The 287617-nt window shown below is 37.1% G+C and overlaps 20 protein-coding genes across 51 annotated transcripts in view; 10 read left to right on the forward strand and 10 right to left on the reverse strand.

Moving 5' to 3' along the window:
* Positions 1-2710: 2710 nt before the first annotated feature.
* mrc1b (mannose receptor, C type 1b) lies at positions 2711-17276 on the reverse strand. Its single transcript, XM_079612001.1, has 31 exons — positions 16929-17276; positions 16362-16745; positions 15374-15550; positions 15060-15212; positions 14814-14927; positions 14385-14522; positions 13074-13253; positions 12811-12968; positions 12574-12690; positions 12350-12465; positions 11931-12079; positions 11613-11812; positions 11374-11495; positions 9446-9518; positions 9208-9361; positions 9064-9099; positions 8789-8955; positions 8593-8654; positions 8413-8513; positions 8108-8250; positions 7685-7787; positions 7331-7473; positions 7166-7210; positions 6982-7078; positions 6646-6875; positions 6107-6272; positions 4966-5121; positions 4748-4861; positions 4406-4594; positions 3616-3648; positions 2711-3401 (listed from the first exon to the last, which is right to left on the reverse strand). The coding sequence occupies exons 1-31, from the start codon at positions 16990-16992 to the stop codon at positions 3187-3189; spliced, it is 4299 nt and encodes a 1432-aa protein (XP_079468127.1). The 5' UTR covers positions 16993-17276; the 3' UTR covers positions 2711-3186.
* Positions 17277-34907: 17631 nt separating this feature from the next.
* On the forward strand, positions 34908-55522 carry LOC306998977 (MAM and LDL-receptor class A domain-containing protein 1; the record flags this gene model as incomplete). Its single annotated transcript, XM_079613376.1, has 46 exons — positions 34908-35136; positions 35653-35775; positions 36279-36406; positions 36480-36714; positions 36802-37070; positions 37982-38072; positions 38254-38391; positions 38858-38983; positions 40106-40233; positions 40311-40479; positions 41210-41329; positions 41414-41571; positions 42389-42484; positions 42585-42675; positions 42751-42873; positions 42969-43071; positions 43184-43334; positions 43923-44148; positions 44270-44396; positions 44488-44617; positions 44709-44787; positions 44926-45090; positions 45983-46108; positions 46196-46411; positions 46541-46660; positions 46807-46959; positions 47063-47139; positions 47213-47383; positions 47491-47685; positions 47839-47947; positions 48070-48192; positions 48279-48375; positions 48553-48709; positions 48863-48977; positions 49608-49751; positions 49830-50017; positions 50115-50280; positions 50901-51122; positions 51222-51400; positions 51577-51805; positions 53251-53410; positions 53490-53604; positions 53717-53834; positions 54563-54653; positions 54729-54795; positions 54876-55522. 46 exons carry the CDS (start codon positions 34908-34910, stop codon positions 54957-54959), a joined length of 6627 nt encoding a protein of 2208 aa, XP_079469502.1. The 3' UTR covers positions 54960-55522.
* Positions 55523-59210: 3688 nt separating this feature from the next.
* plxdc2a (plexin domain containing 2a) lies at positions 59211-73199 on the forward strand. Of its 3 annotated transcripts, XM_079612606.1 has the most exons (14): positions 59211-59424; positions 60647-60719; positions 60870-61081; positions 61184-61324; positions 61432-61501; positions 68887-69009; positions 69110-69228; positions 69321-69420; positions 70353-70448; positions 70659-70740; positions 70853-70913; positions 70992-71184; positions 71893-72053; positions 72344-73199. In XM_079612606.1, exons 1-14 carry the CDS (start codon positions 59422-59424, stop codon positions 72569-72571), a joined length of 1662 nt encoding a protein of 553 aa, XP_079468732.1. In that variant the 5' UTR covers positions 59211-59421; the 3' UTR covers positions 72572-73199. The 3 variants fall into 3 exon arrangements, with proteins under 3 accessions (XP_079468732.1, XP_079468730.1, XP_079468731.1); XM_079612604.1 differs by lacking the exon at positions 60647-60719; XM_079612605.1 differs by lacking the exon at positions 60647-60719 and having other exon boundaries at positions 59259-59424; positions 71865-72053; positions 72344-72962.
* A 117-nt stretch (positions 73200-73316) lies between these two features.
* myripa (myosin VIIA and Rab interacting protein a) lies at positions 73317-100923 on the reverse strand. 2 transcript variants are annotated; one of them, XM_079612607.1, is made up of 17 exons: positions 100655-100923; positions 98686-98845; positions 87582-87803; positions 85368-85504; positions 83329-83409; positions 83082-83179; positions 82881-82961; positions 81747-81872; positions 81445-81616; positions 80709-81292; positions 78049-79539; positions 77825-77884; positions 76974-77159; positions 76721-76882; positions 75992-76090; positions 74625-74685; positions 73317-74408 (listed from the first exon to the last, which is right to left on the reverse strand). In XM_079612607.1, exons 2-17 carry the CDS (start codon positions 98793-98795, stop codon positions 74395-74397), a joined length of 3684 nt encoding a protein of 1227 aa, XP_079468733.1. In that variant the 5' UTR covers positions 98796-98845; positions 100655-100923; the 3' UTR covers positions 73317-74394. The 2 variants fall into 2 exon arrangements, with proteins under 2 accessions (XP_079468733.1, XP_079468734.1); XM_079612608.1 differs by lacking the exon at positions 77825-77884.
* LOC306998479 (uncharacterized protein) lies at positions 100146-104067 on the forward strand. 3 transcript variants are annotated; one of them, XM_079612611.1, is made up of 7 exons: positions 100146-100311; positions 101882-102330; positions 102769-102846; positions 103126-103203; positions 103378-103485; positions 103592-103685; positions 103763-104067. In XM_079612611.1, the coding sequence occupies exons 2-6, from the start codon at positions 102169-102171 to the stop codon at positions 103640-103642; spliced, it is 477 nt and encodes a 158-aa protein (XP_079468737.1). In that variant the 5' UTR covers positions 100146-100311; positions 101882-102168; the 3' UTR covers positions 103643-103685; positions 103763-104067. The 3 variants fall into 3 exon arrangements, with proteins under 3 accessions (XP_079468737.1, XP_079468738.1, XP_079468736.1); XM_079612612.1 differs by lacking the exon at positions 100146-100311 and adding an exon at positions 100385-100482; XM_079612610.1 differs by lacking the exon at positions 100146-100311 and adding an exon at positions 100462-100482 and having other exon boundaries at positions 102130-102330.
* Positions 104068-104888: 821 nt separating this feature from the next.
* On the forward strand, positions 104889-107361 carry ackr4a (atypical chemokine receptor 4a). Its single transcript, XM_079612609.1, has 2 exons — positions 104889-105014; positions 105863-107361. The coding sequence occupies exon 2, from the start codon at positions 105878-105880 to the stop codon at positions 106976-106978; it is 1101 nt and encodes a 366-aa protein (XP_079468735.1). The 5' UTR covers positions 104889-105014; positions 105863-105877; the 3' UTR covers positions 106979-107361.
* Positions 107362-109537: 2176 nt separating this feature from the next.
* Positions 109538-116025, reverse strand: e2f5 (E2F transcription factor 5). Of its 2 annotated transcripts, none has more exons than XM_079613178.1 (8): positions 115685-116025; positions 114441-114550; positions 114082-114243; positions 113481-113589; positions 112529-112814; positions 111750-111884; positions 111596-111634; positions 109538-110910 (listed from the first exon to the last, which is right to left on the reverse strand). In XM_079613178.1, exons 1-8 carry the CDS (start codon positions 115823-115825, stop codon positions 110801-110803), a joined length of 1092 nt encoding a protein of 363 aa, XP_079469304.1. In that variant the 5' UTR covers positions 115826-116025; the 3' UTR covers positions 109538-110800. The 2 variants fall into 2 exon arrangements, with proteins under 2 accessions (XP_079469304.1, XP_079469305.1); XM_079613179.1 differs by having other exon boundaries at positions 109645-110910; positions 113481-113586; positions 114079-114243; positions 115685-115966.
* A 108-nt stretch (positions 116026-116133) lies between these two features.
* Positions 116134-127161, reverse strand: lrrcc1 (leucine rich repeat and coiled-coil centrosomal protein 1). Its single transcript, XM_079612506.1, has 20 exons — positions 127051-127161; positions 126350-126439; positions 126024-126229; positions 125836-125901; positions 125029-125196; positions 124422-124591; positions 124160-124309; positions 123872-124071; positions 123097-123271; positions 122851-122999; positions 121238-121442; positions 120167-120306; positions 119825-120026; positions 119036-119221; positions 118663-118837; positions 118400-118563; positions 117401-117609; positions 117075-117212; positions 116867-117002; positions 116134-116659 (listed from the first exon to the last, which is right to left on the reverse strand). The coding sequence occupies exons 2-20, from the start codon at positions 126391-126393 to the stop codon at positions 116549-116551; spliced, it is 2994 nt and encodes a 997-aa protein (XP_079468632.1). The 5' UTR covers positions 126394-126439; positions 127051-127161; the 3' UTR covers positions 116134-116548.
* Positions 127162-127208: 47 nt separating this feature from the next.
* Positions 127209-154658, reverse strand: LOC306998339 (RALY RNA binding protein like). Of its 3 annotated transcripts, none has more exons than XM_079612304.1 (9): positions 154560-154658; positions 138755-139025; positions 131331-131403; positions 131195-131242; positions 129666-129835; positions 129319-129432; positions 128791-128939; positions 128640-128677; positions 127209-128178 (listed from the first exon to the last, which is right to left on the reverse strand). In XM_079612304.1, the coding sequence occupies exons 2-8, from the start codon at positions 139008-139010 to the stop codon at positions 128645-128647; spliced, it is 843 nt and encodes a 280-aa protein (XP_079468430.1). In that variant the 5' UTR covers positions 139011-139025; positions 154560-154658; the 3' UTR covers positions 127209-128178; positions 128640-128644. The 3 variants fall into 3 exon arrangements, with proteins under 3 accessions (XP_079468430.1, XP_079468432.1, XP_079468431.1); XM_079612306.1 differs by having other exon boundaries at positions 128046-128178; positions 129684-129835; positions 154560-154652; XM_079612305.1 differs by having other exon boundaries at positions 128046-128178; positions 128640-128673; positions 154560-154652.
* A 7150-nt stretch (positions 154659-161808) lies between these two features.
* and2 (actinodin2) lies at positions 161809-166491 on the reverse strand. Its single transcript, XM_079613188.1, has 5 exons — positions 166327-166491; positions 165876-165958; positions 165160-165198; positions 163719-163861; positions 161809-163551 (listed from the first exon to the last, which is right to left on the reverse strand). Exons 2-5 carry the CDS (start codon positions 165937-165939, stop codon positions 162232-162234), a joined length of 1566 nt encoding a protein of 521 aa, XP_079469314.1. The 5' UTR covers positions 165940-165958; positions 166327-166491; the 3' UTR covers positions 161809-162231.
* Positions 166492-168900: 2409 nt separating this feature from the next.
* On the reverse strand, positions 168901-182111 carry retreg1 (reticulophagy regulator 1). Its single transcript, XM_079612751.1, has 10 exons — positions 181774-182111; positions 180858-180964; positions 180731-180761; positions 177284-177325; positions 174675-174801; positions 173981-174065; positions 173538-173660; positions 172572-172642; positions 172310-172433; positions 168901-171523 (listed from the first exon to the last, which is right to left on the reverse strand). The coding sequence occupies exons 1-10, from the start codon at positions 182022-182024 to the stop codon at positions 171075-171077; spliced, it is 1410 nt and encodes a 469-aa protein (XP_079468877.1). The 5' UTR covers positions 182025-182111; the 3' UTR covers positions 168901-171074.
* A 1547-nt stretch (positions 182112-183658) lies between these two features.
* Positions 183659-185183, forward strand: rnf182 (ring finger protein 182). Its single transcript, XM_079613527.1, has one exon. It carries the CDS (start codon positions 183837-183839, stop codon positions 184581-184583), a length of 747 nt encoding a protein of 248 aa, XP_079469653.1. The 5' UTR covers positions 183659-183836; the 3' UTR covers positions 184584-185183.
* A 695-nt stretch (positions 185184-185878) lies between these two features.
* On the forward strand, positions 185879-200209 carry ranbp9 (RAN binding protein 9). Of its 4 annotated transcripts, none has more exons than XM_079613524.1 (14): positions 185879-186620; positions 189021-189132; positions 189905-189957; positions 190311-190478; positions 192105-192127; positions 194019-194203; positions 194373-194485; positions 195125-195233; positions 195317-195471; positions 195881-196022; positions 196481-196602; positions 196813-196964; positions 197132-197243; positions 198996-200209. In XM_079613524.1, exons 1-14 carry the CDS (start codon positions 186404-186406, stop codon positions 199124-199126), a joined length of 1794 nt encoding a protein of 597 aa, XP_079469650.1. In that variant the 5' UTR covers positions 185879-186403; the 3' UTR covers positions 199127-200209. The 4 variants fall into 4 exon arrangements, with proteins under 4 accessions (XP_079469650.1, XP_079469649.1, XP_079469651.1 ...); XM_079613523.1 differs by having other exon boundaries at positions 185901-186620; positions 196478-196602; XM_079613525.1 differs by having other exon boundaries at positions 185971-186620; positions 196478-196602; positions 196816-196964.
* A 144-nt stretch (positions 200210-200353) lies between these two features.
* nol7 (nucleolar protein 7) lies at positions 200354-202204 on the reverse strand. The gene is made up of 8 exons (XM_079613530.1): positions 201899-202204; positions 201736-201796; positions 201521-201576; positions 201410-201438; positions 201264-201306; positions 201054-201175; positions 200890-200967; positions 200354-200799 (listed from the first exon to the last, which is right to left on the reverse strand). Exons 1-8 carry the CDS (start codon positions 202021-202023, stop codon positions 200726-200728), a joined length of 588 nt encoding a protein of 195 aa, XP_079469656.1. The 5' UTR covers positions 202024-202204; the 3' UTR covers positions 200354-200725.
* Positions 202205-202853: 649 nt separating this feature from the next.
* On the forward strand, positions 202854-204481 carry epdr1 (ependymin related 1). The gene is given in 4 exon segments (XM_079613529.1): positions 202854-203230; positions 203825-203935; positions 203937-204028; positions 204146-204481. Coding segments are annotated over 4 exon segments (642 nt in total). The 5' UTR covers positions 202854-202982; the 3' UTR covers positions 204337-204481.
* A 2174-nt stretch (positions 204482-206655) lies between these two features.
* stard3nl (STARD3 N-terminal like) lies at positions 206656-217790 on the forward strand. Of its 2 annotated transcripts, none has more exons than XM_079612252.1 (9): positions 206656-206793; positions 208783-209067; positions 209240-209317; positions 213713-213790; positions 213967-214020; positions 214115-214232; positions 214382-214480; positions 216408-216463; positions 216563-217790. In XM_079612252.1, the coding sequence occupies exons 2-8, from the start codon at positions 208864-208866 to the stop codon at positions 216458-216460; spliced, it is 684 nt and encodes a 227-aa protein (XP_079468378.1). In that variant the 5' UTR covers positions 206656-206793; positions 208783-208863; the 3' UTR covers positions 216461-216463; positions 216563-217790. The 2 variants fall into 2 exon arrangements, with proteins under 2 accessions (XP_079468378.1, XP_079468377.1); XM_079612251.1 differs by having other exon boundaries at positions 206659-206793; positions 214115-214256; positions 216563-217460.
* A 574-nt stretch (positions 217791-218364) lies between these two features.
* On the reverse strand, positions 218365-243053 carry LOC306998756 (immunoglobulin kappa light chain-like). Of its 5 annotated transcripts, none has more exons than XM_079613080.1 (6): positions 231432-231650; positions 230672-230991; positions 221129-221165; positions 220043-220360; positions 219116-219205; positions 218365-218814 (listed from the first exon to the last, which is right to left on the reverse strand). In XM_079613080.1, exons 1-6 carry the CDS (start codon positions 231493-231495, stop codon positions 218675-218677), a joined length of 969 nt encoding a protein of 322 aa, XP_079469206.1. In that variant the 5' UTR covers positions 231496-231650; the 3' UTR covers positions 218365-218674. The 5 variants fall into 5 exon arrangements, with proteins under 5 accessions (XP_079469206.1, XP_079469207.1, XP_079469208.1 ...); XM_079613081.1 differs by lacking the exons at positions 221129-221165; positions 230672-230991; positions 231432-231650 and adding exons at positions 220504-220552; positions 242596-242906; positions 242987-243053 and having other exon boundaries at positions 218366-218814; XM_079613082.1 differs by lacking the exons at positions 230672-230991; positions 231432-231650 and adding exons at positions 242592-242906; positions 242987-243053 and having other exon boundaries at positions 218366-218814; positions 221129-221170.
* A 1166-nt stretch (positions 243054-244219) lies between these two features.
* Positions 244220-280053, reverse strand: amph (amphiphysin). Of its 12 annotated transcripts, XM_079613069.1 has the most exons (27): positions 279868-280053; positions 274332-274412; positions 267932-267986; positions 267751-267845; positions 265419-265514; positions 265134-265241; positions 264935-265020; positions 257955-258030; positions 256506-256588; positions 255749-255887; positions 255432-255554; positions 255192-255293; positions 255009-255032; positions 254719-254745; positions 252661-254373; positions 252329-252361; positions 251697-251738; positions 251141-251293; positions 250737-250790; positions 250118-250165; positions 249802-249855; positions 249467-249508; positions 247870-248004; positions 247708-247836; positions 246918-247091; positions 245567-245668; positions 244222-245473 (listed from the first exon to the last, which is right to left on the reverse strand). In XM_079613069.1, exons 1-27 carry the CDS (start codon positions 279934-279936, stop codon positions 245369-245371), a joined length of 3948 nt encoding a protein of 1315 aa, XP_079469195.1. In that variant the 5' UTR covers positions 279937-280053; the 3' UTR covers positions 244222-245368. The 12 variants fall into 12 exon arrangements, with proteins under 12 accessions (XP_079469200.1, XP_079469195.1, XP_079469190.1 ...); XM_079613064.1 differs by having other exon boundaries at positions 247708-248004; XM_079613066.1 differs by having other exon boundaries at positions 247708-248004; positions 254197-254373; positions 279868-280050.
* Positions 280054-280903: 850 nt separating this feature from the next.
* otulinb (OTU deubiquitinase with linear linkage specificity b) lies at positions 280904-285265 on the forward strand. 3 transcript variants are annotated; one of them, XM_079612710.1, is made up of 9 exons: positions 280904-281040; positions 281291-281458; positions 281593-281805; positions 282450-282520; positions 282616-282722; positions 282792-282932; positions 283074-283190; positions 283700-283969; positions 284671-285265. In XM_079612710.1, exons 1-9 carry the CDS (start codon positions 280919-280921, stop codon positions 284926-284928), a joined length of 1467 nt encoding a protein of 488 aa, XP_079468836.1. In that variant the 5' UTR covers positions 280904-280918; the 3' UTR covers positions 284929-285265. The 3 variants fall into 3 exon arrangements, with proteins under 3 accessions (XP_079468836.1, XP_079468837.1, XP_079468838.1); XM_079612711.1 differs by having other exon boundaries at positions 280978-281045; XM_079612712.1 differs by having other exon boundaries at positions 281037-281085.
* A 1666-nt stretch (positions 285266-286931) lies between these two features.
* The window catches only part of ankhb (ANKH inorganic pyrophosphate transport regulator b), a 16779-nt gene continuing 16093 nt past the window's right edge, over positions 286932-287617 (forward strand). For 2 of the 3 annotated variants that reach the window (XM_079613783.1, XM_079613785.1), the window contains exon 1: positions 287293-287617. This exon is cut by the window's right edge and continues 135 nt beyond it. The gene's annotated coding sequence lies outside the window, so the exon portion shown is untranslated. Of the gene's footprint in view, positions 287082-287292 lie in introns of those variants that run through there. The other variant, XM_079613784.1, reaches the window with a different exon arrangement.

Consider the following 287617-nt stretch of genomic DNA (forward strand, 5'->3'; position numbering starts at 1 on the left):
TAATTTTTAAATGGTTTAAAATGGAGAATTAGCATTTACCCACAAATAATCTGTAAGAAAACTAAGTATGTGCTGCTATTGCCTACATTAAAATTAGGCAAACTAAAGAACCCTTTTATGGTTGGAATTTTCACCTCAGTGATTGAAAGGTCTTTTTTTCAACATCAAAACAATTACATTATAGTCTAGTTATATTTTATTAGGGCCATTTTTAACTTGAATATGCAATGCTTCCAATTGTTTGTTTTGCAAAATGGGGGGCTGTTTGAAAAGTCATTATCTTTGCGATTCCATTTGCTGACACTAAGGGGCTGTTTACACAACACTGTTTTCAACAAAAAACAGGAAACTTTTTGTGCGTTTTGGCAATTCGTTTACATGACAATGGCGTTTTGGGGGCCTGAAAATGCAAGATTTTAAAAACAGGTTTCGTGCAAGTTTTTTGAAGATGATACCGTTATCGTCTCTGCTCTGTGTAAACTACAAAAACGCGAATTTGTAAAAACAGTGACGTCATGCGCATGTGTATTGCGTGTTCGGTCTATAGCATAGAATGGCCCTGTCCCAAATGGCGCACTTCATGTGGACTTTCGGTCTCGTGGACTTAAATTGCGCGTGCTCGCGGAGTCTACGAGTCCGTAGGCCGTCCCATTCATCATTTTACCGCTTTAAAGTGTGCTCAGCAGCGCCCCCTTTGTACCCTTGAAGCGGTCTTCCACGAAGCCTGCATAGATGCAGGCTTCACGCACTTTAACTACCCAGGAATCCTTGCGAAAGGCTAATCAGACAATGGGAGGAGCAATCACGGACAATTGTTAACATGGCTGAGAAGAAAATATTTAAGTGTAAATATCATTATGGTTTGTATGACCTAGGTGTACATTTTACCAGTTGTTACCTACAAACATTATGGTCAACAACCAGTGGTTGATGTCTCAAACATAAATATAAATATATATTTATATTTAATATAGACATAAATAGCTTGCTTAATAGGCTACGATCGCATTATGATTCATTAAATAAATAGAACCGAATGTCAGGGCTTTACTCAGTCATATTTAAATGTAGAAATATAATATTTAAACAACAACCGGACCGTCTTCCTATTTCCGGCGTGACGATTGAGTCTGTCCCAAAAATACCTCTCAATGCGCACTCGTGGACTCCCGCCAAGGGCCCTATAGGTCTGCACTACATGACGTCACCAAAGTGTGGACTCTGAGGAAGTCCACAAGTCCGGAGTGTGCCATTTGGGACAGGGCCATAGACAGTAAAAGGTCTATGCGTGTAGTGTTTCTTTACAAAGTAACATCGCCAACTATTGGCCTGCATGCATAAAACAGCGATTTTTGTGTGTGACTGTGTGTTGTTTTCATGGATCCATGGGAACAGGGATCGTTTTGACAAAGTTTTCGTCTGTACGCGAATAACACAAAGGAAAAAAGTTTCAGTTTTTAGTACATCATTGTTGTGTAAAAGTACCCTGGCTGAGAGCAAAATCTTAAACTTGAAAGTAAGATCGAATTACCATTTGCAAACTATTTTATTTTGGCTTTATGTTGGCTTTACTGTATTTGACAGATTCTCATGAAAAAATTTAATTCAGTAAATTTCATACGTCATATCGTATGTTGTTTGTCAATACAAAGACCTTTAGCTGATGATAACATAATCATGTTAAATCAACTCTCGAGCCATACTGTGTGTGTTCTTTGCTCATGCAAAATTATTGCAAATGAACACTGTTGATTTTTATGAACAGTTTGTTTTTCCATATTTATAATATATAAAATGTGATACTTTTTAGCCAACCAGCTATATGTATTTATGATTTTCTAAATATTTATTTACATATATACAGTATGTATATTAAATGGATTTCATTTTTTTCTTAATCGTAACTTTCATGTTCATAAAGTAAAAAGGCACAATCAAATGTCTTGAGCGAAATAAGTACAATGATTTAGAAAATACCTTTTGTACAACAGCATGGTAAAAGTTTTGATTCCAGTTATGTTAAAAATGGAATAAGAAAGATATATAAGCACTCAGATCTGTACATACTCTTAATGCACCTGGAACAATGACTTTTATTTACATTTTATACATGTTTCCTGAGTACTCTATGCATTAGTTTGTGACAACACTATAGCTTGAAAATTCTTTCTATGCATTTGTATATACCTCATAAATGCCTTTGTAGATATTGGATTGATAAAACTGAGTACAGATACTGCTGCACTGTAATATAGATGTACAGCTGTATTCAGTTGAACTGACTATATATTGTCTTTATTGAAATGTTCTCCTGAACCAATAATGCACACGTCAAATTTATCACTTAATGGTTTTGTGCATTGTTTCTCCAAACGTGTCTCTCGTCCTGTTTCCACCTTTGATTAGTCAGAGAATAAGGATATTATGAAGGACTATTTTGAGCACACATTCAGTATATATATATATAATGTGCCATTTAATTCAAAGAGGGCATACATTTCTGGAACATTTTTTTTTTAAAGTTTAGGTAATTTGTTTTCCAACACTGTCCTCATACTCCAAATACTGCCAAGTCAGCTGACTTGCGTCATCTTATCCTGTTTTTCTTTGACACTGCAACCCAAAAGATGACAAATATTTTCCATACCTAAACCAATTTGCACTATACAGTTGGAGTGTAACTGGTGGTCCGCTCAAAAACATATATATATTACAGTGTAAATATTAAAGTTTATTTAGAGGCAGTTCTTATTCAACTTGAAACACTTTTTACAAACTTGTACAAAAGCCTTGAAGTAGGGTCATAGGAAACTATACAGGACAATAGCAATGCCATATTAAATCAACGGTTTCCTTTCATGTTGGTTGACTTTGAAATATTTTATTCTGATTAGTCATTTGCACCAAGATTTGTTTTTGCATAATGACTGCTAAACTTTATAACTGACAACTGATTCATACATACAGTAGCTGCATTTTTTTCTGACATCAAATACTTTCTACCCAAATCAATATTAATTTGCTGAGTAGCCATGTAAGAAGCAGGATAAAGTAGAGCCATTATCGCAAAAAAAAAAAAAAAACTGATGATCCCTGTCATTGTTTATTTTATGATAATGATCGGCTGAGTGTACAGTATCTCAGTCTTACATATATACAAGTACTGGGACATTATAAAACACAGGTCTATTCAGTGATCTCAATGTGGTCAAGCAATGTTTTGTTGTCTTTACTATCTGAATGAGCAGCCTCTGTGTTACTATACATGGGATTTTCAAATGTAGGCAATGACAGTCTTTTTGAACTTCTGTAGTAAACGTACGCTAGAGCTCCCAATATGCCGACCACTGCAATGCTCAAGAACACAGCCAAACCGATTTTGACCTTGTGAGGTTCAGGACCTGTGAAAACAGAAATAAAAATAATAAGATAAACTATCTAGTTTGAACTCGTGATATACAGATTATATCAAACTATTTTACATATACTGTTAAACATCTGAAAGAGGCTGCTGAAAGCGTTTCTTTTTTTTTTCTTGACATAAAATGTGATTTTTTTATATTTCTTGACAGAAAATGCACAAGAAAAGGCATTATGAATAAATCATCATATTACCTGTATGTGAGGCCTCAGTGGTTGGATTCATTACTGCAGGAAAGAAAATGATAAATAGATAATGTAATACAATTTTGGGGTTTTATTACATTTCCCTTTTACTCTTAACAATCATAATAAGCATATCTAATCATAGGAATAAAATAGGTAGAGCTTGTTGTCACGATTTACTCCAGTGGCAAAAAAAAATTCTACTTCGTGAACTTCTGAATGTACACATTCCTACATGTAATAATCTATGGAACATTTCCACCTTTATTTTCCAGAGTAATATATAGCCTACAGTGACCTTTTGTGACTGGAGCAGGTCATTCTGACAAAAACTGTCACAATATGTGGACATGTGGTTTACTGAAACTAATTTAAGAAAATATTTTTATGAAAAGGAAAAGGAAAAATGGCATCTTACACAACATACTTGTATTTGAAATATATTATAGTGTATTTAATGGATTTTCAGGAAGATTAAAGCAGCAATGGTAATTATACCATTGCTGTATAATGGCAATATAATTATGAAACGAGAAATATCCAACCATTGTTTTGGCTAACAAAAATTATAAAAATTCAGTTATTTGGGAATATAAAATTGTAACAAATGAAACACCAAACTAAAAAAAACACACCCTTGTATTTATATTCTATAAGAACATTGTTTATCATTATTTATCTTTGTTGTATAGTATACCTTACTTAGATACAGTACTACATTTCTCTAAGTGACAACTACGGTACTCCCATGTTACAAAAAGTTACAAAATATGCTATTGTGAAAATTTACAATACGTACCTTTGGGGGTTTTGCAGATAAATGGTAAGACTGTGTAATCACAATGTCGTTTTTTCCATTTTTTAGATTTGGTAGAGATCAATGCGCATTCATGAGTCCTAGAATAATCTTCATAGTCGTCTTCATAATCGTTTTCAGATGCCCAGTTAGTGTAATCTACCACGCTGTAGTCTGACCATAACCAGTGTCCTGTGTAGTTAGATAATCCAGGGTGAGTTCATTTGTAACCAACTCTTTTAGACCCATGAGTTCATTCACTATTTGTGTGAAGACTCTGGGGCACTGGAAAGGAGCTGAACAGAAGAGATTCCTTCATGTGAGAAGGTATATTAAGCACATTACCTTTCTGGGAGAGGAAAAGTCCAATCCAAAATTCTTTGTAACTTTCAAGGAGCACGACGTTGTTCTCTATGAACTTCTCTTCCGCTACATCCCTAATGCTGACAAGAGATGCTCCTGAAGAGAAAAAAAAAATGAAATACAAGCTTTGTTACTTTTTTGTTATTTGCACCTGTCATGTAATTAAGTAAACAGCTTGTAAATTCAATCTATAACCTTACCCCATGTCCTACAGATTCTAGCTGCTCTGTTCCATGGTTTGGAATCAGTCACAAAAGTATAGCAACTGTCTTTGAAAGGTATCCACCTTAAAGGACTGTCATCATCTTCTTTTGGGCAATGCCCAGGTTGCTGAGGTGGAAGAGTCGGTGGAATGTCTGGGGAGAATGTCACATGGAAAAGTGATGGATTACTGTACAGCTGTTATAAGAAGCACTATCCATTCAGTGTGGAATGATTGGAGGAGCATTGTTCCTAGAGGACTGATGTATGGTGCTGTCACAGCCGGGAGCAGCTAAGCAGAGTTGAGGCAGGATCTAATCACAGAAGTCACGTTTATTCACAATTTAATCAAAACAACAAACACGCAAGAGCACAGGAGAAACGCAGGGGAAAATATGACCAACGATACACTGAGAACGGACAAAGAAACAACTGAAAATGAGGGCTATGTAAACAGAAGAGAAAACAAGGAACAGGTGGAGTTAATCAACTAAAAAATTAGTAACTATGGAAACAAAGGGAACATGACAAAATTGTGAGAATCCAAAAAGATTCTACTGATCCTGGGCCAAAATCTGAAGTCTTTGACCACTATATTGGCATGTACAGCGAAAGCCGATTAATGACCATTGCGATCAAATTTTTGCCTCTGAATTCTGGCACAGAATCCTTCACTCATTAGTTCACACACTTAGTTTAGTTTTTAATAAACACCATATTTAATGCAACAATCTGAATGGGTGTTTGAGAACATTTAAATACTATTTGTATTATTTTCTTCGTGAAAAGTGGGTGTCAAATACAGAAAGCTTTGTGTACAGGGGTTGATGGAAACGGAGCTAATGTGCATTCTAAAAATATATATAATTCGGACAATAAGGTATCCAGAATTATTCACACAGTATTTTGAAGTGCCCACAACAACAATACCAAAAATACACACAAACACAACTCAATTTGAATTGCTGAAGCCTGTGCATTGCTCCTGGCTTTAGAGCAAATAGAGAGAACAGAAATTTTTCATTTTTAGATTCTAAATCTTGCCTCCAAGCACTGGAATCTTTTAAGACTGACCACCCAATTATTTGTTGATATAATAGCTAAATGTAATCGTCTAAAGGAAAAATATTTGTATCTCACCTGTTGATTGCTCACAGACACTGTAGAAGGTTTGATTGCAGAGAGTTGTTCTCCATTCTCCTTCTATTCCCATGTATGCACAAGGGCGGTTGGGCCGTGGTTCAGAAGGTGCCCATTTCTCCATATTCATGGGCCAGTTATTCACCCATAGAAAATATCCATTTGACTGTTAATGAATACAAATATATAATAAGTAGGTTTGAGTCATACATATCACACATACAGAGTATGATATACGGTTCACTTTTCATTTAATAAAGCCTAATTTAGAAAAACAGACATGGCATTAACACACACATTTTACACATAATGATTGTAGTAAAAATGACTTTCTTGAGCATTTGCTTTTAAGATTTGTCCTTTTTGGAGCTTTACAGACCCAGTAATCATTTACTTTCATTATATGGCAATGAGCAGCCTGACCATTCTTTTTTGTGTACCACACAATAAAAAAACCCATGAAGGTGTCTTGACATTTGGGTGAATATTTCTACAAAATGTAACTCTATGATTTTCCCTTTCTCACTCCGGTGCAGTACCTGCACACTGTTGAGACCAATCCACATGGGCTGCTGGGCTCTGAAGACCTGCAGCTCAAGGTAAGCTTGTGTTACCAAGTCCCGAATGCTGGCAAGATGAGCCCCATCTGTCTCACAGCGATGGTTTGCCTCACTCCATGTTAGGTTCTCTCGAATCACTTTGAAAGATGAATTTCCGAGCTTGAAAAAGGTTTTCGGAAGTTCAGTTGGCACTGGGGCAATACCAGGATCTGAACATGTGAAAAAAAGAGACGATGAAAACAAAAGTGGAATGGTAAAAGTCTGCAGAGGATCAAGCAATCTCTCTACAAGTCTGCAGTGTTTGGCTAAACTCACCAACATCACGACTGCAGATAAAACCGTGAGTAGAATTACAGTCAGTTGCCACCCACTTGCCAAAAGAGCCTGAATCAATGCCCATTACAGTACATTCCTGTTTGAAAAAGAAACACCGCTACTGAAGCCTTTGTTATCACAAAAAAATATATACTATTTTGTTTTAATCAGCTTATCATAGTACCCGTTCCTCCGAATAGTGATATTTTGTCCAATAGTACGAATGCCACTGTAAGAGAAACAATACATGCATTTAAAAAAGAAAAAAAGAATCAATAGTCAATTTTACATTTATTAAGCTGCCTAAATTCATACTGTTCACTCATAAATGACGACAAAATGCACATACTCTATAGTTTCGAGGTTCCCCTCTGGCCCACTCTGTGAATGCAACCGTACTCCCATCTGTCCACTTGAACCTCCCGTTTGCCAAATTGCTGAATCCAATCCAGAAGTCTGTGGTTTTATCTCTAATCATCATGGTTAAAAAGGCTGCAGCAGAATGATAAATATGATGCAATACATTAAACATGCAATATACAGTATGATAATGATCAAGTCAATCAAAGTGCACTGTTAAAAAACAGCAAACATTTAGTGTACAATCATTTAGAATAATGTCACATTTTCCATGCACAGAATACGACAAGATATTTGCACATTCATCATTTTGAGCAGTGCTGAAATCTCTCAGAGCTTTTACCTTGTTGTGTTTTACTCATAATAGATGACAGATCTCCACCAAGCTCTCGGCAGTATTCTCTTGCTTCTGTCCATGTTTTCATGTCTTCCTTCATGTTATAACACTATAAGGTTTTATATAAATGACCATTATTTATTTCATAAATATGAATCAAGATATTTCACAAATATTGTGCTGGAAACCAAATTACAGCAGTGCAATTTTTTTTTTGTAACTTTTCATAAGCAAGGCTTTATTCTGTGTGAGATATGATTTTGCACAAAAACATTTATTTCATTGAGCTGATGCAGAGCTGTTTAGACTGAAGTGACTAAAACTACATTAACACTGTAAAATGTTTAAATATAGAATGAAGGTTATAATTTACTTCTAATATATAGCATTACAATATTTGTTATCATTTTAGAATATGTTTATAATTACTTTTCCCTCGAAGTTTTTCCACTCAGGAGCACAGCCTCCTTTGGGCTTTTGCGTAGGGGCCACCGTGGCATTAACTGGAGGAGACTGACTTCGCTTACAAAAAAAATTATATTCATCACCACAGTTGACCGTTTCCCAGAGTCCTGTAACAGTCAAAATGCTTTTTTTAATTGGTTTATTTAATGTACTGTATGAAATGTATCAACAGTGATTTAAAGAAACATTTCCTTCACCAAATGTATCAGTGGTCAAAAAAACATTCCACATATACATAAGGTCTTCATAGATCAGAATATATAATGTACCTTGAGACGATGTCATCATCACACATCTTTCCTCACTGTTTTTAAAGGCCGGTTGATTCGCTTCCCAAGCATGAAATACTACAGGGGAACCATCCATCCACCTTTAAAGAGCAAAGATTTTTTTGTTTATTTGTTCTTTTGTAAGTTTATATAGGAGCTATTTACATTCTTTAAACTTACTGGTAAGACCCATCCAGATCAACTGCCAATCCAATGATAAAATTACTGTGCGACCATTTACTCTGCAACACAGCAGTTGTGAGGAAGTCAGTAAATTAAATGCAACATAAAGTATACTCAAAATAACACACTGATACAAGTTTTGTGTGATATGCACCACAAATATGCTCCTGAAAATGTCACTCAGCCATCATACCTTATGCCAGAGGAACAACCGCTCTTCCTCATCATTGATAACCACAAGCTCGCCATGTGATTTCTTACAGAATGTCCGTGCATCGTGCACAGACATTGCTGAGTATTTAGATGAATAATACTGGTTACTTCTGAATTCAGTCCAGCCATCCTCTGTTTCATTATAAACTTAAATACAAATAAATAAATGTTTTTAAAATCAAGTTACTCATTTACCTCATCAGTGTGATCAAAATATAATGTTTGAGTCTGGAGTTCTTGAAGTAGAAGACTTACCTGGACTTGTAATATTTACTTCTTTTGGGGTCTTTCCTAAAGAGAAGGCTTAGCAGTTAGCTGTCAATTAAACATAGAAAATAAAATGTTCTCTCCAATCTAGTGCTGGCAGAACTAGATTTTTGCCAGATTGGTATTTTGTACCTTTTCGAATCTGACAGAACCAGTCCTTTTTGTCATAACAGTTCACGTCATTCCACATTCCACCATTGTTCCAGAATGAAAGAGTCATTTCAGCACAATTTTCAATGTTGTTCACATTGTTTGGTTCATCACTGGACCAGCTTTGATAGGATGACTAAAAGATAGATAAAAAAAAATCAAAATGACACCAAATGCGAATTCTATTAATTGTCTTTTAACATATTCTTTGTGAACTCACCGAAGAACCATCGCTCCAAACATAACCCACCGAGGGATCATACATTCTATAACCAATCCATGCTGGATACCCTCTACAAGCAAAACCATGAAGTTTCTTTACTTTTTTGATCATACATTTATGTATTCATCTGTTTCAGTAAAGAGACTTGCTGCACATTCACAGTATTTACAACCATCAGTGGTGTACACCGCTGTAGTTGGCAGAGAACCAGCCAAATCTAACATTCGTGGACATTTTGATGTTTATATACTATATTATATATATATATATATACAGTCATGCTCCGAATTGATGTTACCCCTGGTAAGATCAAAACTGGCTGTAAAAAAATAAATCTGCATTGTTTATCCTTTTGATCTTTCATTCAAAAAATTGCCAAAAATCTAACCTTTCATTGAAGTAAAAGAGTTGAAAGTGTGGGGGAAATCAATCACATTATGAAATAAATGTTTTTCTCCAAAACACGTTGGCCACAATTATTGGTACCCCTAGAATTTTTTTACGAGTAAAATATCTCTGTAGTATATTCCCATAAAAATGAGGAAACACAAAGGCCAAATTCCCTTAATCATCCATCACAATGAGTAAAACCAAAGAATATAGTGATGTGCATCAAAAGATTGTTGAGCATCACAAAATAGAAAGTGGCTGTAAGAAAATAACTAAAGAATTGAAAATCCCCATTTTGACCATCAGGGCAATAATTAAGAAGTTCCAAACAACTAAAGATGTTACGAATCTGCCAGGAAGAGGATGTGTGTGTATTGCCTAATGGACGGTGAGGATGAAAGCATGAGTGGCCAAAGACTCTTCAAAGATCACAGATGGAGAATTGCAGAGATTAGTTGAGTCTTGGGGTCAGAAAGCCTATAAAAAATAAATAAATCAAACAACCCCTACATCACAACATGTTGTTTGAGAGGGTTTCAAGAAAAATTCTCCTCGCTCATCCAAAAACAAACTCCAGCAAATTCAGTTGTCAGACATGACTGGAACTTCAAACGGCACAGGGTTCTGTGGTCAGATGAAACTAAAAAAAATTGCTTTTTGGCAGCAAACACGCTAGATGGGTGTTTATCAACAGATAAAAAATCAAAACCTGACGCCTTCTGCTAGAAATCTTATAATGGGCCGTGGTTGGATCTTCCATCAGGTCAACGATCCAAAACAAACATCAAAATCAACTCAAAAATGTGTTACGGAGCACAAAATGAAGCTTCTGCCATGACCGTCCCAGTTCCCTGACCTGATGAGTGGAGTGAACTGAAGAGAAGAAGCACCAACATGGATCTGGGAATCTGCAGGATCTGGAGAGATTCTGTATGGAGGAATGGTCTCTGATCTCTTGTCAGTTGTTCTCCAAACTCATCAGGCATTATAGGAGAAACTTTTGCAAAAAGTATTTAATAAAAGGGTGCCAATAATTGTGGCCAACGTGTTTTGGAGAAAAACATTTATTTCATAATATGATTTCCCCCCCACTTTTCATTCTTTTACTTCAATGAAAGGTTAAATTTTTGGCAATTTTTTTTAATGAAAAATCAAAAGGATAAACAATGCAGATTATTTTTTTATAGCCAGTTTTGATTATATTTACCAGGGGTACCATCAATTCTGAGCACGACTATATTGTATATATATGTGTGTGTGTGTGTGTGTGTGCGTAGATTATATACATGCATAATATGTATACGCAAGATTATATTATATACAGATCCTTTACACGCATTTCTATGTATAAGCAAGTATATGGAGATGGATTGTGGCTTAATTGTGGATAATTAATTGCAGATTATGACTGCTGATGGTCGGATGGTGGAAAATGTTCATGTCTAAAACAGATTAATAGGGCCTGTTATAGATAATGTGATTTGAACAACTTTGAAACAAGTTTGTCCATTTGCAAAAGGAATAATAGATATTACCCTCCATGTTTCCAAGGAATATCAGAATCATGATGGATGCTCAGAAGATCACCACCAAGCTCTCGGCAGAAGTCAAGAGCTTCATCCCAAGTCTTCATTTGAAACGTTGGTACATTAAAAAACTGCCAAAAAAAAGAGGAAATAATGTCATGAAATGTTGTACAATCTGTCTATGATGTTGTTTAAATAACAAATTTCTCCAAAATTCAACATGAAAATAGCTAAAAAGTCCATTTTACCTTGACACAAAAGTCTCTAGACGCCATTGACATCCAGTCTTCAGAACAGCCCAGGGGAGGATGGGTTGACGGGGCTGGAGTAGTGACTAGTCCATCAGCTCTCTGCTTGCAGATGTATTTTTCCTTATTTGAGCAGCTGAGCACATCCCAAAGCCCAGCAATAATTCCAGTCGTCATGGCAACACAGCCTTGTTTTCTTCCTAAAATATATAGTTTTTAATTAAAAACAAATAAAAGTAATTCTAAAATGTAATACTGTAGTTATGAGAAATCAGAAACATTATCATTTCATTGACATTTTGTTTTTTGGCATAATACCTGGCATCCCAGCGTTGAAATGAGTAAATGGGACTTGCTTGGTGTTGGTCCATTCAAATGTGTGCAGATCCTTCTGATTAGACAATCCAGTCCAGAAGTACTTTTCTGGTCGTGCTCCCACTAGACTAACCAGAAATGCATTTTCTATTCTAATGGGGGGGGAAACGAGCAGATTAAGTATTAACTGCTCTTGATAGCTGTCCGAATTATATGGACTTTTATTCTTTTATGAGGCAGAAGTTGACACTAAAATCTGTTCATGGATTTTAAAATATTATTTAGAACAACACATCATTATAAGTACATTAAAAAAAGTCATTTTATTTCAGAATTTGATTAAAGGTTTAAGTTAATTTATTGTAAATTCAGTGTCAGATGTAGAAAGGACAGAAAGCATGTAATTGAAGAAGTGATCCAACCTGGAGGAAATATCAACCAGTTGAGACTCATCTTTTTCACACATCTGTTTTGCTTCTTCAAAGGTCTTTGTCTCAGATCCTGCCATGTAGCAGTAGTACCCATACCTGGTCCAACCCTTTTCAAAAAAATAAGACAATTGTCAGTAGGTAAATTTCACCACCTGATGTCCAAGAACATAGAAGACAATTCTACAGTAATTTTCTTATTATACAAATATACATACTGTTTTGCATCCTGGGCTTGTGACAACCGTGTCATTATTTGAGGCTTTAGAGCTGGCCTTCTTCTTGCAGATGAATCCATACCTGTTCTCACAAATATCATCGGCCCACTTTCCCTCCTAAAGAAGACACAGTCATTATGCAAATGTTTAGTTTAGCAACATAATTCTATGAGAAAAAACTATGCAACTAGAATTTAAGATGACTTCTCAAATAATTTTCACATATGAAGTTCTTACCTCTCCTCTCATTAACACACAGTCCTCTGCATGAACAGCATTGTGACTCGGCTCCCCCACCTCCCATGATGCAAACGGGACGCTAGACTGGTCACTCCACTCAAACAGCATCTGAGTTTTGCGATCGTTGAAACCAGTCCACAGCTCGTCTGTCCTCACTGAGAATAGTGATGCAGATTATTGTCTAGCAACCTTATACTGGCTTTTCTACAACAACACTATTAAAAATGCATTCCAGTTAAAAGCCAATGATCGAAACTTACAGTATCCAAGCTGTGTGATGGCAAAGCTTTGCTCTTCTGTGTTGAGGATACTCAGCAGGTCTCCTCCTTCCCGCAGACATGAATCTCGCGCCTCCATCCATGTTCGCTTGTTGCGATGAAGCAGATAACAATTGCCTGAATATGGAATCCACGGGCTTTGGCAAAATCCAGTGTTCACCACTGTCCAAAAAACAAAAACAAAGATAACCTATTATTAACACTAATATTGCTTCCATTATTCGATATAGAAGAGGTTCCCAAACTTTTTCATGCATCTTGAGAGGTTTAATCAATCTCATGATGTGCCAAAAACATTTTAAAGTGAAATACAGTATGAGATATAAATGCATTTGAAAACATTTTTATTTTCCTTATCAAATAGCCTGTTCTAAAGTAGACTAATGATGCAATGACATGCAGTTTAATAAGTCAGTCAAATGTTTTTGATGCATCCCAATTCATCTACTTATACTATGCCCTAAAAATATGTACTCTTTCTGTGAAGAAAAAGTACATACAGTACTTATGTGTAGCAGAATAGTATGCGAGCTTTGAGACATACTCCTTCGTTATAATTGGGACTTTAATGGACTGCTTTGCCGCTTAGTTATGTGCACCCAGTCACTGTTTAAACTGCCCTGTCAATCATCTTGTCACAGTTAAAATGATCCACATCCATGAAGCAGCACTGCCAGTCATTGGTCTTTAATGCGGAGAACTCCTCATGTGTTTGCACAATGATGCATCTTTAAATGTTCACAATGCTGTTTCAGATTAAATAAAATGTGGATAACATATTTTCTTCAGGTTAGATAATGATTATTCATCTCTCAAACCCTTTTATCTAAAGCTCTCTACTTAACTGTCGGCCTCACACATCCGACATGTTTGTAGTTTTATTCGTGTTTGTAGTTCTATTTGAATCTGTGTGCAATGCGCAATGGGTTGTTGGGTAATATTAGCCATTAGAAAGTGCATGGGTCTTCAAAATACACCATCTGGATATCTATGAAATACTAATTTCAACATACTATGATTTGGGACACACTAACTCTAATTTCGAATACTATTTAGGACAGATGGTAGCCTATACGAATTGGGACACAGCATATGAGAGCCACTCCTGCGTTTGTGGGCCTTTATAAATAATTATATAAAAGAAAGACACATACAAATTATTTGTTTGTCAATCGCACTTCACAGATCACGCGGTCGATAAGTTTATTTTTGCGTGAACAGCACCATTCTTGACACTGCGGTTTGAGAATCGCTGCTTACTATATGGAATAAAAAAGTGGTTGGAAAGCCTACCTGGTGGAATAGCAGGAACAGAATGGCCTTTTTGGCAGATGTACCCATGTTTTTCCGAACAAGGTTCGTTTGACCATTCAGAACCAATACTGTTTTGTAGGACACCACAACTGTAGCCTGGTTGTGTGGTTGGGAATCCTTCAACAAAGACAGAAATGATCATTTCAGCCCATTAATATGCTCAGTTAGCTAGTGAAAGCTGATTTTTTTTTTTTTTTAGTTCAACTACTGTATTCAGCACAGGCCAAAAAACATCTATATGATGAATCAAGGCATTTGGGAACTTCTCAATTCATGCAGCATTTATATCAAAATACATATTTCTTGTTATCTGTTTGTTTATTTCTCAGAAATCAAACTAGTGTTGTTGGTATTGTGCTCTACAGGGATTCAACAAGACTGAATCTTTTGATTGAAAGAGAGTCTCACCACTGAGCCATTTCAGATAACGTAAAGGTTGTCCATTGCTCCACTGCCATCCACTGGACACATCTAATTTGTTTAGTCCTGTCCATAGTGAGACGTGTGTCTTCTGAACTATTCCTAGACAAAGCGAGAATGAACACTTTTTCTTAGCATGTTGTTCTTTGGATATTTCTGATATCCATTCGTATTTCATTAGTGCATGTAATGATGAACAGTTTTATTTAGACTATTTCTTTGATGGGACTGTACCTGCTATAAAGCTGTGTTCATGAGGTTCAGAGACACTCAGCAGCTCTGCGCCTTGCTGCTGGCAGCTCTTTCTAGCCTGGTACCACGTCAGGGCCGACTTATCATTCACTTGGTAATAGACATTTGTCAGAGGATGTTTGGACCAAAATCCATCTGCAGATAACATAACTAACCATCAATAAATGCAAGCCAATGTTTTATTGTTAGTATAGATATATTATTAGTTTAGTTTTTGATGGTGGACAGGTAACAACTGTAGTCTTAATAATTGATTAATTATTGCGTAGGTAACACTTTAGGAAACATAAACCTACTTTCATGTGTTGGGCAGTAGCCCCACAGCTGATTAACACTGTAGTCAGCCTCAATGGAACACCATAGACGTTGATTCTGCTCATCTTCTTTGCTACAGTCTGCATACCATTTTTTCTCATAAAGAAAAGGAAAGTGACATGGCCGCCCAAATGCATTTCCATCAATGGTGTATATTTCTGTTAAAATAATGTAAGAGTTAATCAGTAGTTTACACCATGAAAAAAACAAACAAACATTGAATTCACTATAAAAATGATTAACTCATTTTAAGCAAATCGTCCCCTTGGAATTATAAGGTTCTATCTGACATTTTTGTCAAAATTGAGTTATTCACATATTCTTATTCTGTGACAACTTATTTACATTATGTGATGTTGTTTTTTAAGTTGTGTACATTTTTTAACTTTTTATTTAGAAAATAAAAAGGTTCTTTCTACACAGTCGAATGGAATGCAAAAACTTTAAAGCTCAATATCTCAAAACCAGTCAGAATGCAGATAGAACCTTATAATTCCAAGGTGGCGAAATATATTACTTTATTTAAATCATTCAGTTAAATATTAAATAACATATGTTGATTAAATAAGATTGGCAAAATTCAATTGAATTGATGCTTTTTGCATAACAAGGTACATTATCCCGCTTATTACAAGGCTACTTACCACATAGAACTGTTGGAAAAATTGTGAAAGACAAATAAGCTCGACTGTCTCATTAAAGGGAGAAGCAACTAGAGTCTTCACCCAGTTAGGATTCTTATTTTTTTAGAAGTGATAATAATGGTGATTTGAATAAATGAAATGTATCTAGCTAAATATTAGGAGGAACACATACCAATAAGGACAAAAAAACTTGGGAATTATTGTTCTATTTCACAGCATGGTGTATTTTGCTCCTTGAGGGAATAGCACACATTTGCATAGAAAGGAAAACAGCATTTTCACTTTATGACAATAATGTTCAAAAGAGACACATAGAGGCACATACCTTCATAAGGCAGAGAGCAAATGCTGTTCAGTGTTCCATGAATTGTCCATTTGCTATTTATTCCAGTGTCTGCAGAGATCACTGGCACACCGTTGACATTTACAGCAAGGTACAGAGACTCATTCTTTAGGTGAAGCAATCTATCACCGTGGCATTGCCACTTCTGCAAATCATTGTCATCTTCACATTTCAGCCACTGCAATGTTTTGCCCACTGCTTTACTTCCTACTCCAAGGCATTTCTTTGTGACAGTGTTCAAAATGCGATTCTTTGAAATCCAACGGAACTGTTGTGGGTTACTGAATGGGTCACAGGTGGCAAGTCGTTCCAGGAAGCTTGACATGCATTTGTTATAATCCACATTATATATTAAAAAGTTTCCTCCTGCACAAAAATAGGTTAAGATGATGCAGTGTTGAGCTATTCACACTCAGTTTAGCATAAATGAAAACAATAAATAAGTGTGAGTGGCTTTTTTCACAATAAATAGAATTATTTGCAACAAGAAAAAGTATGATTATTATTGTCGTTCATTTTTTCAGTTTAATTAAAGAAAACAATACATACCTGACTGTGCAAAGCAGTTTGATAGTTCTAATACAAGCAAAATAACTACTGTTATTGTTTTCATCTTGGTCCAAAATATATTCTGTGCTGCTCATGTGTTCATTCCAGTGTCATTCTCTGTCTTTGGCTGAGCCTCTGCTGTCTCAAATTTGCTCATGCAGAGCTGCCCCTTTAAATGGGTTCGATTGTTCCAATCAGAATTACATCCTGTCACGTCTCTTTCTTCAGAACTGTTGAAAAACTAATGTCACAAGGCTTTTTTGGAAAAGGAGAAGGAATCTTCTTAATTATCGAAAATGATCTTAGTCAGTTTGATTTCGTTTTTTTTTTTTGTCAGTTTTGGTATTGGGTAAATCATGTTGGTACTATACGATGATTCACTACAGAACATATAAATGAAGTCAAACCTATCACTTCTTAATAATTGAGACATTCCCTCTTCCCAGCAATAGTTCTGCCCTGTCAGCATACACAACAATAGAGGTACAAAAAAAACAAAAAAAACTTTTACACTTAAAATTTATTATCTGAAAGCTCCCCTTTCCTGTTATGCCTTGTACTCATGTTCCTGCACATCCTGTGCAAAAACTTGTGATGACAGCAATTTACCACATAAGAAAATTTTGTTCTGCTTGTAGGCATACAGTAAATGTTAACAATATATACTGCAGTCTCATATACTGTTAACATCATATACTGCAGTCTCATAAGAACCGTCACTGTCTGTTGACCCCACCAACTTTATAAATAATAAATCTCTATAAAAATATATTTTTCACAGATTTGCCTGCCATCAATCATTATTTTGCATATATTTATACTTACCCCTTGTTATGACATCAATATCTTTCATGAGAACCGGCTGTCCTATTCCTGTGAGCACATCGCTCCTGAAATGGAGCCTTCCAAATTCCATGCTTTAGAAACTGTCGGAAAACACACTCCCCACCAGCCCCACACCTGCTACATACACCGAAAGATCTCAGACACAAAGATATTAATTTATAGAAGAAAACTACTCAGAACAGTGTGATACATCTGGATACTTAGGTAGCCTATACTCTTAAAATGTATGCATTTTATTATAAAATATTATTATGGAAAAAAACATTTTTTTCCATGTCTCTTATTTGTCTACATTGGTTCTAGTAGATGAATTTATAGTTCTGTTAACCTTTATGCTAAAATCAATGTCTAGTTGAGGGTCTTGTGTGAGCTGGTCAAGAATATCTACAAGCTGTGGTGTTTCCAAAACCATCACAAAGTTTTTGATGTTTAATATCTTACCAAAGATATTGATGTTTGTTTGTTAATGACACACAATTGTGTAACAATAACTGGCAATGTATAATATACAGTAATAGTTACCCTCCCTTTCCTTCCCTACCTCTGATGCAGAGCTTCACATGCAGATCTGATTCTAACTATTTTCATTGGTGTAAACACCAATATAAAATAGTCAAGTTGATTCAGTAAGATTACTGCCATTTACTTGATTACAATTAATTAATAAACCAAACAGGGCAGCATTGACTTCTTTAGGCTATCAATAATATCTGGATAGGACTTTATTAGAATCATATGGTCATACCCAGTCGTATTGTGATTACATACCACAGAAGAAACAAAAAATTGTATATAAAAAATATATAATTTACTCACCCTCATGTTGTATTACTTTCTTCTGTGAGCCTTTTTATTTAATGTTTTTTTGTAAAGCAACATTGGACTTGTTGACCCCCATTCGTATGGAGAAAAACCTTATTCTGATCTCAGTCGATGAAGTTGTAAATAGTAGGAGAATGTAATTTTTGTTATCTGCATCCAACTAGGCTAGTAGGCTAGGCCTAATTCACGATCATTAGTCTGCTCAAAATCTGCTTCATTTCGAGACAGGCGTAACTGAATGGAAGTATAACTTGCTTTATACATTCAATTTAGACTGCTACCTCATATTGAAAATACGGAAATGTTTTTTTTTTTTGTCTTAACGGCCCATAAAACTCGTACATCGACGGCCCATTCGTTTTGTTTTGCTTAATTGGCGGCGCTGGGTTAGTGCCGGTGTAATGCATTGGTCAAAAAAAGTCAGCGTTAGTTTTTTTTTTCTTACACCCCAATAAACACGTAGATCAGCGGCCCATTGGTTATTTTCTTGATTTACACTAGGCTGGTCCAAGCTCATCTTTAATGTGAAGTATAGAAATGTACTCTTTCAAGTATAGAAATTAGTTCAAAACTAAATAAATTACCCAAAAACACATTCATCTTTACAGTGGTGAAGTATCCCTTTAAGCTTAAAGATGGTCTCTGGGCAAAGAAATGGAATCCATTCAAAAGTGGCAGATCCTTCTGATTAGACATTAGATAAAAATAGGTTCAGATTTTTTTTACCATAAATGAAAAATATGCTCAAAATTACAGCATACAGTGTTAAATGCAAGTGCTTCTAGAAAATATAAAGACAATTTTTAGTACCAATTATAGTCCAAAACTCATGGTACCAATTGGTTCCATTTTTGTGTTTTAATTATAAAAATATATCTATATATATTGTATGCTGCAAACATATAAGATTTCGTCATGTCCTTGAAATGATTTTCTAATAGCAGTTCTCTCGTCGGTCTTGCCAATGTCATTTTTGCCATCTTTGCTGTTTTTCTCGATCACCTCATAGGTCAAAGTGATAGTCAGCCTTTGTGGATCCTTGTGTTTGGATTTGTGGAGTGGAGTCATAAAGTGTAAGGAAGGTTTCACTTCCTTTTCGCCTGTTGTTACATAATCATTCATTTCCCTCTCTTGCTTCCCAGTGATTCCAAACGCATCTGTTTTTATGTCTGCTGAGTTTGCAGGGTGGTGACAGTCAGAGGACAGTGAGTAAGAAAAGAAGTGGGAAACATGCCTGAATACTGGCATCTATGGTTAGTGCATTGCAAAATGTCAGAAGGAGGTGTTGTAGAGTTCATAATTTGGTGATTATCTGTGCCAGTAAGTCTCTACATGCATCATGTTCCTTAACAAAAAGTTCTGAATTGTCGTGAACATTACAATAAGGCACTTCAAAAGAGACGTACTAACTATATTTCTTGTGCATGATTTGGATTCCAGGATCTGACGGAGTTCATTTTGCATGATTAAGGAAGTACATTACAACGTGTACTGTTTTGACCTATTTTAAATAATCTTTTTCATCTTCAGTTCATTTTATATTATCTGGGAACTTTTCCCAGCCACAACTAGGTCGTGGTTTACGCCGTTTACCCTTTTGCTGTGCGTATGTCTACACATGGAGAAAGCTATCTATTAGAGTCTCCTAAATTTGACCTTTAATGTGCCAAGCTTGAGACTGTTCAATGTTTGCAATTAATTATGTTGATTATTAAAGATTCATTCAATGTATTGCTTCTTGGAACTAGTGTCTGTTTCTGAGTGTCCCTCCAGACACATTATTGCTTAACAGAGGTGAGACTTCCAAGTATACAGTTCTGCTTGCTCAATAGTGTTGAAATTATGGTTGTGCTTTACAAGGACCCAAACCAGGGCAATCCCGTTTTTTACACCCGTTCTAATGCTGGGCATTTTTAGTATATTCCACTGTAGCCTATTTAATTAATCTTGCTACATAAGGACTTAGATCATTTTAACCTTTTAGGAAATGATTATGCTTTTTTTTCTCTCTCTCTCCAGTGAAGACTATTGACGTAAGCATGATAGTAGGCTACATCTCAGATCTTGCCGTTTAGCATGGACAGTGCAGTAAAAAATTATGTCATGGATTATGGCAGTAACCAAAGTTAGGGAAGACTTTATGAGGATGTTTTTATTGCCATTTTAACAAAATAAAAATGTTTGCTTTTTATGTTTTGTCTTACTTTCTGAAATCTTAGGTAGGCTATAACTTCAGCATTTAAGTAGCCTACCATCAATTAAGGATTATTCTCCCTAAATGAATACTTGAAGGAAACCGTGAGGAGCAATTCCTCAACAACTGTTAGAATGCCAGTACTAACTGGATACAGCAGATTGTATTTTTCTGTACATTATGCTTTTTATCTGGCCACGATCCAGGCCGTATCCATATCTGACGAAGGACTTTCGCCTGGACCCGATGACAACGCAGTGCTGAAGTGCCAATAGTCTCTCTCCCCTGTGAATCCCTTACCACTCAACAGAAAGCGTTGTCGGGACAATTTCGGTTTCGCGTATCTACCCCGAAGTGATACAATTCTGTCTAAAAATGTTTAAGGCCAAGTAGTTTGTTAAGGCTTGGTTTGTAGGGAATTACAAACCTGCCTACATATATTCAAATGCGCATAACTATAGAATGAATTATTAATGCGCACGTGAGCGCCATCAGCGTTTCTCACAGATTCGCGTTTAAAGTCTGTGTAGAGAGTTCATGTCGTCTTTGCAGTCTCTAATTTAATAACTAATGATCGTTGCGACGGAAGTGAATCAATCAAAACTAACTTTAGCTGGAAAATATATTTATTCAAGAACCGCTATAAAGCCAAAACAATCTCTGTTACCTTAAATTATCCGTTTATTACTTTAAAGCCGCTTTGAAACAAGCTACATTGTTAAAAGCGCTATATAAATGAATATGACTTGACTTGTAAAAAGCAGGCAGGTGAAAAGTTACCCTTACAGAAAAGACACATGAATTTCACATGTGATCACATGTTTTCCACATGTGATCACATGTTTTCCACATGTGATCACATGGGAACAACGTCACCACATGTGAACACAGTTTTCACCACATGTGATCACATGTTTTCCACATGTGATCACATGTGAACAAGGTCACCACATGTGAACACAGTTTTCACCACATGTGATCACATGTTTTTCACATGTGAACAAAGTCACCACATGTGAACACAGTTTCACCACATGTGATCACATGTTTTCACCACATGTGACCGTCACCACATGTGAACAAAGTTTTCACCACATGTGATCACATGTTTTCACCACATGTGAACGTCACCACATGTGAACAAAGTTTTCACCACATGTGAACGTCACCACATGTGAACAAAGTTTTCACCACATGTGAACGTCACCACATGTGAACAAAGTTTCAGGACGTGAACATAATGGAGCAGTGGCACATGTGGAAAACACATTTTCAGCTTTATTGTAATGTGAAGTTACTGACTCAGATCTTTTGAATCTCGTTCATAATTAAAAGGTTACAAGTTAATAGCCAAATTCCCCAACAACACATTAAAATGTTATATGTAATGGCCCAAACACATCAACTTACGCAATGTTGATGTTTCATTCATCCCCATAAGCTGAGCTACATATGCAGTCTGTAGTACTGACAAAGCACAAAATCTTTTAAAAATTGATTATTGGTATGAATGTATGAGTCTGTATAAAAGCAATACACACCACATGTGGTAGGCTTTTTAAAATCTTTATTTTAACAGAATAAGCTATTGACCAAAGTAAAAATACTGACCAGATGGAGATTCTTCTTAGTTATATAATATGTATTGAAGAACTATTCAGGATTGCAACACTACAGGAGAATCACATTGAGATATTACTATCTCTTCTCCCAGAGAAACCTGGTCAAGACGGCAGTACATAAAGTTTCACACAAAAGGATCACAAAATGACAATACCACAATATACATATTTAAGAACTAAATATAGTAGCAAATCAAGAAAACCAATTACAAGTTTCCTTTAGAACATTGTGCAAGATAAATGTTAAAGTGCTCAGAGTTGGAAGTGCATCTTAGTATATTTTACAATTCATTCCAAAATCAAGGAGCTTTTAAAGAAAAAGCACATTTACCAGATTCTGACAATACCCTTGGCACTTTTAGCCGGATATGAGAACCGGATCTAGTGCGATAACTATTTGTGTAATAAATTAGAAGATTTAATATATAAGAGGGTAATTAGCTTTTGCAATAAATAAGTACATATGTAGCTTTCTCCTTTGATGTAAAGATAACCAAGCTAATTAATCATATGAAATGCAATGATGCGTCCGTGACAGAAACAAACAAATCCTTTAGGTGATAAAAGATCACCGTAATCGATTATAGATAAAAATGCACTCTCTACTATTTTATTTCGGGCCTCATATGGAAAACACTTTTTTAAACGATAAAAGAAACCTAATTTTGGCCTAAGCCTCTTCAACACATTATCAATATGCATGTCAAATGCTAATCTTTCACCCGTCCATATACTGGTATAAGTATTTATTAGAACTAACTCTATTAGACAGAAGACTCTGTTAGACTCTTGTTACACTGTATAATATATAAAAGTAAATAAAAAAAAACTATATATATATATATATGTATATATATATATATATGTGTGTGTGTGTAAACAGCAATCAACATGGGGCGATGTTACATACAGTCGTGCTCAGAATTGATGGCACCCCTGGTGAATATCATAGACAGTAGCCTATATAAGATGGACACAGCGACCCCATAGATTTCAACCTCTTATATACTGTCGATTTCAACGGAGAAAAGTGAAGCCCATTTGAACTGAAGCACTCACTTCCTGATCGCCAGGCGTACTGCGCAGACTCAAACTGAGCTTGGTGACGTGAGCAACGTGTCTGACAGTCTGACTGGAACACGGAGCGGTTAGAGTAAAGCCACCTAAATGCGGCTGGAAAGCTTTTCCGGCCCAAATTCTCGTAGTAAACGGTAAGTGAATCTATTAATATTTAATTTTTATGGTCGCTATAATTGTTATGGTCAATGATGCCCAGCTCATTGTTACTTATAGCTTCAGACATCGATTTTGTAGATTCATTATAGCCTACATTGTATATATATAACGTTATATACATTATCCCGCTTATTACATGGCTACCTACTAAATAAATCAATAATTTGACACAAAATATTCATTTAAAAAGGAGTTTGTTGATTTAAAAACGATTTATATTGCTTCCGCTAAAGAAAATAACGTTAGTCTCTAACCGTCTCTACGGTTAGAATCCTGCGTCCGTGGCAACGCTCTGTTTTTCATGGCAACGGTCTGTTATACTTCGCAGCGGTCTGTTATCAAGAAATAACAGACCGCAATCTAACGTTACATTAAAATTCAACCTAGCCATGTAATAAGAAATACTTAACATTACGTGCTTTTTATTCGTTATTTTCCTCACGGTTTTTAATATGTTCAATATTCTGCTCCACACGTTTGCTTTGTTTGAATATAGATAGCCTTGGGGAAATAAAAAAGGCTGAGCGTCAGTGAATAGAGACGCACAAAATGGCGACTCCATCAAAACCAAAGGTATGTTACACTATCATTGAGAGATATGGCCTCTAAGTTATACTAGTTAATTCTAAAATGTAATGACCTTAATTCGCAATTTCTCTAATTTCGCCTCCTTTCTATTACCTTTGTCTTAAGTAAGTTGTAACGTTAATTCTCTTATGTCTTTTCCCCTTTGCAACACACTTGCTGTTTTGTCAGACTACAATTGACATTGAGGAAGATTGGCCTAATGTTACTCACTCCGATGAGGAAGATGAGGCTCCTCAACATCAGGTGCAGATATGTTGTCCAAACACGTTCATCTAGTCTCTTTCTGTTCAACGGCCTTTTATTTTAATTTAGTTAAATATAATTAACTGATGATTTGTTGTATGTCATATGCAGTGGCGACTCGTAGGTTTTAAAATAGAGGAGGCACACTAAATTAAAGCAATAAGCCCTGCGAAGCCGTGTTTTACAGGAGTTACTCCATAAAAATCTTTATTTTAATATTTATTTTATTCATAATATTCAAATATTCGGGTCCAGCCCTACTCTTGACCCCTGACTTTATATAGCGCCTTTAACAGTTGCATCTCAAAGCACTTTACATGAAAATAAATAAAAGATACAGTGCAGGCCATAAAAACAGTATATATAAAAAGCCAAAAAACAAAGTAATCACATGAATCACATAAAAGCTGCCCTAAAAAGTACGTTTTAAGGGACGATTTAAAAACACTAAGGGATTCTGCATTCCTAATCTCAGAGGGCAAGGAATTCCACAATTTAGGAGCCAACGAGGAGAAAGCCCGATTACCCATGGTTTTTAGCCATGTTGTTTGGACAGTTAAAAGACCAGTGTTGCCAGTATTTTACTGTAAAAAATAACTTGGGTGTGACAAGCAGTGCGGGGCCGAGAGCCGGCGGCGCAAGGCCGGTGGCATTATTTTCACATCAAAATCTTGAGTAGGCTGTTCCTCCCTTACCTCGACGAGACTGGGCATATGTTTATCATTGAAGTTTGTACACACTTGAGCTTCAAACTATTTTGGATGGTAGTGTTATCATTCATAATTACTGCTGACTCTTTACACTCCATACACTGTTTTTCAGACAGAGGATGACTCAAACGGGACTCCAGAGCATGACTCAAACGGGACTCCAGAGCATGACTCAATCTGGACTCCAAAACGGCCAAAGATAAATGTAAACAAATCTGATTTGTTTACACTTACGGTATTTATGTGGTAAAAGTGTCTTTTTCATACATATGTCACCAAATAGGCAGTAAAAGGTGAAAGATAACAAAACCCAATTCATTAGTTGTCTCTACCTGAGCAACAGATAACAGAGATATTTTTTAACAATTACAAGATTCTAGAAAGTTGTCCAGCACTACTTGAAGTTTTTTCATTTAAGACTTTCTCTATTTTCTTTCTCTTGTACACTTTTCCTCTTTCTACACTGATAGAGAGACTACAAAAATGACGTAAAGGAGCTTGAGGAGAGGGTAAAACCAAGGATAAGGAGATAAGGCGTTTGCGAAGATTAAACTTTCAAATGCAAGAGGGTAAGGGGAGCCATTGCAGTAACTTTTAACCAATTTCGATTTTACAGTTCCACCAGTACTGTATTTTGCAACAAAAAAATCCTTTACTCCTAGTGAGTTTTGTGATCAGAATTACTGATTTTGTGGTGGTAATTTCAAGAAATGTGCACCCAAAAATTCACCCTCAAGTTGTTACAAACCTGTTTAATTTTTTTCCGTCTGTTAAACACAAGAGGTTTGGAACAGCTTGAGGGTGAGTAAGTGATGACAACATTTTGATTTTTGGGTGATTATTTTAATTTGATCATTCATACATGTATCGTATTGTATGTTTCACATGTGATCTCATGTATGTAACTCACAATGGCTGCATTTACACTGCAAGTCTTAATGCACAGATCGGATCTTTTGACCATATCTGATGTTTTATTTATTTTTGTCCTGCCTATTACATTCTCTTTAGACACGACTGTATCATACATCCGTGTTTACATTAATCGTGAAAAACAGGAGGGACTGATTATAATATTGTAATAATACTACAACTAATAAGTCTCAACTCGATTGCTGTGTGTGTTAACTGTGTGTGTTAACTGTTCGTTCCTTTGATTTGAATGTAGGACTTGCTGACAAAATTACAAAAGCTGTCAAAGATGCCATTCAGGCAGTTCAGTCTGCCCCCAGCCACCCAGTTGATATCGATAATTATCACGATAAATGGCAAATCTTCATTACTGTCAAGTTTAAAAGGTACATTTTTGATGCCAAGTGAAAGTTGTAGAAAACACAAAGTTAATTGTGATTTTATCATTAGAAAATAACAAACACAATGTTGACAAGTCTGTGAATGTATTCTATTTTATTTTTGCTTTGCAGAACAAGTCTGTGACTAACTTGATGAACCCAGTTGCTTTAGATCGTGCTCTAAGATGTGAGGGTTACAAAAAGCTGACCAGATCCCTTATGGACTCCATCTTCTCTTTTTGCTCTGTCACCGGGAAAAAGGGAGTTGTCGGTGAAAAAAGAAAGAGCTTTGACCTACAAAAGGTGCAGCTAGTAATTGGTAAGCATGTCTGAATATTTATTTTGCGTTGAACAAAATATTATTGTATCAGCTCTTTAAAGGGTTCATTAATTTGTCATGAAACCCTAAAAAACATTTTTTTGAGAGGTTAAAACAGATATGTACACATCATTGAAAACAACAATAGAACCGTGATCTGTAACTTGTTTTCAAATTTTAATGTAATTGATCTAATTTCTTACAGACCATGTCAAAAAGAAGCACCAAGGCATCAGAGACACTGAGATCAAGGTCTGCATGGCACAGAAACTGAAAGATCTGAGACGACGAGCAGAAAGGTATCTTCAGATAATCCAAGTGTGATCCCCATGTGGTCTGATCTAGGGCTGCAACTAACGATTATTTTCATAATCGATTAATCTGTCGATTATTTTTTTGATTAATCGGATAGAAATAAAATAAAAAAAACATTAATTTCCGACCCTTTATTCAAAAACAGAACTGACAGTGCAAATTCACAGTGCAAAAAAATCTTCAGAAAGTGCACAAACAGGTTGCTCCTTAACCATCCCTGAGCTTTTAAAGTAATAATTTTTTTTTTAAATTGACTAACACAAACAACATAATAGGGCTGGGTAAAAATATCGATTCATCAATGCATTGCAATTATTTGTTTCTTAATTCAATATCGATTCATCAAATCCTATGAATCGATTCAGTCCACCGGCCAGTGGCGGCGCTGTGGGCAACACTCTAGTGAGAGCGTTCAGCGTAGTACAAGACGCGCTTTACCAAAACAGCAACATGGCGAATAGCAGCTGCACTCCGTTCAAGCCTGCACCACCAACCAGGGTCCGAAATGAAAATGTTTTTAATAAAATGTTTGTCCCGCCATAGTCTTATCTGATCGGTGACAGGGCGCATGTTTAACTGAAGAACGGGCAGAGAGAGAGAGCGAGTCCCGGTCGCGCGCGCGCTCTCTCTCAGTGGAGCCAGGCGAAAGTATAAAGGCTTCACCGTCTCCTAAGCGCTGTCTTGCTCTCTCTCCCTGGCATATATTAATCAAAATAAATCGACACGATGGTAAAAGGTCGGAAGACCATAGTTCCTTGTGGAGCATTCGGATATATTGTTTTCCTGAATTACCGCTGGGTGTGAATAGTGCTAAAACACCTTCTTCTATGAAAAGCGTTCCGCACATTCAGCTGACATAAACCACACTTTAAATAAACGAAAAAACTATCCAGTGATTAAATGTTTTCTGTTCTATGTCCTAGCTGCCGGGATAATCAGATTGTTCAGAGCTACAAAAATAACATGACGCAAAAATCGCACCGTGTACGCCCGCCTTAATGTTTTTCCTCCTGTAGCTAGACTAGTGTTTTTGTATGTAGTTTTTAAAGACTTTAAAGATTTTGTTAAGCTTTTGGTTTACCTCAAAATAATTGTGTAAATACAGTAAAATAATAGGCCTGCTGATGCTGACATTGAGAGCTCCATGCTTTCCTATGGCTCTGTAACATTAGGTTAATGTTTGTCTTCAGATACTGTTTAAATTAATATATAGATTTTTTTTTTATATACATTTCAAATTTTGCTCTGGACAATTGTTTATGTTTGTATTGTGCTTCTGTTTACATTTCTTTTATAACTTGAATGTATAGGAAGAAAGAAATATACTTTCTGCTACTTACAGTTACATGCACTTTAAAAGTGTTAATAAAGCACCTGTTTGTTACAGTTGTGTTTTGTATTCAACACATGTACAATATTGTACAGTTTGTTCTGCTAAATAAACCATGACAGGAAACATGCTGGGGTCAATTTGTTCTTAAACATTGGTAATAATGCACACATTATTTAAAAATATATTCAGGTACTTAATTACTTGTGTATTTACTTATTATTGAATCGATATCGAAGCTAATAAATCAATATCGAATCGAATCGAAATCGAATCGAATCGAAGCCTCAAGAATCGAAATCGAATCGAATTGTGAGATTCCTAACAATACCCAGCCCTACAACATAAACATGTATGCTTTACATCTGCCAAATATATAGGATTTTTTTTTTTTAAAGTGCACAAAAAGATGTATATTTTTGTTTAAGGGACCTGAGCTGTTAAAGTAATAAAAAAATGTTTTAATTGACTAACACAAAAAACATACACATGTATGCTTTTGTCATGATTAGTGTTTCCCTGTCTTGTCTATTAGTTATCCCAGGTGTCTCTCATTTCCCACGCCCCCTTGTTAGCCTGTTTAGCTCGTTTGTCTCTGATTATTTAAGACCTGTGTTTCTGCCCTGTCCTTGTGAGTTCTTGTTTAATGTTTAACGTTGATGTTGGTTATTCTCGTTCCCGAGTCCCGTTATCTAGTGTGTCAATTGGATCCTGCCTCATCTCTGCTTCAGCCGCACCGGCGTTACAGCTTTACATCTGCCAAATATATAGGATTTTTTTTTAAAGTGCACAAAAAGATGTATATTTTTGTTTAAGGGACCTGAGCTGTCAGAACAATAAATACATTTTAAAAAATAAAGAAAAATACAAAGCAGAAAACTTAACAGGATTTGTTTAAACGTCAGAACTTGTTCTCTACACTACACTCACAGACGCACAAACTCACACACTCACAGACGCACGCACACACTCACAGACGCACACACTCACAAAAAAATACAATGGATTGACCACCTCGTATGGTGTGTATTTTGCAGCTCATCCTTTCCGAGCATTTAGTGAAGTTTCTCTGAGTCATTTAGAGTAAAGAATGAAAAATCCAGTGCTGCAAATTGTGGAAAAAATATTCCCCTTGTAATGGTACTTGGGACAGACAAGAAAGTGTTTGCATCTTCTGTCTATCTGATTCAAATCAGTCTGCTAATTTAGTGGTAGGATTTTTTATATATATATATTGTTGTCCATTTATCAAACTTCCATGTCTCTTATATAGTAATTATATATTACTATGTACCAATTTACAAATGCTCGGACACACTCTGTCTCTCTTGCGCGCAGACACTAGGTCTCTCTGCGCGCACTGTCGCTCGCGCGCAAACACACTCGCGCGCAGACACTCTATCGCTCGCTCTCGGACGCACTCGGTCTCTCTCGCGCGCAAACACACTCGGTCACTGCGCGCACTATCGCTCGCGCGCAAACACACTCTTTCTCTCTCGCGCAGTGTGTGGCTCGCTCGGGGAGTTCGCTTCGCTTTTGTCCAGTTCGGCGAGGCGCCGCTCCGCACTCAACTAATTTTTTTTATATACTCATATCTCCACGTCACGTGAGCAGACCAACTAGTCGATAATGACATTCGTTGACAACGATTTTCATAATCGATTATTATCGATTTTAGCGATTAGTTGTTGCAGCCCTAGTCTGATCCACCTCAACTCATTCGAGATGTATTTGTCAATCATTTTCCAGACGAACACATTTTCAGTTATTTTAGTAAATGTCTTAGATCTTTCAGTGGTTATAATATCAAGTTATGGGGTCCACCTCCTTCAAGTCCCAAAAATGTGCATGCATCACAAAAGTAATCCATCCGGCTCCAGGGGGATAAACGAAGGCCTTCTGAAGGTAATCCGTGCGGTTTTACTTTTGTGAAGGATGCATGCACATTTTTGGGACTTGAAGGAGGTGGACCCCATAACTTGACATTATAACCACTGAGAGATCTAAGACATTAGAAAGAAAAGAAAGAAAATGTTACTTTATCAGTCAAATTTTACTCTATCAGGATAGACTTGTGTTTGCACTGCCCTAATCTTTGATTGTTTTTCTATCCCAAAACAGGATGCCTGCTGAAGGACACACAGAGGACTGAGACAATACACACATGCCCTTTTATGATTATATTTACTTTGGTTTTGCTTTGTTTGTTTCAAAAATTTAATTTGTATTGCATATTTTACAATGAAATAAAAAGCTCAATTTGAATTATTTGTTTTAATGTTGGGAAACATGGCTATAGGTCCTACAGAAGAACATGGTAGGCCTACTGTTTTCTGTGGTATATTGCTTAAAGGACAAGTTCGGTATTTTACACTTAAAGCCCTGTTTACAGATCGTATCTGATGAAATAGAACGGTTAAGATTAAACTTTGGACACATGCTGCTGTCGCGAGAATTTTAGTTTTATTTCGCTTTCCTCCCCCACCCCCACAATGGCAGTCTATGTGCACTGGAAGATTCCTTCCTAAAAACACATTAAACTTTCGTTTACAAAGACGTGAAACTCACCGAGTGGTCAGGGGTGTTCACTGATACGGTCCCAAAAAAAATCGCTGAAAAAGATGCTTTCCAACAGGTTTTATCGTAGTTTTTGTCCAACTCCATTGACTAGTATTGAATGTGCTGTGTGAAGTACGGTATTACTCCGCCGCTGGAGTGTCTATTATTCAAGCTCTCAACGGAAGAATCACGGGTGTGACACGTTTGGCAAAATAGGTCCACAAAAGCGAATTAAACCTAAAATTCTCGCGACAGCAGCATGTGTCCAAATTTTAATCTTAACCGTTCTATTTCATCAGATACGATCTGTAAACAGGGCTTTAAGTGTAAAATACCGAACTTGTCCTTTAAAGATTTTTACATGGGTTTCACATGAAGTTAAAGGTTTACATGGGGTGTAGGTTTAACATAGATTGTTTATGGGTTTCAAATGTTATTCCAATGTGATCTCATGGGTTTCACATAGGAATTGTGCGTTTCACATGTGATCTCATGGGTTTCACATGTGATATCATGGGTTTCACATGGGAATTGTGCGTTTCACATGTGATCTCATGGGTTTCACATGGGAATTGTGCGTTTCACATGTGATCTCATGGGTTTCACATGTGATATCATGGGTTTCACATGGGAATTGTGCGTTTCACATGTGATCTCATGGGTTTCACATGTGATCTCATGGGTTTCACATTTGATATCATGGGTTTCACATGTGATATCATGGGTTTCACATGGGAATTGTACGTTTCACATGTGATCTCAGGGGTTTCACATGTGATATCATGGGTTTCACATGGGAATTGTACGTTTCACATGTGATCTCAGGGGTTTCACATGTGATATCATGGGTTTCACATGGGAATTGTACGTTTCACATGTGATCTCAGGGGTTTCACATGTGATATCATGGGTTTCACATGGGAATTGTACGTTTCACATGTGATCTCAGGGGTTTCACATGTGATATCATGGGTTTCACATGGGAATTGTACGTTTCACATGTGATCTCAGGGGTTTCACATGTGATATCATGGGTTTCACATGGGAATTGTACGTTTCACATGTGATCTCATGGGTTTCACATGGGAATTGTACGTTTCACATGTGATCTCATGGGTTTCACATGTGATATCATGGGTTTCACATGGGAATTGTACGTTTCACATGTGATCTCATGGGTTTCACATGTGATATCATGGGTTTCACATGGGAATTGTACGTTTCACATGTGATCTCATGGGTTTCACATGTGATTTCATGGGTTTCACATGTGATAGCATGGGTTTCACATGGGAATTGTACGTTTCACATGTGATTATAGGTTTCACATGGGAATTTTACATGGGCTTCACATGTGATCACATGGGCTTAACATGTGATCACATGGGCTTCACATGTGATCACATGGGCTTCACATGTGTAAATGTTCCAAAAGCACACATTTCCCACGTAATCCACATGTGATCCACATATTTCACATGTGCTTTTAACATGCTTTTACATGTGAAATTTCACATGTGAAAAATCACATGTGCATGTGGTCACATGTGACCACATGTGTTTTTGCACATGTGAAATTCATGTGGTTTTTCTGTAAGGGTACATTTGAGGCAATTGGGTCCACTGAACTTTAACATGCACTGATAAACATACCATATTACAAATTATCTACAAAAAGAATGATCTCTAGTCTCTGAAGTTTCATTGGCTTCACATTCATGCATTGCCAAGCAAGAGACATTGGAGGAACGGACTAGTTCACTGAGGAACTCTTCATCCATGTTCTCGACAAAATGAGGGGACTGTTTCTACTGCTACTTGGTGAGGCCATGTTTTTCCTTTTGGTATCAGTTCAAATACAATAAACAAGGGTGCATTTTACTGGGTGAACCTATATGAGCCGGTTAAATGTAAAGGTCAGCAAGGTCATCAGAACCAGCTGCTTATGCCCTTTGATGATTGTTTTGCATGCATAATGTACGTTTTATGAAATAATTTCCTTATCATCAAGTGCCAGTTGAAACCTGTTTGAATTTGTTTCATTTATGTAACTTCATTTGATCTAAATGTTTATGCTTAAAATTTGTATGTGGATATGCATGGATTTCTATATAAAACTACAAAAATAAATGGATTAGACTAGAGACTGCAGTAATAGCAGTAAAAATTGCCCAGAATGTATGGAATATCCCAAGTGGCATAGCACTGAGATTGAGAAATGCTAAGAGTGTGCATAGCTGCTATCAGGGCAAAGGTCACTGCATAATTCTCCACAATGTTATTATTTAATGCTTTTGATTATTGATATTATTATGTGGAATATATTTCACGAGTTTGAATGCCCATTCAGTCTTAATAGTTAATGGTAAACAAACTTGGCTTGCTGTCCTCGAAGGAGGCTCGAGCTCCAAGCTAAACCCCCCTATAACCGTAATGCACAATAGAGGAATAGAGGAGAAGGAGGGATGCTGGAAGAATTGTCTCTGGGATGATGCAGTGACTGCTGCTTATATACACTCGTAATGATGATTGACAGGACTTAATGTTTGGAACTACATTAAAAATAAACAGAGCAATTCCAATAGGCTCCTCACACCATCTGTGCTTAAAGAATGACATTTTTGACTGAGACCTAATACTAATACTCTAAATTGTAATAAAATTAACTGTGCTTACCGGTATTTATTCTTTTGAAGATGTAAATCTATATATAACAAGAAACAAATGTAACCACTGTTTGCGTTTTATATGCAGTTCCGATGGGCTTGGCCTCCTGCCCTGATGGGCAGTTCCAGTGTATTCATTCTCAAGACTGTCTTTCCATGGAGCAAGTGTGTGATTTCCAACCCAACTGTCCAGATGGATCAGATGAGGAGTTTTGTGGTAGTTACAGCAGTCATCTTAATCAAATTATGTTTTCCCTTTCTGATGACACATCTCGTCATGTAGTAATATGTACTAACTTGTATTGTAAAGCTATTATTTTCCATTTATTTGCATGCAACACCACAAAACAGATATCACAATTGTATAGGACTACAACAATACAATGTGATATCTGTTCCGTGCAACACCTGCATGCAAATAAATGGAAAATAATAGCTTTACAATACAATGCTAGGTTCACAATATAAGAAATAGCCTATCTTTCGTCACAGGCTCTTGTAACTTTGAGGAACATGCATGCGGATGGATTAACTCCAGTAGGGATGAATTTAAATGGCGTCGAGAGATGGCAAACATCAGTGCTGTCCCTGGTGTCGACCATACCACAGGATCACCTTGGGGTAGGCCTTTGGACTAGGACAAATCAACTTGTATTTGATTTGATATCGTAAACTTTTGATATTTAGACTTCTGTATTATTTATAGGTGAAGTTATGCATGCAGAAGGTGATCTTGTACAACTTTTTTCGGAAGCAATTTTGGAGCACACACTTCCCAGGGCCACTGCACTCGGATGCAAGATAAGGTGCAGAAGCAGCACATCAAACACTCACTTTTAAATAATTATTTTCTAATCACTCAGATTCTGATTCTTTTATTACATTTTCTTTTTTTTTTTGAATGCTTAGTAGTGTGAGCAGTTTTGTAATCCTTTTATTTCAGCTTTTGGTATCATCTCCATGATCCTGCGAGTATCTCTTCCGACTTTTCCCTGAGTTTAATCGGTAACACTTCATCTGTAAAGATATGGTCGATTAAAAAGGGCCAGACTAATGGTTGGGAAAATGCTTGTTTGTTAATTGGAAATCGACCCCTGGGCTTGAAGGTAATGCACTGCATTCACAGGCATCTCAGTCACACTAAATAATTTTTGGACACTGTAATTGGAAGAGCTTTACTGATTTTGTCTTAATGCTTTCTTATTCCATTTCAAAAACACAGCTTGTATTTTCTGTGATGCCAACATACATCGGAAATCAGGATATCATGCTGGATGACATTACACTGACAGACTGTGCAGAGGGAGACATCCCTGCAGATTCAGACCAGCTCAGCTGTGACTTTGAGAAAGACACCTGTTCCTGGTACCATGACCAGTCAGCTGAAATCAAATGGATGAGAGAAGATGGACAGAACCCTTCTTTTGGTTATCAGGGACCTGAACATGATCACACCACTGGTTCGGGTCAGTAAGGTTTTTAAAAGTTTTTGAAAGAAGCCAAAATACAGTAAAATCTAAATACAGTAAAAAAAACAGTTGTTGTGAAATATTTTTACAATTTAAATAACTTTTCTATTTTAATATATTTCAAAATGTAGTTTATTCCTGTGTTCTCAGCATCATTACTCCAGTCTTCAGTGTCACATTATTCTTCAGAAATCATTTCAATATGCTGATTTGGTGCTCAAAAAACATTCCTTGTCAATGTTGAAAACAGTTGTGCTGCGTAATATTTTTGTGGAAATCAGGACACATTTCTTTCAGGATTCTTTGATGAATAGAAAGTTCAAAAGAACAGTATTATTATTTAGGGTTTTTTTTATTTATTCTTAACTGTCTTTTTAAAATCAATTTGGTAAAGGTTTAGTAAAAATGTAGTTGCTAAAAAAATATTATAAATATATAAACCTCAAAACCTAAACCTAAAAATATCAAACTTCACTTTAAAGTAAACAAATCTTTTATTTTTATTTTGTGCAGGCTATTTTATGTTCATAGCACCACAACGGTCCTTCAAACCACCTGGGACAGCCAGACTGACCAGCTTTCCACAGCAGGCCAAATGTGTCAGCTTCTGGTATTTAATCTACGGTGGAAACATTGGTGAGTTAAGAACATGCTCTCACCATGCTCTTCGATGAAGAAAGTATAGAGCCAGAATTGATTTTTTTCATCTCGAATTGATTGGATTGTAAAAAGTGGACTTTTCATGAAAGAAGGTTTTTCATGTAATAATGTGCACCAACATATTCTTCATAATGAGACCAGGAATGTGTAAGAACTTGTATAAGGTCAATTTTGAGTTCATGTTTTTGGTGCTTAGTACATATTCATTTTGCAATGATATACATTCTGACAAAAAACTTCTACACACATTTTGCACAAATCAGGGTCTGCGCATCCTTTTCATTTTTCAACCTCTAAACCTCACAAAAACATTGGTGATTTTTAAGTTGGTCAGAGAGATGGCTTTTGTCTAAGCTCTTTATGTGAACAGTTAAAAACTAACCTAACACATATTTATTTTACAGCATATGTCATTACTTATTTGCATGTACATATTTACATGTGGTTATAATAATCCTGGATGTCTGTGGCTGTTGAAGGCTCTCTCAGATTCATCACCAAGCATGCTAATGGAAATCTGACGCTTGTGTGGATGAGGACAGGGACTCAAGGCAACAAGTGGCGTTTTGTGGACCTTAGTTTCGCAGACAGTGAAGAACCAATTCAGGTATTGAATCATACACACTATACCTAGGTGGATATATGCGTACATGTTTGATCTCATGCATTGCATCCAATAGATTATATTTGAGGGCATCCTGGAAGGCACTAATGGCTACATCGCCATAGATGACGTGCAGGTGTCAAACAGTATAAATGGGTCCTGCCCAGCTGAGCGGGAATGCACCTTCCAAGGCTCTCTATGCGGTCTGTCGTCTGACCCTACTGCTGATTTTACCTGGATCAGAACTAATGGAGAACTGGCAACTGGCACCCCCAGCCCTGCAACGGACCATACTTTAGAGACTGATAAGGGTCTGAATATCCACCTTATTTACAGCATACCAGACATCATAGTAATAGCAACAATGTGATGATGATTCATATTGTTTTTATCCATAGGCTTTTACCTGAGTGCACAGCTATGGAAGAACCCCAGTGGCAGCAGAGGCCGCATGCTGATGGATGTCAATCAGCCTTCCTCTGAGCACGGAGAATGCTTGATGTTCTGGTACCACATGAATGGAAGAGACGTGGGTTCTCTTAACATCTATGTCCAGGAGCTGCACAGTGCCAGATCTCAAATGCCCGTGTGGAGTGCGAGTGGAGATCAAGGAGAACAGTGGAGACACGGCAGAGCAACTGTCATAAGTCCTCACAGCCCATATAAGGTGCGTGTAGAAGAGTTTAAAAAGTACACTAAGTAGTTTTGTATATGCTGCACTGTGCTTACAGTATGTTATCATCTGGGACTTAAACTGACTAATGTTGGCTTGAAAGTAAAAAAAAAGTTTTCAGTTACTGATTCTAGAATCACTGTAGAAACACATTACTAACAGCCAAACATGATTCATTTATTTTAGGAGTGTAAGTGTCCAACAATATGGTGGTTATAACATAAAGAGTGTATCACATCTTCTGATTATTTTCTTAGCTTGCTTTTAACAACATGAGCATTATGAATGTGAAGATTGTCTGCACACACACTCATACAGCCATTCATTTAAATCTCTCTTCTTCTTTTTTTAAGTTGAGCCATGAACAGGTTCAATGTCAGGACCTGTAAAACATTAACTGGGAACATTAAATATGGTCAATATAATAATTTGATAGGAAGTACTGATTGCACAATAATGTTTATTACCCAATAAATATGACCTGCATGTGCAGTGGTGTGCAGGCAGGTATGTATTTATTTTTTATACAGGTGATATTAAAAATCATATTGGTATTATAAATGTAAATTAAGAACAAAAAATAATACTTACAATGAGGCTTATAATTCCTGGAGAAAGCCATCCATTAGGATTCCCTTTCGTCTCAATGGCAGTTGCACTGACTAGTCATCTTTGCTTCAGGCCACATTTTTAAACTGAGTCAGAATGCATACTTTTGAATGCCTGTCAATGAAGAAAGAGGCCTTTTGCTTATGAAATGATGTAGTCATGACACCTACTAACTGCTAAAGCTAACCAGCCAAACCCTGACCTCTGGAATTCTGCACACAAACAAATGTGCACTGTAACATTCATTTTTGCAATCTAGTTATGTTTCAGCCTCTGGTTTACTGCTTGGATAACAGGTCATATTTGAAGCAGTGGTTGGAAATGAGCAGAAACATGATATTGCCATTGATGACCTAACAGTTCTAAATGACCCTTGCCCACCTCATGGTAAGTCCTTGAACTTCATAATCACAAGATTATTATTTCATTGCTGCTGATCTTGAATCAATGAAGTAATTCATTAACGTCTATTCACCTCACAAAGTACTTAAAATATTTTCAAAACAAATGTTTTATACTAAAAACTGCTAAACCATGCAAATAAAGCCGTGCACATGATTCTCCTCAGGGTTTTGTGATTTTGAGATGGACATGTGCGGATGGGTGAATACTCATGTCAACGTCTCCAGTGTATGGAGCTGGACCTCTGGAACCAGTGATGGTACATTTGTCCCCGAGGTCGACCACACCACAAACACTGCCATGGGTAAATATCAACGCATTACGTAATGCTGTATGTACACCGGGTAATAGAGTGCTCCTTTTTATGTAATTATTGACTCTTGGAATCAAACCCATGGGCACAAGTGCAGCACAGGAGAGTAAATGGTGTGTGGAGTGTCACAATCATAAACCAGCCACTCTTATCCGGGAACAAATCAAAAGTCAATCTTCATTTATTCGGATAAAAGGAAGACATACCGGCAACTAACTGGGTTACAATGGAAACAGATTTACAACAGAGTGCAGCAGAGTCAGTCACTGTTCACATTCATTACATCTTTTTTCCATGCAATGAAAGTGAATGGTGACTGTCATTCTGCCCATCTTCTTTTATGTACCTCTGAAGAAGTCATACAGGTCTGGAACAAAATTGTACATTTTGGGTGAACTATCCCTAGTCACTGCCAAGTAAACTGTGTTTTGACATCCACTCATTCTCTTCTATTCAGGACACTACATGGCCTTTGACACATATGGCAAACCAGATCAGATTGCTCATTTTGAGAGTGAGATGATGGATACTGAATCTCAAGGCTGTTTGGAGTTCTGGTTGCACATGCATATGTGGAGCATTGGTGAGCATCTACGTAGAGAACCTTAATTGTGTTTTAGACTTCGAAATATTATTGGAAGAGAGACTTGATTGTTTAGAATGATCTAAAACAGTGGATGCATCCGAAATCACATACTCTCTTGAGTAGGTACTTATTTTGAATAAGTAATTACTTCACAACGCTAAAAAGTATGTTCTATAGTATGAATGTGTGTAGTATGTATATAATCTGGACGTACTACATTCGCCATGTTGTCATTATCATGTGGCCTACTAGCGTCAGTTATGTTGCTTCACTGCCATTCATAAATCCTCTCCCGTGGCCTCATGGGATAGTAAAGTGTTCATCGTATGCACACTTCAGAATCTTGCCGAAAGAAGTAGGTCATCCGGGTACTTTTTGCCTACTATTTTATGAGTACTGTGAATTCGGACATTCTTCTTTTGTCACATACTGTTTTTCGCCTAATATGTAATTGGGAAGTATGCGATTTGGGGAAAAAAAGAGATGTCGCTGCATGTGATAGGAAGTTATTTTGTTAAAAGATTAATACTTTATTTATTTTGATGATAAATACTGCAATATTCTATAAAAAAAAACAAGAGTTGTCAATGTAGATTTTTGTGGTGACTTCAAAAGCACTTTTATTTTCCCTGTTTTTATTGAAGTACATATAGTTTTTGAAACTTCTGGAGTCAAAATGAATTGTGATCAATTAATTTAATACATGAATACTACCAGTTTCTGTTAATATATTTGAAAACAAGCAGCTATTTAATGTCATAACTACAGCAGAAATACCAGAAATATCTTAGCCTTCCACTTTTTTTTTTACAGTACGTGCACTTCCGTGTACGGTACTTAAATTGCACTTGCCTAAGAAAGTACTTGGTAATATAGGGTAACTACATGGGTTAAGGTTAGGTTTAGGGGTAGGTTCAGGGTTAATACCTAGTTATTATCCAGTTATTGCAATTAGAAGTAGTATATACATGGGGAAAAGGACTGTAAAATAAAGTGCTACTGATTTGTTAATGGCTCAGTTCATTAGGATTGTAAGTGAGGTTTATTCCTACGACTAGTTGAGGCAGTATGAAAACCATGATTTTTCTTCCATTGTATATTTTGTGTTTATTGTTTTAGATAAGACCAAACTAGCAATTTATGTAAAGGAATCTGGTTCTCTACGTGGATTGTGGAATCAAACTGGCGATCATCAGAATGTGTGGCATCATGTCACTGTAGACTACCAATCATCTGAACGACACCAGGTGAGAGACTGATGCACAAAAACATGACACACCATTAGATACTTGACAATAGCTGACTTTAACTTTACTATTTGCAGATTGTGTTCGAAGCCGTGAGTCGACGCTTAGACACAGGTGTTATTGCTTTGGATGACATCTATATCAGGAGGAATACGCGCTGCTCTGACCTGATCCCGACAACACCAGCACCCACAACCGAGCCCACCTCTCCACCTGCGTCCTCCTTGGACTGCAACTTTCAGGAGGGTAAGACATTGTATGTGTATATGTATGTATATGTATTTGTACAGTGGAGATAAAACCACTACACACCTCTGTTAAAAAAGCCTGATTTTATGGTGTACAAAATTGAATAATAATCATAAATTATAATTAGAACTTTTGCACTTTTAATGTAAAATTTATAGCCTATGCAATGCCACTGACACATTTCAGAGAAAAAGATAAGAAACAAATATTAAGATCAAAATAACTGCAACTGCATAAGTGTACACGTACACCCCCCTGAATACTAGCTGAAGCACCCTTTCATTTTTATTAAAGCACTCAGTCTGTTTGTATAGGAGTCTATCAGCTTGGCACATCTTGATTGAAATATTTTCCTTTTCTTCTATTCCTTTCTTCTTTGCAACATATTTCGATATCTGTTAAATTGCGTGGGCATCTCCTGTGCACGGGCGACCTTCTGTGTGTTTTGACTTATTGTCCTGATTATATATGTATGTACAGTATGTACTGTATCTGTGTTAATATATATACACACATTTTTGGTCCTCATGAGGAGAACAGCTTATAAATCATACTTGATGTTAAACTGATAAAATTTGAAGAAAGATTTCTGTGAGGGTTGTGTTTAGGGTTAGGGCATAGAATATAAAGTTTGTACAGTATAAAAATCATTGTCTATGCAGAGTCCCCAAAACATGGAAACCTGTGTGTGTGCTGTCTGCTAATTATTCCAGATTTTTGCTTTCAGGACTATGTGACTGGATCCAGGAGACAGATGATGGATTTGATTGGATCCATCAAGTGGGTGGAAAGGTGAATGATCCATGGCTGGGACCTTTATATGACCACACCTTAAAAAATGACTATGGTAAGATTCATTATTTTACGCTTTATTGGGCAGATTGGGTCAGTCTATAATAATTTGTCATACATTTTCATTTTTGTCTTGTAGGGTTTTATCTCATTGTAAATATGTCTGGAGAACATGAAACCAGTGAGACAGCAGTCATTTCAGTGCCGATGATAATTCAGAGCACTGATGTCTGTATTGGATTCTGGTACTACATGTTAGGACCATCTCTTGGAAACTTAGATCTGCTTATTGAGACGGTACTTTCAACATGGGGTGTGTCATTGCTGTCATGATATGTAGTGATATGATTTGTAAGGATTCATGTGCAGTCAGACATTCTTTGTCTCAAAATGTATTGCTATTTATGCTTCAGTAAATCAAGCCAGTGTCTAAACGGTCAATTTTACATTGTGATTAAATGATATACAGAAAGGAAGATCAAATAACCCTCCCTTTATAATCGCTGGTGCTGTCAATCGCACAGCACGAGTTTATCAATGACTGGACTCTTGCCAAAAACTCCCGTTATAATCAATGGCGATGTCTACACTGCACAATCTCTTATTTACATTGCATTTGTACTGTCAGTTACAATTAAAGCATTCCTGAGAGTGCAGAAATCAAGTTGCAATAAGGAGATCACTGCATTCATGCGCTCAACAGACATTTCTGACATCGGCCACAATGCTGCAACCTTTCATGTGGTGGGAATAGATCTAAATATAATGCTATAAACACTTTTCACGATTAGTTAATCTCGACAGCTGTAATAGTAAAAAGTAACATTGTAAAAGCTTTTGAAAGAGTTCTACATGTAATACTTATTTCATTAGCCAATCACAGTAGTGGCCGTTTACATTGAAGTCTCACAGCAAACATGCCACTTCCAACTGAGCGTTCAAATCTAAAATCAGGGTAGAAAATGTAATTTTTTTCTGTAAAAGTCATACTAACATTATAAGTGCACCTCAGGAAAAATTGTTTAAAAAAATGCAGTTCATGACCCCTTTAAAGGAAGTGTTTTTTGTTTGTTTGTTTTTTGTCATTTAAAAACATTAGTATTGTTTGTTTCAGAAAACAATGGAAACCATCACATGGACAAGAAGAGGCACCCAGACCTCTGAGTGGCTGAACGCACAAGTCTCCATTAGTACTGCAGACCTTGATCGAGTAAGGCCCCCTGACATGTTTTCTACTGTAAATCTCAATCCACATGTGTGCTTATTTGCCAACAAAACAACAGGTAGAGCATGACTATCACCTTGTACAGGTAAAGTTCTCAGGGAGCAGAACAGCAGGAGGCAGCGGCTTCATAGCCATTGATGACTTCAGAGTGACTGCAGGAGCCTGTGTGGAACACAGTGAGTCAAAGCGTTCAAAGCATCTAATCTAATTACCAGACATTCTCAGCTACTAAAGTGATCTCTTTACCAAAGACCCGTGTGGATTTGAGTCTCCCTTGCTGTGTGGCTTTGAACCCGATGTGACTGAAAGCAATATCTGGCTCCATGTGGACGGCAGCAGTGGCCATACTGACCATACGTACAGAACTGAACTTGGTGAGGGAGGGAACAACTGTTTTTGTGATGAAAGAGTTATATTTTATTTATTTTTGTAATGTAATGACCCATGTCATGTGTTTGTCTCATGACAGGCCATTCAATGGCTGTGCTTGGGTCCAATCTTCAGAAACCAGAGGTTTCAAATCTTCTGACACCAGAGTATAGCCCATCTACAGAGTCCTGCGTACAGTTCTGGTATGCTTGTCAATATAATCTTATATTGGTCCATTATGGATCCAGTTTTTGTATTTAAGCTCTGTTCTAACCCTGCTGAGAGTAATGTTTTGATAAAGGCTGTTTCTTGTAGGTATTGGCTGTCTGCAGGCTCAGGTGATTCACTCTCAGTGCATGTTTTTCTGAATGGGGACCTGGGTCCAGCAATCTGGTCTCTTTCTGGAGCGACTTCTGATAGTTGGGAGGTAGCAGAGGTCACCGTGTCATCTCCTTCCACATTCAGAGTGAGTTCTATCAAAGACTATAGATATAGAAAAACAGTTCACTCCTTTTACTAATGAATGGAAGAATCTGCAATGCGCAATATGGTGGAATACGTCCCGTCTTCTAAGTAAAAGAGCCAATCGCTGATTGGTAAAGTCATTGCATTACAGCAGGTGCCGTTAGAAGCTCCATTTCCCATAGAAACCTGAGACTCCCACTTAGGACTGCACATGCGCATTGGCTGGTTTAGCCTGAAAAGTACGCTTTTTTTAATGCTATTTGAGGATAATACCACAGATTTTGTTTCTGGTTTGAAATATGTTATTTAATTGTGAGTTCAGCAAGCGGTTTTTGAGTTTTCGGGATTCCCCCATTCAAATAGATAGAATCTGAAATAGCTGCCCGGAGGCATTGCAAATATGGCAGCCGAGTGAACAGACTTTTCTTGAAAGGACTTTTTCTTCAAATTTTTATTTTGAAAGTAGGAGACAAAATTGCAAAATACCTGCAGTTCCTGTGTTGTAGTATCCTCAATTATGGAAAGAAGTATACTGTATGTCATGTGGTTTGTTTTGCAGTTATTCATGTAATTTTGCATTTGCACACAGGTGGCGTTCAGAGCAAAGCTCAGTCAAAACTCTGAGTCGTTTGTTTTTCTGGATGATGTCTCTGTTAAAACTGGAGCTTGTTCCCAAGCAGGAAGTTGTGATTTTGAGTCAGGGAAGTGTACATGGGTGAACGTTGCTAATGGATTCACAGATGAACATGACTGGATTCATGCAGATGGTCACTACAGAGGTCCTCCTATCGATCGCACTACTCACACTGCAGATGGTGAGGACTAGAGGAAACATGTCAGACTAACATATTGCCAATATTTGACACAAGTCAAAATGAGATGGCAGGACAGCTGATGAGACACAACACATGATGTTTTTTCCTGAAACTTTTTCAGGCAAATTTCTCTTGAGCCCATCTCAGAGGAACAGGCAAGGCCAAAAAAGTAGTTCTGTGCTGACCTCTGAAAGGATGCAGCCGACCAGTGACTCCTGTTTGGAGTTCTGGTACCAAATAAATGGAAGGTCTGTTCTTAATTGCTTTCTGCCCTCTCTTCCACTGTTTGACTGTCGGGTGCGATAATGCAGTTTTTATTGTGCACTTTTCTATTGGCAGTGACCCTGGGATCCTTAGACTGCTATTAGATGCAGGTGCAACGGAGCAAAAACTGCTGTTTGAAACACAGGTCACTGGGAACAATTGGGAAAATGTCTCTATCACTGTGGCTGAGACCAAACCCTTTCAGGTGTGAAATGCCTATCTATTTCTTAAACTTTCACCATTATATTGTATCCATTTGTGTGAAATTACATCATATTGTGTAAACCTGGTATCAGATTCACATAGAGGCTCAAACGGGCAGTGAAGGATACATTGCAGTGGATGACATTAGGTTGACAAATGAGCCATGCAAAAGTAAGCTGTCTTTTTAATCAGTGAAATAATCGTTTTGAATGATTGATGTAGCTGATATGATAAAGTGTTTTTCTCAAGAAAGTAAGCATTATTTGAGGCATGTTTGCTGTCAGTGTCTTTTCATTGACTAACATTCAGACATCAGCGTGGAAAGTGGAGTGTTTGTTGGGTGCGACTTTGAGACAGACACTTGTGAATGGAAAGATATCAGTGTCGGGCAGTTTGTTTGGGAGCGGGACCAGAATGGTACAACTTCCGCCAACACTGGCCCATCAGTGGACCACACTACTGGCACAGAGCTGGGTAAAATATTATGGAGAACCTGGAATGTACTATATAATGTGTATGTTTGGGGTTGGTACGATTTTTTAAATGTTTTTTAAAGAGGTATATTATGCTCATTAAGGCTGCATCTATTTAAATACGGTAAAACAGGATTATTTTAAAATATGATTAAATCTTAAAATAACTCTTTTCTATTTTAATATATTGTAAAATGTCATTTATTCCTGTTATGGCAAAGCAAAATTTTTACTACATCATTGCTTCAGTCTTCCTTCATAAATAATTATAATATGCTGTTTTTGTGCTCAAGAAACATATAATTATCAATATTGAAAACGTTGTGCTTATTATATGTGTAGAAACGGTGATGCAGTTTTTTATGATTCTTTACTAAATAGAAAGTTAAAAAGAACAGCATTTATTTAAAACATAAATATTTTTTTAATATTATAAACATCTTGTCTGTCCCTTTTGATAAATTTAGTGCAACCTTGCTAAATAAAAGTATTCATTTCTTATTACATTTTTTATTGTAAATGCAAATAATTTTTAGGTTTGAAATGGATTTGAATCATAACATGAATGGAGCTGAATCATGACAGCAACCAACTGAACTGGAATAAATTAAATTACAATAAACACCCTTATAGGTCTAAAATGCTCGGTCTAAAATTCTCAAGTACAGCCATATACGTATGTGGCTGTACTTGAGAATTTTAAACCGTGTGAAATGCTAGACAGGGATTTCACGGACCACATAATGACATAAAGAATTGCTGAATCGTTTTTTTTTTTTTTTACCATTTCTTGAACCAAACTGTTTGAATGAGTCAGAATTCCCGTAACTAATATATAATGCGAAAACAGAATGCTATCAGTGTAACATAATAAAAACATTTATTTGTCGTAGGCTGGTACATGGCAGTAGAAGCCAGCAATGGTGACCAGAACAGCTATGCTGCTCTTCTGAGTCCTGCCATGAAAGAGGCCAGCAATGAGTGTCTGCTTGAATTCTACTACCACATGTTTGGAGAGGGTAAGACTAGACATCTTAATGTGTTAAATTACTTTGGGTAATACTAAAAGATTTATACTGTAGGTCATGCAATCTCGTCTTTGCCAGGCATTGGGGAACTAAAAGTGTTCCTCCAAGAAGGTCCAAGGAGGACGCCCTTGTGGTGGATGTCTGGTAACCATGGAGATGAGTGGCATCGGGCAGAGTTGAGTGTGGGTCGCACCCATCAGGTTTTCACTCTCCTCTTTGAAGCTACCAGAACCTTCAGCGAGCTCGGGGACATTGCTATAGATGACATTGCGTTTTTCAACTGCACTCTTCCAGGCAGGTTACAAACACATCAACTTATTCGTACTGATAAATCCATTTTAAAGCTCTCAGATCACTTTAACCTTTAACAGCATTATTTAATGGGCCAAGACATCAGTCCATCATCCATTATTTCTCCTGCAGAGCCTCATGAATCTTGTCAAGAGGGCCTGTTCAAATGTGCCAACCATGTGTGTGTGGAGCTGAACAGAGTGTGTGACTACAGCGATGACTGCGGTGATGGCACTGATGAAGAGCTCTGTGGTATGACTTTCTGTTTAAGCTACAGTATCAAAAATGTGGTTCTGTCAAGGCCTCATAGTGTCAAAGTTTTAAAGGCACTGATGAACTCTGCAGGACAGTAACATTGTATGAGGAACTGTAAGACCTCTGGTCTTTTGTCGGTCTAGATGTAAAGGGTTATAAGCATCGCTGCAGTTTCGAGCAGGGCATGTGCTCGTGGGAGAAGAGTGGCTTGGAAGCTGGCTGGATTTTGCAGAAGGGAGAACAAGCCTGGCCTAAGCATGGACCACCAAGAGACCACACCCGCAACACTGCAGCAGGTGCTCAAAATAATACATACTGATCAAAGTGACAGTCAAGGCATTTTAAGGCCCCAAATGAGCATGTTTGAGGGATTTCTGAAGGGCATGTGGCATGTTCTAGGTCATTTCATCACTCCAGCAGATGAACTGACACCAGAGATCATCTCCAGCACCCTGCTGCCCAGCTCTGAGTGCACCGTGAGTCATGTGTCGATCAAATAATGTAATGCAAAGTCTCTTTCATATGTACTGATGCACCTTATTCTTACAGGTGAGGTTCTACCACTCTTCTCATGGTGACAGCACTGGTTCCAGGCTAGTCGTCACGCTGAGGACGCTAAGTAATGGAGATGATGACAATATACTATGGGACAAGACTGTGACACAGAGCTTCCTCTGGCACAGAGCAGAAGTCACCTTTTCTACCGCAGTTAAGAGCAAGGTCAGAGATTTGTATGTGTCATTTACATAATTTCATGGCTTAAATACTGTATAACATCAGTTAGAAGTAAAACATCACAAAATAAATAAAACTGGCTCTATTTTCAGATTGTTTTCCAGTATGTGGGAAATGGTGAGGCTCATGCATCGCAAACAGCGGTGGATGATATTTCCTTCTCTGTGACATGTGCTCATGATCCTGACAACAGCGAGCTGCCAGTCACACCAACGATGACACCAGCTACAGCAACTACACCAATGACTGATGCTTCTTCAGCTTCACCAACGGTCAACCCTTGTAAGGTCAGGAAATTTCAGTTGTAACTCCGTATGTTGCATACATGGACTATACTACTGTATGTACAAAGTAGGTAAATATTCTCACTCATTTTTTTTTTTTTTTGAGAAAAAGCTGTATCTTTTTAGTAATAAATTGACATGGTTTGTCAAATTCAGGAGAATGAATTTCACTGCTCGCGGTCAGATGGCGTAACATGTATTGCAGCTGGTGCTCAGTGTAATTATGACCTAGACTGCCCTCTAGGGGAGGATGAAGAAATCTGCGGTGAGTCGTTTTCAGGATTAATATGTAATAAAAATAAAATATAATAGTCAAAATTCGAATTTTCTAAAATCTATCTATCTATCTGTCTGTCTGTCTGTCTGTCTGTCTGTCTGTCTGTCTAGGTCCATGCAATTTTGAGAATGGATTGTGCCAATGGAGTGATATAAGTGTAGGTCCTAACAAGTGGCAACGGGTAAAGGCCATAGACAACACAGACTTGCCTACTGACCACACCACTGGAACAGGTAATTCAATGCTATATCAATCCATGACAAAAACATATCAAAGTAAATATGATTCATTTTTCTTTTTACCCTTTACCTCTCCTCAGGGCACTACATGCAGACGTTTATAATGGATTCGTCTAAGAACGAGGCTGTGTTTCAGAGCCCATCCTTGCCTATCAGCTCTGCATACTGTCAGCTTCTGTGAGTTCACTCATAATTATGTTGTGCACAACTGGGGCCAAGACCACATTTTAATGTGGAGTAAATTTAAAGGGAAGTAAAATGTTGTTTTTGTGAAGCAGACAAATACCGTTACACAACATGTTCCATAGACATGTTCCTTGTACCCAATTGTCCTTACTATCTCTTGCGCACTAGGTTTCACTTCCACATGGGTGCTGGAAGTGCAGGCAATCTTAGCGTGATCCTGCAGAAGGGAGAGGACAGGAAGCTGCTCTGGTCACGATCCAGCAGCACTTCAGTTGAGTGGGTCCCAGAACACTTACCACTGGGCAAACAAGACCAGCCTTACAGGGTATGTCACAGTGAATGTGTATGGAACACAAAGCACCTATCATGAGTCTGATCTTTTGGGATTAATACTCTAGGATCCCTTGATCAAATTATACACTTATTAGGCAAGTGTTTTGCATGAATATGCACATATTTTCTTTGTGTCCCATTTAAGTTAATTTTTAGCAGCCAGACCTCACTCAAACAGGAAGGTTCTCTGCCTACAACTCAGACCACTGCCCTGGATGATGTCTCCTTCCACAACTGTGGGAAGGACTTCCAACTTCCAGGTGAGAAGTTAGTTGAGATGGAAACGTATACAAATCTGAACTGCATAATGATCCTGTTTCTTCTATATAACACAAGCTTATCCTATTTTACCTGGCCATGGCATTAGTCTAAAAATTATTAAAGTGAAATATTGGAACTATTTATGTACACTACTATTCAAAAGTTTGGGGTCAGTAAGACAAAAAAAAAATGTTTGCATGATATTGATCAAAAGTGACAGTAAAGACATTTATAATTTATAAACAATTATAAACAAATTTGAACCATCACAACTGTCTTCAACTAATAGTTATAATACATTTTTATTGAGCAGAAAATCAGCATGTTAGAATGATTTCTGAAGGATTGTGAGACGATGAAAACTGAAGTAATGACTGTTGAAAGCTTTGCCATTGAAGAAATAAATTACATTTTAAAATAAATTTAAATAGAAAACAATTTTTACTGTACAATTTTAACAGTTTTTACTGTATTTTTGATCAATCAAATTTTTCACAATTATAAAAAAATCTCACCAACCCCAAACTTTTAACAGTAGTTTACATTTTTAATTTTGAGAGAGTTTTTACTCAGTGACCTAAGCCCACATTATGATGATGAGATCATGTCTCACTTCTCCTGTACTCCAGATTTTTCCTTGGTCACATGCTCCTTTGAGAAGGACTTGTGTGGGTGGATCCAGGGAGCTGCAGAGGACCTAGACTGGGAGAGATGGAGCGGACCAACTGGGACTCCAAATACAGGTCCTTTGGGTGACCACACCAGTGGAAAGGGTGAGCCAGCGACCATTTCCACCTTAACCGTGTCAGGTCAATGTATGTCCTAACTATGTGTCTTTTGTTATTTTACAGGGTATTATTTGTACATAAAGAGCTCAAGTCATGGCAGAACTGGGGACATGGCTCATTTGAAGTCTCCTCTGTCACCCCCTACTGGACCTGATGGATATTGCTTCACGTTCTGGTATCACATGTTTGGAGCAACAGTGGGATCATTAAGAATGTCTATATATGACATTTCATCCAACCACATCACATTAGTAAGACTCAAAATAAAACATTTTCTAATGTCACATGTAAGGAATGCAAAATGTTTTATACTAACACCCCCCAAAAATGTTGTCTCTAAAACTGTAGATGTGGATAAGGGAAGGGTCTCAGAGGAATGAATGGCAGTTGGCTCAGAGTCATGTGAAACTGACAGATGTTCATCAGATATTAATTGAGGCTTCAGTTGGAGGACTGTCTGGGCACATTGCTATAGATGATTTATCCGTCACTAAGGGCCCATGTGCTCCCACAGGTAATTAATAACGTAGCTTATTATTTGGTCTGTTGTTTTTCACGTTGCCCTGTTGAATTGTCCTCCATGCTTATTAGAGCACCACAAGCATTTGGCACAGCTGTAACATAATGTTGTATTCATCCATCTAGTTACTATCTTCAGTATCAAGCTGTCAGCTTAGTGACATTGATTCATATCAAAGACAATTTGATTAAATATACCATACAAAAATGTGAGCCTGGAAGATGGGTGATTGGATTAAGGGGATCATGACCATGTATAACTTTAAATGGAAATTATTTATAGAACTAGGTTTGATGAGTAGTGATTTAAAATAACATATTTTTAAACATTCACAGTTGATTAAATAATTTTTATTATTGAATGACATTTTCGTTATCAGCTGATATTTTGGTAACAGACAAAATAGAATATTTAATCCCGCATGCTAATTTCTCCTATTTTTACATTTGTATTGCCTTTGCAGTAATCTGATTCTGCGGATCAATTAAAGTTAATCTCTAAAACACAAAAAATTGTTTAATATACAAATACTGTATATAAATTTTTTTAAATAACTCTGTTAAATTAAATCTTTAGCAATTCTCAAAATGCTCACCAGCTAATATTTGTTTCAGAGGGTCTTTGTGACTTTGAAGAGGGGGATTGTGGCTGGATACAACAGGACGATGATGACCTGGACTGGATCCGAGTGTCAGGAAATAATGTAAAATCTAAATCTGGACCTGGTTTCGACCATACAACCAACACAGCGAGTGGATCCTACTTGTATATGGAAAGTGCACCTACCCATGTGCAAGGACATAGAGCTATAATGACATCTCCTCTGCTTCAAACAGGTGAGAGAAAACTGTGTGTCTTTCTGTTAACTGTGATATATGTAAACTATTAACTACAGGGTAGAAAACTCTCATGAGAAGACATAACCTTCATTCCAGGTGATGCCAAGTGTCTCCAGCTATGGTATTACATGGAGGGACAGAGCACTGGGACCCTAAATGTGTATCAACAGTTCTCAGACAAAGATCGGCCCCTGCTGGTGACCAAGTCTGGAGAGCAGGGAGGAATGTGGAGGTTTGCCCAGACCCCTCTAACCCTCTCAGGGTCAAAGTCCAGAGTGAGTCCCTGAGTCAGCGTTGCATCTGGTGACTGTAATTCTGAAATAATGTGCTGGACGTTTCAATCAATCACATGTTATTGCAAATAATGCCACAAGTTATACTACAGTTTGTACCCTGAGTTTAATGATGTGGAACTGCAGATGTGTCCTCATTAATGCAGCTGTCTTTTCAGATTGTGGTGGAGGGGATTGCAGGCCAGACTGAACAGGGAGTCATAGCGCTTGATGATGTTCAGGTTTCAAACTATCCCTGCACTCCTTCAGGACAATGTGACTTTGAGGCAAACTTCTGCAGCTGGATGAATCGGATCAAGGTGGATGACGCAGACTGGCTCAGAGCCCAGGCACGTACTGGAAATCACACACGACCCAGTGTGGACCACACCACCAACACTTCCACAGGTGAGCTGAAGGAGTTCACTGAGCTTCATTAAAATGTCATGAAGAATTAGTTTATGAAGGAAGTATATACAGTAGATAGATCTGTTATTTGCCCGAAGCTGAATACCATGTTCGGAAAGGAAAAGACGCATTCTATGGAGCAGCTGAAGGGATACAAGATGGGAGGAAAAATATATTTCAATAGTTCTGCATTCTCTTGCAATTATATAGTTCGGTAATTATATTGTATAATTTGTGGGCATCAGGGAGCCGCTATCAATATGCATGTTATGAAATCGCTTTTGAATGCACGCTTGCTGTTTACTTTCGCTTTCCAATTCGCAATCTCGCATTCTCTGAAAATAATCCATCTTCTTCAAGTCTTTATTTTACCCAACCATTCTCAGAAAAACTTGGTTTACTTTTTAGAACTGTCGGGATGCATTTTTGTGGGATTGCATACGTAATTTGCACATCTACAGTATACACATCATCTATCATTGTTGTCACAATGAAACAACCAAAATAATGTTATTTCGCAAAACGCATTGCAGTTTAATTTTTCAGCGACTTGATAGTGTAGCTTTTAATATTGGTTACAGTGGGTTTTGTGATTGTCATTCCAACTATATTTAGAGATCATCAAATACACTTAACCTCATTGCTTTTGTGGTGTAAATTGCAAATACAGACACGAGTTAAGGGAAGCCTAGTCATCTGTCACCTGTCAATCAAGATAATTGGGCTCGAAAAACAATATTTGTGCATTTAAAGTTTGTTTAGTTCATGACCAATTTGGAAAACACATAAGGTTTTCTCGGGTCTCTTTGTAAATTTGAAGCACACAACCTTTAATTTAGGAGACTTGTTTTGGATGTAAATAATTAGGTGTTTTTAATGAATCAGTTGAGTAAATAATTGAATGAGTGATTCATTTGTTGTAACCATAGGTTGTAACCTACACACTGGCAACAATATAACAAAAAGAAAAGGTCACTGAACGAATTAAAGGTGCAGTAAGCGCTTTCTGAGAAACGCTGTTGAAAGTGGATCGGGACCTGCACCAAAACACACTTGAAGCCAATCAGCAGTAAGGGGCGTGTCTACTCATGAGGGGGGAGGTGCCTGTGCTGCATAACTGTGCTGTTTGTGAATTTGTGGGCGGAGCTATCAAGATAGAGGTATGATCCTATTTGGTTGGTGCGTGTTTGTTTGGGTGATTTCAAATATCAACAGCGTTTCTCAGAAATCGCTTACTGCACCTTTAATGAACAAATGAGTCTTTTAGTAAATGATTCAGCAGATTTGATTCCCAGGGATTAATCAAAATCTGATTTAAAAAAAACGGCTTTTATCAACACACAGACACACTAAAGAAGTGAGTAATAGTGATGAAATCGGACCCTTTATTTAAAAAAATGCAGAAAAAGGTGTAAACAGGTTCTGTGATGCTCTTGTGCCTGTAGGTTATTACCTTTATATGGACAGTTCTGTGGGGTCCTGGGGAGACACTGCCATGATCCTGAGTGAGATATTCACACCTGACAGCAGGGGGCACTGCTTCACATTCTGGTATCATATGTATGGACACAAAGTTGGGACGCTCAAATTATATGCCAATAATAGGTACAGAACCATGACCAAAAAAACACCTTTTATGTGTATGTACTTGCATCACAATTCATTGAGACTCTTTCTTTCCCAGGACCATCCATGACAGCGGGAATAAGCTTGGCCAGATAGTATGGGTGGAGTCAGGAGATCAGGGCGACGTGTGGAGGACAGGCAACATCTATGTGTCATACCGAGAGCCTTTCTGGGTATCAACCTCTATCATGCAGAATTCACAGGATCAATGGGAATCATTTTAAGATTTACTCAAAGCAAAACCACAAAACATTTGTACTTCATTGTCTACTACTCTCTCCACAGTTTATATTTGAATTCCTGAAGGGAGAAGGTCAGAATGGAAGTATAGCTATTGATGATGTTTACATTAATCCTGGACCTTGTGACTCAGATCCCACCTCACCACTTCCACACTCTGACAGTAAGAGATATATTAAATGCCTGCCAGTCTTATATACATCTCTCACACAGGATCCGAACTCTTTGCTACACCTACATAGAGGGTGAATTGAGAATGATTCTCATTTCTGGTCATGAATTATTTTTTTCTACTGGCCAAGGAATGATTTTTTAACTTATTTTCCACAGCATTATCTCATCAGCTCATCTCATCACCTGCACTCATTACAAAAATGTAGAGACCCATCATGATTTCTGTTCCTCATATTTCCTGAAAAATCGAAACATGGCATTTTGGATCAAAAAGTTGTGATATTTGTGTTTCAAACAAGACATTTTGATAAAAAAAATATCTCAAAACAGTGGCTTGAATGATAATCAAATGCACAAATTATCAAATAATAAATCAAACTCTCAAAATGGCTGCTCAATTGAGAACTCAAATGCAATTTAATTTGCTCATTCAGGGAAGCATGAACTGGTCCAAAAATACAAATAATTTGTATTTGATATTTAATTTTCATTATAAATCCAGTATAAACCTGTCATAATTAAGTCTATAATTCAATGCTTAAATGATACATCAAATACTGACCAACATTTTACCATTTTGAGTCAATTTTTGTGTTCTATTTGTACTCTCCTCATACATATTTGTGACAATGAATTTGTTTGCATTGTATAGTATGACTTGTCAAATTCTGCAGCATTGTATTTTTCTTATACAAAAACATTTGTTGGTTTGTTCAGCTGTAGGAATCGGTGTTGGAGTGGGAGTGACACTTGTGGTGATATTTACTGTTGGTGTTGTCCTTTTTGTGCTGAATAAGAAAAGAAAAAGGTAGGTACTGCTCAATTCGTTCGAATTTAATGACAAAAAAAGAAAAGAGGAAAAAAAAGTTTTGTATCTTTACAGGGAATCTATACTTGAAGATGACGAGCTTACAAACTCTTCTTATAGCCGCTTTGACCGCAACATGATTGTGAGTATTTTTTCTAAATGACATGCATATAATGTTGTAAGAATTTATCTTTAAGGTTTTCTATTCCTGTTTTTTGCCAGGGTTTAACATCCACAGCAGAGAACGGCAGCTCCAGTGACAATATTTCACTTACAACAAATGGAAATTCTGAATTTTTCACATAAAATGAGCAATCCCAAACTCACATAGAAACAAATATTTCGCATGTCATGTTTATGCCATCCATATTCCTATTATAGTGAAAAATAATCTGCAATCCTCCACACTAAATGCAGTTATTCACACAGCCATTTGAAATAACAGTAGCCGAATGACCTTTAAATGCCTGGCTGACTGAATCATTGCCAAATACAATAATACTGGAAATACAGTAAAATGGCTCATTGGGTTTATGTGTTTCTTACGATCTCAAGTACTATATAATAGCTTCTAGATTATATAATTTATATTGTCTGTCATGCAAATTCAGGCCTATCATGCACTTGCATGCCACAGTGCCATTTCAAAGATGATTTCATTTATTTTTAACACTATTTAATTTTTTTTTTTTTAATTTACATATTCACATACTAGATAACAACATTGCACTGAAATATGCTGAAGAGACGTACTACGGTACTTACCGTATTTACAACTAACATTATTTAGAGCAGGAGAAATCCAACCTTTGCTCTTTTTTAATTCACTTTATAAGGCTATAAATATGATCAGTTAAAGGGATAGTTCACTTTGAAATTAAGTTTTGGTATGTTTTAGCTTACCTGAAGTGCATCCAAGATGCAGGTGTCTTTGTCTCTGATTTTGATATTTTAAGGTCAAACCGTTCTTGTCTGTCAGTCATATAATGCAGGTATATAGGTACTGTATCCAAAAGCATGCATAGATGTCTCTAATAGCATGCAGAGAAAAGTCCAAATTAAAACATTCCCCATCGTAAGTGCACATTGATGGCCTAAGCTCGCGTGAACTCATCTGGGAGTGTTGAGTTTTCACTTATTCCCAATTTGTAAGCCTTCTATCTTGACACACTACTCGCTTCATTGTTCAGGTCAATCAAAGGCATACGTTGAGCCGTTCAGCCAATCACACGCATTTCTGCTGAGTTTAAAAATGCAACGTCCAATCGAAGGCGGTTAGATTAGTTTCCGGGGAAGAAATCCGGTGTAAACAGATCACTTGGACATGGTTGTGTAAAAGAGATTAAAACAATATAAATACTGTTAGTTTTATCACACAAACCGCTTGTTTCGTGTCTTAGGCCATCAATGTGCACTTACGATGGGGAATTTGTTTTATTTGGACTTTTCTCTGCATGCTATTAGAGACATCTCTGCATGCTTTTGGAGACAGTACCTAGATACCTGCATTATATGACTGACAGACAAGAACGGTTTGACCTAAAAATATCAAAATTGAAACTACTGCGGAGACAAAGACACCTACATCTTGGATGCACTTCAGGTAAGCTAAAACATACCAAAATTGTATTTCAAAGTGAACTATCCCTTTAACACTATTGGGATATTAAGGGCTTTTCCTACTGCAGGTTTGTATTATATAACACCATGTCGTATGACTGCTTTCTTCATTTAGTTTAGGCAAATTACAAGAACTTTCTGATGTACTGGAAATGGGGTTTGACCCATGAAACCAGACAATTTAGACTTCACCTAAAACAAAAAGAAATCTTAGCAAGTAGAGGTTTGGGTGGAATAGGCTATGTCTGATATTTCACTTTTTTTGAAACCCCTGAATCTTGAGTTGACCTAACATCATTCAGGAGAGGGCTGTTTGACTTTTCCAAACCTATGGGCCAGAGAATCCTCTCAGCCCTATGAGACATGTCACACTCGCCTAATCCACTCATTTCTCAGAGGAACCAGTTTCCTCACTGTAAGCCAATGCTCCCTCTTACTGTCTTCCTTTTAAACAAGCACACACACTCTCACATAACTACATTCATTCATACACTTACAAGTAGGCCCACAAGGAAGGATGAAATACATCAGTTTTAAGGGCCCAGATAAATGAAAGTAAAAGATTGAAGCTGATTTTTATGCCGGGGATGTATCTGTTTAAAAACGTTGCTAATCCACTGCTTATTGTGGCTCTGTTTATGCTAACACGAAGTTCACATTCAGAGAGTGATATGCTCAATGTAGTTGAATACTATATTTTCAAAAGGGTATACCACATTCACTTTGTCCAACACACACACACACACACACACACACAAACGACGGTGTGGCAGTGTTTAACATGTTTAATGTGTTAATATTAGAGATTAAAGTAGCCTATATGGGCCATTCTTTGTTTGTTTGTTCTTTTATCACCATTTTATCATAGGTTTCAGCTGTGTCAGAAACATAAAGTATATTACAGATTCATATATACAACTATATACTAACAGATGCCATGAAATTTACCAGACCAAAATAAAATAATTATATAAAACGTAAAAAGTACACATAATTAGGAAGTCAAGGTTTTAGATTTTCTAACAATATCTCTGCGGTTATTGACCAACTTTGACTATATGGGCCATTCTGCAGAATTGGTGCAAACTGCTTTCCCACAACCAAAAAAAAAAAACATTAAGTATTCAAATCTTAGATGTTTACTGAGATCCTTTTATTATCTATTGAAACCCACAATCATTTTTAAATATCAGTAAGCTTAATATATATATATATATATATATATATATATATATATATATATATAATAGGGGTGTAACAATATATCGTGCCACAATATATCGCAATACAAAAATGCAACAATACGTATCGTGGATAGTGACAATATGTATCGTGGATAGTTCACCCAAAATAGAAATTACTGTATAAGAAAAAAATCATGTTTTCAGAGTTTTAGTGTCAGTACTACATTAAACTACTATATAATGTTGATTATAATGTATAATAATGCAATAGTCAGCTTCAGAATCATGAATATTTTTATTCTGGTGTCACCATTGTCTTTGAATTACAAGCACCAAGTCCAAACCTGTTCATTTAAACCCACAATGTAATATCAAAGTTAGCATTTTAATCAACAGTACATTTTTTGTTAACCTTTTATCATATGTCTTGGGAGTATCGCAATAATATCGTATCGTGAGTTGAGTATCGTGATGTATATCGAATCGTGAAATGAAGGTATCGTTACACCCCTAATATATAATCATAATCATAATTTCTTGGGTATTTGCATTGGGCGGTGGCTGTCCCGAACCCTAACTCCCAAATTTCAACACCATTTTCAACAATGAAAATAATGAAATACTTTTTGCTATTTTTTCCATTGTTGTTTTTAAAATATATATTTTAGATTTTTTTTTTAAATGGTAAAGTAAAAAAAAAAAATGGAACTTTTACAAAGAAAATTAGAATTTTCTTTGTAAAATGTGTCCCATGTTTTCATGTCACTACTGAATTTTTGTCATTTTGTCCCTCTCTCTCTCACAGCTGAGTAGATAGGTCCCATAATCTTGAGGTAAATGTGTTTAAAAGTCTGAAAATCTGTGTGTAACTTTAATGAACAAACATATTTTTTTTCTGCAATTAAGCAGACTTTTGAGGTGGGTTTTCTCTATGTGTGTAGCCTACAACTGTTCAGAACTGTGCTAGCTAACATGTGCTGTTTAGCATCTTTGAGCAGGGCTCAAAAGTATCTAAAATTGTCACTACCGAAACAGTCAAAACAGACATCATTATTTTGGTAGTGACAAATAGGAACACATAATCCTCTATTTGGTGGAAATAAACAAAATTGTAGTACAGTTATGCAAATCATTAGTATTTTAGTATGTTTTACTATGCAATAATATTCTGTAATGTGATCGCTACCATTCTGTCTATATACTCACTCCCGAAAATATGCATTCATGATAAAATAAAGTACATTGAATTATCAACTAAGATGCTATGATGGTGTTTGGTTTAATGTATATTCAAACTAATCCTTAATTGAAATCAGTATGATTAACTTTATGCCTTTGACAAAGAAAGATTGGATTGAAAATACAACAAATCTCATAACACTTGTAATATTGTTAAAATTGTAATTCTTATATTTACCTGTGAAAACTTTTGAATAAAATAGCACAAAAATGTACAAGGTAGGCTAGATGTAAACTAAATATTAATAGGTCAATTTAACCCTTAATTTAAATTATATTTTTTCGGTAGGCTAATGACAAATTTGGGGAGAGGCTATTCAAAACTTTCTGAAAATAAAATAATTTTAACTGGCCAATTAAAATTGTGTACTTGGATATTATACAATTTGCTTCAAATTATTTGCATACTGTGGAAAATTATAATTTAAAAATATATATGTTTCCCAGATGTTTGAACCAATTCTGTAGAATGGCCCATCGAACTTCTCATACGCGCGCGTCACTGGACAGTCTCGCGTGGGTGTGTTCGGGGCTGAACGTGCCACCTGATTATGAGCGTCGCTCGCGTGCAGTTCAACATCGTTCTTGGCTTATTCTCCCTCGATATTAATGTGCAAAGACAATTTAAATGTAATTGGTTATGGCACTACCGGCAAGACCACATATTTTCTTAGGAATATTCGCCTTTATTCAGGTTAAATGTACCATTCAGGAATTGCCATCCAATGGTAAGTCATTGATTTATTTTGCATGTTTTCGTTCAGTCGTCTAAAATACGGAATGCTACATCTGAATCTAAAAATGATATTCTCACTTCACGTATAGTGACGAAATAATTAGGGTAATTAGCATAGCCTACTAAATTACTGCTTTTTTCGCTGGCAAACTAGAAATATTCATTTTCATGTGTTAAATAATGTGCACTTAAAAATATTATTCACTTTTAATACTGATTAACCCTCTGATTTCATTAATGGGTTGGGCTTTATTTTGTTATAGCTCAATTTGTACAGCACTTTGGATCAACGCGTCTTTAAATGTGCTTTAAAAATACATTAATTGAAATGTAATCGAAACGTTACAGTACATTGTATTCCTAACTCTATTAATAAAACTACAATGATTTAGCCTAGAATATAAAAAGTAGAGGATCTTCACAGACCACCTAGATACTTTGTTTAGCACCTAAAACATTTTTGTTTTATTATAGAACAAGCATATTCTAATCATTGACTGTATGATTTGGATTTTCAATATATTTTTGAGATTCAGACAAAAAAAAAAAACATAAATAATCTAAGAAGCATTGGCACCCATTATTCTCAAGTAAAAGTAAAACAGAACGATTAAGGCCTGGTTTCACAGACAGGCCTTAGATTAAGCCAGGATTAAGCCTCAGTTCAATTGGGACATTTAAGTAACATTTATAAATGTGCCTTATAAAAAACATTCCTGGTGTGCATCTAGAGGCAAAACAATGGCACTGACATATTATAAGATATGTCAGTGCAAGTTGCTTTCAGATAAAACAGCTCAAACCTCAAACCAGTTGTGTAACTGTATAATAATTTATCTTTTTATCATCATATATTTACTCATCAAGTAGCTACTGGTCATGCAGACCATTTTTGGCGCATGCCTGCTCACTGTAACCTGCGATCTGTCAGCATGTGAAAGACCAGAGGACATGTCGCCAAACACACACACAAAAAAAGAAACGCAACACCTTTGTGCTTGAAGTATACAAATAATGTTGGCAGAATTCAAATGAGAAGGACACTGGAACGAACTGTGTGTTACCCCAGTCAAAACACTGCCCTGCCCTCACACTCCACCCGTCCAGCACTATGAGGAATTCGGAGCATGTTTCACCCTCTTCTGTGAAAGAAGTACTTTGGACACACTCCTGTCACTGCAGGATGTGAGGAACTGTGTTTATTTGCATTACAGGTCATTTGCAGTCCCACAGCTGCTAAAAATCCTTGTCAATGTTACATTTCTTCAGTTATCAAAACAGCTGAAAGTATGTTATCTTCTGTTTTATGTGAAACAAACATTTATGTTCATTTTGATTCAGAGAACAATTTGTATGCATTTAGTTTATTAATGAATCTTTTTGCGTAGCAACACAGACAATGCAGCTTGTAAAATGTGAATAACCTTAATTCATCAGGTGTGTCTAACTTCACCTTTGAGAGGCTCTCCAAGCAAGAGAGTGCTGGTGTAAACCTCAAGCTTTACAATAAAAGATGGAAGAGATGGATGCTCTCATCCAAACCTGCGGGTGAGATCAGTCTGGAGCGCTATGAAGAGCACGGCAGATTAGATTCAGAGCGCTTTCCTGAAGTTGTGACAAATGACAGTCATGACAACTTATCCATTAAGGTGAACATCCAGGAATATCTTGTGTATATATATATATATATATATATATATATATATCTTCTCATACATTCATCTGAGATAACGTGTGTATTTGCTCATCAGAGAGATATGGATCATGTCTACTACACATCCAAATTCTATGGGCCCACAGACAGTGCAGGCGAGGATTTGTGGGTAAATATAGAGCATATGAACATGGGAAGAGTTCATGAAATTCTCTCCAACACACATCGACAAACTTTGGTACGTCAGCTACAAAGTTTTCTTAAAGGTAATTTTTGTAACTGTTACACATTTTTGCGCACACAATGAAATTTAGTTGAGTTGTTTTTTTGTTTGTTTTTTTATAGAGAGTGAATTTGTCCTTCAATTTCCCTTTCTACGGACATTCATTAAGGCAAATACATGTAGCGACAGGGGGTAAGTGCAAAACAAACTAGTGCTTTATATTTAGGGGCCATGCCCGTAGGGCAAGGCACCTATTGTATCCGTAAGTTTTCTTATTAGGGGCCATGCCCGTAGGGCAAGGCACCTATTGTATCCGTAAGTTTTCTTATTAGGGGCCAAGCCCGTAGGGCAAGGCACCTATTGTATCCGTTAGTTTTCTTATTATTATTATTCTTCCTCCTCTGTAAGTCTATGGCAGCCCTATGAACCGTACATAGGAAAATGATGAAATTTGGCACAGTTATAGATATGACCATGAATAGTAATTGGACCAATTTTTGAGACTCTAAGTCAAACTCTATAGCGCCACCACCAGTTCAAAAATTGAACATTTAAATAGTTATAACTTTTGAACCCTTTGATCTAGGAAAATTAATCTTAGTACACCTGAATCCACTCATTATGGTGATTGCAATCAATATCGTACATTAAGACTCCGCCCATTACAGTAGTAGCCATTTTGAAAAGTACAGTATTAAGTTTTTTTGCTACTACTCATTCAAACTTTGTTCAATTCTTACGAAAATTGGCTCACATGATATTTGGACTGAACCGCACAGAAATGACTGAACAGATTTTTTTAATTCATCTTTGATCAAAAGTTATGCTGTTGCAAACTTAACAAACTCGACCCAATATTGGTTCAGAAGCTCTATCTCGGCCAAAGTTTGATCAATCGAAAGGAAAATTGGTACGCTTCATCGGAACCATGATCTCAGGGTCCATGCCAAATTCGAGAACAGCGCCACCTACAGGTCATGAGATATGAAAAATTGATATTTTGGCCAATAACTTTTGTACAGTTTGTCAGAAAATCATGAATGTGGTATCTATGGATTCCTTGGGTCATGCCGAATCCGAGGATGCCAATTTTGTCAGGATGGGAGGTACCACGTGTCCGCCATTTTGAATTTTGACATAATTTGCAATCATTTTTAAACTATTTGACATATCTTCACAAAATTTAGTATGGATCATCGACACAATGTCCTGAAGGTACATGAGCTTCATTCTGTGTTTGTTCTCATCAGAACTTCTGTTCATTTTTCATTTCATCCTATCTGTACTTCTGAAGATATCTGTTCTTCATGTATATTCTATTTCTGCTCTTTTATCTCTTCTGGCTCTGCATTGCGCTACAGCCCTTTCTGGGCTTGGCCCCGTGTTGCTGCTTGCAGCTATATTTATTATTATTATTATTATTCTTCCTCCTCTGTAAGTCTATGGCAGCCCTATGAACCGTACATAGGAAAATGATGAAATTTGGCACAGTTATAGATATGACCATGAATAGTAATTGGACCAAATTTGGAGTCTGTTGGACACACTCTATAGCGCCACCACCAGTTCAAAAATTCAACATTGAAATGGCTGTAACTTTTAAACCATTTGATCCACAAAAATGAGACATAGTACACCTGATTGCTCTCATCATACTGATCTGAACCAATATAATACATTAAGACCACGCCCATTACAGTAGCAGCCATTTTGAAAAGTACAGTAATCAGTCTGATCGCTACTACTCATTCAAAATTGATCCAAATTGGTCCACATTTTGCTCAAATGATCTTTGGACTGAGTTGCATAAAAGTACTGTGCCCGATTTTTTTTATACGTCATTGTTCAAAAGTTATGACGTCACAAAGTTAATGAGGTCGACCCAAAATTGGTTCAGAGGCTGTATCTCGGCCAAACTTTAATGCATTGAAATGAAAATTGGTATGCTTCATCGGAAGCTTGATCTGAGGGTCCATGCCAAAGTTGGAAACAGTGCCACCTACTGGTCATGAGATACGGAAAATGGCTATTTTGGCCAATAACTCATCAACGGATTGTCAGAAAATTTTAAACTTTATGTCTATCGATTCCTTGGGTCATGCCGAATCTGTCGATATCAAATTTGCCATGGTGGGCGGTACCATGTGTCCGCCATTTTGAATTTTGTTATAATTTGCAATATCTTTTAAACTGTTTGAAATTTCTTCACCAAATTTGGTATGGATCATCATTAGCATGACCTGAAGGTACCTGATAAGTTTTATCACAGCGCCACCTAGTGTTCCAGAGATATAATGTTTTTTTGCAAAAACGCTTATAACTTTTGCAAACATTGCTTGAATTTGATTTCTTTATGCCATTATATTCCTTGGCTTATGCCGATTCCAAAGATGTCTCATTTGTCATTTTCCAACAATATGACTGGTCGCCATATTGGAACCAATGTAAAACAGTTATTTTGCTACTTCTCTTTCAAAGTTGGTTCAAAATTGTCCAAAATTTGCTCACATGATCTTTGGACAAAGCCGCACAGAAGTACTGTCCCCGATTTTTCATATTCATCTCTGTTCAAAAGTTATGGTGTCACAAAGTTAACAAGGATGACCCTAAATTGGTTCAGAGGCTGTAACTTGTAAACATTTGAAGTGAAAATTATAAAATTGGTGTCTATCGACTCCTTGCATCATGACGAATCCGTGGATATATAATTTGTACCATGTACCACATCATAAGTAATTAGCTACATTAGCATTAAGCTAGCTTAGCATGCTAATCTTGTTAACTTGCTTTCGTGTGCTCATTCTTACACTGAAACCTCTCTGCAGCTTCCTAAACCAGCATCCTCCGAGTGGCGCAAGCTGCTAAACCATGTGCTATGTATCCCAAACCATTCTGGTCGTGGGTACAAATCCCTCTTGGGGTGACTTTGTCAAATTGTATATTATGTGATGTCTATTCCTGTGTTGTTCTAATCTTTTGCTCTTATGGCTCCGCACTGCTCTAGGTGATTAAATTGTTACTGTGCTGCTGTGCTTGCAGTACTTGCTGTGCTGCTGTACATGATGTGCTGGCTGTGCTATGTGTGCGCCATGCTTGGTCTGCTTGCTCTGGCATGGCCCCGTGTTGCTGCCTGCAGCTATATTTAGGGGCCATGCCCGTAGGGCAAGGCACCTATTGTATCCGTTAGTTTTCTTATTATTATTATTATTATTATTCTTCCTCCTCTGTAAGTCTATGGCAGCCCTATGAACCGTACATAGGAAAATGATGAAATTTGGCACAGTTATAGATATGACCATGACTAGTAATTGGACCAAATTTGGAGTCTGTTGGACACACTCTATAGCGCCACCACCAGTTCAAAAATTTAACATTGAAATGGCTGTAACTTTTGAACCATTTGATCCACAAAAATGAGACATAGTACACCTGATTGCTCTCATCATACTGATCTGAACCAATATAATACATTAAGACCACGCCCATTACAGTAGCAGCCATTTTGAAAAGTACAGTAATCAGTCTGATCGCTACTACTCATTCAAAATTGATTTAAATTGGTCCACATTTTGCTCAAATGATCTTTGGACTGAGTTGCATAAAAGTACTGTGCCCGATTTTTTTAATACGTCATTGTTCAAAAGTTATGACGTCACAAAGTTAATGAGGTCGACCCAAAATTGGTTCAGAGGCTGTATCTCGGCCAAACTTTAATGCATTGAAATGAAAATTGGTATGCTTCATCGGAAGCTTGATCTGAGGGTCCATGCCAAAGTTGGAAACAGTGCCACCTACTGGTCATGAGATACGGAAAATGGCTATTTTGGCCAATAACTCGTCAACGGATTGTCAGAAAATTTTAAACTTGATGTCTATCGATTCCTTGGGTCATGCCGAATCTGTCGATATCAAATTTGCCATGGTGGGCGGTACCATGTGTCCGCCATTTTGAATTTTGTTATAATTTGCAATATCTTTTAAACTGTTTGAAATTTCTTCACCAAATTTGGTATGGATCATCATTAGCATGACCTGAAGGTACCTGATAAGTTTTTATCACAGCACCACCTAGTGTTCCAGAGATATAATGTTTTTTTGCAAAAACGCTTATAACTTTTGCAAACATTGCTTGAATTTGATTTCTTTATGCCATTATATTCCTTGGCTTATGCCGATTCCAACGATGTCTCATTTGTCATTTTCCAACAATATGACTGGTCGCCATATCGGAACCAATGTAAAACAGTTATTTTGCTACTTCTCTTTCAAAATTGGTTCAAAATTGTCCAAAATTTGCTCACATGATCTTTGGACAAAGCCGCACAGAAGTACTGTCCCCGATTTTTCATATTCATCTCTGTTCAAAAGTTATGGTGTCACAAAGTTAACAAGGATGACCCTAAATTGGTTCAGAGGCTGTAACTTGTAAACATTTGAAGTGAAAATTATAAAATTGGTGTCTATCGACTCCTTGCATCATGACGAATCCGTGGATATATAATTTGTACCATGTACCACATCATAAGTAATTAGCTACATTAGCATTAAGCTAGCTTAGCATGCTAACCTTGTTAACTTGCTTTTGTGTGCTCATTCTTACACTGAAACATCTCTGCAGCTTCCTAAACCAGCATCCTCTGAGTGGCGCAAGTTGTTAAACCATGTGCTGTGAATCCAGAACCATTCTGGTCGTGGGTTCGAATCCTGCTTGGGATGACTATGTTAAATTGTGTATTATGTTGTGTCTTTTCCTGTATTGTTCTAATCTTTTGCTCTTATGGCTCCGCACTGCTCTTGGTGCTTAAATGCTTGCTGCACTGCTGTGCTTACAGTACTTACTGTGCTCTATGTACATTAACATGTTCATAACATTTAAGATGTTTTGCTCTTATGGCTCCGCACTGCTCTTGGTGCATAAATGATTGCTGCACTGCTGTGCTTACAGTACTTACTGTGCTCTATGTACATTAACATGTTCATAACATTTAAGATGTTTTGCTCTTATGGCTCCGCACTGCTCTACGTGATTAAATTGTTACTGTGCTGCTGTGCTTGCAGTACTTGCTGTGCTGCTGTACATGATGTGCTGGCTGTGCTATGTGTGCGCCATGCTTGGTCTGCTTGCTCTGGCATGGCCCCGTGTTGCTGCCTGCAGCTATATTTATTATTATTATTCTTCCTCCTCTGTAAGTCTATGGCAGCCCTATGAACCGTACATAGGAAAATGATGAAATTTGGCACAGTTATAGATATGACCATGAATAGTAATTGGACCAAATTTGGAGTCTGTTGGACACACTCTATAGCGCCACCACCAGTTCAAAAATTTAACATTGAAATGGCTGTAACTTTTGAACCATTTGTTTCACAAAAATGAGACATAGTACACCTTATTGCTCTCATCATACTGATCTGAACCAATATAATACATTAAGACCACGCCCATTACAGTAGCAGCCATTTTGAAAAGTACAGTAATCAGTCTGATCGCTACTACTCATTCAAAATTGATCCAAATTGGTCCACATTTTGCTCAAATGATCTTTGGACAGAGTTGCATAAAAGTACTGTGCCCGATTTTTTTTATACGTCATTGTTAGAAAGTTATGACGTCACAAAGTTAATGAGGTCGACCCAAAATTGGTTCAGAGGCTGTATCTCGGCCAAACTTTAATGCATTGAAATGAAAATTGGTATGCTTCATCGGAAGCTTGATCTGAGGGTCCATGCCAAAGTTGGAAACAGTGCCACCTACTGGTCATGAGATACGGAAAATGGCTATTTTGGCCAATAACTCGTCAACGGATTGTCAGAAAATGTAAAACTTGATGTCTATCGATTCCTTGGGTCATGCCGAATCTGTCGATATCAAATTTGCCATGGTGGGCGGTACCATGTGTCCGCCATTTTGAATTTTGTTATAATTTGCAATATCTTTTAAACTGTTTGAAATTTCTTCACCAAATTTGGTATGGATCATCATTAGCATGACCTGAAGGTACCCGATAAGTTTTATCACAGCGCCACCTAGTGTTCCAGAGATATAATGTTTTTTTGCAAAAACGCTTATAACTTTTGCAAACATTGCTTGAATTTGATTTCTTTATGCCATTATATTCCTTGGCTTATGCCGATTCCAAAGATGTCTCATTTGTCATTTTCCAACAATATGACTGGTCGCCATATTGGAACCAATGTAAAACAGTTATTTTGCTACTTCTCTTTCAAAGATGGTTCAAAATTGTCCAAAATTTGCTCACATGATCTTTGGACAAAGCCGCACAGAAGTACTGTCCCCGATTTTTCATATTCATCTCTGTTCAAAAGTTATGGTGTCACAAAGTTAACAATGATGACCCTAAATTGGTTCAGAGGCTGTAACTTGTAAACATTTGAAGTGAAAATTATAAAATTGGTGTCTATCGACTCCTTGCATCATGACGAATCCGTGGATATATAATTTGTACCATGTACCACATCATAAGTAATTAGCTACATTAGCATTAAGCTAGCTTAGCATGCTAACCTTGTTAACTTGCTTTTGTGTGCTCATTCTTACACTGAAACATCTCTGCAGCTTCCTAAACCAGCATCCTCTGAGTGGCGCAAGTTGTTAAACCATGTGCTGTGAATCCAGAACCATTCTGGTCGTGGGTTCGAATCCTGCTTGGGATGACTATGTTAAATTGTGTATTATGTTGTGTCTTTTCCTGTATTGTTCTAATCTTTTGCTCTTATGGCTCCGCACTGCTCTTGGTGCTTAAATGCTTGCTGCACTGCTGTGCTTACAGTACTTACTGTGCTCTATGTACATTAACATGTTCATAACATTTAAGATGTTTTGCTCTTATGGCTCCGCACTGCTCTAGGTGATTAAATTGTTACTGTGCTGCTGTGCTTGCAGTACTTGCTGTGCTGCTGTACATGATGTGCTGGCTGTGCTATATGTGCGCCATGCTTGGTCTGCTTGCTCTGGCATGGCCCCGTGTTGCTGCCTGCAGCTATATTTTAATTTAATATTATTCACAAATCTATATTTAAATGAACTTTTTTAATATATTTTTACATACATAGATTTTTTTTAAAGTTTTTTTATGCTTACCAAGGCTACATTTATTTAAATGTAAAATCAAAAATACAGTAAAACAATATTGTCCACTATAATGTTTTAATATGTAACTTATTCCTGTGATGGCAAAGCTGAACCAGTCTTCAGTGTCACATGATCCTTCAGAAATCATTCTAATATGGTGATTTGGTGCTCAAGAAACATTTCTTATTATTTTTAATGTTGAAAAAACTTGCTTAATATTTTTGAGGAAATCTTGATAATTTTTTTCCCAGGATTCTTAGTTGAATGGAACGTTTAAAAATCTGAAATATAAATCTTTTGTAACTTTATAAATATCTTCACTGTCACTTTTGATCTGAATGAAAGTATTGCTTTCTTGTAAAAAAAAAAAAAAAAAAACTCCTATTGACCCCAAAATCTTTGAATTTTGACAGGAATAAGGAATAAGTTCAAACATTATAGTGCATTATATACAACAGTATATATTTATAATTTTTTTATTCAGGTTTCATCTACACTGGAGATGTTATCCACAAAATGCTGACTGCTACTCAGTACATCGCTCCTCTCATGGCTAATTTTGACCTCAGCATCTCACAGAATTCAACGGTCATGTACTGTGATAATGGTAAAATTGAACACACTTTTTTTTTAAAGTGTCCTGATTTGCATTGTTGAATGTGATATATTTAAATGGCTGTATGATTAATCGACTTCCTATCTGTTAGCCACAGCTCTTGTTGTGCAGTGGGACCATGTGTATCTCCAGGATGCATCACATCTCGGCAGTTTCACCTTCCAGGCAGCTTTATACAACGATGGAAGAATCACCTTTGCATACAAAGAGGTTGTTTTTTTTAGATGCTTCTTGGTTTTTACATGCAGCTGCCGTCACTGTAATGGTGTTAATGATGATTGTCGGCTTTCATCTGCTTTCAGGTTCCCATTGACATTAGTAAGATCAGCTCAGTGAATCATCCTGTGAAAGTCGGGCTTTCTGATGCATTTGTGGTTCTTCACAAGATCGAACAGCTTCCCAGTAAGTAACTCTTCTTGAATGGAGTTCTTCTTCCTGTTAATTCTGCCTTCAGTGTTATTTTAGTATTGTTTATATGCAATCACAGTATTTATTAATATTTTGAAATCGCTTTTATTTTTTATATTTTCAGTTTTTATTAGAATTTTATTTTTAATTGTATGTGCTTTTATAATTTTTATTTGTTTTCAATATTTTGTTTTAGCTTTGATTTATTTTATTTGAATTTCATTTTTAGCAATTGTAGTACTTTCATGAAACTCTAGATGGCGCAGGCTAGTAGGTCTATAACTCAATCCGCTTGCAATCACATTATTCTCTATAGGGCACAGCTGATTGGTTCCTGCTGTATGAGTAGCCAATGCGTTTGCGTGCTCAACCTTAAAATACTTGGTTAGCATTTGCCTTAGCAGTGCAGCGCGGTTACAGAAACCCTCCACCTTCCCCAGCTCCACCTGTATTGATCTGCTCTGGCTGGGTAATGAATGTACTGTACGCTATATTGTACAGCAGAACTGCATGTCTTACTTGCTCACACAGCTGAGTGTCGTGTATGTATTGGCAATAGCAAGTCCCGTACTTGCTCTGAGGCAGTAGCAATAACAGCAGCAGCAGCATATCAGATCTATTCAAGACAGTCAAGACCAAATATATCAAAGTCATACCCATTACCATGACAAACACTCCGAGAGTTGTCAGGACAGAAATGAACTATCATAAAGATTAATTCAGAAATGCTGTAACAAATGCATTGCTCACTGTCAGTTAATGCACTAATGTTAACTAATGGGACCTTATTGTAGTGTTACCAAGTTATTCATGAAATATTTATATTTTATTTTATTCCAGCTTTATTTCAAATAATGAATTGATTTTGAATAGTTTTAGTTAACAATAACGATACTGGCCTTCCATTGTCTTTTTTTTCATGACAGATGTTAGAAGGAGAACAATATATGAATATCATCGGGTAGAGCTCTTAAAATCCAAGATCATGACCGTCACTGCTGTTGAGATGCTTCCTCTGCCGAGTGAGTCTGAACTGCTGACACAACTAGATTCAGCTTAGACCAAATGCATCACATCCACAGAAAATAGCGGTGCTTTGTTAATATTTTCCCCTAGAACTAAGACCAATTCTATGTTTGACTTCAGTACAGTTAATCACATATTGTGAGAAAACAGAAAGTAGTACCCACGTCTTTGTTAAAATGTTGCTCTGTTGCTCCTCCTGCTGTCAGCCTGCCTTCAGTTCTCCAGCTGTGAGATGTGTGTTACGGCTCAGATCGGTTTCAACTGTAGCTGGTGTAGTCGTCTACAGAGGTATACACTTGGTTCACTTGTATTTTTCATGTGAATATAGCCAGATAGATAAAGTGCAGTGTGCTTCAACTCTACATTCACTCAACAGCTGCAAATAATGCTTGTTCTGCAGATGTTCCAGTGGTTTTGACCAGTACCGTCAAGACTGGGTTGACAGTGGGTGCTTAAGTGAGGTGAATAGATCCTCTTTTGTTCCTTTTACAGTCCACCATCTCTAATTTTTTACTGACTTGTTGTGGATGTATTTTAAGATAAAAAACCAGAGCTGTGACAGAAAACGGCCCTTCATTAAAAGCAGCACTCCAGCTGTGCAGACAGGAGTAACAGCTGTGTCTATAACTACAACAACTACAACATCGACCACGTCAGCCTCCTCGCTCGCCACCAAAATCACCAGCACACCCTTATTCATAAGAAACCTTCCTACCAGCTTCCTCACTGATGGTATGTATCAGTTTTATGTACTGCAGATCATTGAGAGCCTATGTTATGCATTGCTTCCAAATAAGGGCCAATTATAAGAGCCAACAAGAAAATCCAACCAGCTCCTTCCTTCCTTCAGGCTACAACCTTTTTCAACACGGCACTTAATCTATAATGCAAAATTGACCTTTCAAGCTTCCAGCAATTATATCTGTTGCACTGTATAACATGGATACATTTTTGGTTTCTGTGCTGCATGTTACTTTTTTTTAAAGTTCCTGAAGCAAACAAAGCTTCTTAAATAATTTACCCAAATATGAAAATTCTGTCAAATTGTGAATCCTGTCAAAGAAAAAGAAAAAAGAAAGAATCATTTACTCACACTAATATTGTTTGAAATCTGTACATTCTTTCTTTTGTGGGACCAATACTTTTTTTTGTGATGGTAACCAAAATTATTTGGTGTCCTAATGACTTCTAATTTATTGATAAAAAAAAAAAGTCAGTCATACAGGTTTTGCAATGACATTAGGGTGAGTAAATGATTTTTATTTTGGGTGAACTGTCTTAAGCCTTAATGCAACCACTCCGATACCACAGCAAAGCCTTGAACACCCTGACATTGTGGCATTTTGGCAAGTGCCACTCTCGTTTCTTTCGGAAAATGTAAAAATGTAGTTGTGATTGTTGTTCTTTACAAGCAGGTGTAAATATCCTCTTCTCTCTCAGACTCTCAGATGGAACTGACAGAGAAACAGAGAGAGGAGAAGATGCAGACTGGTCTGCTCATTGGCATCCTCGTAACCATGGTCCTCATGGTGGTCGCTGTGTTGGCCACTATATACATGTACTACCATCCCACCTCCAGCGCCAGTCTCTTCTTCATAGAGGTGAGCTTTAAGTAACAAAAGCATATTCAGCTAATGGAAATTTATAATGTTCCTTTGAACTTTCTATTCAAACAACAATTTGAAAAAAAACTGAAAATATTACTGTTTTTAACATATTTTTGTAGAATAAATGTAGCCTGATCGTGAGATTTTTTTTTTTTTTTTTTTTAAGTAATAAATCTTACCAACCCCAAGCCTTTGAATGGTAGCGTGTGTATATGAACCAAGCCTTCAAATCGAATTATTTGTAGGTGCTTTTAAAATGTTGTAATTTTGTTCTTGATATCTAGAGACGACCAACACACTGGCCTGCCATGACATTTCGACGTGGTTCAGGACATCCGTCATATGCCGAGGTAGAGGCGATGGGACAAGACAAAGAAGGATTCATCGTGATGAACCCCAGAGACAGTTTTCTTGTGTCAGACAGGAGAGAGAGCTTGTTTCTGACGGACCAGAGGGAAGGATTTATTGTAGCTGACCAAAGAGAACGTTTTCTCATCGTGGAACGCCGCTAACGTGAATTCGGTGGTTTATGAATTAGTTCCTCTGTTTTTGAGAGGAAGTTGCACTGGCTGCTGGGATAGATGTGGTATTTGTTTGACCTCATAGCAGGGAGTGCTACAAATGTGAGAGATCTATTGTACCATCACACCAGAGTGCAATGTAAACAATGTGGACACATACACGTTTTTCCAACCCAGTGACGCCAGTAGAATTCCAGTGCTCAGGAAAAACCTTCACATTTGAGCTTTTCATTTCTCTCTTAAGGGACACTTCTTTACCAGGGCCTGATGATGTTCCTGGGATTTGCAAACACCTCATAGAAGCCTGAAGGATATATGTATTTCTGCAACATAATACCTTTGTACTCTTGTGTAACTGATCCAATAAATCCAAATTCATGTGGATAACTCTCGATAATCTAGTTGTAAAGAAGAATCCTTACTCCGTTAGATCTTTGACATTTTCTTGATTCAAATATTTTTGCAGTGTATAAGAGAAACACTGAGATGCAATAATGATCTAACACAGAAAACACACATATCACTCTTAATAAACATGCACATCCAAGGTATTGGATCATCAACATCCCTCAGTCCTCCTCATAATATCTGTGTGCTTTGAAATATGTATTTTGATTGGTATATTTGACTCTGAACAACTGAAATATAGATCTCAACAACAATGATTTCAGTATATGAACACAATAAATTTGTTCAGGTTATGTAATCTCGGAATAAATATTTACTACAACTGAAATATAATCAAACTAAAAAATTCCATTTATTAATTTACACATATACAATAAATCAATGTTTTTACAATAGCTCGTAAATCTCTATTATCAAATCTAACACCATAAATTTACAGTATGAGCAAATATAAAGTTTTCATGTTCTACAAGACTGTGATTCATATACTGTAGCTGACACATGGCTAGAATAATCTATAAATCTGACAGAGAAATCATGTTAAAAAAAAATGAATGCAGGAAATATTTGGTCAGATGTTCAAAACATTGGCTGCATCCAAAATCGCATACTCCCCTACTATATAGTATGTGAAAAACAGCACTCCGGCAAAGTGTACCCAGATGACATACTTCTGAAGTGTGCATACGGTGGACACTTTACTATCCCATGAGGGGTAGGTCACATGACAATGACAACATGGTGAATGTAGTACATCCAGATTACATTCATACAACACACATTCATTCTACATAGAATATACTTTGCTAGAAGTCATTACATAATTACTTATTCAAAATAAGTACCTACTTAAGAGAGTATGCCATTTCAGACGCAGCTATTGTATATATCTATATATTGACAGTGATAAATTAAAGGGATCTGTGGAACATAAAAGAAAATATTTTGAGAAATTGTCCATAAAATGGAAGTCAATGTAACAATTTGGTACAAACATTCTTAGATTTGAGCATATCCTACTTTTTGTAACAGGATTAAAAGTTTAATTGAATGATGAGTTTGATTCACAGTAATGGTCAAAATGCCAAAACAAAGCTCCACATCATATTTTTACATCTTACATTTACTTAGTTATTACATTTTAGTAACTATTTCGAAACAATTCAGACACTATTATGGAAGAGAGAGGTAACAAAGCAACCTGATCTAAGAGTTATGTGTTTGTGTAATATTCCATCACTGCATGAGCGATACATACATCAGTCATTTGATTCTATCCCACCACAGCTTGAGTTCATAAAATCTTTTCTATGACCCATGAGCTTCAAGGCACATGTGATCAGTGGCTTTTTAGGTTTTTAGTTATTTAACTTTGCGATGATGCTTGTTGATGTCTCCTATCCTCTTTATGCTTCTTTATCTGAAATTTACAGATAAAATGGGAGATTCAAATCATTGCCAACATCAGATGTCTGCTTTGAATCCTTAGAATATAATGCAATGGAAATATGAAGTACATTTAAAGATGTAATTTCTGCAGAATGTTCAAATAAGAATGACACATTTCACCATTAATTACACGGGCAACATCTTTCAAATATTTCAATGATCAGTATTGGTTATGATCAGCTCTTACCTTGAGTTGGAGGTGCTGGCAGTCGCCGCCTCAGTTTCCGAGATGAGCTGATGGTTTGTGTCTGAAACAAAAGTATTATGACAGCTTAAGACAAACAGAACCTCAGATACTTTGATCTTCTGAGATATGGACAACACAAACACACACTGCCATTTGTCTCCACACTCCACAGAGTGAAGTTGCGGAAAAACTTCTTTCCCTCCCTTCTCCCCCCACTTCCTTCCCTTTACACATCCTTCCCTTCACTCAATTCACTTAGAAAGATTATATAAAAATGATAATGTTCTATGTCAATACAAGTGAATAACAGTCACGTTTGGTATCATTTCAAATGTCTCAGTGCGACTGGTACAATGGTCTCGTCTCCACAGAAGTAATGTGGAGCGTTGTGTATTTTTTTCTAATGTCAGGTATGCATCTTTTACTCTTTATCTCTGAGCATTTTATGTTATTGTATTGATTATCTTTGAATTGATTATGTAATTGGCATGATACATTTACCTGACTAATAATAAATGGTTACATTTGCATTAATTCTGACTTAATCTGAAATGATTAACTCTAGTAGATTACGTTAAATCCATAACACCACAATTCTACACTCAGGTTAGTAACGGACTAAAATCCAGCTTAGGTGGAGCAGAGGAGCACACCGACTGAAGTTTCAGAGATTCGACTAACACATTGGCATTAGTCATGTATACTTAGACTGTAAAGGCTAATAATGGGTTTTGTGTTTATTCAAAAAATTATTTTGAAATTATTCTAACTAAGTGTACGTGGGAAACCACAGCATGATTATACAAAGTTACCATTAAAAGTAGTTAAGTTGGTCAGCTTGGTTTTATGGTAATGGTGGTGGACCTCTGGTTAGATAGTCTTACCTTAATTAAGTGTGTTCAGATCTATTGGGAATAATATTTTCTAGAATAATATATTCTAGAATGAGCAAAGTGGAGTACGGCCGTCTAGGATATTAGTCATTTGCCTCTGTCTAATGACCGAGACTGACGAGCTTGCGGTTATGAGATCGTATACCCAGCCGGTGCGAGACTCAAAGTGTTATAGGATTCCGGATGAACGGGTGTAATTTCAATAAAGAGTTTTAAATAGAATAATCAAACATTCACCAAAATGTAATGATTGACGAAGTACATCAATTAAACCTTTTTCATTTTTGGAGTCAAATGAAACAAAGAGGTAATTCAATTACTTTGCCTGAAAAGACAAAGTAACGCAGTACACCTTATCGGAAACTGATGTTGGAGCGATTGTGCGGCTCTTACAACAGTTATAGTCATAATTAGTCATATGAGAATGTAGGAATTTGTGTATAAAAATATATTACTTAAATATGAAGACAATACCTTGGTTTTTACAGTCTTGATCTTGGTAAATTGTGTCTGTGGAGTTACATTAAGACCTGCATTTTTCAGAGCCGCAATTCTTGAGGAAATGTCTGAAACCTGGGGAGGGAAAGCAGATTAAGGCAGGCAGATATGAAAATGACAGAATGTGTATTGTGTACAGTAAGGCTTTGCACAAGACTGCTATGTAAAATACTATTGCCAGTTTTGGGACACCATGGTTCGTATGTTTGCTTAGTTCTATACAGTATTTATAGAGCTAAAAACCTCTGGAATGCTGGTTTTGGCATTCTTTTTATATTCTTATTCATGTTTATTAATATTTTCATAATAATTTGTTTTTATATTTTCAGTTTTCATTTGAATTTTAGTTGCTGCTATGTGCTTTTGTCCTTTTTATTAGTTTTTTTTATCTTATTTTATATTTAGTTTTATTTTTATTAGTTTTAGTTATTAATTGTAGTGCTTTAACTTATTTTATTTCAGTTAGTTACCAAGGCAAAAGTTCTAATTTTCATTTAAGTTATTTTGTGTGTGTGTGTGTGTGTGTGTGTGTGTGTGTGTGTATTTTATTTCAGCTTTGTTTTAATTAACGAAAACTACCGGTGCTTAGTTAGAACACTACTATACGGCTCATTAAGTGAAGTGTAACTGCGTCTTCAGAGGGATGAGATGCTGCTGATGAGTTTCAGAAAGAGAGAGAGAGCACAGCGTCCAGGCCGAACACACCTGGAGCTCAGACTGCTGCACCTGGGCTGCTGCAGAGGCCACCTGGTCCTCCAGATGAGCCAGCTCTCTTTCGGTGGTGGATCCAGCGATGCTGCGCGCGCACTCTTCCAGATCCCCCAGTTCTGCCTCAAGCCCGTACACTGTACCTGCCGCCACATACACCTGCACACGGTGGAATCAATCAGAACAAACTGAGAAGCAGCTCATAATTCCCAGTGGCGTGACAAATGTTCATCTCAGAAAGAATGCATACGTTCTCCTCCAGTCTGCTGAGCTGCTCGTCCAGTCTTCTGGCCTCGGCAGGGGGGATGCTTGAGACGTCACTGCGGCCTGTTTGGCTTTGTCCGTCTCCCATTGATCCGTGAATCAGATCCTCAGTGGCGTTCAGTACTTTCAGCACCTCGGAGGTGATGCTGCGCAGTGAGACAGCCGAGTACTTCTGTTCAAGATAAATACATAGAGGAAGGTACTGTAGACTTCACACACTAACGTTCACATGCATACGAATGGAAATGAATGGGGCATAAAGTCACACCTACAGTAGCACAATGTAGGGCTGCGCAATTTTCACAAAATCATAACTGTCAATTATTTCACTTTATATTGTAATCTGTTATTAATATTGATGAATAAAATTAACATTAAAACATGTTTTTTTTGTGTGGGCCAACTGCATGCCATATTCTTTATGTGGGCTACACATCTAAAACTGAGACGTTGAATTGTTTGTATTGTATTTGTTTTATTTGTATTTTATTTGCTACATGCAGTAAATCAAGACAGCGACTAAACGGATAAATATTGTTAGCAGCATGAAAGCATCTGTTATTTAAATAATAAATAAATGATATACAGAATAGCGAGCTAAGAGCGTTTTATGATTAGTAAAGCTGTCCCGTTAGTTTGGCATGAGCTCACTATGTTTTGCACTATCCAAAAAAAACATTATAACCAACAAACCTATGAACACTGCACAGTGAATCGATTACCAACATTTAGGAAAAAAAGATAATGAAAACGAAGAGAGGAAGGGACACACAGTAGCTAGTAAATTATGAGTGCGTAAATAAGAGCATCCTATCATTATTAGCATACAATCATCACCTGCTGTAGTATACTGGAGATAAAATGTAGGTTTTTCTCTTTGTCCAGCACGTGTGCATCCTAATAAAGATCCAAAAGAGGCAGAAGACAGAATGAAATGAGAAGAGCTTCAGAGATGAATTAGCAGATGAAAGAAAGTATGTTAGATGCAAGCAGGTTACTGCAGCCTGAAGCGTTTACTGTACTATAGTTATAGTTTACTGTAATACGGTTATAGTTGTTACTTTGTAGATCTCCTCTGGTGACAGATATTCCTCCTGACCAGATAGGGCGCTGTGTTGAATTGTGGGGTCCTTGTCCCTCTGCTCCTTAATTTTAACCACGTCACCTTGACTGTTGCCATCGTTCCCATGAACGCTCTCTTCTGGTGATGTGATGCATTGTTTGTCTTCCGTCTTCTCAGTATATTCACTGCGGTTCTTTAGTGCCACAAATTCATTGATTTTGCTCTCTTCCTTCATTTCTTTTTCCTGTACCTTCTTCGATTGTCCACCAACAAAGCATACCTCAAATGTTGTCTTGCCATCCATGTCCTGTTCAGTTACATTCTCCTTCTCTTCCATCATCTCTAGTTTCTCTCCCTCACTTCCCTCCCTGTCTAAAAATACCCCCTCACTAGTGTAAGCTTCTATGTTGTCTTCCATGTCATCCAAAGCCTTCACTACAGCATCGATGATCCTATCAAATTCCATGTTTCCATCGTCACTTATAAATCTATTCAAAGCGAGTTCAGAGGATAAGGCCTGTCCCCGCTTCTCAATATGATCGATCATTTCTGTATTCTCAGCTCTGCTCTGCTGACCTTCAACCACATTTCCTGCTTTTCTCTCTTCAGTCTGAGCTTCTCCCTTGTTCTTTGTCTCTTCACTTCTCTCACTAGCGATCTCCTTTTGTGCATCTGTCTCTGCGGGTGTCTGTTTTGGGCTCCCAGAGCTCATTTCTTTTGACATTTGCGTCTCCTTCGTGTCCTTTTGCTTACTAATGTCCTGCTCTGCCCCAGTGTCCTTTTGCTTTTTCTCTGATCTCTCTTCTTCTGCTTTTTCAACCATCTTTACATGATTTTGGGTTTTTTTGTAACGCTGTATCATTTTGTGTCCATCTGTTCTGTCATCTACCACCAGCATCTCAGTTATCATTTGTTGATTTATGCCTTCATTTACAGATTGATGCTCAAACCTGTCCAGTTCATCAGAGGAGGAGGAAAGTAGTGTCTCACTGACCTGACTGGTCAACTCTCTGAGTTTGGAAGTCAGATCATCTTCTTTCAACATCTCAGTTCTCCTTACTTGATTGGTGGCTTCAATTTCATCTGATCTTTCTTTTGCAACAGCCTTAATCTTCAATAAAGCATCTCCCATGACTTCATCTCCCACTTTTGCTTTTGTTTCATCATCTTCATCCCACATTTGATACTCCAACCTGTCCAATTCATCATCAGTGGAGGAAAGTTGTGTTTCTCTGACCTGACTGGTCAGCTCTTTCAGTTTGGAAGTCAACTGCTGATCTAAAGATCCAACCACACCAAGGGCTCTATGATTCGAATTGCAAGGTGAACTGAGACCAGGTCCAAATGGATCAGGAGTCACAGCTCCAGAGCTCAAGATGTCAGGGGTAGCAGTGTCTGAAGTGTCATCTTCCAGAGCATGATCACATGGTCTTTTTCCATGCAAGTCTTGTTTCACATGACGACTCTTCACCAGAGAATCTGGAGAATCCTGCCAATAAAGAATCATAGTCATGAAATATATATTAAAAAAGAAAAAAAGGATTTCATAAAATTTATTTTAGGGATGTTAAAGCTACCATATTACCTTTAAATTATTAAAATATTAATCTTTTTAATATATATTTATAATTGTATTCAGCAAGGATGAATTAAATTCACAGTAATACTTTTATATTGTTGCAAAAAATTATATTTCATCAAAGAATCCTGAATAAAAACCTAATAAAATAATAAATAAAGATAAATAAATAAATAATAAATAAATAAATAAATAAAAATTAATAAAAAAATTAAAAAAATAAAAAGACATGTCTCTTGAGAACTAGCATATTAAAGTGATTTCTGAAGATTCACGTGACACTGAAGATTCAGCTTTGCCATCACAGGAATAAATTACATTTAAAAATATATTAAATTAGAAAACAGTTATTTTAAATTGTAATAATGTTTCATAATACTTTTATTTAACTTTTATAAGCATAAGAGACTTCTTTCAAAAATGTTTTTTAAAACATCTTACTGACCTCAAATGTTTAAACAGTAGTGTGTATATATAATGTCTATATAAAATACACAAAATTTATTCATTCTGCATTCTATAGACTGGCCAGAAATCATTAAATTAATTGCCAATTTTTTATTATTTTATTCTACTGACAATTTTTAATAGTAAGAAATGTCATTTATTATTTATTTTATAGGTTCATAAATCTTATATTATAGTACCGGTAGTAGTGGGTAGAAAACAGATACTTTGTGAATCAAATAAATAAAATAAAAATTCAGAAGATATTATTTGTTTTGACATTTTGTTTTGGTTTGGTACCAATAATTTAATTTTGGAAACAACACAGTATAAAGAAAGAAGAAAAAGAAAAAAAAACTTTACGTGTACTGCGTTAGTTAGACTAAACTGAGAAGGGTCATAGCACTTTGTTGTCCTACAGTTAGTTTAACTGCTTCTTTTGTTCTCATTTGTAAGTCGCTTTGGATAAAAGCCTCTGCTAAATTAATAAATGTAAATAAAGAGGTCTTTATGTATGGAAATATATAGCAGTCTTTATATTTTTATATTGTATGTACTTGATATTAAAAGGTTTAAAACCCCTGCTCTAAGTCAAAGCCAATACACGTTGTACAACAAACAGTCATTCTCACCGGTACAGCCAAAGACAATCCCGACTGTCCTTTCCACTCTGCCTCATCCCTCTTATTCTTCCTCCTTCGTCGTGATCTCTTGACCCTGCTGTCCTCTAGACCATCCTCACTGCTTTCAGCTCCTCCTGGGTTGGAATTAACATCCATGATGTTCGAGAGGCGGGCGGATGAGAGTCGCCTCTGTTCTAGTGGCACTTTTCTCTTCAGGAAGGGCAGCATATTTTTGTGGGACTTGGGCATTGGTCCATCCGGTCCTGAGGAGTTCTCAGTGTCAGCATTCAAGGTGTGTGCAGTGATATTTTGTGCTTGTGCATCCAAAGGCAAGGTTGCTTGACGGCTGTAGGATTCTGTGTAACCCAACTGCTTATTGGCAGACATTTTACGACGAAACTCCACTAGTGCAGCGCCATAGCCTCCATTAGCTTCGGGCTCTGTTTCGGAGCCCATTTCGTCGTAAGCTGACCCCACGCCAGACTCCCTTTCTAAGACGCTGTAGACGAGACTTTTGCGCTTAGTTAAAAGGCTCGGTCGAGAGAGCAAGTTGCTCTGATAAGCAATCCAGTTCCCATCAGGACTCTGTAACACTGAAGACATATACACAGCATTTTACAGACATTTATATAAATGGAGGTGATCAACAGTTTAAACAAGTATAAATTGTTTTAAAATCTCTCTGTTGTAAGCAAGAATCATTAATTAACTGATTAAGAATTATGGATTAAGTCAAGGATCTAACTGGAATTGTCCAGTCGGTCAACACTCCTCCAGCTAGGCATGGCCTGGACAGGCATCGTTTCTTCTTTCTTCATTTCCAGAGCATGACTTTTAGAAGCTGAAGGCCTTGACCCAGTGTTAGCATGCTGGTCTGTTTTCTCATCAGTCAAGAGACAGAGAGCTGAGTACGACCTCTAGGGGGAAAGGAGAAGCAAAAGAGCAATACAAAAGCATTACAGAGTCAGTGCATTCAATAGTGCATCTCAAAAGTGGCCAAAATTGCAAGTGATTGAGTCTTTGAAAAAAAATTAAAGGCAAGTGTACCCAGAGATAAGCATCGAAGGCACTCTGGGTTTGATCAGGAGAGGTCTCATCATTGCTCTGGCGAGGCAACAGGTCCAGATTACATCCAGACTGAATCTCAGACGGATCCATCCTCCGGTGGACAATCTGTTGTTTAAATATTCCAATATAATCAGTTAATGCAAACATTGTCAACACTGATAAATAATAATATGATCATTTAAAATGTATATAATAATTTAAAATGATATATAGTAAGTAATAATTATTTTATTCAAATAATACAATTCTTCATGGTCTCTTTGATGTCAAATCAAGAGTGTGAATATATACAGATACCCAGATATTGATACATTTAAATTAACAGATCATTTAAAATTTTATTCATAAGTATTGAAATAATTAAATACAAATAAATAATACATAATTGTGCCTAAAAAATATGCTCACCAAGGCTATATTTGATTTATATAAAAAAACAGTACAAATTGTGCTATTGTGAAATATTATAATTTAAAATAACTGATAACTAATTTAATATATTTTAAAATGTAATTTATTCCTTTGATGGCAAGCTGAATTTCCAGCATCATTACTCCAGTCTTCAGTGTCACATGATCCTTCAGAAATAATTTCAATGCTGATTTGGTGGTTAAGAAACGTTTCTAATTATTATCAATGCTGAAAACAGTTGCTTAATATTTTTGTGGAAAACATGATCCTTTTTTTCAGGAATATTTTATTAATGGAAAGTTCAAAAGAAATACAAAGTTCTGTCATGAAACTCTAGATGGCGCAGGCTAATAGGCCTTGCTCACAGCTGAGTGTCGTGTATGTATTGGCACTAGCAAATCCCGTACTTGCTCTGCAGCAGCAGCAATAACAGCAGCAGCAGCATATCAGATCTATTCAAGACCGTCAAGACCTAATATATCAAAATCCGAGAGTTGTCAGGACAGAACTGCATTTATTTGAAATAGAAATCCTAACATTTTTTACTGTTACCATAAAGTTTTTACTGTCACTTTTTTTACTGATCAATTTGATGCGTCCTTGCTGAAGCATTAATTTAGTTAATTAATCACTGCACACTGAATTGTGGACAAAGTAAAATTCTACCCTCATGAAAGGTCATTGCTTACATGTGTTACTCACTTTCTGTACTATTGTTTTGGCCAATTCCTCTATCAGCTCTGCTCTGTTCTCTTGCAGATAATGAGCTTCGTTCTGCTTCTCCTACAAAATAAAATGTCAAACAGTTGCCATGTCAAAATTGCCAATTTATCAAGAATGAATGAATGAATGAATGAATGAATGAAAGAATAAATGATTGATCTTATATAGGGAAAGTCTTACTTGACTGTCAGTCTGGCTCTCAGCCTTAGCAATGGCTTCATCTATGGCCTCTTCTGCCACACGCGTTGCCACGCTAATAGTCTCCTCCATGCTGTGCTCTGGAGAGAGACTTAATAATTAAAGCCTTGAAAATTGCTGCCATATAGTGGAAGTGTTTTTAAATATTCAATGAATTAAACTAATTTAAAAAAAAACTATTGATATAACAAACCATTCATATCTAAATAGGATATATTTGATCACAAACCTTCACTTTGTCTGTAGAACGTGGAGTCACTCTCATACACGCTACTTTCATTGCAGATGCTCTCCTCATACGTGCTCCCCTCTGTTGGTGCAAAACAAAATTACAGCTCATTTCATCAAAAAAACTTGAATAATTATTTATAATTTATCAATTTTCAGTTGGAGAGAATGTATAAATTTAGAAAATATATGTTGCATTCCGTAAATAAATAAATGCATAAATAAATGAAAAAAATAAATAAATGTGGAAATATATATAATTATACATAAATAAGGAAATGAAAGTATAAATAAATTGTCATTTATTTTTGTTTTCTTTTACATTTCTTCAGATATTTATTTGTTTATTTATTCAATTATTCATTATTAATTTTTAATTTCTGCAGGTTTGGTCCTCCATAGAATATAGAGATTGGCTCAATATGAAAAAGGAAAGATTAAGTATATCCATTTGCATCACACATTTCTGCTGTTGTTGTTGTTCTTGTTGTTGACAAGCGCTTCCTGAGAGATTCGACAGCACTTCCAGCTGCGACACATGATTTAATAGCGCAGTCGACAGGTTTCTCTCTCTCTGACAGACACTGTCTCAGTCTCAGAGAGCAGTCGGATGACAAATCATTTGATGGGTAACTACTGACATATCAATATGGCCTCAGCTCCAGATAGAGCCCTGTAAAGTGCTTCCCTTGATCCGGTGAAGGTCAAACTGACTCTGAAGTCACCTGCTACCCCTTTACAATGAGCCAATGTTTACGCCTACTCTCTACTGCGGAGAGCAAATCAACGTAATGTTATAAATCTAGCTTTTTCTATGAGATAAAGCTGAAGACTGATGTTGCAGCTTAAAAACCTATCCAATAATGCTATAAGCTTATTGCTCCATTCTTAGCACTTGTCCGACGTTAAACTCAAACAGATTATCTTTCTAGCTTTTCTCTGCATCAAATTCCCAAGGCCTGACCACACAGTGCAGAGAGTTTTGTGGCCGAAGCTCTTTATTTTTCATTTTCACTGCAATGCTTTTTTCTCTCTTCCACAGAGAGTTATTCTTCCTCAGAGGTTACAGGGGTCTGCTGAGGTGACAAACAACCACAGTCATGGTCATCCATTGTTAATGTGCCATTGGCCTTGCGTTTAACTGCCTTTCTCTTAATGGAGAAGACATTTTTTGTTCACAGACCACAGCAAAACTGAAACGGAGGCTGAGCACAGATCATAACTCTGTGCCCACAAACACAAGCAAAGGAGCCTTCGAGCTGGTGTGGAAGAGGAAAATAACCTTTGAGATTTTTTTATACTTCCAAACAAAGGTGTACTGTAGTATATTTCTGGCTATTAGTTGCTGTACTTTCACAGTATATTTTCAAGAAGAATATTTTTTTCTACCACTTTGAACTAATGGATGGGTCTAATATTTTTACAGTGTGTTTTACTATTATTAAAATAATAGTCAAGTCTGCTGCATTGATTTTTCAATAAAATGAATGTTTAATTTCTGATTAATTTCTTTCTGTGCTCCACTACATTTTTTAATTTAGGAAAGTGATTAAATAATTTATCTGAATAAGTACTATGTAATGTACATATGCATATGCAATTTTTTTTCACAATTTAAATGTTAGGAATGCAATTGGGCAGGAATCCATCAGGTCATATCAAACTGTACAGTGACCTTTCCTCTGTAAACAGAATGTGTGTTTTTTTTATCTGCTGCTAAATAGGAGACAGAGGGGGTAAATCAGATTATAGTATCCCTGTCTGCTCTATCCCTAACCCTTATGAATTAGTGCTAATAGATGCAAACATGAACAGTGTAAAAGACAGTGCTAGAGCTTGAAGGACAATCCAAAACTGAAATATCCTCCCGATGCAGAGAGTGTTTGAAATGGAGAAACTCCTACAAATATGCAACATGTACACGGCTCTTTTAACTCCAAAACATAGCAAATATATACCAAAATGCATTATAAAATGTCATAGTGTGAAAACATCCTTTATTTTAAAGGAAGGTCATACAAAAGTCCAGATGGCGAGTACCTGTAGGCTCTGCTAGCACTCCACGCTCGGCCGCATGCCTCCTGTAGAGGTTCTTTAACACTTTAGCACTGCCAAACCTTTTAAACCGGCTTCTCACATTATTGTAGAACCATTCCAGTGACTGGGTCTTCAGTAGCCTGAAAATACACAAACAAGGCTTATTTAAGGACATTCCTGAGATTTTGTTTACTTTACATTGATTAAAACCTTTGACAATATAAGTACAGTATGGTATGATTATGCAGAGTATGACATTTGTCCTTTAATCATAGACACAAGGTCCTATACTCAACAAGCGCATACAAATAATACATACACAGAAAGGTCAGAGTAGACATGCACTTTTGAGCATGCTCAATATCAAAGACCTTGTTTGCTGTTAAGACTGTGATTATACTAGTATACAAAGTACAGACTGCCCGAAAGACAAATAGCTCAATGTTGCCATGCCACTGCTAGCAGAAGTCCAACAATAATCTGAATTAAAATAAGTATTTTTAGAGGAATTGCCTGCTGGGGACAAATACAATTATTGTTTAGTTGGTATACACAGTAAGAAATGTTGTTAAAAAGGCAAGAAAAAAAGACTGCTTCTGAGTTTAAAATATATATTTTTTGTACACTAAAAGCAGGAAATCTTTATTCTTATGGTCCTATTCTTAAGCCAAAATTGTGTATAAATCAACAATTATGTTAGTAATATTAAATTGAGAACCATGTTGTTATTATCTGTTATATTATCTGTTATCTGTTATTATTTTCCCACAAAAAAAGGCATTTTATTCTGTTAATGGAAAGTATTTGTTTATGCGTTTATGTAATTGACTAGACAAAATAAGCAACATATACTGAATATAGTACCAGAACGGGAATAAGCGTCAGTTTTATAACGTGACAACAGAGGAGATAAATCTAGAGTGGAAGTGTGTAGTATCAAAATTCAAGTCCACTGATGGACATAATCTCTGTTCAAGTGCAAGTGTGTATATAAGAAAGAGAAAAAACAACCCTTTTAAAAATAAATAAACATGATGTTTTGTATAGAACTGAAAGATTTTTGTAGGATGAAAGCTCGCAAAGCTCTTGGGTTTCATTAAAAATGTCACAGCACTATGGATTCACATCACATAGAAAGTCACCATTAAACACTCTGCTTCCACTGGTTAGCAAAATCAATGTAAACCTCAATTGCAGGAATGTATTTGTCCTTCTATATTAGCACAACAACATTTTCTGTCTTTGAGTAGTATTGTGGCCAACAGCACTCTGTGACATTTACAAAGGCTTCTGAGTGCATATCATGTCATGCTGTATACTTGTATTATACATAATTATTTTGATGACTGTAGAAGGGCTTTACAATGTAGTCTGAACCCTCAATAGAAGTGCCCTGTTATAAACAGTTATGGCACTGTCTTTCATTAAACCACGAGTATAAACGCTCAAACAGACGCTCAATATGATATGGCATGTCACAACAGAAACTGTCCATTCACAAAACTAGTCCTGAACTCTCAGGATCTTGTTTATGTTGTTTCAGTGGGAAATAATTGAGCTCTTTCAATTACAATAGATTTAGTTTAGATTGATTTAGAATAACTGTGCACTGTACTACATCATGCAAATTAATTGATTTTAAATGCATAAAAAAAACTTCTTCTTTTTTTACCAAACCCATATACTGTATAAAGAAAACAGATTTCAGTCATCAGTGTTTACTAGGAATACACAAACATCAATCTGGCTAATATGCTATACTATTTTGTCTAAATATTAAAAATAAAATTAAAATAAAATCAGTTTAATTACAGTAAATGTTACAAGTGAATTTAGGCATCACAACATTATAAACATTAAGATATAAAATATAAAGATTATATTTAGCTGTCTAGTTCAATTATTGGTGTTTTTAAATATTTGCTTTAAGTGAGCATTAGATGATGGCCAAAGGTAAGATGAATGTAAAAATACTGTAGAAATGAGCATGCAGAATTAAATATCCAATATTGACAAAAAAATAAAACAATCCCTAATATCAACCAATAACATTAATATGTTTCACTATATAACATTCATCCCTAGTTTTAACCCCTGATACCAACCAATAACAAAAGCGTCATGAGGCTTTAACCTGCAGGTGTTTCCCACTTAAGCCCCCTGACTCTCACTCTATCTCCAAACCACAACAGCTCTTGTTAGCACGACAATACTGACCTGGTCTTCTGGCAGGCGGAGCACAGCCAGCCTTTGTCCTTCTTACTGTAGGTGCAGCATCCCTTGCAGACGTTGTAGCAACAGTCCAGGCAGGAACGCTTGGGGTTGAGCAGGAAGGTGAAGGGAGAACAGCAGCGGATGCAGCAGCGCTCATTAAACCTGTGCTGCCGTGACAGCAGAACAGACCGACTGCCCTCCTCAACCAGCGCCTTCTTCATTTCACTAGAGAGAGAGAGAGAGAGAGAGAGAGAGAGAGAGAGAGAGAGAGAGAGAGAGAGAGAGAGAGAGAGAGAGAGAGAGAGAGAGAGAGAGAGTGAGAGAGAGAGAGAGAGCATAAAAAAGAAAAACATGTGATATAAAGTATGCGACTCTATAAAAATGATACATAAGCTGATGTATATTTGTCTGAGTTTAAGCAGGACACATTAAAAAACATTCATAATTAATCTCCATGTAAGGCGGGCTGTAGTGCCCTATAAGTGGATCATGTTCACATGACATCTGCGTGTTGACAGATGCACTACATTTGCCCTTCAACGTCTTAAATCTGTCTGGATTTCCAGCCGTACTGCAGCCTCCAGAGATGAGAGCAATTCTGCAAAATTGCTCTGACATTTAGCGAAGAGACAAGAGACCCAATACTATTTAGTAGAAACACTATTTGCAGCCAACCAGCACATACACACTTTGTTTGGATTAGGTCCATTAGATTTATGATGCTCAATTAAACAGATGTGCCTTTAGGATATGAATTGTGACCCTGGACCACAAAACCAGTCACATGGGTCAATTATTTGAAATTGAGATTTATACATCACATGAAAGCTGAAGGAATAAGCTTTCAATTGATGTGTGGTTTGTTACGATAGGATACAATTATTTGAAAATCTGGATTCTGAGGGTGCAAAAAAATCGAAACATTGAGAAAATCGCCTTTAAAGTTGTTCATTTATGTTCGGGATTGTGCTGCATTCACTCACAAAAATAAATGTTTTGTATATGTACGGTAGAAAATTTACAAAATATTTAAAAAATTTCCACAAAAAAATACGGAACATGATCTTTACTTAATATCCTAATGATTATTGGCATAAAAGAAAAATCTATAATTTTGACCCATACAATGTATTGTTGGCTATTGCCACAAATATATATACATACAGTACATACACACACACACACACATACATATAAGGTCTGTATATTACTGGTGAGAATTTTTAAGTGACTCTGGAGCTTACATCGATTCATTCAGCAACTGTCTTTATGAATCAGTCATTGAATCATTCACTCGTCAGATTCAGTCATTTCAAGAAAACTGATTCATTCAGTGCTGCTCAAAGATGTGCAACAGTTAATTCTGCTTTGACTTCGGTTGGAGCGGTACTGCAAAATTACACAAAGTAACCGGCAATAATGTGTCTAAATTTAAGTTAAGTTAAGATACAAAGTTTATCAAAGTGTTATCTAACAGCAATATCACACTGGCCTAAATATAATCATGACTATATGGCTGATCTGAATATCATCATGGCATTTCCTGCGGTTCACAAGTGTGAATACAGAAAAAAGTAATACAGAATATACTGCAATAATAAGATTATTAATTGTCAACTTTTATGAATATTGTAATTTTTATTGACCTTATTCATCTGTATAGTGAAGACATATGTGAACAAAAGGGAATGGTTTAAAAAATATATTCAAAATGTAATATTAAATTAAAAAGAATTAATGAAATTTAAATCATTTTAAATAATGTGTCATGATGATACATATTATTCTAAAAGTAAACATATGACTCACAGAGAAAGGAGCTGACAGGAGGGATGAAAAATGAGAAAGGATGCATTGTATTGAAAGCCTCTGCTTGAGGTGTGGCATTTACTTGTCTCTCCAAACAATGCCAATGCGTGAACAGATCGGCTCCAGTGAATACTAAGAGAGGGGAACTGAGGAAAATCTCAGCAGATTAAAAACAGACAGCCAGGAAATAAACAAAATGGAAAAGAAAGAAAACAAAAGACTGTATGATACACAAGCAAGTGTAATACTTCACATGGATACAAGTCTTGAGACTGTGGGCTTGGCATACATTTATGACAATGCATTTTTGAGTGTATGTATGCACATAGCAATAGTTTGGAGACATTTATTTGTGCCAAAACCTCCCTTTGAGAACATTTTGTGCATAAAAAACAACTCTTGCACTTAATCCAAGATGCATGTAGTTTGTAGATTAATCTCTAAATGTGACATTCAGACCGTACAGATCCAGACTAGAGATTACAAACAGCCTTCCACCAGTTTGTCTTGACTAAATCAGTGGCAAGATGAATTTAAAGTAGCAGAAGAAATGCACAAAAGATAAATAGCTGAAAGCATATACAGATGGAGCAGGATCTATTTCATGTTCCTACAATCATGTACTATGATGATACCCCATCAGGGGTCTTTCCACTGAACTTATAATTGGATACTCGGCAGGCCATTTCCACCGAGTTCTCAGAAACATGGTCTGTTGTTTACAAAGCAAACTGTTGGCAAAGAACAACAGAGGTGTCCTGTGCCAGTAGGTGCAGATCCAAGAGAATTTCTACAAAGTGACCCATGCCAGATAGCCAGCCTGGGCGCAGGTGTGATGAACAGGGGGAAACTGAATCCAATATGTTATACTAAGTCATCTATCAGAGCAGCATCTATTATTAATGACAGGTTATATATATATATATATATATATATATATATATATATATATATATATATATATATATATATATATATACACACACATTTTTGCATGTACATTATATTGTTGTGATGTCTAAATTCACTTGTAGCATTTAAATGGACTGATTTTAGTTTTAAGTGTTTTATTTGTGAATTTATTTTCTTTTTTCAATATTAAAATGTATTTTGTTGTTTTCTATGGGTTTTGCAAAGGCTATGCTGAGAGCTGTTACTGTACTGTTGTACTGTTAATTTTATAAACATTTACAAAAATAAAATGAACTTTACTTAGAGTATATTTATTTGTACAGTAATTTAGTCTAAATTAAATCTCATAAAAATGTTGCATGATGATTTAGATCTTCTCTGTACACACAAGAAAGAACAATCTCAATGAGCCAAATCTACTGTTGTGTTATGCAGCGCAAAGATTCCAGCAATGTAGCAAACACATGCCCTATTCCTGGAACATCTTGTTAACACGGATCAGCAGTGGTATTGTAACACAATAACGCATAGCAGTTGATAAAACAATATGTGGTATGGGAATATATATATAATAAATTGCACTTCAGAGCAATGAAAGAAAACATGTACTAATCTCATATGTGAACCTGGACCACAAAACTAGTCACATGATTCACATTTTTCATTAAGCTGAAAGTTGAATAAATAAGCTTTCCGTTGATGTATGGGTTGTTATGATAGGGCAACGTTTAGCCGAGATACAACTATTTGAAAATCTGGAATCTGATGGTGCAAAAAATCTAAACATTGAGAAAATCGCCTTTAAAGTTGACCATTTATGCTGGCGATTGTGCTGCATTCACTCACAAAAATAAATGTTTTATATATTTACGGTAGGAAATTTACTAAATATGTTCATGGAACATGATCTTTACTTACTGTAGTATCCTTATGATTTTTGGCATAAAAGAAAAATCTATAATTTTGACCCATACAATGTATTGTTGACTATTGCCACAAATATACCCGTGCGACTTGTGACTGGTTTTGTGATCCAGGGTCACATATGACAGGGCTTCAAATCTGTCAAATGCAGTTATGGCTAGTCTTTTTATGGAGATTCAGCATAGACAGAACTGAGACAAAACTAGTTCTCCAATTTAAATAGACTCTCAGGAATCACATTAGATTTGGATGCCAATAAAGAATGTCTAAAAACATAAGCCAAACAAATAGTTATATAGTTGTTGTATGCATTACATAATAAATGGATAAGCATGTAATAAAATAAAATGTCTTGTCATAATTGTTTATATGGTCTTAGATCAAAATGACCCAGTGTCTAGAAGCCAAACTGCCTGTGCAGAAACAGTATGTTCAGTGTGCAGTTCCATCACATGCAATCACAAAAATATCAGAATCTGCCATCTGTTTGAAATATTTGGTTTAATGAACTGGAAAGTCATGGATGAGTGCATGGATAGATGGAGGACTCTAGGGTTTCTCTAGATGGTTTCCAAAAGCTGATTTAGATCTGTGGTTCTCAACCAGGACTTCACATACCCCAGAGCCAATTTAAGTAGGTCGCAAGGGGCTTTTGGAAAATGTGTAAAAAAATATATAAAATAAATATAAAATAGAAATCATGAAGAGACAATACAGCGCATGATACACACATTTTTGGCTCATTCACTTCCATCCTCGTTACATTCTCTTAGTCTTTATCACTGTTAAACACAAACTAAAAATTAACAATTGTTCTTGTCAGGGGTTATGTTTAATATTTTAAGAACAGGTAGGCTATATGATGCCTCATCAATGCATTTAATTGGTATCCAGGTTTTCTTTTAACTACATTTCAACTAATTTTGCTTAGCAAGTCTCTCTTTGTGAATTTTCCTCCCCCTACTCAGAGGGTATTTTCTAATAATCTTGTTTTTGTGCCCTTCCATTCTCTGATAACTCACTCAAGTCCTGTTTGAAATTCAGAGATGCTCACCAGGTGTCAGAGAAGATATTGAAAAGCTAGATGCATGCAGGCAGAACACACTTGGGAAAAGAAAAAAAATGCTGTCTGCATTAAATGAGATGGTTTAAGGGTTTTTATAGAATTGTGGGTCTTAGTAAATAACTGTTTTCATCAAATAAAAAAAACATATTTAATTAATTTGAACTTTAAAAGCATTTATAAAACATTAACTGACTATCAATATGGTAGGGTTGTATGGTACAGATATAACAGTGTTGTCACATTGTTAATGTGTTTTCTGTTGTTTATCATGGACTTTTAGTTTGTTTTCCATCTTCAGTGTTTTCATCATCTCTGTCGTCATTTTCATTAGTTCATTTTCGTCACCTGTTTAGTTAATCAGTTAATCACCCTTCATTGTCTTCACCTGTTGTACCCTCGTCATCCTCTGTATTTAAGTTCCTGTCTTTCTCCCTTCAGTTGTCGGTCAATGTTTGATTATGTTACAGTGTATCGTGAGTGTTTCCGTTTTGTGTAAGCTTTATTATAGTAAAAGTTTGAATTGGAGCTTTGTGCCTTTGCCTTTGTCTTCATCCGCACCATACCCGTGACAGATTGACCGACCCAAAAACGCTATGGAGGCATTTCTGTTCAATCAGAATGGGAGTTCATTGGAGGAGTTTGTGGAAGTTTACCTACATCTTCATCAGGATGTTTACTGGGAGGAGGAGTTTTTGAAGCAACGGTTCTGGAGAGGACTTGATGATCCACTAGCCCAGATATTGCTGCTCAGGGACTTAGATAGACCTTTTATTGAGTTTATGGACAGAGCTCTTTGGGTGTGTGGTTCCTCACTCACTGTGGGAGACATCCAGCCAGATCTTCGCGTCCAGCCAGATCTTCGCGTCCAGCCAGATCTTGAGCCCGCTGACCCTGCGCCAGAGCCCTCGTCGCTGCCCAGCACAGAGCCCTCATCGCTGCCCAGCACAGAGCCCTCATCGCTGCCCAGCACAGAGCCCTCATCGCTGCCCAGCACAGAGCCCTCATCGCTTCCCAGCACAGAGCCCTCATCGCTGCCCAGCACAGAGCCCTCATCGCTGCCCAGCACAGAGCCCTCATCGCTGCCCAGCACAGAGCCCTCATCGCTGCCCAGCACAGAGCCCTCATCGCTGCCCAGCACAGAGCCCTCATCGCTGCCCAGCACAGAGCCCTCATCGCTGCCCAGCACAGAGCCCTCATCGCTGCCCAGCACAGAGCCCTCATCGCTGCCCAGCACAGAGCCCTCATCGCTGCCCAGCACAGAGCCCTCATCGCTGCCCAGCACAGAGCCCTCATCGCTGCCCAGCACAGAGCCCTCATCGCTGCCCAGCACAGAGCCCTCATCGCTGCCCAGCACAGAGCCCTCATCGCTGCCCAGCACAGAGCCCTCATCGCTGCCCAGCACAGAGCCCTCATCGCTGCCCAGCACAGAGCCCTCATCGCTGCCCAGCACAGAGCCCTCATCGCTGCCCAGCACAGAGCCCTCATCGCTGCCCAGCACAGAGCCCTCATCGCTGCCCAGCACAGAGCCCTCATCGCTGCCCAGCACAGAGCCCTCATCGCTGCCCAGCACAGAGCCCTCATCGCTGCCCAGCACAGAGCCCTCATCGCTGCCCAGCACAGAGCCCTCATCGCTGCCCAGCACAGAGCCCTCATCGCTGCCCAGCACAGAGCCCTCATCGCTGCCCAGCACAGAGCCCTCACCGCTGCCCAGCACAGAGCTTCCGGCACCGCTGGTCCCGTCCAGTCCAGAGCTTCCTGCACCGCTGGTCCCGTCCAGTCCAGAGCTTCCTGCACCGCTGGTCCCGTCCAGCCCAGAGCTTCCTGCACCGCTGGTCCCGTCCAGCCCAGAGCTTCCTGCACCGCTGGTCCCGTCCAGCCCTGAGCTTCCTGCACCGCTGGTCCCGTCCAGCCCAGAGCTTCCTGCACCGCTGGTCCCGTCCAGCCCAGAGCTTCCTGCACCGCTGGTCCCGTCCAGCCCAGAGCTTCCTGCACCGCTGGTCCCGTCCAGCCCAGAGCTTCCTGCACCGCTGGTCCCGTCCAGCCCAGAGCTTCCTGCACCGCTGGTCCCGTCCAGCCCAGAGCTTCCTGCACCGCTGGTCCCGTCCAGCCCAGAGCCTTCGCCGCTGGTCCCGTCCAGCCCAGAGCCTTCGCCGCTGGTCCCGTCCAGCCCAGAGCCTTCGCCGCTGGTCCCGTCCAGCCCAGAGCCTTCGCCGCTGGTCCCGTCCAGCCCAGAGCCTTCGCCGCTGGTCCCGTCCAGCCCAGAGCCTTCGCCGCTGGTCCCGTCCAGCCCAGAGCCTTCGCCGCTGGTCCCGTCCAGCCCAGGACCGCCTTCGCCGCTGGCCCCGGTCAGCTCAGAGCCCTCTTCGCCGCTGGTCCAGTCCAGTGCTGACCTCCCCAAGAAAATTTTGGGGGGGGGCAATAAGTCCTCTGAGGGGATCGTGGAGGCCCTTCCGACACGGTCGCCATGGCCGCCCGAAGGGTCTTCACCGCCATGGCCGCCCGAAGGGTCCTCACCGCCATGGCCGCCCGAAGGGTCCTCACCGCCATGGCCGCCCGAAGGGTCCTCACCGCCATGGCCGCCCGAAGGGTCCTCACCGCCATGGCCGCCCGAAGGGTCCTCACCGCCATGGCCGCCCGAAGGGTCTTCACCGCCATGGCCGCCCGAAGGGTCCTCACCGCCATGGCCGCCCGAAGGGTCTTCACCGCCATGGCCGCCCGAAGGGTCCTCACCGCCATGGCCGCCCGAAGGGTCCTCACCGCCATGGCCGCCCGAAGGGTCCTCACCACCATGGACGCCTGAGGGTCCGTCTGCTCCGCCATGGCCACGCCCTCATCCTGCTCCGCCCTGGCCACCTGCACGTCCTGCTCCGCCCTGGAGGCTTCCTGCTCCAGATCGGCCACCTGTTCATCAGCCTCCAGGGCGCCCACCCTCCCACCCCTTTGGATGTTTTACGGCGCGAGGACGCGCCTGGGGGGAGGGGGGGGTTCTGTCACATTGTTAATGTGTTTTCTGTTGTTTATCATGGACTTTTAGTTTGTTTTCCATCTTCAGTGTTTTCATCATCTCTGTCGTCATTTTCATTAGTTCATTTTCGTCACCTGTTTAGTTAATCAGTTAATCACCCTTCATTGTCTTCACCTGTTGTACCCTCGTCATCCTCTGTATTTAAGTTCCTGTCTTTCTCCCTTCAGTTGTCGGTCAATGTTTGATTATGTTACAGTGTATCGTGAGTGTTTCCGTTTTGTGTAAGCTTTATTATAGTAAAAGTTTGAATTGGAGCTTTGTGCCTTTGCCTTTGTCTTCATCCGCACCATACCCGTGACAAGTGTAGGCTGTAGGCCAGTGGTCAGCAATAATATCTGGCCCGCGCCCGCAGCCAGATTATTTTAATTAAAATGATACACATTTATTATTCACAATATGGAAAGAGGAAATAAAACATAGTTCGTAAAGAGCATGACTCAAAAATGGGCTTATTCAAGTCCTTTTTTATTTTTTTTAGGGCTGTTAAACGATTTATCCCGATTAATCGGATCCAAAATAAAAGTTTGTGTTTACATAATAAATGTGTGTGTACTGTGTATAATTATTTTATATATATAAATACACACACATGCTTGTATATATTTAAGAAATATTTGCATATACTGTATATAGATTTATATATAATTTATATATATATAAATATTTAATATATAAATAACACATTTTTCTTAAGTACATGCACGTGTGTGTATTTATATACAAAATAATTATACACAGTACAAACACATTTATTATGAAAACACAAACTTTTATTTTGGATGTGATTAATCAAGATTAATCGTTTCAACAACATAATTTTTTTTGTTATTTTTATCCATTTTGCATCTCCCACATATGTGTGTTTTAGCAAGGCAACACGCAAGATGCCGCAATAAATCGGGAGACATGTGGGTCAGACATGATCTGACAAGATCACTTCATTAAGTTTTGTTTTTTTAGAAAGTGTTTCTTTAAAGTACATTTTGTTTTGTATAAATTGTATCTTAATTTTAATCAATGTTTCATCAACCAATTGCCTGGGTTTAATAAATAAGAAGCAAATATAGCAGACAATATAATCAGGACGTGGAGGCGCTGGCACGATCACTTGCATTGAACGTGAACTGGAGCTCGTCTCATAAATGAACTGAAACTCAGTGTATAAGCTGCCTCACAGACACGAGAAATATATATATATATATATATATATATATATATAAATATATTTATTTATATATATAGAAAGCTTGAAATGTCTACTTTACAAAACAATTCAAAACGAAAAGAAACAGACTACTCTCTGGTTAAATAATCCGTATGAAATGTGCATTTCTCTCTATTTTTTTTTTTACAATAATCGCACAACCTATTCGACATTATATAATTAAATCAACTAATCGAATATTTGAAAATCGTGACTCATCCCTAGTCATAACTGCTTTATTAATGTATCCAGTGTAAAACTCTGTAACACAGAGTAACAGCTTACTACCAGTTACAGAAGACACTGTAACAGTCTGTCATAGGTAATTCTAGTTACATGTTTCATCAATTAATTTCTTAAATTATCCTTTGACTATGTTCTGGCCCGCCATCTGCTGACCCCTGCTGTATGCTAATCAAACCCAATACTCTTCATTGGATAAATAAATTACTGTTTCCTGGAGCTCTGAAATAACTAATGCATACTAAACATTGTAACATTATAATTATAGAGGATCTGCGTACAGCTGAACATCCATCTCAAGTGATCCAAATACAAGTGGACAGCCAAGACAGATCTTCACACTGGCCATTAATAACACGCATCTCGAATGTGTCTCCTGTGTGCACTTGTGATCAGAATTTGAGGAGTCTTTATTTGTGACTACATAAAATACTTGCCAGTGTGTTTCTGCTTTTCTTATCTAAACTGCCTAAAAGCATGAAATCAACTACACAGAGTTTTGTAGTTGTTTTTTTCCAAATTATTCCTTCCTGTTCCAGCAAACAAGCATTTCCAACAACAGAGTGAGAGATTAGCGCGGGCAGAGTGCTTGTCTGCAGGTCAGATAAAATCCTGGTACCAAACAAAGTCATTAACCAAAGTGTTTTTATCACCCCAAAGTACAGTGATGAGTAATGTGTTTCTCTGTGCCAATGTGCCATACTTTTTTGAAAGAAAGACAAAACAATGGAGGAACGAGGGGAAGAGAGAAGGTCAAACAGAGATCACAGGCTAAATACATTAAACACACTAAATAAAGATAATGGGTTATGTTCCATTGTTTGAGACACTATACTGAACGTATAGCTTATATAATATGCATCTAAACTTATACTTACAAAAAAATGTAAGGTCACAGGAGGGGATTTGTGAATAGCAGTGAAAATAGCAACTGACCCCGTAGGTCACATGACAGTGGCAACATGGTGGATGTATGAATTTCATTCATACTTCATTCAGACTATATAGAACATACTTTTTTAATAGTAACAAAGCAAGTTTTAAACCAAATGTACCTACTATAACAGTATGCGATTTTGGACACATGCAGCAAGGGTCTGAAAATAGTACCTGTGAAGGTAGAAATATTGGTCTCATCCGACCAAGACACAACATGAATCTGTCTCTCCTGATTGATAAACCCTCTATACTGTATCTGTATCTAAAGGTCAGAATCAGATTCCCTCAAGGCTGAAACCGTATTCATGGTGGGCTCAGGGAAGTGAGTCACAAATAAAGTGGGAAGGGAGGGCCCTTCCTGTCATTTTGTTTTAAAGTATGACAAAGAATGACGGGAACTTCCTCATGCTCTCTATCAATGACTGGAATGCCATTTGTGTGACATCACGAGGGAGACAATGCTAAAATAGATTGATTAAAATAGATTTTGAAAATCTTTGAAAAGTGGATTTTCTTTTTCTTTTTCTGAAAGAAGTCTCTTGTGCTTAACCAAGGCTGCATTTGTTGGATCAAAAATACAGTTAAAACGGTAATACTGTGAAAAAGTATTACAATTTTAAAATGGTTTTCTAATTTATTCCTGTGATGGCAAAGCTGAATTTTCACCAGCCATAACTCCAGTCTTCAGTGTCACATGATCCTTCAGAAATCATTCTAATATGCTGATTTGGTGCATTTCTTATTGTTATAAATGTTGAAAATATTTATGCTGAAAGCACATTATTATAAATATTTTTTGTAACAATCTAAAAGTCTTTACTGACACTTTTGATGAATTTAGTGCATCCTTGCTGAATTAAAGTGTTTATTTCTTTATCTATTTTTTTTTAAAGAAGTGTACTATTACCGGCACTGTATATACACATTATACACACATTATTATGTAACCAAAGTAGTTCTGAGCAGAAGGGTGCATGAGACTCACATGAGCCGCGTCTCCTCCGTCTTGCGCAGCTGCATGTCCCGTTGCACCACCTGCATCACATGCTCAGCCTCCACCTCCGTCAGACCAGAGAGATCCAGTTTACGCCCCATCCTTCACCTCTACAGAGCTAATAAGATACCTGCCCTGTCCCGACTGTTAGCTGAGGACAGTAATGGAAGCAAAAAAATAGTAATTTAATTAATAATAAAAAATACAAGTAAAAATAAAAAAGCAGCTGCGTCACTGACTTTGTAATGTGTTTGAACAACTTACAGATGTCGGATATTGTTTGATGTATAAGATTTTCTATTTCATACATTGACATGGATTGGTTAAAGCTACAATATGTCATTTTTTTCGCCGCTAGGAGTCGCTAGCCACTTACAATAACAGGCGTAGGTTGATGACGCATAAGCGGAATTATGGAACTTGTCGTCATGCCGAAGGATCTAATAATGTTTATGGATGATGAGTGAATACATTGATGTTTTTAACATGACTGTGGTTTAAAGCAGGTTCCAGGGATAACGCGGATATTACGTCATTGACAGGCAACAAGTGAACAGGGACAAGCTATTATTTAAAATTGGGAAATCTTTGGGATATTGTAAGTATACAACTGCAGGAAATATATCACAAGTGATTTTTGGATATTTGATTACATTTAATGCTTCATAGTGGCAGCTCTAGTTGCAGCTGGGATGTAAATCTGAAGACAAAACAATTTTAATTCTAAAATAGTTTCATTATGAAATCAACATAATACAGTCTATTGTAAAAGTCCAAAGTACAAGCTCTTGCATAAGGATGTTAAATCAGCCTGCAGCTGAAATAAGGCACACATATTGTGATCACAACAATGCCATTTTTATCCACTGCTGTGGATGTGTTCTTTAATATTATATCTGAGACCACTATTATAATTCTGCCATTTCATTAAAAAAAAAAAACCTTTTCAATGGTAGGCTACCACATGCCTGGGTTTAGGAAAATCAAAATGGAAGCTATTTTTAGGAAGCTAGTGTTTCCCAGTGTTGTGTTAACTTTTTTTTATTAAAAAATTGTTTTCGCTAATTGAAATAAAGCTGAAATATAGCCTATATAAATATTGAATGCAAAACCCAAACTTAAAAATGAAAAAAGTTGCTTTGGCAATCAACTTAAATAAAATATATTTAAGTTAAAGTACTAAAATGAAACCTAAATAGAAATAAAAATAAAATAAAAAAATACAGAAATAAATGTTCATTCAAAATATGAATAAATATGATAATAGTAGCCTATATAAATAATACTAAAATAACACAGGTGTCCCAAACACAACAGTTTAAAAAACATATACAAATAATTTTTGTAGGCGCACTGTAAAACTAACAGATCTTTCACAGCAACCTCGAAACCATCTGCTGAGCCAACAATGAAAGCAAACACAAAGCTTTTGCCCATGAGCTAGTATAACTACAATTCATCTGTCAGAAAGTGTCAATGCATTAAAGGGACAGTTTGTCATCATTTACCCTCAGCTTCAGTCACCATGAAAGTGAATGGTGCCTGAACCTGTCATTGTGCTTATCTCCTTTTGTGCTCCACAGAAGAAGAAAATACAACGTGCTGAACAACATGAGGGTGAGTATGATGACAGAATTTTAATTCCTGAGTAAACTGTCCCTTTAAACCAGACTTTGAGACTGCTTAAGTCGACGTCGAGCTCTCAGAAAGAAACAGAGACTACAGTATGATCACAACAAGCTGTTCCTGCTGAGTTTGGATTGCAAACCACTTTTCTACAAGATGCAGGTCTATTCCTATGAGACAGCTTAAAGTTATTACAGGCTTTATTTGCTGTAATGCGACTAATTTAAAATATGGATATAATACAAATTTAAAAAAAAACATACTGGAGTGGATACATAGAATTGTTAGGCTATATTGGGAACTTGGGAAGAACTAGTTTAGATGCGAAACTTACCGTCGCGTCTCTTCACGTCAGCTTTCTTCGACCAGCGACTGTCAAGCTGTCAAGATGTGAAGACCAAATCATTATAAATGTCCGCAGACCGCTTCAAATCAATACGGTCGGCTTTCAGTGTCTTTCGGACATGTTCGAAGTTAACCTTTTGACAAGTTTGAAAAAAGATATTCAAGAGAGTCTTAAGTGAAAAGGCACAGAAACAGAGCGCGTGCGTAGCGGGCGCTTGTACCTGCTGTGGTCTCATGCCATTTACGACCACGAGACCTAAAATCTGCCCACCTCCGGTTAACCAGGAGACTGCGATGCTGCAACAGGGCTGCTAATCCACTTTTTGGACGTGTTGAACGGCGCTGATACCATATTGAGAATAGTTTGTTAGTAGTAAGAAGATTAGTAGGCTAACATTAATTAAAATAGGCCTGATTTGAATTAATCCAAATAACCTGTAAATTTTTATCATAAACAACAATAATGATGATACGATTAATTGATGTATTTTTGTTTTGTTTTGTTTGTAGGCCTATACTTGATTTGATTTACAGATTTTTAATTTATATTGTGCATGATTTATTTATTTAAATTGTTTTGTTTAGACTGTTAGCCTATCTATTATGTTGCCTTGTGTTCTTTACTGCCAATCTTTAGAAGAGATTTTAATCTTAAAAAGATGCTATCCTGTTAATATAAAGGTTACAAACAACACAAATTACCAATTTAGAGACCCACCCATCCAGGCAGTTTAACATGAAAATAATGTTGCACTTATTAAAGAACATCTTCACAGTTAAATCAATGTTTAAACCAGTCTAAGCTCATTTTCTGGTCTTGATCAGTTGGTTAGTTCATCAGTTGGATGTTGTTGTAATAATTTTATATGAGTTTTGGTCACTTGGTCAGACTAGGAGACCAGCTTAAACCAGCTAAAAGCAACAGACTATCTTAGACTGTTTTCAGCAGAGACGTATATGGTCCTGTTTTGCTGATGCTTATTCCTATGTCCATGTCACTGATCTGCAAATTCAGACTGTAAGGCAAGTTAATATTCCAGCATTTTCAGACTTAAGCTTGGTCACATGTAGATCCAGTCAGCTGGATTGAACACAATGGCACAGAAAGGGCTAAGTACCCTGAGTTTTTCCTCCTCCTTGCTCTTTCTCACCACCCATTCTGAGACTTACTTCTTTTCAAGATCACTTTTTACTTCATTGTTTTCCTTCGTTTCAGGAACAAATTGTATTCCGTCATCTATTTTCCTGCAATGAAGTTATAAATCAATAGCAAGACCGAAAGTTGGATGACAAAACACAGCCTTAAGAGATAGCCCCTCAGCCACACAACTCACTCATAATAAATCATCTTGTGTGCCAGTATTAGACAGCAGATCATTACATGCCTAAGCAGTGTGTTTTGTTGTTCAAACCTGCAATTTCAAAACATTTTCGTCAGGGAAAATGTTACTGCCCCTTTTTTAGACATCTGGTAGTGATTGTGTGAGTAGCTATAAAGCAGAGATGAAGTGCACTTGGACTGCAGAAAGCAGCAAGATGAAGGGCAGTGTGCAGCTAGGGCTGTTGTGTCTCAGCCTGCTCATCTCCAGTCTTCATGGGGAAGTCGAGACAGATAGCAAGGAACTCTCTTTACATTTTGAAGAGCCAGATCTTCATCAGCCTGAGGTGAGGGATAAACTTTGCTGGCAGTACTTTACTGAGGTCAATCGGTTAAAAGGACGTTTAAACGTCTGTCATCATTTACTCACCCTCAAGTTGCTCCAAACCTGTATGAGTTTCTTTCTTCTGCAGAACACAAAAGAAGATATTTTGAAGAATGGATGCTTGAGGGCGAGTAAATGATGAAATAATTTTCATTTTTGAGCAAACTATCCCTTTAAGGGGCATTTTTTCTTGTGGCATGATTTTTTTTTCTATAAAGTGATAGAATGCATCAATGACCTAATTTCATTAGCAATTATGCTTAAAATACTTCAAAGTCATTATTAAGCAGTTGTCATTTTTTGACTGAGGTAATGATAGACAATAACCATGCTGACTGGTAACAAAATTATATTTACATTTCTTTTGATAATTACTCTTTTAACAATTTTTTTGAAAAAGATGAGCGGAGTACGACGACAGACTGTCTCCACAGAGAAGGAAGATTCAGCCAAGAAAGAAGTTGTTGTTCCATCAAGTGTAAGTACACATCTAATAAAGCTTGTGCAATTGCACAACTTGTGAGATGATTTTTCCAGCTGCAACTGTTTCACAATGAAATAACCCTACAGGGTTTGGATGATAATCAAGCTCTCTCTAGATGACTACTAAAATGCCAGTTTTACATTACAAAAAATAACATTTTTAAAGATTTCACCTGCAGCTATATCTGCCCCCACTTGTTCCACAATGCAGACATGGTCATGTAAAACATGTCACCAGAAAATGTATATTTTCTTTCTTATTAATGATCTAAAGGAGGACGGCAAGATTAAGAGAGGACAAAGGCCACATCCAGGAGCTTTCACCCTTTTAGGAGGCGATAAATATTCGGAGGTATTCACTATCCTCTATTATGCCATTAAATTGTGAAATAATATAAAGGCTATAGATAAATGGAGAAAAAGGTTGAGTTATAAAGCATTATCAACTCAAGCTTCACCAGTTTAATGATTTTATATTCTAGAAATATGTTGACTTTACACTGAACTCATCATTTGGTTATCTCAGTTAAAGGTTTATCGCACCAAGAGGCAGAGCAAAAGCAAGAACAAACCAAGAAAACGCCTCCCGGGATTTAACAGCCTTTTAGCACATGGACCTCCTCAACTTCCCATGGTATTCTCTATCCTCTGATCGCCCCGTCAACGTGCCATTTTAACACATTATATTAAAGATATACACTGAATTGCTTTACACTGAACTTATCATTTGCCTAACTCAGGAGACTGCCCGTGACAAAAGGGATGAAGGTGCCAGAGGAAAAAGCCCCTGACCAGGAAATTAAAGCATTATACGCATTCAAGGCTCCTTCCCAGGTAACAGATTGTAAGATATTTACAGAATAGGGAAAAATGGTACTAACTAGGCTTAACAGAATGTTCTCTCCTTACAGGTTCCCGGAATCAGGAAAAATATGGATTGCATATATAGAGCCATGTTTCATAAAGAGCGTTTCAGCCTCAGGTTATGCTTGTGAAAGTAATCATTTATCTTTCTATAGCTTTCTGCTTTTTCTATTTAGTTGAGTAATAATCTGAAATGGATTCTCCAATTTCTGCAAGTCTAAAAGGTATCACTAGGCGGCAGTATTTACCCAAGAGATGAGCACTCAAGCCAGTTTGGCTTTTCACAATGTTTATTTGATGTCTGTTGATCTTTATCTCTTAATAAAAATAAAGAATTTGTGTTTAAATGTCACTCTTTATTTTGTATAACTTTCCATAGAGGTTTGGCTGTATTGTGTGGTTTAAGGGAGTAGTGAAGAATGAAAAGGATGACATGTTGATATTGTCAAGCATAAATAGTCTGAGAAGCTATGTGTGTGTTAATGGATTCTGTGAGATGTGAACTGCATAACTATCACTCCTCTTTTGTATTTAAGTGGTTCTGCCAGTTAAATGTGCCAGAAAAGTTGTTATCCTGAAGAAGCATGCAAAATAATAATATGTTTCTTGCCGGGAACTTGTCAAAACACATTGGCGGTCCAAATTAAATAGAAAAGCAACTTCCTTATCTGCATAATCCTTGATAATAACACCAAACTATTTCCTGTGCATTTCACTTTGTTGCTATTTAGGCATCTAAAATGTGCTGGAATTTTTTTTTTTGTATGCAATCACAATGAGGCAAGTATGCAGTACCACTGCCTTCACACTGAACCCAGAAAAGCAACCACACGCAACCGTGCAAAAGCAACAACTTGCTCTTACACAGGTATATACAATGAACAGATGTTAGACTACAAAAAAGTCAACAGCACTTTTTTCTCAACAAAAAAAAAAAACAGTTCTGACCAAGTTATAGCAGACTTTAAAAAAAAAAATGTGTTTAACAAAAATACACAAAAAAATTATGTGTATGCATAAGAATATCCAAAATGACCATATTCAAAGAAATAAGGTTCCAAATGAATATGCTGTGGCTGTGCATTACATTTATGCCATATGCGCTCTGATGTTGTTAAAACAAATGTAAAGGCATGTCTGTGGACAGTTGCTGGAGACGCACATTAGATCAGATACGTTCACAGAATGGTGAGGTGTGGGAGTACAGCTCTGCATGCATGAGTCACAGTAAACAGACTCAGTTCTCACAGGAAGAGCAGGCAGAAACAATCTACTCAGCCTTCAGGCAAAGCCTACAAGGTAAGAGAAACATTGTATTATCAGTTTCAGAGAATTATTTTGTTTTTAGACAGAAGTGATATGATCCAGATGTTGGCTGCTGAAATTGCATACTGTTTGTGAGATAAGTCTTGAACAGAAAGTATGCAATTGTGCGAACATTAAGTTAAACAGCCATGAACTGTATTCAAATGTGCAAATCTGGTATTTGGTAAAATGTGCAAATCTGGTATCATAATTATAGCATTTATCAGATCTAAGTTGTTTAATGTTCCAAATTACTGAAAATAACATGTTTGTGTTCAAGCCTAATTGAAATAACACTCATTTACGGTATAGCCTTTGACTAGTTTACAGTATGATGTCAAAACATTTGTTTCCAGAACTTCTGCGTAATAAAATTTAAAATATAAAGAATCAAAGATGTTACGATTTCCACTTTTTCATATACACATATATATATATATATATATATATATATATATATATATATATATATATATATATTTAAAAACACTCTCTATGGAAGGGGGGATGTTTAAAGAGAAACTAACTAGTTTTGAGCACATGTTGGATTACACGGGAAACTTGGAAAGGATTTCCAAAGCTTAACTGATATGCATCTCTAGTTTCAGTTTATCTGTGATTTTAAGCATGCATAGAAAAAGGGCACTTGATAAAAGGAGAGTGGGAATGTTCGGAATGAAGGTGCTGTTACACGCCTGCAGCAATGGAACTGTCTGGTAGCCATATGCTTTTTCTCTGCTTTTCTGGAAGAAAGATCAACACTACATCTGCTTGATAATTGCTATGTCTTTTTGTACATAAAAACTAAAAACTTTCAAACGAATCATTGTTTTTAATTTCAGAGCTTTAGAGGAAGAATGGAGGAGATCTCAGAAGAACATTACTATGACTACCCCGAGTACGAAAACAACAGCTCCAACTTCAGCTACGATGATTATCAGACCATCTGTGAGAAGGGCGACGTACGCTCCTTCGCGAGGATCTTCCTCCCAGCTGTTTTCGGGTTATCTCTAGTGCTAGGTTTAGCAGGGAACGCTCTGGTTGTGGCGGTGTACGCGTACTGCAAACAACTGAAAACGATGACAGACACATTTATACTTCACCTGGCTGTGGCAGACCTTTTGCTGCTCCTAACCTTGCCCTTCTGGGCTGCAGATGCAGTCCAAGGCTGGAAGCTCGGGGTCACCGTCTGTAAACTCGTATCTGCCCTGTACACCATCAACTTCACCTGTAGCATGATGCTCCTGGCCCACATCAGCATGGATCAGTACCTGGCTTTGAAGGCGGGAGTCAGAAACAGAGGCCTTGCGTGCGCTTTTCAAAAGAAGCATTGTGGAAAACTCTGTTTGGTGGTCTGGACCGTTGCATTTTTTCTTGGAGTCCCTGATTTGGTGTTTTCAACGGTCAGGGAGCTTCCTCATAAAAAAAGCTGCATTGCAATGTATCCGTCAGACATGGCGCTCAAGGCTAAAGCTAGTTTGGAGGTGGTGGAGGTCATGATAGGCTTCTTGCTACCTTTGTTAGTGATGTTGTACTGCTACGCCTGTGTAGGCCGAGCCCTATTGAAGCTCCCTCAGGAGAGGAGGTGGAGGAAGTGGAGGTCCATCCGTGTGCTGCTGGCGATGGTGGGAGTCTTCGTGGTCACGCAGCTGCCCTACAATGTGGTGAAGTTTTGCCGGGCCGTTGACATCATGTATACGTTTGTTACTCACTGTGGGGTTAGTAAAGAGCTGGATAGGGCTACTCAGATCACAGAGAGCCTGGCATTGACACACTGCTGTCTAAATCCTGTTCTGTACACTTTCGTCGGTTCCTCCTTCAGACAGCATGTATTGAAGTGTGTCAAACACTTTGGAGACAGGGGGAGAAGGTTGGCACACGCGAGAGAGCAACAAGAAGTGAATATCTCCTTGAATTCTCATTCACAGTCCCAAGACACCAGTACTTTTTCCATTTGAACATAGTGAAGGAGATGGTGTAGAATGTTTACCAGCCTGTTGAGGTTTTGCACCATCTGCCCCTTGGCGAATATGTAAATAAAGTGGCTTTGTTTTTAGTAAAAGAAGACAGTATTTTGAGCAATGACTAGACTACTTTCATTAAAGTAAAAAGAACGACGGAGTGAAATGAGAGACATGAGAGTAGCACCCGTACTAGTAGCTGACTGATGGTGCGTTAAAGCTCTCATGGGAAGTTCATATAAGTTGGGAAGTTGTTTTTACCACATCAGATGCGTGCGTTTAAGTCACTTTTTAGTCAGAGCAAGACAGCTACCTACCTTTCTACAATAAATTCTGTGAAATTCTTAACTCTACTATGACAAGTAAAGAATAAAAAATGCACATCAATTGTTTTTAATGTTTTTATTTCAAAAAGTACTTTATGCTGCCTGATATTGCACACTGGTATTTATCATATTATTTTAATTCTAACAATCATAAACAAACTGGCTTTTTGTGCAAATAGTTCTACGCGTTTACTGACCTTTGTTATTCTTCGAGTTATCTATATAGCATCAAATGAATTGTAGGTCTTGCACATTAATCGATCACTTCCGCATTACCAGATGTGGATTCCAGCTTCCGTTCACTGACCCTCAAGTCGGAAACTTTTTCAGAGTTTCCCATTTTATAATGTGGTAGGTTGATAGCAATCATGTGCATTCAACTCATAAATATGATATTTAATTGCAATAATTGCAATTGACGGAATTTTCCGTCATTTAAGATACAACGCTTCCCCGGCATTGAAGCAATAGGCCCTATGCACCGCTGCACTACTTCCTGAACTTGTGCAGGCATCTTTGTTTCCTGTCTGCCAGGATTGGCCAAACTGATTAATCCAGGTGTGTCTGACCAACAACAATAATCAGACACACCTGGATTAATCAGTTTGGCCAATCCTGGCAGACAGGAAACAAAGATGCCTGCACAAGTTCAGGAAGTAGTGCAGCGGTGCATAGGGCCTATTTGGACTTTCCTTGTTTTCACTATGGGGCGCTAAATTAGGCTACGCAACTTCTGAATGAGTAACGTTACATAATCTCCGGATCAAAACACAGGCAAAACAAGAGCAAAAACCAGCGATAAAAGCATTGTAGTCTTTTGCTGCAGTCTGAGAAAAAACGTGATTTTCTCAGCTTTTTGTTCAAAATGCCTGCTTTGGACAGTTACGCAGACCCGTCCCGGACGAGCATGTGTTATTAGCGGTTGTTATCAGGGAATATGGGAATATCACTGGATGGCGCGATTGACCAATCAGAATCAAGTCTTCCACAGAGTCGTGTAATGCCGCTACCAAGGCAGACTTTTCAGAAATAAATGATCTGTGGAAAAATATCAGAACAACAAGATTATTAGGATTTAGATTAGGCCTAAAGAAAGAAATGTTCTTAACCCCCAAAATGTATTATTTATAAATAATATGATTTTTCATAATAAGACGCTTTGGACGTAACGTAACTTCTCTGTAACCTACACAAGAATATCGTTTTCAATCTTTAAATTTATCATAGACTGTTTTTCATTTGCTAGTTTAACATTAACATTGCATTTAGCACATTTTCACCTTTTCCATTTTAAATGTGTCCATGCAGTTTGTTCTTCAATCCAGAAATGTCTCATTTAAATATGTTAAAAAATGCTTTAAATAATTTGAGAAACAGAGCAGCAATCAAGAGAAATCTTGGCCAATTCCTATGGGTCACAGCAGGGGTGACATAGCATCTGTATTAACTCCAGTGGAGTCCAGCTGCACAATCCAAACAAACCTAAACACATAGGATCTTTCCCCATACTCACAGGATCCCAAAAAACAGAAATTCGTGTTTTTTGTTTTTGTATTTTAGGCCCATATTGTATTGAGAAAATGCCACACACCAGAAAAGGAAAAAACATACATTTTATTCAGAGGTCCTAACTGAGCAAAAAACTAAGTTTGGTGCAGATGTTCTTATTTATATGGCCAAAAAGTAAGATGTAATTCTTCTGACCGCTTGTGAAGTAAATCAATGAGATTTTTATAACATTATAACAGACTACTTAATTAAAATACCGTTGTCAATCACGTCTAAATTAGATCAATGCTCTATCATTTTAATTGTGCCTGTTGTATACATTAAAAAAATTATGGATAAGCAAAGTCCAGTAAATGTTGATCTTGAAATATTAAATATATAAAATCAATATAATACAATACACTGTCAACCAAGTATTTATTTAGGTTTTCTTTATAGAATCATTAAAGATTTATGATACATTGACTTTATGGGGTTAAACTTTTTTCTTTTTCTTTTTAGTTTTGAGGTGTTTTTGCTACCCCTTCTAGTCCGTTATGGCCACAATCTTTGGTCTATTTAAAAAGAGCATTACATTTTCTGTAAGTTGAGGGTTAATTTTAAAAACTGTTGCGAAAAATACCAATACTGTACGTGAACATTTTAGTAAAAGAAAGAGACGGGAAAAGATTGAGAGATGTACTGAAAATAAAGGTAAAAGAGGAATTGATTGATAGCTTTTGACAACCCAAAAGAATGCTTTATGTGTGTTATATTGCAGAGTTACAAACACAGACGTTTCTTCTCCAAGACGAGATTCCACACAAAACATAAATGATCACAATACTAGAGCAAAAAGCAAGTGTTTTTTATATATATATATTTTACATATATAAAACTTTGGTTAAAAAAAGTGCAACAGAACAAAAACATTGCTCTTGATTAGAAAACCTATACAGAGAAAATAAAGTTACCGTACTTACAATAATAGAAAAAAAAACTGCATAAGGCACAATCTTGTGGAATGTATAAACAAAGATTATCCACGGCAGTTTAACATCTTTATGTCCTCTAAACCAAGAACACTACAATACAAATTATATTAATTCCCCTTTTAAATTAGGTAGGATTGCAATAGGATTAGAATATATATTAAAAAAAAAAATCTAATTCGCATTTCACAACAAGGTGAACAACATCGTAATATTCCAACATGACAGTCAGTTACAAAGACGAAAAAAAAAAACTCCAGTACAAGTAAACTCCAATATAAATATGCACAATTGAGTGTCGGTGTTTCTATCAATAGACTACAAAACTAACCAACATACAAATAATTAGTGTTGTGATTAAATAGTTAGACAAATAATCAAGCCACTCAAATGTCTTTGTGTGAGCTGTTAAATTATATTATACATTTTCATGTCACATTGTAGAGCTCCAGCTTACAATATGTGCTAAGAAGATAAAGTCAGAACCTTTATAAAGTATCATGAACAATAAGGCAGGGTGGCACAGAAATGGCAAAAACAAAGAACAAAAAGATGATCTTAGGCACATGTTCCAACAACGTGTCATGTTTGGTTGGTTTTAATTTCTCAGATTACATTTAAACTGCCCTCCATTTCCCTTTATGAATTACACCATCACTCATCAGGAACAACGAGTGAAGTCACAAAACTGAAAACAAACTAACGACTGTATCAAACAAAATGACAATAGACACACAAGTGTCTAAAGTTTAGGTGGGAGGAGTTTATCTTTTCTTCTCTCTTCCTCTTAAATATTAGTCATGGTTGAAGGCAGACAGGATAAAGCTGTTAAAGACTTGCAAAGCTAAGGATGAAATGTAAATGAATGTGAAAGCGAGTGCAAGCCAAGGTTCAAGGAGCAGGCGCTGAGGCAGGAATGCAGTCGTTGGCAGTGGGGTGGGGTGGGGGACTCATTACCTTTTTGCTTTTGTCCTATGAAAGCAAGTGTCGACCGGTGTGGTATGAATCATGCTTTAATAATTAAGAATCTGCACATCAAAAAGGTCACAGACTCCCTCGTTGTCATCAAGGTTGAAATTGTAATCCACACCAGGGTTAGGTGAAAGTCTTAGCAAGGGGAAAACTACAGTGGTAAACACAAAAAAACACAAACACAAGTTATTACAGGGCACAGATTGAGTTCATCCAATATGCATTTACAAAAAAAAAATACTAACAAGAGGTATCAATCCATACATTACTGTTAAAAAATTTGAGGTTGTTAATGTTTTTGAAAGAACTATCTTATGCCCACCAAGACTGCATTTATTGATATACATTATAAACAGTAATATAGTGAAATATTAAAACGACTAGTAAATAGTATTTAAACAACGGTTTTCTATTTTAATACATTTTAAAATGTAATTTATTCCTGTGATGGCAAATTTAATTTAGTGCTTAAGTATTTCTTATTATCGATGTCGAAAAAGGTTGCGCATAACAGCGATCCCATGACTGCATAACAGGGATCAATGCCATAACACAACAAGCCTAAGGCAAAAGTGATAGAGAAAAACTGGCAAGCATAGGAGAAAGAAGCCTTGAGAGGAACCATCACTCAGCTGTTTTGTCAGGAGTCAGGACATATTAAAAAGATTTATATACACTGCTAGCTATATGATTAATTGATAAGGTCAGCAGTGAACTGCTTCAAGTCAGAACAAATAGAACCAAAGGAAGCTGTTGTGTGTGGCCACAAGGGGGCTGTGCAGAAGGCCAACACTGACACAAATAAATGGCTGAAAAAATATTTGTAAAGAACTTACCATCTGAAGACATCAATTCATCAATGAGGTTAGAAACACCTGGAGAAAAATGGAAAAGGCAAGTGTAAATTAGGAGATGCATCTCCTTGAAGTTCACTGAAAAATATAAAAATCTTTTTTTTGTTTGTTGTTGGTATAATGGCATCCATGTTACCTTCTCTCTCATCCCTCATTTCTTCCAGCATGGACTGCAGATCCTGACCACCCATGTCCCTCTGCTGTTCTTCAGGTCCATCTAGAGAGCCCTGCATCAGCAAACACTGACTGGCAGGAGACTCAGGGTGGCATTCTTTATAAAAAATAAATAAAAAAAAAGGTAGAAAAGAGGTAGAAATTGTAACTGAAATCAATCATTAAAATACTGTATAAAAATTCTCATATACACTACAATTCAAAATTATTTTCTTTTAGAGAAATGTATTTTATTCAGTTAAAAGCGTTCTTTTGAACTTCCTATTGATCAGAGAATCCTGAAAATATATAGCAGTTTAAGTTCAACATTGATACATTTTTCTGGATCATCAAATCAGCATATTAGAATGATTTCTGAGACACTGAAGACTGGAGTAATGATGCTGATGTAATACAAGGAATATATAATATAATGAATAAATTACATTTTAAAATATATTAAAATAGAAATCTTTTAAATTGTAATATTTCACAAATGACTGTTTTTAATGTATATTTGATCAATAAATGCAAACTTAGCAAGCATAAGAGATTTATCACCAAAAAAACAACCAAACTTTTGAATGGAAATATATATTTATATATGTTCATTAATATATCTTCTCACATATATTTAAATGTGATGTATGTAATTTTTTAATTGTTAAATAATGTTTTTTTTTGTTTGTTTTTTACAATCCAATGATTGTATATAAATATCAAATCACGTAGTAAGGAATGGGGCCAGTATGAAAGCAGTACCCATGTGCATATCGGGGGACGTGGAGGACGGAGTGAGTTGGTGCTCTGCAGCGGGGCTTTTGAGCGGCACACGCTTCAGATCACAGAGATCGGCTGAGGAGATGGGGAATCTCTGCAGCGCTGCTGGAGTACTAGGTGGAGTTGGCATGGCAGAAATGTCGTCTAAAGGTGGGACGGAGACAACAACAGGCTTGGAGCAGCTCGTCTCTCTGTTTATCAGCATCACCTGGATGGGAGCCGTGTGACTTCGCAAGTTCACCTGGTATTTCTTCTGACCATTGTGGCCCTGAGTCAAGAAAAAGGCATGGAGATTATACAGACAAAAATCACACACAAAAAAAGCAAATGAACACCTTTTACATATAAATGTACGAAAAGAAAAAAAAATATTTAAAAAGGAACACTCAACTTTTTTTTGGAAATAGGCTAATTTTCCAACTCCCCTAGAGTTAATCAGTTGAGTTTTACTGTTTTTGTATCCATTCAGACAATCTCCGGGTCTGGCGGTAGCACTTTTAGCATAGCTTAGCATAGATCATTGAATCTGATAAGACCGTTAGCATCTCTCTAAAAAAAAAAAATGACCAAAGAGTTTCGATATTTTTCCTATTTAAAACTTGACTCTTCTGTAGTTACATTGTGTACTAAGACCGACGAAAAATGAAAAGTTGTGATTTTCTAGGCCAATATGACTAGGAACTATACTCTCATTCCTGCATAATAAAATATCAAAACTCTTTGCTAAGCTATGCTAAAAGTGCTACCGCCAGACCCAGAGATCAGCTGAGTGGATTCGAAAACGGTAAAACTCAACTGTTTAACTCTAGGGGAGTTGGAAAATGAGCCTATTTCCATAAAAAGTGGAGTGTTGCTTTAACATTTTTCCACTTTCACACTCAAACTGTTTTGAATAAAGATAAATTATGCACAATCTCAAGTTGGTATAACATACCATCTCCGGCACTGGGACCTCCAATTGTGTTCCTGATGGTGCCATGACAGCTAGAAGAGTATCCCCTCCAAACGCATCACATATGTCCTCATGTGTCACATAGCTGTATGTATACAATGCTAAGGAACATATACCAAGGGCTAATGCATTGTATCTCCAATCCTTTTCTACATAAATATATAAAATAAAATATAAAAAAAATATTCCTATTTTTCTTAAAAAATACTCTATATTTTTTCCATAATCATGCCCCCCTTGGGCCTTTGCACCATGACAATGTACATTTTGAGATGGCTGAACTGTTAATAAAACAACTTCAAGTTTAAACCAAAGAGGAATAACTGGTGGGGTGAGGGTTATGAAACTCTAGCATGAACCACAGTATACAAGAGACTGGAAAAACTGGACTAGGGCCACTCAAATACTTAACAAGGACCAAGGATAGCATTCAACATGTAATTACGTGCACTCCTCCGACAATGCCGTTTTCTGGGACTGTTAATTACCTGGGGAACCACCCAAAAATGGAAGAATATCAGACGAGAATAAGGAAAAAGTAAAACGCAACTATTTCCGGCTCATACACTGACAGTAAGGATATCTGCAGCTGGAGGAGTCTTCATTCAAGTGCTTGATGCTTTGCTGCAGACACGCTTTCTGCATGTCCAGCTCTCTCTCTTGAATCTCCAGATCAGCAATATTTGCCTTGAGAACTTCCACCTGCTCGAGAACTTCCTGAGGCTGGCAGCCTGAACTCTCCCCCCTAATTGAGATAAAGCATCTGCATTAGAGAATTACACAACACAGAAGTATATCACATTGAGCATGCATGGTGCAAAGAATGCACACATCACAAAATACATATATAATCACACAAGGAAAGTAATTTTGATAAATATAGTGTCAATACAAATCAACATTTGGTAGCACATGGATAACTTTCTTAATCTTTGTACTCACTTCCACTGAATGGTGTTTTTGGTCTTTTTTTCAATGAGCCCAATACCTTCCAGAACATTAGTGATGTCGTAGATTCTCCTCTTCTGTTTGACTGCCAAACTGTCTGCAGCCTATGAAAATCACAATGTCATTATCAGAGAATGTCCAATCAGAAGAGAGGAACTGGCTATTTAGGGGGACCAAATGTAATTTACAGCTTGTAACAACAGCTCAGGTTGTTGGAATATCACATTAGCTCAGCTCTCAACTGTTATCATTGGGATACGAGTGCCAACATGATACATATGGACAGGTGTGCTAGAGCTGGTCAAACTAACCCCATCTGTCCTTGTATGATGGTTGATGGGAATATAATGAAAGTAACAAAATGTACATGCACATTATATGAATACTACACACTTTGGTGTCCCATTATATTTTTAAAAGCAGAAACACAAATGCTCATGTATTTTTAAAATAACTGACCAAATAAAACAAATAATAATAAAAAACTAGGCTAAATTAATGACCAATACCAACAACAACACACTGTTACTGCAAAAAAAAAAAAGACATACAAATTCTTTAAAATTGTGACCCCAGAAATAACACATTTTTACAAAATAATTTTGCATTCAAGCAGCCCTTTTACTCAAATGTATAAAAATATACATACAAAAAAATTATACAATATTTTAACGCACGAAAAAAAAAAAACTATTCTATCAATCAACACACTAACATCTGATACCAAACTAGTTAGCCCCTGCTAGATAGATAGCCTGCAATAAGTAGTTTTTTATTTTTATTTTATTAAAATCTTTTTTTATATATCATTATTAAGCACCTCCCATTTGTTGAATTTTTAAAAAGAGTTTAGGGCCCTATTTTCTACCATTTTAGCAGGAAAGTAGCAATGATTAAACTTAAAAAAAAAAAAAAAGTCTCCATTGAATTCACACTCTGCTGCCTCAAGCGTCAGGTAACAAACACCTGCTGCGAGAATCCCACGGGTTTCTGTTCAAAAGTCCCTCTGACACAATAACACGCCATTTCTGTTTGCTCTTTAACACTTTTAATTAACTACGAGCCAAACACGTAGTAATTCTGTATAACGTTAAGTGCCTCAAAACTCGGTGAAGGTCCACTCAGGTAAAAGTTCCTTTGTGTAATTCCTGACAGAGTTCCTCACTGAACAGCCCGCCGACTTTCATTCATTCACTTCGTTCATTCATTCTGCCACTCGTAATTGTATTTTAACCCACCACTTTGAGATCGAGCACCCCATCTTTGGCCTCTTGAAGCAGAGTAACGAACTTGACTGTGAGGAGACCCAAACTCTTCTCATGGCGACTGGACCCGTTCGGTGTCGTGTGAGGAAAACTCGCGCTGTTCGACTCAGCCATACCATCCAAACGCCCGGTGTAATTCGAAAACACCCTCTTTGTCCCGTTTAGAGGTATGGAGGTCGACCTCAGTTTAGCTGGTGACGGTGAGGGGGAGCAACAATCATCTCTTGCACTTATTTACCTCAGGCTACACTTCTACTACTGATGGCTCGGGGGTTTTTAAATGAGAGGAAATGACGTAAGATGACTGTTACTATGGCAACGTATGGCTCTGGTCTCCACTTGAGCGTTCCAGAGGTTCGTGCCAATAAAATGTTTCAAAATTTAATTGAATGTTCCAAAAAATAACACACCGAATACGGAATAACATCGATTTTAGAATTTAATTACAATTTAAACAGAAAAGTAAATAAAAAGGCGATGTTATATTAAAAGCATTTTATGATGTTGTATGTTTAAGGAACAACATTTTTACAAACACAAAAAGTATATATATATACACACCAGAAAATATATAAAATGTTATATTATATTAAAATGTGTTATAATAAAAAAATTAAAAATAAAAAAACACAATTACAGTCAGTTCACAGCCATTTAGTATTTATGTAATGTGAAACAAAGCCAAAAATAGTTAAACACAGTAGGCTGGACTCTAATAAGTACAATAATTTCAGGATATGTTCATGTTGGCAGTCAGACTCAGTGACATAAGTCTTCTTATATAAGACATAAGGCATCTTCAAGTATTTGTCTTTTGGTTTGTAATGGTAGGAGCCGTCAGAAGTCTTTCATCACTTGTGTGAGGCGTCTCATTTTCTCCTCCATTACCCTTTTATTACTCTCAGTTTCCTCAAGCAGCTGGCGCATTTCCTCCTCCACCTGGAGCACCTGTGGTTACAGAAAAATTAATTTGGACTAAAGAAAGAGTGCTATTCAAGCATCAGTCAATCATTAGGACAATAAATTAAAAACAACTCATTCTACATCTGCTCATTTTTGTCAAGCAGTTTGTTTGAACGTGACAACACTAGCAACATGAATGCAAATATGATGAATCAATACAGAAATGATAACTTGTTACAGTGGCAGTAATACCTTCTGATTGGCCTTTTCTATCTGTTTCTGTTTGTCATTCGCAAGATGAAGTAGTTCCGCCTGATGGGAAGCTTGTAGAGTCTCCAGTTGTCTACGGAAGGCATCGTCCACACAGTGAAGCTTCTCCACTGCCGCTCTAATAAATCAGGTTTATTGTATCAAATCTATAGTACATAGGCCAAATTAGGACCTGCTGCCCATCTCATACCTGTGTGCTTGTGAAGCTTTGTCCCTTTCCTCCAACAGCGTTCTCTCTTTGGAATCAAAACCGTCCTTCATTCTCTTCACCTGGCTCTCGAGCCTGTTCAACAGTTCAGCCTTTTCCTGCCATTTCTTACTTGAGGCCCTGCAAAAGTTTCATATATGAGTCTATTTTGGATAGCTGTTGAATTTAAAGGATTATATCTGTGTGATGAGTGCAGCAGGCATCAGCAGCCAGCATTTAAAAAAAAAACCATATTGCTTGATAAGCAATAAATCAGGGTTACAGCGTGGAATCATAATATATTGGTGATTACGATTATTATTCCATACCTGTATGTGTCTTTAACCTCATCAAGCTCCACCTCCTTATCAAGGAGCTGTTGTTTCAGCTCCTCCTTCCTGAGACTGAGCTGCTCCACTGTGTCTCTGAGCTCCGCTGCAGAGGCCATTTCCTCCTCCAGCTGCTGCTTCAGCTTTCGCTGGTCCTGCACACTCTCGTCACGGAGTCTACGGATCTGCTCATCTCGTTCCAGCAATGCCTAGAAAGCAATATGTCAGAACAAAATGAGCCAGGTGATGAAAACTGGCAATATTACACATTAGATTTTTGCTCATCAGACTTTTTTTGTATTTAATGTATTTAATGCACGTTTGAGCTTCTGCAAGAGGTTTGTTCTCACACATCAAGCAGGTTTGGTTGAGTTTTCTTCTGTTTATGTTCGCTGATCAATGTTTATATGAGCATAAAAGCGTACCGGTAAATTCAATCCGTTCATCGTATAATGCGATCGAGTCTCTTCAGAAAATTTGTACTGAACCGCTCCATTAATTTGGAAAAAATATCTTAATTTGTGTTCAACAAAAGAAAGAAACTCATTTAGATTTGAAACAACTTGAGGGTGAGTAAAAAAATGTTTGGGTGAACTATCCCTTTGAGCCTAGTCCCTGACTAAAATGCATTATTGAGATTGTTTTAACTCAAAACAACTTGCACTGACATATCTTGAAATAGAGACTGATTTCAAAAACATTCAAAAATAACATACAGACCCTAAACTTTTAAACGGTAGTGTAGATTTTGTGATACAAGGAATAGCTTACCACATGATCAATTAAAGATGTATTGAGAAGCATTTTGAAAAGTTGTATTGTTTAACATCAAATGTTGTCTTATAAAAGTGGCACTCATGCCATATTGGTGGTTAATATGATTAATTAATAAACACATGCAATTGTAATAATCAATTAATTATTTTAAAAAAATTATAATCAATTGACAGCCTTAATTTATATCTTAGATTATAGTTTTGTGAGTGAGTAGGACTTCACCTCTTTTAGTTTACGAATGGTCTCTGTCTGGTCATCAACAATCTTAGCTTTAATCCTAAGTGCATCATTGTCTCTCTCATTCTGCTTCTTCTGTGATTCCAGTTCGGTTAACAAAACCTCAATTCTGGCCTCAAGTCGACCACGGTCCTGTGCTAAGGATGCACCTAAGCAAAAGGACAAACACAAAACTTAGTTCAAATACAAAAGACTCTATATGCATCATATTTTCTTACAGTTTTCTTAAAGTTACGGATGTACAGTACCTTGCAGTGCAAGTTCCTGGCCCCAGATCTTCCTCTCTGCCCGTAGTCCATCTATGACAGACTCTTGAGCAGTTAGCTGGGAGATCAGCTTGGATTTGTCCTTCTTCAGTAGCTCCACCTGTAGGTTAAGTCGTTTATCATCCTCTAACCTGGATTCCAATGACTGCACACGGGCCTAACATGCAAAAACAGAGCATAATGTAATTTATGAGGCACTTCCTAAGAACTGATTGAAATCACAACCATTCGATAAAAAAAAAGAACATCTGGCTACATTTCTAGACATGTATAATGATAATGATGTAGATTTCTGTGAAGAACAACAAAATCATGAACCTATATATTTTTTTGTAAGTAAAATCTTTGGTCTTACCTGGAATTCAATGGCAGCTTCTTTTTTGGCTTTGAGTATCTCAGTAATTCGTGTTTTCTGCTCTTTTACCATAGCTGTGAGTTCCTGCACCAGAGAGGCCGACTGCTTCTCTTTCTGCTGAGACTGGCTGAGGCTTGACTTCACTTCTAAGAGTTCAGCAGACATCTGATCAAACCCCTCCTTGACCTAAAAACCACACACACGAGTTGGGTTTCCATGTTTCATGGGGACTTTCCATAGAAATAATGAATTTTATACTGTATATATAAAACCGAATATTCTATCCCCTAACTCTAAACCTATCCATTACAAAACTTTCTGCATTTTTACATTTTCAAAAAGCTGTTTTCCTCATGAGGTCCAAAAATTTAGTTCCCATTACATATGGTTTACCAGGAACAAATAAACAAACAAACAAACACAAATACACACACAAAACTAAAACTACTTAACTGAAAACTATTTAATATAAATATATATATATATATATATATATATATATATATATATATATATATATATATATATATACACACACACACACAAATGCAACAACATCTATCCATTCTCCAAACGCACTAGGGTCGCGTGAATTTTTTTTATGAAAACTGAAAATATAACAATGAAAGCTAATTCTAAATAACAGTATATTTACATGTTCTCCCCAGTGACTTCAAATTTACAATCAATTCTAAATAAAACGTCATGTCACAAAATATATATATATATATATTATTTATTCTAATAAGACTGTTCCGACTAAAAATGTTACCTCAACTTTAGATTTACCTCTGAGAAACGCTTTGACTCAATGGTGAGAGCAATGCGAAATTCATCCTCTAGAGCAGCATACTGTCTTCTAGAATCAGTGATCTTCTGTTCCAAATCAGCCTGTTTCTGAGCAAATCTCTGCTCTGTCGCCGCCACCTCTTTGTCTACAGCCTCCTTAAACTCAGTCCCACCAGGAAGCAGTCGGGTTGCAAGCTCTTTCCTGTCCCACAAAGTTAAACACAGGTGCAAGATAAAACAGTTGAAATTTCCTGTTTTGTAAACGAAACAATTTTCAGACAGTCACTCTTATTACGACTAAGAAAATAATCATGGACACGATTCCGTGTGGTGCTTACGTACCTGTGCATCTCCTCTCTGGAGGCCAAAAGTTCATGCAAATGCTGCAGCTTCTCTTTGTGCTGTCGTGCTGATGCACGGAGTATTTCAACTTCCCTTTTTAAGGCGGATGCTTTATTCCCCAACTCCTGAGTCCTCTTCATCTGAAATAATATAGCAGGTCATATAGCAGGTTTTGAAGAGTGTTTTTCTGCTCAAGTGGTACTTCAAGCAGCTTTCCAATGGTAGCCATTCAAACACATGCAAAAGGTCATGTGTAAAATATTCCTCTCAATTCAAAGGATTCAAAATGTCAAAAAGTTTGCAATTCAGCCAAATGCCTATATATTTATTTGGGAGCTGCTTCTTTAACCATCCCACAAAAATTGCTCTTTACGTGGCTGATATTTCAGTGTCATTCTAGTAAGTAGGAACAGTTCTTGTTAGGTCAATGAAGATTGGATTCATGGTTCAGATATGAACCAAGTCAACTCTTGTACCTTGTAGATCTCATACACTATATTGGAGCACTCAGTTCATGCTATGGAGCTGTGTTCGAAATTGCCCCCTATACCATCATTCACTATTCTCTACATTAGCCCACTAATATGGCCTACTTGAAGGAGTGAATGAAAACGAGTGAGATAATTCGGACACTGAGTGTGCTGGAAGGGCTGCCGCTTTTGCATAGTTTGTGCTCCCTGTTTAAAAATAATTTTAAACTTAATGAAAACATTTATCTTGATCTCTTGTCATGGAAAACCCTTAATTGAACAATGTAAAAAATCAATTAAAAAGCAGTGTATGATATTACGCTGTACCCACATTGGACCAGCGGTTTGGAAAATGAAAGGATGATGCGGGAATTCATTCGGCACGACCTTCACAGTGCAATATGGTATTCTCTAGCCGTTGAGTGTACATCGGTTGCATACTCATTATTGCGGTGCATTATGGGATTAAATGAGTGCATCCGATAACGTCCATTATGGTATCAGACAACACTACAAATGGCTGTCCCGTCAAATAGTGCCCTATTTAAGGGTAAGGGGGAGGGGGATTTTGGACAGCCATGGGCTGCACATGTTATTCTACCTCTTCTCCACGCTGTCGTTCCCTAAGAGCCTCTGCTTGGGTCATGCTGTCCTTCTGACTGTGCAGCGCCCTCTTGTGTTGATCTTCCCTGTTGTGCACCTGCTCCAGCTGTTCTAACGTTGACCTGTACCTCTCCTCCAACTCCTGCAAACGAGTCTGCAATCCTGCCCGGTCAGAGCGCTCTTTTAACAACAACTCCTTCAGCCTAAAGGAAAAAGACAGATCTCATTTCTCACAATATTTTTTAATATAATCATTATGTTTCACCACGCATTCATGTACACCACCATTCATAAATTTGGGGTTGGTAAATTTTTTGTTTTGTTTTGTAATTTAATTTACACTGCCCGGCCAAAAAAAAAAAGGATTTAAATAGGCAAATACTTAAGAGTCTATGATTGGATTATTATTGCAGATTATTAGGTTTCTAGTATGTTGTATGCATGGTATGGACTGTGTGAAAATGATTCTTCATGCTCCCTCCCAATCATTCTTTCACAATTTAAGCCTGATGAATCTTGACATTGTCATCCTGGAATATGGCCGTGATGTGTCTTCCTACATGGTTGTTTAAGAAATGAAAAGCTATGCACTTCAATTAGGGTTAAGATCGGTTCCCAAACATATAACATGCTAGAAACATAATAATCACTGCAATGATGATCCAATAATTGACCATTTGCCTATTTAAATCCAAACATTTATTGACAAAGCTTATTGATAGGACATTACAGATATGACTGAAAGTGATCTGGAAAAGAATGGACAACAGGATTGGGAAATTGATTTCAACCGGATTCAAACACACATCTGCATTAAGCACCAAGGGGCAACATGTCACCATTACCCATTAGGCCACAGCTCCGACACACTGCACTATAGCAAAAAGTGAATTACATATTAAAACTTCTGTACTTTGATGACATTAAAATATGACACTGTCATATTCACTGTCTTTTACACATCTGTAGCAGATAAAGAGTTAACAAAGCAGATACTGGACAGTGAGGTGAGAATCATTAGCAGCAGAAAGCTGCAGGGCTGGTAATTAGGATTGATTGATGATCTGCAGCAGACATGTGCCTGTCACCATGACTTTAATCTCCATTATAATTACGATTTATCACCAGGGGGAGCGCGTGGGCTATAATATTGGAGCACAATATCAGGGCCATCATCATGCCACAGAAACTGCTGTGCAGGTGGGATGGCAGAGCTTCATACATCAGGGCCTGCAGTGGTGTCTCTGGAAACTTCTAATAAAATTTAATTATACTCGAGTGTATTCAGAGCCAACATTTCAGCTGGAGCTGACACCAATTAGGTGCAATACGTCAAGCCAAACATTCTCTGCAAACACTTGGATGGCTGGAGATTGTTAAGATGTCCTTGATGGGAGAGAATGTGTATATGAGTGAGATAATAGGTGTTGCAGCTAATTGTGTTCATTGGTAAAATAAAAAAAATAAAAAATAAAAAAAGTAACTTTGTCCGCAGAAAAACTCTTAATTGGGCTGCTCAATTTGCATTCACATTTCATTTACATTCAAAGGCATAAACATAAAGAGACAAAGTGAAACTATCCATTTTAACAGAGAACTGTTTGTCCTCACCTGTCTGTGGTGTGTAAGGCCAAACTCTGGAGGTCCTTTTCCTCGCTGGCTTGAGTCTGCAGGTTCTTGACCTGTTCGGTAAGTCTCTTTGCAGCCTGCTCTGCCTTCCAGCGCCGCTCCCGCTCCTGGTCTCGCTCTTCCACTATTGCCTGCATGTAAAAACACAAGCGCTTTACTCTTTTTACATCTACAGTAGCTTAATAATAAATAAATAAATGCTGGACCTGAGCAGTGCAGTTTGCATACCCTGTAGGTTTCCTCTTGAGGTTGAGTTGAGCTTTTGCTAGGACTTGCTTTGATGCTTTTGGGGCCCTTTTTTACAGGCTCTATGGTTTCAAAAGACCCAGAGCTCTGGACTGATGTCCTCCTACGGGCACCAACAGCCAGCTTCGTCGACTTCTGCTTCTGTGTATTTGTCACACTGCAATGGAAACAAAATCCATTTCGGACTAGTGAGAGATAGTAAGTAGATAATAGAACTTATGGATAAGTTATGTAACATATTTTTTTATATTATAAATATATAGAACTATATGAATATAAATAATTTAAATGAACATAAGGATGCATTATTGTATGTATTCAAATATTATTGCTGTAACTCATCAATAGTAGCTCTCTCTAGTTCCGTGCGAATTGAAGTTTAAATTTTGATGAAGCTAAATGAACTTTGTGACAGCGTAATCATTCTTGTGTACAAGCAATTTTAAGTGGGAGGAGCAAGGACAATTTATAAACTGCCCCGATTACTGGACTACTGCAAAGCCTTTGTTAGATGCACCATCCAGTCTGTTTGTATTGGGTAAAGAATGTAGCAAGTAAATATTTTGAACAGCCTCTTAAAACACAATTCAAGGTCTGTGCTGAAGTAAACATTATTACATTATTAATCAAATCCAGTAAACTATAATGAGAAGTGTTTGTGCAACTGAAGTCTAAATTCACAAAAAACACTTGAAATTCAGTTTGAGACCAAGTGCACATATACAGTATATATATATGTGTGTACAAGTTACTTCACCTTTCAGATTGTTTGGGTTTGGTGTCCTTAGACAGTTTTTTCCCTGCAGAGCCTCTGGGATGAGACAGGATTCTGGAAAGCCGTTGGTTCTCTTTTCCACTGTCACATTCGCTCTCTGATGTCTGATCGGTGTCTCTTTTAGCTTTATGTACCACAGAAGGTACAGAACTGTTGGTGTTAAAGCCAGCCCCTGTAGGGATCTAAGTACAAATGTAGAATTTGTACTTTTTGCTACATTTCGAAATGTTAAATTATCATTCTAATACTGATAATTTTTACATAATGTACCTTCTGAATTAGATGAGAAACTTGCTGCTCTAGTTTTTTAATTCGCTGCTCATTTTCTTGATTTTCTGCAGTTGGTTTTCCGCCTCGTTTCCGAAACTGGGTCAGGACTTCATCGATCCGTGGAGTAGTGAGAGGAGCATCTGACTTTGCCTTCATAATAAAGAAACACTCTGAACATAAGCATGTGTCTCACTACCACCTCAGATAAATATATAAGTTAGGGTTAGCTAATTAAAAAGTATGGTAAAAATATTTTTTTTACCAGTTCTCCATTAACACTAGTGTCGGATGATATTAGAAACTCAAGAAAGTCCTCAAGACCAGGAACATCCATGGGACTGTCCTCTGCTAAATGAGATGTGTTTCCAAGGCGATCTACTCCATCTAGTGTGGTGACTTGATGCAGAGATTGAAGAACCATTTCCCTGTAGCCTAAAACATAGGAACAACATACCAGTGATACTAGGGGCCAGATTTACTAAACAGGGCAAATTAACATGAGAGCACAATTCCAAACAATTCCTCCGCTGATGGGAGTGTAAAGTTCTGCGCGTGATCTTACGACATGCAAATTAAAGAACACAGACGCCGTTAGATCATTTCCATAATGACACAAATTATCATCTGGTTTAGGGCCTGCTTTTTTTGGGCGGTAAACAATGGCACAAATACCAGTAAACTGACAAGTGCGATCCTTAGTAAATCTACTTTTTAAATACTCTCCTCATGTAAATTTTGTGTGTGAAAGGGAAACTCCTACAAATGCATATGCAATAAGGTCAGTCGCATCCTTACAGTCATTTTTTTTTCACTATTTCAGACCTTTCACCACATTTCATTACATGTCAGGATGACTTTTTCCAACAAACCTGGCAGCGAGCAGATTGGATTCTGTGCACCGTCCTTGCTAAGAGTAACATCTTTCAGATTCTGCAGTCCCACCATGCACTGCAGCAGGTGGTTCATACTCTCCAAACGATTGCTGTGGAGCTGCAGGTTCTTTAGTTTGTAATCCGCTCCATGGAGATACAAAAGACCTAAAAGCACAGAGCAGAGAATGAATACACAGTTGTCTAATTGTGATCTACACTACTGTTGTTAAATTTTTTTTTTACAATCTTATTAAGGTACTTTTATTCAGCAGGGATGCATTAAGTTGTTCAAAAGTGACTTTAACATTGTTAAAAAAAGATTTCTACTTCAAATAAATTCTGGAGAAAGAAAATCCAGAAAAAATGCTTCTTGATTTTCACTCAAATATTAAGCAGAACAACTGTTTTCAACATTATTAGTATAAAACATTTAAATGAGCACAAATTCAACATATTAGAAGGATTTTTGAGACTGAATAAAGGCTGTTGAAAATAAAGCTTTGCCATCACAAGAATAAATTACACTGTAAAATATATATTAAAATCATATTAGAAAGGTATATAAAAAAGATGAATTGCAATGATAAAGTATTTCACTGTTTTATTGTATATTGGATAATTTAAAAAAATATGAGCATAATGGTGAGCATAAGATATTTCTTTCAAAAACATTTAAAAAATCTTACCAACCCCAAACTTCTGAATGTCAGTGTGCATTTCTTATCTTAAATGTCAAATTATTCAGAGAGCTAAAACAAACTACTCAGAAATTAACATAGTTGATGTAAATGCAATCTAACCTACCAGTTAGGTCATTTATTTGATTGTAGGCCAAATTCAGTCTTGTCAGGTTTGTAAGTCCATTAAGTCCTGAAATAAATCCATGTATTGACAAAATAAGACACATTTTTCGAACATTGTTTTACAGCAAAAAATTGTAAAAGATAAAATACATTCTTAATATTTTCTGCCTCAAAAAGTGTGAGCTTTACCTTCTACTTTATAAATTAGGTTGCAGGACAGGTTTAGGGTGCGCAGAGAGGACAGGGAAGCTAATCCTTCTATACGACAGATGTGATTGGATGACAGGTCTAGATGTCTTATGTACCAAGCTGTCGTCAAGCCCTCAATCTTAGTGAGGCGATTGCAGTGAAGATTTAAGGATGAAATGCTGGGATTCAGATGGACCTCTAGTAGACTAAAAATAAATATCTTCAGTGAAGTCACCATCACACACTACTGTACTTAAAATACAATCCAATTAATGTACAATCAAGTATTGATAGTCTAAATCTGAAGTAGAATGAGTTAAACTCACCTTGAAACATCCTTATCAATTAGACAGAGCTCTCCAACAGCCATAACGAAGCTACAGACTGACTGAGAACAAGCTTCTGTCTTTATCAACCTGTCAAATATAATATGTAATAAACCCACAATAACTGGTGTCACATGACCGAATAGGTCACAACAGAATCAATGGCAGTGTTGCAGAACATTACCCACAACATAGCGTGTTATTGTTTCATGTTTATGTACAATGGCGCAACAAAAACGAGTGTCCCTTCATCATCGAAATAAAAGTTAAATTGGGTAACGTTAATTGACTCGTGTCACGATAATTAAGACAAATAACTGCGGTAAGTTAACGTTTCCTAAGTTTTAGACTCTGGCTGTCCGACAGTTCAGCACTTGACAACACAACACAACACTAATGTAAACAAAGCCCAGCCTGGTCGTTTCACAAACTTGATTGTGCTAATAACATACATATTATCCTATTAAAAGGCATGTAGAGTTGTCAGGGTTGTATAAAAGTACAAAATTGTAAGATAAAGCTTTAATCCAGCTTTAATTTCAAATGCAAAGTGCTGTGACGTTAACCGTAACGTTAGTTAACTTAGTTTTAACGTCAGTTCTTCTGCTAGGCTCGGTTTATTTTTGTTAGTTCTACAATAACTTCGTCTCCATTATGCTATATTTAATACGAATAGAAGGGAACGTATTACTATCACCTACCCGACTTGTGGAAAACTTTAACTGCATGGGTAGGATTCAAAGCTTTCCATTATATTTTACCGCTGCAAAAATTAAAAGTCCCGCTTAGTCTTAATTTCCCACTTCCGGCCTACGTTAGTCACTTCCTATAGGCGTAAAAGTCAAAAAGTTGCTACAATTGATGTCTGGTTGATTTTATTTCACAAATGTGTGACAATATTACATTAAACACATAAAAATAAACACTTTTCAGATTATGGATAAACCACAATAGAAATAGATAGAGTATATGGATAGAGATGTAAAAGGTAGCTTTCAAATGTGTGAGACATCAATCATTTTATGACAGTTTACTTAGACATAAATGTGCATTCAATAAATAGTATATTTGTAAACCTTATACAAATGTATAAGGTTTTTTTTGAATTTGTAAACCTTTATGACAATGACTCTTAAAGGGATAGTTCACTTTAAAATTAAAATTCTGTCATCATTTACTCACCCTCAAGTTGTTTCAAACCTGTATTAATTTATTTCTTCTGCTGAACACAAAGAAAGATATTTTGAAGGATGTCGGTAACCAAACAGTAGACTGTACCCATTGACTTCCATAGTATTTTTTTTTTCCTACTATGGAAGTCAATGGGTACAGTATACTGTTTGGTTACCGACATTCTTCAAAATATCTTCCTTTGTGTTCAGCAGAAGAAATAAATTAATGCAGGTTTGAAACAACTTGAGGGTGAGTAAATGATGACAGAATTTTAATTTTAAAGTGAACTATCCCTTTAAGTTTATCACTTGTTTTGCTAAACAAAATACATGAATTATTATTTTACATATTTAGTTGAATAGCCGAAAACCAAAGTTACCGTTTTCACCCTTTTGTTTTGTCTATTTACACATATATCATGTTTGCAGATATCAGAATAACTTCATAGATATTACTTTCAAATTTCTTACAAAAAATAATGTTTGAACAAAGTAAATACATATACATATAAATACATACATTTATACATTCATTCATTCATACATACATACATACATACATACATACATACATACATTAATTAATACATAAAGAGTTTGACAGGGAAAGGTAAACAATTCTAGATATCTTCCAAACATGATGCGCTGGTCTCAGTCCTAAAAAAAGAAGAAAAAAAGTCAAAACAACATCAACAACCAAAATCATAAATAAAAGATTGAAATATATTATAATAATAGATATCACAAAAATATTTTTCTGTTGTATTATTATTTTTTAGTAGTATCAGAAACGTCCAGTATCAATAGGCTAAGTGTTTTTCAAGAAACTGTTGGTTGTACACTGAATGAAGCATAATAACTTTTTGCTTGCCTGATACTGAAGGTCAAATGATGAGAAATTTCAGAGACATTATACTCATAAATGAATGGCTTAAATAGTTTTTAGTTTCAATGACATTGCTTCTAATACAATGACATTCCTACATGAAGAGCAGATAGTGCCAGACAGTACATTTCACAAAACACTTGGAGGAAAGATGCAATCTACTTTTTGATGATGTCAAAATAAAATAGAGAAGTATTTCAAACATAATGTGACATTAATTTGTGGTACAAACCTTGTTCAGTTGTCTACATCTGATATGTGGTTTTCTATCTGGGATTTAACACACATACAATTTAATCCAATACAAGTGGGTCTTATTCATATATGAAATTACTGTAAAACAAATTACATTTCACATGCAAATGAGTTTAATGACAGCTCACCAGTTCTTTGTTTACACTGTCATAATATCCATCGTCACCTTCATCTGTCACGTCCCAGGACCCCCCTTCCTGATCCACATCTTCCCCAGAATTTTCTTCGGTCTCACTATAGAGAGATTGATAGGCCTTCTCGCGCTTCCAGTGGGCTTCTAATGGCAGACAAAGAGGTGACTGAGATTAAAGTGCGGCAAACGGCTACAGTGAATATTCACGGAATTAAAAGGTAGCAAACTTTCAAGTAAGTAAAACTAACACAGGTTTGTGGATTGCCCTCTATTTGTGTGTGTGTGTGTGTGTGTGTGTGCGTGTGTGTGTGTGTGTGTGTGTGTGTGTGTGTGTGTGTGTGTGTGTGTGTGTGTGTGTGTGTGTGTGTGTGTGTGTGTGTGTGTGTGTGTGTGTGTGTGAACAGAGTGCTGCTCGTTTCGATTTCCTGCACTGACATTGAAAGTGATGAAGACAAGTGTTTTTAATCTACCTCCTGCCAAAATGGCCTCTACCCTGATAGCAATGTTCATTCCATCCTCTTACCTGCTTCTGCTAACTGCCTCCGTTCAATCTTCTCTAGCCTTCCCAGTAAGGAGTCAATCTTAATCTTGATCTGAGACAGTTCTTTCTTGATTGTCAGGAGCTGATCGGATTTCACTTAGATAAAAAAACACAATCCAATTTTTTTTGTTATGAGAATGAACATATCACTGTGATTTTATCAGCTCATTGTATAACTTTCAGTTTTAAAATAGTTATGGTTGGCAGTTGATTATGGTTGGCATGGATGGGCATGCTATGTCAAAGTCCAGGTTGGGACATGTTGTCCTTGGGGCTAAAACATGATAATTGAAATGAACTGATAAAAATTGACTTGGAATGATACAAACCCATAGAGCATAATGAACCTGAGGACAGCCTTCTTAGAGAAGAGCAGGTGGACATCTTTGGCTGGAAAGAGTTTTTCGTCCTGCGTGTTGAGAATGCAACCAAGCGGGAATGCTTGATAGGTATCATAGCCCGAGGGGATGGTGCTAATCGCCCACGAATGTCAAAAATCCTGAAAAAATATATTATACAAAATATTTTATAGTTCATCATTATTATTATTATTATTTAATCACTTTCAATACTGAAAAAATATATTATGGTTTCCACAAAAACATTGAGCAGAACATAACTTTTGGCCATCTAGCGGTTAAAAAAAGGCATTTGGTTGTGCTTCGGTTATGTGTGACTGGGTGGATGAATTTGCCCCTTTACAATAGATAATGCTTTACAGTGAACTCTGTTAGAGAGCTACATATGGCAATTTATGAGTTCAATAAAATTCAATCTCTGCATCACTTTTACAACATTTCAAATCCCTCATTTCTCGCCATCTCCGAAAAGCCAAGCCAATGTTGTTTCTTGTTTTATTACAACCTTTCTCACTCATTGTGACAACTATGCCGCTCCCACTCCATACACACGTCATAGGCGGAGGAATTTTTCTCTATTTACAGATATGACAATGATATGACAAGCAAAGTTGAGTGTTCGCAATTTCCAGCTAATAGGTCCTGTCAGGTCTAAAATATAAACACGTATAGGCTAGGCTAAATTTGGAAGAAGGATTTAGGATATAATCATTTATATTTTGTTAATATTTTTTTTACAAAAATACAGTCACTATGTCAGAGTACCTGTAATAATTTACAAAAATAGATGTTCACTAATGATCTAAGACTTCTGGACCCCATTTAAAATGACCAGCTGTAATCCAATAATTCTGTTGTACCAATATGGAAACTGACATATCATGGCATGTATAGAATTTCATTAAGTTATAATACAGAGATGAGAGAATCTCTTAATTAGTCTACATGCAAAAGAGCAAGATCACTTCTTAGTCCCTGTCCCCTGAGATAACATTTGATGAGCATAATTAGGTTTTTAACTAACTGCACAGAAGGGATTTTCTTCGTTAGCACACATATATTTTCCGTGGAGAAGTATAAAACTCAGCTCTGCCAAATGAGGAGTGAAAGCAAACACATGAAAATGTCAGGGAAAAGATGACCGGCGTGTCTCGCGCTGCTCGGTTAACGACCCGGCAGCTTTCTGACATTCAGCTAATGTCTCACAGGAGACGAGTGCTCATCATTAGCCAGAGCAAAGGATCAAAGTCAAACCAATAAAATGACATTAATTATGGACATTATTCTACTGCTTTTATTTTTCTCTTCACCTTACCTCACTTTTTCATAGCATAGAAAAGGTTAAACGAGACAAGGTGGATCTTAACTAAAAATGTAATGAACAAAAACATTACAAATCTCCTGTAGTTAAGACCTTACCACATCAACAACTGAAATACAACCTAAATTATTGGTATCTTTGAATTAATGCATTTTCATACGTAATTGCATGTACATACCTGGTATAGAAATCATTCCTGTAGAAATCATAATCAAATTCATAGCCACTAAAAAAAAAAAGAAGAAAGATGTTATTTCAATCTTTCTTTAATTGCAATGGGGGAAAAAAATTATAATTAATTTTAGGTGGCTCACCTGTATAAGGAGAAGGGACGCTTGGATCCCACTTTTGGCCTGTAAGGACGAGGCTCTCCTGCCATGTTAATGTCTGTGGGAAGAGCAAAGGACATTGTGAAGAAAAGAAACAAGAATACGCTTCATTTTTTTATATATAGTCTCCTTCAAATAAATGTCTAAAAATGGCCGGTGAATATAATGGACAGAAAAGCCTCTGCGCGCTCTGAAAGAGCATAAGCATTATGCCACAGAATAAATAACTGATGGCTCTCATCTGTCTCATCAGAAAGAGAGATGCTATCAGAGCAACAGCCTCACTCCACACACACACACACACACACACACACACACACACACACACACACACACACACACACACACACACACACACACACACACACACACACACACACACACACACACACACACACAATTCACAATCACTCCTGAGTGCCTTTCAAGGTCATCCGGCACGTTATCCAGAAGGACGGGCTGCCTGAGTGCCTGACTAAATCACAATTCGGGGCTTTAAGACATTTACAAGCAATTTAAGCCTTCACTCTGATGAAGCACAAAACAAAGCACTAAATCTGTGAGGAAAAGTAGTGCACTTTCAGAGTTTAGATTAGTCTTTGCCTGACTGAGCCAAATTCATTATGGAAGCATACAGACCTTTTAAATGGTCACGCTCAGAATATGTGAGATTGAAGTTTCAAAACATTTGAATGAGAGTGTCACTAGGAGGAATACAGTATATTGGAAAATACACTCAACCATATTGATATAGCAAAAAAAGCCTGAGGATAAAACTGTTGACTAAGAAGATCAGGTTTTCGATTCATCCTCATTAATTAGTAGTTACTAATTACAGCTAACCTTCTGCGATGAGAGCAGATGTTTTCCACAGAAAAGTTTGACGTTAACACAAAGTTAGTTTGAAGTAAACACAAAAGCTTTATATAAAAAGTATGTTAATATAAATTAATTACGTTGACTTAAAGTGTTTGAGGTTCAAAGGATATCATTGTGAGTTTGATTGTCAGTTTCTAAAAGGTTAGAGAAACTTAAAGGGTATTTCATCCAAAAATTCCAATTCTGTTTTTTTTTTTTTTTTTTTTCAGATCCTATTTCTGACTCATGCTAACGTTAAAAACAAATATATTTATTTATTAATTTATTTATTTTAAATTATATTAGATATAACTATGAAAACTTCAGATGCAAAAGCCTCTAAGTGTCGTCTGAAATGTTTATGTTCAGTTATTTCACTTTAATGGCAATGAAAATTACCTATTAATTGTCATTTAAGTGAAATTACTGAACTTAAATATACAAGCTTGATAAAAATGCTCAGTTTAGAAAATTTCAGATGGCACTTAGAGGCTTTTGCATCTGAAGTCTTCATATATATATATATAAATAATATATATATAAAAAAAAAAAAAAGAAGTTTGACATTAAGTTATTCAAGTTATTTAACAATAAACTATTCAAGCAAATATCAGAAGGTTGCCTGATAACATGGTATGTTATTTCACTGTAGTATTTTTAGGTTCTCTTCTCGTACTTCTGTGGTGAAGTAATCTGCATTGAAAGTTCCTGAATTGAAAAGTTATTTTGTGATTGACGTTCAAAAGTTCGTCATCATGAGTTTGATCACAATGAACCTGGCATTATACTAATCACTGATGTGGCTGCTGTTCATTTCCTTTGATTTACATGAATGCATTTGGCAGACACTTTTTGCATTTAGGCCATACATTTTTTTTAGTCCACGCATTCCCTGGGAAATCGAACCCCTGACACTAGTGCCATCCTTTACTGTTTGAGTTACAGGAACGACCTCATTGAGCCTCTTTGACTGCTTTAATGTGGAAGCAAGTGATTCAAGTGCCTTTAAATTCACAATAATGATTTTGTGAGATCTTAATAATGGTTTCTTGGGAGACAATATGGCTGACTCTCCCTACTGCAATAATCCAACAAAACGCCAGACATTTCACTCGATATGTGCCGACCATCTAAAATACCACCATATTTCAGACATGGAGCCATCAATACTTTAATCTCAGTTTACCAATGGGCCTCTTCTACTCAGTATGCTTCTCTCCCAAAGGTCTGTCAGGCTTAGCATCGTAGAGAGAAGATTGGCGTTTCTCTTAGTGATGACCTCGGGCTTAATGTCAATGTGTCCGCCTGTCAGCTTAAAGAAGTTTTTTGAGTGATTGATTTGACAAGACATAACTGAAGACTTGTGTCTAAACTTGCCAAAATGCCAAACTCTAAATGAACATTTATTTCCAAAGAAAAGCATGTCGCAAACATTATAAACGCATAACTAATTTTTCTCTTTAGCTAATATTATTCAGACACCTCTAGCATTTGTTGCATCTCTTTAACTAATGAGTGTTTTCCATACATGACCTACTTATCAAACATTTCTTTCACTTGCTTTATTCATTCCTTTGTGGCGTGATGTAATTCAGTGACTGATGTACGCAATTGTCTGGAACAGTTTGTACACTTCAGGACATCACATCCATTTTCAGTGCCGCTCATTATCCCTGGAGCTTGTGTGTGCACGGCTACAAAACTTTGCTTTGTAACTTTGATGTGCCGACTTTGATTAGACACTTGCAAAACATGCATGCTCATCATGAACAGATGCAACTTGAATGCAAATTTAACAGCTTTCGGGATTTTGTGTCTTTCTGACAACATCTAATTTTTGACTACTTTGCCTGGTCAATAGCCTGTTTGACACCAGACCCTTCTCAGTTGTAACTGAGAGTGGGTCTGGGGAAGGTTCATTCACAGCCCATTTCCAAAGGGGCGTCACCCACGGACGTCGCTCAAATGCCTCTGGGCGCAATTAGATAGACATAAAACCAATCAGGGCGATCGTCATCGTGTAAAGCCCGCCTCAACGTTTGTGATTGGTGCCTCGATTTGGAAAAAATGGAAATGGGCTTGAATGGGCTCTTGGCCAGACTGACTTGCAGAGCAAATCTCAAATTTGCTGAAAGTTCGTCAGGGTTTTCCCAGGCTACCTGGTCAAGCCTGCAATTCATATTTGCTTGAGTTGTGTGTATGAACAAGTTAAATCAGAACAAAAATCTGTAGTCAAAGGAGAAAAATCATGCTAAGCTACTAAAGTAGATGTGCTATACTTCATGGAGAACACATATCGAACCCTTAGAAAGAATAAAGACAGGTTATCATTTCAAACAGGTTACAATATTTTTTAACAGACACTATTTAGTTTTTATGTATTTCCCCCTTTAAGAGCTTTTCAGAATAGTTGACCAAAAGATTGTAAAAAACAATTTTTTTTAACCTTAAAGTATGTTTCATGTGGCAACATTGAAATTAACTGTTTTTAAAAATATATATTTTATTTTAAATAATATTATTTTGTAATATTATTTAAATACTATTATATTTTATACAAATTTTTTAAGTTTTATACTTAATTGTTTTAAGTTTAATAACTATACTAGGTTACAACAAATAAAGTCATTTCAGATCAAGTAGAAATAGCTCCTCATGGAAACAACAGCACATTCTCAGTTTATACAGCATATATGAAAGTGCATTTATTTGGTTACTTGTCATTTAGCAGATTTATATTTAGTTGTATGTCCACAGCAACTGTCCCCAGTGCAAGGACAATTTCACAGGAGTTCTGGGATTAATTACAAAGTAATGATTTTAATTGTATTTATTTAATGCATTTATTAATAATTAAACAGATTTGATAAGACAAACAAGAAACAACTATTATATTATTGGATACAATGTAATACATAATGTAATTATAACCATTTCGTCCTTTTAATGAACAAAACTGAAAAAGTAGTATAATTATGAATGTTTATAATTATTATTTTCTTACAAATCAAGTATTAAAAACAGAAATAAGATGCATCTTATTTGTCTGTAAAATACTCACATCTCTGATTGTGGCGCTTCCCTTTTTGCATTGTTCTTCTGTACACGTCCATTAGGTTGTGCATACTATATTTTGATAAATAAATGATTCCTTTCCCTTGAACTCACTTCACTGTAGTGTCACTGTGAGAGACTGACTGAATACAGTTCAGCACACAGGCATGCACCATTCCAGACCGTACCACTGATGCATAATGGGGGTGTTGATAAATATATATTAAAAAATTCTAAACAATTATAAATGAGTAATAATCAGGACCCATTAAATAGTGCAGAAATCATGCTGTTTTGCATCAATATTTAAAAATAAATAAAGTACTTTTAGTATTTAAGTAAACACATTTTGTATTTATCTACCATGTATTGTATAAAAAACTAAGCTTTTACAAATGTATAAATGTATGGCTAGTATAAATATATACATGTATATCAACGATTGATGCAGTTTATACTCTTGTCTCAGATTGTTTATCTGATCTTGGCTCATATTGTACATCAAGCGAACAGCATCACACAGCTGTTGTCAGTCATTTGAAAATGCTATTGACATTATAAGCCCGGGGGCTATTCATGCAGGAATATGCTTTTTTCCCTTTGAATTAAAGACAGGCTCTGAAATTGAAGACATTGTGATGCCTTCATATCTGTCAGACGGTTTCAGATATACAAAAAAATTAATTATAGTGACATGAGTACACACACATACACTCATTGTGACATTGATATAATAAAAGCTTTTATTTAAGGCAAGCTTAAATAAAATCATTTTGAAGAATGGGGTATATTGAGGTATGGGAGTTTCTAATATTGTTAAAGAAACCATAGGTCCTATTTCTGACTCATTCTCATTTTTACACTATAAGTGTTACACTATATGTTTATAAATGAACGTGTTCTTTAAATATGCAGACAAATAGATGATTACATTTATGAGGTATGTTTAGTTTCTGATTTGTCTTTGCCCCTGCAGTTCCATAGATGGCTATGGCACACACACACACACACACACACACACACACACACACACACACACACACACACACACACACACACACACACACACACACACACACACACACACACACACACACACACACACACACACACACACACACACACACACACACACGACACATATGTCAGAAGTAGTTTATATATATATTCTTACAGATATATATTGCCATCTAGTGGCTGACATTGGCCTATCTTTTATTCTGTAACGTGAAGTTTTTAATTCTTCTTACCAGTACTTCCTCTTTCCAACAAAGGGGGGCAATAAAACACTGTAATACTGGGGGCAAAAAAAAACAAAAAAAAAAACGTTTTTTTTACTTACTTTCTACACCCCACAAAAATAGGATAGATTCTTGAACTTTCCAAATTGTTTCAATTCAATTTCATTGTAAAGAACTGTTTATGCTGCTCTGGTTACAAAAGAAATGGCACTATCTTTTTTTATTTATATATAACCTTATTAGCAATGTGCACTAAAATGAGGCCCATTGATCTCCCAAACTGACCGGTCTGACTCGCTCAAAACACAACCCTCTAAATCCCCCCAAAACCTTCCTTCATTTAATAATTATTTGAATTATTATGTGTGGTTAAAAGAGCCTGATATGTGTGGGGTGTTTTTTGTTTAGTTTTTTTAAGATGTAAAATTATCTATTTATGTGCAATGGAAAGCAGGATGTGGTTTAGAGGCCGCTGCGGACGGAGAACGAGTGCGGAAGAGTTGATTGTTAAAGGATAATTCCGGTATTTAACTCCTTGAGTCTATATTGTAGTTTGTTTTGGATGAACAAGAGTGGTGGACAACATTTTTTTGACAATGGTTCCTCTCTCGAGTTTTTGACTATAATAGAATTGGCCATGGACCCATTTAACATTGGAGTCAATGGGTATGTCCGAAAATGTCATTAAAACAGCCAATAATGTTCGTTTACAAAACTGTTAAACTCACCGAGGGGTTAGTGGTGTTCGTTGATGATTATAAACAATATATCGTCGCAATATATGATTCCAATCCGTTTATTTTGCTATAGTGGAACTATTTTTTCAGACACTTCACAACCGTGTAACTTCCGCTCAATATTTGAATCTGAAGCGTTAGCACACTCCCGACCACTTGATGGCGATAACTGATGTTTATGTCTCGCGGGACACTCACGGTCACAGTTGAGTTCAACTTCATATTGCACTGGTCAGTGATCACGTCTTTCAATATGGTTAGAATTTGTGCGGTCAAAAACTGCGGTAAAGTTCATAAAAAAATTATTGTTTATTTCGCTTACTCTCCCGGAGCACAGTTGCTCTGCTCGCTAGCCTTATGAGAAACGGAAGCGAGCAAAAAGACTACATCGACCAAATGTAAACAGCCCCCTTTCCGTTTCCGGTAGCGCATTTATATTAACGAGCACTCAGTCCTTCAACAGAATTCAATGGGATTTTACAGAATGACGAATAAAACACGACAGAAACTGTATTTCGCAACACTTTTTGTTTCTGGAACATCAACTAATATCACTAATCACTCTGTGAGTTGCACAGTTTTGAAAACTAATGTTAAAGGTTGTTTTAATGACATTTTCGGACATGCCCATTGACTCCTATGTTAAATGGGTCCATGGCCAATTCTTTTAGTCAAAAACTTGAGAGAGGAACCATTGTCAAAAAAAATTTGTCCACCACTCTTGTTCATCCAAAACAAACTACAATATAGACTCAAGGTGTTAAATACCGGAATTATCCTTTAAGGAAAAAGCATCTCGAGCTCGTTCTCCATCTACAGCATCCTCTAAACCATGCTTTCCACATGTACTTATTGTTTATTGTTTTTATTTATGTGCTTTTTTATGTGTTGGTGATGGGTATTATTATCACTAAATAAATAAATAAATAAATGAAAAGAAAGTAGAAGAAGGAAAAGTGAACAATTACTTTGTCTTTATAAAATAAATGTTTTTTTTGTATAATGTATTAAATAATTTGTTATAATAATAAATAATATTTTATATATAATAAAGCATATTTAGAACAAACAAACATCCAAAGCCATTTGAATCTTTAATCAAAATGCTCCTGAAATTAAACAAAAGCTTTGCTGGCTACAGATGCACTGCTCTGCACTGTGAGGTAAAATCAAGCAACTCATATTTTTTCACAAGGAAAGATCAAGTGGTCTGAAGAGGGGGAAAATAACTTGTAGCAGTTATAAAAAAATAAACAAAGACTTAATAGTCTAGAAATGATAGGAAAATCATTCCAGCACAAGAGACCCATTGGAGTTCAACTCAAGCAACAGCCCCAACAGTGACAGCAGCAGTTTCATTTTTAATAAAGGATGATGAATATTGCAGGTAGCCATGGGAATGACCATGACCTAAGATCAACTGTCTCTGTGCCTGCAGATCCTCATTGTCATTCAAATAATTGTCATTTGTTTCAGTCCAAATCATTTACATATAAAAAGGGAAATAATGATCACTTACCCAAAGTCTGTCCAGCAAGCACCCTGGTATTCTCACCAACTACAGCTGAGCGAGCGTTCCTCTCGCAGGCATACTGGACGAAAGCAAACCCCTTGTGCACAGAGCAGCCGGTGATCTTGCCATACTTGGCAAAAATGAGCTCAATGTCAGTTTTCTTGACCACAGCGGTGTTGAGGTTACCAATGAACACTCTGGAATTCAGAGAGCGAGGATCTGTCTTGTTTGTTATATTGCTGGTTTGAGTTTTCCCAGTCATCCTTCTCAGGATGTCCTGAAACACACACACACATATAAACAAATATTAAAGTGCCCCTATTACGCTTTTTCAGATATAACCTTTCACTTAGTGTGTAATATACCTGTTTGTGAATGTAAGAGGCCTGCAAAGTTTCACAGATAAAAGTGCACAATAAAGGGAGGTTTTTGTTTCGCAAAAGAAAGAAAAGTTAGTAATTCTAGTCAGTAATGTGGCACTTGGCATGCACTTTAAAAGGATGAGAGAGGTTTAGAGAATTGAATCCAAACCGTTTCAGACACTGTGAGATCAGAGGTGATCCTGCAAGAAAATTAAAGTGTTTTAAATGAGAGTGTATATTAACTAATAGTATAGACCAGAGCTGGAGACCCCCAGGAGCCAGCCAGGACAATAGTGAAACATGGGAGAACTGATGGATGGAGGAGCCAGGATGGAGTCATCATGAGCCCAACAAGAGAGGTGAAGACCCAGGCGGAGTCAGTTGGGTGGAGAGAGCAGGCAACACCGAAGGACCAGAAGGCCAAGGCAGAGCCGCAGTGACGAGCGGCCGAGGTGGAGCCAGGATGCCGGAGGACTGAGGCATAGCCGGTGGGAGTGAGGACTGAGGCAGAGGCAAAGAGGTGGAGAAACTAGGCACAGCCGAAGGCCCCAAAGTTCGAGTTGGAGGTAGAGCAACGACTGACCAAGGTAGGGCCAACTGGTCAATTGGCCGAGGTGGAGTAATGGGCTCAGAGGCAAAGGCAGAGCCAGGGGATCATTACAAAAAGGTGAAGCTGAAGACCAGCTCGAGGCGTAACAGCATTGTTAAGCAAAGTCAATGGAGGAGGAGCCGAGGAGCTAAAAGTGGGACCAGCAGAGCCAACGCCGAAGAACTGGACAGCTTACTTGAAGGAGGAGGGAATGGGAGGTTGGTTGGGATCATCAGTGGCGACAAAGACTTGGAGCTGGGTGGAACCAGTGGCGATAAAGAAGACTTGGAGCCGGACGGGACTGGCGGAGATGAAAGAGAAGATGAAGAAGACTTGGAGCTGGACGGGACTGGTAGAGATTAAAGAGAAGACGAAGAAGACTTGAGGCAGAGTGGAATCAGAAAAGGAGGAAAGGCCTCATCCTCTAGCTCCACTAAAACTTCCATTGGCACGGATGTATAAACTGGCTTACACACCTGGTCAGACAGGACAGCAGGCTTGGTCTCCGGGACAGAGGCATAAACTCTGGCTCTTGGTCTGTGGTGGGCTCAGGCTCCATATCCCCAGGGGCGTGGTTTCTGGATCTGCTGTGGTCATGAGCAACAATATCAATATGGGATAAAAACTCTCAAGAAACCGGAGAACAGCTTTTCTCCATGTTCCGTCTTTAATAATAATAATAATAATAATAATTCATTACTTTTATATAGCGCCTTTCTGGACACTCAAACACTTCACATAGAAGTGGGGAATCTCCTCAACCACCACCAATGTGCAGCATCCACTTGGATGATGCAACGGCAGCCATATTGCGCCAGAACGCCCACCACACACCAGCTTACTGGTGGAGAGGAGACAGTGATGAAGCCAGTCAGTGTATGAGGATGATTAGGAGGCCATGATGGACAGTGGCCACTGGGATTTTTAGTGACCACAGAGAGTCAGGACCTCGGTTTAACGTCTCATCCGAAGGACGGCGCTCTTTGTCAGTATAGTGTCCCCGTCACTACACTGGGGCGTTAGGACCCACACAGACCACAGGGTGAGCGCCCCCTGCTGGCCTCACTAACACCTCTTCCAGCAGCAACCTGGTTTTCTCAGGAGGTCTCCCATCCAAGTACTAACCAGGCTCAGCCCCGCTTAGCTTCAGTAGGAAACCAGTCTTGGGTTACAGGGTGATATGGCTGCTGGGTAATATCTTTCATATCTGATCCAGGGGGCAACAATAATTTTCTCCAGAAAAAGCAAACTGAATAATCCAATAGATGTAGCCCCTCACGGGTGAGGGCGATAAACGCTGCTGTTAGATCCATAAATCCTTTCTGTGGTCTGGTGTTCTGGCACAGCTGGGCTGAAGATGAAGACAAGGCGAAGTGAAGCAGATCTAAAATGCAGAGTAGTCCTTATTAAACAAAACATAAGAGCATAATCCAGCAACACAAGAGTAAACCAAAACAAGCGAGAAGGCAACGTTAAGGTCCTTGCACACTGAGTCCGAAATTTTTTGTATGAGTTTTTTCGTATTCGTGATTCGGTGGCTCTGAATTGTCAAAACACCATTCAAAATGTTTGCTACGGATGCGAAAAACACAGAAAATCGAACCCGATACAAATTTGTTTATGACGGACGAAAGTTTCGAAGGCAGTATTGGACTATTGCACAGGCAACACCAGTCCATGAGTAACTGAAACTGAGGGTATTATATGAACTAATGATGATTCTTTGAACTAACGAGGAACAGGTGTGCGAGTATGAATATGTTACTATAACTGCCATACATATTATTTCTGTTATTTAACATGGTTTTTTGTTATTTGTTTCATCTATTCATGAATATTGAGTGTTGATGTTAACGAGGAACTAAAGTACATTTGCGTTGCACACGGATCCTTTAAGGTGCAACAGGAAGGTTTACATTTTTGTGAGAAGTTATTCTCCTCATGTGTATTACAAGAGTTAATCGTTATTTGAGCAGAGAAGTAACGTTAAAGAAGATGTTTTTCTTTTTTGTGTTTTGAACCGGGTATTTTCAAGTGAACTCATTCCCTCTTGGTTATATGCAGCCAGCGAGGTATGTGTATTACGTTTGTATTTCCCGATTTGTTTTTGTATTTACCTCTTATATTGTATGTGAACGTGTTTATCCTTTACGTCATACTGTAGTTTGACGGTGGATTTCATTGACGGTGAATGTGATGACGGAGAAAAAGATGACAAAGCAATAAATCCATCAGTAACCAGAGCCATGGTTTCGTTTATTTCCTGGAGGGAGTGATAGTCAAACTCGGACCTGCGTCAACGTTCCCGAAGCTGCTCGCGCCCGGCTCGGACCCGCGTCAACGTTCCCGAAGCTGCTCGTGCCCGCCCCAGACCAGCTGTGTCACGTAACATTACACAGATAAGCCCACGTTTACCGTTAAGGACCTGCAGTTCATCAGTGTTTCATTAAGACGTCCATAAGTCAGACACTTAAGCTTGTGTTCTGAAAGTTGACAATAAGTTTGAACACTACAAGGAACTGTGTAACCTTAATAATAACTGTGGTTTAAATTGTATAAGGGGAATATATTGATATTGTCTATTGAAGAAAGTAAGTGATAACTTTAAAAAGAGGAGAATAATTTGTGCACATTTAAGCAAGTCAATATATTGAAGTTTTTTGAAGTTTTTTATTATCTTTTAAAGATGTTCACTTAAATGCAATAGCACCAAGCCTTTACAATTTTGCTTTTATTGAAGGGTTGATCTAAAGGACATTGACACAATTTAATTGATTGTTCAGAAAGAAGAAGAAAAAAAAAATATCTGCTGTTAACTACACAGCTAAATTTAAGTGTACAAGCAATTCCCAGATAATGTAAGATGTCTCAAACAAGTGAAAAGGAACAAGTGTCAGGGAAGTCTACCATTTTACAAGAAGCAGTACAGCCTGCAGAGCCTCGTAGAAGTGAAAGAGATCGAACATTAACAGAGAAGGGAAGGGAATATCAGAAGGAAAAAGTGAAAGGATTATTACTTCGCTTTGGCAGTATTTATGAACGCTGGAAAGTTTTGACTAAGGTGGCTAAAAAATCTGTAATCAAACAAGATCCCAGTGATATCCTCCAAGAACACATTAAATGTATTCAAAGAGAAGAATCTGAGCTGAACAGTGTTTATGATGAATACCGAAAGATTGACAGCCCAACTCATGACATGAGATGCAAGGTGGACAGATGTGCATCCATCACCAGAATTGTAATACAGAATGCACAGTCTCAAATTCAAGGAAATAAGGAGGAAATTATTTGGCCTGATGCTTCATCTGTATTCGCGTCTTCAACCTCCAGTGTTTCATCTCAGAGCAATAATTCTAAGTCTAAATCCATTCACTCTGCTGTATCTTCATCCAAAAGACAAGAAGCTGCTGCTGAGTATGCACATACACAGGCTGTATTGAAGATTATGGGTGAGCAAGAAACCCACCAAGCAGAATTGCAGAGACTTGAAACTGAGGATAAGTTGATAGTTGCAGACCAAGAAACAGCTGCATCAACTCGCCGTCTTCAAAGAGAAAAGGAAGAAATTGAACGTAAGATAGAAAAAGAGAAACAAGAGGCTGCTCTGTTAAAGAGACAGCATGAAGAGAATGCTGCAAGAAAAAGGTCAGTTGAAAATTTGAAAAGAGAGCTTGAGCGTTTGGAAGAGCTAAAGAGGCTTAATGCAGCCAAAGCAAAGCTTCTAGTGTACAATGCAAATGAGTTCTATCCAACCCAAGACTTTTTACCACAAAACCCTGAGGCTGAGTTGCCTACAGATATGCAGATAATCTATCAAGCGAGTATTGCTGATCAGCATCCACCACCACTCAGAGATGTGACTCCAAGAAGTGAACTCCAAAGTGACATGCGTGAGCTGGTGAAGGTCTTAGCTGAAGCTATGACAGCAAACAGGCTACCCATTCCAGAACCTTCAATATTTAGTGGGGATCCACTCAAGTTTAATCATTGGAAATCATCCTTTCAGACTCTTATAGAGAAAAAGAATATTCCAACCGCAGAGAAAGTCTTCTTCCTTCAAAAATATGTCGGAGGAGCTGCTAGAGAAGCCCTAGAAGGTCATTTTCTGTCTGGTTCAGAAGATTCATACAATGCAGCATGGGACCTACTCAATGAAAGATATGGCCAACCCTTTGTAATTGCCAAGGCTTTCCGAGACAAACTACATACATGGCCAAAAATAGCTTCAAGAGAGAGTGCTGAGTTGAGAAAATTTGTGGACCTATTACGCAGTTGCGAAAGTGCTATGGCTAACAATGACAGTCTCCACATTCTGAATGATGGAATTGAGAATCAAAAACTTACTGCCAAGTTACCTGACTGGTTAAGCTCCGGATGGAACCGAAAAGCCACACAATATCAACTTGAACACGGAAGGTTCCCAAACTTCAGTTATTTTGTGACGTTCCTTTCAATGGAGGCTAGCATCGCTTGCAACCCCATTACATCCTTCCATGCATTACGGCAAGGTGAATCTGATAAAGCAAAGATGAGAAGCCAGAACATTATGACCTCCAAGAACCAAACCGTAGGTGCCAAGATCTTCACAACAAACACCACTGAGAGGAAAATAGTCACATGTGTGTTTTGTAAAAAACCAGGACATAGCTTACACAAGTGCTATAAATTAAGAGAGAAGCCAGTTGCTGACCGCGTAAAATTTATGCAAAGTGAAAAACTGTGCTTCGGCTGTTTGAGCCCTGGCCACCAGTCTAAGAGCTGCAGTAACCGGATGGTCTGCGATTCATGCTCAAGGAGGCACCCCACATGCCTGCACGAAGAACGTTCAAAAAGGGACCAAGAACTAAAGAAAGAACAATCTAAGGAAAGAACTCAACCACAAGACGTCACAAAGGAAACAACCTCTAACAGAGTTGTACAAGATACTAATAGTACACAGACGTCGGCAATAGTACCTGTCTATGTGTCAACGTCAAGTGATCCAGACAACGAAGTTCTCGTCTATGCTCTGTTAGATTCACAGAGTGACTCTTCATTCATTCTTAATGAAGTGGCAGATGTTCTTGATACAAACACGGAACAAGTGAAGTTAAAACTATCTACGATGTCGTCAAAAGGGACAATCATTCACTGTAAAAGACTTAATAGCCTACAAATAAGGGGCCTATATTCCACCAAGAAGTTAACAGTGCCGACAGTTTACACTCGTGACTTCATCCCTGCTAATCGCACACACATCCCAGTGCCTGAGACAGCAAAGGCATGGCCTCATTTGGAGCATCTTGCTGACCACATCGCGCCTCAAAAGGATTGCGAAATTGGTCTGTTGGTCGGGTACAATTGCCCACAAGCTCTAATGCCACGAGAAGTCGTTTGTGGAGAGGAAAGCCAGCCATTTGCTCAGAAGACCGACTTAGGATGGAGCATAGTGAGTTATGGTGACCCAGGTGAACACTACGGTGATGCAATTGGAGTAAGCCATCGCATCATCGTAAAACAAGTCATGCCTGAAGTGAATGCAATGGTCAAGCTTAAAGGAGAAGTCCACTATGTTTGCAATACCCAGGTCAGTGAAATGGTCAGTCCAGATGACATAATTAAGATGTTGGAATCTGATTTCAGTGAGAGAGCTGGAGACGAGACATCCTTCTCTCAAGAAGATCTTCACTTCTTGGCTAAATTGAAAGACGGAATCAGACAGAAGCAAGACGGTCATTTTGAAATGCCCTTGCCCTTCAAACAAGACAGACCAAATCTACCAAATAATAAATCATGTGCTGTTCAACGCCTAATGTCCTTGGAACGAAGGCTCAGGAGAGACCAACAATACTGCACTGACTACTTGGAGTTTATGAAAGACATCATTGCTCGTGGCGATGCAGAAAAGGTCCCTGAAGAAGAGCTTCACAATCAACCAGTCTGGTATATTCCCCACCACGGCGTATACCACCCCCAAAAGCCTGGGAAGATACGAGTGGTCTTTGATTGCTCAGCAAGGTTTCGAGAGACGTCACTGAATGACCAACTTCTTACTGGACCAGAGCTCACAAACACCTTGGTGGGAGTCCTTTGTAGGTTTCGCAAGGGCCCGATTGCCATCATGTGTGACGTGGAAAAAATGTTTCACCAGTTCCATGTAAGGCCTGAGCACCAAGACTACCTCAGGTTCTTATGGTGGGAGAACGGTGATCTAGAGTCTCCACCCTCAATTTTTCGGATGAAGGTCCACCTATTTGGGGCAGCCTCCTCACCTGGTTGTGCCAATTTTGGACTTAAGCATCTAGCCGCTCAAGGTCAGGATAAATTTAACCCAAACACTGTTAAGTTCATCCAAAGGAATTTTTATGTTGACGATGGATTGGTGTGCACAACATCTGACGCCGAAGCAATTCAACTGATTAAGGAAGCGAGAGACCTTTGCAGCACAGGCAAGCTTAGACTACACAAATTTATCTCCAACAGCAAGGAGGTATTGAAATCCGTACCGAAGGACGAGTGTGCTGAAAGTGTCAAGGACATGGATATGGCTTTGGGAGAGCCACTCATGGAAAGAGCTCTTGGCGTTCAATGGTGTGTATCCTCTGATGACTTCCAGTTCAGAGTAACTGTCAAGGAACACCCAAATACCAGAAGAGGAGTACTTTCTACAGTAGCCTCCATCTACGATCCATTGGGGTTCGTAGCGCCTTTTATTCTCCGTGGAAAGCAGATCCTACAACAACTGTGTCGAGACAAAGTAACTTGGGATGAGCCACTCCCACTAGAGCTAAGAGCGCAGTGGGAAATCTGGCTACAAGATCTTCGAAACTTATCTAATGTAAGGATCAGAAGGTGTTATATCCCAGATAACTTCAAGGATGTCAAGCAGTACGAACTTCACCACTTCTCAGACGCAAGTGTCATCGGTTATGGGGAATGTACTTACCTCAGAGCAGTCGACGTCAAGGGAGAGGTTCACTGCACGCTAGTCATGGGAAAGGCACGGGTTGCTCCTACCAAGGTAACCACAGTGCCACGGCTTGAGTTGACGGCTGCAGTTGTAGCAGCAAGAACAAGTGTTATGCTCAGAAGTGAGCTTGAAATAGAGGGTCTTCAAGAACATTTTTGGACTGACTCAAAGGTCGTCCTCGGCTATATAAACAATGATGCCAGACGTTTTCATGTGTTTGTAGCGAACAGAATCCAAAGAATCAAGTCCACTACAGATCCTGCACAATGGCACTTTGTAAAGTCTGAAGATAATCCTGCGGATCATGCGTCGAGAGGTCTCTCCGCAGATCAGCTTGTTGCTTCAAATTGGTTCACTGGCCCAGATTTTTTATGGGAAAGAGAGCTACCCAAAGGAGATGTTATGGTGGGAGAAGTCTATGATGATGATCCGGAACTTAGAAAGGCCTTGGTGCTCAACACCAAGGTGAAGGAGGAGAGGTCATTGTTAGACCGTCTAACAAAGTTCTCTGACTGGAAAAGAGCTGTCAAGGCTATTGCTCTTCTGAAACGCCATGCTAAACAGATCAAGGGCATCAAAGATAAAGTAAGTGGAGCTACAAGTATTGAGGACAGACAGGAAGCAGAGCTGTTTATAATCAAGTTGGTTCAGAGGGAAGCATTCAGCAGTGAAATCAGAGGTATAACGCAAGGCAAGGAAGTAGAACCCAAAAACAACAAACTACACAAACTGAGTCCGTTTGTAGATGAGCATGGTGTGCTTAGGGTTGGAGGACGTTTGACAAGATCTGTTCTTCATCCTCATGTCAAGCATCCCGCCATTGTGCCAAATAAGAGTCATGTATCGTTGTTGCTTATTAAGCACTACCATGAAAAGGTGCAGCATCAAGGAAGAGGAATGACGGCCAATGAATTGCGATCCAATGGAGTATGGGTCATAGGATGTAACAGAGCAGTTGCCTCACATATTTACAAATGCACAACATGCAGAAAGTACAGAAGGAACACACAAGATCCAAAAATGGCAGATTTGCCAGAAGAAAGAATGGAAATGACACCTCCTTTCACATATTGTGGCATAGACTGCTTTGGACCATTCTATGTGAAGGAAGCAAGAAAGGAACTGAAGAAATATGGTCTTATTTTCACCTGTATGTGCTCTAGAGCCATACATATTGAAATGCTTGATGACCTCACAACAGATGCTTTTATCAACGCATTGCGTGGATTCATCGCAATACGCGGACATGTAAGACAGTTGAGATGTGATCAAGGCACTAACTTCGTAGGTGCAAGAGGAGAGTTCATGAAGGCAATGAAGAATTTGGATCATGAACAGTTAAAGGAATATGGATGTGAGTTCATAATGAACTTCCCATCATCGAGCCACATGGGAGGCGTATGGGAGAGGCAAATAAGGACGATCAGAAGTGTTTTAACCGCAATCCTTGACCAGTCTGCTAAACGACTCGACAGTGCCTCGCTCAGAACCTTTCTGTATGAAGTAATGGCTATTATAAATAGCAGACCTCTGACAATCGAGCATTTAAATGACCCAACAAGCCTTGAACCTCTCACGCCCAATCACATTCTTATGATGAAGTCTAACATAATATTCCCACCTCCAGGGGAGTTTGTGAGTCAGGATCTATACTTGCGCAAGAGATGGCGCCAGGTGCAGTTTTTGGCAAACGAATTTTGGACAAGGTGGAAGAAGGAGTATCTCCTTAATCTTCAGCAAAGACAAATATGGCAGAAAGAGAAGAGAAATACGAAAGTTAACGACATTGTCATCCTGCAGGAGGACAGTTCTCCACGTAACCAATGGAGATTGGCAAGAGTGACAGAGGTGTATCCGAGCACTGATGGAAAGGTTAGAAAGGTGAAACTGTTGATTAGTGACTCGACCTTAGACAGCCAGGGAAGACGCATTGCCAAGCCAGTCTACCTTGATAGGCCTGTACAAAAGACAGTCGTATTGCTTGAAGCAGAGTAAAGGTTATGGTTGCTATTTCATGAATACAGTATTTTATGCTACTGTAAGGTTTAAAGGCATACTGTATGGTTGAAATTAAGGTGTGAAAATGTTTAAATTGTGAGGTGAAATGACAAATAGTCATTTGGTGGGAGTATAACTGCCATACATATTATTTCTGTTATTTAACATGGTTTTTTGTTATTTGTTTCATCTATTCATGAATATTGAGTGTTGATGTTAACGAGGAACTAAAGTACATTTGCGTTGCACACGGATCCTTTAAGGTGCAACAGGAAGGTTTACATTTTTGTGAGAAGTTATTCTCCTCATGTGTATTACAAGAGTTAATCGTTATTTGAGCAGAGAAGTAACGTTAAAGAAGATGTTTTTCTTTTTTGTGTTTTGAACCGGGTATTTTCAAGTGAACTCATTCCCTCTTGGTTATATGCAGCCAGCGAGGTATGTGTATTACGTTTGTATTTCCCGATTTGTTTTTGTATTTACCTCTTATATTGTATGTGAACGTGTTTATCCTTTACGTCATACTGTAGTTTGACGGTGGATTTCATTGACGGTGAATGTGATGACGGAGAAAAAGATGACAAAGCAATAAATCCATCAGTAACCAGAGCCATGGTTTCGTTTATTTCCTGGAGGGAGTGATAGTTACGATCCTTGTTTTTTATTTTTTTTTGTATATGTGTGCATTTTGTATATGAGGGATTGGTTGCTGACGGAGGAACCTGATTGGCGGATCTACATATGTGCCGCTTTAAAAGGGTGGCGCTAATCAAAGATGTCGAGCTCATTCTGACGTTGGCCTTGTGGCGTGAAGAGCTCCGGATTCCTCCTCCCGTCGACAGATCCATAAACCTCTGTTGATCATGTTTGTTTGTTTGATTGTTTGTGATGATTTAATTAGGTTATTTCTTATGTTTTAAGAGCGTAGGGGTGCCCTGCCATTTATTTTGACTTTGATTGTGATTTGTTAATTTATAGGGAGTTAGGGAAGTATCTTTATAATTTTGTTTATTCCCTGATTAGGTAATTTATACATGTTTTTTTACAAGTCTATTTTGTTTATTATTTTGGCCTTGGGGCACCCTGAAGCCATTGCTCCTTAATTTAATTACTTTTTCCACCCTAATAAATTATAATTTTTGTGGAACTAAGAATTGTGTCTTTGGTGATCTGTCGGCTGGGGCTGGTTTCCTTCAACCCAACTGGAAAAGTTCACGCCAAGCCCGTCTTTACTGCACGGGTCGTAACAAAATCAATGAAACAATGAGAAACAGAAAAAACAGAAAGGTCACAAAGGAAATGACGAAAACAACTAAAAGTCCTTGAAAATGAAACAGAAACACAACAGATGTGCGCCAATAACACTACATAAAATAACACTCATTTATATTTTAATTATAAAAGTAGACTGGTTGATTCAAAGTATGATTCATGTATCGGTGAAATAATGAGTTTTCAGTGGGGTTCAAACAGATACTGACTCATTCATTACCTGGCCATTTCCTATCTCCATGGCAACAGACATAAAAGTTTATGATCAAGAAAGAAAGTTATTTTCAGATACTGTATCTACTCCATCCATTCACACTCTCTTCCCGAAACCTTACCGCAAACACGCACTAATACAGCAACACCACACCAAACTCAAGCTGTCTAATTCTTCATGTGCATTTTCAAATCTTCCTCACCATTGCTAATATTCTGCAGATGCTATAAATGGACCAGGAATAAATTAGATCTTTTGCTGAGCTATTTATACATCTCTTGAGCCTGTGATCCTGTCAGTTTTTTTAAACACTCTTTTCATGTACACAGAGACTATACATCTGGCTGGATGTGGCAGCACTAGGGTTGACACCAGAGAAGACACTATTCAGGATGAGCTGTGAGGATCACTACAGAGTGTGAATGCTGAGAACTGTGAAGTTCACACACACACACAAAAAGTATCATATATAAGGCTTCTCCTGTCTTTTGCTGCAAGTGATAACAAAGTGTTTCTTCAGGATTCCCAACAGCATTGCCTCACATGCATTAAATGTATATAACCAATAGTGCAAAATCATTGGGTTGTCAAGGGTTCAGCTAGTATCGTGTTGCCAGACCTTCAGACTGACGGCAGAAGGTCTGGACTCCATAGCAGCTTTCATTGGTCAAAGCAGGATGTCTGACCGACATGTAAAGCAACCAATCACAGTTCATTTGTTTAGCGTCATCTTTAGAGGCATGAAAATGTCAATGTCTTGCAATTCACGCAAGAACGTTGTGATAGTTTATTGCAAGAATGATGCTGTGATCTTCAGATACTTTTGAAAATCCAGCGTTTAGTTAATATGCGCTCATTGTCACAATTGTAAACACGATGGCTTTCTTCTTCCATGAGGGGGTTTGGCGTCATGACGGCTTTGTTTCCTGGCGGACCGTTAAAAAATGCGACACATGTTTCCCTGAAATCATGGAGAATTCAACCAATCAGATGACGAAATCGAAACTCCCAAAGTGTCTCCCATTTTGTGTGCCATATGCATCAGACGTTCAGCCAACATACTGTAGTAGGGCGTAGGGCATGACGTCTGAGGCTGAGACTATAGGGTTCAGCTAACATATGAAATTAAAGACAAAACAACTGTGATTTGGTGTATGACGCCCAGTTTTTCCTCTCAATACCGACTATCTGACGACTAGCAAATCAAGGTTATGACTGTAAAATAAACTAAAGTCTATATATATATATTTAAAAAAAATCCTTCATTATTTTTGCCACAACTTCAATCGGAATTTGAGTAAAAAATTTAAAAAAATTAAGGAGAATAAATGTGGTCTTTAAATGTTAAAACAAATGTTTAAAATATGATATAATTTTTTAGAAGGAATACTACAACTTCAGGTTTCACTAAACAAAAGAGCTGGACCAACACAGAATCCATTTCATCTGTGAGACAGTGAGTCAACCCTCTGACTGATCCTCAGCAACACCAGCATCCTCCTCTCAATACACACCATCATTTCTACCGAATCACTGATGCATGAAAACCTTTTGCTTCCCTGTGTTAACAATAACCTCACCTCATTCTCTCAGGTTGACAGGCATGGCAGAGCTCTGGCATTGTCACTGGACATGACATTTCTATTCCCATTTAAACCCCATTACATCACCAGCTCCATGCACAGTCTGTTATTCTATTATACAATCCCCATTCAAACACTTTCGACTCCTCACACAGTACAGTACTTCACACTTCTCCTATTTGTTGGTCAGTGCTAAAATTACATGACCAAATAATCTAATAAATGTGGCATCGAGCCATATCTGCTCTCTATCAGAATTAGAAACATTTAACTAATGTATACACATTTTAATTGTTTAAAATTTAGTGATGAATGTCAGTCAACTCAATTTTCTTCAGAATTGAAAAATGAATGAATGAATTTTAAGCTGATGCAATTATCCTCAAGATGTAAATATTCTAGGTTAAACTTTTCTACACTGTAAATATGTTTATTACATAATAAGGCTCCTTTTAACTGTCAGTTAAAAGCTTTGTTTGTTTTTAATTTATAGCCTCAGTTGTCAGTTGCATTGAAAATTATTTTTTATTCATATTTCTGTAATATTGCAGTTCATCTTGTTGATTGTTTTGTACACTGCAATGGACTACTTTTTTGATATTGGAATATATCCTGCCGATCCACTAGCACACTTCTATTTACATCTACATTTATGAGATCATGATGTTTATAATGATGTTTGATGTTTATAAAGTTCTTATGCAAAAGCAATAAAACAAAAAAATATTGTTAATTATAAACCTATACCTCTGGCATTAAGGAGACTTATTCATTCATTTCTCCCTCTGTTGGGTGATCCCAAATATAGAGTAAATTCAACCAGGCATGTGTAAGTGGGTCACTAGAGCAGTGACTAATTAGCTGGTAACACAATGAGCTGCAGCTGACATGACAGGTGCACTGCTTAGACAATACAAGGTCAATTCAAGGTGGAAATACATTCACTTCTACATGAAAAGTGAGGATGACGCCATCTAGGGTGCTAAAATAGATGCGAAACATCTCCCTGAAGTCATATTTGTGTCATCAGATTTATTTAAATATTTATTTATTTTCACTTTTTACTCCTGTTTTTTCCCCCTCAAAACATCCAAAGACAAACTCATACATGATAATATTAACAAAACATTTTGAACAGGCCAGAAACTTCTACAAATTGCCTACTATATGAAAAGATTTATGGGAGACAATCACTTTTAAATGGTTATAGTCTGTTGACAATTACTGCTGTACTTTTGAATAAGTAGTTCTTTCGAATAAAAAGTCAATGAAATCTGAGAATGATGGCATATTCTGCGTACAAGCAGACTCCATTTATCTCTTCATTGTCTATCAACAATGAACTTCTAAACAAACCGGAGAAATTAAATCAAAATTGTGCATTGTGGAGACAGAAAACCAGACAGTAAAGTTGATTCGGTGTAAAGCCTAATAGGTTGTGTTTCTGAAATAACATGACAAAAGGAAGTTGTTTATGCAATCGTCTTCCTCCACTCACTTTTTTATTCTCAATTAAACTAGAGAGAAAGAGTCTAAGTAGGTGTCTGCAATATACAACTTTGCTGGGAGAGACATGGGATACCTCAGAGTTATTTTGATAGAAGCATGACATACTTTGTGACAACTTATCCTAACATTAAAACTGCAGTGATATGTTACATACTTTTATCTGTATTATTTAATCTGTATTCATATGTGTATGCAGAATGTGGGGCTCTGAGGAAGACTCAGGAATTCTGTCCATGCTTGAAACTCCCATCCCTCCTAGAATTCCCAATGAGAGATAAGCCTTACTTGGGGAAAGGATATTTCACGGCTGGCTTCCCCCACCTGTCCCTTGACTGACACCGTCTGAATAGTAAATAATTCTTTTTCAGAATAACATACTTCTTCAGCACTATCATTCTCAACTCTAAAACAACAATATTGATTAAAGAAAATGTTTTTTCCAGGAAGACTGTGAGTATCGTATCTAGTTGAGAGCTGGTTGACATAGACTGATTATCATGCTTTTGGCTCTGAGCTTGTAAAACGAATGTAAGAAATACTGCAATTGGCTGGATAAAATGAAAGCCAACTGCTAATATCATAAAATATTCCTATTACAAAGTCATGTGATAAAATATTTTTTCGTGTGTGTCAAACTTTATTGGAAGTTTAGTATTTTAAAGTCTTATTTTCAGCATCCCCTCATAAACCATTTCATATTATTGTAATAATGTCAAGACAGTATTGCATGGATGAAATGAAAAAACTGGACCAACTGTGAAATGCAGCACATTTACATAATGAAAGTGACAAAGGCAGCCATTATTATACATTTAAAATCCTAAAAGTTTTTCATCTCACAGTCACAATAAAGGTTCTTTAAATAAGTGGTTTCTGATAACACTATGTTTTTAAAGAGAGAACACAGTTCTTAACGGAACTTAAAAGGTTGTCATTTAGCATCACACTGAAAACCCCTTTTTATTCCAGTTGGAACCTTTAGCCTAATTAAAGTCTAGGCTATATAAATAGAAATACAACAAGAAAGAGGTAGATCTGCAAACTTCGGAACCAACTCAAGAGTCATTATGCTAATCATGTAGCCTATGCATTGAAAACAATTTGTATATAGGCCTAGGCATTGCTCATCGAATAGCCTAAATAATTATCAGTTTGAAATTAACGCGACGTCAAATTTATATTTTTAAGACATCAAACGGAATTAAAAGTAGTCTAGCTAGCATCTCTTTTAAAAAAACCTCAGTAAACAGGTTACACGAGTAAAAGCATTTCAACATTTGCCCAACGATGAGAAGAATCGAGAAAGACAGCAGGTAAAACACGGGAGCTACTTACCAATCTCAAAGTCCGAGCATCAGATGAGATGGAGAGCGAGTGCAGAGCGTTGCGCTTCTGGATCGCTCAGATCGCAGCCTCACTGGATCATGTGACAGCTCTGTGAGCTTCATCATCCACATATCCATACTGCATCCATTCATCCACAGCTGGCTTACTGTCTGGAACCTGTTTCTTTAACTTCTGACTTTTTTCCCCCTTCTTTTTTCCACAGGGGTTGTTGTATGTATTTTATTTATGATGTAGCAGACACTGGCCACCCATGAAAAAATCCTGCCTCCGCCACTGGTTGCAGTGATTGACTTAAGCTATTCAAATGCCTTTTTATGTAGATTTTGTTTTATTGTTTTTGTTTTACTCTTGTAACAGACCCAGACTTTTAAGGTGCTGTATGTAGCCTAACTTTTTGACTCCTAAAGCACAAACATACCATAATATGTTTGCAGATATTTAGGAAACATTCTAAGTTCACATAGCCTACTTATTTCTTTGAAAAACAATGCTACAGCCAGTTACTCTACTTTGAAATATGTGCTCCGTGTCGGAATGTACGTTTTTGTATTGGTCTGTGTGATTCCGCCCAGACAGTATTGGGGGCCAATTCACCCAGCCGCGGCTTGTCTATATGGACAGGTCAAATGGGCAAAATATTCATTCAAACATAGACCTCTATATGCACTGAATTAATAATAAAAGTATAAATGTATTCTGCATTCGCAACAAATATTTTTCGGAATTTCTTGACTATTTTAAGTCGTAAAGTGAGCAGGATATTAAAATGTAGTGCACGGTAGGCTACGGCACGGTACGGCTCAGTAGGCCTACGATTCGGCTCAGCGCGGAACGGTTCGCTCGCTTCGCTTTTCCACTGCGTGGTAGCTACGACTCGGCTCGGCACGGCTCAGTTCGCTATAGCTCTGTTTGCTTTTCCACTGCAATTAATGCTTCAAAGTGGGTGGGATTATAGACTGATCGTTATAGTTTATCCGCTCCTCTGCAACCAACGAGAGGAACGTCACTTCGTCCGCTGACCACGATTCAGCCATTTCTTTTTTGGAAGATGTTTTTTCTTTTTTCTTCAAGCAAGTCAAGCAAGTAGCTTAAAAACAGGTGCTACAGCGGTTACTGTTACTGGCTATTTAAATCTAGTAGGTTTGTGTCCTATGTCGCAAAAACAATGAGCTGTTAGTGACGATTCTGTCTGACCAATCAATGATCTGCAGTGTTTTTGTGTGGTTAAAAAGATCAATATGATTTATGCAATACTAAACAATATGGTAGGCTATGTGAGTTTAAGAAAAATTAAGTGTAATTCAAGAAATGTCCACTAGGGAAATCAAATGCTGCAGGCAGTAGCTGACACAAACTATGTTGTGCTTGTGCGTCATAGCCAATACAGCTTGACGCCTTGACGCACAGACAACAACGAGTCCGTGTCTTCTCGTTTATTAATGTCTATTTTCCCCCTTTTCCAGGTATGGACTATTTATTAATGCATTTCTGTCATGAGTTAAGACTACAGAGTGGTTGTAAAGCTGGTTATTTCTCTGAACATATGTGAAAAATGTGAGGTTTGATGGTTTAATGATCATATTTGAAATTGACATGCTAACCATGAGGAAATTGTGGGTAAAACTGAATGTATCTTATGTCCTTGTATAACTGTAACGTTAATGTAAAAGTATACCATTTATTAACTGAAATGGTTAGGAGCAAATGTGTTATGTGGAACATAGTCCATGTTTTTTTTTTTTTGTATACATGGTTAATCTGTTTATTGGTAATTGACTGCTGAAATATTGTTCAATTGTATTTTAGTGTCAAAGAAGTTATTGAAAAGTTGATAAAGGACTGAATGTTAAAAATGCAGGTTTAGTGCTTATACAAATTCACAGTTATAAAAGTGAAGTTATAAAAATGTGTACAAAAATGTATTTAAATTACAGTTATGGTGACTGTTGTGATAGGCCTACATTGTTATGCATTGCTGATCTCGTCTGCATATTAATGTGAACTAATGTATTGATTTATACATTCAATTCTCTATTATATATTGTGTTGAAAAAGAAAGAAATTAGTTCACACAGCCAATACAGCTTGACGCACAGACAACAACGAGTCTGTGTCTTCTCATTTATTAATGTCTATTTTCCCCCTTTTTCAGGGGTGCAACATTTTCACATCACATTTTAGTATCGGTACTGTACGCTTGGAACCTCAACAGAGGTGGTACCATTTAAAGCAAGCCGAAGCGATCCGTACCGTACCCCATGCAGTGGAAAAGCGCCACAAAGTGAGTCGTACCGAGCCGTACCGTACCATGCAGTGGAAAAGCGCCAAAGCGTGCCGTGCCGTACCGTACCATGCAGTGGAAAAGCGTCATTATGCCGGTCTCGGAGCCCTCCCACACTCTACAGTGCCCCACAAATTTCCAATGTAAATCTGTGGTGAAAAATGGAACTGCAGCACGCTATTGGTGCAGATTTCTGGCTGCCCTGCTTATTTTCACGTGACCTTAAGTAAACCTCGCTCCAGAACAAGACGCTATCAGTCCACTTCAGCTATGAGTCTGCATCAGGTTAGTAACTAGTTGGCATGTCTGTTCTTCCTATGTGGAGAAGCGTATCAAATTAATCAAAGTAAAAATCCTTTAGTTTAAACATGCTCATGTGAATAGCTTTTATATACAGTAATTCTGTTGTGTTTGTTTTAATTTGTTCTGAGAATAGACATGACTTTGTTCGTCGCCTTCATTGTGCATTGCACTCGTTCCTTGTGTGTTCTCATACTGGCAACCCGCGTGAGCGTTGAGTCTGAGACTGGGGAGGAGGCGGAAAAAAAAAACTGTCCAATATTTTTTATTTGGACTGCAGTACCGATATCAACCGCTAACTGTCAATATTACATACTGCACCTTTAATGTTAAATGTAAATCCATCATGAAAATATAAATAATTGCATGTTTAAAACTATAATGATCAAAACAAAGAGTGAAATAAAATAAACATTTATCTATCTCAGGCTCATTTGACCAAAGAATTTTGCCAAATAAAGTTTTTTCAAAAGTTAGTGTCTACTAGATTCAACAAATTCAGTTTAATGTAATTTAAGTTGAAATTACTTAAGATCCAAGTTGATTGTACTTGAAAATTTAAGGCAGCAACATTTTTTACAGGCTTATCGGAAGAGTGCGAAGTGAAATTAAGGTAAATGTTATAAAATATTATTTAATTGTGTATATTTAGGTTAGTTAATGCAAATTAATCATGCTAACTGATTAAATTAGCCTTAGCAAGACAACAATGTTTAAAATCCCATTTCCATCACAGAACACAATCAAACGCAATAGACTATATTATTCGAAATGTGGTGGACACTGGGGCAAAAAAAAAAATTTATGACACAAAAATGACAGCTCTGATCCGAGTCCACTGTCAAGGCCGGGCCACACCAAGCCGACGGTCGGTCGTGTTCCACACAGTTGGCTCTAGTCGAATGCCGACGGGTTTTTTGGGCCGATTTAGCATGTAGAATCACAGTCGGGCCGTCGGTGAGAGAGAGAGAACTCGGATTGGCTGTTCAGCTTAGCGAACAAGTCAGTGCACAAGAATAAAAGCGAAAGTGATGAAAGCGAGCAAAGAAGTCAAGACGGTACAGAAGGCTGTTATAATTTGACCTCATCTTACCTGAGCATTTGAATGCACAAATATTTTCATAATAACATAAGCTAACTAGAATGAAGAAAGTGACTGATATTCAAAATGGTAAGCAATCAACTGCTTTGTTTACGGTTTATATATCTGCAGTCCTAGTTTTGTGTGAAAAGTGTGCTTTAAAAGCCCACAGGGTCAAAAATGCATAGTTCGAAACACCATCATATGTAAACTAAGTATATCTGTCTGATATCATTGGAATGCAAGTTTTCATATCATTCCCCATTTTTTAAATGCATTATATAAGTGCATAGTTTAAAGTTATTTAAAGTAATAATTTACTGTTCCTCTAGTACCAGTAAGAAATTACATTTAGGAATTCAGAAAATCAGGATGTAGTTTTGTAGGTCGTGTTACAGTGATTCAGACTGTCAAACTTCTAGAGAAGCAACAAAACTACAACTAGGCCTATATCTTAAATTAAATCTTTGAGAATAACCTGAAGCGTACCAGACAACTCCATCTGAGCCAACAGTTGAAAATGTTCCTCATGGGTTGTCAAGCCTTTGCACCATGTCATCACATGCTTCAGAGCCTGTATGAGGAGGTTGGACGTGGTGTATATCTTATGCACGGCAGTGCTGACAATCTTCTCTTCTTCTCTCACAAGGTTTGATCACACTAAAATTCAACTTTATGAATTTAAATAAAAACATTTTAGCGTTTTCAAGATACATTTATAAATGTATAAATATACTGAAGTCTTTGATATTTATGCTTTTTTTCCCAGCAGGTTTGCCTGCAAGGCACAGACACCTTTTCATTTGAAGCTCTGTACAAAGAAACTGTCATCAGTGTTCTGTACTGTAAGTATGTCACCCAGAGAGATTAACGTAGTTAAAACTGTTCATATAACTAGGGCATCTCTCATTTTGGCAAAAGGTCACATTCAGTACATGAGCCAACTTAAAATGGACAGTTTTAGGTAAATATATGACCCTTTTTTTATGACCTTTGATTTTAAGGTGCATGTAACATCTGGTTTGAAAATCGTTGTCAGACGCAGCTCCTTTAGGGCTAAACATTAGTCAAAGTCAAACTTTATTTGTAATTTAACAGCACCAAACAGCAATACATCAGTGCTTTATTTTACAATTGGCCCTATATATGAACTTTGTATAAATATATATATATATATATACTCTTTTTTTTTCAATTATATGTGTGTATAAATATAAAAGTAAAATTTTCTACTGATTTGTCTGTGGTCAGTTTTACTCAGTTAACAACACATATAGGCTACAGACTATGGGCCCTATTTTAACGATCTGAAACACAAGTATCAAACGCGAAACACAAGTAACTTTGTGGGCGGATCCTGGGCGCTGTTGCTATACCGGCGGGATAAATTACTCTTGCGCCCGACGCAAATCTAAAATGGGTTGGTCTGAAGTACCTTCATTATTCATAGGTGTGGTTTGGGCGTAACGTGAAATAAACCAATCAGAGCGTCCTCTCACATTCCCTTTAAGAGCAGGCGCACTTGTTCCCTGGCGGATTGCTATTATAGCGGCGGATTTGCCAGGCGCACGCAAAGAGCAGTTCACAGCCGAGGAGACCGACGTTCTCGTCAGGGCCATAAAACAGAGAAGTGACAATGTATGGGGATGATGGGAGAAACCCACCCAAATTAGCTTCGGTTAAACAGGCGTATAATAATTTGGGTAAATGTGTAATCTAGATTTATGCCTATTTTTTCACATCTTCATGGACACCACAATGATTTCCCTCGTGTGTTCATATTTTTCGTTGTAATAATGTATGATTTGCAAAAATGAAAACTGCTGCGTCTGTTTAGATTAGAGAATCAAAGTGTATGCGCGTTGTGCATACGCTACATAGGCCTAATGGCCAAGCACGCGCCCTTAAAATAGCATATGACTAACGCGCAACGCGCCACTGACTTTAGACTAGGTTTTTCCTGGTCAGTGTTTTCTAAAACAGCAAAATAGCACCAGGGAACTTTTGCAGTGTTTTCTAAAACTGCAAAATAGCACCAGGGAACTTTTGCGCCGGAACACGCCTCCTCTTTTCGCTGAACCGCCCCCGCAAAGCGCAAGTTCATTCCCTAATTTACCGACGTGCGTCTGTGGAGGGAAAAGTCCGCTGTGCGTGGGTGCAAAATAGGAATGATACATGCGTCGATGTACAAAGTCAATTGCGCTGAGTGCAAGATAGGGCCCTCTGTGTGAATGTTTACAAAATACATTCATATGCATTCATACATTTTTCAATGGCCACATTTCACTTTACAGAAGTGCCATCAAAATCTCTGTTCAAGGCCAGATCTGTCACTTTCAAGAATACAGTGTTTCAAACACAAACTCACTCACTGACCACATTAAAATGAGAAACTCTGCAGCACTTCTGAATGCAGCAGTACACAGAAGTACACTGCTAATTTCTGTTTGCTTATGCAGAGGACATATTTACCCTCATTACCATTCAGGGCTCTTTCCCATCCACTTAATGACATTCAGCTGGTCCCGCAGGTATGCAGGCCATGGAGAGGTGTAGTCAGCACAAACCGGACTCATGCTGACTGAGGCATTAAGCAACAGTTCAAAGCCTCATAGCATTTGCTCAATCCCCTGTCAAAGCCCACCTAAGGCCAATTAGACAGTAAGGAAAGAACCACAACAGACATGCCAGTGGTATGAACATGCGATGCTGCTGAGTCTGCATCTGGGTAATATATCCTCACTGATTTCTAGTACTTTTACACAAGTTGCCTGTCAGAATGAATTTTGTCAATAAGGTCTGTCATGCGTCCCTTGGAGAGAGCGTTGGATAATCCAGGGTATTTTTATGTTTTGTGTGCTTCATCAGTTCCCTTTTTAGGTAACGTAGATTTGCCCGCTGAGGGACCTTCTAAGAGTGGCATATATTTGCAGTGCACTTGCAGTTTATACATATTTCAACATGTTCACTGTCTGTGTGAGTAGTCATTAATGTACTGGCATGCCAAGCTCTTTTAAAACAGTCATCAAGTGCACTCACTTTTCATTTGCCTGAGGGATCTTTTGGCCAAATGCTGTTGTGGGTGATTTAAATCATGGTTTCACAATTAATTACATTTCTATTCCACAAAGATATTTTTTTACTGTCTACAGCAGGCCTATATATTGAAGCACAAAAAAATGTATATGTAACTTGGCATGCAAGGTTATATTGTGAATGACTTATTTACCCTCAGGAGATTTTTTTTTTTTTTTTCAAGTTGAGCTCTTTCATCAAGTTGAGCCTGACATAGCATAACACATTATCTTTACATGTGTTGATTCTGCAGGTGCATATTTCAAGTAACATTAACAATTCAATACTTTCATTTTTGTCATAAGAGATGTACCAATATATCATATCAGGTGTTGTGACTTTTATATAAATCACACAGTGTGTAACGTGAACTTAGTATCTATTTTTTTTAAATGCAAATTTTTGAATGCATAGATTGCTATATGTAGCCGTATACTAATGTCACAGTATTAGTTTAATGCATACTCCAAGAAGAATTGAAAAACACCAATGTTTTATTTCAAGTAATTTATTTTTTATTGAAATAATGAAGCATAAAATGCTGACGAGAAAGACATTGTTTTCATCAAAGTGGTTGAAGCTACATTAAATATATATAAAAGGGATCTGATAACAAAACTAAAGAAAATGTAACATACAGATTTAAGTATCAGTTGAAGACATATTCACGTACCATAATCCTACACTATTTATTAATACATAAATACATACTATTATCAATAACAAAACCCTCAAATCTATTGATTTGTTTCCCAGCATGACATTTCAGAAAAAAAAAATTAATGTTAATCTATAGTTTCTAAAACATCAATGCAAAAATTATTCTTGAGTGACCCTGAATTTCTTCTTTTGCATAGACCTAAACCTCTGCTACATTTGTATAAGCATGATTTAATTTGTAAGTTCTGCTCCATTTTTTCTTCTCATTTCTTGTAGCCACCCATATATCCTCTCAGGAAGTCCTCGAATCGTGGAACTGGATACTCTGGAGCCACATGTTCAGGGAGAGGGTTGCCGTGACCTTGTTCTTGCTGGGCCGGCTCATCTTTGTGTTCCTTACCTGTGGATTCTGCCCTGCGCAGGCGGCAGTTGTAATCGATTTCTGGGTCACAGTCTGGATGGGGCTCAATGATGCCATCTTTGACCGTCTTTGCTGCCTCTGCTTGAGTGAACGGTTGAGCGGCAAACCTCCCACAGTTGGGGTCGTACGGGTGGCAAAATGGTTTAGAACTGGCAGCACTGGCCTTCGGGTCCTGGTTGTCCACCGGGGTGCAGTCCTTATCGTAGAACATGTAGCAGTCATGACCTTCCTTGGTCTTCCCACGGACGCCCAGATGGTGACGGGTCTGGAACTCTGGGAGAACTGGAGGGGGTTTCCTGAGAGCAGCGGCTCCACCAATCAGACAATATGGATCGTAGCGAGGGTCGCAGGCCAGATTGAGAGGCGCAGGCTCATCTCTTGGAGCGTACTCCAAGGCAGGCTTACTGAGTCCAGTTAGCTTGGCAGCTGTAAGGGGGTTGCAGCCCTCCTCAAACAAAGGATTGCAAAACTTCTCTTTTGGGGTTTCTGAATTCTCTGCAGTTTGGGCTGCAGGTGCAACTACATTGGTGACGCAAAGGGGGTCAGTGGCGGGGTTACAGGAGGGGTACAGGTGATACAAACCTGAGGGTGATCTGGCCACCAGCTTGGGCTGGCAGTAAGGATCTTTGGTAGGATCACATCCAAGGTGAGCGTACGAGGGCAGAGGGCCGATCGAGGGCCTATAGCCATAAGCAGCACGCAGGTGGTACTGCAGACACTCTGTGTCTGAAGGGTTGCAGATACGCAACAGCTCTGCTCTTTGCTCAGCCGGCAGGAAAGGCTCCAGGACCGGAGCGTAGTAGTAGTGAGCCGGTGGGGTTTTCAGAGGCAGAGGGAGTAGATGGGACAGAATCGGAGCAGGGACCTTCGCTGGAGCGAGGGAAGGCTCTTCTTCTGCAGCTTTTGGTCTAACACCATAGAGGCAGTATGGGTCGAGGTAAGGGTTGCACACCGTCACAGAAGCTTGCCTCACAGGAACAGGCATGACAATCTTGGCTTTGGGTTTGCTGGTGGATTCTGCAATGCAGTCTGGGTCGTCGGAGTTGGCGCAGGCTTTGTAAATTTCGCTCAGGTGCGTAAGGTAATGGTTGTAAGAGCGGCCCTCTTCTACTCTGTGTTTGTTTTGCAGGTAAACTAGGTACATGCGATCCATGTCCTCTACCTTTAGAGGCAATCACACAGAAACAAGATTGGGATTATTGACTTACACTTGTCGCAATTTTCTGAAAACATCTCTCAAGAAAGTTAACTTATTTAAAATAAATATATTCCATAAAGTCTCAAAAAAGACTGTGATCATGACTGATAATTTCTGCTTTTGTTACTCACTCCCTCCTGGTTGTTGGTCTCCATGAAGTATTTATACCAGCCCCAGAAATCAGGCTGGCTTCTGTAATAGGCAACATTCCTCCTGTTGCGGACCAGCTTCTTCAGTGATGACATGCTGTCTCTCTTTACCTCAGAAACGCCCTCTATAATTGAACCAGCACATGACAAAAGCAAGTTTCAACATATGTGACCCTGGATCACAAAACCAGTCAAAGTCGCACGGCTATATTTGTGGCAATAGCCAACAATACACTGTATGGGTCAAAATTATTGATTTTTCTTTTATGTATTTTGTAAATTTCCTTCCGTAAATATTTTAAACAATTATTTTTGTGAGTGAATGCAGCACAATCGCGAACATAAATGGACAACTTTAAAGGCTTATTTTCTCAATGTTTCGATATTTTTGCACTCAGAGTCCAGATTTTCAAATAGTTGTATCTCGGCCAAATATTGTCATATTCTATACATCAATGGAAAGCTTATTATTCAGCTTTCATATGAAGTATATGTCTCAATTATACTTCATTTAAATGATTAATGAAAGGATTTTTTATGTAAATATACCTATAGATTATACTTTTTATGGGTGCTTCTTTTTTAGGCAAAACTAATGTTGGGTTTACATAATGGCACGATGTAAACTTAAACTACCAGTTAAAAGTTTACACATTTGACTAAATGCAAATGCTAAATTTCTCATGGTTAGTGAGGGGTTAGTAAGACATTTTAATGTTTTTGACAGTCTATAAAAATATACATTTTTAATAAAATATAAAAAAAACTTTAATATTTTGTGAAATATTATTAGTTCTTTTAAATCTAATTTTAATTTTAAAAAAAATCAGCATCATTCAGTCTTTAGTGTCACATGAGAAATCATTCAGAAATCATTTTAATATGCTGATTTGGTGCTAAAGAATCCTTTCTTATTATATTCTGATTAATATTTTTGTGGCTGATGTCACACTCTTTTTTCAGGATTCTTCAAAGTTTAGCATTTACTTAAAATAAAAATATTTTTTTATATTTTCAGTCTTTACTGTAATATTTGATTCATTTAATGTGTCCTTGCTTAATAAAAATATTAATTTCTTTTAAAAAAAAATTATACTGACCCCAAACTTTTGAACGGTAGTGTGTTTAATAAAATATGCTATAGTCTATATTTGATTGCAATTTTAAGAATCCTTGGATTCTTTGCTTAGCCAGTGTATCACAGGACGTATCCATAACTACGACGTGTTAACGTTTCTAAATGTATAACTTAAAATGATATATTTAGAAGAAGGATGTTCTATTTTAGAGCCAAGATGAAGAGAAGCTATATATGAAACAACGAACCACTTCATATTTAAGTGTGCAAACTTAATGATTCATGTTTTGTGGCTTTATCTCACATTAGAGTATATCGCTGCCATTTACAACACTCAAAACTCACCGTCTTTATTGCGCCCTACAGGACCAGCATTCAGAAAGTCTGTCACACATTGCAAAAGAAAAGAAAAAACAGAATTGAACTGTTATGAAACAAATGTCACACTTATGAAAATAAGGAAAATGCCAACCGAGAGCTGACTAATATGCTCCTGCAGGTGCACAGCAGGCACTTTTCCCGTCAGCGAAGGATTTGTCTTATTCCAGTGATTACTGCTCTGTCTTGGCTCTCTGAGAGCACTAAGTGCTTTAAAATGGGGCTTAAACTTCCGGGACCCCCTGCAAGTGTACCTGTTAAACTACAAAGAGATTGGGGAACCAGCCCAGAGGCTGCTGCTATAATTACCACTCCTGTAAAATAAAATTAAGGATGTAAAATGTTCTGTATACGTGCAACATTATTTGTGGCATATATCTGCACCTCCAGTTGGTCTCTTTAGATGTTTATAGCTCATGGAAAAAAGTACAGTTGGCTGATAAGCAAGATTGGCCTTTTCCTGTACGGAAACTGTTTGTCTTCACAAAAGGGTTTACAAAAAGAGTAACAATACACAATGCTCATTTGTTTTCTTAGAAATTATGTTTGTAAAATACTTTGAAGTTTCTGCAGTTACAGTAACCTAATGTGTTTTGTTTCAGAGCTTTCTAATTCATTTGGTTCATGCTTTCTAATGCTTAAGACATTATTATGTGAGACGTGAGATGAAATTGAATTCTCACCTGACATAAAGACAGTTGCAAGAGCCATTCCACAGATCATTACAGATAGCGTAAGTCTGGCCATTTTTCTTGCTTATTGAGTCCTGAAAACAAATATTATCACTTGAGAGAGTGGCCATTTCAGGGACATTCCAAGATTCAACATAGTGCTTGACAGGGTTTTTTCAATAGTTTATTCTTAAATGATATTGAACTATTTTAACTTTTGAACCATGCATGATTTCTTCAATATGACCAGATATAATTATTTTAAATATAAATATTTATATTAATACAACACATATTGAATAATGACTAATAACAGATATGACAATCCATATGAGATACTCCAGCAAAACATCTTACTAGTAAAATGTAATTTCAGTGGTCTTAACTCGACCTAACATTAATCTAATAAGAGTATTTTGGCAACTCTCACTATCAGAAAAAGGAACGTGTCAAAAGCACTTACCTGTTCCAGCAGAAATGTTTGAAAATACTTATAAGTTGCTGGTTGGCTCTGAAGGGGGCAGACTGAGCTCTTCACACAAACCCCTGCACTTCCCTTCAAACCCTCTGTGGTGGATGGCAACGTTTTTAAGGAGCTCCATGATCATTAAGAACAAAAAGGCATGTCATATGTCAGGAGCTTGCTGTTAGCCTTATTGGGATTGGCTCTTGCAAAATCAGCTCATTGACCAATGAGAGTCCTGTAATTAGGAAGAAAAACAGCAAGATCCAGCTTGGAAGAAAGAGCCGGAGGGATGCAGAAATAATCAAAAGATATACCTTTTTTACTGATTGATGAATGAGGTGCCACATTTACCAGAGACAGACATGTAAAAACAAAAACATAAAAACCTTAAGAACTGATTCACCCCCCCCCCCCCCCCCAGTTTATCTTTTATGTGGTAACATCAAAATTGACTAACCTCTCACTACAATTTTACAACAACAAAAATATGTTTTGTGAACCAGAAATCGCCATAAAATGCAAATTCTATAAATTGTTTTTATGTGTTGTTTTATTTTGTAGTGCATTGCAATGAGAATCGATTATAAGACATGTTTGTTACATTAGTAATTTTGTCACCATAAAGCTTTGACAAAGTCAGCACACTACTTGTAAAGATATGCAAAAATATGTACAGGTGAGTTTACTAGAAGAATTTCTTCTGAACATACATTCATTTTTTTTAATAGAACCCTATACAATATTGTTAAAACACCTGCATCATCTTCCTCATTCAAGTGGAATAAAGACTTCTAAAGTCTAGATTTTCATGGTGAAGTAAAAACTGTGTGATGTAAGCTATTAAAATCCAGACCATTGCTGTTTAAAAAAAAAAAACTCTCCCCAACAAGCGGATTCCTGTCAGCAGCTTTTTGAAGGTGTTATCTGGCATCTTCACACTCACTAAAGATTCCACAGGAAAAGCAGAAAGTGCCCACCACTGTCATATAAGAAACCAATGGCAACTGAAGGCCAGAAGGTTTAAGAAAGCTATAAAAGATCAGAGATTACTTCTTTTCATGCCCAGAACATCATAGATCAGAATGATGGGCTGTCAAATATCATTTCAGGTGATTCTTTCAATACAGCACAAAATTGTATAGTTGAAGCTACTGTATGTGGCTACTTTTGACTCAGAAATGACAACTCTGTATAATACTGTATGCGATTGAATGGTGTCCACTAAGATCCATTTATCACGATGAAGGGACAGCCGGATCAGCACGTCCAGTTACACATATATAATTAAACTTCAGGTTTGCTGCAAACAGGTGTTTTACATAGCACATAAACCTGCAATCCAACCTGGAAGCAGCTGAGCACACAAACATGATATGGCCTCATAATTTCAACATACCACATGTAGAAGAATGCGACGTTCGCTCAGAACTTTAGAACAGCTGGCGCCAGAGAAGACTTTAAAAATCACTTAGAAGACAAAAAAAAAAAAAAAAAACTTGCCCTTTGCTGTCATTATCTGGCAATATCTACAGAAAATATTGAACATCAAATGACCAGCCCAAACTTTAGCGGAATACGTTTTTCTGACAGGATGAGTGTGGCATGCAAGGTATAGGTCAAGGTGATAAAACTTATTTCTTTTACCCCCAGTTCACGTCTCTGTAGAGTTTTACAAGACTTGAGACAAGCCAGTTTTCACTTCTTCCCAGGTAACTCACCTATTTGCCTTAAAGGCCAGAGCGCTATTCCTTTCCCTCCACAGTCCACACATAATGGCTCCCAAAAGCATTTAGCTACACAAGTCACTCCTAAAAATGCACATTGTCATTGCATTAGATAGTACAATCAATATCAAACCAAAAAGGGTTTATTTACTTTTCTTTTTTCTTTTTTTTTTTTTTACATCACAAACACTCTTTTCAAGCTCAATTTCACATGCTAAAACAATAGATATCTTGTTCAAAACAGTGGGCAGTTTCTGGTTGTCAAACACATGTCTGTAGTCAATGTGAGGAAATGCATGTTGTTTTTCTGACTGAGATGTAGCCATATGTAAAATAGCTATATTTCTGCCTTTCATTACCCAAGCCAGCAACACGACTTGTAAACAGCCTTTTATGAAAAACGAAAGACATTTCTCAAAACAATTCAGGCTTGTTTTCATGGAAAAAAGAAAAGAAAAGACGGCACCATATAATTTACATGCCAGAAATGTGTCATTTATAATTTCATATTGTAAACCACTTGTGGAAATTTCATTAGATCCTGCTATATTTACCGATTTAAATCGATTCAAATAATCTGTTTGTGCAATATATCTGTATTGATATATTGTGATAAGAAAAGTACTAGGCCTGTCTGTGCAGTCAGTCTTTTGTTATGTTTCTCTTTCTTACATTCAGAATAAATTAATATGTGTGTAGGGACTTTTTGTGGCTTGTTTGATTATTATTTTGGCCCTAAGACACAAATCACACCACATTAAGCTACTCACTTCATAAAGAAATGCAGTGGTAGTAAAAACATCTCCTGCTGGGCCTGAACCTTTAAAGGACCACCAGACGCAAAATTATGGAAGAGGTTCTTTTTAATTGTTTCAGTATGTTTAGTTATATACAGTCACTCATATTGCATTCACTGCAGTTTACTCTAAATCATGAATGCAATTGCAAACATTGGTGTTTTTTTTAAATCTGCTTTAATCATGAAATGCTTTAATTTTGTGCTGTTCGTAGCATATACAGCTCATTATAAAATCCCACATAGTGATGTTAGTTACCAAGCATAAATCATTGAAACATGACTTTATTTACTGCCGACTTGAGGAAAGGGTGATGGGTGATGTATGGATGGTGTGCTTTACAGGTGGAGTATGAGTAAATCACCTGGTGTCAGATTTATGAGGAGGACCGTGCCTCCCCTTTACCTGGTAAACTTGCAAACAGTGAAAATACCAGAGTGAATACATTTATTATCTGATTAATCATGCATTTGGTGACAATAACCTATACACTGAGGTACAAAAGTCTGAGCTCATTAGTGTTTATTATTGTAATTTAATTAATATAATTATAGTTTATCCAAAAATATATATACGAAGGGGGGAAAGTCCCAGATTTTTAATGTGAAATTTGCACCCCATTGTATATGTTTTTGACTCAATTTAGAATATTTTCTAAGTCACTTCAGATATTTGTCACTCCACCTCATTCAGAAAAAAAGAGAGAAACCACTATCTTTGAATCATATGGTTTTAATTACATTCTTGAGATTGTTTATATCTATATTTTGATTATTTTCTTCCGCTCTGACAGACAAACTTGCACAGGCATATAAGGCGATCATATGTGCATGGCAGCTATCTAGAGATATATAGGAATAAATAAGAATATTTTTGAAAATGATCAAACTGACACCTGATTAGAGTCATTTTTGGATAGCAGTCATAGTGAGTAGCTAGAAATTCATATTCAGCTATGTTATTATAGAAAGCGGTTGATACATCTCAAAACAAAATTCATAATACATCAGTAGTTTGTTAGAAACACTAAATTTAGATACACACCAAGCACCACACTGTGAACAGAAACAGTCTTGGTTATATGTGCCTCTGTACTAACATTGATGAAAAGGCAATTATGAATAATGGGTAAATTGACAAAAACAACTTTCTTTTCACAGAAAGCAAATATCCTCAAAGAGACAAATTGATTGATATGATTGACTAAAAGTGCAATTGTCTTCTCTCTACATTGTTCTTAGGGATTAAATACATGTTCCATGTTACTTTTGACTGAAAATGAATGTTAAGGTTCTTTGTGTATATTAAAGAGACAGTTCACCCCAAAACGATCCTTATTTACTCACCCTCATGTCATTCAAAACCTGTGAGTTTTTGTGGAACACAAAAGAAGATATTTTGAAGAATGTTTCAATTGATTGTATCTATAAAATGAAAGTCAACGGGGTCCAAAACAATATTAAACAACACCACTGATGACAGAATATTAATTGTTTAGGTAAACCATCTCTTTAAGCACTATTTGATGAATATTTATATGAATATAAAACATAATCTGTTCAACTTTGATGACTATGTGCTCTAGTGCCTAGTCGGTTCACTCTAAAAAAAGGTGCAAATCGAAACAAACATGACTGTCCATGCAAAGGATTACACTAAGAACACCGGCTTTTCCTTCATAAAAAAAATACAATAAAAAAAGAAAATTAGAAAACAAAAGATTTCAAATAAAAATACATATCCACCACATATGTACTTCACTTCAAGGTGTTTCTGTCATTTAAGGGCTGTCCTGATAGTCAGTTAGTGAGAGGCCCTTTCTTTTTGGCCATGAAGCTTTTTAAGTTGTAAAATAGAGAAAAATATTTGGCAGCAAAATATGGAGTATCCTGCACCTGCCAGCCTTTTAACAGCTAAACTAATGACATTACTCTGGTCCATAACCCTCTGGTCATTGGCGGGTTGGAAGTTGACAGGAAACTTCCTCAAATGACCAACTGAGATGGAGCTACGCCAAAACCAGCCACTATCGCATTCCCCGTGAAATACACAATTAACCTCCCATCCACAGATTGACTGTTTTTATAGCAAAACAACTGAATCACGCCAGCAAAGTTAAACAATGGAATACCTTCATCACTCTGGACCTTGCCCTGTAAACCCGACATTTATCCTCCCACCCACATCCCATCACAGAGGGAAGCGGACGCCCCTCTGAATAAGATCAGTGGCGCCCCAGTAGTTTGGACAGTAAGCCTGAAGAAGGTTGGCTAGGTTTAGGATCTGCACGGTTCGCCTGGTCCAGCCCCAGCTCGCCTTCCAGCTGTTCCAGCTCTGATTGGTCCAACAACTCAAAGTCCTCTGCCTCACTGTCTGACTCTTCCTCCAGGGCCTGGACCAGCACAGGCGCTACCGCCGCCTCCAAGCGTTCCTGCATGGCCGCGGTGACAGCTGCCGTGATTACGTCTCCAGCCAGCCTCTGCATAACCTCCAGGGCCTGGCCCACAGGTTCCTCCTCTGACTGTGTGGACCCAAACCTGCTGGGATGGGCTGGAGGGGTGGGCATTCCAATGCTCAGGTCTTCATCGTCCTCTCCGTTTGTCACCAAGCCATTGTCCAGGGAGGGAAACTCTGGAAGTCCACCGGCGAAGACTTCCTCGTCACTTCGCGAGTCTGTATGAAATACAGCAAATAAATAATATAGAAAACAACCCAATTTTTAAAACTGATTGCTGAAATTGAAATTTGCATGTATTCACTGGAACATAATGTGTCTAATATCCAATATTCAATGTCTCGAACATATTAATAGTTAAAAATTATATTAAATTGTTATAGACATAATTTCATTAGAACAGTATAATAGATAATACTTAGCTATAACACATGAAGAATGACTTTCTAAACTAGAGGTCTGGCAAGCATTTTCTTAATAATAATGTATTACTAATTTAATGAGTTAAAATAACTGTCTTTATTTTATTATATTTTGAAATGTAATGTATTATTTTTTCAGAAGACAGAAGCAGAGAGTGCTACATGTGTGTCTTTATATAACCACTGGTGGTCATTGGATGAACTGGAGGTAAACATCCAATTATGTAGACGAAATACTCCCGAGTGCCTTGGTAAAGTTAACAGCCTTTAATGAACTTGGCTAAATCATTAAAACCAGTTAAAAGTAGATCTACGCATTTCGGCAACACAGCCTTCTTCCGGACCTGTTTTTAAGACAAATGTCTTGTGCAATTTGAACAATTTTTTGACGTGTAGTATAAGCGGAATAATTGACTCCGGGTCGTTGAATTATTGAAAAATAATGCACACCTGAGGTGTAACGGCCAATACGCTTCACGCCGCATCGCCACCTTGGGTGTGCATTATTTTTCTAATAATGTGTTGGCCCGTCGTCAATTATTCCTTACTTCATACATTTCTGTAAAAGATAAGGAAGCTTACCCTCAGAGTTCTCTGTCTGAGGTGTGTTTCCCTCTGAAAGGTTAAAAATGCCATTGTCTGTCCACGTTACTTCAGAGACCTCTGTGTCTGATATAGACAGCTCTTTGCACACAGTGGAGTCCATCTGTGACAGATCTCTCAAAATCAGCTCACACATAGACAGGAAATGGACATAATTATGTATATTATATTATTGACATATCATGAAATCCTCCGAGTCTTCATTGGCACATGATAAGCATGGGTGTGACAGTGCACTGACCTTGGGGAAAAGTGCGGACAGATCTGCTTCAATGCTCTCTCTCTCGACTTGTGACTGGAGTATCCTTTTCTCTGGTGCAGGGAAGGAATATGAAGAATGCAATTCAGAAATGACTTTAAATTAGTGCTGACAAATCGATTAATCACGATTTATCACATAAAAGTTGGTAAATATACGATATATAATTTTTTTTTGTGTAGTGTGTGTGTGTGTGTGTGTGTGTGTGTGTGTGTGTGTGAGTGTGTGTGTATTATATAATCAATTTGACAGCACTACTTAAAATAAATATTTCATTTAAACAGAAAATAATCAATAAAATACTCCAATATAGTTGAAAAAATATATATTGTGCTATGTTTTATATGTTTATTAGTGTAACGCTCTTATCTTAGCAACATGCTAATGCCAAACTCCATTGAACTCAAATATAACAAAAGCTATATTTGTGGTGCAAGGAGATGCTCCAAATCAGTTACTTTCCGTTATATTAGTATTATTTAAATATTATTATAGTATTTATTCATATTTTGTAATTTGTTAAATATTTATATGTAGCTTTAATTTGTTTTTATTTCAGTTTTAGGATTAATTACTTATTTTATTTCAGTTAGTTGCCAAGGGAACATTACCAATTGTATGATCAACTTATCAAAGTTTTATAAGATTTTAATCTAATATTTATATTTTATTTCAGCTTTATTTAAATTATTTTTTTTCAGCTTAATTTAAATGAACAATAATTAAATAGCTTTTAATTTTAGTTAACAATAACAGTTTCCATAAAGGTTAGGATGCCGTCTACATGGCTCATAAGTTTTGAAACAGAGCTATAGCCTTTCTAGTAAAACAAAGTCTAGTTAAGATGCCTGTGAGGCAGCATATGCTGGTGGTGATGAGCTCTACTGGAAATAATGTCAAATTCAGAAATGTAAAGATATTTTGTGTGTGAATGTATTTGAGACTAACCATGATTTTCCTTGATTTTCTGAAGAAACTCGCCCACTCCAAAGTCCAGTTTCTGCAGAACTGGTTCCAACCACATCCCAAACTCATATGACGACGCCAAAGGCCAGAGAAAAATGCCCAGCACTGCAGTAAACAGATGTACAAACTATTAATGTAGGAGTCACACTTACCAGTGTTTATGGACCTGCTGACTGCTAGGAAGAAAGAGAAACCAGAGACTGAGTGAGAATGTCGTCCTGGTTACATTACTAGGAATCCACTATCACATGACAAACGGACTGTTGGATGTTCTCGGGTGTGCTGGAGGTAAATCCAGGAATGGGTCCGCTCTACTTAGCCATGACGCATGGTTACAATCACTTGAACATAAACTTAAATGAAAAGGTAGGACAAAAAAATGGTCGTCTTTTTGTGTATGTAGGCAGCTCTAACTTACTACTTACCTAAGATGTATGAAATAACAACCCCTGGAATGTAACGTCCAAGTATTGCGAGAAAAGTACACAGACTGCACACCAGCAGACAGAACTGCAATGACACACAAATTCACAATGTCTCAGTTCACTGCAAATGGAAAGACATGAAATATGTAAGGAAAGTTAATATAACCTGTGATGTGACATGCTATTCTACATGGAATACTTTGAAAAATTAAAGTATTATAAAAAATAAAATAAAAAGACAGGTACAAAAACTGAATAACAGGTACAAAAGCTGTCACTGGGGTGGTACCCTTTGTACCCAAAGAGTGCATATTAATACCTAAATGGTACAGTACATATTGGAACCTTTTTAAAGGGTATTGTCCCAGTGACAGCTTTTGTAAGCTTTTCTGAGTATATAAAAAATATATAATACATTAAATCATATGGAGTGGAGATGTATATTAAATCATAATATTATTATTTATTGATACTGATTAATATGAATTATTAATAATAATATGAATTACTATAAGACCACTGTACCTAAGACCATTAAAATAAAGAAATTAGGGCAAAATGGGGAAAATGTAGAAGAAACTGAGACTCGTTACATGATACCCAAGATGCAGTTTTCCTTATACATTTTATACAATCTTGATGTGGGTGTAAAAAAATAATGTTTTATGCGTCATCTACTCAAATCCATCCATACCTTGCCTGGATTCTGCTGCTTAAAAGAGGAAGTCTCCTCAATGAACAGCTTGAGGCTTGTCCAGAAGTCCGTGAATGGAGATTCTGATCCAGACTTGCCGTCCTGGACAGAATCAATGACCTCCCAGCTACAATTAAAAGACCAGTGACATAGATGAGCATTAATGCTGAACCAAAAGTAAAGACCCTTTCTGAAAAAGCACTTAATTCATTAAATAGTTTAAACAATTTACATTTCTTTTTTAATTATCACTGCATTTCTGTTAAACATATATACTGCAATATGCATACACACAAATATATATATTTGTAGTGGCCTCTCAACCTCTGAAACTATGTAATATGACATGCCTATACAGAATGTTTAAATCCATGTTTTGGAAGATGGAAATGATTAAATAATAATAAAAAAGATTAATTTAGACTGTGATGTGATTAGTCCTTAAGGCTTAAGTCTGTGATGCTGCACAATCTGAACATATAAAGGTGACATAAACAAGCTTCAGTTTTTCCACATTGATTAGATCACAGTCCATGTCTCAATTTTACAAAATCAGGTCTTTAATAAAAAATTACATTAGCTATTCAGTGCGTATGCTTTTGAAGACAAAATCTAGCACAATTGGAGTGAACGCTGCATGTGTGAAATAGTTCACAGTCTGAGTGATGATTGCAGACATGTACAAAATGATTCATTTTTAACTACAATGGGTTCATGAGATATCTGAAATGGAGTCGACCTGAAAAAAAATGATTTATATATGAGTGAATTAATGCACATTTAAATGCTTTGTGTATTTGAGGGTTCACCTTGTTGCCATTCATATATTCTGATTTTATACAAATATGTGATTACATATTAATGGATTTATGGGTCCTTAACTGACAGCTTACATTAACAAACATATCATTAATCACATAAAAATTACTATTTACACATTAATGATTCTTTGAGTCTGCTGAGGTCAAAGTTAGACTCTTTGATGACATTAAATCATATTGGACGTTATATAGAACATTTACAGGTATAGCCTATACTGTGAGTTAGTTTAAATTCTTTAAAGCTAATAATTACATCTGGTAAAAAGTCTAGCAAATATTTCTTTGGTCAAACATTTGGCTTTCAATGAATTAGTATGACTTTTAGAACGGGGCATCAGAGAATTTCTTGGCACTAGATAAGCGTCTATTAACAGGCAGCCTGCTAATGCCTTTTATCTCTGGTTATGCGCCCTTACTCTTGTCCCCTCACAGCTGACGCTCTATATTTCCTATGACCAAAACAAACCAGACAACGCCACCTAGAGTAGGTAAATGTGTTGAAACTGATCAACCCCAAATGTTAGCAAAAATATGCTATAACCCAAGCAATTAGGCTGCCTCCTACAGATCAGCTCGAGCTGTGTTTCCTCCAAAAGGTCATAAACCTGTCACCTCCAACATTGCAGAGACATGTTTCCCCACCGGAGGTTTCCTATTAAACAGGGCGCATGGGGTGCATGTGACTATGAGGCAACAGAGCTCACATTAGCATTTCACCATCGACCATGTGGCAGATACAAGCCAATGTGCCAGAGAAAGTGCAACTCAGGCTTGCCCAACCCAGACCAGAGCCGACGACTGGAGATCAATGACGTCTAATACTCACATGACACTCGTAAACGTGTGAAAACATTTCATAAGATAACATCTTTTCTTACATCTTTCAAGAAATCTGGCTGTTGACTGACGCCATGTGGTGTTTGATAGTTAACACTATTTGAAATCATACTGCATGGCATGTTTGCCACTGGTAAATATGTTGCTAATTAGGCTATTATTATGTGAAAACCAAAAAAGTTAACATTTGCTGTCTCAAGTGAGTCTTAAATCTTTTAAAACCAAAGAAAATGTGTAGAAAAGCCTCTAATGTCTCTGCAAATGCCAACAACAGGTGACTCTGGATTCTGAAAACCTAACCGCGCTGGACTGACTCCCATGCTAATCGCTAAAACAACACAGAAAGCTACTTGTCTGACACTCAAACAGGCCCAGTGACAGGGCACTAAAATAGCCCAAAACAAACAGCTGAGGAATGGCAGTTAAAATCCAGTGTCTCTTAATTTGTAAAATAAGGGCAGCAGAAACACAGGCATTGCCAATTGCAGTATTTTAACAATGCTATTAGCCGGTCTGTGGTTCGGTCCACTTAAACCTCCTCACACATGACTGACAGGTTCCATTGCTGTGTGGCATACATGCACGTATCAATACTTCTGCAGTCCTTGTGACAATCAACATGAAATTCCCCCTAGCAAATGTTCCAAAACAAGGGTCACCATGGAGACCGCACGACCCCTGATGCATCTGATACATGATGACTGACATTTAAAGAAATTCAGAAGAAGCTCATATCAGAAACATGACACATCTAAGACACATCAAAGACAAGTATTACTTGATTAATATAACACTTAAAAAAAAACACAAGCTATACATTCAAGTTATCCGAGATATACAAGACTAGCCACTTGAAGGTATAACGCACATAAAACTAATGCCTAGTATTCAAAGTTAACAACCATGCGGTCTACTTTGTACCAGTTTCTTCAATACAGTTTTTTATTTTACCTCAATGCTGATCCATGGTCTTCAGCAGTCATCTCAAAAGCTCTAGGTTTCAATATGGAAAGCCTTCAGAAGGTAAGTCAGAAGGTGAGTGTGTCAGTGATAAGTTCCAGAGTTCAGACAGAGTCACAAATGAAGTGTCGCATGAAGCCACACGAGCTAGTGTTTATGTTGATCAAGGCCTGAGCTTCACTATTTCAACCAGTCAGGTCTAAAAATACCAGTCACATAGCTTTCCACAAGCAGGCATCATCCAGACAACGCTGGGGCATGAACACACACACACACACACACTCACACGTACAAACACTGCATATAATACCCCCTTAATACTGACACTGAAAAATGATCTCCATTCAGGTACATGGGTATCATTTTTACTGGAAAGCTACTTATTGACGTCACAAAAATTATTTGTGTTCTTTATGTTTATCATTAATTATGTTCTTATCACTGATTTATGATAATCTTATTTATAAAATAATTATGTTGAAAATATAGAACTACATGTTATGTAAATACTATATACAGATATACTATATCAAATTATACAATTGATCATTTATATTTCCCCGCGAATATTAATTTGGGGCAGGTTGTCACATTTTAATTGTTTTTGTTCATTATTTACATGTGTTTTAAATGGTATAAAATTATTATTTTTATTTAAATTTTTCACAAATGTCCATTTGAGGCAAGTTGTCATACATTTATATTTTCCCCATTACTTACATGTGTTTACAATTTATTAAATTAAATGTTTATTGGGCAATGTTTTTTTTTTTTTACATTTTACATTTCATCTTTCCATAATTGTTTTTGTTCACATTTTTCTAAAAAGCCTATAATAGTCTTCCATCAGGCCAGTTTACCCCAAAGCATGTGACAACATAAATAAACTGTACAGTTTTTCCAGGTAAATTATGGTAGATATGTTTTTAAAAAAAATTGTAAGACTCCAAGGTATATGTACAGAAATTGACATTCAAAAATTAACATTCACAGAGAAATATTCAGTGGTGTAAAAACTTGCCCCGTCTCTCCTGTATCAGATAGTAACAGTCTTCTTTATTATTTATATCACTTCTTTATTTATGTTATTATTATTTGGTCATTTGACTCTGATGAAAGCAACGTGACTGGTCAGTTGGTCAGCGAACAGCTAATAACAGTAATGTAACCATCCCTCAGTCTTCCTCCAATGGGCGCTGAGTCTATAGCCACACCCTTTGTTATTTAGTATACTGTGATGTGATTGGCTTATTGGTTAGGACACTCCAATTTCCTCCCAATAAGAATGGTGAGGAAATGCAAGAAAGGATTACCATCGCTCCCGAACGCACAAATGGCTGTGTCATTCTACTCGACTTGCCACACACAGGCACGCAAATGTCTGAAACATAAACTCAAGTTTCACAACATGACACGCTACCACTGGACAAAACAACCCACACTAGATCATACGTCATAATACAGATAAACAAAGCTGAAGATGACAAATATTAGTACAAATTATTGCAAATAATGTAAATAGTGCAAAAGTGTAAATAATGCAAATGGTGTAAATATTGCAACAACAGAAAAATAGTAACTAAAATCATATGACATCCAGCAAAAAAACATCACAGTTAAAAAATGTTCCCCCTAATTCAACTTAAGTTCAGTTGCTGCCTTAATAACTATAAGTATAGTAAGTATAATAAGTATTTTATAAGTATAATAAAATTTCCTGTCATTTCAACTTTTTTTTTTTTAATCTTGCTAGTTGTAAAACTTAATGAGTTTGTAATTGTTTAAGTTATTTTGATGAGTTAAAGTAATTGAAAAACATTTTGTCATGATGACTTATTGATCATATCAATTCTTACATAAATACAAAAAGTAGAGCACAACATAGAGAGCTTTGATCCCATAGCTATTGGGGGGTTGGGGCCAAAGAGGTCAGTGTGAAGATCCGGGCGAAGACAACTGTTGAAACAGGACTCAAATCAACAGCAGCCGGCAGAAATGAACAAGCTGAGGCAATCCAGCAGCTGTTGGTCAAGTACTCGAGGTTTTAATGAGGCCCGCCTCACATAAACACCACACTGATGATTACTGCACTGGCATCTCACCCGCTGGAGCACAATGGTGCCATTGCATTTGTTTTCACCATAAGCATGCAAACAATGACAGAGCAAGTCCGGTCAGAGTACAGCATGGCGCAACCCGGATTCAAATAATGGAAAGCCGAAGGCCAATGATAAGCAGTATTGGATAAATTCATCAAGCCTTCCACTAATCCAATCCTTTAACAAATTTAGGCTGACTTTTCAATGTTCTCATATGCAAAGAGTTGATGAAAATATTGATTATATAATGTTTGTTGACTTGGACACTCTTCAAATGAACTCATAAACGAAAAAGGTCAACAGTGTCGAGCGTTGCTACGTTTCGAGTGGGTCAGGAGTACTTCGTTAGATTTCTTAATTAGTCTTGATCACACAGCGCTGGATATCACTGACATTTCTAAGCTCACATGACAGACTTTATGGATTGCTGTATGTCATCTATAATGCCAATAAGAGTCTTAGCACACCCTCTAGTGGTTACATGCTGGACTGTAGCTGATGAATGGGACATTTTTTTAAAAAAACCTTATACACTATTTGTGCATTTGTGCCATTTCAGATTCAAGTTAATAGATACTTTAACTAATGTTAACAAAATGAAACCTTACTGTAATGTATTAACTAACATGAACTAACTGATCAAAACATTTGTTACAGTATTTATTAATCTTTGTTCAAATTAGTTAAAAATACAGCTGTTCATTGTTTGTTTGTGTGAGTTCACAATGCATTAACTAATGTTAACAAATACAACGTTTTATTTTAATAATGTATTAGTAAATGTTGAAATTAACAAAGATGATTAAAAGCTGTAGAAGTACAGTTCATTATTAGTTCATGTTAACTAATGTGAACTAATTAAACCTTATTGTAAAGTGTTACCAAAAAATAAATTAATACGTATATTCAGCACATTAAATTGATCAAACGTTATTTATAATGTTGCAAAATTATTTTTAAATAAAGGCTGTTCTTTTGAACATTCTGCTCAAAGAAATCCTGTACATATTACACATCCTGAAAATGTGTATCAGGGTTTCCAGAAGAATATAGATATAACTGTTTTCAACATTGATCATAAAATTCAGCTTTGCCTTTACATGAATAAAAACATAAAATTTTATCTTAAAATAGGAAACAGCTATTTGAACTTCTAATAATATTTTACAATATTTCAGTTTTTACTGTATTTTTGAACAAATAAATGGAGCCACGGTGAGTATAGGAGACTTCTTTCAAAGACGTTCAAAAACTTTGAACAGATGTGTATTAGGTCAGAATTTGAAACTCGTTCTTTAGCTGCTTGATTTAAGTATAGGTGTACATGCTCTAAATTTACCTGCTTGTCATACTCTTCCATAGAGCAGCTCCTATAAAGAGGAAAAATAAACATCAGTCGAATTTTGCTTCTATTCTTATGAGTAAAGTGACACGTTAGAGCATTATAGGATGAAACAAACCCACACCTCTTGATCTGGAAAGAGCCACATCTCTCATTAGCTGTATCGTCACTAAGAGAGCTACACACATGGAGATAAGGCTGAACACTCGACAGGGACTGAGGGAAACAAACCTGCATGGAAAAAAATAAACAGAAACAGGTTTCATATAAACACATGCACTGTTGTAGTCAACAGATATCTAACTATCACGTATGTATAGTGCTTGTTTTTTAAAGAAAAATGCTGTGAGATTATCTAAATCTAATATCTGCCATCATACCTTTAACATTAAACAATTATAATGTTAATTGAACATTAAACAATTATAGTACACACTCACGTTATTATTTCTGTTTACAAGTTACCTCTTATGTAAAATCATGTGCTTTGAGGGTGAAACTAATTCCAAAAGGAACACCAAATTACTACTTATACAGTCATGTTAACCCGTCCCAAATACACTATTTATCCGCATTCCACAACCAGATTTCTTTAAATCTAATGTAAGCAATGTCTACATTGACAGCTTTTGTACATGCAGGTTAAATGCAAATTAAATTTTAAATTGGTTTGTCTTCAAATATTAATTTATGTTATGCAAAGGAAACAATTGCACAAAAGATAGGCCTAAAATACAGGCACTGTACATATAGCAATGCAACTGTAGCCAAGTTAATTGAAAAAACAGACACAGAAACTGGTCAAGGGAGAATGCCTTAAGCAAAAACATTGTTAGGCCTGCTGATTTAATTCGATTAAATGTAATGCATTGGAAAGCGATAAAGACTGACCCATATTTATTAATGCAAAAAAAATTAACTCCACTATCATGAGGTCTTAAATGAGAATATGCGATATTTGCATGCATGTATTCTGAATTCCAGTGATAATAAAAATAGCCTATGTGAATAAGGAAAATACGCTGCGTCATGTGTCTCACCAAAACGCTATATTTGTAGTTACGAAGAAAGCGGAAGTCCATAATGGTCTTTTCCAGTTAATCAGCTTTGATATTCGACACGGACAATTGCCTGCAGGGTGTCGGACTCCAGAAGGTTGCTCTTCCTCTTTCTCCGCCATCTCTCCTCCACCTGAGTTGAGTGGTCTGGAAGAAGTCTCGCCGCCGGCGCTCTTGCCCACCGGCTCCACCTCTGAAGCATCCGGGCTGTCGCATCCACCCTGATTAGCCATAGCAAACGAACGCGAGCCCGCTCCTCGCTCCTCACGCGCACTGCCAGCTGATATTTATTTTGTTGTTGTTTAGTCGCTGACGTCACTGACTCAGAGGCAGCCCCAGGTTGCTGTTGGGAACTCTTACGTCATTGTTAAATCACCTGTGTGATTTACACCTGCTCTATAGGTTACCTATCGGCTTATTGCTCGAAATTAAGCCAAATTAACGTTTTCCTTGATTTCATATTACAAGGAAATAATGCATTGTTTCTTCTTCTTCTTCTTCTTTTTCTTCTTCTTCTTCTTCTTCTTCTTCTTCTTCTTCTTCTTCTTCTTCTTCTTCTTCCTTTAACTAGTTCATCACCAACCACCATTCTAAAGCTGTGCAACTTTTCCTGTCATAAATTGTATTTCTTCTAAAATACAAAATATGAATGAGCTCAATAAACTCCTTAACCACTAGGGCGCAGTGTACATACTGTAAATTGCTTGTAGTTAGCCACTTACAGTGGAAATATGTAACAATAATAATAATATAAAAATTGCCTATAAAATGATATACAATTATTATTATTATTATTATTAATGTATAAAAGTTGTTTCTGCGGTTTAAAGTTGAAATGCTTTTGAGAGTGTACTGTTTTCTATAGAAAAAAATTGCTACCTTAATTTTTTGAGATGTTTAGTAATTTCAACGAAAGTTGAAAACTGCTAAACTTATTTTGATGAGTTAACGCAATGTAACAACATAGGTTGTCAACTTATTGCTCTTTTACATACTGTACTTAATCTCTGTCATTGGTTAAAATTTAACATAATTGACAGCTGCTAACACTAATGACATAAGTTTTTATCTTGGCTGTAAGGTGAGAGATAATTTTAACACTAGTTGTGAAAATGTTTGACTGAAAGGTCTTTAAAATATGTTATTGCTCATTATTGCACTATGTAGAACACAGATGAATACTGTTCTTGACTTGTCAGCTGATCAAATCTTAGTGAAAAAATATTTTTGTTTAACCCGTAGTATTCCTGACAGCCTTAAATAACTAGTACCATATTAAGGCAAAAACTATTAAGTAGCAGTTATTATTTTGAGCTGGGCACTTACTGGGCACTGAGTCCCTTTGTGGTCTTAGTCCAATAAATCAGAATAGAGCAAAGTATGTATTTATATACAATGGAAGAAATGTCAATCAAATATCAGTGAATTTTCATTGCACATGATAAATTCTCAGTAATACCTGACGTTGAGAGACAGGCTCAGTGAACAGCAATGACCTAATTTCAGATGTTGCACAGTGAACTGTACAGCTGACCTGGCTGGTATTCAAAATTACAATTTGAAACACGTTTAAAATAAGTTTTAAATGCTTTATATTTTTGTTTATTCTGAACATAAAGTAATTGCAGACAAATATCTTCCTTTTTTTTGGAATAGTGTTGCATTGAGCAAGCAAAATCAGCACTGTGTACCAGAAAGTGTGGAGCCACTAATTGGACTGAATTTCAGTGGCAACAAAAGCCCCGGCTAGAAAATTCCAGCCCTGGTTTTACAGGGCCTGCTTTGTTGCTGCAGTGTTTGTTCTCTACTGCTGTGTTAACAGTTATCTTTTCGGTAGTGGCCTCTCCCCACCCTTCCACACAGTGCATGAAAGGTTCCTCAGCACAAACCCGTCCAGAGCCTCTGTGGCACAGTGAAGGCAATGCCCCGTTCTGCATAGGACACCATCCAGACACCAGGACTGACCCAGCAGCTGCCTCGCAACCATGTTCCCACACAGCTTTGATTACAACCAGCCGATGAGAAAACGTTGAGAGGAAGGAGACATGATGGGACAGCTCCCGGAGGATGTGGAGGGTTGCTTCACCACAGAGGAACTGGAATGCAAGATCTGCTACTGTGCATACAGCCTGTCAAGTCGACGGCCCAAGGTCCTCGAGTGCTGCCATTGTCTGTGTGCCAAGTGCCTTGCAAAAATCCTCGATTTAGGCGAATCCTCTCCCAACGCAGTGGTCTGTCCGTTCTGCCGCTACATCACGGACCTTCCCAGAGAAGCCGTGGATTGTCTACCAGATGAGTATAACCTGGTGTCAGCGCTGCTGTCCGTCCAGGCACGGAAGCATCAGAACCTGAATGAAACCCAAGACGAGATTCTTCTCAGTCCCAGATGCCTCAACTCCCTGGTGGGACACTCTGCTTCAGCTTCCCCCACCTCGATTCGTTCCAATTACGTGGTGATCACCATTATGGAGCCTCGGCAGGAGTCTGCTATTCCAGCTCCGGGGAGGGAATACCGCTCTTCTAGCCCGGACTCAATGGCCTCCGTTACCAATAGATGGACAGTGTGGAACTGTGCGGCCCTGTTGTGCCAGACCTCAGCGCGTGTCCTGGTCTGGCTGTTGGGGCTGCTGTACTTCAGCTCGCTGCCTCTAGGTGTCTACCTGCTTATCATGCAGCATACCACAACAGGGGTGTTGATGGTCAGTCTGGTACCTGTCAGTCTTCTCATTGTTATGGTGTACGGCCTTTGCCAATGCCTGTGTCGTGAGTTTTGGGACTGTGTGCCACCATAATGACCAAAGCAATAAGTGTAACTGTTATATTTGATGATTGGATGTGCTAATGGTCCTGTCGGTTTGTGGAAACTAGTGAATTATCCTGCTCATGGATAAACAATTTAGGCTTCAGTGAACTGAAAATACAAACAATAAAAATGCACAGATTTAATTTAGTATCATACAAATCAAAGTCATATTAGAATACTTAAAACTGGTATCCACACCAACAATAGCCTATATTCACCATATATCTGTATATGATTGTTGAATGTGCCTTTTCCTGGAGTGGCTGAAATGGTCAGTTCAATAACTCTATAGGCTTACTGATGTACATTTTCTTTGTAAGAATAATTAACACACAATAACTTTTTAAATATGCAAGTCATTGGGTGTTTGCAATAACATATCATAATCATATACTGAATCATGGGTAGGCCACATTTTTTAATAGTGAATTAGTTTGATGTTGCCATTTTTCATTTGGAACAGAAATGCATGTGAAGAATGAAGAAGTTAACATGCATATTTTTTTTTACAATTTGTGACAAATGTATGAATGAAACATTAATGTCTATCACAAGAATGCACTTTATACAGTTTGTATAAAGTATTTTACATCCCAAATCAAATGAAGTCGTCAGATGCAGCTTTATATGTGAGCTGTTAAAAAAAAGAGAAGGAAAATCAAAACATCAGATCATGATACATTATTACATTCCACTTTTACACATGCATTTGTTTGGGAAAGACTATTAGTCACATATTTTGTATATAAATATATTTTATATTCTGTTTTGTAAAACTTTTGATGCTGCCCCAACTAGATTAAATGCACTGACTTATAGATACTGTGTTTATAGATACTGAACCCCAAATCTTTTGGACTGTAAAATAAATAAATAAATAAATAAATAAAAAATGTAATTGTTAATTTATGTGTTATGGTCAATGAAGTAGCCTACTTTATGTAAAATAAAGAAGAACTGATGTTTTAATGAAAATCAAGTTGTGAGGTAATGTAGGCCTAGCCTAGGCTATGTTTAGAGGCAAATTAGGCTAGTTAATATAATACATTATTTAATGAAAAATAAAAAAGCAGGAATATGTGAGGGTTAGATTAATTTGTAGGGGATTTTAAATTTCATTAGTTCAATGGAAGTCGCTGAAAAGTCCCAACCTGAAAATGAGATGTAAGGGGGTCCCAATCTGCACCACAACTGCACGATATGAAAATAATAAAATGAACGAAACATCGTAATTGGTAAGTGTAGTGTACGTAATATATTCTCATTGTCACAGGCATCTCAACTATTGTCGATAACAAGTCAAGTGAGACTGAAGGACATGTTATTGGTAGCTTGTATCTAGTCATGTACCAAGTCCTCGAGGAAGTATGACTGGACCTTGAGAGAGCCAATCAGAACGCTGTATTTCACACTAACAACAAACAAAAGATCGGGGTTCCCTTCTGCTGCTGTCTTTCTGCTCCTTTTACCCGATTTAGTCTGTCCGATCGGCTGGATGTCGTCTTAAATAACAAGGATCAACTTTCTGGATGTCTGTTATGTTTTTGTAAGCTGCCGTTTCGCTGTATTGGCGTGATTAATTCTCTAGCGTCTTGCTAACTCGCATCAGAGAGGCTGTTTGCGGGCTAATCGCAGTTAGCTGGCTGGCTAGCCAGGCGTCAGAACCGAATAAAACAACCCCGAAATCTCAGCGGCTCTTCTCCTGCGGTGTCTGACAGTGGTCGCTTTAGCCACTGGACACTGTTAGAAAGCTGTCCAGCTAAAGATAGCTGGCAAGCTGTTGGCATCGACGGCAGGAATCGGATCGCGATGTCAGGACCGTCATCGGGCTGTGGGTTTCTGATGTCGGTTGTCGTTCACGGAGACTTGGCTCTCAATGAGCAGGAAAAAGAGCTCAACCAGCGGCTTAGACGCCTTTACCCGGCCGTCAACGAACAGGAGACCCCGCTTCCCAGATCATGGAGCCCCAAAGACAAATTCAGCTACATCGGCCTGTCTCAAAACAACCTCCGGGTGCATTACAAAGGTAACCAAGGCTAACAGCAGCAGATGAACACAAACACCAAGTTGTTTACCAGCTAAATGTTTAAGGCATTAGCCATGTTAGCTCGTGTCAGGTTTCACATCTGATCGGTGATATTAAAAAGACACTTGTATTAGCTTCTGCGTAACGTTACTCGTATTGTGTGCAAACCAAACCCATTTTTATTAACAAAAGCTGCTAAAAAATATTTACAAAATATGGATGATCTTGAGTGATCATCGAGCACATTAGTCGATATAAGTATACGAGTGTTAACAATAAACTTTGCTTGGTAATACTAACTGCTTAGACGACATGTTTGAATAAAAATAGCCTCCCTTTAGCATTATTTAGCACCATTCCTGAGCAGTCAGCTTTGTCTATTAATCGAACTAATGCTTTAATGTGATGTTTTATGCATAACAGTGTGTATACATATATGGCATATAGCCTTTAAAAATGAATGATTAAGGTGTTAAGTTTGAAAGTGTAAAGTTCGTACACTGTAATTAGCAATGAGATGGTGGTGAGTTTCAGCAGCGAGCTATAATGATGCTTCAGTCATTTCCGGAAGTTCCTACTCTATTGAGTTTCGCTGCTGAAATGCAGTCATTGTCAACTCCTTTGATAAGATGATCTGTGTATAAAAGGCCGTCTTAATACGCACATGCTGATGTAGGTACTGATCGAGCCTGTCGCATAAGCTCGAGCAAGGCCTTTGTGTGTGTGTTTATCTGCAGAGGCAGGATTTATTTTCTGCCGTCGCGAATATACTAGAAATTCATCAGATAAAGAAAAACTGTAATATAGGCCTATGTGTAATTTCATTAACAATTAGTTATTAAATACGTTTTTTTTTTTAATCCAGTGAGGTGTCTACCATTTCCCTCAGCTGAGTCATAAAGGTAGGCCACAGAATTAATTAGGCCAGCTTGACGACAGGTAACGTTAGGTTTCAGGAAGACTGCCTTAAATTACCAGTAGGCCAAGATGTCTTAAATGTACAAGCTACATAAGCTTATGAATCTTAATATCAGGGGTTCAAGACTGAAATGTTACCACAAGTGACAAAAATGCCCCATATTGACATATGAAATAAGCATGACTATAATAATAATAATAAATAATACAATATTTTGGAAATGGAAGTTACCGGTATGTGAATCTTTAGACAAAACTTAAAAGAAAAGAAAAAAAATTTGCTTGTGTTTTTTATTATATTTGATACATTAGGCTTTTTATGATCCATATAGTATGATATAGGCTAGTGAGAATTCAGAGCTCACACACACACTTTATATTCAAAGGCCCAAACTGATAAAAAAATATGCAGTTTGTTGTTGCAAATGTTATTGTTTATATGGCCAGAAAGTAAAATGCTAACTTGTTCCAAAACAAAAGAAATTCTGATAGCTTGTAACGTAAATCAATGCGATTACAGTATAGCAGACTACTTGCATAAAATTATTATAAATATCAGTTGCCATAATATATGACCCAGGAATATGTCTTTATAAGATTATATTTAAATACTAAGTTTTATGATTAGGCTAATACTCTGCCTGTAGAGGGGGCAAACAGATAATGAAATGCAGTACAAAGAGTATTGAGAGATGTACAAGTAACATTCCCCAAAAGTATGTTGGTTCATATTTGATTCATACATTTTAACATGATTATTCAGAAAAAATTATGTATGGATAATCACGTGAACCTGAGTGGCTGATTCTATTCTATTGAATGCCTGTCTAGTTGTGCGTTAATCATGGGTATAATGCCTCTTCAGACACTTTAGGGACCTATAGCTTTTAAATATATTTATTTGCTGTCTCAGAGGTGAGTGTTGTTAAATATTGCAGCTAAAATGAAGTGGTTTTAAAACACTCCAAAACATAAACATTTTCCTTAATGGCATTAGAAATTATATATATATATATATATATAGTATATCATTCAATTATTTTGTTGTGTTCATGTTTTATTTTGAGCATTATTTACAACTAGGTTTTAGAATTAACTTCCATGTTTGTTTGAGAATTTATTTCAATTAATAGCAACTGAAGTATGGCTGAATGAGGTGGCAATTTCAAGGGGCAATTGTTGACAATAATAAATGTAATAAAGTTGACAATAATAAATGCAAATTTTCAAATATAGAGAAATGCATTTTCACATTAAATGAAAATGCAATTGTGCAGTTTCTTTGCTGTTGCTAGGCAAAATATCATCCGCCTAAAGCAAATGGCTCTCACAGCAAAAACATTGATTACTTTGCTAAGTTTTTTTTTTTTTTTTTTGCCATGGTGACCTCTGGCGATGTTATAATATTACAAATGTTCCAGTTCTCCTTGTGAGTGACACCATCCCCTTGCAGTTGTAAATTATTGTGTTTATTTCATCCAGGACATGGAAAGACCCCGAAAGATGCGGCATCTGTCCGTGCAACACACCCTATTCCAGCTGCTTGCGGGGTCTATTACTTTGAGGTGAAAATTATCAGCAAAGGACGAGATGGGTATGTTAAAGGATTCAGTATTTTGAGATCACTTTTTGCTGGGAAACGTTTAAATGTGCACTCAGTAATTTTTGTTGATGTGGCAATGGGCTATATAACAGTCGTCTTGGATTTATATTGGCACCTATTGGTGAAATGCTCTATTAGAAGTCAACCATGGTTCATTTATTCTGTGAGCGAAAATGTCAGATAATGAGAGGTTTACTGAGATAAAATTAGTATGGTCGTTCTGGTCATGTGATCTCAACATGGCAGCCCTCATGAGGTGACCTGCACCATGTAAAATAAAACAAGTTTTATTCAGTTCAGAGTTATTATAGTTGACTTAAATGAAACTAAACTTTTTTTTATATAAGCTAGTTGCCAAAGTTCCCAACATTTCTCATGTCGTTTAACTTGATGTATGAAACTGGAATAAAATAGATCATATAAAAAAAGGAAACTAATACAAATGTAAAAACATCAAAATTATTGAAACTAACTTCATAATGAAAAATGTAAATGTAAAAATAAAAAAAATGAAAATATTATATAAATATTAAATAAAAAGAAAATAGTAATACAATTATACTAAAATAGCAGATTCAGCCTCACATAAGTATGATTTTCAACAACAACAAAAATCATACTGTTCATTTCCTTGGGGATAAAACGATTGTAATTAAGTTACTGAGTGCACCTTACATTTTTAGGGTGAGCAATTTTAACTTCCTCTAATACAGACTTTTACATCAAATAAATGCTGGGGTTTTTTTTGTGTGTCTGTGACCAGGTACATGGGGATTGGCCTGTCAGCTCAAGGTGTCAACATGAACAGACTTCCAGGTAAAATGTCAGATGTTGGGAAGTCACTGTAGTTTTATTGCTAGTAACACATTAGCTATGTCATATTTTCAGGTTGTTTGTGCCTAAAGTGTCTAGGACTCCCATTCTGTTTCTGAATCACTATAGACAGACAGGGTTTGAAGTTTAGATGCAATTAGTGGGCATGTTAACTTGATCCTCCACCTTCTTGATGCTCACAGGCCCTGGGTGGTTCCTCTGTGAGTCTGCAGCTTGTCAGAGAGATAAGAGTTAGAACTCTTAGTGCCCTTTCCTTAGTATTTTTGCAGTACATGCATTGTACAGTACATCGTTCCCCAAAAAACAACAGTATGTGCCCAATGTTCTACCCTTAGGTTGGGACAAGCACTCCTATGGCTACCATGGTGACGACGGCCACTCCTTCTGCTCTTCTGGCACTGGACAGCCCTATGGTCCCACATTTACAACAGGCGATGTGATTGGCTGCTGTGTGAACCTCATCAACAATACCTGTTTCTACACGAAGAATGGCCACAGTCTAGGTAGTAAACCTTTGGTATTGCATATTAAGATTAAGGGTGTGTTCACACTTGGTATGTTTGGTTTAATTCAAACGAACACTGGTGCTCTGTTAGTGCGGTTCATTTGAGTAAGTGTGAATGCTGCCTTCCGAACCCTGGTGCGCACCAAACAAGCAGACCGAGACCGCTGAAAAGGTGGGTCTCGGTCCGCTTCCAAATTAACTAAGTTTGGACCAAGTGAACCGAATTACACACCCTAAATGCCCATCTCAACTAAACTTTGGTTATTTGTTCTTTGTTTATTACTGATGTTTCAATAAGAGTACAGTCTCCTCCATCAATTCAATGGGCACTTTAACATTACATGTACATCATTAGGAATATAATATTTTTTCATTTAGGATGATTAAGGAGTTTATGGGAGGTTTAAAGCAGTTTTGGCTATATGCAGGGGTGCACATAACTGGTACGCAGGTACGCATGCGCGACAAAAATCAGGAATGCGTAATGCCACTTGTGTTACTACGCGCCTTTGCGTACTGTCGCCAAAATGCAACCTAGGCAGTGTACATTTCATTTTTTACAGAAAACGAGACGATAACTAAATAAAAACCCGTTTTAAATGACGAGCACTATGACGAAAATGTATTGACATTTTCGTCAACGAATACAAACTAGACGGAAATGTTAGGGAGGGACGATTGGGGAAGAGATCCAGTCAGAACTGATTTGCGTTTGTGGAAGATGCGCTACCCAGCGGCGCACGAGTTGGCATGCACTTAATGCATCTCATAAATCGTAAAAAAAATTAAACGTCTGGGAGAAAGAGAAGGGCAGACATATGGATAGATCTGAATAAGAGTGACGACGCGAAAGAGAGCTTTATTCAGTATGTTTTTCTGTGCGAACACACACACACACGCGCGCGCTGTACCGAAGCGTGCCGCCCTGCACATACAGCTAAAGCGCGCTGCGCGCAAGGTGTGAATTGAGCTCTCTTTCGCTTCTGAATGGACAAATACACACAACATTATGTCTAAATTTCCGTTTTGGAGAGTATTCACGTAAACACAGCCGGTTATGTCTTTACAGAAAGTACAGTGCATCCGTGCAATTGGATCTGCACACTCGGTCTTAAAGTGACAGTGCGTAATAAACCTATGCCTTATGTAGTACACTTAATATTGATCAAACAACAAAATAAAAAGAGAAAATCCACTGCTCTTTAATAAGGATTAATTATATTTAATTTATACAAATAAATATATCTGAACAATAACACTTCAAAAAAATTTTTTTTCTATCATTTTAGACCGTTTTTTTTCACACTGATGTAAATGTATGTGTTCGGTTTTAAAAAAAAAAAAAAGTTTGGTTTTAGTTAGTTATTTTTATGCTATAAAAATGTGAATGTGACGTCATGATTGACAGCTGTGGCCACGCTACATATGGGGTGAGTACCAAACACCATCTCCTGGTACTCACCTGAGTAACTCACTGAAAAAGTTATGTGCACCCCTGGCTATATGTTTATATATGTATGTATTTATACATGGTTTATACCCTGTATGTACACAGTTAAATATTGAACCTACATAGTTAAAAGTTAATTAACAATTAATTGTTGATCTTTTTTGTTTCTTTCAGGGATTGCTTTTACAGATTTACCGGTAAGGCTGTTTTTTCTTAATCACCTCTTATATTGAAGTTAAGATTGTGTTGCCATATGTCATACCACATTATACCTTACCATTCAAAAGTTTGGCGTTGATGAGATTTTTTTTTTTTAAAGAATGCAATTTTTATGCAATTATTTGATCAAAAATACAGAAAAAAACCCCAGTTATTATTATAATTTAAAATTACTTTTCTATTTTAATACATTTTGAAATGTAATTTATTCCTGATTTCAAAGCTGTATTACAGCATCATTAGAGTCTTAAGTGTCACATGATCCTTCAGAAATCAGTGTAATATGCTGATTTGGATTATTATCAATATTTTGTTGCTTTATATTTTTGTGGAAACTGTGATACATTTTTTCAGGATTCTTTGATTAATAGAAAGTTCCAAGAACAGCATTTATTTTAAATGAAAATCTTTACTGTCACTTTTGATCAATTGAATGTATTCGTACTGAATAAAAGTGTTCGTTTTTTTTAAATTAAGGGTACCAAACTTTTGAAACCGTATTGTATATTTTTTTGGTTTATAATATGTTTTATGTAGTTTCATCAGATAAATATACTTGGTTTACATTCCAATATATGTACGCATGTTTCATGAAAATATCAAGATACATCATTTGTAGCTTTACAGAGTTGTTTTTGTTTTCTCTGCCTGAAGGTCATGTGGTTATTGATCATATTCTTCCATTTTTAGATGTTGTAGAGGAAGCCTTTTGCTATTGTTTTGTCTTTCCTTCCTTTCTTCATCATTCAAGATGTTGGACTGACAGCCCCTAAGCATTTCTCTCGCTGACTGAACAGAGGCCTGTTTAGGGCTAAAACAATAATCCATTGAGCAGAAAACACAGTTGGCTGATGACCAGCATTCATGTTACTCAGAGTACTTCTGTGAAGTATGTCAGTTTAGCAGCCCTGACCTTTCTCTCTCTATTGGAACATGAGCACAGGCCCTCTCAAAGTTAATCTTCAGAAAGCACCACAAAATGACTAATATGTGCCTGTCCCCTGACCAAGAAGCAACATTTGAATTATGTAGTTGGATGAAGCCATTTACACATGATGCCAGATAGGACACTCAAGACTCGCACAAAAATGTTACTATCAGGAGAAAATTGTTGATCTTGTAAGAATCTACTGTCTGTTAGACATATTTTGCTGGGCTGTAATACTTCTACCCCTTTGAGGAACTTGTTTTGTTCTGTTGATACTTTTTTAAAAGGTTTTTAACCAAGTAAATCCAAATTCAGTCTTAGGGGTTTTAGAAGCCTGGCCCTCACCACGAACATAGCCATATAAGCTGGCATTGTGTTAAAAGAAAGAGGGAAAAAAATTATGTAGTTTTGTAATCATCGATTTGTAATCTGATGTTTTTTCTAATCATCTTAGTTTGAACACCTATGATACACATGAACCAAGGCAGTACATTTTCAAGTCAAATTTATTTATATAGTGCTTTTCACAATACACATAGTTTCAAATCAGCTTTACAGAAAATCATGTTAAGGTTTTTTTCTTTTAACTTCATGTTTTATAGTCGCATTTAGCAGATTAGAGCTGGGCAATAATATACAGTAGTCAACATTTGAAGTGGATCAAAACCTTTCATCAAAGTTATACATGAATTTTGAACAATACCCGTTCTTCTCTTAGGACAACTTTGATTAAGTTTTAAGTTATAAGTCAACTACAGTGACTACTGTAGTTTACATTTTGTGATGTTACAAGCTATCAAGCAGTTGAGATTTGCTTTTTCCACTTTCCATCATTTCTTTCAAGCTACTCTCATTTGTTTTATGAGGAAGTCTTTAGACATTGCGCTTGCATTTACATCATTAACAAAAAAATGTATTAACTGAAATCATTTTGCTTTCAGCCCAACCTGTATCCCACAGTGGGTCTACAGACCCCAGGGGAGGTCGTGGACGCCAATTTCGGGCAGCATCCGTTTGTCTTTGATATTGAGGATTACATGCGTGAATGGAGAACCAAGATCCAAGCCCAGATTGACCGTTTCCCCATTGGGGAAAGAGAAGGAGAATGGCAGGCCATGATTCAGAAGTGAGTACTTTTGATAAGGTTGCATTTTGGAGCATTTTTATAAGGTTGATGTCAACATGTTTCAAAACCCTTCACAGATGTAATGAATGTATGTGCTAGTGGCTTATTTCTTTTTGCATCTTTCTCCATTTCTCTTTCTGACTTATTTCCTTTCTTCTAATCTTCCCAGAATGGTGGCCTCATATCTGGTTCACCACAGCTACTGTGCCACTGCAGAGGCCTTTGCCAAATCAACTGACCAGGCCGTACACGAGGAACTTGCTTCTATTAAAAATAGACAGAGTGAGTCTCCCCAGTCAACAGAAATAGGCTGTTCAGACTCTGTCAGTCCTTTTGGGTCTGTCTGATTGTTAAGATCAACAAGAAATCAAATGAACGATATTCACTTTCTTAAAGGTGCACTATGTAACTTTTTTTGGTTAAAAATGAACAAAATTTAAATGAGTCAATACACCATTTATCCTTCCAAAACGTGTTTTTGTCTTACTCTCATTCACTATGGTAAGCCCGTTATGAGTGTTTATATTTTAGACAGAGCATGATGCTTTTCGCGTGAAATCGTCAAATCCATTAATTAACAAGAAAAGTTCCTCCAGCTACTATGATGCATGTGAGAGTGGCCTAAGTTATTTGTCACAATAAGCGAGAAAGGTTGACATGGATCAGCTAAATCTTGAACCTCCAGTTAATCAAGAAAAAAGAAAAAAAGCAGAACAGAGAAGCTTCTGCTAGCAAAAAGAGACTTTGACACGAGCTCGTTATAAAATGAGAATCAAAATCGGCCAACCGCTAGAGAGTCAAATGTTACATGGTGTACCTTTAATGAAAGTTCCTGGTCTAATTCTGAATGATTCATCAATGCATGCTTTCAAGAAGTCATGAAATGAATGCCAAGTAATGACTTCACGATTGTGATTGCAGAGATCCAGAAGCTGGTCCTGTCCGGCAGAATGGGAGAGGCTATAGAGACCACTCAACAACTTTATCCCAGCCTGTTAGAGAAAAACCCAGACCTCCTCTTCATGTTGAAGTGAGTGTGATGTGTGCAGTTTTACAAGAATGGACACATCTCCTGTGAAGACACTGTATACATGTGTCTGTATCTCTTTCCAGAGTCAGGCAGTTCATTGAGATGGTGAATGGCACTGACAGTGAGGTCAGGTGTCTCGGTGGGAGGAGCCCCAAGTCACAGGATAGTTACCCAGGCTCCCCTCGCCTCTTCAACAGCCCTGTTCACAAAGCCAGCAGCTCCCAGGCCTACCAGACAGGCACGTGCATTACATACACACTAAAAAGAATGAAAGAAAATCTATAATGTATCATTTGATATTTTCAGCCAGCATGGGTGATGAAAGTCTTACCAAAAAAAAAAAAAGTCATACGAAGAGGTAATCTTCACTGAAATAGCTATTTAGATGAGTGAGTGAGTGAGCATAATCTTAATTTAAAATGCTAAAACACTACAAATAAATATGTATTCATTACATGTATTATAACAGAAGTATCAGCTTAGATAGAAGGGCCTTCAAAAATTGTCTTTACATAGGGGGACTTTGTTTTAAAAAAATGTTGACAACCACATATTTTCAAATCAAGGTTAAACTTAGACCAGAATGACCAATTGATCATCAATAGGAGATGTTATCGCTGATCATTTCTTTTTCCGTCTGTCTCCAGGTTTGGATAGTAATTACTGTAATGGAGTTTCATCAAGTAAAGGTAACACCTCGACCCACAGTCACAAATCGTGTCCCCCTACCCTGTCAAGTCCCGAGCTTGGTGTCCTGAATGGCAGTCGGGGCCAGCAGACCAACGTGAGGTATGTGAAGAGGGCGTGAAATGATGATCTGTTTTGTAAATGCATGTTATAGATTAATTGTGAACAATTCATCCATGTATATGCTTATTTTATTATTACATTTTTTTTTTTTACCTTGTAATCTTTAATCAAATAGTCAACTGGATCTTCCGGTGAAATTACATACTTCTCTCCAATCATTTAATTTGCTTAAACCCCTCTTCTCCACAATCGACTTCAAGCTCGCATTCATTTTGTAGTGCAACGGCCACATCTCAAAATCAAAACCGATCGATAGAATCAAGTCCCCTACTTACATTTCTTTTTCATTCATCTGTTACACTCGGATGTACTTAACAATACAGAAAAAAGATCGGTCATTACTTCTGTTTGATCGCAACTTTAATACCGAAGGGCAAATTATATCAACTGCACAGCACATAATAAGCCTATTGTCTCTTGTTGACTCTTCCAAGCAGTACTGAGGTGGAGATGGAGGTTGATCACTTCTCAAACGGAGTGTCTGAATCCTCTTCAAATGGATTTCTGAATGGCAGCTCTACACATGGGACAGAGCTGGAGGATTGTGATGCAGATATGGGTGAGTAGATTAATTGGGCTCCGTCTTCTGTTAAATTCCTGTGTATCTGCAATGAGATTTGTAGTAAGAGGTCAAAGGTTGTTTTCCCCCCCTGTGTGACCTGTATTACGAAACTGATGCTGTGCATGTGACTCCCAATAATTTGGCCAATTATGTTATGCAAATGAATCCAGTGTGCCATTTTAAAAGGATCCAATGCTTTGTACACAGAAGTGGACAGCACTCAGTCTAAGAGGCAGTTGTGCGGTGGGAGTCAGGCAGCCATCGAGAGGATGATCCAGTTCGGCCGAGAGCTACAGAGCATGAGCGAACTCTTGCGCCGCGAGCGGGGAAAAAACTCAGCCAATAAGAAGATGCTGAAGGTAACTCCACTTGTTCTGAAAGTTGTATGTAGGTGCTGTTTGTAACTGATCACGTGAAAATGTGATAAAAAATAATAAAATGTATTTTGGTTATGATGGTAATGACCAGTAAACATAAAAATATGTGTTTTATGGTAAAAACTGTCTTACTGTCTCCATTCCTGCAGGATGCATTCAGTTTGCTGGCATATTCAGATCCATGGAACAGCCCCGTGGGCTACCAGCTAGACTCCATCCAGAGAGAGCCTGTCTGCTCTACACTCAACAGTGCAATATTAGGTACAGCATCAGTCTTCCTACCACCTTTGATTAAATCAGAACGATTAAGTTCCACCTAGTCACCGCAATGATTCAGCACTCTTTCAGCTATGAGCAAAGCTCTTTAAGCTCAGAATTAAACCATTGAAAAAGCCTAAGTGAGCAACATAATGCTGTATTTTGATAAAAATCAATATCCCTGTAGTACAGATAAGTCATGGTGCTGTAGGATCAAGGATCCTTGCGCATATCACAAGCACACATTTTCCATGGATTACTAACTAATTGCACATGTTAGTATGCAAATGTTGCAATACAATTTAAACACATTAATATGACATTTATTTAGTTTCTTTTCTCATCTCTCTAGGTCAGGCTCATACAATATTGGTAGCGTGCTTAACACTGCATCCCGTGTATCTGAGCCAAACAAAAATTCTGAAACTAAGCATCTGATGGAACAGTATAATATTTTCCAGTATTCTGTTTATCGCTATTGTTTTTTGCTGCTCTTTTAAGTTGTCGCACACTCTGATCAGTGCAGCTTGAGAACTTTCTACACCTTGCCACACTGTGATATGCATTTGAGTATTAGTTTATATTTAAATGGTGTAGTACACTAACATTTATAAGTTTGGGGGGAAAAAAATATTCTTCGAATAATTCTTTGAGAAGTCTCTTATGCTCAACAAGGCTGCATTTATTTTATTAAAACATTAATATTGTGAAATACAACAATTTAAAGACCCCCCCTGTATTGAAAATCAAGTTTATATGCCTATGTGGTGTATTTTTTTTATATATGCTTTAAAACAAGCCATGTGCAAATTCATAAGTCAACACCATTGTTGAGTATTTTATCTTTAAAACTACAGTAATCTAAAGAAAGTCTCAAAAAACGCTGTTTGAAATCGTTGGTGATTCTTGCGTCACAGACTACCTTGTTGTAACCAATCACACCAAGATACGGGCGGGCTTTAGCATATCATTAACTGCTGCGAAGCAGGGGAGTCTCAAGAGAAGCCAGGTTATCCCGGTATATTTTTCTGTTGATGGGAAAAATCAAGTACATTTAGCAATATAGCAGGTGTGTTATGTATATGTATATAACGATGTTATGATATGCCTTCCACCACCACTGACGTTCTAAGTTATTCAAAGCGTTTGTAAGGATGCTGATTTTTAAGAAGGCAGCTGTCTGACTCTGAGATGAAGAACAGGAACATGGTTTGTGTAACATTAGCAACACATTATTAGCTGTGTGATAATGTAGTCAAGCGAAAGGCTAATCATATTAATTAGTTATGTGTCCGACTCCGACGTTGTAAAGAGCGATACCATTGTGCAGCGTTTACCTCAATAAAGTTGACCGAGTGGATCTCTGAGCTGGTATGAGTGAGTGGAGGCAGGGCTAATTTGCATAATCTAGTTGTTTCCGCATATATTAAATGAAGCAAGGGTGTAGAGTTACATTCAAGGTAAATATCTGCTTTCTATTTTAAATAATTTATTCCTGTGATGGCCAAGTCTTCAGTCACATTATCCTTTAAAAATCATTCTTATATGCTGATTCGGTGCTCAAGAAACATTTATTTTTATTATCAATGCTGAACACAGTTGTGCTGCTTAGTATTTTTGTGAATACCTTGATACTTTTATTTTCATTCTTCTTTAAATAATAGTAAGTTATTTGAAATAGACTTCATTTTTAACATTATAAATGTCTTTCTCACTTTAACATTAGCATTCAATGTTTTTTTTTTTTTCATGCAGAGACTCATAACCTGCCAAAGCAGCCTCCCTTGGCGCTCGCTGTTGGCCAGGCAGCTCAGTGTCTGTCCGTCATGGCTCGCACAGGCAGCGGATCCTGCGCCTTTGCATCAGTGGATGATTACCTGCACTAACCCCTGGAGAATCATCCCTATAAATGACCACGTGAAAAAGGCCCTCATCATCCCAGTCCATCCCAGACTCCCAAATAAACTGGGGCCAGCTTTGGCCTGATGAACTGAGCCTTCACATGGCCAGACCCATCCTGGCTCTCTTGATAAGACTGGATCCTCCTCACCCAGGCCTAAACCGGGCCTAAAGACACATTAGGAGATGGGTCCTTAGAAGTCAGATAAAATCCCCAATCATTATGGTCCTTTTTTTTGTTTTGTTCCTTTTGTCTTTTTTATTTTGGGGGAGGGGAGGTGTTGTTGGGTGGGGGGTGCAGCAGGCTCTGATTGTTTGTTTCCTGATTTACAAGGCATGAGGAAAATTATTATGACATAATTAATGTTATTATCAGTAAACTTGCATATAAGATATATTTGTTCTTGGTTGAAAGCTGGCAGAGTGAGCGAGACCGAATAACTAAGGTCCCACCACAGCAACACCCTGCTATTTTCAGGTCTCAGCTTGTGTACTTTACCGTTTAAAAAAAAAAAGAGAAAAATATTGAAATTATATTAACAGGAGTGGAACATTTAGTTATCTTACAGTAAAAAAAAAAAAAAAGATTAAACTGAGAAAATCTAACACTGCTGGAGTCATCCTTAGTGGTGGTATTTAGTATAGAGCGTTAGTGTGAGCTTTGAGTTATGCCCTTTTTTTGTGCAAGCGCACCCTCCCTCTGCCAACTCCACAGCAGGATTGATGCAATGTTCGGACACTTTGATTTGTAATTGTATTGATGTCAATGGTCTTTTCATCCACCTGATCCCTTACTCCATCTTTTAAAAAGTCCGTATTCAGGCGTTCTCTCATCATCGTTGCCTGCACTGTGTTTTTGTGCAGTTTGGATGTGCGACAGGAACATGGTAAAATTAAGGTCATATCCAGTCTCTGAGAGGCAAGCCTGCTCCATTGTTTTTTCTCCTCTTGTTTACCAGTCAATCCCTCAGACCATCAGTACTTTTAAAACAAGGAGAATGGTACAGTATTGTCATCAACACTGTCTTATCATTTTCAGTAATAAAACATAAATACCCAGTTGAACGAGATATACCAGTCTGTGTTTTGACACATTTCAGTGAGTGTTTGACTTCGGATGTTAAACAAGTATGCAATTAGAACATGAGCATTAATAATGGCAAAATAAGTTTTATTACATAATATCTTAACACTTTAAAATGTCACAACCATGATTTGTTCATGTGATCATTACAGTCATATAGTTACAATAGTCAAATGAATGTAAAAAGTAACTAAAACAAGAAATGTCAGGCCTTAGATCAGGTTTACATTTATTAAGATGTACAGTAAATATGCAAACATGAAGAACATTCAGCTTCAGGCATTTTTTTTTTTTAACTTTTGACTTGAACAAGATGGAAGATCATAGTCATTTCTATTTGAATGAGCAGAGACTGAATTTTATTTGATCATATTTTTTAACTATGCATTAATGGAAAGGTACTAAATTAAAGGTGTCCTTTTGTAAAATGTGATCCATATGGTCAAAAATAGCTAAGGTTACAGACTCATGTGTTATACTCATAATTCTCCTGTTTTAGATCTCAGGAAGGAACCATTTTCTGTTTGTGTATAAACCTTTTATTGGCCTTTGTGATCTTCTTTTTTAAGTCGGCACCTGTAGATGAATAAAGACCGCTCAGACTGTTGCTTTCCAAAATAAAACTAATATCATATAGTTGTTAAATATGAAAATCTCAATACTCACCATATTTTTTATTCGCAAACTCCACAGATGCACCTTGTCCGGCACCCTTTTTCTTTTTCAGGGACAGAAGCTCTACATCTGAAGAAAAATAAACAGAAATATTAGTTTTTCTACTAAATTTGGTTTTAAAAGAGCGTCTGAACAGCACAACGTTATCATCTTACTGCTTGTTCTTTTGGTTCCTGGTCCGTAAAGGCGAGACTGAATGAAGTCAATTGCACTTTGTTGCAGTGATTTGGCAGCGGATTCGTCCTTCACTCTCTTTACACTGTAACTGTCTGGTAAACTGAAATAAGATGTTTTTTAATTTATACATAACATGAGGAAGCCTTACAGTAAGGTGAATGTAAACAGATAATTACTATTATTATTACCTTTTCGAGTTTGTTTCGGACGTGGCATTTGTCTCTTCCTCATCTATAAAATAGGTTTTATCATTCAATACTTAAATTGACCAATAGGAAGATTGTTTTTTATTAAAGTCACAGCAAATTCCAGTGTTACCGCCTTTGATTGTTACCTTCAACGTTGTCTGATAACTCAGCTGGTCTAAAATAAGAACATAACAGCTTATTAGGTTTCCAAAATGATTTAAGGAATTAAAATTAATATTTTAATCTAGAGAGCTTACTTTTGGGGTTCTGTATCAAATTCCTCCAGGAGGTCTTCAGGAAGACGTTTTCTGGACTGAAAACAACAACAGATGTAACATTTCATTATGTTTTGATTCTGGGATTTAAGTTACATCTACAATTAATTGTGTGGATTGAGTGAAAGTGTATCAACTTTACTAATAATAATGTATTCGACATTCTGGGGATGGTAACTTATTCACAACCCTCTTACCTTTTGTTCTTGAAAAAGCTGTTGTCTTTTCCTTCGCCTCTCCTTCAATATGTTCTTTTCTCTGAAAACAAAGAGAAAATATATATTGGGGGGGGAAACAGTTTAAACCCCATAAGCTCATGTGGTCTGTGTGTCTAAAGCCAGTGGACACACACTCACAGACCTTTTAGCTGACTCCAGTGCATCTTTAACGCTCTTCAGAGCAGCACTTTTGGACGCATCAAAGGCGATCTCCTCGGGAAGTTCATCATCACTGGACTCAAACTGACTCTGTGTCAATTCAGACATTTTGTTAGTCTCTTTAAGTTAAGAAAGCCTGACTTCAGTACACACGTTGAACGGAATTCGCCATATTAAACACCAACAACGTTGAACATGTATTAAAGACAGACAGACTAAAGTCACAAGTATTGACTGCAATAGATGCTGCCATCTGGTGGTTCGGATGTCCCTGCAATATCTGCTCGTAAACAAACTGATGCAAATGGCGGAGTTTATAATAATAGCACATACGCCAGATACTGACAGCACTTTTTCAGTGAACAGAGATAAGTATATAACTATTTATTGTTAATAATTTAATATTTGTATTTCATAATGTCCTGTGTCATGAATTATTACGGCAATGTAAAAAGTAAGTAAACTAAATACATTTTTAAATGATTTTTTATTATGACTACTACTACCACCACCAGTCCACCACAATACAGACTATTATTTATAATATTGATCATTCAAAATTATTGAAATTATTATGGTGAAATCTTATGGTACCTTACAACAACAACAAAAATGAAATAATAGCCTAATAATACAGTGTATTATTATTATTATTACTACCACACAAACTATTATTATTTATAATATTGATCATTTAAAACATTTGTGATTATTAGGGTGAACTTGTATGGTTCTTTTCAGCAAAACAAACGTAATTAATAATAATAATTAATTGTATTTATGTATTAATAAATGTAATTCTATAATGTTAATATAATTTAGTAATAAAAATAAACTATACTTATTTTCAACTAGTGGAAAATAATCTTATGGGCCGTCATACGGATTTGATATCTGACCAATCGGTGTTTCGGACGTGTTTGTGACATGAATGCAGAACTGGTGTAATTTTTCATTGTGGATTTGAGACACCGCGCATACACTGCGGCTGGGAAAAAAAACACTCCAATCAAAGGCGTTGTGTCAATATTTAAATTTCATGTAATTATTGATTTGTACCAACAGAAATGTCAGGCTTTGTGGTTTTTGCGCTGGTATTATTGTCATTGTGCGCGATGGTGCCGTGTCTGGGATCTCCTCCTCGGTCAGTAGCGGCGGCGCCTCAGCCCTGCCTCGCGCCGTTACAGTGGGAGGGTCGGACCGTTCAATATGACCACGGCACGGGACGAAACACACGGGCTGCGGTCTCCTATGATGCACAGAATCAGCGAATTAGGGTTCTGGAGCAGAAGACAGGACACACACCTTGTAAAAAGTACGAATTCATCATGTTATGAATATATATTTTAATACGTTTTCTTATCATTGGAAAATACTCCGTATTTTTTGTATTGGTCTGCTGTAAACATCTAAACATTCTTGAATCGATATATACACTTAGGCTTCTTATCTTGAGGAGCAACATTTCATGTAAAGTCCTGCTTACTGAAAAATTTATCAAAATTAAGTGCCCCTTAAAAACAGTAAAAATATCTGCCAATGTAGTAAGAAAAATAAACTTAATTAAAATTCTTAATTCTTTTAAGTGTACAATCACTTAATTATTATTATTTTAGAATAAATCAGTTGTTTTGCTTCTCAAGTAGGCTAAATGTATCTTGATTTAAGAATGTTTAGAGATATTTGTACTTGAAAACTACAGAAAATCCAAGTAAGAATTATTAATTAATATTTTTGCTTGCAGTGTTTTGAAATGTCTGAGCAATTGTTGTTCACCAGTGTGGATGCAGATGATCCATTAGTCAAAATTAGAATGACCACACAGTTCATGTGTTCTGAAATATTCTCACATATTTGATATGATTCATCAAATGCATTCATTAATTTGTATTGTGCATTTCTCTTTGAGGTTCTTTGAGTACATCTACTTGTTCAAGAGTGGAGTGCTTTTCCAGATTGAGGAAATTACCAAGCAGTGTGCAAAGATCGCTCTGACGGAGGCCTGGGACCCTTATGATATTGAACTCCACATATGAGGACCAGTACTTCATTGGAGGACCTGGAGACATGATCGAAGTTCAAGAATGGTCTGATCGAAAACCAGCCCGCAAAAGTATGTTTGTTATAGTTATGTTGTACATTTTGCGTATTACATGTGCCTTGATTTTTATATAGGAACTCTATGGTCCTGATTATCTTAACTTTTGCACATTTTTCCTGTCTCTCACAGATGAAGCTTGGGTTGGTGTATACACTTTGAAGGACTGCTATCCTGTGCAGGAGACATACGCAAAGAACAGTAGCGTGACCACGTCCACTCGCTTCTTTGACCTTCAGCTGGGCATCAGTGACCCTGAGGTGTTCAACCCACCCAGCACCTGCCAGTCAGCACTGTCTGAGAAGATGACGTCCGACTGCTGAATACCTCCCTCGTCTCTGCTCATCACAGTACATATATACCATAATACAGTAACAGCTTCTAAAGAACTGATATTACACTGACAAAGAGCACATGAGTTAAGTGCAGGTACTGTTAAATATAATCAGCTTCGAAATAAACCAAGAATGTCAGTTTTAAGTTGTTGGTTTACAGTGTGAACTGTGCCTCATATTATTGAAGCCTCGTTTTTAATATGCCACACTTTTGGCTGTGTTGTGCTGATCCAGGGTGGATTAATGTAGCCTGGTACTTTTTTTTGTTTGTTTTACAGTTAATATTTTGTTCATCTTCTTATTATTTTATTTAGCCTTTAGGATGGTTTACAGTTTGGATGCTTACAGTTTATTTTGTTTATAGTTGTTGAAGAAACCTAGAATTTGAATTTCAATAAAATTGTTTACCTCACTACCACGGTTGTTGAGCACATTGATTTGAACAATATATAGCTTTTATAAGACAATTAACCAGTGAAGTTTTGCATAGATAAAGACTTGTTAGCTGTAGTTGAGTACATCAGATTGTGTTGTTTAATTCAATCTTTTTTGTTGTTGTTGCTCCAGTCTGTAGAGGTTTGAAATAAGGATCTTGTAAATTAACAATATAAAAGAAATGAAATAGCATAATGTCATCAAGTAATGTTTGCTTATAGCTTCTTGATTAACTTAAAAGAATACAGTGACTTAAAAACAAAAATGTCTGTATGTCTTTGCATTAAATACTATTTAAACATTACATTTAACATGAATGGAATAGATGTATTGTTTAAAACAAAGACAAAAGCGTTTGGACCACAATTAATGATTAACTACACTTTAATCTGCTAGAATGCTTTTGTGAATTTGAGGAGAATTGATTAAACACATCCACTAAACACCAGTTGATTAAAAATAAAAAATGAGCAAAGTTTGTTCTGATAGAAGCTCTAGCATAATTTCTTAGAAAGTTTTCTTTCTAATTCGATGAATTCAAATGTTGACTTTTAGGGCATGAGCATATATAGCTTTCTATAGCAAAAAAAAAAAAAAAAAAGTCAAATCAGATAGGTCTGTTATATTATGTTATTGTTTCTTATATATTTACTTGATGCTTAGAACTATGAATGAATTAAAGGTAGGGTAGGTCAGAATTGTCGAAAAAAAACTTTTATTCAAATTTGTTTAAACTGTCTTTATATACCAATGCATAATTAAAATGTAAGTACTCTGATAAAAAGAGTATAAAAATCGAGTGACTCTAGACCGTTTAATCTTCATTAAACACAGCTCATTAATTCCATTCACTCCCACCTAAAAACGGGTGCGCGACTGCGCGCACGTGGGCAGAGCCAGTAATAGAGCTGGTAAGTCCCGCCCCTCCGTAAAACCCCGCTGGACCTCAAAGTTGAAAAAGCGTCAATGCAAGTGAATGGGAGAAAATAATTATTTTCTGGTCCCGTTCGAATTGTGCCATGAATGTGAACATATGTTGTCTGTGAATTTTTTATATAATCTTTCGTGTGAAGAATGCGACAATTTAGCGGGTAGAAGTTTGATACGGGTAGACTTTGTGTGAGAGCACTTTGTGGACTACAACTCTCTGCTGCTTTCGACGCGTTTGAAACGTCAACACCACTAGCACACGGCTCTAGCTCACGGATCCCGCTAGACATGGCTGTCTTTGGTGCACTTCACCGCCTTCTTTCAGGGAGAGGACAAAATCGTTGAGGTTGGCGAAAACCACGGGTAAGTCAACTTTATGCGGTGACGTCACATAGGCGACATAGTCTTTCTCGTTATGTCTTTTCCACAACTGCTAGCCGACGAATCATACCATATACTGTCAAACTTGTAACATGAAAGATTATATAAAAAATTCACAGACAACATATGTTCACATTCATGGCACAATTCAAACGGGACCAGAAAATAATTATTTTCTCCCATTCACTTGCATTGACGGTTTTTCAACTTTGAGGTCCAGCGGGGTTTTACGGAGGGGGCGGGACTTACCAGCTCTATAACGGCGGTAGTCATGGCGACGTCGAGTGACAGTCGCGCAAGCCAATCCTGTGATTCGTCCCGAATGGAAATAATGAGCTGTGTTTAATGAAGATTAAACGGTCTAGAGTCACTCGATTTTTATACTCTTTTTACCAGAGTACTTACATTTTAATTATGCATTGATATATATAGAAAGTTTAATCAAATTTGGTAAAAAGTTTTTATATAAATCCTACCTACCCTACCTTTAAATTAGAATTGTGGGCAGGACTGACGCAGTTCCGGATTCTACTACATATCCCAGAATCCCCTTTCCAAAACAACATCACACTATTTCCTGTCTGACTGAAACGAAAGTCATCAGGATCAGATGGTGCGGAATTTTCAGCGAGATAGATCCGCGTTGATTTATCGGTTGACTGTAATACAACGCGCACGTTTATAAGATTGCTCACCAAGGTAAGCGACAGGATCGATAACACACACATTTACTTTGATAAAACAATGCTAATGTGACAAGAAGCCGCTGCTGTTTTGCAGATTGATTGCCTCAAATGTAACCGGATACATTGTTTTCAAGAGAGATTGTTAGTTTAGGATTGCTTATTTCGCTTGTTACAGTTTTAGTTGGCAAAATAGAAATATGTGGTGCGCTATTATGACACTATGTTTCACATTTTGAGAAATTCTCGCTGGGTTTCCTGTTATCCTGTTGTATTATCATGGCAGCTAGCCCATAGTGTAAATTGGTTGGGCAGAGCTATGAAATAAACACTTCACAACACAAACACAGACGAACTAATTTCAGTTAATTGGCTTGTAAGTTATACTTAACTTACATTTTCCATTTCAGCTAGAGTCATAGATAAAGCAATAATGATAAATGTTCTATATTGTCATTAAGGGTAGTCCATAACTACATAATTTACAGCATAAATAAGTTAGTTCTCTTCTCATGTATTTTTAGGGGAAGCAAAAAATCCTGCCCAGTGTAACGTTAGTCATATGCAAACAATGCATGAAAATTCCTGTGCTCGTTATTTTTCGTTAAATTACATCAGCAAGAGGAACTTGTCCCACTAACCAAACAGATAGTTACTGTTCTCATAAACTCTTGCCTATTTTTAAACGTCATCTGGGGTACTTCCTGGTCTTCTTGTAGGACTAGATTTTCATGCTTAAGTTTATTTTATGAAGCCTAGTTATATTCACTTACTTTCTACAATAGTCTTTTCAATTGTGAGTAAAATTGCATTATATGAAACCTTGTTGATTTTAGCAAGATGAATCCACTTAAAGACATTTTGTTGATAGTTTTGTTTTTCAGAATTGTCTTAATTTAGGTACAAGTTCTTGTCTGTTTGATCATACATTATCCTGCTTATTACACTGCTACTTAGCGAATACATAATCTAGACACAAAATATTGATTTGAGTTGTAATTAGCCTACTATCGGGGTGTCAGGTGTGACAGAACATCCCATATGAGCTGTCATTTATAAATGACAACCATGGGAAACGGTCGTTATTGTACATTCTTAACAAACACTTTTTTTGTGTGTTTATTTGTTATTGACCAATCAGAATCTAGTATTCCAGAGGTGCATGTTATAGTGCAACAGTGCCCACTTTTTCAGCCTTGGTTCTGGAAGGGGTTTTAAAAGTCTTTATTTAAGAGTTATTAGCTATGGGGTGAATCAACAATGACACAAAGAAGAATCTGAAAATTGGACAAAATATAGGCTACATGTGTATTTAACGTCTTTAATTAGGGAAAGAACTACAATCCCATGATTCATAGCGAATGACAATCAAATTAAAAACAGATAAATATTGTTTACACGCATATTGTGTTTAAACAACATACCCATATATGTTTTTGCTATTTGAATATATACACATACACAGATTGACTTGATTACGTCGTTCACAGTGCTACATTGGAGATTGCAGGCACTTTTTTTTCTTAAAATTTGATTGTTTCGATTCTCTGATTGGTGGAGATTTCTCTGCAAAATCATGGGTAACGTATAGCCTTTCACCAGAATTCTGCTTTTAAACAAGATTACTTTTAAAAAAAAATAAGTTGAATAAAGCAGGCTGATGGCTTCAGCAAAAGTAAATACCTTTGATCAACAACTTTGTAGATTACAGTAGGTCCATTAGTTAAATAAGTTATTGGTTAAAATCAATTCCCATTTGGAGAAAATGAATGGGATTTTTACTCCCGGAACCCAACTGTTGCACTCTTATAATTGGTGTTAGTTAATGTTTTAATAGTCCTTTCTTTCTTTTTTTTTTGCTTTTTTTTTAAGTATATCCACTTAGTACAGGATGTTTGGTGGTTTAGTTGATATGAATATGTCACAAAATCGTGATCATATGACAGCAATAACTATAAACCTTTGATCACTGTGTGAAAGGCCTCCACTTTCTGTGTCCTTTCAGAACTAGGCATGACTACAGAGTCTGACTCTCCAGAAGTGTGAGTGTGGATGGAGTGACACGAGTGGACGAGACTGACGAGTCATGGACAGCCAATGCAGCAGCAGTGTGGGGTCCCGGGCCACTATAGGGGGTGTGGGAAACATTAACTCCACCCTCATTTCTTCCCGTATTGAGTCCTATGAAGCAGGAGAGAAGAAGTGCATCTCTGATGTCCGAAGAACCTTTTGCTTATTCGTGACCTTTGACCTTTTATTCGTCACCTTGCTGTGGATCATTGAACTTAATGTATGTTGTGGTTTAGATAGATTCATCTCCAAAGTTATTTTAAAAATATGTGGATAAACAACCAGTTTAATAGTGATTCAGCTGCACAACATTTTGTATTATATATATATATATATATGTATGTATGTATGTATGTATGTGTTAATGATTTTTTCCATCTATATTCATCCAGGTCAATGGAGGTATACAAGAGCAACTGATGAAAGAGGTGTTGGAGTATGATTACCACAAATCTTTTTTTGACATATTTGTAAGTACTGGCCAATACACTGCACTCTATTGCATGGATTTCCCAAACTGGGGTTCACAAGCCTCTCGGTTGCATGAGTTGACGCAAAGTAATAATGAATTAATTCATAAAAATTTAAAATTTAAATAAGAAAATATATTTTTAAATAAAAACAAATTACAACAGTAATTACACTAATATAATAAAATTAGTCTTTCTGCTGGGCCTTAGGCCTGTCGCACCCCCAACGGTGCCTATGGTGGACTATGCATGGCAGGGGCATCCTCTTCCCTGAGGCAGGCCTAAAACCTGTCCGCATACCGCGCATATCAAGTCAAGTCAAGACAAGAATATTTGTATAGCGCTTTTCACAATACAGATTGTATCAAAGCAGTTTCACAGTATTAAATTAAAATAATAATAAAACGTCCATGTTTGGTAATGCTAATCAATAGTATTATTGATTGATTCATTAAGTTGAATATCCCCAACTGAGCAAGCCAAAGGCAACAGTGGCAAGGAAACGAAAAACTCCATCAGGTGACCTAATGGTGACCTAAAACTCCATCAGGTGACCTAATGGAGAAAAAAAAAACCTTGGGAGAACCCAGGCTCAGTCGGGGGCCAGTTCTCCTCTGGCGGTTATGAACTAGAGGCCGGATTTAACTGTAAGATTAAAACATTTATATGAATGCCTGGCCGAAGAGATGCGTCTTTAGTCTAGTTTTGAACTGGGATAGCGAGTCTGAGCAACGAACAGTATCAGGAAGGCTATTCCAGAGTTTTGGAGCTAAATGTGAAAATGCTCTCCCTCCTTTGGTGGACTTAGATATCCTAGGTATAACCAAAAGCCTCGAATTTAGTGATCTTAAAGAGCGCGATGGATTATAGGGCGATAGAAGATCCGTTAAATAGACTGGAGCTAAGCCGTTTAGGGCTTTATAAGTCAGTAACAATACCTTATAATTAATACGGAACTTTATAGGTAACCAATGTAGTGATGATAAGATCGGTGTTATATGATCATATTTTCTTGATTAGTAAGAACTCTAGCGGCTGCATTTTGAACTAAAGCCTGTTTTATGCTTCTGCGTCGAATCGACGGCGTACCCCCGCAGACCCTTCTGCGTCGAGGCGAACCCCTCTCCGCCCCCTTCGCCGTAGCTCGACGTGCACCTCCAAAAAATTTTAACTACGTGTCGAGGCGACGCAGACCACAAGGGCTGTGATACCGCCCCCCTAGCGTTCTCGCGGTGAAATGCACCGCGATGCAACACAACCCGACGCAGAACCATAAAACGGGCTACGGCGTGGAGTTGACGCAGAAGCATACAACAGGCTTAACTGTAGCTTGTTTATTGAGGATGCAGGACAACCAGCTAATAGAGCATTACAGTAATCTAGTCTTGAGGTCATGAATGCGCATATATATCATACCATGTGACTATTAACCTTTAGAGACATCAGAGAACCCTGAACATGCAAATGTGTTATAAAATGATTGAAATATCAATATAAAGTCTCAGGATATGCTCTTTAAATGGATACTCTACCGTTTTTTCATATTAAACTATGTTATTCCCTTAACTAAGACGAGTTGATACATACCTCTCTCGTCTCAGTGCGTGCACTTAATCGCTCTGGCGCGCCGCGACACTTTGATAGCACAGTTCATTCAATAGGGGCCAAGCAGAGAAGCTACCAAACACCTCCACGTTTTCCCTATTTAAATACAGTTACTCGAGTGGTGTAATTCGACTTGGCACTTCGACTTGGCGGAGTAATATCTTCGGGGAGAGGGAGCGGGGGCCGGTGAGAGGATTTTTCACGAGTGAAGATATTACTGCGCCAAGTCGAAGTGCTCCCAAGCACTTGCTATGGTATTCCGCCATACACTATAGTTTAGAAAAAAGTTTAGAAAAGCGCAACGTTTTGTTTTGCGTCACCGTCCTTGGTCGAATTACACTACTCGAGTAACTGTATTTAAATAGGGAAAACGTGGAGGTGTTTGGTAGCTTCTCTGCTTGGCCCCTATTGAATGAACTGTGCTATCAAAGTGCCGCGGCGCGCCAGAGCGATTAAGTGCACGCACTGAGACGAGAGAGGTATGTATCAACTCGTCTTAGTTAAGGGAATAACATAGTTTAATATGAAAAAACGGTAGAGTATCCCTTTAAAGGGGTGGTAAAGTACGATTTCACCTTTCTAACTTTAGTTAGTGTGAACTGTTGCTGTTTGAGCATAAACAACATCTGCAAAGTTACAACGCTCAAAGTTCAAAGCAAAGGAAGATATTTGCTTTTAAAGAAAAGGACTACAACAAACGGCTGGTAGGGACTACACGACATTCCTCTGGGTTTAGTGACATCAGCAACCCTAATGTACATAAACCCCTCCCCCGGGAACACGCAGTCCATGTTGAGAAGAGGACAAGTTGTTGTATAAGAGCACATCATAGACAGTACCGGTATATAAACTGGACACAGCGACCCCATAGGTTTCAACGGAGAAAAGTGAAGTCAATTAGAAGCACTCACTTCCTGATGGCCGGGCGAACTGCGCAGGCTCAAACTGAGCTTGACGACGTATGTGACGTGAGCAACCTGTCTGACAGTTTTCAGTCTTCTAGTAGCTGTGCCGAGAGAAATCTGAATCATTCCCTTCCGAATCTCGCAGAGACGGAGAGCGTGAGTATTAGCTGTCCATGAGCTAGCAGCAGGATCAACTTTATGACTCTCTATGGGCTTCTCCCTTGACTTTATCAGACTTTATGCCTCCACGTCCCCCCGATTGCTTGCGAGCTTCTCCGCCTGTCTATACGGTAATTTCTCGACTGTGTGACAGAGAGTCGCGTGGTTATGATGCAATTCTTTAGAAATAAATAATGGACAAATGGAGTCTTTAAACGCCTCAGATGTAAAGTTATTCGCTGTCAAAGTGACGACCCAAAATGAATGGGAGTCAATGGAATACTAACAGCAGGTGATGGCATGATAGCCAATGGCGGCCCCCGGGGAAGCTTCGGTTTCTGGCGGATGGATTACCCTCTTGGAGTACATTTGTGACTCAGGTCAAACTTTAGCATCCATCTTTTCACATGCAATAGAAAGTCACTCTGTGTGCATCTCACAACAGTTCCTATACGAGCGATTACCTTGACAGAATATGCTAATTGAAGATAGTTAACTCCACATCAGCAACATAAGTTCATCAACTAACCATTCAGAGACGTCCTGTTGCATTCTACATGCTGTCACTTCTTCTTGAGTCTCTCCATCTTTTAACTCCGTTTTAACATTAAAGGCAGAACAGTTTCTGTCATTTTAGTGTGTGTCTGCCTGAGGTAATCGCAGCTGCTAACACACACGAGCTCTTGAAACCCCGCCCTCTGCAGCAGCTCATTTGCATTTAAAGGGCCAGACACAAAACAGTGCTTTTTTGCAAACCCACAAAAAGTGACAACTTTAATATGCTATATAAAAATATCTGTGGGGTACTTCTCACACACGCTCTGGGGACATCAGAGATTTATTTTACATCTTTTGAAAATCGCATTTTACCACCCCTTTAAAATATACTTTATTTTGACTCTTAGCATGGAAATTACCAACATTTAAGATGTGATTTAAGATGAAACAGGTGTGGTAAAATTTTAGGGTCAGTCCATTCCACAGTTACCTTTTCAAAGATGACTTTTCTCTCTCAACGTAGATGACCTCACTCATGCCTCTTTCAAACCACAAGGTTTCTGTCCAGGAAACCCTCATTATTGATCTTAAAGGGATAGATTACCTAAAAATAAAAATGTCATCATTTGCTCATCCCCATCCCGTTCCAAATGCGTGTATGACTATTTTTCTTCTGTGGAGGAAGATAATTTGAAAAATGATTTATCCATATAATGTTTTTGTTCATTGTTGTACAAAACAACAGACCTTACTGACTTTCATTATGTGGACATTTTTCAAAGTATCTTCTGTTGTGTTCCACAGAAGAATGAAAAACATACAGATTTGGAACGACATGGTGGGTGAGGAAAAGATGACCTAATTTAACTCTTTAACCCTTCTATCTTGGGTCACATGCTTATGAGGTGCTTCTTTGATATACAGATTCAGTTGTTCTTTTGTGTTTAAAAGCTTTGTTTTAGATCCTTTAAATGTGCGAGTTTCTGCCTATAAGTTTTAAGACGGCTTGGTATTTGGAAAATAACCCTGTAGACTTCGCCCTGTAAGATGTTCCAGTCGTTTTGGAAGTGTTACCTGACCGCAATCTTTGAACAGAAGTTTTTAACAAATCTTTCATGAAATGTTGATAAACCGGTTTGAAAGGTAGATGACACATTTAAGTGTGTCGAAATGTACTCTACTGTACAAATGTTTGAAGACTCTTATGGTTGTATGTTTTTCTCCTCAGCTCTTGGCTGTGTTCCGCTTTGCAGCCTTGATTCTTGCGTATGCAGTGTGTAAAGTGCGTCACTGGTGGGCCATTGCGGTAGGCAGCCTTTACTTTACATTCCTCCACCAGAGGGCACTGTTGCTATACTCATTAATAACTTGCTGGAACTTGGTTTCAGCTGCTTAATCAAACTATTAGACTGAGCTTCACATAAACATATATCTATAAAAATGTAAAAGATGAAATATGTAATGATCATATCTTCATTACAGATAACTACAGCAATCACCACTGGTTTCTTAATAGTGAAAGTAGTTGTATCAAAGGTATGAGATGTTTTTTATTCAGCTTTGTTGTTTTTTTACATTTGAGAATTACACACTTTTTGCATTGACCCAAAAATGTTCTTCTTTTTTCCAGCTCCTGTCTCAGGGGGCGTTTGGGTATTTGTTACCCATCATCTCCTTCATTTTGGCATGGATAGAGACGTGGCTGCTGGACTTCAAAGTCCTGCCCCAAGAGGCTGGTGATGAAATCAGTGAGAATCAAATATCTAAATACAGTGAGACAAGCATTTACAAGCGGTATCAGTGAAGGCTAATGGACGCAGATGACATTATAACTCATTTGCTCTTTCAGTGTGTCAGTATCATTGTCTTTAGCAATCATGTGTGTCCTGTGTGATAGGATATCTTTCAGTGCAGAGTGTGCCAGATCGAGAACCTCTTTTATACCCAGGACCTGTTTCAGAAGGCCAGTTCTACTCTCCTCCTGAGTCCATGGCAGGTAATGGCTGACTAAATGCCCAATACAAGCCGGACAACCATGAAAATGGTTCTCTGGGCTGCATGGAAATCTAAAATCATGTCTTTTACCAGTTTTTTCTGGTTCTGGCGCTTAAAAGATTAGTGAATCAGCTGTGTAACATTTTGTTCTTATTGATGTCTTATTTTTATGTTTAGTCATAGTTTATTTAAACTGAGATCACTCTTACAAATGAGAGATATAATGTTCTCACCACATTTTTACAACAGTAACAGACATTTAATTCCAGGAAATGCCACTGTCAGAGCTCAGGTGCACTGTGGTGAGCGCTAGAGATATTCAAGGATAAATGTATGTATTTAGAGGTGCACCAGTATTAAAGCACCCAAAAAAATATTTAAACCATTACCGTCTCCTATTAATAAATTACAGTGTGCATTTTGCGCCATTATCATTTTATGTCTTATACACTTATACATATATTTAAAAAAAATATATATATATATAGCATTTATTTTATATATATATATATATATTACTCAAATTTAACATTAGTTTTTCATGTTAATCCGCAACATTTTTGCTAACAATAATTCATGTCAACTATGCATATCCTGCACCCATTTTCACAATGTTTGTCCATTTTCCCCCATTTTTTATTTTCTTTTTGGTCCATTGAGGACTACAGTGTGGGGTACAATTAGATCAATTTGATCAGTCAGTTAAATTACTTTATAAAGAAATGTCCAAATGATGTTACTCTGAACTTAACTGATTCAGACTAAATTCATTTTATATATACCGGTATACATATACACACACACTACCATTCAAAAGTTTGGAGTCTTTTGTTTTTATTTAGTAATTATAAGTTTATTTCAAATAATTGCTGTTATTTAGTACTTTTTACTCCTCAAAGAATACTGATAATTAAACATTGATAATAGTAAGAAATGTTTTATGAGCAAATCTGCATGTACAGGTGAAATCGAAAAATTAGAAAACCGTGCAAAAGTTCATTAATTTCAGTAATTCATCTTAACAGGTGAAACTAATATATTATATAGATTCATTACATGCAAAGTGAGATATTTCAAGCCTTTATTTGTTACAATTTTGATGATTATGGCTTACAGCTTATGAAAACCTTTTCATAATAATCTAATTTACATATTATAACAAATAAAGGCTTGAAATATCTCACTTTGCATGTAATGAGTCTATATAATATATTAGTTTCACCTTTTAAGTCGAATTACTGAAATAAATGAACTTTTGCACGATATTCACATTTTTTGAGTTTCACCTGTACATGCATTGCACACTGAATTACTGTTATGCAGATATTTTACAGTGTTGCTGATCTATCTGTGGATTCACTAATTTATCTTCAGGAAATTTCAAAATATGCTCTTGTTTATTTATTTATTGACTTGTATTGTCTTGGTAGATTGATTTGTTTTACGCTTCGTGACAAATTAAATCAGTTGTGTCCAGTCCATTGGGTGCATCTAAACACTTTTAGACATTTGCTATGTGTCCCTTTATATTTAATACACTCATTTAAAATGTTCGCAAATGTCTTTGCAGTGCTCTACTATGCCTTTGTGTGCTATAGATTCACAGCATGAAAAGGTCACTTTTCTGGGCTGATTTTATTCATACATTTGTTGCTCATCTTAGTAAACAAAGCTTCTGAAACAAAGGGAATGAATACTTACCCTAACGATTTTTATTCACTTTTATATTTTTGTTAAGAATATCTATAATTGTTTTTAGTGCTTTGAAAAACAGCACAGGCAACAAAATGATGTGTACTTTAGTATTATGAGAAAACAAGTATGAAACATCCTTGTATTTTCGGCCTGTTTGTTGTGTGCAAACAACGACATGTTCATTCCTACAGAGATGTTAAACACTCACTAAATATGATCTTTTGCTTCTGTAGACTCTGACGAAGACCTTGATGATAAACATGATATTGAGAAGCCCATCGTCTAGCAGGTATTCAAAAACTATGAATAATTATTTTATCTTTTTTTTTTTATTCCTCCATCTGTCTCAATCTAACTAATAGGATTGTATTTGATTTGTTGTTATTAGGAGCTCAGAGTTAACACTGACTTCTGGAATACAACAGCCTCTTCCAGCGCTGCTCGACTTCGGGCTGTGTGTCTTAATATGGGTTTGTGTACGTGGGTTACCAGAACTAGACAGTCACTCTGCCTTAGATCCACCATCGCCATGATCAGCAGTTTGTCACACAAGCTCTTTTTTTTGTGTGTGCGTCACTGAACAAAAACCTATTCTGCTTATGCAGCACTGATTGAAAAAAAATGAAGAACTTTAATGTGTATTTTGAATTTAATCAACAAATAATACCTGTGTTGACCACGGCATTTTGCTTTTTTTTCACATGACACTCTTCAACTGCTTCTGTGTAACAAAACGACTGCCGTCTCACGTGTTCATGCAGTAAAGCTCCAAATGTGTATTAACACAGTGTTACGCCTCTGATCTCACATGCATCACTGGAGAAGAGCTAAATGTGAATAGCAGTAAAGTCTCAGGTCTGCACTGCCACTCTTTAGTGTGTGAAGATTTTATGTTTTCCGGTTTAAATCTCTTGCGTTCAGAATGAACCGAGAGACTATAGAGACTCGATTTACTTGCAAAATAAAGGACTGGCAAAGTTTTGCATGAAAAGCACTTCAATGAAGAAATACGACATGTAATGATGCATGGATATGTAATACATTTTTATGTTTTTCTTTGGCTCCTCTTCAGTAAGCATTCTTAAACAAAATCATCTTAAAATAAATCTACTTCCTGTTGACTTGTGCCATGCTTACTGAATAAGGGCTTATGTACCTCTGGTCTGGGACCTTCGGTTTTCTATGAATATATAAATCTCCATGTGTTTCCATCACAAATATGCAGGATAATGGCAGATTGTATGTTCTTCTTTCGTTGTGTATTAAAACAATGTTTTTATCAAATGTGTGTGTTTCTACGCATGGGTTTTTACAGACTGATAGCGAGGGGAGCGGAAACCCCTGCCGAGAGTCAGTTTGCGCTCTCACGGATGCTGGAGTCTCTCCTCGCCCACAAATAACAGCTTAGATTAACAAGACAAACAGCCTGCAGCCGCTAATAACTGATCAGCCAATCATGCTGTGGTTAAACTGCTGCATGTTTTCTTTCCAGTAAGCGCCTCCGCTTGTGGTGTGTACATACCCGACCACATTTTCCTACCGCAGCAGTTTCAATCTCCAGCGTGATGTTTTCAAATTCATGTCTGAGGTTTTGATCTTTAAACTTCATTAAAACAGATATAAGAAATGCTCTTTTTTATTATTAATTTAGCTAAAACAGTAAACCATATAAAGATGTAAAGTATTAATAGATTAGAAGATTATTCTTTAAAATTCTTTAATTCATTTAGCAGACATATTAGTAGTACGTTTTATTATTATTTTACTGTTTTTCTTTCCAATTAAGTTGATATAAATGTTGGCACATGATTAAATATAATTTAGCTAAAACAGTAAACCATGTAAAGTATTAATAGATTAGAAGATTATTCTTTAAAATTCTTTAATTCATTTAGCAGACATATTAGTAGTAAGTTTTATTTTTATTTTACTGTATTTCCAATTAAGTTGATATACATTTTGGCACATAATTAAATATGTATCTGCTACATTTTGTATTTTTGGTATTTGGATAAATGCAGTATTTCTAAAATAATGTCTAGGCAATCATCTTTTTATATGCATAATTTCATTTTATATTTTATTTACTCTAATACTGCAAGCATACATTAAAAAACATCTGCAAAAAGTGCAGTTATAGATAATTAATTTTACTATAAAAGTAACATTTTCAATTATGAGCCAGAAAAATAAGTTTTGTCATATTTTATTGAACAAATTCAGAGAATGCCACAAAAACAGATTATGATGGGAAAACAAAACATTTAAAATAATGTATATTATGCACTTGATCGAAATTGAAATATTGCATTTCAAAGATGATTTGAATAAAACAAAAATAAAACAGTTGTGCAAAGCTGATCTACAACAAATACATTTAAAAGCAATACATTTAATCAGAGATAATATAGTTGCAGACATGCATCTTTAGAAATGAGCTAAACATACTCTATATGATAAACCTTTGTTTGCTTGTTGTTTATTTTATGCCTTTAATCTCTTAAGAGCTTTCTTCTTTCTTTCCAAATTTTCTCTTTAATAGAAAGATAAGGACAGCACAAAAATATACTCCGTTCTTCATGAGCATGACAGCATACGCATAGACAAACAGGTACAGACTGGGTATTTGGTCTGAAGAGCCTGCAATAAAACAAAAAACACATTTGAATACATTTGATGAAACATTTAATATTTTTTTCATACTGCACATAGGTAGTTGAGGCATAACATGTTTGTGAACATTTTGTTTTTGATCAGTATCAAGATATTAGGGTACAATTTATGTGTGTGTAATATGTATATATAGGCATTTGAACCGATTCGAATGTGCCATGAATTAATTTAAATGTTGGCTTGGATTTAGAAATGCAAAAGTAATTATTTAAAAATCCATCCAAATTTGCAAATACATTTATTATATTCTTTTTTTATTATTATTTACCTGATATCTGCTTGTTTAAGTTCTCATTGTTGGGTGTGCATGTTGTGTCCTCAATGGCAACATCAGGTTTCACTGCTTGGTCATTGTTAACTGAAATATAAAAAAACAGTCATTTTATTAATATATAGGGTAAAACAAGACAAAGCAGAATCCCAATAAAAGAGATTTATCCGAAAGGTAAAATTACTTATAAACAGGCATATGAATATTCACATTTTAACTGTCCATATTTTAATTGAAGATATGTAGAAACACTGTGAAATCAAATTGAATTATTTCACTCAATAAACATAGGTTTTAATGAAAGCGAAGATGTCTGATATGTACATTTAATTGGAAATATTACATAATAACCCAAATTAATTACAATAAGTATTAAATCTACATCTACAGTTTTTTTTTTTACTTTACTTTAATACAAATTATAACTTTTACTCCCCAAATGCAAAAACATTGATATTGATATATGTCAACTTCTGAAATACATTTCTTTGATACCTCTGATAACAGATCACTCTACATTGTAATGTAGACACATATTTTCCATATAGCTGCTTTAAAAACTATATGTATTGTGAAAAGTGCTATACAAATAAATGTGAATTGAATTGAATGTGATGTGTCCACTAATCCCCCATTAACAAATAGACACAACAGAATTCAACATACAATGTCATAGATCACTAGTTTCCAGAGACAAAAAAAATAGATAAAATGTATAATTAATAACAATTAGCCAATGTACTTTTAATTCAAATTAACTCTTTATTAATTATTTGATGCCTTAATAACGTTTTCGTATATAACAAAGAATACTTATAATTGTTTATAATCAAAGTCTATGTGTCTGCAATCAATTGTATTAAACTTTCTTTCCAAGAAATCAAACACATATGAATGTAGTAAATCTGAGTTTCTTCAAATTACCGTTCTCCAGTGTTTTACTTTGGGGTGACTTGGTTCCTTCATGGGTAAGAGTGCATTGATAGAGGTCGTCTCCAGCCGTGTTTTGATCGAAAATCAACACACTTGTCACGATGACTGGATTTTCATTCCTCTGCTCCACAAAATTTTCCTCCGATACATCCGTCCAATCTCCAGTACTGCTCTTCTTTTTCCAGGTGAATTTCACCAAGTCTGGAAACATGTCCGTGGCCTGGCATAACCTTGTCTGTTTGCCACTTTGTTTTTTAGCTGGTAGGTATGCTGTCAGAGTTGGTGGCTTGACCGTGTCTTTCCCTTGGTCTTAAGAGAAATACATTTTGAACATGACTTCAGTGATCAATAAGCAAATGAGAAAATAAGCAAATAGAGGGTTACTGGAGAAAGTTTTAACTTGGAAATTAAATCATTTTTATGAATTTGACGAAATTCTGACAGTTTCCTACCAGTTACTATCAGCCGGGTTCCAGTTCCAAATCTTTTTATCCAGTAGCCCACCCAGATTAAGTCTATTACAAATACTTCTGAATAATACAAAACCTTCTAGTGTGTGGTAGAATTGACTAAGTCAACACAGGTCTCTCTTTCTGATGGTCTACACTATTTTAAAGTGTTAGTTCATTATTAAAATTAAAATTATGTTATCATCACCCGCATGCCGTTCCAAACCTGTATGACTTTATTCTTCTATAGAACACAAAACAAAATATATATTTTGAAGATTTTTTTTGGATAGTTTTTGTCCATACAATAAAAGCCAGTGGGGTTCAAAGCTACATTGAAACCCTTTTGCTTCCATTGTATGGAGAAAAGAAACTGACATATTTTTGACATATGAAAGTCATACAGGTTTAGAATGATGACAGAATTTGAATTTTTTTGAGTGAACTAACCCTTTAACATAAATTCTCCTGTTTTATGTAAACAAGCACAAGATGGAATTGCTGGAATCTCTAAAGACAGTTATTTAACTCTGTTGCCAGCTGAATTCCAGAAATAATTGGTAAGCAACTAACTTTAAAATGCTTAAAACAAGTTTAGCAGACCTTAATTCTGTGATTTTTGTCTTACCTGTCACATATAGTCTTGTACCCGAACCGAAGACTTTCTTGTCTCCCACAGTCATTTATTCCTAAACAAAAAGATGCAGTTTGTGCAGAAGAGAATCTGCAGTTTCCTCGTGTACGTTGGTTTAGGATATCCCTGAAGACTTTTTAAATATTAACCAAGAAAGTAAAAAAAAAGCTATATCAATCTTGGTTTTGATCACTGAAGTGCTAAAACACTTCATTTAGGCTACTTCTGCAGTAAACAGATCCAGCAAGTGTTCTATACAGTGTCATGTCACACTCTTACCAGTAGGGGCTGCAATAGTTTATTTACAAGCCCTGCAAAACACAACACTCATCTGTCATCTTTTTTTACAGTCTATGGTCGTCACTCACTCACGCTGAACAACTTTTTTAAACAAGCTTTTGGCCAGACAGTGAAAACGCGGTTATTGTCCTGGTCCTGGGCACCCACTAACTAAACTTTGAGTAAAAATTGAATAGCCTACTAATTAATTAATGTAAAAATCAATACTTATCTGAGCAGTTCAAATCTTGTTGATTCCTTGAATCCTGCTGGTGTTTCTTACTGTTCAACAGCATATCTGTCCTTCATAAGTCTATATTTAATTCATAACCAACTTTAAACCTTCTCCCTCTTTTTTCGAGTGCCGAGGATCCACAAACACTCTTGAGTGAATTAAATTTATTTGGGCTGAAAGAAATTCATTGTTAGTTACTAGCATTGTTTTTAAAGGCCTATAGCCTAATTTGTGGCTTGTGGTTTTAGATTAAATCAGGAACCCTGCTGAGTTTTTGTGCAGGGCTTCAGTATTTACAACTACTGTGCCGCCTGAGACCCAGCAGGCACAGTAATACATTGCTGAATGCTCTTTTTTTAGTTCAGGTATTTTCAGAGCCAGATTTTCTTGTTTCTTATCTACTTTAAACGATTCAAACCCATCATCATTGTATGTGGTTCCATCTGCTATAGTTGAATACAGTATTCTTTTTAAGGGTTGTCCCTCTTTTAGTTGATACCAGTGAATGTAGCTTCTGCAGTCTGAAGGAAAATGACAGTCAATAACAACTGTCTTGTCCTTAGATTTGGTCGATGAGATTTTCTGTTGCAACTTCACATTTGCATCAACTAAAAAAAAAAGAAAAAAAGTCATCATGACAATTTATTACCAAAGATATAATAGGCTAGCCAACATAAATGTAAAGTTAATGAAGGTTATCACGTTTGCTTTTTCAGATAACATACACAATTATGTTATGATTTCAAATAATAATAATAAAAAAACACTTACCTCTACATAAATGTTGAATGAGAAACAAAAGGCATAGCTGTATATGAAGACTCATGATGACAGGGAGTGTCTGGAGAGCTTCTGTCTTTATTCTGTGATGAGGGGAGATCATATGAGAGGTTTTTGATATCAAGTTTCCGGCCCCTCATGCTAATCTGAGTTTGTTTTGTGGTTCATGATTCAGATTATACAGCTTCTACTCTGTGCTTCAGTATTACACAAATATAATAAAATTAGCATATGTCTTGTCCACAAACGACTTTTCTCTACAATACATATATATATATATATGATTGCAATATATATATATATATATGTGTGTGTGTGTGTGTGTACAAATGCAAAATAGTATTATCACAGTTTCACCAGCAGGGGATGTATATTTTCAATGCCTAGACAACTGTTTACCAACAGTCATTTGAGGAGGAGGTTTGTATGCACATCTGCAGTCTTGTTTTCCGAGACATCCAGCTGGCCCAGCACCTTTCTGAACAGAACGGCATCAGAACCAGAACCCAATTTCTCTAACCTTTTTGTTATCATTTGCACGTTTTAATATTGTCATTTTGATATCAACTGCATATTCACATTATCGTTTAGCAAATGGGAGGCTGCAGTGCTGTTGAGTTTCCTGTCCTCATGCTAATATGAGTTTGTACTGAGGATCGTTGTACAGGTGTGGCAACTCCTCATTCAAGAGCAGTTAACTGAATCGGTTTACTTTATTTCTGCTAAGGAAATAAACAAAATGAAACATGTTGCCCATGTAATATAAACATTTCAATTGATGCATTTAGCAGACACAACTTACATTGCATTCAAGACATACAATTGATTAGTTGAGTTCATAAACCCATGACCTTGGTTTTACAGTATGTTCATATAACATTAGGAGAAAGGTTTGTGGTCTCTGATCATGACAGGAAACCTTGCAGAGTTTTTGTGCAAGACTGTAGTATTTATGTGTACTGTGATGCCTGAGATCCTCCAGCAAGCACAGTAATACATCGCTGAATGCTCTTTTTTCAGCTTGGTGATTTTCAAAGCAAAATGATTCGATGTTTTCTTTTCTGATTTTATGGACTCAAAACCTGCATCATTCTTTGCGGATCCATCATCTATATTAGCATACAGGATCCTCTTCAAGGATTCTCCTTCTTTCTGCTGGTACCAGTGGATGTATTTCCAGCAGTCTGAAGTGAAGTGACAGTCTATAATGGCTAACTTTTCCTCTGCTTTGGTCAGTGAGATTTTCTGTCGCAGCTCACCGGCTCCATCCACTGCAAAAAGCAACAGCCCACAAATCAAACTCTCTTTTCATATATAAATGGGGAATAGAACATGATGTAATTATAAAACAATATAGCTTCTGGTTTCAAAACCATTATTAACCATGGTATTTATGGTTACATAGAACAATGATATGAAGACGATATGGCCACACATTAAACACTTACCTTTAAATATGAGAATAAACAGCAAAAACAGCAAACAGAATAACTGCGGCTGACGACTCATGATGGCAGATTTAAGATAGAGAGCTTCTGTTTTTTCTCTGGGATGAAGGTGGAATTTATTTCTATGAGAAAAAAAAAAAAAAAAAAAAAGGAAGTTGCAGTGTTATTGAGTTTCCTGTCCTCATGCTAATATGTGTTTGTATTGAGGTTTTTGATACAGGTTCATGATCTTTCTTTTTTGGATTAAAGTCAGAATATATTCATGATTTAACTATATGACATTTTAACTTGAAAAAAGTTGTGTATATCTCTGTGATACTATAGTTATATAACGTGACATTTTTAGGATCATTCTATATATATATATATATATATATATATATATATATATATATATATATATATATATATATATATGAATGAAGACTTCAGATGCAAAAGCCTCTAAGTGCCATCTGAAATTTTCTTCTAAAATTAAATTTTTTATCAAGCACGTATATTTAAGTTCAGTAATTTCACTTTAATTACAATAAATAGGTCATTTTCATTGCCATTATAGTGAAATAACTGAACATAAACATACGTGCTTAATAAAAATTATCAAGCAAATTTCAGATGGCACTTAGAGGCTTTTGCATCTGAAGTCTTCATACATATATATATATATATATATATATATATATATATATATATATGTATTTATTATTTCTTTTTTTTTGGATAAAACAATGTTTTTCTAAAAATTTATGAAACCATCAAAAACATTATATTTAGAAAAATGTAACTAAATTGCGTTTTGAACTAAATTGTATTTAAAATTTCATCATCTCATACGTCCTTATTAGTCAATGATCCATTTGACTTTTAATTCCACTACAGTGAATTTGTTGTTGTTTTTTAGTTTATTTGTTGGTTGACCTAAATTGGTATTATCTAATTGTGTACTTAAATTTAACAGCTGACAGCTATTCAACCTAATTCATTTGTGAGACAGTCTAACAGAAGGATGGACAAAACCAGTGAAATATCAATGAACAAGACAGCAGAATATTACAAAATGTTTAATAGGTTAACACATACTATTAGCTGATTCAAATGTAATGATTTCTTTAGTTTTGTATAAAAATGTCTTTGCTTGGGGATTGCTCTTTCAAATGCTACAGGCAGGATGATGCTAATTTACTGTAAATTTGTCAGCAAAAAGAGTTTCATAATTTTTTTTCAGGATGTTCTCAGGTTTTATTCTGTGAAAGCATCAGATTCTGTTGTAGAAAGACAAATTCTGTAAATACATCCAGCGCTTTGTATGACAGAAATCCTGTTAATCTTACAGGATAATATGAAGTTTTTATTTAGAAGTAAATTCTGTCATGATAGTTTTTATATCAACATATTTGTCTTCAATAACATGTCTTCTGGCTTTCTAAATCATCCCGCTGGCAATCTGCCTGCACCCTGTCATCACATGCACTGTTAGAAAGCTCTCTCTCTCCTGTACAATGCTGTCGGATCCAAATATGGTCATTTCCTTTTTATCAGCAACCAATCCTGAAAGAAAAAGGGCTGAATGCGCAATCTCATTGGCTGATGACAAATCTTTAAAGCCCGTTTTCTCAAAAATACTTTTCTCTCATTCTCCAAGTCCGAAATCTCCACTTCAGTAGCACCTATAGTTATATTATGAAGACATTTACAGAGGGATTTGTAAATAAATTATTCCTAGCCTGATTTATATAACATTATATTCCAAAAAACATGGCGAAAATCAATTTAAGGCTATTGACAGTATATTCTGATTTACAGGTTAAAGGACAAGTTCGGTATTTTACACTTAAATCCCTGTTTACAGATCGTATCTGATGAAATAGAACGGTTAAGATTAAAATTTGGACACATGCTCCTGTCCCGAGAATTTTAGGTTTATTTCGCTTTCGCGAAAAATAGGCCCACAGTTTTACAACGAATGGTAAAACACCTGTTGGAATGCATCTTTTTCAGCGATTTTTGAGTGAGCATACCAGGGAACACCCCTGACCACTCGGTGAGTTTCAAGTCTTTGTAAACGAAAGTTTAATGTGTTTTAGGAAGGAATGTTCCAGTGCACATAGACAACCATTGTGGGGGTGGGGGGTGGGGGAAGCGAAATAAACCTAAAATTCTCGGGACAGGAGCATGTGTCCAAATTTTAATCTTAACCGTTCTATTTCATCAGATACGATCTGTAAACAGGGCTTTAAGTGTAAAATACCGAACTTGTCCTTTAACAAAAGATATCCATAAATCCCTCTGGAATTTTTTTCCCATCTAATATGTGAACACAATGAAAAAATTATTTTGAACCTGGCTATGTCCAATACTCAGATTTCGTTTTTTAAACATATATATATGCAAATTAGCGCATATTTAATTAGATATAGCCTAATTTGCATATTTAAACATTTACAGAAAACTTGTAATACATTTTTTTCTCATCTTAATGTAGGTAATCAACTGTGAAAGTTTCATGGTGATATCTGGTAGTTGGTAATGTTACCCTTTTCACCTGTAGGCTAGTATAGACAGTAAAAGGTCTCGCCTTAAAGGGATACTCTACCGTTTTTTCATATTAAACTATGTTATTCCCTTAACTAAGATGAGTTGATACATACCTCTCTCGTCTCAGTGCGTGCACTTAATCGCTCTGGCGCGCCGCGACACTTTGTTAGCACTTAGCTTAGCCCAGTTCATTCAATAGGGGCCAAGCAGAAAAGCTACCAAACATATCCACATTTTCCCTATTTAAATACAGTTACTCGAGTGGTGTAACTCGACCTAGGACGGTGACACAAAACAAAACGTTGCGCTTTTCTAAGCGTGAAAAATTGATAACTATATTGTATGGCCGAATACCATAGCAAGTGCTTGGGAGCACTTCGACTTGGCGCAGTAATATCTTCTGGGAGAGGGAGCGGGGGCCGGTGAGAGGATTTTTCACGAGTAAAGATATTACTGCGCCAAGTCGAAGTGCTCCCAAGCACTTGCTAACTGTATTTAAATAGGGAAAACGTGGAGATGTTTGGTAGCTTCTCTGCTTGGCCCCTATTGAATGAACTGGGCTAAGCTAAGTGCTAACAAAGTTTCGCCGCAAGACAGAGCGATTAAGTGCACGCACTGAGACGAGAGAGGTATGTATCAACTCGTCTTAGTTAAGGGAATAACATAGTTTAATATGAAAAAAAACGGTAGAGTATCCCTTTAAGCAACAAACAGGAAATTGCAATGCTAATAGCTAATCTGGGTTACAGATGTGAAATGACTCACACTGAGTTTAACCCAAGAGAAAGTTTATTCCCTTTCAAGGATTTCGGCATTTCATTGATGAACTTCCTCATTTCCACCACTTTTGAGCACTCTCAGAATAAAAATAAATAAAAAGAAATTGTACCTTTAGGGGTCACTGGGGTAGTAAAGGACATCTTAGCCATACCCCTAAAGGTGCATATTAGTACTACTTTAAAGTAGGAATACGTACCTATGAACCTACAAAGTTGTTCTTTTAAGAGTAGGCTACTGTTGTACCCTTTAAAGTAAAATGATAACAATTTTTTTATGAGAGTGAATGTTAGGAGCAGCCTATAATAGTCTAGAAATGCATTTAACATGACATCCAAAATTGATTGGATTGCCTCAGGACTCTCATTTCTTTCCATATAGTTCTTTGTCTTTTTCCTTAAAACTCAATCAAAGCAATAAAATAATCAAAGCCTTTAAAACATACTGCACTGCTGACATAACTGTGTATCAGTGGCCAATGTTATTTTGTTTAATGTGTTAAAACTCTGCGTTGAATTGCAAGCATGAATTCCCTTTGCAATAGATTGCACTATGAAATTAGAAGTTGTTGTACTGCATCTCTTACTATTGTAACACTGAGAAGGCCATCCGTTTCCACTACATTAAATAACTATCATCCTCGGTGCTGTTGTTTTTATCTCCAAGCATGTTTGCCACACCAAACCGCACTATTTTGTGGATCTCCTCAGACAGTATCTGTCAGATGATTCAATACTGTAATAAAAGTGGTTTGTAACTGTTAGATTTTGACATTGTTCATGTTGTGGAATAACAGTTTCTCATGGTTTATGTCAAGGACGTCAAAGCTTTCTCTCACTGTGGTTGCCCTCCCAGCATGCACAGTAATACATGCCAGCATGTTCCTCCTTAGTTTCTTTGAGTTTTATGCCATATGAATTTCCAATTTTTTCAGAGACAAAGTCTTTTGCTTCACTTGTAGCAACCCCAGACTCGCTGATGTAGAGTAGTCTTTTAAACGTGTCACCATCTTTCTTATGGTACCAGTGGACATAATTAGTGCCCAATCCAGTTACCTCACATCTGAAGGACACAGTTTTACCCTTTAGCTTCACCAAAAACTTCTGATTTTGATTTAAACTCAAACCTTCCACACCTGCGATGAAATAATCGAAAATAAATTATTTTAAATAAGTTTTCATTTTATCATATTAACCTATTTTATTTTACAAATTACCTATACCCCCTTTTAAAGTGTAGCCTACTTACCATGGATCAGTATGAGAACAACAGAGCACACGTTTATGAGCATCGTTCATTTGGTTATGTGAGGCGATATATGGGTCATAAAGTTCCCTGTACACTTCTTTACACTTTTTTGCAAACAAATCCAGGCAGCAAATTTGTCCGGTGACGTCATTTCCTGAGGTGGAGCTCCGATAAATGTCAACGCTCTAACAATATAGGATGTGATTTGTTGAATACAATATTTCAAAAGCTGATACATTTCTACCTCATTTGACTGATAAATTCTATATCTCATCGGGATTATCTTCAATTTATCAGAAGTAACTAATGTTTTAATTAATTCAATGTATTAGAAGTAATTTAGTAACTTTCATAGAGCCTTAAACCTGAAAAACAATCCTCTTTTGCAGCTCAATAGCACCATCCACTGTTGAAGAACTGCATGTCAAACAAACAACTGTATAAATATTACAAATATAGGAGAATATTTGAAATGGCTTGAAGAAAGAAAAATAATTCACACCGGTTGCATTGAACTACAGAGACTTATAATAGTGGATGTGAAAACTGGGTTTATACACATGAAGAATGAGCTCATATTTGTATTCAACCATGTCAAATCTAATGAATACTATCTACTGATAACATCCATGAGTTAATGTACAGTGTGTGAGTAAATGTTCTCACTGTGGTTGCTTATGTCCCAATAGGCGCAGTAGTAAACTGCAGCATGAGTCGGCTTTGTGTTCCTCAGTTTTAGATTAAAGAGCTGTGTGTCCACAGTGAAGTCATTTGCTTGGGAATTGTTGGTATCATGAATAAAGCTACCGCCTGCATTGATATAGAGTAGTCTTGATGGGGCTTCACCCTCTCTCTTTTGGTACCAATGGATGTAATTCCAAGATTGCAAATCGGTCACTTTGCAGGGGAGATATGAAGTTTTGCCCTCTGCTTTGACCAACGTTGGTTGACCTTGTTTCAACGTCACTCCCAGAACATCTGCTTTGATTGAACAAACAAATGTCATATTTTTTTTTTAATTAAAGGCTTAATTTTAAATGGCACCTACCTGGGATTTCTGAGAGAAGGACAATATAAATGTATGCAAACATCTTTCATCTGGATTAACGCTTGGAGAGTAATTTTTAGTGTTACCCAGCCTTGTATGCCATTCAAATACAGTTTGCTGATGTCATTTCCTGATTGTTTCTTTCCTATTTAATTTCAGTCATAATGTTTCAGTCATCACATTTTAAAATTAAGGCCCTGAAGTTGATCTAAACTTGAGTACATTCTCAAGTTTAGAGAGTTTTCATTGTGTAAAAACCTATTTGCACACTTTTTACACACAATTTTTTTTCCAAACATACACTTTAAAATAATGTACACATTTTTAAACAATATGCATAACTGGATTGGACAAACAGGGTATTATAAGGAAAGGAATACAGCTGTTACGTTTTCTGAAAATCACAAATTCTTTCATTCCAGTATTATTTCCATCACATTTATAATGATGTAGGCCTATTTAGCATTCTGAGTTTTTATTTTTTATTTTATTTTTTTATTCAATAAACTTGACTAAAATGGCTAAGATTAATTGAATTAGCCTTTTAATAAAAACGAATTGTTTGGAACTTGATTGGAATAAAAAATATTCTGTTCAATCAAGTGCTTTACCATTTATTTATGTTCTTCACACACCATGTCTCATATTTCTTTTAAATCATGCTCTTCATTGACACTCTTGTCTAGTTTATATAGCCATTCAATTTTTATATAACTTTATTGTAGGTAAAATGTTTGATTGTAGAGGAAGTGATGCCAAAGCTGAGGGACAGTTGTACAATGAATTTCACACAACAAATGGTCAAATTATTGTTTAACTAAAATTGTTATAATCCCCAGTGTTATAATAAATGTAAATGTGAAATGTTTTTCCATAGATTAAAATGAAAATCTATAGGCCTAGGCTACATTTTAGAAAAATAAAAATCAAGACATGATAGCCTAAAACTAGTCTACAGTTGAAGAAACCGTTGTATTGTAGCCTACAGACTGTTAACACTAGTTTTTAGGGTTCTCATACACTTTTTGAACATTTACAGTCGTTTTTAATGTAATATTGACAACAAAAAGCAAAGTCCCAATTAAAATATTCGGAATGTCTCCCCCTTGCTGCGACTATTGTTCCAAATAGAACCGCGTTGATTATGAAAGCAGGTTTTTGTAACGATTTCCTCTTAGAGTCAGCACTGTGTTGTTGTTTCCAGTAAAGAGCGCGCAGTAATATGATCCTGCATTGTCGAGCTGCACTTTGGAGACAGTTAGTGACACTTGCTGATTTGTTATCGATCCAGCATATCCGTTCACCGCAGGATCGATTTTGGCTATTGCCGATCCTGCTTCGAAATACATTAATCGCTGGAAAGCTTCTCCTGGTTGAACTCTGTACCAGTGGATAGCGTTGGACTGAAGCGTCGTTGAATCCACATTGCATGTGATTATAGCAACTCTACCCTTTACCTTAATGATCACAGCAACAGGATGCGTAATATTTTGTCCATTTAAACAATCTAAAACCATAAGAGAAACAATTAAAATGTGCTAAGTGTAAACACAACAATTAGGTATCTAATATCCCAAGCACTTATTTGGGAATAGACCTGCAAGTAGACTACAGGTGAAGTACCTAAAATGACTGTACACTGTAAAAAAAGATGTTGGTTTAATTTAAAAAAGCAAGTTACCTTGTTGCCTTACAATTTTGAGTTTGTTGTAATTAAAAAATTTAGTTAATGAAGAATAGTAATAAACAGAAACTCAAAATAGTATGTTATCTTCACCACATTAATTATCGAAGTTAATTTGACAAAAGATAAAAAGTTGTGATAACAACAAATCATGAAAATATTTTTTCACAGTGTACGAAAACTCCTTTTTAAAAGTTGAAAATCACTGAATAATCTTAACTGAGAAATGTTAGGCTAATTATAACAGAATGCTAAAATCTCACCTATTATGACTATTAACAACCCAAATGCTATAATTCCAGACATTGCCATGTCTACATCTGTCATCCAGGAGTTTGAAGAATTATGAACTACATCTGCCAATCACAAGGTAATGATAATGGCCTTGTGGTTTCCTCTTTATGAATATCTCATCGTCACACTATCACAAGAAGGTTTCTTACACAAGCTAAACCACTCATGTTTAGGCAGCATTCAACACTAGATGTAATTTAACAATGGTTTATTAAAACTTCCTCCAGAGCAGATGAGTGGCTCTTCCTCAGTGGTACTCTGTTTTGCTATACGGCTTGTATGGATTTAAATCGATGGAGAACAGAAGATGTTTCCCAGGTTGGCTGTGTTGGCAAGATGCTTTGAGTAGGCTAAAATTTAGTTTAAAAAACATATCGGTACTGACACTATAATATAATTCAGAATGGGTAGTGAAATTCACAATGTAGGCTAGTTTAAAAAGTGCTATTGCAGATTGGTCACAAAGATAAAATTGAGAGATAAAAAGAGTCAAATGTCAAATAAATGGTTAAATCTATTTTAGCCTGTACTAGCCTATATTATATTGTTCAAGTTGGGTTAATCCAGTATATTTATTATGTCTGTCAGCTTTTTTAACTCCTGTAGTGCCTTTCAAATTATTTGATATTGAAATTATTTGAAAATGTGAAAAGAACATAATATTGGCACACTGCTAAATACAACCAAATTTCTTTGATGGCCTGTATGATGCCCTGTTTAGTGGTACACTGTAAAAAATTAAACCGTGATTTTTACGGTAAAAAACTGGCAGCTGTGGTTGCCAGAACTTTACCGTCAAAAATACGGTAGCAACGTTATTGGTTTTACAGACTTAACTTAAAATTTACAGTAATAAACTGTATTTTATTATCTGATATAATGTGAATTTACCGTCCTATTGAAGTAGCCTAATAATATCTGTTTTGTACCTTTGTAATACACTGATAACCACCAATCACAGCAGTGATAAGTCACATGATCAATCAAAGCTCATCACAAGCCCCTCCGCTTCCGGCTCATGGGAGTGGGACCTTATTTCGGAAAAAATATGTATGGGAGTCAATGGCGAGAGACAACTTATCTTTTTATTCCGTCCGAACTGTGTGCAGTCTGGCATCACGGCGTAACGTTGCGATTATAACGTAAGACTATAGAAAAAATGACAGACGTTAGCTTCAGTAAAGTTAGCTTCATTCATTGAGTGAAAATGTATGACGTCACATGTGCGCCTTTTCGGTTTGTAGTCTTTGTAATTACTTTTTTTCACAGTCTTATACCTCAACAGTTTTACATCAAACTGCGACTTTCTTGACTTTAAAATGTATCTTTTAAATTGACAAACATCATATATGTAATCCAGGACACAATTCAAACGAGATCAAAATACGTTGTCTCTCGTCATTGACTAGGCCTACTATAGGCCTAGGCTACAATATTTTTACATTTACATTTACATTTAGTCATTTAGCAGAAATAAGGTCACATGGTGTACCATGTGAATAAGGTCACATGGTATTTTTCCGAAATAAGGTCACATGGTGGTCAATCGGAAGGGGGAAGACTTAGGCTCTCTATACTAATATATATAGAAGCTGCACAGTGTCATTCACACAAACATTAAACACCATCATGGTAAACATGACATTTTAAAAATGTAATAAACATTAATTTAACAACATTAAATGTAACATAAAACACTAATGTACATAACTGATTAGAAAAAATTAAGAAAACTATGAAGAAACAGTTATTTCAACAAAAATACATCAAATGTGAAGTGTCACACAGGGAATTTGGGGTTTTTCACCGTAAATTATACAATGAGTTGTTCTTTTTCACTTTCAAAAACTGTCTAAAACTAAACTTTCAAAAACTAACGGTATTTTACAGTAAAATTACATGAAATTAGATTATCACAGTTATTTACCGTATATAGTACGGAAACTTTCTGTTAACCAATTAACAGTTTTTCACTGTAGCATTTTTACAGTCTTTTACCATTAAAATCACAATAATTTTTTACAGTGTAGTCAAAGGGCCACCTATGGTTAATCTTGGAGATCAAGACGCCGACAAGACAGCCCTCCCCTGTCTTTCCCTTTGGCCTATTCGGTTCTGCATGGCTTTGCTGAGCTTTTCACAGCAGCATGGAAGGTGTCGCAGGCTATGCGCCACTTCCTATTGAAGCATGCGAGTTCTTCTGTGGCCATCTTCGACCTCAGGCTCCTGAATTGTGCATTAATGAAGCGGCCATTCAGAATGTTGACTTTGAAGCAGATCCTCGTACAAATTTGCCCAGGGAACTTATTGGTGGATCTGAAAGATGCTTACTTTCATGTCCAGATAGCCCTTTATCAGACCGTTCTTGAGATTCGCGCTCGATTGGGTGGCTTACCCTCAGAACTTATGTGGAGCGCTCTAGCCAGTTTCGGCAATCAGAGCTCTGCTCAGAGCACAGCTCTTTGTGTGATTCGGAGGCTGCTAAAGGGCTTCCAGTTACGAAGCAGAGATTATCCCACTGGATAGTTGATGCTAGCCCTGGCTTATGCTTCAGTGGGCTTTGAATGCCCCATTGGAGTGAGGAAGTGTTCTTATTTAGAAGCAAATTCTTTGATTGTCATGATAGTTTTTATTTCTACCTTGGCAGAATTTTTTTTGTGTGTGCAGGGCTTCAGTTTTTATACTCACTGTGCTGCCTGAGATCCAGCAAGCACAGTTATACATCTGCGTATCAGTGGCCCATATGTTATTGTGTTTGTGTTGATGGTCAATTAATTTGTACTGCATCTCGTACTATTGTAACACACTGAGAAGGCCAGCACGTGTCGATTCCACTACATTAAATAACTATCATCCTCTGTGCTGTTGTTTTTATCTCCAAGCATGTTTGCCACACCAAACCGCACTATTTTGTGGTTCTCCTCAGACAGTATCTGTCAGATGATTCAATACTGTAATAAAAGTGGTTTGTAACTGTTAGACATTGTTCATGTTGTGGAATAACAGTTTCTCATGGTTTATGTCAAGGACGTCAAAGCTTTCTCTCACTGTGGTTGCCCTCCCAGCATGCACAGTAATACATGCCAGCATGTTCCTCCTTTGTTTCTTTGAGTTTTATGCCATATGAATTTCCAATTTTTTCAGAGACAAAGTCTTCTGCTTCACTTGTAGCAACCCCAGACTCGCTGATGTAGAGTAGTCTTTTAAACGTGTCACCATCTTTCTTATGGTACCAGTGGACAAAGTTACCAGAGGTCAAGCCGGTTACCTCACATCTGAAGGACACAGTTTTACCCTTTAGCTTCACCAAAAACTTCTGGTTTTGATTTAAACTCAAACCTTCCACACCTGCGATGAAATAAATTGAAAATCAATTATTTTAAATACGTTTTCATATTTATGTTTTATTATCGTATAAACTTATTTTATTTGACCAATTACCTATTTAACCCCCTTTTAAAGTGTACTTACCATGGATCAGTATGAGAACAACAGTGCACAAGTTTATGAGCATCGTTCATTTGGTTATGTGAGGCGAATGGCTATGAGTCATAAAGTTCCCTGTACACTTCTTTACACTTTTTTGCACAAAGATCCATGCAGAAAATTGTTCAGTGACGTCATTTCCTGAGGTGGAGCTCCGATAAATGTCAACGCTCTAACAATATAGGATGTGATTTGTTGAATACAATATTTCAAAAGCTGATACATTTCTACCTCATTTGATTGATAAACTCTATATTTCATCTGGATTCTCTTCAATTTATCAGAAGTAATTTAGTCAAATGCAATGTATTAGAAGCAATTTAGTAACTTTCATAGAGCCTTAAACCTGAAAAACAATCCTCTTTTGTAGCTCAATAGCACCATCCACTGTTGAAGAACTGCATGTCAAACAACTGTATAAACACTATAGGAGAATATTTGAAAGGGCTTGATGAAATGCCCTTTTCACAAGATGTAAAATAAATCTCTGATGTCCCCAGTGTTGTGTGTGTGTGTGTGTGTGTGTGTGTGTGTGTGAAGTTTTATCTCAAAATAGTTTTATATAGCATGTTAAAGTTGTCACTTTTTGAGGGTTTGCTAAAACGCACCGTTTTGTGCCTGGCCCTTTAAATGCAAATGAGCTGCTCCAGAGGGCGGGGAGCTCATGTGTGTTAGCAGCATAGACAGTATATAGGTTAGCAGCTGCGATTACCTCACGCAGACACACGCTAAAATGACAGAAACTGTTTTGCCTTTAATGTTTAAACGGAGTCAGACTCAAGAAGAAGTGACAACATGTAGAATGCAACAGGACGTCTCTGAATGGTTAGTTGATGAACTTATGTTGCTGATGTGGAGTTAACTATCTATCGGTTTTATAGACCCTTTTACTGTTTGTACACAATGATGACATAGCAACGTATGCGCGCATATTGGCAACGGAAGTATGGGGAGAATCAGCAGAGTGTCAAGCATAGTATAGCCTATAACGTTAAACAAGTGGGTGCTGCAGACGCGAGCATTTTTTATTATGTCTTTCGCTCCAATCACGCCTGCAGCCACAGGCGCTGCCGGTTCTACTGAAATGGCCTGATCCTGTCGGAATCCTATAAAACTTAAAGGTTGTGTAGGTAAGATTTGTCTAAAGAACTTTTATTCAAATTTGTTTAAACTGTCTTTATATACCAATACATAATTAAAATGCAAGTACTCTGAAATAGAGAGTATAAAAAATTGAGTGACTCTAGTGTATTTAATCTTCAATAAACACAGCTCATTAATTCCATTCACTCCCACCTAAAAACGGGTGCGCGACTGCGCGCACGTGGGCAGAGCCAGTAATAGCGGCGGTAGTCATGGCGACGGAGAGTGACAGTCGCGCAAGCCAATCACTTGTTTCGTCCCGGTAGGAATTAATGAGCTGTTTTTTGAATATTAAATACACTATAGTCACTCAATTTTTATACTCTCTTTTTCAAAGTACTTACATTTTAATTATGTATTGGTATATAAAGACAGTTTAAGCCAATTTGAAATAAAGTTCTTTAGACAATTCTTACCTACACAACCTTTAAGCCCCTTGGTGGAATATCGATTAGTGCAACCGTAAATGTAACAACCAGACATTTTGATGCTGGGAAACCGTTTTGATAAACTTTCGGAGTTACTAACACGTTAGAGCCAGTGGGGAACAACACCACTTCCGTTGCCAAAATGCGCGCGCAACTATTTGATCACGTGGGCTTTAAAAGGGTCTATAGAGCTGGTAAGTCCCGCCCCTTCGTAAAACCCCGCTGGACCTCAAAGTTAAAAAACCGTCAATGCAAGTGAATGGGAGAAAATTATTATTTTCTGGTCCCGTTTGAATTGTGCCATGAATGTGAACATATGTTGTCTGTGAATTTTTTATATAATCTTTCATGTTACAAGTTTGACAGTATATGGTATGATTCGTCGGCTAGCAGTTGTGGAAAAGACATAACGAGAAAGACTACATGTCGCCTATGTGACGTCACCCCATAAAGTTGACTTACCCGTGGTTTTCGCCAACCTCAACGATTTTGTCCTCTCCCTGAAAGAAGGCGGTGAAGTGCACCAAAGACAGCCATGTCTAGCGGGATCCGTGAGCTAGAGCCGTGAGCTAGTGGTGTTGACGTTTCAAACGCGTCGAAAGCAGCGAAGAGTTGTAGTCCACAAAGTGCTCTCACACAAAGTCTACCCGTATCAAACTTCTACCCGCTAAATTGTAGCATTCTTCACACGAAAGATTATATAAAAAATTTACAGACAACATATGTTCACATTCATGGCACAATTCAAACGGGACCAGAAAATAATTATTTTCTCCCATTCACTTGCATTGACGGTTTTTCAACTTTGAGGTCCAGCGGGGTTAGCGGAGGGGGCGGGACTTACCAGCTCTATAGGAACTGTTGTGAGATGCACACAGAGTGACTTTCTATTGCATGAAAAGACGGATGCTAAAGTTTGAGCTGACTCACAAATGTACTCTTATACAACAACTATTCCTCTTCTCAACATGGACTGCGTGTTCCCGGGGGCGGGTATGTCGTGTAGTCCCTACCAGTAGTTTGTTGTAGTCAAACAGCAACATTACACACTAACTAAAGTTAGAAAAGTGAAATCTTACTTAACCATTCCTTTTAAAGGGCTTGAAGAAAGAAACATAAAACACAGCGATTGCATTGAACTTCAGGGACTTATAATAGTGGATGTGAAAACTGGGTTTATACACATGAAGAATGAGCTCATATTTGTATTCAACCATGTCAAATCTAATGAATACTATCTACTGATAACATCCATGAGTTCATGTACAGTATGTGAGTAAATGTTCTCACTGTGGTTGCTTATGTCCCAATAGGCGCAGTAGTAAACTGCAGCATGAGTCGGCTTTGTGTTCCTCAGTTTTAGATTAAAGAGCTGTGTGTCCACAGTGAAGTCATTTGCTTGGGAATTGTTGGTATCATGAATAAAGCTACCGCCTGCATTGATATAGAGTCTTGATGGGGCTTCACCCTCTCTCTTTTGGTACCAATGGATGTAATTCCAAGATTGCAAATCAGTCACTTTGCAGGGGAGATATGAAGTTTTGCCCTCTGCTTTGACCAACGTTGGTTGACCTTTTTCCAAAGTCACTCCCAGAACATCTGCTTTGATTGAACAAACATAATTGATTTAATTGATTAAAAAAAAAAAAAAAATTAGAGGCTTAATTTTAAATGGCACCTACCTGGGATCTCTGAGAGAAGGACAATATAAATGTATGCAAACATCTTTCATCCAGCTGAAAAAGACGTTTGGAGAGTAATGCTCTTTTTTAGTGTTACCCAGCCTTGTATTCAAATACAGTTTGCTGATGTCATTTCCTGATTGTTTTCTGCACATAACATTTCTTTCCTATATCATTTTAGTCATTAAGTTTTAGTCATCACATTTTAAAATTAAGGCCATTACCTGTTTTCACACTTTTTACACATTATTTTTTTAAAACATTATGCACTTTAAAATAATGTACAAATGTTGAATACCGGTGTGTAATGTTTTCTCATTTGATGGAAGGTATTTAGGCTCAAACAATAATTTACTGTTTTAAACAACGTGAATAACTGGATTGGACAAACAGGGTATTATAAGGAAAGGCCTCCAGCATAGTCGTCATGTTTTCTGAAAATCATGAGTAGGCCTACTTTCATTCCAGTATTATTTCCATCAGATTTAAAATGATGTTGGCCTATTGTTCAGTATTCTGAGATTATTTTTTATTTATTTAAAAAATCTTGACTAAAATGGCTGCCCCATTTGTCTTGCTAAGATTAATTGAATTAGCCTTTTAATAAAAAAATGGTTTGGAATAAAAAATATTCTGTTCAATCAATGCTTTACCATTTATTTATGTTTTTCACACATGTCTCATATTTCTTTTCATTGGCACTCTTGTCTCCTTTATAGCCATTCATTTTTGATAGAGCTTTATTATAGGCAAAATGTTGGATTGTGGAGGAAGTGATGCCAAAGCTGAGGGACAGTTGTATTTTGAATCTATATTAAAAATGTATTTTAAAATGATAGGTAGGCTACAGTAGTTTTTAGGGTTCTTGGGACACTTTTTGAACATTTAAATTTGTTTTGTTTTAACGACAACAAAAAGCAACGTCCCAATTAAAATATTCTGAATGTCTCCCCCTTGCTGCGACTATTGTTCCAAATAAAACCGCATTGATTATGAAAGCAGGTTTTTGTAACGATTTCCTCTTAGAGTCAGCACTGTGTTGTTGTCTCCAGTCCAGAGCGCGCAGTAATATGATCCTGCATCGTCGAACTGAACTTTGGAGACAGTTAGTGACACTTGCAGATTTTTAATCGATCCAGCAAATCTACGGGGGATATCCGGATCGATTGTAACTTTTCCCGATTTTGCTTCGATATACATTAATCGCTGGAAAGCTCCTCCTGGTTGAACTCTGTACCAGTGGATATTGGACTCAAGCGTCGATGAATCCACATTGCATGTGATTATAGCAGATCTACCGTTTGGCTTAATGATCACAGGAACAGGATGCGTAGGGACATTTTGTCCATTTAAACAATCTAAAACCATAAGAGAAACAAAAATGCGTTGAGTGTATCTGAAATCCTAATTAAAGCACTTGTATTTGGTCATAGCTAGCATATTTGTAGGCTTCAATGGCTTTTTAAACGTTTAATCAACTACGAGTTAGCCAGAACGCAGTAAAATAAAAAAGCGAGCGTTTTCTGTTTTAATACGTAGGCCTATTGGACATTACATGATCGATAAAACGTTAGCATTGTCATTATTTATGACTTTATGGCATATTTACTCATATTTATCATAAAGGCACATAGACAAACAAAAATAGTGTTTTGCTTAAAGCATGTGTTTGAATGTTTTAAGATAGTTGTCAAATTAAGCCTGTGCGAGACGAACCTCAAAATAGACTATTGCAACAATATTAGTGATGGAAATTCCTTTTTAAAAAATAGAAAATCACTGAATAATCATAACTGAGAAATGTTAATAATTATAACAGAATGCTAAAATCTCACCTATTATGACTATTAACAAGCCAAATGCTATAATTCCAGACATTGCCATGTCTACATCTGTCATCCAGGAGTTTGAAGAATTATGAACTACATCTGCCAATCAGAAGGTATAATGATAATGGCCTTGTGGTTTCCTCTTTATGAATATATCATCGTCATCACTATCACAAGAAGGTTTCTTACACAAGATAAACCACTCATGTTTAGGCAGCATTCAACACTAGATGTAATTTTAACAATGGTTTATTAAAACTTCCTCCAGAGCAGATGAGTGGCTCTTCCTCAGTGGTACTCTGTGTTGCTATAAGGCTTGTATGGATTTAAATCGATGGAGAACAGGTGAAGATGTTTCCCAGGTTGGCTGTGTTGGCAGGCAAGATGTTTAAAAACATTCTGGCACTATGATGATGACATATGGGACCCAGGAATAGACTTTTGTCCACTGTAGTTGACATTATATTTTAGTGAATTTCTTTGACAGCATGTCACAGTTTGGATGTCACGTATGAGCAAATTCAGGGCTTTTCAGAGATACCAACGAGGTTTCACCATGACAACAACTTCTCCTTAGTCTTTAAAAATGTCTGACATTCATTTTGTGATCAAATTTAGCACTTTTATGGCAATATGATAATAATGAGCATTTAAATCAGACTACTTTCAAATTGTTTGTCATGAATCAACATCTCAGGAAAATATTATGGGGTTTCTAATCAAAATATGACTTTCTCTTACAGTCCAGGGCATTGATTCCATGCATGCATTTCATACATTTCATACATCATGATTTTATTTTAACACTTGCCTGACGGCTCATGCTACTGCTAATTATTCTGGTAATCAACAAATATTAGTGCATTTCTGGAACTGGGCGTTGTTACACTACATCCCTATGCATCGCTTTCTGCCAGGACTTTTACAGGCTTTTTCCAAATCACGGAAGTGACCTCGGCGTCCGGGTTAGCGGTAGCATAAGCCATCAGACAAGTGTTATTTAAATAAACTCATGATGTACTTACAAACTTTCCAATGCCTCGTTTTACAAGTACAGAACCTATTTGTACTACTGTAGAAGTTTGGTACCATTATGGACATTATTAGTGGAGTAATTTACGGTTACTCGAGGTCATGGTGCAAAGGACTCTAGGTTGATTTTACTCCGAACCAGTCTGACCAACTAACAGTTACCGTAGTTTGGGCTAATCACTCATACGCTTCATACTCAAATTAGACCAATCTACCTTTATATGTAACTGACTTTAAAAAGTTATGGCCAGACTTAAAGAAAAAAATTTAAAGAAAAAACTTGTAAGACTAGTCTAATCATTTTATGCAACCGGCCCAGGACTTAAATAATGTTGTATTTTGGGAGACATAGCAAGTGAATAGGGAAAAATATATATATATCACTATTCCTATGAAATATTACATATTATTTTGAAAATGTTGCCAAATATTACAAAATTTTCATTACATGTTGCCACAAGAACACATTAATATGCAAATTAGATACATTTTATAGATACATTGTATTGAATGGGACTATGGTCATTTTACACACACATATTGCATAGAGTAAAATGGTATATCAATTCATTTCTATAAATCTTTCATAACATAGTTGAGAATCTCCTTTATACAGAGTTTGGTTAAAAAAAATCCCATTGTTTTTGCCTGTACATGTCATTTCATGTTTTTTTGTTTTTGTTTTTGTTTTTTGTAGTGGACATATAACATAAATAAAATATCTTGTGTCAAAAAAAATCCATTTGTTTCTTATGCTCTAAACAATGTAATTGGTAAAAAAATACCAAATGTAAAAAAAGGTTCCCTGGAGGATATAACTTGGTTGTGAAATTCACAATGTAGTTTAAAAAGTGCTATTACAAATTGGTCACAGAGATACATTTGAGAGAAAGAAAACAAAATAGTCACTTTTATTTGCTTTTATTTGTAAAATAAATGGTGAAATCTATTTTATATTACAGCCTGTACTATATTATATTCTTTTCATTTGTTCAAGTTTGGTTAATCCAGTATATTCATTGTGTCTGTCAGCTTCTTTAACTTATACAGTGCCTTTCAAATTATTTGATACAGAAACGATTTGAAATACATGTGAAAAGAATGTTAAGTCTGTGAATTGAAGACAAGTGATATTTTGAGCAACTGAAATGTACAAACCTGTAAATGCCCATAAATACGAAAAATAATTGTAACGTATAATAATTCTACTTTTGTGACAATGATAAATACTTATTTATATCTTCTCAACGTATAACAAATATGAGATACGCCTGACATATTCCAAAATCATAATAACACAGTGTGTAAAATAACTTCATACATACATACATACATAATGTAACCATGAACTGCGGTGTATTAAAGCCGCTAATAAATCCGAACAGATCCCAATACCATCATCCAGTCATCATAAAAAGCTTAATTCAAATAAAGAACTTAAACAGAAAATGACAAGTATATCAATATTTTATTCATTAATTACATTTACCAGTTTAGTTCATGTACAGGATGTGAGTAAATGTTCTCACTGTGGTTGCTTGAGTCCCAGTAGGCACAGAAGTAAACAGCATCGTGACTCTTCTTAGTGTCACTCAGTTTTAGATCATAAAGCTTTGTTCTGTCCACCGTGAAGTCATTTGCTTGGGGATTGTTGGAATCACGCGTGACAGAACCATCTTTATTGATATAGAGGAGTCTCGACGGGGCTCCACCGTCTTTTATTTGGTACCAATGGATGTAATCTGAATTGCCCAGACCGGTCGCTTTGCAGGGCAGATACACTGTTTTGCCCTCTGCCTTAGCCAAAGCCTTTGGCCCTGGATCCAAACTTATTCCTAGAAATGCTATTTTGACAAAACCAAATTCAATACATTTAAATCAGTTTTTAATTTTGTATTGCTTTATTATTATAAATGTCACTTACCTGGCATCTTTAAGAGGAGGACAATATAAATGTATAAAAACATCATTAATCTGGTGAAAAGTATACCTGTAATGCTGTCTAAGGTTTTCACCCTGCTTTTGTATGAGTCTCAAAAATAGGGTGCTGATGTCATTTCCTGAAATGTTACCTTAGAAACCATTCTAAAATAAATTTTACATGAGCCTTTTATACTAACTGATTTTCAAGTTACATTAAATTATCCCCAAATATCTGTAAGATATTTTATTTTATTTATTTTTTAAATATGATAATCAATGGTTATTTTAGTTATTTAAACTAGTACGGTTGACATAACTGTGTGGAAAAACAAGACAGCTGAATTAATAAAACAATATGGAACATAGGCTATTACATTAAAAAAAAAATATGTTTTTGAAAAATGTCTCTTATGCTCACCATGTCTGCATTTATTAAATAAAAAACACAGTAAAAACGCAGTAAAAGTCATTTTGCAAATATTGCAAATTAAAATAACTGATGCTGAATTTTCAGTATCATACTCCATTCTTCAGTGTCACATGATAACACATGAATAATTTCTAAGATTATTTCTTAAATAATAAGAAACATTTCTATTATCATTGTTGAAAACGTTTAAAAATTATTTTTGTGGAAACAGTGGTCATTTTATCTGGAATCTTTAATGAATAGAAAGTTCAATGAACAGCATTTATTTGCATTTAATACATTTATTTATTAAATGTATTAAAGCATTTGTTAAATAAAAATCTTTAAATGTCTTCAGTTACTTTTGATCAATTTAAGGCATCCTTGATGAATAAAAGTATTAATTCCTCTCTTTTTTTCTTACCACAAATGTTTGAATGTTATCATTGTTTGCACAAAAATGTTAAGCAGCTAAAACTGTTTTCAACTGATAATAATAATAATGATAATGATAAATGTTTCTTGAGCACCAAATCAGCATATTAGAATGATTTCTGAAGGATCGTGTGACACTGACTGAAGACTGGAGTAATGATGCTGAAAACAACAGTTCACGGGAAAGACAAATGTCTCCCCCTTGCGTTATAATGTTGTCATTACAAACAAAATAAAAATAAAATACTACTAAACTGCACTATTAACAGTGCTTTTAAATGCTCTACAATGACCAGTGATTATAAAACAAGTGTTATTTGATTTGTGAAGCTAATACCGCTATGTAAACATGACATTGATGTTGTTTCCATTCGTGAGGATGAACCAAAACTCATATGAACTATTCTTTATTCACTTTACAGTTAAATTAGCACAGATATGTCCATCACAGAAATGCTCTACAGTGAGGCTAACAATACGAACACAAGAGTGATGCTGTTTTTTTTTTTCAGAACCAAACAAAGACAGTGATTACTCTATCAACCAATTACATATATTGCATATTTTTTTGATTTCCCACCCCAAACTTCCCCACTCATCATTGGCTTAAAAAATATAGAGTTGAATAAATACAATTTCTCCAAACATAAAACATCATTCACAAAGTAATGTTTCCACGTCCATACAAGGTTAGGTTCTGCATTTATGTCATTGTGAATATAATACACGTAATATCTGTAATTATAGGGAGCTACATGTTGTGTTTTGCCAAGCTGTATGAGCCAGGTGCAATATTTCAGATTTCTTCTCACAACATTTCTCATGCTGTAAACTCAACACATATCCATATTCATCAAGAGGACTTCGATTAATTTGGCATAAACACTGAAAGTCTCGGCCATAAACTATGCCAATGTCAAACATATGCCAAATACCACCACCATAGCCGCGCACGGCCAGCCGTGAAACTACAGAGAACACTAACGATGATGCAATGTCACATTTATATCAGAAATATCTCAAAGAAAACACCTAAGTTTTGTGTAACACTTAGAATGGTTAAATAGGTCATATCACTACAAATTCTGATAAAATTCGCTGCAGAGCAACAAAGTCAATACAATACACTTGGTGCAGAGAGGATAAGGTAACGTTTTTTTGTCTTTAGAGGGGAAACTCTCACTTTAGTTCTTTAAACAGACAGGGATTACATGTGGAGGTCACCAGAGTTCCAACAAAGCACACATCAATTCGTTGCTGCTCACAGGTAAACAAACAAAAGAAAACAGGGACTTTATCTTGGTTTTGCGAGAAAAGGTTGACCATACTATCACGTCATGCTTGGTTATTTTCTTTATGCTCTGAGTAGGTATTTGTGTCTCCGCTTGCTTTCGTTTAGTCGCTTGTGGTTTATTTCCTCTTATGTGGTTTTTGCCTGGTCTGATTGACAGCTGTCATCAGCACATCAGACTTCACGGTGGATGGCTCTGTCTGCAAACGTCAAGGTCCACACGCCTTCTCATGACACGCTGAGGTCATTTACTCCAGACGCTGCGTAAAGTTTTCAGGAAACAGTCCTTTCTTAGCTGAGCTTCCGCGCTGTTGCCAGTCGATCTCTCGGATGCCAGTGAGCCAACCAGCATCCTGAAGAGACAATCGAATGAGCAGTTATCATAATGACAACAGAAGAAAAGATAATAAAACAAAACCAAAGTTAAACATTCAAGCAAACCGTACCTGGTCTTCGGCTAGCTCTGTAGGTACCACCAAAACAATGTCTCCTTTCTTCAGCCCCAGTTCGTCTGGGTTCGCTGCGTCAAAGTCATGCAACGTTTCAACCTACGAGACGGCATAAGAACAAGACTAATGTGCATAAAAGCTCTGTTCATTTTCAGCGTGTTCATCTTAAAGTCACCATGAAATCAAAATTGACAATTTGTTTTTATGGAATATTGCAGTAATTATTATAAATGATTTATGCATGCACATCGTTGTTGTGCGTATCCCTGTTGCAGCGACATCTCTTCTCTGATGGCGTGATTACTGGCTACCCTACATTTTTTCTTGTTCGAGAAGCCGTTTCATTCTGATGTACGTCACAATATGGAAGAAAAGACAATTGTGGTAGTCACATGTTTCCTATGATAAAGCTACGCAACTAAAACATGCACTACTTTCACGTTTCTCTTGTTTCATAAATGCAACTGTCTCAGTTATCGATTGTAGTGAAAATGACATTAGAGGACTTCAGTAATTAATATTACTGTAATATTGTTACAGTGTCTGTTTTGTTGCTAGGCCAAATGTTTTATAACCTGTAATGGACTATATATAGCCTATATACATTTCTTAGCAGTAACTTTAAGGTTATATCTAGCTTTTATTTTAAGGTCATTTTCAAGTTGGTCATTTTTAACTTGTGCAAGGCTTCTGGGTGACAGCCGCTTCCAGTTATGCTGCTTGATATTGCAAACTGATATTTGTTACAATATTATTTTAATATGTTATCGTAATCATGAACACACTGATTTGTAGCACAAACAGTTTTTTACTGCACATTGTTATTCTTTTATTTATAGTGGCTAATGACTCAGAAGACTTGCACATTAAAGGTAAGGTGGATATGGGCAAAATCAATATTTTATGGGTCACTGTGATTTTGCCAAGTAAGAAATGTTCCTGGAACAACATTACTGTCTGAAAATTTAGTCTTAACTCTATCCCCACCCCTAAATCTAACCATACCCATAACTTTTCCCTAAAATCAGAGGGAAATGATAGCTAAATAAAACTGATGTGGAAGCACCTAACCCTGGTTGTCAACCTAAACTTGACATAAACTGTAAACTTGTCCCTCAAATCTGATTGGTTGATTGGGATATTGTTTCATAATCAGCAAAGACGTCGGTCCAGGAACATGCTGTACTTGGTGAGATCAGGTTCACCATATTTCCTGACCACGTGTTTACTTATTTGGCGAGAGGCCGTGTGATTAACAGGATAATGTACGGTCACTCGGTCATTTTTGCAAAATAAATGTATGACTGTCCACTATCCCTTACTTCAATGATGTTCGCTTTATATTCACCTTGAAAATGTATCCAGTAGGCATTCCAGAGGAGATGTCATTGGATGTCTGGCATTCTGCGATCACCCCATTGTCAATGGATGCGATTGGAGATGTGAGATCCCCATCACGGTCATCATCACCCTCATTACTAGAGGCAGGCTCAATAACAACAGAAGGGATAGGCATCTTCTCCTGAGGTGAGGCAAACAAACAGCATCACTCAAGTGACAAACCTTAAAGTAAGACTTTTAAGTATATTTTTGACCAACAACTTGACAGTTAATACATAATACACATGAAACATGCGTACTTTATACACATAATACTTGAGAGAATTTAATAAATTTAAAACAACTGGATAAAAGAACAATAGGTAACGCTTAACAATAAGGTCTCATTTGTTAACATTAGTTAACTACATATGTTAACATGAACTAACAACAAACAATACATGTACAGCGTTTATTAATCTTCACGTTAACATTGACACTAGTTAATGCACTGTGAACGAACAATGCACGATTGTATTTTTGATTAACATTAACAAAGATTGATAAATGAGGTAAAAATACATTGTTCATGTTAGTTTATGCTAGCTAATGCATTAACTTATTAAGACCTTACTGAAAAATAATTGACATTTAGCATATCATGTTACAAAATAAACACTCTTTGTTTTTAAAGCATTTTGATTATAATTCTAAGTATCAGTGAGTTTTAAAGTGCAGTCCAGAACGGTTACATAAATAAACCAGGGTCTTGTCAATGGTCTGCATACCAAAGTGCAGAAACACAGGTGAATATCTACCTCCTCTTTCCCATTGTTTGCAGCACCCTCCTTACTGGTTTCATCCCCTGGTTGGGGCTCAACATTATCAGGAGCATCTCCTGGTTTGGGCTCAATATTATCAGGAACTTCTCCTGGTTGGGTCTCAACCTTATCTGGTTCATCTGTTGGTTGGGTCTCAACCTTATCTGGTTCATCTGTTGGTTGGGTCTCAACCTTATCTGGTTCATCTGTTGGTTTGGGCTCAACATTATCTGGTTCATCTCCTGGTTTGGCTTCTAGTGAACTGGCCTCTTCCTCTGGTTTGGCATCTATAGTCTAGAAGAGGTGCCCAGGAGTGAGAGCCAGTGTTTGAACACTTAACACAAGCCACTCATGTGGATGGATTGGTGTACAGTACCACAGAGGGGAGCACTCAAGAGTGTCACAATGAGGGGTGCAGGGACCAGTTTAACCTCAGAAGTTAAAACCGTCCCTGATGTGGAATGGCAAGTCAGTTCTCAAAAAAAAACTGACTTGAGTTTCACCAACAGTCAAGTACTTTGGCTAGGGGAAATGTTCAATAGACAGCATGAAGGATAGGGGGTCATGGTTCATAGTGGATAACCACTGCCTACTGAATGAAGTAGCATGGATGAACATTCCTCAGATCATAGTGACAATATGATCTCAATATACATATGACGAAGTAACCGAAAAGTTCAGCCTGACTCCAGAATAACTGTAAAATGGAACCCCTTTTTTGTCATCAATTCCAGAACCCCTTTTCATTCAAAACTGCTAAATTCAGATTCAACAAAACATAGATGCTAAGATTATATTGACACCTGAAAATGTTTGCCCTGTGAACGTCACTTAAGCAAAGAGAGAATGTACTGCCCGTTACAGTGATGTAAGAATGGAGTCACCATAGAAACCGAAAATGGTGATTAGAGGGATAATAATAGTCATCTGTTAAGCCACTATTTAAAGGTTCAGTAAGCAGGGGAATTGTCGGGTTATAACATCATCTCTGTTAAATTGGCTTTAGTGTGTGCAACCTTATGTGGTTCAAAGCTATTGTAACATAAAAGACCAGGGGAAAAAAAAAACATGAAATGAAAATTAAACAATAAAGGTACAATCAGAAATGGCAGAAACAGTGGCAGTGTCAGCCTTCTAATCGTCTCTGGATCTAAAAACAAAGCTTTGTGCTTGGAACAAGAATAATAATTTATGAGCTGGACTGTGTTTGTTATTGTGCTGCCAGATGTTGCAACAGCTGATTGTACCCTGAAACGTAACATAAAACATACAAATATACAAAAAAAGATGTGTTTAAGGTTTTGATAAATGCCACAGCGCATGTTAGAAGTTTCCATCCATCAACACATATTATTAAAAAAGCATTCTGCAATACTAAATAATGACTTATGTGGCTACCATTCTGTTCCATTTTTTTCCAGCCATCAGTTTGGTAACCACACAAAGTTCAATATGAAGCCAGATGATGATTTAATATCAGACTGTCTTAGGGCTTAGATTTGACTTTCAGACAAATAATATGTGAATAATTATACTGTTACAAGGTATTCTAGCACACACACTAAAAACTTGTCAGAAATGATCTGACAACAACAGTGATTAAATAAATAAAATAATTAAATGTATTTGCATATGGCTTCATGAGACAAAACAATTTACAAAGAAAAAATATGTACAGAGCAATGTTGAAATAATAACAAAATTATTTGATCTATTAAGACTTTTAGATTTTTGATCTATTAAGACGAATAGTTACCGGAGTCTCGTCAATGGGAGACTCTTTATCTTCAAAGGTAGCCTACACACAAAGAAACGTGGTTATCAGCATCATTACACATTCATTTATTCAAATGAAAGACATACTGCAGTGATGAGTCAACAAATCTGTATCTGGTCATGCGAGTATCTTCGTAACCGTTAATATAATCTGGATCAGAGTTTGGATGCTTATCATCTCTGTCAATTATTGCTGAACCTAAAAACATGTTTAGAAGTAGGAATGTGGAATTTATTAATGGAAGGTCTTCACTAATAATGGAAAGTAGCACTAATTTCATATTCGGAAGGCAATGATTATAGAAGTGAAATTACCAGAGCCGCCTCTGTAGGTGACTCCTTCTCTGTTTCTTGGACTGGAGCAGATTCCTATGCAAATAAAAAACATTCATGCTATCTCCAATTTCTGTTATACTTCCAAATAACACCACCTGTTTTTCTTTCATATCTTGTATCTCATACATAATTCATTTGGACACATTGCAAATGCCAAAAGGCTGTTTCTGTACAGAAAACGAGGATTTGCTAGATACAGTACGAAACCAAGCACATATGCGACAGTGCTGCATATGACTTGAGTTTCTCTTATGCCATCCATTATACATAAGTTATAAGTTTTTCTTATAGTTACCGGGGCTTCTTCACTGGGTTGCTCCTTTTCTATGTCCTCAACTGCGAGCTAAAGAATGGTTGAGACTTTTTCATCAACATTTAAAATCTCAAGCTCAACCAAAGTCTTTGTAAAAACCATGGCAATAATGTAAATTAAACAGTATTGTTTTTTTTAAAGATCCACTCCATGACTGTGCTTCTGACATCTTACTTTAGTGCATGCAAAATAATAAAATATATATATATATACTGAAAACTGATCCCAAAGCATGTGTACATAAAAAAAAAATGGATAGGTACAAAATAAAAATAAAACATATTCAAAATTCACCACCATAAAAAGAACATTAAAACAATTAACTGGCTACAATATAAGAAAAAGAAAAGTCACAGTCAGAGCTTGCACTGGTATTGTATAAAATATGTTCATATGCAATATAATAAAACATCTATATTTACAATTGTCAATAGCATAAAAATAAATATATTTTTAATCAAATATGTTTGAGTTACAGAACCCCAGAAAAATCTAAACAGTTTCTTTTCCAAAACATACAGTGTTTTAAAATATAAAAGGTAAGATGGTCAATATGCAGGCACTGTGTTTTGAATTATTTTGAGAGGTTTAAGGCACATACCTCAGCCTGCTCAGATGCCTCAGTCTCAGCAGATACTGGAGACTCCACAGTGCTCTTTATAAACAACAGTACACAATCAATGGCTACAGCTCATTTCTGATCAAGTATATGTAGCCAAAAACGTAACATGAGGATTGTATCATGACATCAATGGCAATAATAACTTTTATCCAATGATGGAAGATGTTGATGATGAAGATGCTAACAAGACTGATGTTGAGATGAAAATTATGAAAATAGTTTCAATATATTGATGACGATGATCACAACGACTACGATTAGGGTGATAATAGTAACAATGGAAAGCATTGATGTAAATGACAAAAATGATGACAATGGTGTTGATGATGATGGTGATGACATTATTTCTGATGACGTTTAGAGTTTGACGCTTTGTCACTCACTGTGGCTGTCTCTGCAGGGGGGCTTGAAGCAGTAATCTCTGCTGGTTGTGTATCTGTAGGGGGAGTGGTGACGGGACCCTCGCCACCCTCAGGTACTGAGGCTGGGGGTGCTTCACCTTCTCCTTCAGCTACATCAGCCTCTGGGGCTTCAGACTTTATATACATTTACAAGAAGACAATAAGAAACACTGCCCACCTTCACCACTGGACCAGTCTCAAAACCCATAAGTTTAAAACAACAGTCACATTTAAAGTTCCATCAGTTTTCTAGACTTTGCAACAAGCAATGACAGATGTATTCATATGGTGCAATCAGACTTTGAGGCACTACAACCATGGGGGAGCATAACAACAAAATGATTGAAAAAAATGCATATGAAAAAATGTACCTACAAAAGGGGGAAAATTAAAAAAGAGGAAAAACTAAAATAACAATATTACAAAGAAACATTTATGGAACATACCTATTGATGCCCACTGAGTATGATAAATTATTTCTGGGATAGTACAAAGCATTACAGTCAAAATCTTCACTATCAAAAGACTGTCAACTCACCATCTTATCAAATTCGGCCACAAATGTTCCGACTGTTGCATCCTAAAGAGAGAATAAAGGGATGGAGGTAAGCAAATTGAATTGTATGAAATCTGAAACATATAACCAGCTATATATGTTTCTATTATTTTGATTATTTTGATTATTTAGTTCAAAGTTCCAGTGAGAAATATTTTAATGGATCTTTCAGGGAACAGGAATTAGTAGGGTTCACCACAGCATTAGATATAAAACAGGATTAGGTACATTAAAGCAGGGCCACAATTATTTTTAACACCAGGTTCTGCATGTTCATTGTAAAATTAGTGTCATCATTTGTTTGAAATGATGAGATCCATAGTTTAATCTCTTTTTTCCTATTTCTTAAACTACGGCATAAAATTTGTACAAAACAACACTATGAACACTATACTCTATACTCAAAATATACTATTGACTATACTATACTCAAAATTAATGCAACACGTGTTCCTGAAAAACAGATTATGTGAAAATCAATATACTTTTTCAGCACCTTCAGGCAGCAAACTAAAAGCACTGCTAAAATACTAGCACAATCACTTTGGCCAATGTAGCTTTTGTGTTAGCTCTTTTAATCTACTGAAAAGCAAACTTTCTAAACTCTGATTTACCTTAGAGAATCCATTAAAAGCCTTGTTGGACACCTAAACCGAATTGAATGAGTAATTAGCATGTAAACCGTCAAAGATATGTATTTTAATTGCACAGACTTGGAAAACTGTAAATTCTACTTGAACTTAGCAAAACCAACAAACAATCAAAGCAAGCAAAGGAGAGAGAGGAGAACAGGTCCTGGGGCTGTGGACTGTGGGAGGGGTTCCAGGGTCCGAAGGGGTTTTGTAGCAGGAAAATAGTACTTCATCTGCAGGCAGGAAAGGAGGGGAGTATTCTTGCTGTAGTCTACTCTACGCTAAGCTAAGCAGAGTGGCAGGAAGTCAGGTACCTCTTCCAGCTCTGTATCTATTTCTTGGTATAACTTTCCGTATCTCCGGTTTGCAACTTCATCTTCAGACAGGTCTGAGTTCTCTGGCTCTTTATGACCGACCTGGTCCACTGCAATGGTACCTTTAGGATTAAAGGTGTCTTGTGGTCCAGGGAGGGAGGCAAAGGGGTCTTGGGGTGGAACAGCCTCACCTGGCCAGCCTGCTGTGAAGTTTCCTTGGCCATCAGAAGAGAAGAAGCCACTGCTATCGCTCACCTCTTGCCAGGAGCCCTTACTGGAGTTCTCAGAGTCTGCAGCTGGCGCAGGAAAGGCTGCCCACTGGGCAAACCCATTGCCATGTCCAGTTTTGTCATCAAATACATCCGATTCTTTTCTTTCATGAATGGTCTCCTGTGTCCCAGTAGATTCCCAACTCCCTGCCCACCCCTGGGAGTTTTCATTGGTAAATGGATCCCCGCTGCTTTCATTGGCAAAAGGATCAGATGGTATCTCATTAGCAAATGGGTCCTGATTGCCCCCAGTGGCAAAAGGATCTGAAGGGAATTCAGCGGCAAAGGATTCGGCTGCCCACTGTCCTTCACCTTTTGATTGGGTCTCTGCAAATTGATCGGAATCAAACCCAGTTTTCGGACTCTCTGTTGGTAATCCTTCAGAACCGAAAAGATCACTGCCTGTTGTAGAAAAAGGATCACTTCCAGAAAAGCCACTGGGATCTTGGTCTTGGTCTGAGGTGGCAAATGGATCGTTTCCAGTGCCAAATGGGTCATCCCCTGAAGCGGCAAAAGGATCATTCCCTGCACCAAATGGATCATGACCTTCAGTGCCAAATGGGTCTGAACTTGGAGTAGAATCAAGAACATTTTGAGGCATATTTGCTCCTGCTTTGGATGGGTCTGAATGCAGCTCATCCGAGCTTTCATTTTCAAGCTCTGAGACACATGGTACTGCTTCAGGCTGATCGCAGTTGGCTGCAAATGCATCACCACCAAACAAAGAGTCAGCAGGGGTAATCTGCTTGGGGAAACTGTCAGCCGTGGTGTCCCAGTCTGCAAAGCATTCTTGGGCCACAGTGCCTTGTTCTGGTGCCACAACTGGATTCTCATTCTCGGCAGATTCAAGTTCATCATCTGCACTGACCCACCCACCGTTCTGTCCCGGGACATCACCCCATTCTTCAGCAGTCTCGCACTCTGATCCGGATCCATCTAAATCCACCTGGCTAGACAGGCCCCATCTGGAACTATCTCCCCCTACTCCCTCCGTGGCATCCTGAATCACCTGACCAAACTCATCGGTTAATATGATTCCAGGCATTGGTTGCAAGCCCACTGTCTCCTCTGCCCCTGTCTCCTCTGATCCGCAACCTGCCTTTTCTTCTGCCCATTCCACTTGATTTGTAGCCCAGTCTGTCTGACCTTCCTCTACACCCTCCTGCCCCTGTCCTGGATGCTGTTGCTTGGCCTCGCCACCCCCCACAGCACAGGGATCACAGTCTGGGTTTGGCTCAGGATAGTTTTCCGTATCCCAGGCTCTAACCTCATCTGTGGCCACCTCTTCCTGCGGCTCTGATGCTGCCTCTGTAGGCCAACCCTCGGAAGGTGGCCAGCCCTGCCCATCCAATGCAGGTTGAGCATTTTCAGATTCCTCCGTGACCGTAGTGGCAGAAGAACCAAAGTCAGCTGCCCAGTTGGCAGTGAAGCCAGCATCTGCAGCCTGACCAGGGGTAAAAGGTAACAAGTGGTTAATGTCCAAAAAAAAAGAGCCTTCAACAGAGGAGGGGCAAAAGAAGACTTGTCACTGACAGACACAGATTTGTCACAGACATGTATTAAAGAAACTAAGCATGAATATTTTGAACTAGAGTACAATGTCACACTGGAGAAATGGTGGACAGATTTCTGTAACTGAAATCATTTCATTTGTAGTAAAAATTTGTAATGAATAAATTAACATTTAAGAAGTTATATTCTCTTGAAAGCTGAAGGTTAATTCTGCCATGAACTTCAATTACATTAGCAATTGCTTTCTACTGAGACACTCTTTTCAGTCATTACTTACAGGCTCTGCAGGCTGTGCAGCATTTTCCTAGAAATAAACAAAGATATCAAAGGTATTTGCTGTCAAATTCATGCTCAACAGGAGCGATTGTAAGCTTTTCATGAAAATACGGCAACATCTTCACATTTCATGCCAGTGCAAATTTATGTTTCAAAAGAATACAAATCTAGGCCACTTCTTTTGACATCAGGACAGGAGACAGGGTTCTGTCACCAAGTTACTAATAGCACCAAGATTTCCAAGATCATTACACATAGATCAAAGAACACAAGGAAAGGAAGCAGGCTCACCGTCCAAAGATCCCAAGGTAGTGTCTGTGAGGGAAAACATTTTTTATGCATTTAAGATCTATTTTTTTACTGATTGATTAATATTCCATTATCACAAAAACAAAGAAATTATTGCTAAACCTTTTATTTGACATCTCACTGTCTCCCAATTGTAATACAATAAAGCAGAATATGAAGAAGAACCTGAGATATGGGTGATTGGGTCTGCCCGATAGGTGTACTGGCATCAGGCTTGAACGGATCAAAATCCATGTCCAGGAGAGATTCTCCTGGTTTCTCATTTAGCTAAAATAAGGACATAAAAATAAAATGGACTTACTATTAAATAAGGTAACATGCTGCTCAATGACACTGGCTTACTTCTAATGTCTCTTCTCTTTTTACATACTACTAATAAAGTAAGGCTCCAGAATGTTCACTCACCTGTGGTGATGTAACACTGATTTCTGGAAAGCCTCCATCGAACAGGTCGATTATCTGCTCTTGTTGGAGCTCCTTGGTTGGAGTAGCTTTTGGAGGAGGTGGTTTTGGAGGTCCCATCTTGAGCTGAGATGAAGATATACCATATGTGCCTTTGAACTTTGCAAATCATAACCTCACAAATGCTGGTCAAAGAGAATAATTGTGCTGCACATCATGAATGAACTGCAAACTTTCTAGTTGCATATTCATTCTAAATGTTGCGGAAAACCAGGAAAATCCTGATAAGCATTGTGTCTTGGAGGTGTTTCAGGCCCTACCTGTGAAGGTGATTTGGGTCGAGGTGGGCCGGGAGATATAGGCCTTAGTGTGTGGTTAGGGCTGGCAGCTGGGCTGCTGTCTGGGCTGTCATCGTCAGGTGGGGTTGGAGTCCTGGCTAATCGCAGGGGCCCCGAGTCACTGTCAACACACACACACAAACTACATGACTACTAAGAACACCATCTTGACAATTCATTATGACTTCTTTAATTCTAAATATATATTCTTTAAGAAGATCACAGGCCTTAGTGGATATTTTTAAGAAGAACATGTAATTGCCCCTAAAGGTTCCTGACACCACCCATCACCTACTAGATTTACTAAACTAAACACAATCATCATTTGCCTCAAGCACATTGCTGTTGAACTATGGGGTTCCTCTGCACTACAAATCTATTTTGTGCACAGGACGTTTACTTACTCAAAAGTGTTCTTTCACTAAAGCAGTTATTTTTCTTACCAAATTAAGAAAACTTTAGAGGATACACAATAGTCTATACTATTCCACTTACCGTTTCACTCTGTAACAGCAAAAACACAAACAAAGCCAATCCGTATAAATGTTAGATTACAAGTATTAAAGGCATTATGACAAGATTCTTGTTTTCTTGTCATTTCTAAAGGTGGTAACAAAAATAAAAAGTTCAAGACTCAAGACTCTTCAACTTTTGGCTCTTATGTAGAACCATCAGTACCATCATTGAACAAGTACATTCTGTGCAGGGAGGTTAATCGAGGTTAAAATCTATTCCTTACCTGGGTGCTCCTTGAATCGTGAACATTTTGTCCGAATGCTGCTCAGCGAGCTTATTCATCACTTCATACAGCTTATGACAGAGCTAGATCCAAAACACAGAGAAATAAATAAAGGGAAACAAATAATTATGAGAAGAACTCACACAAAATTACTTGCCTTTGGCAGCGATTTATCTCTCCGTTCAGGAACTTTGGTGCTACTGAATAGGCTATTAAGCTATTCATGCATTTTTATTGTGCATAAACTTGTACATAATCTCAATGTTGTTAATATAAACATAGTATGCAAATCAAACCATTAATAATAATAATTCATAATCACCATCATAACACTTAATGCTCAAATTATTTCATAAAGGTTTTCTGAATTTGAAATGAAGGGAAACAAATGCTTCTCATTCCTTAAAGTAAAAATAGAGCATGTGTCAGTAGAGAGATGCATTGACCTATATGTGCTGATAACACTGACACAAACATAGCAGACCTTTGCAGTAGCTTCTGTGCCGAGCTGCACTGTATACCCCTTCAGGCGATAAAAGTCTTTAACAATGCCCACTGACGGCCACATGCTGTGTCTAATAATAAACACAATATACCAGGCAGAGTTCCCTACTAAAACAGTGTGAACCCAGAATGACAGATACATTGTCCAGTGATTGTGTGGATCTAAAGAAGCAAAAATCAGCACTCAGTAATGTCTCTAACACTAGATCAAGAAGGTCTAGAAAACGAATGACCTTAGTTAAATAAACGTTGTCATATTAACTGCCATACTCCATTACTGTTGTTGTAATATTAACATAATAACCTGTATAAAACATTCAGTTTAAACTTGTCCAATCTTACTGAGCAAGAAAATATTATCAGCATTATATAACACCAATATTTATGTATTTATGTGTGTGTCTAAAGGGTGGGATATTTTGTTAGTTTATAGGGCAAGCAGTGCTTTTCCCACATTTACACATTCTGTTGTGTTTTCCAGCAGATGCACTGCATTGTTTAAGAGTTAAATAGCCCTATAAATATCCCTCAATGGTTCATCACTCTTCTGTGATATAGAAAACACACACAAAGATATTTGTCTTCATGAGTTATAGCTGCAGCACAACCAACAGATTCAGAGATTCAGATGAAGCATGCTTTTCTTTGACTGACTGTATGGATCAGAAACAAAGCTCCTAATCTTACTATGTAAAATTGCGAATTTTGTCATAAGCCATTCTTGAAAACACAGAAGCCTGTGACTGCTGTAAAACCCTCATGTTGCAGGAAATGTTCCCAGGACGACAATCACGGGTTACTCATATGTGACTAGAAACAAGTATGACTTGTCAAACATTTGCTTTGTGTTTCCCGAGCACCCAGTTTGTATTGTTTGTGACATTTAGGAGAAACGTCATGTTTAACAGCTTCTAGACTAGAGCTTTAGAAATTAAACCAACTCACAAAAGAGATCTCCCTGTGGAATCGAGCTTCCAGGCCAGAGACGTTCTTGAAGGTGCTCACATAGAACCCCACCCGACTGCAAAGAGGAGAGGAGAAGAATAATGATTAGGCTTCGGCATCCAACAAGTGCGCAATGACCTGAAGAAGCATCTAGATATTTAACAAGACAAACAGATGGATACTGATGTTCTGTAGAGGTCAGAAATTCCTTGTTTTAAAAAAAAGACCAAACCAATGGTACATAGAAATATTTTCTCATACAAAGAAAACTAACAAGTAGTTTGATATAGAGTTTAAGCAAAATGAAGAGTAAAAAAAGATTCATGATTTAAATCGTTCCAAAGTCTGAAAAGTATCAAAAGTACTACATGTGAAAAAGCATCCAAATGTGATGCACTAACACAAACTTCTGAACCTCAAACATTAATACATCAGCAAGGTGTTAAAGCCATTTTAAAGGATTAGTTCACACCAGAATGAAAATTTTAATTTACTCACCCCCATGTCTTCCAAGATGCCTTTATTTCTTTAGTCGAAAAGAAATTAAGGTTTTTGGTGGAAAACATTCCAGGATTTTTCTCCATATAGTGGACTTCAATGGGGACCAACGTGTTGAAGGTCCAAATTGTAGTTTCAATGCCGCTTCAAAGGGCTCTACACGATCATGGCCGAGGAATAAGGGTCTTATCTAGCTAAATGATCGGTCATTAAAAAAAATAAATATATATATATACTTTCCCCACAAACCCCACTTTCACTAGCTCTGCGAAGCGTCCACGACTTCACGCATTAAATAGTCATGTGGAAAAGGTAGGCGGAAGGTAGGGTAGGGTGAAAAACTCATTCAAAATTGTCCGACATTATTGTTTTACCTTTTTTTAAAGGGCGTTTGACTTTGTAAACACTGGGTCTTCCACCGTGATGCATGACCTTTCCAACGTGACTACATAATGCGTTAAGTCATGGAAGCGCATCACAGAGTTAGGGCAAGACGAGCATTTGTGGTTAAAAAGTAAATACATTTATACTTATTTTTTGAAAATGACAGATCGTTTCGCTAGATAAGACCCTTATTCCTCAGCTGGGATCGTGTAGAGCCCTTTGAAGCTGCATTGAAACTGCAATTTGGACCTTCAACACGTTGGTCCCCATTGAAGTCCACTATATGGAGAAAAATCCTGGAATGTTTTCCTCAAAAACCTTATTTAACCTTATTATTAAATTTCTTTTCGACTGAAGAAAGAAATTAACATCTTGGATGAAACCTTCATTTTTAGGAAATTTTAATTCTGGAGTGAACTGATCCTTTAATCCTTATTAAACAAAAAATGGGGAAATCCTATATGCAAGTCACTCCTATAAGCTAAAATGCATCAGTCAATGCTTGTACAGTACATCAGTAAGAACCCTAAAACTCTAAATAAAGTCCATAAATAAATAAAACAAATCAAATGTAAATCTGCCATTTTTTATGTCTGTAACAGTTATAAATGTATCTCGGGCATCTTTCTTTCTGGCCCGAGCTGAAATGAGCGTGGCTGGAGGGCCTGGTGCAGAGAGGAAGCTGCTGATTGGATGGATTATGTAACCAGGCTGTTGCTTCAGTGAGCAGACAGAGCCTCTCAGCTCAAAACAGAATAGTGCTTACCAGAGCATATTCACCACAACATACAGATGACCACAAGATACATACACATTACTTCACTTGAATTATTTACTATGCTTTATTACTTATATTATAATTAAAATAGTCTACAAAAACACTCAAAATACTAACTACATTAGTAAAAGGTTTCAAAATTAAAATTCTGTCATCATTTACCCAGCCTTATGTCGTTCCAAACCTGTATGACTTACTCTCCTCCTTTTTTTTCAACTGTTTTTGTATATAATGAAAGTCAATGGGGTCCAAAATAACATTAGATCCCATTGAGTTTTATTGAATAAAAAAAAAAACATATCTTCTTTTGTGTTCCATAGTAGAAAGAGAGGCTTTCATTATATGGAAAGTCATCCAGGTTTGGAATGATATGAGGGTAAGTAAATTATATATTTTATAAAAAAATTGGGTGAACTATCCCCGACATATATCACTGCAACACACCGCCACCGCATATTGCTTAGCACAGCATAGCTACAAATATTTTTTGTTTCAGTCATACATACCGGTAGTAAGTCAATGCATATACAGTTACAACAAAAATCGATTTGTGCTCTAAATAAACTGATGACTAATTCTAGACATTCTCTTCTTTGTGACAAAGCAGATGACTCCGGTTGTGTAAACCAGCTATTTATGGCAGGTTACCACATCTATCATTATCAGTCCTGCAATTATCATCAACATGATTGTCGTCCATATCCAACGCATTCAATCAACATTTCAAAAATACACTTCCCTTCATCTCACACAACACATTTATAGCCACAGAATTCCTTTAAACATCCAGATTAGCTCCAGCCAGCCAATCTATTGCTCTCTAGCACAAAAAGCAAGCATTTTTGAAAACAAGACAAATAGTATTCAATCTACATGCATTATATTTTACAAATTTGCCCCAATTTCTTCTGCAGCATATTCCATTCCCTTTAAAAGTGACCTTACCTCTTCTATTGTATGTAACCGCTGTGGTGTACTGTACAGCTAGCATGCTGTGCAACTAATGGATACATTTAGAAAACTGGGATGTAAATGTGCATTCCAGGAAGGCCTTTGGTCAAATTAAATCAATATTATCGGCCAGAGCCTTGTATTGTCAGGGCATCAGGCTGTAAATATAACTACCACCCCTCTGAGAGTACAATAATTATACTGGGCATGATACAGCAAGGCTTTAGTTATATAAGAGATTGATGCTAATTATTGAGCTAGTCTTGCAAATAATGTTGTACACCAGTTAGTGTTGAATGTGAACAAAGGGTCAAAACGTGACCCACAGAAAAATGTCCAACTAGAACAATGAGAGTTTTGGCTCTCTAAAGGCCTGTTCACGCTAAGGACAATTAACTAAAGATAACGATAAAGAAAAAACATGAATTAAAAAACATTGACAGCCAATCAGAATCCATCCGGCTGTAACGAGCTTGAGCATTTAAAGTGACAAGCACGCGCTTAAAATAAACAGAAAGATATCGTCCGCTAGTGTGGACGCTAATATAGTTACAGTATATTTATAGTTATCGTTCTTGGTGTGAATGGGCCTTAAATGGATACTTCACCTCTGGAAACATGAATGTGTATTTAAAATGGGTCATTTATGTAGTAGAAATGTGCAATTATTTTTGAATTTGGAGCCTTCTAGACTGAGAAAAGCCAGAAAATGTATTTTTGGCTCATGTGGATGAAAGACAACAACTCCCAGAATGCACTTGCTTCGCTGCCCTACGAGGCCACTCCCAAGTTCCGTCGTTATCAGCATAGTTCAATGAGTCTGTGTTTCCCGAAAACGAACATTCGCCAAAAGCATCGCAAAGTTGTGTGGTTTGAACGACAGCTCTCGGCCTGTGGTTATAAGCATAGTTTCTTGTTTGCAGGACATGTGGACTTAATAAATCCTTATTTTGAGCAAAATAAGCAAGCTGACATTCAGTGCAATCTGTATCTTTTATGTAGAATACATACAATTGTCATTTAGTTTGTTAAAAGATTTAAAGCACCGTTTTTTAAGAGTGCGCATGTGCGAACGTGCTCTAGTACGTAAGAACGAGCCGATGATAGAATCTGGAAATAAAGAATTAAAAAAAAAATGGCATGTACGTACTGTAATTTATAGCAAAACATCTAGCATTAATTAGATTTCCTCAGATTCATTAAAAGTAATTATTACTCCTCCACCTGTGTGACTTCATTAACCAATGTTGAACGACCAATTTGTGACAACACGGTTTCGGGAAGAGCATATTTTCTAATCGATTCATATGGATTAGTTTTACAATCTCTTTATGAACTTTTTGAAGCATCAAAGTGGTAGTTGTGCAGCTATCAATGGAGGGACAGAAATCTCTCAGATTTCATCAAAAATATCTTCATTTGTGATCCGAAGATGAATGAAAGTCTTACGGGTTTGGAACGATATGAGGCTGAGTAATTAATGACGGAATTTTAATTTTTGGGTGAACTATCCCTTTAAAGGTAGGGTAGGTCAGAATTGTCTAAAAAAAACTTTTATTCAAATTTGTTTAAACTGTCTTTATATACCAATACATAATTAAAATGCAAGTACTCTGAAATAGAGAGTATAAAAATTGAGTGACTCTAGTGTATTTAATCTTCAATAAACACAGCTCATTAATTCCATTCAGTCCCACCTAAAAACAGGTGCGCGAGTGCGCGCACGTCGGCAGAGCCAGTAATAGAGCTGGTAAGTCCCGCCCCCTCCGTAAAACCCCGCTGGACCTCAAAGTTGAAAAAGCGTCAATGCAAGTGAATGGGAGAAAATAATTATTTTCTGGTCCCGTTTGAATTGTGCCATGAATGTGAACATATGTTGTCTGTGAATTTTTTATATAATCTTTCATGTTACAAGTTTGACAGTATATGGTATGATTCGTCGGACAGAGGTGGGTAGAGTATCCAAAAACTGTACTCAAGTAAAAGTACAAGTACTTCTAGAAATATTTACTCAAAGTAAAAGTAAAAGTAACAATCTTAATAGTTACTTGAGTAAGAGTAAAAAAGTATCCAATGAGAAAACTACTCAAGTAGTTAGTTACTAGTTACTTCGGATCATAGGCCGATATATATGATAAATATATAAAACGATATTATTTAGATATTTTTTATTTAAATTACTATTATTATCATAATTAGTATCCAATGAGAAAAGTATCCAATGAGAAAACTACTCAAGTAGCTATAGTTAGTTACTTCGGATCATAGGCCTATATATACTATGATATATATATAAAACATCATATTATTTAGATATTTTTTATTTAAATGACTATTATTATCATAATTAGATAGGCTATCTTTGCCACAAAAACAGAAGAGACAAGCATTATTTCTGCCATCTGTAGCCCGAAAATCATTGCCTATCTTTTGGTTTGTATAATAGTAACTTATACAACTACAGTTGGATTATTAGACAATGTCGAAATATAGTGTATCTGCAGAGTTTTGCATTTAAAGGCATGTAAAGGGAAACATTGACACAGAGAAGAAAGAGTTAAAACTCTTCACATGTGCTCGCGCTGACCGCTACTGAACATCTGAACACAAACGACGATCAAACGCACATCGACGGATCTTCTTCTGTCTGTTCTCCAAAATGTAATCAAATGTATATTTCTGCAAGCATGTTTAAACTGGTCAACAGTGTCTAAGGCAGGCAAAGGCATTCGTTTTCAAGTTGAGTTGGCACGCCACTGCGCAAAACACACATTACCGCGGGATGGCGGGTGTTCATTTCATATGTGGACAATGGTAGCTTATTTATTGTATAAAGTAATGTATATGTCCAAAAAAACGGGTAATGTCATACTTTGAAGTAGTGCTATCATATCGTAATAATCTGTTTGGTTGTAAAATGTATTACCTGAATGAAATTAAATCGAATATTCGTTCCACGCATGATCATCCTCAGCATACGAAAATAATAGAGATCTTCATCGCTGGCAAAAATTATGCATTTGCAGATTTGCTTTCACTCGACTGTACTGTAGGTCCACAGCCACTTCATCCAACGCTCTTGTCTTGATGTTCTTAAATCTTCCTGTTACGACTCCGAGTCGAGTGTGAATTGAAAGCGCTTCAGACGATTCAGTGCGTGCAGGAAACTGAACAGATCATACAAACTGATTCGCGAACCGATTTAGACAGATCTGCCCACTTGTTTGATGAAGTCTTTGAACAGAATCGACTCAAAAGAGTGATTCATTTGTGAATTGAGCATCGCTCATGCCTAGAAAAAAGATACAGCGCGCGTGGAATAAACTACGCATTTAACAACACGTATTGCATTAAAATAAAGTAACGAGAGGAACGTCGCTCAACGTAACGAAGTAAAAGTACCGTTTTTTTATTAGAAATGTACTCGAGTAAAAGTAAAAAGTACCCACATTTAAATCTACTCTTAAAAGTACAATTTTTCCCCAAAAATACTCAAGTAAATGTAACGAAGTAAATGTACTTCGTTACTACCCACCTCGGGTCGGCTAGCAGTTGTGGAAAAGACATAACGAGAAAGACTACATGTCGCCTATGTGACGTCACCACATAAAGTTGACTTACCCGTGATTTTCGCCAACCTCAACGATTTTGTCCTCTCCCTGAAAGAAGGCGGTGAAGTGCACCAAAGACACAGCCATGTCTAGCGGGATCCGTGAGCTAGAGCCGTGAGCTAGTGGTGTTGACGTTTCAAACGCGCCGAAAGCAGCGAAGAGTTGTAGTCCACAAAGTGCTCTCACACAAAGTCTACCCGTATCAAACTTCTACCCGCTAAATTGTAGCATTCTTCACACGAAAGATTATATAAAAAATTCACTGACAACATATGTTCACATTCATGGCACAATTCAAACGGGACCAGAAAATAATTATTTTCTCCCATTCACTTGCATTGACGGTTTTTCAACTTTGAGGTCCAGCGGGGTTAGCGGAGGGGGCGGGACTTACCAGCTCTATAGCTGCGGTAGTCATGGCGACGGAGAGTGACAGTCGCGCAAGCCAATCACTTGTTTCGTCCCGGTAGGAATTAATGAGCTGTGTTTTTTGAAGATTAAATACACTAGAGTCACTCAATTTGTATACTCTCTTTTTCAAAGTACTTACATTTTAATTATGTATTGATATATAAAGACAGTTTAAGCCAATTTGAAAAAAAGTTCTTTAGACAATTCTTACCTACACAACCTTTAATAGAATTAAAACAAACTAGCAAGAAAAAAAATCAGGAATGCTCTTTATGAATGCTTTTTCATGTAGTATTAAAAAAGTGCAACAATTAAACTCAGATTGCAGTAGTCTTAAAATGTCTCACCTATCCCAGAGTGTGGGCAGCTCATCCTGCAGGCCAACGTTGAGATCATCAAAAACCCTTTGGGCCTTTTTCAAGTCTTCCTCTGCCTACATGCACACAGATATGGCATATACGTTCAGGCAATAGCTCGGATCACAGTATACCATATTTACAATTTTTTGTATTCAGAACGTTTCAAAGGCCATAAAGACTGACATACTTTTGATATCTTCTTGTCATTCCTCATGGCTGAAGTCTGCAGGGTCTCAAGATGGTGTCTTGCACTGTCATAGTCAATTAACTTCCTGCTTCTCTTTGCGACACGCGTCTGGAGGGAAGGAAAACACTTGTGGTTACTATGGTTACCCTTCAGCTGAATGTGTTTTCGCATTTATTTACAGCACTGTGTGCTGGCACATGCGTCAGCTTAGACAGTACTTCTCATGAAAATACGAATGATACATTATTTAAAACCAATTCAGCATGAGTAAAAGGACACCGGCACCTTGAGATCTGGGAACTGAATCAGATATGTTTCCAGATTGTTGATGGTAGAGTCGACCAGCTTCTGATGGAAGTCCTCCCACAGAACATCACAGTTCTGCAGAGGAGACAGGACAGCCATTAGCAAGATTAACCGAGAGCGTTTGACAAGCATGGGAGATTTCACAGAGAATCTACTGTATAGACCTCTTTAAATGTTATTCAGCAGCTCCTTTATCATAAACAGATGAGTTTAGGTGTTGGATTTATGATTCAGCAGCAGGGAAATTAAAATCTAATTAGGCTTTTACTCATTCACAGAGGATGCAAATCAGATTCAGAAAGCTGAATTCATTGCGCTCCCCCTCAGAGAGGTGTGAGTAAACACAAATGAGCGTCCTTGGGTAAATGAAATTGAAATTCTCTGAGGACAGTGTTGAGTCACTGCCCTACTCCATACTAAAAAATGACATATGCCATTACCCACTATTAATAACTCCCTCCCTCAAACCACATCATCTGTGTGCAGCAGGACAGATGGTATGCTTTGATTTTTTCTAGTTTTATGAAGCCATTAGTTTGTCACATGAACTTGTTTTCTATCCAAGTCAGTATAAAATGTTGTCAAGATGAGAAACATTCTCTGCTGCTTGTGTAAAAGGTGTTAATAAAAACAATATGCAGCCCTGATATGCGGAAAAACAGCATTATTCCTTGTGTGATTCTAATAAAATAATTGAAAAATATATTTTTTCAATTAATTACAATAATACAAAATGTTATATATAAAACATCATAGCATATCAGTTTGAATTTTACTCAAAAAAAATATTGGTAACACTTTACAATAAGGTTCATTAGTTAATGTATTAACTAACATGAACTAACCATGAGCAATATATTTGTTACTGTATTTGTTAATCTTTGTTAACGTTAGTTAATAGAAATACAGCTGTTCATTGTTAGTTAATGTTAGTTCACAGTGCATGAACTAATGTGCATAAAGATTTTAATAAAGTATTAGTAAATGTTGAAATTAACATTAACAAAGATTAATAAATGCTGTATCTGTGCAATTCATTATTAGTTTGTGTTAACTAATGTAGTTAACTAATGTTAACTAACGAACCTTATTGTAAAGTGTTACCAAAATATTTTACAATAAATGTACATAATAAAAAAAAATATTATTTTATATTATATATAATATAATGAATATTATATATAAAACATCAGTATGAATTCACATTTGTTCTGTTTCCTCAAAAAAGGTATTTTACAATAAACGTACATAATCCTAAAATACAATAAAATGAAATAAAAAATGTAATACAATAACAAAATCAGAAATAAACAATTCTCTCAACACTCAAAAACTAAATTTTAAGCCTTTTTTACGATTTACACAATTTAATTAATAGTATTTTAATTCAAATACATTAGGATTATTAAATTAAATTTAATGGAATTGTACTTTTAATTATTTTTTAAGTGAATTAATATTCAAAATATTATACATAAAAGATCATCATTATGAGTTCACACTCATGCAGTTTTCAAAAAAAAATATATATATATATATATACCATCAAAATATAACATATTCTACAAAACATATTCTTCAATTTCTCTAATAGCAAAAAGACCATTGCACTAATTTCTTTTCTCTGAATAACAGTTATTATATACTACATGAAGTAATGCCAGCTATTAAATTTGCTGTATGGGAATTTAACCAGCCCAAGGATTAACATGACTAGAAGACATGACCTCTTCTGAATCTTATAAATGGTCTGTGAAATGGATGTGCATATAGGCTGCATAATGGACCTTAACGGCTCAGTGACTTGACCCCATTTTCCCTAAAAGGTGCAGCATTTTAGCTTTGGCTCAGGTACTGAGACCAAATCCCTCAGCTCGTGCCAGAGACTGCCAAAACCTCTTTTCTGTTCCTAAACCCCAGATCTCACCAGAACAGATAAGAATGTTCTAGAGTTGGTGAGAATTGTCTTCAATTTGAACATAATGCTCAGGTTTACCAGAGGCCAGGTATTTCATTTTCACCCACTTTCACAACAGTTCTTGAGCATATAAAACTGTGAATAGAAATCAACACCTATCCTTAGTTTTTAGCAGCTCTTTTGATTAAATGTTACATATGCAATTCCTCAGCATTTCCCACAGGCCATTTGTCTGATGGCTCTCATCTATTTGTCACCACTAATATCTAATATTTATTTTTCTCTTTATTTTTTCTTAGAAAATATTCTTCCCTGTAATTTTGCTCTGTTTCTACAGCTTTTTTTTACACATTGTACTTACAATTGCACAGTCACAACTATAATTCTGGCTACCTTTCCAATGGTCATGACATCATCCTTGCCGTGCCAGTCAGGCTCATATACTTCATGTAGTGACTCTGTCAGGTTCATAGACGCTTGCTGCATCCCTGCAATCATAACAAAATGAGAAACAGGTTCAGCATTGAGCAGGCATGTGTGTGTAGTTGTATGTGTGTATTTTGCAATGGTTCACCTTTCACAGCTGCTATGTAGGCCTTCATCTCCCTCTGTAGCCTAGAGCCCTCAAACTATGGATCAAAACACAAAAGAAGTTCATCACATCAGATATTAAACCACTGGGAGATATTGACAACATTACATCGACTTGCATATAGTGAGGTTTTAATTTTTTTCAGATCTGTCAGTGAATATCATTTTTAAGTCTGTTACAATTTAAAATAACTGTATTCTATTTTATATATATTTGTGATGCAAAGCTGAATTTTCAGCATCATTACTCCAGTCTTCAGTGTCACATGATCTTTCAGAAATCATTCTAAATTTACAGATTTGCGGCTCAAGAAACATTTATTATAATTGTTAGCAATGTTAAAAAACAGTTGTGCTGCTTAATATTTTTTGAGGAAACCATGATCAAATTTTCCCAGGAATCTTTGATGAATAGAAAGTTCAGAAGAGTTTATTATTGTAGTTTCTGTGCAGTTTTAATCTCATAGCTGATATTTATTACAGGACAATTCTCTTCAAACTGGAGAACACATGATAACTAGTTTATAACTGGTATATTAAAACCGTTTTAAGTGGTGCAGAAACATTGCTGTCCGTGGTGCTGAAACCACAGATTCGCATAAAAAAAAAATGCAGGCAGTCGTACAAAAAAACCTGCTGTCAATGAGCTCTCCAGTCAATGCAGCAGATTGAAGTCATTTCATTCTCTGCATCCTGAGACAGCAAAAGGCTCCAAGGAGACTTGAAATGAAAAGCCCAAATGGCAACCTCTATCAGCTCTGATAATCTTCCTCTGCACAACATGGTTAAATAATGAAGCTTTCGATGCAGCAGTCTGAAATATGTCAGCATTAAGCATAAAAGGAACATTTTAGATGAGAGATATCATGTGTGTCTCCTATATTAAAACATTTCAGCAAAGGTGTGTGTGTGTGTGTGTGTGTGTGTGTGTGTGTGTGTGTGTGTGTGTGTGTGTGTGTGTGTGTGTGTGTGTGTGTGTGTGTGTGTGTGTGTGTGTGTGTGTGTGTGTGTGTGTGTGGCTTGACTGAAGAAACATCCACTGAATCTGGGGTAGGCCTTGCAATCAGCCATTGTCAGATTTACAGTATTTCACGGGCCCTGATGCAGATAATTGATGTGCACAATATCTCAGTGCAGTTAATGGTCGCATGTATCTGCTCCAACGGGTGTTTTATGAGCCAGACTGGCAGCATATGGTATGTGGGTTCAGTTTTGGCAGTGGTTGGTCTCCTCCAGCTGCAGTGATTGACTCTGACTAAGAAAATGTTATATCGGACCAATTCATTCTTCATGTACATCTCTCTGCACAAGCCATCCATCACAGGGTGACTACAGGAAGTACAGAGCAGAGAGTCACTGATGTAGCCCAAAAGACTGGGGAGGAAGGGGTTAAAGTTTGGAGGTGAGCAGAGTGTTTCTGGAAGCACTGGCACACTGGAGCATAAAGCAGTCTAATCAGGATTAGTGAGGACAGGTGGAGAGGGTGGGATTAGACTGCTTCTTTTTCTTCAGCAAACACACACTTCTTCTAGAACCACACGTCCCTCACAGACATTTCACTTCAACTTATTTAATAGCATAGCTTTTCATCATCAAACGAATCAAATTTGAGATAAAATTATTTGGTATATTAAATATGGAGCTGATTAAGAAATGGCAGTTAAATAGTGTGCTGTAATTATGCCAATCTAATTTATCTTGCTGTATGAACTATGGTACATTTGCAATTGTTGCGATATAAAATGAAGCATCATTGTGAATATCGTGATGATTTTCGTTTGCCAATTACGTTTCCTAAAGTGTTGCACCATTGCCTGTATTAGTTGTTTGTTTTTCTTGTAGTTATCTGTCACAGTCTAGTTAGTCTCCATTGTCCTGTCTATGTTTTGCCCCCTCGTGGGTTTTGTTTTCCCTGTTATTTGTTTAATAAATCGTGTTGCCCTGACTACTGTCTGCGATTGGGTTCGTACTTCCTCACCACCATAACAGAATGAACCGACCAAAGAGGAACCCAGCAGACAGCATGTCCTCCCGGCTCCGGCTACAACCAGAACAATGGTGGTTGTCAGCTCCCACCGACAGAGAGAGGGTCAACTGTCCGATCCCGTCCGAGGGTGAGTGGATCCTGAGGAACTATGCCCGACTCTGGGATCATTTCTCCCAGGAGGATCAACACACTACTTCCTTGGGATCTCCACCCTCTGCCCGTCTGCCTGTGATCCAGGAGAGTCGCATCTTAGGCGTTGTTACGCAGGAGGAACAAGGGTGCCCCACTTCGACTCCTAAAGCGTCATCCGCCCCTGTAAGTCTCCGCGGCAAGCGAGGGAGACGGATCTCGTGGGAGTCTGCTTCGGAGTCTTCAGCGACGGAGTCAACCCTGCCAGAGTCTGTCCTCCCAGCACCAGTTACGGTCCCTGCTGAGCTTCCCCTACTGGTCACAAGCCCGGTTTTGGTCTCTGCTCCGCGGCCAAGGAGAAAGAGGAGGAAGAAGGGAGCTTTCTGTCCTCCATCTCTGTCTCCTCCTGAGCCCGCTTCAGTCAACGCTGTTCCAGAGCCCGCTTCAGTCAACGCTGTTCCAGAGCCCGCTTCAGTCAACGCTGTTCCAGAGCCCGCTTCAGTCGACGCTGTTCCAGAGCCCGCTTCAGTCAACGCTGTTCCAGAGCCCGCTTCAGTCGACGCTGTTCCAGAGCCCGCTTCAGTCAACGCTGTTCCAGAGCCCGCTTCAGTCAACGCTGTTCCAGAGCCCGCTTCAGTCGACGCTGTTCCAGAGCCCGCTTCAGTCAACGCTGTTCCAGAGCCCGCTTCAGTCGACGCTGTTCCAGAGCCCGCTTCAGTCAACGCTGTTCCAGAGCCCGCTTCAGTCAACGCTGTTCCAGTGCCGGCAGCAGAGAGGGTTGCTCATGAGTCTGCAGTCGTGAGAGCTGAAGAGAGAGCCGCGGCCGATTCTGCTGCTAAAGCAGTGTTACAGTCGGTTTCAGCTAGTCAGGAGATGCCGGTCGTCATTGCTGCCAAGACCCTGTCTGATTATTTGTCACGTCTCGTCAGAATCCTAGAAGTCCCTGTCAAGCCTGTCTTGTCCCCAGACCCCGTGCCTAGAGCTGCAGAGATCGCTGTTCCTGAGTCGGTTGTAGTGAACGCAAATCCTGAATCGGACATGAGAAGCGCATCTTCCGAGTCTGATGTGAGGAGCGCTGGTTCTGATTCGTCTGCAGAATTCTATGACCCCGTTCCAGCTCTGCAGCCTGCTGCTGCATTGCCTCTCTCCACTGCCCAGCCACCTACTACATCCCCTGTCTTGAGTCCTGCTTCATCTCCTACTGTTTCCCCCATCAAGATTCGTCCCGTATCGTCGCCCCCTGTTGTCCCTATCAAGACTCCTATCAAGTCGCCTTGTGTTTCCCCGGTCAGCCCTGTCTGCACTCAGCCCCGAACTGTTTCCCCCAAGACTGTTCCTCATGTGTCCCCTTCCAAGTCTGCCCGGATTCCTCGCCCTCAACCCTCACCCCGTAAACCCAAGACCAGCGTCTGGTAGCCGCTCCTTAAGGTGGGGGTTCTGTCATGATTCTGCCATCTAGTCCTTGTCTTTCTTTAAGTCTTGAGGCAGGATCATGACAGACCCATGTTTTATGTGCAAACACATGGCCTTGTTGGGCCATGTGCTTGTGTTGTCTCGTCTTCTAGCCCCGCCCTCCTTGTTATCCTCGTTTTGTCATTATTGCTTTACCTGTGTCACCTGTTATGTTATCATTAGTCTCGTCTTTATTGCTTTACCTGTGTCACCTGTTATGTTATCATTAGTCTCTCCCTATTTAATCCCCTTGTGTTTGCTGTCCTGTGTCGGTTCATTGTTAATCCTTGTCAAACCTTTGTCAGTCTGTGAGTATCTTGTGAAGAGCTGTTGTCCTGTTGCACCATTGCCTGTATTAGTTGTTTGTTTTTCTTGTAGTTATCTGTCACAGTCTAGTTAGTCTCCATTGTCCTGTCTATGTTTTGCCCCCTCGTGGGTTTTGTTTTCCCTGTTATTTGTTTAATAAATCGTGTTGCCCTGACTACTGTCTGCGATTGGGTTCGTACTTCCTCACCACCATAACAGAAAGATGTTTTTTTAGATGTTTTGTGACTCACAAGTTTGAGAGCGCTAAGACAGGGATGATTTAATAGCGTCTCTGATTTAAACTTTGAAAGCAACGTTTGATTCATTGAATAAGTTTAAACTTTTCCATTTTGTGAATCAATTCAAAAGACTGACTCAAAGATTAATTTTGCAACATCACTCAAAAATGTTAGCGTAATATCTTGCATGACAATTTTCACATTATACTATATTACAAAGTAATATTATAAAATTGTGATATTTCCATATTAATTATTTTAGTAAAAATACTGCATACTCCATGTAGTTAAAAAAATCCATTTAAAATTAGCGGTTTCCTTTTGTTGCGTTAGTAAAACAACATTTTTTTTTACTTGTACTTTAAATTTAAATGGCTATAATGGCTATGAAGTTGAAATGACAGTTCCTCTGATAAAAAAAAAACATCCTTTTACATGCTTATTTATACGATATTGAGATATTGAACAGCTAACGCAGAGAGCACATTAGCCCAGAGATTTCTTAAGAAAGAGAGAATTGTATTATGTGACAGTGCCTTTATTGTGGCATTAAAGTGTTGTAATGACAGCAATAATGAGAATCATTTAGACTGCAAAGACTTTTCAGACAAAATAGAAATTGTGACTACACCTTTGAAGTCTTTATCCTATTAGTGCAGAGAACTATTATAAGATAAAGAATATCGATGGACATTTTCCCACTAATATTGACCCCTCTCGTTTAAAAGTGATATATAAACACAGAAGGAAAGACAATAGAAAATTCTGCTGGTTAAAGGACCACGGCGACTTTTTGGGACTTTAGCTTATTCACCGTATCCCCCAGAGTTAGATAAGTCCGTGCGTGCCGTAACTCTGTCTGACGCACCCACCGCTAGCCTAGCTTAGCACAAAGACTGGAGGTAAACGGCTCCAGCTAGCATACTGCTCCCAATACAGTGCTATGCATAAGTTTAGACACCCATGCTAAAGTTGACTAAAAAGAGGAATAAAAAATCATCTTTTGGAAATTGAACTTAATGCCTTAATTAAAAAAAATAGGAAAAATCCAACCTTTAAGGACACCAATTTTCTTTGTGAATGAATAATGTATCGTAAATAAATAAATTTTCTTCCTTAAAATACAGGGTGCATAAGTTTGGACAACCCTATGTTAAATTTCCATAGAGGCAGGCAGATTTTTATTTTTAAAGGCCAGTTACTTCATGGATCCAGGATACTCTGCATCCTGATAAAGTTCCCTTGGCCTCTGGAATTAAAATATCCCCACATCATCACACACCCTTCACCATACCTGGAGATTGGCATGGAGTACTTTCCATAAGATCATCTCTCAATGCAAATCAAACCAGCTGTTAGGCTAACTGAAATAAAACCATGCCAATCTCCAGGTATGGTGAAGGCTATGTGATGATGTGGGGATATTTTAATTCCAGAGGCCAAGGGAACTTTATCAGGATGCAGAGTATCCTGGATCCATAAAGTAACTGGCCTTTAAAAATAAAAATCTGCCTGGCTCTATGGGAATTTAACATAGTGGTGTCCAAACTTATGCACCCTGTATTTTAAAGAAGAAAATTTATTTATTTACGATACATTATTCATTCACAAAGAAAATTGGTGTCCTTAAAGGTTGGATTTTTCCTATTTTTTTAAATTAAGGCATTAAGTTCAATTTCCAAAAGATGATTTTTTATTCCTCTTTTTAGTCAACTTTAGCATGGGTGTCTAAACTTATGCATAGCACTGTAAGTGACAAAATAACGTCAACATTTTCCTATTTACATGTTGTGATTTGTATAGTCACAGCGTGTACAAATAACGAGGTCACATTAGACACATCCATCCTAAACCATAACCATAAGCTAAAGTCCCAAAAAGTCAGCGTGTTCCTTCAAACACAATGTGGCTGTGGTGGGAAAATCAATCCAGCAAAGCAACCAGCCAAAGACTGGTATGGAAGTAAAATAATGACTAATGTCTTTGAAACACAAATTGAAAAAATGCTTTGCATTAACAGTGCTTGCATTTTAATTAGTGGTGTCAATCGATTAAACATTTTTTACTAATTAATCACACATTTTTATTACAACATTCAAGTTTTTAATAATGAAATTGTGTATGAAATGTTTTCATCTGAAATATTCACAGCATAAATATGCAAATATGTTGTCATTATTTTACTTCCATACTCTTTTGGCTGATTTGCTGGAATGATAGACCAATTAAAACACCTGAAAACAGCATCGCTCTATTCAGACTCATCTTACCTCCTGTCTTTTGAAGTTCTGCACGCACTGCTCAAACTGTTCATCTTTCGTCTCATCTGCCTTTCCCAACTTCTGCAGAACCTGAAAGAGAAGAACACAAGGAGTCAGAGCAAATCAGGTTGATTCAATCAAATTTTCAATCAATTCAATAAAATAAAAAAGATTTTGGACAAGATGCAACAGTTTTTTGGTTAACTGACTAAATACTTTATAGTGTTGATGATGAGACCAAGTAAAAGTCAATAATTTTTTCCAAACATCAGACATGATTCTCAACCAATTCCAAACATTTTTGTCATCCATAGAAAAGAAAAAGGCCAGCATGAACAGAAGAAGCATGGCATCCGTAGCATCCGATTCACAGAGCATTTCTTATTGATTCAGCTGAGCCATGATTGAATTCCCATGAGGGAATCCTCTAACAGTGTCTGAACACCCTGTGGACACTATGACATGACACACAAAGAAAGGGCTGAGCAGGAGCGGGGGAGGAAGACCGGGCATATATTTCACTTCCTAGTCTGTCAAGTCTTTCTGCCAAAAAGAGGACTTCTGTCACATGACCACCTCACTGCCTCTACCCATAGTGACTAACACATGAAAATGGAAGTCAACTGATACTCAAACACTGCATTTGCTGAGAACTAGAGGGGTGCCTGTTTTGATTTTAACTCTGCTAAAAATATTGAGAAGCTACTTTTTGATATGTCCTTTTTATGTAAGGTTTAAACTGTTTAATATTTACATAGTTTGACTGCTTAAGTCATACAACGTGCATACAATGACAACATACAACCAATGGACTTAATGTGAGCAGGTTGTGTGCAAACAACATACAATAGAAGTCTTTATAGTCTATTACAAAGGAAATGGATGTTTTGCTTTGGCAAACACACACACCTTCTGGGTTGTCCAACCTGTACAGACAAACACACCAACTATAAATATTGTTATGTCAGGCTAACTAAAACCTGCACTTCATGTGGTGTGACTATTAACTGATCTTAATCATAGTCTAAAATATAATGTAATATTAAATTATAAAACATACCATAATTTTTAGCTCCTTGAGGAAACAACCACAGATTGTGCTTTTTATTTAAAGTGTATGATTCAGTGAGATTCAAAAGTTTTAGAACCACACTGTAAAAAATGAATTACATTGTATCTATTGATTTTTTTTTACATAAAATTTTTAGCTTCACAATATACCCTGAAAGTTGTTTCAACTGGCCTAAAAAGAGTTGTCTGAACAAGCAAGTTAATTTTGAACAATATTGCGGATCAGTGTTTAATAAAAACACCTTTGTTGTAAGCAGCAGATTGCAGATATATGGCATTTCCTCTGGGAAAGGCAGTGCCTCCTCATAAAATTGGATGAGAAAATAATTAAAATGCAAAAAAAAAAAAAACACCGCAAATATTATATTGCTGTTTTAATATATTATACTGCTGATAACACTGAAGGCTTATATGTATACAGTGATAGGGGTCGTATTCCTATAGGTAGACGTGGATCAACTGAGAGTCAGCTGATGCGAGCTTGACTGACGTGACCGGCCAGAACTGACGCTACGCTTGATGTGTAACTGAGACATGCATTTACATTTGAATTTTTTTTTTAACTGAGGAAAAACTGAATCATGCAAGGATATTTACTAAGGTTTGCGCTCATCAATTAACTGGTGTTTGCACCATTATTTACTGCCTAAAAAAGCACATCTTAAACCAGACGCTAACTGGTAGATTGCGTTGGTCATTATGGAAATGATCCGGCTGCGTCTGTGTTCTTTAATTTGCGTGTTGTCAGTAGATCACACACATTTTCCACTATCATCTGAGGTTTTATGGAATTGCGCTCTCATGTTAATTTGCCTTGTTTAGTAAATCTGGCCCATAGTTTATAGTATAGTATAGTATAGTATAGTATAGTATAGTATAGTATAGTATAGTATAGTATATATAATATAATATATAGCATAATACAAAACCATAAGAAAAACCAACTGACAAAATTTAAAAATTCAAATGTATTGTATTGCTAATTTATATTTTGCTGAACAATTTATTAATTTATTGGCTGAAGAGGCGTTTTGCATTTACAAACAAACTGAAGGTGTTAAAACGATGTTACAGAGGGTAATTAAGACACTTGCTGAAAGAGATAAAGTGGTACGTTTAAGTAATAGTTACAATTATACAAACATAATTGACGTGTTTAATACAATACAGTAAACTGCACAGAACAGTAAAGACAATAGCTCCCATCATGTGTAAAAGTGAGAGTATATTGCACAGGGCTCAGTCAGTAAACCACAGGAACGGCCCCCCCTGGGAACATGAATAATGTCACATACAAAAGCTCCACATTACTCCTGGGTGGAAAGAACGTGCCATCTGAGTCTTTTCTTTGTAACACACTCACACATGTGAGAGGCTTTGATATGGATCAATAGGTAGTGTGTTGTGACACCAGCATCCCTTGATACATATACTGTAAATGACATCAGGAAATATGCATCACAAAGATACAGTATAACATTCATGCAATACATGCAATGCTCTCTAATCAGGCTCAATACTTTAATAATGCACACAAATATTTTTAAAATCAATGAAAAATAAAGAGATCAGAATATTATACTGCTGTTAATAACAAAAGTACCAAAATACATTACTTTAAATATAGCACTTTATCACACTATAGAGACCATCACTCCGGTGTGTGCTCATCTGTATTTCAATTCTTTAAAATGTCCTAAACCTCACATCTAGAGTCTGAGAATCAACACTGAACTCTCCAGAAGGCAAATGGTACTAACCTAAGACACAATGCCTGGAAGCATGGGAACACTATACAACAGAAGCCGCCAGCCTATGAAATATTAACACAGTTCAGGCCTAAAAAACAGACACTGCCTCATCCATTCAGGCGAGTTATGTCCTCTATTTTATGTTGACAAATGATCTTTCAAAAAGTGTTTTATAATGTTTACCAAAAAAAAAAAAAACTACGAAAAAAACAATTAATCTCATAGCTTTGCTAAACAAAGTGGAAAACCTAATCTCTTTTATAGCAAATGGAACAGCCATTCAAACAATTATACATGATTTTCCAAGATGTGGATTCTAATATTTATCCTGCTATACACAAGAGCAAATGACAAATCAATTTACATGCGTTTTCACTGTCATTCTGCTTTAAAAAGGCATTGAAAATATTTGTAAAACATTAAGTCACGGCACTAAGCATAATCGATGCTGCATCCAGTTCACTATTTCACTGTCACAACGCTGCAATGTTCCTCTGACAGTATATGCAACATGATTATGAGTGATCCCTGTTGATATGAGGTATTCTGTCCCCACCAGAACTCAGATTAAAGGATCTCTTACACCCCTTATCGTGTTATCTGCCCTGGCCAGGATATTCTGTTCCAGAGGCAAGTAAATTGTATACCTGCTCTTAAATGTGCTAGTCTTAACTCTCTAAAGGGAATCATGTTACAATGAGATTGTGAACAGTCAGGCTGAACTTTGTGGCTTTATTCTCTTATCAAATCAGATCAGATTTATTGTCTGCGTGGCTTCATCACGTGGTAATATTCATAAATTATATAGGACCTAGAAAAACTAGAAATGATAATATATTATGACAAAAATGTAATATAACACAAATGAGGGAAATATTATTCTCTGTTGGCAACATACCAAAGCTCTGCTTTTCATTATAACAATTTATAATGAGTCATCAGGTAAAGTGGGGAAAATAGGTGTCATGATCGATTGTTTCTTAAATGCCATGAGGCAATCAAATATAGCAGTCATTAATAACTGCCAGGAGGATCCTGGTTATGAAAATGTTTTCATTTGCCTGACGTCACTGTAGTGGTTGTGGTTTTGATGTCTAAATTGTCTCAGCAAGAACTGCACACAGCACTTAACCAGCTTCTTAAAACTCAAAAAAGAATATAAACTTGTATTGCAGTTTCTGCAGGGGGAGTCATTTTTAATGATTGTTGAATGGTCAGTTACAAAAAACATTGTTGCAATGGTTTTGCTGTATCTTAAAATGTTTTAGTTTTAAAAATTTGGGCAGTAGCTTTCATCTATAATGGGACATTTTTTAATTGTTCTGATGGATAATAACCACTAATAATTATACTACTAAGAGCTAACATGTCCTACATAACATAATAGACCTTAGTCAAGCTGGTCAAGTCTTGCACCAGTAACAAAGCAACTTGTGTTCCAAAATCCAGCTTGGCCACTTTAAACAGACACGTGACATGTAATTAACTAATTTAAATGAAGAAAATATTTACATTGCTTTGATCTATTTACATTTAGGAGGGTTTTAGCAACTCCAAAGGCAGGCAGAGGATGTAAAGCTTATTAGGTCTCCATCACGCATCTACCAAAAACTGTCACACAGTTCATACATGAAAACATGAAACGCGGATTTCAAGGGAATCTTCACTTTCGATGTCTCACTACAGCTGGCCCTCGGTCTGTGAGTGAACCGTGGGTATTAAAAGAAAAGCAATCCTCTTACTGCAGCTCGGCTCGGGCTGGGAAAACCACTACTGCTCTGTTTACCAGACGCCTTCAGTTTACTAGCTGACAGACATTTCATTTTCAGTTCGCTAACTGCAAAATATTGCGCAGAAAAAAATCCGTATAACCCCATTAGCAAATCCCATTCTGCAACTGAATACCATTGTCAAAGACACCACTCGAAAGCGATACACCTCCTCGTCTAGTTGGGCTATTTCTCATTTTAAACAGAGCGAGACTGCAGCGTGTCTCTCTACAACCACAGTAAGCGGCCTTCACGATCTCGTGGCCACTAGGAAATCTCCCCTGCTAGTATTCATACCGCATAGACGAGGGCATCCCCCACCTCCCCTTCTCCTGACCTTGCAGGAAAATGACAGCTTCAACCAATATCTTGGGTAATAATGGATTACATCGTCAGAAATGCCAGGAAAGTCGATATAGAAAAACACCTAGCCAAAATAAGAATGAATAGCTATAGGCAGTATGACATAGGCTACAATAATACGTGTCACTGTATCAGTGACACATTATAATCTACTAGTCATACAAGGTTTTCAAACTGAGATCAATCATTTCTCCAACACGAAGGTACATCATATATTTAGGCCACAAAGTATGATAATTCCTCGAAGGTTTAAGAGGGATTTCAGTCATGGAGAGCTTCTCGTAGTCGCTTTTAAATGGCAGTGCTGGCTAAGATTGCAGTCTGCGCATTTCTGACGCCAGCAATGATGTTGAAGTTCTGATGCACTGAAAATGTAAACTTATGCATGTGAGAAAGGACAAATAAAAACACATTTTACTCTAACCTAAAATATTTCAGGTTCAATCGCACACCTGAATCTCCTTCCCCTACCCGGAGCATCTGCTGGACAGCTCCACGAAGACAAAATGCTGCCTTTTGCTCTATCAACCGTCCTCTAAGAATCAAGTCATTTTTCATCCATCACAGATAAGAAAATAATTAGACCCATACCTTTTCCTGTGCCCGACTGAGCCTCTTTTGGACGTTTTTGGCAAATATGCCCGTCTTAATTTCAGCCATGGCTGCTAGTGCTCTGAGACGAGAAAGGCGACGTTTCAGCACCTCCAGAGCAGAGGAGAGCGAAGGGGGAGGAGCGACATTTAAAGCCACAGCGCGCGCCACAGAGAACCCTCACCAACTAGGCTATTCGTCAATATTAAGATGTTGGATATCAAATATGTTTGACAAATTCATCGTTATTTTTTTCGGTGAACATTATAATATTAGCACGTGTTTGACGACGAGGATGCCCTCGAGAGACTGGTAAATGTGCGTCGCAATAATGTGCTCTACTGCATCTCTTGTGGTTGCTTGTATTCTTACATTCTTTTGCTCACGCTTTACGCTCCAATCCCTCCCTGTTGCCTACTTTTGATGCCCCCTTGATGGAGAAGGCAAAACAGGCGCCGTGTGGTCACATTCACCGCCCGGTTTTTATTTATTTATCAAGAAATATTAATTAATTGCATTTCTCTGTTCCCTTTTTTTATTTATAATGTTTCATCTTAATGCAGTAGCTATAGGCTATATAATATAAAGGATCCCCTACTTTTATTCATTGCTATTAGAAAATGTATAGCCTGCCCTACAACAATTATGAATAAAAAAAATAATAAAAAAAAATATGAATAAACTAAATGCTGTCATCTAGTGGATGAAAAAAGTAGTGGAAGATACCTGATCTGAAAAACAGCCAATTTGTTTTGGTGTTTCTAGGTAGAGTGTTACATTTCTTCAATCGTATATTGGCTTATTTATGTATAACTTTAATGTATAAAATTAATATAAATTAATAAGTAAACATTACAGCAAATGTAACAGTGTTACCAGAAAAAGATAACACCATTCTGAGATATTTTCCACTAAATGCCGCTAAAACGGTCATATTTTATTGAGCTATGGTGACCAAACACTAACGAGACCAAACATGCCACATTATGCCGTAAGCAGGCACAAAAACTTCATAAACAAACAAGCTCAGCGACGCTTAAAATAAGCGGACATGCCAACACGAAGCGGCTGCGCGCCGGGATTTCCGGAAAACTACATTTCCCTTAATCCCCCATTCACCGGAAGTATTTGTAAACTCTGTATAGTCCCCGTTCGGGAGGACGGTAAAAGCAGGTAAGGTAAATACAAGCGCCTTTTTAGCAGTTTTGTCTGAGTGTGGTTAGTAAATCGTTGCATTAATAATTACTATTTTCTATTTGGAATGGTAATGTCACTGATGATATTGTGGAACCTGATTGAATGCGGAAGTGTTTCTGTTTGTTTGCATTGTGAATGTGATGTGAAGAAGTGCAAAAGTAAGGTAGTCACCTTCAAGCTTCACGTTTGATATTAAGTATTTATTTGTATTTCCCATCTGCATCAGCCCACCATGCAGAGATGCAGGTTGGACCTTCCTGCACATGTGTCATTATGATTCAGGTACGAAGGATGTGCAGAATCGCCAAACTGACCAAGTCAAAACCATGAACAAAAAATCAAAGTTTGATTTTGGCCAAAAGAGTCAGAGTAAAAAATCCAAAAAGAATCATGGGTATGCCATAGCACTGATTACTTTTTTTATTGCAAGTTAAAAGTTGTTATAATATTAGTCAATTGTAAACATTTTATATCTACGCATAGGCCTATGTTATTTCATGTTGGACATAACTGGTCCTCCTCTCTTAGATCGACACAGAGCACTCAAGGTCAGAAAGCAGAAGTGAAGGGCCGGGCTGCTGGAAAGGATGCTTATTCTCCTGGACCTGAGAGAAGCTCTGAATCTACCCGCAGTATGCAAAAACGTGCTCAGGAGGAGGCCAAATCTACTCGTAGTGACAGTAATTCATCATCCCAGCAACATCTGATGAAGACATCAAGGTCTGCTGAAGATGAAAAAGGGTAATTCTTCCTGTCAATTCAGCTGATTCAATGCAGTGCAGTATGGCTGTGTCTTATACAGTAGGTGCTTTGGGGAGAGCAGTGTAAACTGTGGCACTTTTTTACATACGTGCTCCTCAAGTCAAAGATAAATTACAGAAGATTAAATTAATACTCCTAAGGATAATTCTGGATGTCTCATGTGAAATTGAGGCTAAACTAGATAGGAGTAAGACAAATAATTTGGGAATACATTTACATTTAATTTACATTTCAAATTTTACATTTGGATTTCAATAAAAAAAACATCACTTGTTGTTTTGGTAAAATGCTTCTTTTAATAATTAATAGCTAATCTTTGGTCAAATAATTTACATGGTTTTATACAATGACAATTCATTAATATGTACAATATAAATTTTTAGACCTGGTTTGCTTTGGCATAAAATTATTTTTACTTGCTATGTAGAAAATGTAACTTGACACGCAATAACAGTGTTTAAACAAATCACTTTTAATAATTAATTCACCTGCATCACTCAATCACATGCAGGAGAGATGTATAAACATAAATATGTGGCTATGTAACAAATATAATGCGCCATTTACTAGATTAAGGAAGTGAACATTGCACCATTTTGCAAGTGAGTCTTATTGTTTCTTAGTGAGTTGGACCTGTACAGAGGAGAAGAGGAAATAGAACAAGAACTGCAGGAGAAGCACCAGTCAAAGTCAGGTAGTGGCCAGTTTTGAATGTTCAGTCTGTATTAAAATGTTTGAGATATGTGAGGTTGTTTTTGTCTGAGCTAGAGGTGTCTTTATTCCCATCAGTGGCCGTTGGTGAGGCCCAGAGCAGTGTGTCAGCTGCAGAGGATCTTCAAACCTACAGCGAGAGAGAATGGAAAGGCAATACCACTAAAAGTCAGCTTATCCGAAAGGTGAGTCGTCTTCTCTCACACATTACCGTGTTTATTAAAGGAGCCTGCTCTCATCCGCATCTTTTTCAGGGTTATGAAGCAATAGCCAGTGAATTCAATCTATGCATAGTAAGAGGCGATAACTATTGTGCCCTGAGGGCGACACTCTTCCAGGTGCTCAGCCAATCCAAACAGCTTCCTGCCTGGTTACATGAGTCTGATATCATTAAGGTAATTTAGCCTTATTGTGTTTAGACATTAGGCATCCTTATTACATCCCTACTAATTCAGGACTTCCACAAAGCAGCATATTAATATAGAATGTTATTATGTGTTAAATTAATTTGGTGCATTTTGAATGTCTTGTTATAGTGGCCAAAGGAAATGCATTCTGATAAGGATTTTATTAAGGAGTGGCAGTTTCCATTTGAAAGCAGGACAAGCACAGTACAACATCTTGAACAATGTCTGGAATTACTGAAGACAAAGGTTACTTTTGTCATTTTTCTTCATTGCTTATGTATGACTATTTGTCTCTTATGCTCAGAAATGCTGTATTTTTTATTTATTTTTTTCATAAAAAAATAGTAATATTGTAAAAAATTATTATAGTTAAATGTATTTTCTATTTGAATATGTTTTAAAATATAATGTATTCCTGTGATGGCAAAGCTGTTCTTTCAGCATCATTACTCCAGTCTTCAGTGTCACATGATCCTTCAAAAATCCTTCTGATATGCTGATTTGGTGCTTAAGAAACATTTCTTATTATTATCAATGTTAAAAACAGTTGTGCTGCTTAATATTTTGTGGAAACCGTGATGCATGTTTTTTAGGATCCTTTAATAAATATAAGAACAGCATTTGAAATAGAATTTTATATGTAAATTAATGTAATTTGTTTTATCAATAAGTCTTTGCTAAATCAAAGTATTACAATCTTACTGACCCCAAACTTAACTGAACCTGCTGACAATATTTTATTGCTTTGTCTTTAGTGGCAAGAGGCTGTTGAGTGTAAATCTCTTGAAGAGAGGGAGCGCATGTGCCAGCAGGTGTTCAGAGGTCATGATGAGGAGTATGAGCTTCTGGAAGCGCTGAAGTTCTTGATGCTGAGGACTGCCGTTCAGTTGCACTCAGATATGGAGAAGGGCTCTGAGGTACCAGAGTTCTGCTGGCTCCTCTTTGCTCGTGACTCGTCCAAAGGCCCCAAGACCTTCCTCACCAACCATCTCAGACATGTAGGATTCAGTGGTGGGCTGGAACAGGTGAGCAAAAAATTGTTTACAAAATAACTTTTCACTTTATTTAATTCTGGACCAGTCATGAATGAATAATTACTACTAGGGACTGTTATTATACTACTGTCATTTAAAGGTAGGGGTGGCAATTTCAGAGAGTTTAGCAGTAGCAAGCTAGCTTTAAAAGCATGAGATTACCTCACGTCTCAAAGCACATAACATTCCAACAATAATGAACGTAAACAACTTACAGAGATCTTACTTGTACCACCTGACTGCTGCAGATTCATTTGGGCGTTGATAGTGTTGACATAGAAACGCATAAATCCGAATCTGAGGATGTACTGAAAAAGGAGGAACTTTAAAAGGCTGTCTACAACTCTACATAGCACGAAACACACTGATGACTTGTGATGTCTGCGCTATAGCAGGGTGTGTGTGGTATGGAAACGCAGATGTTGACAGGCAGGTAGGACAGCTTATGCAATGATTGGACGAACATTTTTGGGGCCTTAGACTTCCACAGAAGATATATGTAGATGTTTTAATATTTAGACTACTTCTATTATTGATTATTGTTAAGATTTGATGAGCGTTTCAACTAGTATAACAAAAAGTGTTTATAAAAAAAAAAGTTGCCTACCCTACCTTTAATTCATGCCTTTGTTTAAATGGATGAAGTGATCATATTTTTATGAAGGAACCCCTCCTGATGTAATGTTGTTTAGGTGGAGATGTGCCTCCTGGGTCATTCCCTTCAACAGACGATCCGGGTCGTTCGGCTGTATAAGTGTGACACAGAAGAGTTTATCACATACTACCCGAATGACCACAGGGAAGACTGGCCTCATCTATGTTTACTTACAGAAGATGACAGACACTACAATGCAGTCGTACCCAAAAAGTCCTCCAAATTTGATGAACGCGGTAGGCCAAAGTGGAATCAACCCTCAGATGGACAATCAAGCATAACTACACGTTTTTAAAGAGTACACGGCAATCACACACAATCTACAGAACTCAGGAGTTACTGTACAATCCTTTGTGCTTTCCACATTGCAGTTCTTGCATTTATTTTTTGGGATAATTTTTCCTTTCTTATCTTTCTTTATTTTGATAAATGTAAAGATTTGTTATCCTTATTCTGCTACCAATGTAATTTTGGATAAAACAATGCATTTCTAAATAAATCTTTGCAGTGGTTATATGAGACATAGCTGGACCTCCAGGTGGGATGGGAGATTATTTTAAAATGATTTTCATTAGATTACAAGGTTAATTATTGCTTTGCTTAATTACAATAAAAATCTAACCATAAGTCTAGACTTGTTCTTTTGCTTTTCTAGATTAAGTAGGCCTATTAAATTAAACTTCTTTAGTGTCCCATTCGTTTTAAGATCTCTGAGTCTGAGTTCTTCCACTGGTTTCTATATCTTCTTATACTGCCTTCTTCAGATGACGTCATCTTAACGGTCTGACCATTTATTACTTTGAAGAGCAATGTACACAGCCTGGGCAGGAAATGAGAAATGGCCACAGCTCAATAATTAACAAGCATCTGATGAAGCATGCATGCAGCATTACAACAGGCCGCCTCCATCTCAAATCAATTGTTCACTGAAACTTTGTAATGAAATGTCATGATGAAAGAGTAAAGAAATGCCCAAGAGATGATTTAGATGTTTGTGAATGCAGGAATCTTTTCTGATTTTAATCAGTAAATGGTTTCAGATTTTGTAAGCATAATGGCTAAAAGCAGAATCACTTGATCTTGTATGGTTTATATTTCATTGTGCCACAAATGTATCATTAGAAAATCTATCAAATATTTTAGAGCATGTTTTGCTAGTATCTTTATACAGTATGTTTCTGACTGGTCAATCTGCGCTTGAAAAAAATAAGTCCTGTAATTAATGGGAACCAATGCAATGCAGAAGTAGCCTAATATGTGACCCTGAATCACAAAACCAGTCACAAGTAGCACAGTATATTTGTAACAAAATTATCGATTTTTCTTTTATGTCAAAAATCATTAGGCTATTAGGCTAAGTAAAGATCATGTTCCATGAGGATATTTTGTAAGTTTCCTTCCGTAAATATATAAAACATTGTGAGTGAATGCAGCACAATCTCGAACTTAAATGGACAACTTTAAAGGCGATTTTCCCAATGTGTAGGCTAGATTTTTGGCACCCTCAGATTCCAGATTCTCAAATAGTTGTATCTCTGACTAATTGCCCTATCCTAACAAACCATCAATGGAAAGCTTATTTATTCAGCTTTCATGTGATGTACAAATCCCAATTTAAAAAAATGTTTTTTGACCCATGCGACTGGTTTTGTGGTCCAGGGTCACATATGGTCTGGGTTCTCAATCCTGCTCTTGGAGATCTACCTCCCTGCAAATGTAATATGGTAATTAAGATTCAGGAGCACTGAAAATGCCCCTCTATTTATGGCCTCGCCCTCTGATCTGGTATCTCCAGACACCTGTACTTGGGACCACTTGATATTCACAGACAGGTGTATTTGGATCTGAACTCTGCTGGTAGGTAGATCTACAGGAACAGGACTGGTCTATATTAATAATAATTTTAGTTGAAAATATTTTTACGTCGTCCTTTAGCCCCCTTGGAGGTTTGCTGAGGCCCTTAGTGGGCTGAGTCATGGTTGAGAAATTACTGAGCTATTCAATATACTTATTCATTTGAACGATAATTATATTTTTGCTAGTTGCATTTGTATATAAAAACGTTTACTTTGGGCTGCGCAGATGTGATAATTTCTCTCTCTACAGAAGTAGGAGTTAACACATGGAGCACAAAAGGAGATGTCGGTCACTGTCATAAAGATATAGAAATATACATGCATGATTGTGATTTATGGGTGAACGGTCTCTTTAATTGACAGTTTGACAGACAGATACTATTGGACAGAAGTGCTTCAGTTCTCACAAGACTTGCCTGCTCCGCAGCTCCATCTGCTGGCCGACAAATAAGATGTTCGTTTTTTACTGACATTCTTGAGCGTCACAACATTTTTGTTTAATGTCTTTGTCTCAATTTTATATTCATTTATTTATTTATTGCGCTACCATTTCAGGTCAAATTAACGTGTAGGCCTACAAGCAGCCAGCCAGGTAAGATATAAAGAGGAGGACGGCCATTTCATCCTCTTGTGCAGTGCTCAGACCTACTCTGCAAGCCGTTATCTGAGAATGAACTCAATTTTTGACAGCCGTGTGTTGTTCAGCAGCACTGTATGTCTGTCTCTGCACGCAGCAGGTGACGTTTAGAAGAGGAGTGGCCTTTATACAGCGACCGTCTCCCACGTGTTGTTAAAGAAGGGATGATGATTTAAGTACAGTAAACCGAGTGGCCATCTACAGCAGAATAGCGGCTGGCCGAGCGACTCCATGTATATGGCTTGTGCCGCACTTAATCGCCGCGGCCGATTATATGTATCTTTTTCCTCTCCACTGATGGGTGAACAATGGAGAAGCCGTCAGCAGAAATTTCTGGTGACCCTCCTATTTTCCCATGCACCAGAACATTGTTTATGATGCTGTTGTTGTGTAGGAGGGCAGGGACGGACCTGATCTCGGTGGATTTCTGCTAGAAAACACTCAGAACTCGACAGACGGTGACCGGCCTCTCATCCTTCCAGATCCGAGCA

Source organism: Phoxinus phoxinus (genome assembly GCF_949152265.1).
Source record: "Phoxinus phoxinus genome assembly, chromosome: 5".
Lineage (NCBI taxonomy): Eukaryota > Metazoa > Chordata > Actinopteri > Cypriniformes > Leuciscidae > Phoxinus > Phoxinus phoxinus.

Bases quoted from the DNA above. Each gene is read 5' to 3' on its own strand.
- LOC306998756 (XM_079613079.1), bottom strand. From the start codon at position 222,531: ATGATCTCCCCTCATCACAGAATAAAGACAGAAGCTCTCCAGACACTC. The intron at 220,361-221,128 runs GTAAGACAAAAA...ATTTCTCTTAAG, and splicing joins TACAAGACTATATGTGACAG to ACCAAGGGAAAGACACGGTC. The intron at 218,815-219,115 runs GTAAATAATAAT...GTTTTATTGCAG, and splicing joins CTTAAACAAGCAGATATCAG to GCTCTTCAGACCAAATACCC.
- e2f5 (XM_079613178.1), bottom strand. From the start codon at position 115,825: ATGGCTGAGTCGAACAGCGCGAGTTTTCCTCACACGACACCGAACGGG. The intron at 112,815-113,480 runs GTATGTTATACC...TTCTTGACTCAG, and splicing joins AGGTCCCAGTGCCGGAGATG to GGCCACAATGGTCAGAAGAA. The intron at 110,911-111,595 runs GTAAGTTCTTTA...TTACCACTGTAG, and splicing joins TGAATTGATGTCTTCAGATG to TTTTCCCCTTGCTAAGACTT.
- stard3nl (XM_079612251.1), top strand. From the start codon at position 208,864: ATGGACAGCCAATGCAGCAGCAGTGTGGGGTCCCGGGCCACTATAGGG. The intron at 209,068-209,239 runs GTATGTTGTGGT...ATATTCATCCAG, and splicing joins TGTGGATCATTGAACTTAAT to GTCAATGGAGGTATACAAGA. The intron at 214,481-216,407 runs GTAATGGCTGAC...TTGCTTCTGTAG, and splicing joins TCCTCCTGAGTCCATGGCAG to ACTCTGACGAAGACCTTGAT.
- lrrcc1 (XM_079612506.1), bottom strand. From the start codon at position 126,393: ATGGCTGTTGGAGAGCTCTGTCTAATTGATAAGGATGTTTCAAG. The intron at 121,443-122,850 runs GTGAGGACAAAC...TTTTTCCTTTAG, and splicing joins GCCTTACACACCACAGACAG to GCTGAAGGAGTTGTTGTTAA. The intron at 119,222-119,824 runs GTAAATCTAAAG...TGTGGTTTTTAG, and splicing joins AGTCAAAGCGTTTCTCAGAG to GTCAAGGAGGGGTTTGATCA.
- ackr4a (XM_079612609.1), top strand. From the start codon at position 105,878: ATGGAGGAGATCTCAGAAGAACATTACTATGACTACCCCGAGTACGAA.
- ranbp9 (XM_079613523.1), top strand. From the start codon at position 186,404: ATGTCAGGACCGTCATCGGGCTGTGGGTTTCTGATGTCGGTTGTCGTT. The intron at 194,486-195,124 runs GTGAGTCTCCCC...TTGTGATTGCAG, and splicing joins TTCTATTAAAAATAGACAGA to AGATCCAGAAGCTGGTCCTG. The intron at 196,965-197,131 runs GTAACTCCACTT...CCATTCCTGCAG, and splicing joins CCAATAAGAAGATGCTGAAG to GATGCATTCAGTTTGCTGGC.
- LOC306998479 (XM_079612610.1), top strand. The intron at 102,331-102,768 runs GTGAGGGATAAA...TTTTTGAAAAAG, and splicing joins CAGATCTTCATCAGCCTGAG to ATGAGCGGAGTACGACGACA. The intron at 102,847-103,125 runs GTAAGTACACAT...AATGATCTAAAG, and splicing joins AAGTTGTTGTTCCATCAAGT to GAGGACGGCAAGATTAAGAG.
- and2 (XM_079613188.1), bottom strand. From the start codon at position 165,939: ATGGCCAGACTTACGCTATCTGTAATGATCTGTGGAATGGCTCTTGCA. The intron at 163,862-165,159 runs GTGAGTTTTGAG...GTTCAATTATAG, and splicing joins TGTAGGGCGCAATAAAGACG to AGGGCGTTTCTGAGGTAAAG. The intron at 163,552-163,718 runs GTGAGTAACAAA...TTGCCTCTAAAG, and splicing joins AGACCAACAACCAGGAGGGA to GTAGAGGACATGGATCGCAT.
- otulinb (XM_079612710.1), top strand. From the start codon at position 280,919: ATGCCAACACGAAGCGGCTGCGCGCCGGGATTTCCGGAAAACTACATT. The intron at 281,041-281,290 runs GTAAGGTAAATA...CATCTGCATCAG, and splicing joins CGGGAGGACGGTAAAAGCAG to CCCACCATGCAGAGATGCAG. The intron at 282,933-283,073 runs GTAATTTAGCCT...GTCTTGTTATAG, and splicing joins ATGAGTCTGATATCATTAAG to TGGCCAAAGGAAATGCATTC.
- plxdc2a (XM_079612604.1), top strand. From the start codon at position 59,337: ATGGCACTACCGGCAAGACCACATATTTTCTTAGGAATATTCGCCTTT. The intron at 61,325-61,431 runs GTACGTCAGCTA...GTTTTTTTATAG, and splicing joins ACACACATCGACAAACTTTG to AGAGTGAATTTGTCCTTCAA. The intron at 69,421-70,352 runs GTAAGTAACTCT...TTTTCATGACAG, and splicing joins CAAGATCGAACAGCTTCCCA to ATGTTAGAAGGAGAACAATA.
- mrc1b (XM_079612001.1), bottom strand. From the start codon at position 16,992: ATGAAAACAATAACAGTAGTTATTTTGCTTGTATTAGAACTATCAAAC. The intron at 16,746-16,928 runs GTATGTATTGTT...ATTTTTGTGCAG, and splicing joins AAACTGCTTTGCACAGTCAG to GAGGAAACTTTTTAATATAT. The intron at 12,969-13,073 runs GTAAGTTTCGAT...CACTATTCTCAG, and splicing joins CATCACACAGCTTGGATACT to TGAGGACAGACGAGCTGTGG.
- rnf182 (XM_079613527.1), top strand. From the start codon at position 183,837: ATGATGGGACAGCTCCCGGAGGATGTGGAGGGTTGCTTCACCACAGAG.
- nol7 (XM_079613530.1), bottom strand. From the start codon at position 202,023: ATGTCTGAATTGACACAGAGTCAGTTTGAGTCCAGTGATGATGAACTT. The intron at 200,968-201,053 runs GTAAGATGATAA...ATTTTTCTTCAG, and splicing joins AGGAACCAAAAGAACAAGCA to ATGTAGAGCTTCTGTCCCTG. The intron at 200,800-200,889 runs GTGAGTATTGAG...ATTCATCTACAG, and splicing joins GTTTGCGAATAAAAAATATG to GTGCCGACTTAAAAAAGAAG.
- amph (XM_079613064.1), bottom strand. From the start codon at position 279,936: ATGGCTGAAATTAAGACGGGCATATTTGCCAAAAACGTCCAAAAGAGG. The intron at 274,413-279,867 runs GTATGGGTCTAA...CTTCTCTTTCAG, and splicing joins TCAGTCGGGCACAGGAAAAG to GTTCTGCAGAAGTTGGGAAA. The intron at 267,846-267,931 runs GTGAACCATTGC...TTATGATTGCAG, and splicing joins CTACATAGCAGCTGTGAAAG to GGATGCAGCAAGCGTCTATG.
- myripa (XM_079612607.1), bottom strand. From the start codon at position 98,795: ATGGGGCGTAAACTGGATCTCTCTGGTCTGACGGAGGTGGAGGCTGAG. The intron at 77,160-77,824 runs GTGATGATTGTA...TATCTTGAACAG, and splicing joins TCTCCAGTATACTACAGCAG to AAGTACTCGGCTGTCTCACT. The intron at 76,091-76,720 runs GTGTGTTCGGCC...TTCCCTCCCCAG, and splicing joins TGCAGCAGTCTGAGCTCCAG to GTTTCAGACATTTCCTCAAG.
- LOC306998339 (XM_079612304.1), bottom strand. From the start codon at position 139,010: ATGACTGGGAAAACTCAAACCAGCAATATAACAAACAAGACAGATCCT. The intron at 131,404-138,754 runs GTAAGTGATCAT...CTCTTCCCACAG, and splicing joins GCTTGCTGGACAGACTTTGG to ACATTAACATGGCAGGAGAG. The intron at 128,678-128,790 runs GTGAGCTGTCAT...GTTAAATCCCAG, and splicing joins ACAGTGTAAACAAAGAACTG to ATAGAAAACCACATATCAGA.
- retreg1 (XM_079612751.1), bottom strand. From the start codon at position 182,024: ATGGCTAATCAGGGTGGATGCGACAGCCCGGATGCTTCAGAGGTGGAG. The intron at 180,965-181,773 runs GTGAGACACATG...TTTTCCATGCAG, and splicing joins ACTACAAATATAGCGTTTTG to GTTTGTTTCCCTCAGTCCCT. The intron at 174,066-174,674 runs GTATGGATGGAT...GTGTCATTGCAG, and splicing joins AGCAGCAGAATCCAGGCAAG to TTCTGTCTGCTGGTGTGCAG.